Below are 288,358 nucleotides of genomic sequence, written 5' to 3' on the forward strand. Positions count from 1 at the left end.
CCAACAGTGTGGAACTACAGACAAAGTCATTTGGATGACCCAAAAGGGGAGATATTGAAAGACCAGGGCATCTTCATTTAGAGTAGGGCTGTTAGTTCTGGTGTTCTGGCTAAAATGATGTCTGGTGTGCTAAGGTCTCTTGAGGTTTAAAACACATTATCAGTGTCTGGCATCTCATCTTCTTTTTCTCCCCTATCTAGGTCAAACAGTTCTTGTTATAAGCTGTTTGTGGTAGGTGTATCTCACGCTGCTTAAACCAGAAATTCTTAGTCATGAGAATGAATCTATTCAATTGACAATATTTATTCATAATACAGAGGCATACCTGTTTGCAGATTTAATTCCTCATTTTCTTCACACACAAATGAAGATCAAATCTTGGCCCTTCCTAGCAATACTGATAGGTACGAGATATATTAATTTTTTGAAATTTCAAATTATTATTTGTCATATTTTTCACTTCTGCTTGGCTCAGTATGAAAAACACCAGCCTTGAAATGAAATTATGTATTTATTATTTAGTAAAATTATTAATAATGACTGCTTGTGAACTCTTTCATTATACCTCTGTTTTTAAAGCTTTTTTTAAAAACTATGGTTATGTAAGATATTCATTGAAGCTTTCCCTGTAAGTTTAGCGTGACAAGCATAAAAATAATTTTCTGGCTTAATGTAGCATAAAAATTGTTAAGATGTTTCTGGCTCTTCTAATTTAAAACCTTTTCCTGCTACTCATCCCCCTGTAAATAGTTTCATTACCTTAATTTCTTTTGGAAATTGGAGACAACTTGTGACTAAGAGACTGCAAAGCTTGATTCAGTGCTTATTTGGAAACTAAATTATGAAGGTCTTTATAATCTTACAGAGCTCAGACACAGAAAGGACAGCTTGAACTCTTAAAATGAGTGTTCCATTAGGAATCATTCAAAAGGACTTATTTCCATTGAGCAACACTTTCTAAAAAGCAGGCTCAATTAATTTGTCTCAAACATGAGTTTCAAAATCCTTGGTTTAGAGAAATTTAAGATATGGCATTACCAATGGTTTACCCACTTTCTAGTCTGCTGTTCTAAATGGTAAATTGACCTTGTTTCTCAGTGCCCTGTTTTATCAATTAGTAACACTGCCACTAAAGCTTCTAGACAATTTTGGGAACACTCTCCCTGGGGTTTGAGTTTGGTATTGAGCATTCCAAATCTCAAATCATGACAGGATATAGTTTTGATGTATGCTATATTTTAAACTTCCATTCATCTGTTTGTCTGGTTTTCTGAAGGCCATAGAAGGATTTTACTGTGTACACAACTAAAAAGTTGCTGGTTTGTTTTCCTACATGGTCTTTATGAAACTCATGCTATGAAGCTCAGTAAAACAAACTGAGAGAAGAATTCTCAGTGTGTTTCTTTCCTGCAGTTTTTCCAACAAAATTCAGTGCTCATAAACATTTCGATAAAGCTTATTTCTTGCCACCTAAAGGAATGATCAGACCAGAAACTCACTTCTTTCAGCCCAAAGGAGGTGCCAATATCTTTCTGGGTAAGTGTAAAACCCAGCACATACATGGGAAAAAGTTTATTTCTCTACAGGCTGTTTTTACATTCAAGACTTTTCCTCCTTTCCTAAATTGCCAAAAATTCTGCAGGATCCTAAGCAATGATAACCAGCACAAGAAGAAAGTGTATATATTGCCTAATATTTTTGTTAGAGTGTCACTTAAGAGGAAACAAAGGAAGAGGAAGCAATCTTCGGTAATTTCTTTTTCAGACATTTATTTGCACCATGGAAGCCAACATTGCATTCCCTTAGATATAAAAAGTGCTGGAGCAAAGTCTGAGAGCTTCTCTCTCTAGCAGTCAAACACATCTGCATGAGCTGGAAAGGCATTGTGTGGGCTAGAAAATTAGATATACAAATAATCACACTTTACTTTCCAAAATTCTCTGTCCTCTGCATTAAAGAACAGCCCTTTCATCTCCTAGTGTTCATGGCTAAGGACATGCATGGCAATCTTCCCAGTACTGAGCAGTACCCCTAAAACCATATTATTCATATTGAAGCACTGGGGGCTGTAGAGCAGCTGCTCTGTAAATTCACCAGGGGAAGGTGATTAAGTCCTTGTATGGCCACTGTATGATATGCAGAGCTCTCGGTGCTCTCTTGCTGTGCCATTCTGAGTCTGAGGTGTCAGTGATTAAAAGTCAGTGTGAGGTGACTATTTGCAGCTCAGCACTGATGTGACACAGTAGTTAGTCCTACTGTCATCAAGAAGGTGCCAAAAGAACTGGGGGCTAGTCCTACTGCCATCAGAAAGGTGCCAAAAGATCAGGAGGCCCTTTGGCATGACATGAGCTCTTTAATCTGGTGTAAAATTGTGTTTGTTTTCTTGTGCCTATCTTTGCATCTTTCTGACTTCTCTTCGACTGTTTCTCTCCTTTTGTGGTTTTTCTGTCTCTTGATCCTCTTTCATTTCTTCAATCTTATGCTAGTGATCCTCCTTCTCTTTGTTTGAGCTGCCCACCCTCTTACACTGAGGGATGCCTTGGTTGCTATTGTTGTGAGATTAGTGATGCTCCCAAGACAGCGTGGAGCATGCCACACTCAGCTAACCCAGTCCTTTCCCTGCTCTCTGTAAATGACCTCAGAACAAGCAGAGCAGAGAGAGGCCCCAGTGAGGGCAGAGTAATGATCCACTTCCATAAGGGGCATAAAGTTCATTTTCTTTAAAGAGACCTATTATTTTCCCATTTCATTGTTTTCTGCCTTTCCCATCCTTCCCTGCCACAAGGCACACAGATGCAGATCTGCCCTGCTTTCTGGGAGAGGGCAAGTTTTTACAGCCTAGGTGGACTTTAAAATTACCCCCAAGTGCCATTCCATCACGCCTGTAACCCTGCATGGATGATATGTATGTTCAATACCCAGAGGTGGCAGAATTACTTTCATGGTGTGATTTCCTTGGTGTCCTGTAACAGCTGTGTCAGGCTGCAACTGTCTTTGCAAGGATGCCCTCAGAAATGAGATCTTTAGGTTTCTATTGTAAGCAAAATCCCTGGGGGAGAAATACAAGCAAACCAATCTGCTCATGAGCTTGGCCAAAGAAATGAAAGCTGAAAAGCTGAGTTGGCACAACTTTCTTAGTGAGATCAGGTTGAGCAGAACCTGCACTTTAGCCTAACAATGAAAAACTGTACATAGAAGGAAGTAGGGACACAGGGAAGCTGAAAGCAATGTAGTAACAGAACAGATTACCATTCTGGAAGAGAATAACAGCTTTTACTTTGTATCTGGCATGATCTCACTCCTGTCCAAGGAGCTCATTAAATCCTTTAGTAAGACTAATATGGTACATAGGGATGTACTGTTGAATCTCAGGTAAATTCATTGGCCTTTTTTCCTGGTCTGTGTTCCCTAAAATTATATTTTGCTTTGCAGCTCCTGTACAGCAGCCTAATTTTTAGATTTCCCTCAGAAGTAATTGCAAAAAAACTGGTTCTTTCACTTTCAGGCTTGAAGAAAGTACAAATTCCTAAAGGCAATATTGTTTTATTTGAATTGATGGAGAAAATTGATATAAATAAAGCTGAATATAGAGTCACAAGCTAAACTGACCAGTGTTGTATTTTACTATCAGTAACATTCTTGATATTGATACATAGACTCGAATAGAATTGTTTTGTATGAAACAATACAGTTTCCCAAATCACACTGAAACTATTTTAATGACAACACATCTACAGAAATCTCTTTGGCCTGCAAGAAGAAAAAAAGCACGTGAAAAACATGGAACTAAACACAGTCTGTGTTTCAATAACATCTATAACTTAGTAAGTGCCCCAGTTTCTGGGATCCAAATTGAGGCACTTCTAAAGAGAGCTTGGTGTATCTGAGAATGCAGAGAGCTCCCTCTGGAAAGCAATGGCTTAACTGGCATCAAGCTTCTTAGATGTGGGTTTTTGGGGGTGGTGGTATTGGTGTTGTTACTGATTGTAACATAAAACTGTATTGTTATCTCTAAAATACAGCAACTTGGCATATGCCTTAGCTGTGCCTGCATCACTCACTCTCTTGCCTTTTGAGATAAGCTTCATAAGTGTTTGCAATTGATGCTCCCATACAAAAGGTAAACTCTAGAAACATGCTTTTCCTTTATAATATTCCGTACAGGCTAAAGGTTCAATTTCCACAACAACCACAGACTGAACAGGGTTTCTTTTACCATCCTCAGTGCTGTTTTAGTTTCTTTAACAAATAAGCTTTGTGTAGGTCAAGCTTATCCAGTGATATTAGAATTCCAGGGGCCTCTGATTTCCCATCCTTTTTACAGAACCTTATAATTTCTACAGGTTTTCAGGCACTTCACTTTTGTATATTGTTTTTACAATAGATCACTTTATTTATTTCCCAGAAAACGTTTGTTTTTTTTTCTGTTATCCATTCATTAAAGGGAAAGTTTTCCTCCTTATCTCCTAAAGACCACAGAACCAATCACCTAGGAATTTTTATTCCACTGATCATGCCATCTATACATTGTGTTATAAGGTAATTTCTTGCTTCTGCACTAGAGAACTAAACAATGCAGACCAAGGACAAAGACATATCCTACATAAGCAGACAGATTCCTGCCAGCTTAATCTGTAAATGGGAATGTATCACTTGGCTTTTTGAAGCAAGTTCTGACCTGACAACAGTAATAAGCTTCTCAGAACTGGATCACAGAGACTGAAGGGTCAAAAAATTAATTAATTAATTTTCTGCTTAAACAACATAGTTTTGGGACTGTTGAACATGCAGTCATTCTTCCCTTCTCCTGCTCTAAAGAAATATACTCAGAAAGGTACAGGAAATGTGTCTTGAATAAAACATAAGAATATTTTAAAACTATATGAAATCAGTGCTGGTACTACTTTAAGTATTTTTAGCTCTTTTTCTTTTTCTTTTCTTTTTATCTTTTTCTTTTTCTTTTTTTTTTTTTTTCTTTATAATTTTCTTTTTCTTCTTCTTCTTATCAAGAGAGATAAAATAGGTATCCATTTCTCCATCTCTTGAAAATGATACATATGTCTAAAACATTAATGTTTTGGTTATAGATTTCCCAGCTGAGGTATTGCTACTAATCATTAAATGTCTCCATGACTAAATAAAATCTGTTGCATGATGTGCTTCTAAGTCTGTGTGGAATGATTTCACAGGGATCTGTGAAGTGTAAGGACAGAAGGCTCACCCAAATACAGCTACAGGAGTGAGCCCAGTTACCTCTTCCCTCTTCCTCCTCCCCCCTGCCATCACCTAGAGCAGCTGTAAATGGCATCCTTTTGATTTGGTTTTATCCCTCTGCCTTGTACTCTCAGTCTGCTTACTGTCAAGCTTGCAAGTGTGAAGGAACTTGTATTGCCCCTTGTCTGGATGACTGGTGTCCCTTAGGATGAGAAAAGCCATTGGAGAGGCTGTTCTGGGGCTGGAAGTGTGATAGCAGCAGCATATTTAAACACAGCTCTCCAGCAGGATGAATCACTTTATCAGCCTGTTTAGACATGAGTCATAGAGGTTCATGAAAGGGTTCCAATGGCTTGTTGTTGCTTTAATAAATTGTCTGTTGTAAATTAATTTATGTTCCTGGTTTGTACCTTTTCTTCTCAGGAGAAATCTTATCTAGGAAATACCCTGCACCTATAGAAGACTGCAAAGTATCTCTCAGACTCTTTGCTCCAGGGTCTTTGGTGAAGGTTGATTTACAGTAGAAGAAGTAAATCTGGGGGACTGCATCAACCTTATAAGAAATTCAAGTTTCTTTTTTTGCTGTGGATTGGTCCATGAAACGTTAAGTGGTCCACAACAGAATGGATAAAGAGCAATGTTGATGGGACTGAGAGAAAACAAGGAAAAAGTTTCGGGGTGCAGATGGTGATTTCTTGGAGCAAGTGTACCATGCTGCCTCTGGACAATGAACAGTGGAGAAAACTGAGCAGAAATATCCCTTCCTTCTTCGATTTGGCCCTTGGGAATTTCTCGGGGCAGGGCTCTGTGTGTGGCCCACAGCTGCACCTCCATGGGCCCAGGGCTGGGCTGGAGCTGGGGGGCAGGGGCAGCTCCAGGACCAGCCTTTCCGCAGGTCTGCTGGCAGGGAGAGCTTGGCAATGGCAGCCACTGCCACCCCAAAGGCCACAGGGAGCTTGGCTGATGTCCTGCAGTGCCTCCTCTCCCATGGATCTTGCTGTTGGGATGCACTCACTCGAGAGCAAGGGGCAGGGTTTTATGCATTTGTTGACTTTGTGCTGCCTGTGTGAGCACAAGCCAGCCCAGGGCACACTGTGACTAATGCCCAGGGTATGTGGTGCCCATGACCAGGTGTTTGCACTGCCCTTGGAGTGGCAGCTGGCAGCTCTGCTGCCTGGCAGAGTGCACAGAAAGGAGCCCCTTGTCTGGGGCTGCCTCCCCAGAGCAGGGTGATGGTTTGTGATGATGAACCCAGCAAGTGCCAAACGCTGCAGGTGTTTATAAACACCTTGTGTTTGTGCATAAACATGGGCTCACTGGAGCTCTGGGGTGCTTTCAGCCCGTTTGGCCAGCTGCTGTGGGAAACACTCTGTGAACACCTGTAGGAGCTGAAAGGTCTCACATGGGCTGCTGGCTGATAGACATCCTCCAGTGCTCAGCAGAGGAAAGAGTTCTTCCTGTGAATCTTGCAGTTTTAGCTGGGATGCTCTAATACAGCTTGTCAACTCTTTAATCAGATAGTTTAAACCAAAGAAATACTTGAAGCTCAAAAAAGAGTTTAGCTTATATGATTTTAATTATTTGTTGGCAAACACTTTTATTTCCAGGGCCCTTAATTAATGAACTGAATGTTAATCAATACATTGAACTGCTGCTTCCCCCTTGTTATTTTAGGAAATACTCTTAAATATGCTATCCATTTGTAGTATGCCATAAATATTTTCTTTAAAAGCTTGAACCCAAGAAGTATGTTCTTTAGATTTCCTTTCCAAACTGAAGCAAATGCTTTAAAGGTTCTTGCATTCTCACTTGCCATCATAATAGTTGCCCTCTATCAACTACATAAAGATATAAAGATGCTGTTTCAGCACACTTACTGCAGCTTGGGGGCTGAAACATTCTGTCAAATTCTGGAGCTTTGTTTTTTTTTTTTTGGTTTTTTTTTTTTGGCTCTACTGGGTTCAGAGTTAAAGTGCTAGAGTCATCTGTAACTCTGGCAATAGCTGTGTTTCCCTTCTGGCTAGGTCAAAGTCTGGCTCCATTCAAGTCATAAGCTCCACATTTTGTGGTCTGCTACCAAAACTTGACTAAACCACCTTTTTACCCCTCCCACCATGTAAGGTGATAAGAGACTACCAGCTTAATATCTAGAGGAGAGGGATTTATTTTGTGCATAGGTCAGGTAAGACAGTATTTGCTTAGATGACAGCTACCCCAAGTAGACATATTGCAGTTGGCTGTGCTTTGCCTGGAATAAAACCAGTTGGATCCATAGCTGTGACAGTAAATGAGGATTAAAATGATATCCTGTGGTTTCAGCATCTGTGCTCTGAAAACAGATACAAGAGTATATATTCTAAATGTATAATCAAGGAATGGGAAAGATTAACAAGCAATATCTGGCCTCTGTAATCAGCTTTGAAAACAGCAGCAACAATTTTCACTTGCTTGATTATTTGATGGGGTCTAGTAAATATTTGAACCAAATAGTAATATGCATCTATAAACAACTGAAAATGCTTGACCTCAGATAGTCTTAACCTCAAGAAGGAGGGGTGACTAAACACTTCCTCTTGTGTCTCCTCATCTTTGATTCACCCACTCTCCATCTGTGTATCACCTTTCTGCTGTCTGTGTCCTGGCATAAATAATATCTTGCTGATGAGGCAAAATTAGGGTCTTGTGCAGCTTTGTCTGGCTGACCTGAGTGGGGCTATGCTGGCATTATCAGCTTTGTCAGATGGCAGGCCACTTAGCACTGTAGCCCTGGTCCAGACACCTGTCTCCTGAGCACTGGTTCTTCCTTAAAAATCCAAATATACTGGGTAAACAAATTCTCATCTTATTTACTGTCTCCATCACCATTACCAAGTATTTGAACCTCAGAGCTCTGATACTGCAATTGCCACTTGGTTGTGTTTGCAGAAAGAGGCAAAGTCTCTGTGCTCACTTAGCAAGAGGACCACTTTCAATATTCAGGATGTTACCTAGGCAAATACAATTACCTCAAAATTATATGTTAGTTCATCAAAGATGAGTCTGCAAGAAAAAAAACTACTTTCTCTTGATGTACTGGCCTCCTCCATTCTTTTTGTAGTGACTTTCAGCAGTTTTCCAATAGTCCTTAAAATCCCATTCAAAGAACAGTTAAGAACAACATTTAGTTTGTTTCTTGCAACAGCACAGAATTGCATACATTGGGACAATTTAATATATATTTTGACTTTTGTAATCTAAATAACTGCTTCATTCTTGTGTTTTTGTAGATGAAAATGCTAGCAAAATAAAGAATTTACACTCTTTACTGTTTTAAAGAATATCAATGACCAAAAATAGAGAGTGATTTGCATATACAAATTTGTACTTTCATGTTCTTTGGGTTAGCTCACTGTCCATGCTCCAGAAGTGACACAAAAATGCAGGATTATTGTGGGAATTGGAACAGCATTTCCACCAGACCAAAATGGTTGGGAAAAAAGATTACTGTGACAAACATGATATTTAATGGCTGTCACCTGGATTCCAAAATCACTTTCTATCTGTCATTCATCAGCAATAGGAAGCAAGGAAAATTGGTATTCAGCAAGAAGCAGTATGCTGGTCTTTAACACTCTGTACTTGGAGACTGACCCTTGGCCAATTTTTGGAGTCTTGGTCTCATAATTTTTCAAAATCACTAGATTTTGCATAAACTGTAAAACCATAGTTTTCCCAACATTTAGTTATGCAATGGCTGACAAGAAACACAGCCAAAATCCAGTGTGGAATCTTTAAAAGAAACATATAGACCTTACAGCATGCCCAATCCAAGAAATTATTATAGAAGAAAAATGGTTTTGGTTTTGGTTTTTTTATGAAACCCTTTGAACTGTCTGGGTAATTTTTGTCCATGTTGAATAATTTCAGGGCTAGTTTCTTCCTGAAGACAGTAATTTTTCTTACTGTGTTAAAGCACTGACACAGTAACATATGTATTTAAAGCATGTTCCATTATTAGTACACAAACTAAAACCAAAGTCCTTTACTAAGAACACAACTAAGTATTTGACATTAAACATTTGAATCTCCCTTCTGTTGTGTATTGCCATTGACATAAAACACAACAAACGTGCTGGACACAGATGACAGAAGTTGAAATGACTTCCCTCTGAAACAGTATTTATGATCTGGCCATAGTATATCAGGTTTCTGTGCCACTGTACATATTTTGAAGAAGCTCAATATAAAAATCTTTATTTAAACAGGAACTTATATTCAACTGATCCAAAACCAAAAAATAAATCTGATGCCTTCACAAATATGTTTAATTAGATAAATGTGTATACTTCACAAAAAAAAAACCAAACTGCAAAGCAACCTCCAAATTATTGCTAAAAAATAGCTAACAAATTCCCTTTGTTTTGTAACTTGATTTTGAAATAATTTACAAAGCCATGGTTAAAGTCCTACTAGACAAGCTGTAGAGCTCTGCACTATTAAATACACTTATTATAAACTGGGTTAGTCTGTCCTTCAGGGCAATGCCACAATAGTTAAGGCAGTGCCAAAAAATCACATGCTTGCAGAATATTTACTTGGAAATAAGGAGTGTATTGAAAGCCAATGTCAGTGGCTTCAAGATCCTGTCTCACCAACCCAGGGATTCCAGGTAGTGGGATGCACACCTGGACAAGTTTCCAGAGGAACAATGTGAGCTGCATTATGCAGGGGGTGGGAAAGGCTTAAACTCATATTGCTGCATGGTTCAAAAGGTGTTTAATATTTGCTTATTTGCTCTTTCTTTCTTTCTTTCTTTCTTTCTTTCTTTCTTTCTTTCTTTCTTTCTTTTCTTTTCTTTTCTTTTCTTTTTTTTTTTTTTTTTTTTTTTTAATTTTTTTTTTTTTTTATTTTTTAAGGAGTTTAACTTTGTTGTGTGATCAGGCAATCAGATGCATTACAGGAACAGCTCATTTCCTTTGAATGGAATGACATGGCACAGCAGTTCCCAAGCTGGAATATGTTGATTAGGGTTGTGTGTAAACTGCAATCAGGTGATAGCTGAACTGGTTTGAAAGTATAAAATCAGAGGAGGAATACATTTAAAATGCATGATTAGGAAAGCTGGTATAACCAGGTGTCTAAGCCCCAAGTGCAGTGTGCACTTGGAATGATCCAAGAGCTACTGATAAATGTCAGAGCAGAGAAAAGGAGCAGAGTTGGTGCTTCTCTCCTTGGCTGTACAGTGCTGAGCACTGCACATTATAAATAATAGATCTTTCTACAGGGAGTTAACTTATTCCTTAATCACCATGAGGGCTGTGGTTGATGTGTTTGAATCCCAGTTCAAGCATTTGCAGCTGCTCTGACATGTATTCCTTTATGCCCTTGGAAGCCAGCCACCCCTTCCCAAAGAGCAGTCCTTATTTTTTTCTTTCCATGCTTTCTCTGTGCTTGGCCCCTGAGGGGAAAATTTCAGTGTAGTTTAAGAAAAATCATTACATTTGTCTTGAAATATTCCTTCTGTCTTAGAAAACTGTCTTTGTAACAACAACATTTGAGCACTTAGAAAATCTGCCAGTATTAAGGAAGTTTACCTCTGCTTGTGAGGGCAGATATGTGTGCATGAATTATGTCAAGATAGCAAACTGTGACCCAGAAAAACAAAGGGTCACTTGAAGCTTGCCTTCATGTTAGCAGCAGTTGTTTTGTTTTGTTTTAAATGGATCAATACAAAACTCTTAAGAACACAAACACTCAAAAGCAAACATTACTCTACATCAGCCTTTCTTCTGTAAAAAACTGTTACCACCTTCTCCATGAGACATGTCTGTGCTTGTGTGCAGCTGGCTGACATTTCTGCTTATCTATGCTGTTGTCATCTTTGATTGTTGGATTAAACTTTGGAAAAGGCAGGAAAGAATATATTTGTATGCCATTTATATGGGTCAGAAATTACTTTATGTACTCGACCTTAGAGAGAGAAAACAATATAAAAATAATTTTGGCAAATACTGTATGAATATCTAAATAATCACTCTGTAACTTAAAGGTCACACAAAATAATAGCATAGCATGAAAGTAGTCACATGCTTTATTTCTGAATTAAGTTCCACCAGGGATACAGCTTTTACTTTGGTACTGCTTAACGTCAGGTGAAAGAGAATTAAAAACAAAGTCATGTAAATAGAGATAGAACTTGTTCTGTTCTTTCCTTTTGGGCATGGGCATGGGCATGTTGGTGTCTGCAAATGCACCAGTGATCTGGGCATATATGTGTGGCATGCAGTATCACTGACTCACCCCAAGTCACACTGTGAGACACCTCCACAAAGCTCAGACAGGAAATAAGCAACTCAAACAAATTTCCAAAGAAATGCTCTGACATTCATGAAATAAGAGCAGGTATTGTTTTCCACGTGAGTGTGTGCGTACACGTTTTATCTCAGTCCATCAAGCCAGAGCTCTGACAACACTGAGAGTAAGAGGAAAGTACAGATGTATTGCTATGGAGAATGCAGCTGAGGAAAGACAGATTAAAGCTGGTTTGGCTGGGAGAATACCTAAAGACACACTTCTGAAGATCTCATTGACATGACCCAGTTGAGTTGCAGTGTATGTAAGGAGTTTGACATTTAGATGTGCAGGCCAGCATGTACAACCTTACTATGATACCAAACTGGCAGTTCAATCCACAGTGGTGAGGCTTGCTAACACCTCCAACTTCCTTTAGGCCATTGATAGCAACTGTCTGTTGTAAGCAGAGTAAAAATAATATCTTCCTAAAGCTTCAGTGAAAACAGCATTGCTGTCTGCTTCCTACTATGAGCAACTGCATAATGTGAATGAGGTATAAATTCTTAATTTACTTTGTGCAGTGTATGCAGTTATACAGGTTTTCCTGTGTTTCATCACAGAGTTGGTTTCTCTATATCCTACCTGGAACAGAAGTTGTTACTTGTTACCCCAATAAGGTGCTTTCAGCTTGTTTGGAAGCAGGAATAAGCAGTAATTTTGCTGGAATAAGAAGTAATTTTATTCATGATGTGTCCTCTCAGCAGAACTATATGGCAATTATTCAAATTTGCAAATAGCAGTTTTTTACTTGGATCAGTCAGCACTCATGTAATTTCTGGACATCAGTTTCTGAATAAATAACATTCTCCTGTTACAAGAATGGACTTGTACACCTATAGTCAGGGACTTAATAATGCTGATCTGTTCCTATCAGTGGGACAAGTGGCTGTCTCTGATGGTCCAAAATCTGTCTTGGGCTGGAAGTACAGAAGGAATGAATGTCTGGCTGATTTGCTCTGGAGATCTGGTCATTCATGTTAGCTACATATGCAGCAGTTTTCAAATGTCCTTTCTCTGTGCATTACACAAGATCAGTTTTTACATTCTTTCTGGAGCTTCTTCCCAAGATGATGTGCTCTCTCTCTTGACCTGAATGGGTGGAAAGGATGAGTCCTCCAGCAGAACTGTGTCCATATGATCCTATGGTGTAGGTGCTGCAGAGCACAGGGCACCCAGGTTTTACATGAGATGATGAACTCAGTTCCCTTAGGACATACACGGTGTAAACACTACTGTCTGAGTTTCAACACTTTCTCAGTATTTCCTCACTTCCAGAAACTCCACCTAGAACTGCAGTCAGAATCACATGGTAGGATGAAGTCATGTGTGGTACTGTAGATGAAAATGCATCTGGGGAGGAAAGGAAACCCTTCTACATCCCCCCTCTCACATTTCCATAGTGTGCCCCTTCCCTTGCAGCCTGTGCTCAGCACCAGGCTGAGCAGCACTGGCAACCAAATAAGACTTGAAGATTTGGGGGCTCTGCTCTGCCCAGCAAACATCAGATCCTTGGCTTGCCTAAGAAGCCAGGAAGGCAACAGGCTAGTAAGCAACTCCTCCATCTATCTCCAGCTCTTCTCTCCCTGTTCAGATACCCCCCATGGCTCAAAAACAATAACTGGTTCAACAATAAACTTTCACTCTTTGTTATGCAAATGGTTTCAAAGGTTACTTCGTTGCCATAAAACAATTTGAACAAGCTTTTGGGGCATTCAGGGCATTCTTAGCCTCCTAGCAGAGCTCAGCTCTGTTTTCTCAGTTGCCTTGTCCTGTGCCATTAACGAGGGGCAGGGGTCAGGCAGGGCTGTAGGGGGTAGCTGCTGCCTGGTTTAAAAGCGTGTCTTCTCTGCTCCTACAGCAACGGAACAGCAATGACAGCGACAGAGGGGACACAGGTACTTAGAGCAAGCTCGGGCTGGATTTTCATTGTTTAGAGAAGTGCTGTACTGGCTTACTTCGGAGATGAGTGAATGTTTTAAGGCTTAGCCAAAAGGCACTGCCTGATCTTTACTTTTCCTAGACTCTGAGTAAGTGATTTTCTTACTGTCCTTCTGATTTTTAGTGTGCAAACTCTACTCACAGTAACAATGAGAACAGCTGTTAAAGAAAGGGTCTCAAATTTGGCACCCAGACACACCAGCCCTTTCTGAAAATTGTCACCAGAAGTCCATAATATTTTTTCTGCAAAGAGGGAAAACAACTCAGAATGTTCTACATTTGATGATTACCTATCAAACATAATTTAAACACTGATGATGAAAGCATTAAACAATAGCACATTAGGTTTTCTCTCCCCTTTTGTTCAACTAAGTACAGTTAATAATAAAACTAAGGTGCTGTTAAGGACTAGATATGAAACAATTCAATATTAAAAATATTTCTAATAACAGATTACTCTTATGTATTCCTGCAAATCAAAATCATTTACATGTGATTCCCAACTTCCACCAACATATATTAAACCTAAATATAGTTTAGAAAGAGCTTTCTTAGGCTTTTTAAGTCCTGTCAGTTGACATCTTGAGCTTTTTTGTGTTCCTAAAGAAAGAGACCATGTAAAATTAGTAAGCAAAAAAGGATAAAAAATTTATGACCTTTGCTTCCAAGCAAGGAAATGTATGTATATATGTAAAATACAGAAGAGATGATCTCATGGAAAGAATTCCTATTTCTGTTAGCACCTTGTCATAGCTTTTTATTTTGTTTGCTGAATCTGGCCAGTTCTATTGTTACCCCTAAAAATAACAGAAACCAGAATGCACAGTGATTGAATTGTGTGTTGCTCCATGCATTACCACATAACATGATCTGCTTCTGAGCTCTGCAACATCTGCTCTTTGAGCTGGATCCCAAATTTGTTGGGGGGTTTAAATACCTGTTACAAGCTGTAGGCACCTTCTCTTTTGTATACAAAGGGCTCACCATGTGGAAAATGGTTGATTTTTTTTGTTTTGTTTTGTTTCTTTGATTGAACTAGTGTGTTGAATTTCTGTGCTGGAGTACCCATGCCCTTTTACTGGACTTCCCACAAACACAGTCAATAGCTCACTGTTTCATGCCATATGTTTTCCTCACTTGCCCATAGACAGGGAAACCCTACAGTGGTCAATGCACCACAAATGCCTAAATAAATTAGGCAAATATAAAATAGAACATACATTAAAGAAGCCTCAGGCAGCACTACAATATGTTAATGGAATAACTGCACAGTACAGTGACCATGAAAAACAACATTAATGAGGTCAGCCAGCATAGACATACTAAGGAAGAGCAGTAAAATCCAAGGGCCAGCTTTTTCATGATAAGTGAATTGCTTCTTATACAAAGCTCCTGCAGAAGGAACTGCTATGAGCTATAGGACCCTCACTGCTGTCCTAAGAAGGAGGTTGGACATTTGGATAAGGAGAAGGTTCCTCCCACTTCATACTTTGAAATAGTCTGTGACTCAAGTGTTCCTGGGAGAAGATGATGAGCAAACCAGCTTGCCAATGCATCATTGCTTTCAAATCCATTCAAAGTTCTTCCCTGGGAATGTTCTGATCCGTTTGATCCTAAACAGTGTTGCAGAGTGAAAAGTGAGAGAAGATAAAGATAATCCCTGTTGTGAGAGAGGATCTCTGTGTAGATACATGAGTGATAGCTGCTACCTGACTTCCCCTGATAGGAGGTGAGAATTTGATGCATTTATTAGTCCAATCATCCAAAATGTGTACAGCCAATATTGTCAATGTTTTCTCTTTTTTGATCATTATTTAATTAAACAAAATACCTAAGAAAAATAGAAGTCTTTAAATACACCATGTCAATTATTTCAATATCTTTCTTGATCATGAAGTCTACTTCATATATTTTCAGCAGATTTAGCTATTTTCATGGGTTTCAGGAGATAAGATTTGTTAGACATTTTTCTGAGTATTTTTTCATGTTATGTGATTTTTTTCCTCCTCTGGGTCAGAACAGGTTTTGCAGAGTTCTTTATTTGCTACTACATGAATGTGTGTCAGTATAAAAGTAATATGCACGTGTTTCATTTATCAATAAAATATTGTTCTAGTTTCCTATTGTCTATTTTTTATTTACTCCTTAAGTCTTGGGATCAGAATGATGATCCTTCCTTTTGAATACACTAATGATTTTAAGCCTAAATTCCATTTTCTCTGAAGTCCCAAATTTGGCAGCCAATACTTTGATCATACAAGAAACCCTTCATATCACTGGAACTTTACATGACCTCTGACACATCCTCCAAATATGTCTCAAATCCTCAGACTATAATACCAAATTCCATCTAAATCAATCCATTATTTGTGCTTTTGTTTTCCCCCTAGGCTCCAAATGCAGACAATGCAAGTAAAATGTATGCCATTGATCTCTTCAGACTACAAAAGGCAATGGCACCTCAAGTGCCTAAATCCAGTGGCCTATTTTAAACTAAGGATTGAAGAAACTCAGTCAGAAATTCCTCAATAATTTTGTCATCTCCTAGACAAACTAACCTGCTTCAGAAGGGGCACGTCATAACCAAAAGGCTACTTGAATTGTTTATATGCCATTAATTTTACGGCAGTTACATTATCAGTAGCAACAGTATCTGACTCTTGCTAGCTCTTTGCTTTAGCTTAGGGCCTTAATTGAATTAAAGGGCATGAACACTGAAGAAGTTTCAAGGCTCCCCTGTGTGTAACTTCATGATAAAATAGTGAACAACTAAAGGAATAAGGTCTTTTTTTTTTTTTCTTGTTTCCCAATTCACAGTTGCATTTATTTGGAAAAGATAAGGCAACTTTGTTATCCTCTGGATGAAGAAATTGCAGTTGATTTTGACATACTAGCAAAGCAGGTCATTGCCTAGGGAAAAATGCATGAAGAATTGAATCTTCCATAATTATATTGGGGATTTCTGAGGGAGAGCAAAGGGACTCCTGTTTATCAAGGCAGCAATGCCTTAAATTCAGCTCTGGACAGACAAGCAATCAAAATGGCTTGTTCAGGATCACAGGATCAATTTCTGTCCCCTGAAATGTATAAGACAGATAAAAGAGAGTGCTGTATAAGAGGAGGTGGGATTATCAAAAGAGGGTATCTTATGCATCATTACTGCAGTGGTGATAAAATGAAATGCTTGAATGTGAGCTTTGCATAAAGCTTTTGATGATACTTTATACAAAAATGTAGGGGAGTTTTGTTGGGGGTTTTTGTGAGTTTTCCGTTAAAAATACAAGGTGGCACATTTAGAGGCATCTGAAACATTAAAGAGATGACCTCCTAATCATGTTGCCTGCTCCACCCCAATTCAATTTACAGAATTAAAGGAAGCCATCCTTGGAGAAGGGATTACATTTGCTGCCATCCACTCTTACAGACAGTGACCCAGTATATTTAAAGCATGCTCTAAAAAACAGTGCAAAAAAACAGGTCATAAAGTTCATGTTTGTGCTGTCATCAGGCCAACTGTTGTGCCTCAGCTGGGAGATACAGAGCTGTGACTTTAATCTGTGCAGGGTAGCCCTAATCATGGATATATTTAGACAGCCACATTATCAGCTGCAAGGGGGAGCTGATTGCTGCTGAGAGCCCAGATCCTCTGTTGCACCACTGCCCTGGCAGGTGTAGCTGCCACAGGCAGGCAGCAAAAACATCCTGAGGTGGCCCACTTCCCTGTGTCCCACACTTGTGCCTCCCTGGAGCACTGCAGGACACCTCTGTCTGTGTCACACCTGCCAGCAGCCCCGTGCCCCCTGTCCAGTGAAACACCACGCACACTGTGCTCCATCCACTGCTGCACCAGCAGCCCAAGGGTCCCTGCAGAGGGGCTCCAGAAACTGTGTGCTCTGGGGTTTGGGGCCTCAGCAACAGAAACTCTGCTCTGCAGGCTCTATTCTCTTGGGTCTCAGCAGGCAGGCACAGTAACCCTGTGACAGAGCCATGGGCTGTAACGCAGGGTGAGGAGATGCACAACAGGCTAAAGGAGTGTTAGTTACCCAGGGGTTAAACAGGCATTGTACAGGAACAAAAACACTCTCCTGGCCTGGCTTTTCCTCTGTACACATCTGTGGATGATGTTTGCATTATCTAAACCCTCTGCAGCTCTCCCAGGGAGGGTCAGGCTCCTTGGTTATCAGCCCAGTCTCTGGAGGGGAGGCAGAACTGGGACCAAGCAGAAAGTGCAAGGGGGAGCATGCATGAATCTGACACTAGGCTGACTTTTCTTTTTTTTTTTTTTTTTTTTAAAAAGCCTTTACTTTGTGGACATGAAAACAATTGCCCATCTTTTATGAGGTCTGGGATGTACAAATGACATACCTAAATAAATGTGAAATGCTTCATTATCTGCAGTTATACATTGTCCTTACTTTTTGTCCTGGCAGGTTAATAATTTTTTCTTATCATACTCACATACTCAATTCTCTTGAAAGTAGTACCTGTGTGTATGAAATGAAAAGTAGGAATATACTTAGTCTTCTTAAGGAGTGGCACTATTTGTGTTAATAGAATCATCACAATTTAACAGAAAAACTTCAAATTCTGATAACTGAAAGCATTTTCAAATTTCTTTAGCATTTAATACTCTGTTTGCATCTAAATTGCAAACGAACTGCTGAAGAAAGTGTTTGCTGAAGTGTGTTTTATGAGTGCTGTAATCCATATGGTAATTGCAGGTCTTTAAAAATTAAAATTTCTTGGATTTTGTAACAAAATATATAATTAAAAACTTTAACTATTCTGGGACCAATTTTTAAAAATGGATCTTAGTTCTTTTTGTATTAGTAGAGGGGTTCAAATAATTCCAATCAGCATAGAAATTACATTAATTGCTGTTTGTGTTGCTTGATTTCCAAGGTAAAAACAGGTCATTCAGTCATCCTAGAAATAAAAATAAGTGCTTTTTCAATAATGTATGTGTCTTAAGTACTGTTGAAGTGACCCTTCAGTGTTCCAATAAATCTGATAGCCTTTAAACCCATTTGTCACATGCAAAGGGTAACAAATGTTCTCAATTCACAGGCCTTTAGAGCTACTTGTTAAAGGATCACTGAGAAGTTACAGTTCTGAACAAGATCCTCTGGACTCTGCATCTCCACAACTCCTGATCTCATACTCTGCTATTGGCAAGAAGGAACTCATCTATTTCCCAAAATCTGAATGTTTTGTCAGTTAAAACTGAGTAAAAAAAACAACCAACAAAACAAAAACAAGCATGAAGGTCAACAGGTTAAAAGCCAGCAAGAGAAAGAAAACAGCTTGGTAAATTTTAAAGGCAACTTTCCTAATTCATTCAAAACAGTGAAAAATCTTTCCACAGAATTTCATGGCAAAACTCCTGTGACACCAGAAGAAAGCATGTTGGATTTGGGATGTGTATGCACCAGTGAACAGCTGATATTTGTGCACACCAATATGAGGACATTATGCTTCTAGGAGAGGAAGGTATGGATAAATAAACTTCTTTTCAAGGAATTAGTGTGACTGATACATAATCTATGTAGAATTTAGTTATGATAACTATAAAAATACTTGGAGAGATCTCATGGCAGTTATAAAATAAAAATATGCCACTGCTTCTGTTTCATTTACTTCAAATGAGTGCACATAAAATTCTCTTCCACCCTCCATTAAACAACTGTTTGGTCTCCAATCTTTGGAGTTAATGAGCAACATGACTGAATTTTTATGTGATCATCCATAACTTTATTTAGTACAGGTAATCTTGTATTTGTCTTCACAAAGAAGGGTGTTAACCTTCATCAGGAGTGGTAAAACTGCTGTTGCCTTTGTTCTAAAACTTCCACTGATGAAATTGGCATTTCTGTGGTCATTGTAACTGCTTTATGGCTGGAGTGGGGAATCTAAAGCCAGTTTCTGGTATTTGCAAACACAGGGTCAAAAATGATTTGAGATTAGATCAATAAGGAAATGAGATCCACAGTTATCAAATGCAGTCCAACTTGGCAAAAGGTGACATTTACACCTGCACCCAAAGAAAGTGGGATTCTTCATATCATCAAAACCTCTTGACATATTGAACCTTCATCAGTGTTGTGTTAGGCTGAGGGTTGTAACTACTGTTCTCTTCAGATCTTGAACAACTGAAATTTATCCTTGTTGTACTTTTGCCCACTGGGTGAAATGTTGAGTTTAAACCAACCAAGCAGTGAAGTATGGCTCAGTTCATCCTTCTAAGGCGGTTTCATGTTTAAATCACTGCATTAGTCTAGCAACTTGAAACATGTACATGAAAAATTCAGGTTTCAATCACTATTTCTTACTGTACATTCTACTGCTTCAAGAACAAAAAATATGCCCAGCCTTCAGGAAATGTCAGCTATTACTAAGCCTTCTTTATAGGAACTGTTGAATGTACTTTTGATGCTAAGTAGGAAACTGCATAACTGATGGACAGATAACTTTTTTTCTTGGACTGTAGCAACTGAAGGAGATTTCTTATGATCACTCCAGGACATCCCTAACAATTATCTCTATACCATGATACCAATATAGAAAATCCAGGGGTATGCACCCACATTTGGAGGTAGCTTTGAACAGATCTAAAAATTTTAGCACAAATGGGACAATGGGGAAATTTTGTTGCTTTGTTTGGGTTTGGTTCTTTGAATCTTACGTGAAACAGAAGGGTTTGGGTGGTGGCACCACCTGCTCTGGCACAGCTCTACTGAAACCACTGTCTGGTAGATGAGACTGAAGCTCTGAGTTGTGGGGCACGAAAACCCAAAGGGAGGAAAATGAAGCTGCAAAGACATTTTATGAATTTCCTCAAGAGATGCATTATGCAACTGCTATGTCTCTTACGTAATTTTTTATGAGCAGGCTTTCATAAAACAGCAAATTTTTAAAAAATCATGATTCAAGAAAACCCCCAGAGAGTCCTCTTAAATAATTTAAAAGTGAATTGAGATGTGAAAAAGAAAAGAAAAAGTTCTGAAACAGTAGGTTCATCCTTTGCAAGCTTGGGATCACGTATTAATGCACTGCATAGTTGTGAAGAAAATGGCTTTCTATCTTTGCCTGTATGTTAGATCCTGCTGGAACACTCTGTTCCCTGTTCCCAGGAACACTTAATGCTGCTCGAAGCATGTGTACCCAGCTCTACACGGAAGAATTGAGCAGCTCCTCCCACACAGCCAGGCACATCTTGCTATTGTAAGAGGGGTATCAAGCAGCTTTTGTTCCTCTGCCTCTGAAAATGCATCAAACATGGGGGGAAAATGGTCACTGGGGGTGCTGTTGGAAGCAGAAAATGAAAAGATATAGATCAAAAGGCTGGGGGTTTTTTGATTCACAGATGCTATGCATCTTTATTTTTTCATTAAAAAAAAAAAAAAAAAATCTGTGATTTTCTTGTTTGTCACTACATGCCTGTTTAAGACATCTGGTTAATCTAAGTCAGAGCTGATGGTCTAATTTTATAGAGGTGTGTATTTCTGCTGTCAAGATTTTTGTTTTTATTCTAGTTAGTTTTTTTCTGATTTCCTTTAAAAAATGGAGGAAAAAAAAACCTTTCTTTTTTTGTGCAATAACTGTAGATTACTGCTTCTGCTTGTATTCAGGCCCCTGTCCCTGCTTTCCTAGTGTTATCAAGCATGCTCATAAAAGATCCTTATATAAGTGATCAGATAGCACTTGTTTCCTATAAAATAGTACCATTAAAAAAAAACAAACATTTTTTTCCTTTTATTTCTTTTGTTTGGTTGTTTTTGGTTGATTGGGGTTTGGGCTGGGGAGAGTTCTGTTTGGTTTTGAGTTTTTTTTTTTTTGTTTTGTTTTTTTTTTTTTTTTTTTTGTTTTGTTTTTTTTTTTTTTTTGTTAGGAATAGGCAATTTATAAGCAGTATAGGACCAAGCAAGTTCCTCAATTTATGACACATGTCAAAGAAAGAAGCAAAACCAGTGGGAGCACTGATATCCAAAGTCTTGGGCTATGGCTCCTAAAATCACAACCCTGTACATTTGCAATTATAAAGATAATTTCATCATTGTCAGGATCATTACTCACATGACTGAATTCAAGAAAGTAAGTTATTGAGTGCTCAGGTTTCTCCATCACATCTGGGGAAAGAATTCTAGTCGCACGGGGAGCAGCAGAACAGTTTAATTTTGGGCATGTGACATGCACCACAATCCTGTTAAAGGGATGAGTGACTACACTCTCACACGAGCATGATTGAAGTGTTCACACATAAATGCAGTTGAACAGCACTATATATAAAGCTACACAACCAAGTAAGAACTGTGTAGCTGTGATTTTAATTTTTTTTCCCACCTGATAATATCCAGAAAATCTCTCAGTACTGAAAGGAAGGTAAGCACAGACTCTCCCTGTGATGTTCCTTCACCCTGCCAAACCTGTCCTAGAGAATTAATTATATTAATTTTTTTGTCCTGAGAATTCTGTCTGAGATTGATTAAAATGCCTGAGTTAATACCATTGCAAGGAGAAAAAAAGCTGTAACAGGAGCAGTGCCATGAGTACAAATGACAGTTGTAAAGAGAATAAATTGTGGCAAGTGTTGGCTACAAAAAAAAAATGAGGGGAAAAAGATAAATATCTGTTCTTGCAGCAAAGTATTCATTGCATTGATATGCAGGATTTAGATAGACAGACCACAATAAAAGGACAAAAAAACCCAGCTAAAATGAAATAATTTGATGTCCAGGGCCAGACCCTGCACAAAAAGAAGCACATGCAGAGACACCTGATTTACAAGCCAAAAAACACACATGTCCAGCTTTTGTGGAGAGATGTTGGGAATGTAGTGAGGCAGGTGCTTATGTCTAGCTAATTATTGCAATCACTGTTTTACTGGGGGCTTTTTTTCTGTTTTGGTAAGTGCATAGTAGGTAACATCCTTTGTAGTCTGTGCAGACCTGCCCTAAAATCTCCAGTGTTACCATTATGTCTCCATGTTTTGCTATTTTGATGCATTTTTGAGACAGGCAGATTTGGTGAAGGTTTGGTTGATATTACTTAATAACTGCTCTAAAGGAGCCATCTGTTTAAAAGCATGTTTGATTTCCAAATCACAAGTCTTAATAGAACTGCTTAAGAAATTTTTATTACATCATTGGAAAATAAATGAAAGGGTTTTTTTTTTCAGATGTTTATTAAAATATGTCTAGAGCTTTAACTACATCATAAATCAAAGCACATAAGGTGCAAATACTAAGGGGAAAAAATATTGCAGGACCAACATATTAGTTTGTTAAAATCTTTAAGTATTTTAATGGAATTTGCACTTAAAATCTGCAGACAGTCACAGTTTTAATTCTAAAAGTCAGGAAATACTGTTATAAAAGTATCATAAAAAATTCCTGGTTTTTCCTTTGCCTGACCATAGTGTGACTGTGAGCCCTGTGGTGACCAACACAGGCTGCTCTGGCAGTCACCAGGCAGTGCAAGAGCCCACAATGCAGCCACTACAGAAAAGGGTGCTTGAAATTATTTCAGGCTTTCCTAAAATTATACACAGGCCAGAAAAAAAGCCCTGAGAAGCAGAGATATAAACTTCTCTAAACTATCAACTTCTTTATGATCCCTCCCATCCCAGCTTTACTATGAAAAACTACAGGAAAGGTAAAAATTTGGAGTTGAGATGACATCATCTGATTGCAGAGCACAACAAATGGTTGAATCATTCTTTTCACTTACAAGCCACTTTCACTTTAATATTATTGTTAACAACTTCCATTCAGGACTGTAATGAATGACTGTTTATCTCATCTACATTATTCTATTCTGTTTAATTCCTAAATTCATATAAATGAAAACAATTCATAAAAATGAAAACCTGAATGTGTAATAACGGTTATGTATGGCTATGTTGTGAAGAGTTCTCTCTATTGACAAGCTGTCAAATGATCTGTTTCTATTGTCTTTTTAAATTTTTGTTTTTACTGGATACAAACTATGATTGTTTTATTAAAAAAAAAGCATTGCACGTACTGCCACACTGCTACTATCCCATTTAGGGAAAAAAAATCATCTTTATAAGCAAAAGAGAATGCTATGTTCTGAATTTGCTTTTTATCTGCTGCATGTGCACGTTGTCACATGTTTGCTGAAGTGAAAGCAATAACATAGGAAAAGCCTTTTGAATCTGTCTTGGCCAGATGCTGGTTTCTGTCCTGGCCAGACCAGAGGCCCATGCCATGAGGAACATCTTCTCAGTGAGTGGCCCCTTTGAAATTAAACTTATCCCCCATAAAGCAAACTTTTTTCTGTGTGGAGTAGGGGCAGCAAAGTTTGGTCATTTTAGGATGTCATGTGGATTTCCTGAAATGAGCATGCCATCGTTATGAGCAATGCTGACAGCCTGCCTCTGCCCCTCTGAGTCTTTCCATCCCCTCTTGAGCTTCCTGCAATGTTTGTTAAACAACTGCCGGACTGCAGAATGGGATTCTGACTTACAGGACTAGTCCCACTTCTTAAGCAGGACTCTTCTCCTGTGAGAAGTGGTTGGAGGATTCGTTGTCTGGTAGACCGATTTAGAAAGGCAGACTGCAAGCACGTGGGTTTGTGCGTAGCCATGAGCGTGTTGAAGAGAGGGAAGTTCCCAGTGTGGTCACAAATCAGACTTTTGCCCTTTCTCTGACTCCTACCTGTCTATCTGATCCTTTCAGATGCGAGACTTCTCCATTTTGGAAGAATATGTGACCGACTTCTTCACCCCCACACTTTCAGGATGAAACTCTCACTGCTCCGACACCGCTGCAGTTATGTGCAATGCTGGGCTGAGAGACAGGCTTACATTGAGAGCTGAAAAGCCCTTACTCCCTCCTCACTGCAGAGCGCTGCTTTGCCAGTGGGCTGGATGCATACAACATTTCTGAGACCAGGTCCGAGCCTGAGCTCAAGTCCAAACATTTCTAGTGCCAACACAATAGGAATGACAGCCTGCTCTCAAGGCTTCAGGGGAAAAAAGCCTTAGGGCCAACATTCCCCTTTGCAAGGCAGGTAGGGGCACTCACCTGTGGGGAGAGGGGATGGCTGCTGCTCTCTCTGTTTACAAGCAAGCCATGGAGCCAAAGGTTTTCCAGGGAGGACTCCCATATCACCACTGTAGCTCGAGGAGTGTCTGCTTTTCAAATACCTGGTAAATGTGGCATTTTAATAACATCAACCTACATTAAAACTAAACTCTACATAGAATTGATTGCTATTGTATTTTATGTATTGCAACCAGTACTCTTCAGCTTACAGGTGAGAGAAAGCTTATGCCAATCTAAGGCATATATACTGCTTTTTGGAAACAAATACCAATTATTTCTTTATTAGGTCAATGCCAAACAATGCAAAAAATTATCTAGAATTGACAGTGAAACAGGAAGAGGAGACCTAACACTTTTCTACACTGAAAGGCTTTAATAAGATACCATATAAAAAGCCTGTAATGCTTTCACACTTTCTTGTATTTCCTTATTCTGTCAGAAATAAGTTCTCAAACAGGAAAAAAATATCCATGCTGAATATGTAGTGTATTTATTTTCATATGCAAATATATACTAACTCAGACCCTAAGACTATAGCAAATTTTTTAAAAATCAAGTAACTCTAATTCTCCATTGAACTCTTGAATCTTTCCACTTACCATAGAGAACACTCAGCAACTTCCTTCAGAAAAAGCTGTGAAAAGAACATGTTGCAATAGTTGCAGGGTGTGTATGTGTGTGTGTGTGGCACAGATAAAAGTGTATTTCTATTGCTTACTTCCATTATGACAGAACACACAAAGTGCTAGGCTCTCTCCAAACCGATGTCAAAAAAACAGATCATGCCAAAACAACATGTAAGAAGTGTTGTAAAGGTTACATTGTATTCCTTAAAAGTTAGGAAATATCAAAAGCTGGGATGCCAGTATAACCTTAATTCAACCCTTCTCTGCATATCCATTATGATCCAGTCTTTAATTACATGATCACATACCCTTTTTCTTTCCTTTTTTCTCCCCAGGGCCTCTGCTTCATTTAAAGTATCAGATGGACTAAATAAGGCAGTTCTTCAGCACCCTGCCATTAATGTATCAGTGAGCATCTTGCACTATTAATCAGGCAAACTGCCTTCTCTGGAAGGCAGAGCTGCAGAAACAGGAGCAGACAGCTGGGAACTGGCCAGAGGAAAAAAGAACCACTTCACGTATCCCAAAACGTGGAAGTGCTGAAGAAGTTCAGAGGGGCGTGGTAGATCAGTGAAACATGCAAGTGGCAAGAAGCTAAGCCACAAACCAACAACAGGCTACAGTGTGCTAGTTTGTTTGATGCTCTCCATTCCAGTCCAATCAAGAAAAGTTGACTCTGGTTGGTGCTGTGAGCTGCATGCCAAAATCTTCCTCATCAATTAAGAGCCTGCAGACTTCAAAGATGAGGATCCTTGGGAGAATTTCACAGGCTGGAAATGGCAGCAGGTCCTTTGCTGACTGAGATGGAAATGGACTTGCCTGAACTGGGAAAACAGCATCAGCAGCTCCAGTTACCTCATTGACACCCATGGATAGGGATGAGATCCTCCTGGCAGGCATCTCAAGCCTTGGCCTGGAAGTCACACTTGGATAGGCTTGGTGGCTGCAAGCAGTGAACACCAAGGTAGTTCATTTCTCACCAGTGGACTGGATCTGTATGCACAGCATTTTTCCCTTTCCACAGAGAAGACTGTTTTATACATGCCGTTACTATTTGCAATCAATAGGAACTATGAAAACTTGATTGCTAAGGAGTCCTGAATTTATTGACTTGCAAGAGATTTTTGAGAGGAACTTGAAACCCTTGATGTCCAGAAAGCTTTTTTTTTTTTTTTTTTTTTTTTTTTTTCCCTAAGAAAAAAAAAGTAAAGGATCTTTTAAATTTCTCCCCCTCTCTCTAAGTGTGACATGAAGTACATGCTGTCACATTATGTTCTTAAAAGCACAACTCCAGGGGGATGATTGAAACCTCAACAGCCTTGCTGTCCATGGCAGTTATGGCTGGGGAGACAGATTTCAAACCTCATGTTTTGGGGTGCTACTATATGAGACCATTTACCTGCTTGAGGGTTCCTAAAACTTCTTCAGAGCATTTGATTCTGGATGGAATTATGTAGAAGAGATAAGAAAGTGGCCCAGATAAAAAAAGCCCAGGTCCAGGCAAAGGTGGCAAATATCATATTATATTTTTTTTTGTTTCTTGAAGTATTTCCAGTAATTAATTTGATGTAATTGTGACACTCAAGCATCAATTTTGCACAAGGTAAGTGACAATTTCCAGTAGGATGGTGGACCTTGCTGAAGCACCTGCTGCTTCGAGGTTTGAAAGAGCACAGCACTTTCCAACCTATGAAGAGAGCAGAAATGGGAGCTCTGGCTATACCTCACATATGGCACAGAAGCACTGAGAAGAAAGGAAGGCTGGCACCTGAGGAACAGCAAGAGCACAGGCCAGGTTTGGCAGCTCGTCCCTTCTCACAGAACAGAGGGTCAGCTCATGATGTTATTGCAGTGCTCAGAAGTTAGTAGGGGGAAAAGGGATGAGACTGTTCTCTAAAACCCACACCAATATTTTTAGTATGCAGCAAAGCTGTGAGTGTGAGCTCTCGGGATTATTTTTTTAAGGTTTTGCAGATTTCCCTTGTATATAGTCAGAGTCCCCTGAGGCTGGCAGCCTAAGATAGAACAGATCCCATGTGCAGAGAAAAGACCAAAAGTTACATTTCTCACACCAGATAAGCAAAAAACCCAAAAAAACCCAACCAAACAAAAAACAAGCAAAAAAAACCCCCCAAAACAAAACAAACAAACAAACAAACAAAAAAAACCAAACAAACAAACAAACAACAAAAACACCAAAAAACCCGAAACAACAACCTACCATTTACTTTCATCTTTTATTCAAATTATTTCCCACACACATTTTTATATACTTTATTAGTGAATTATTTTTACTGAAAAAAATCGCGTGTGCCTTCACTGGGCTGATTTCTGATCGTTAACTGTAAGAACTTTACATATAAGTATCAGACATCAGCCTGTACTTCACTTGAAGCTTTGCAAGGGGGCAGGGCACAAACCCTTGGAAAACAATAAGGTTTCTATCAAAGAAGCTACACTTTCTTCTTTAACAAAACCGAAACAAAGTAACCAAACCGAAATCTTCCGCCGTTTCTTTCCTCCCCGCTTTTGTTTAGCTAAAGCGGGGACAGAGCGGTGGAAGCCTGACACCGAGACACATCCTGGGCAGTCACTAGCGGGTACAGCCCTCCCGCAGGGGCTTCGTGAGGGGCAGCAGCACAGGGGATGGGGAGGGCGCAGGCCAGCGCTGTGTTCGGCGATGTCGCCGAGGCCTGGCGAAGGCTTCGCGGTGCTTGGCCCCGCGCAGGGCTCCCCCGCTGCGGACGCGGCCTGAAGGCCACGGGGCACAATCGTGAGGGAGCCCCGCGCTCGGGCTGTCGGACCGCCGGGCACTGCGGGGCACCCCTGCGCTCCGAGGGACGGCGAGCGGGCACAGACAGACACATCACCTCCGCCGCCCGCGGGCAGCAGCAATCAGCGCTCCGGGAGCGCCCCCGCTGCCGTCCTCGCGTGGGGCAGCACCGCGGCCGGGGCCGGGCCGAGCGCCAGCGCGCGCCGCCGCCCCCGCCGCTGACGTGGCTCCGCGCTCCCCGGAGACAGCGCGCGGCCGCGGCCCCGCCCGCGCGGCCCCACCCCGCCCCCGCGGGTGCGCGCGGGATCGCCCCGCACCGGCGCGAGCACCGCGCCCCGCGCGCACAGCTCCCCGCAGCGCGGGCGCGCGCCCCGGCACGCGCAGCCCCTCGCGCCGACCCCCCCGCGCGCGCCCCCGGCTCTATTTGTTTACAGCCGATTACGTCACCCAGCCCGGCCGGCCCCGCCCCGCCGCCGCCGTCACGATGGTGCGATCGTCGGATTGGCGGCGGCGCGCCCCCGGCGCCGTGACGCCGCTTCCGGTCGGCGGTGCCTATAAGAGACGGCGGAGGGCGGGCAGCTCCCTTCGTCCCTCGCCGCAGGAAATGCGGGGAGCGCTGCCGCGGCCGCCGCTGCTGCCGCCGCCCCCCTGCCGTAGGAAGAGGAGGCGGAGGCTGCCGCCCCCGGGATGTGATCTGGGCTCCGCCGCCTGCTCCGCGCCCAGTTAGAGCTGCGCCGCCCCCGTCCCGTCCCGCGCCCCGTCCCGACCCGTCCCGCCCAGCGCCGGCCGCCCCGGAGAGCTGGCTGCCGCCCGCCGCCGCCTCCATGCATCCCGCCCTGTACACCCGGGCCAGCATGATACGTGAGATCGCCGCGGCCGTGGGCTTCATCTCCAAGTTCCTGCGGACCAAGGGGCTGATGAACGAGCGGCAGCTGCAGACCTTCAGCCAGTGCCTGCAGGAGCTGCTGGCAGGTGAGGGCGGCGTGGGCGCGGCGGGAGCCGCTCCCTCCCTGCGCCCCGGGCCGCCGGCCGTGCGGGCGGCACCGCGCTCCGCGGGGAAGGGGGAGATCGGCCCCTCCGAGGGACCGAGCCCCTCCGCGGGGGGACACCGGGGCTCCGTGCTCGCCCCTTGCGGGGCCCTCCGTGCCGAGCCGGCCCCGCTGTGTGGGAGGCAGGAGCGGGCTGTAAACAAAGGGGCTCGGGCGTCGCGCAGGCGGCTCGCCCCCCCAGCCCTTGCCTCCGTAGACAAAGCGTTCGAGCAGCCCGGGCTTGAGCTCCGCGCCAGGGGCTCGAACCGCCCGCTTTCCACAAGGAAAAATGCTCCCAAGTTGGGTTTGTTTCGTCAAGTAAAATTCATCGGTGGACGATGAGTCTCGCTTCCCCTTTCTTCTGGAAGCGTCTCTTAGCCGCCCCACAGCCGCGTTTAGGAACAAATACCGAGGGTTCTTTCGCTGCCCCGTGGGTTTTGTAATCCCGAGCCTTCGTCCCAGTGGGCTCGACAGTGGCTACAAGTACCCTCAGATCGATAGGGTTTCGGGTGGGATGAAACTCCTGAGGTAAGTCCTTGGTTTCTCGCCATGGAAAACAGGCTGGGAATTCAAGTGGTGAAATACAGCCTGAGTCAGTCGGTAAACGCTGCCCAGCTTCCTCCCTAGTTATTTTTGGGTGTTCTTCGAATGTGAGAAGCTAAGCATGGGTGTGATCTCAAAAGGATGCTGGAAAGGGTCTTTTTTTCCTATCTGGTTTACGATGTTTTGAAGTTCTTGAATTTTTTCTGTTCTGTGTGTTGTTTTGGTGTTTTTATATTTGTTTTTCTGAACGCCAGGAAGTTGCTTTTCGGTCCTTTCTGGCGGTGGATGTTCTTCTCCATACGTAGCACGAAACTTTGTGCGAGTGCTTCCCAAGGGACATTGCACTTACGTAAATCATCGGCAGAAATAAAGCCTCTAATGATTTTGAAGTCATTTGATGCTCAAATAATAAGCTTTTTCAGATCTTGAGGTGCGAAATTTGCAAGAGACCGATAATCACTGAATGTATCTTTCAACATGGAATTAAGGAGGATAATGTTTTGTTGTTTTTTTATTTTATAGAGCATTATAAACACCACTGGTTCCCAGAAAAGCCGTGCAAGGGATCAGGTTACCGATGTATCCGGATCAACCATAAAATGGATCCTCTCATTGGACAGGCAGCACAGCGGATTGGATTGAGCAGTCAGGAACTGTTTCAGCTTCTTCCGAGCGAACTCACTCTCTGGGTTGACCCGTACGAAGTGTCCTATCGCATTGGAGAGGATGGCTCCATCTGTGTGCTGTATGAAGCTGCACCAGCAGGAGGTAGCCAAAGTAACACCAACATGCAAATGGTAGACAGCAGAATAAGCTGTAAGGAGGAACTTCTCTTGGGCAGAACTAGCCCTTCCAAAAGCTACAATATGATGACTGTATCAGGTTAAGATATAGTCTGTGGATGGATCACCTTAAAATGGATGGATAAATTTGGTTTTTACTTTGGGTGGGCACCTCTGGGGATGGATTACGGAATTTAAACCATGTCACAGCTGTGAAGATCTGGCACACGTTAGAGTGGTATACTTTAAAGTGACAGTGCCATAGTTTGGACAGTACCTTTCAGTGATTTAATAGCCTGTGAGTCAAAATGATTGCAGCTTGCTAGGGAGTAAGAAGATCTAAGAAGTGTCAGTTTCTCCAAGACACCTGACTTAATTTCTACACCAATTTTCAACCCCGATCTGTATTTATAAAGTGATTCTCTGCAGTAGGTCTTGCAGAGTAAATTTGCACTATTACATTTATTAATTGTCAGCATTTTTGGCAGCTCAGTAACAAGACTTATGAACACCATAGTACTGGAAATTTTAATTTTCAGACTTTTACCTAGCACTTACAAATATGTATAAATGTACATAAGATAAAATAGTAAGAATGACCTGGGGAAATGGTCAGATCTTTACATTGGCCTCAAAAGTAGCAAGTGATCAGAATCTGCCATGGCAACAGGCTTTAAAAAGACCATATAAAGACACTGTCTGAACTGTGGTGTTAGCACCAGCCAGCTATCTGTACATTTGCTAGCTTGTAGTTTTCTAAGACTGAGTAAACTTCTTATTTTTAGAAAGTGGAGGTCTGGTTTGTAATTTCCTTGTTCTTAATTGGGTAAAAGTCTTTTCCACAAACCACCATCTATTTTGTGAACTTTGTTAGTCATCTTTTATTTGGTAAATTATGAACTGGTGTAAATTTGTACAGTTCATGTATATTGATTGTGGCAAAGTTGTACAGATTTCTATATTTTGGATGAGAAATTTTTCTTCTCTCTATAATAAATTGTTTCCTATCTTGGCATTTTAATTAATCTCTTGTCGTGATTACATAGGATCAGTTAAATTATTTTTGTCTCACAGTAGAAATAAAATAGGTACTATCAAGGCTTAAGAACATCAGTGGCACCCTGATGCTAGGGAACACTTGGTACAGACCTGGATTAATGAAGACTTCACATATAAATGCTTGGGAAGTTTAGGGGAACACGATGTACATGTCACTCTAAACCTTGTAAAATGTGGACATAACTCCAGGGCCAGTAATTCCAGGATATGAGGAAAAGGTACAGAAATAACATCCACCAAAGATGACTTGAATAAATCCAGAGGATTAAAGTTTACTTGGCTTCCTGATGAAGGATATAGCAAACCTAAATGTCCATTTTGGCCTACTTGCTCACGAGTTCACAGTTCTTACCTGATGGATTCCCTGCACAGTAAGAGCTGGGACAAGTGTCCCTTAGCCTTAAGAGCAGCTTGCTGCCTTTTGCTTTCTTCAGATGCAAGACTTTCACTTTAGAAATCATTAAGATTGGATTCAACAAAAGGTATGTTGATCTTTTTTCCCAAACTTAAAAGGTGGCTGAGGCGGAGTGAGAAGCCCATACTTATATGTGTATTCATAGTTAATGAATGATGTAGAGGTGTGATTCACTTAAGCACCACACTAATGTCATTTGGATACAGCACAGCAGATACACTTGAGAGAAATTCCTTACCACTCTATTTACACTTGCTAAGTGCTGGAGTAAAACTCAAGACGCTTCTGTTCCTTATCTCCTGTGTTCTTTGTTCTGCGAGTGTTTAATAAAAGGCCTGCCCACGGTGGTCACTTCAGTCACAAGAACTGCTGTCGATGCTCTGAGTGAAAAGAAGGCCATCGTTACTTGCCAGCCAAGCTCGAAAGCTATGGGAGAACTGAGCATCAGACTTGCCAGGAGTTGTTGCAGCTCCTGCCCAGCTATGAATGAGCCTTTGCCATTAGACAGTAGTAACGTGTTGTATCTCCAGTTCATGTCTGTAATATAGCTGGTTATATATAAGCAAAACATAAGACTGACCTGTCTAGTTTTTTTTTTTTTGTTTGTTTTTTTTTTTTGTTTTTTTTTAACCAATTTCTTTCCCTCTGTTTTTTGAAAGTTCAGCTTTACAAATAAGATTTTTACCACGGTCTACATATGTATGGCAATGTTCAGCACTTCAAAGTATTGCTAGGGCTTCTCTGTCACGATGGCTTTCTGGCATAAACTGGTGGAAGCATAAGTGCACCCAAAGCAGTGGACTTTAAAGACCTTGCAGTGTAGGCATCTGACAAAAGATGTATTATCAAAACTTTAGAGTGAGCCTGTGTTATAGTAAAGTACAGGTGTAATTCATAGAGTAAAAGTTTAGGCTCACATTTTGATACCTTAAAAATTCTCTTACTTTTAAGATGACACTTTAAATTTTTAAATCTACAAGAAATTTATTCTAGTGGTAGGAGTACTCAAAGGCGTTTCTGTTGTGTTATATGTCTGCAGACAGCAGAAGTGTATCTGAGTAGAAAGAAAACATTGAGCTTGGCTTTAAAGCTATATTAAACTTTCATGAAGCTCACTGCTGACTGAACTATGCTTGGTATATTGTGGTGCTGCCTGCAGTCTTTTCTGCTGCACAGCAAGAACAGCATCAGAAGGGGTAGCTGTATAGTTGGTCTTTGACGTGAGCTGTGCACATTATGAAAGCATCAGCTGTCAGTACTTTCTTTTTGGTAAATTAAGCATAGCTTTGTGAGGCAGCAAGTGTTCCATCTGTGAGACTGGCATGTGACACTGAACTGAGAGTGAGCCTGCTCCTTTAGATGGTTAACATTTTAGTCCTTCTACGGTAAGGTGCTTTCATTCACAGCATAATTTTTAACTGCAGCTGTGGCAAGTAATTGGTACAACCCATGTCCTCAGAGTTGCTGGGATTTATTCCAGCTGGAATTTAAATATACCCCAATGTGCACACAATGTGCCCTTGTCTGATTTTGAAAGTACTTAGCATACTGTGGCAGCAGGGCATAAGGACTCCTGAGAGAAGTGGAGTATGTCTGTGAGAGTAGGCTGTTGCCAATCCTGTATTTTGCTGCAGGTAGAACAAACAGCACACTAAGCTAAATGCTTGTCACTTTTGAATTTCATTTAAGGTGCCATTATGAAACCGGCAAGGCTGTTATTTTAATGCAAATGTTAGAGATGAGAACACATTCAAGACCTGCTTGCTCAGTGCAGTTAGTTAAATTAGTTGACTTTCCTTGAGTGGCCCTGAATAGTCCTGTAGTCCTTCCAAGGGCAGTCTCAGCTGTGCATGGCTGTGATGTTACAGCTCTTCTCAGAGTGATGGACCAGTCTGCTCAGACTTGCTGACCGTTCAGTGAATGTCTTTAGAAAGTGTACAGTTGCTTTCTAGTTTATGCCAGGTGAGCAAATGTTTGGGTTTTTGTTTTTTTTTTTTTTTCTGACAGCATGTTCCCCTACTGTGCTACTGTGTGGTATCAGATCCTACCACTCAGTACTATTTTGTATTTTATGTAATGATGCTCCTCCTAAAGAAAAGGTGTATTAGATGTATCCTGTAAGAAGCTATGTTGTTCTGTTCTCTTTGCAGTTGTGTTTTTCTCCTGCTTGTTCTGGAGATGTGCATCTGGATTAAGCAGCCATTTGGACCAATTTTTTTTTTTACTCCTGTAGATCTTGGAGTCATTCTTAGGTTTGAATAGAGATGTGAGGATTCTCATTCGATTGCTGGTGATGCTGACTTTAGTTTTCCACTTTTCTGCTGACTCCGCAAAGATTTTCGAGTAGGTCTGTATATTACAGGCCTCTATGCCACAGGATTTTCATACGATTGGTTTGTTCTATCAATCTACACGATAATTTGAATATAACATGGGGCAGTTTTCTGATGTGAAAATACCATCACTGGCTTATAGTTTCATTGTATCTCATATTGGATCAGTTTATGGGAAAAGAAGGGCTTCCATATTCATCACAAAATAAGTCTTCTTGGATCATACCAAGTTGTATGTCTCATGCCATAACTTAGAGATGGCAATTTTGAAGGCTAAATATTGTTATGCCTGTATGTTTTTGATTTTCTTCAATTTGAATGGGTAAAGGAAAAGCTCGAGAGATGATTTAGGAGCAGGGGGAACTGTACTGCAGCAGTAGAACCTTACAAAACAGTTTGCTGATGTGCACACCATAAAGAATCCAGTTAGTGCTCCTGGAGTGGTTGGTTTGTGCTGATGCTTGTAAACATTTCTGTCACCAAATTAAGCAGATGTCACGGAACATGAACACTCAATACGCATAAGGTGTCCTTCTAATTAACCTTGTTTGTTTATGCTGGGAGAATATGATCTCTTGTTATTGTGCAGGCTAGCAATGAATACAGCAAAGAACATTGCTGCTTTTCTTTCTTGTGTGTCTGTGTAAAGCTTATTTCTGAATTTCTGTAAATCAACTAGTACTCTACATTTTACAAAGTTTCCTCTACTTAATGCCATAATTTTAAGAGAAAATAGTTTATATTGGCAAAAGCTGCCACTTGACTGAAGAACATTAAAGTTGTTTTTAGTTTAAAGAGTGAAACATGTATAGACTGGAGATAAATAGTTCTCCCAAAAAAGGAATGTGTATTTACACATTCTTGGTGTAATAGCAGAGGTTATTTTTACACGTTTCAGATTTACATTCCAATGTGAACACTGAGAAGCAGGATGTTAATTCAGTGGCTTTCAGGGGTTGGTAGAGCAAGCTGGGCTTAGACAATAAATGCTGTATTAATAGTTAGCAGTGACAATTTCATCAACATAGGAATTGTGGGGTATAATTAACATCAGTTGCTTTGACACTATGCTCTTAATGTATGGTTTCAACCTTTCTTTCAGTAGCAGTTGGAGAATGCACTGTGACAAATTATTGCTGATACAAAGTAGGTCAACAGTAAAATGGCTGACTTACCATAAATGAACAGATCTAAATTATTCTTAACTTCATGTCTAGTGGAATTTTCTTAGTGGCCAAGGCTGTGCTCTTGTGTTTCTCAAGCATGAACCTTGTATACAGCTTTTCCTAACTCCTTATTTCCTAACCATTTGATATTTTTGTCTAAACAAGAAGGAGCATTTCCTCCCAGCTGCTGGGAAGAAATCCACACAAGCAGTAGTGCTGCATGCCTGACAGCAGATGTTTGCCCTTGCTGTATTGCAATTCTGTGACTGCAAAGCTGGCAAGAATTGACTTGCAACTAAGGAAAACAAGTAGAATGCTGCATCTTCAAGTTTCCAGGTTTTCTTTACTGAAAACAACCGGTGACAACATATGGGGAAGGGAAATAGGATGATACTGGATGAGAAAAATCCCAGGCTGAGGGAATGTCGATTATGTTTTTGCAGAGCGAAGTGATTCCTGTGATCAGCTGCTCAGTGTCTCATCATGGCTTGCAACAGTCTTGGAATGTTTTCTTGAGAGGTGTAGTTTTTACCTTTTACATATCAGGAAACCTAGCTTTTAGATTCTCTGGGGCACTGTAAAATCCAGTGTGATTGTTTTATGTGCTGATTACATAACTGAATCAAATGATAAACATGAACCTGTAGCACGGTAAGGATGCAAGGGAGGAGAACTTCAGTCTCCTTGGAGCAGCCTTGAATCTATGCAAAGAGCAGCAGTGTCTGGAGTGCCCAACGACAGTGTCAGGGCTGGGGATGCTGCCCAGCATTCACAGATGGGTTCCAGGCAGCAGCACTTACCTAAGGAGCTCTGACATGGAGCTAAGGCTTGGCTACATCTTTTAACTCACAGACCAGCTTAAAGACAGATTTCTAGTACCAGTGATATCATCTGATGACATTGGCTGTAATTAAGAGTTTCCAACAGTGTGCCATTGCTTTTCTATGTTCTATAAAGTTCAATTATTGCTTTTTGTAATGTAAGAACATGTAATAATTGGTGGTTTTTGCTAGGTACAAGTTAATGAATTCTTGTATATTAAAAAGAATATCAGAAGACAATATTTCTTCTCTGCACTGAAGTTTAAACAAAGCTTTATTTGTATGTATATGGGGTATATATTTATAAATTTCTTGTATAAATGTATATATACACACACATTTAAATATTAGACTGTTTTTCAGTAGGCCATCCTGAAGTCCCTGCTGACTGTGATTTAATTTAAGTCACTGCAGGTGTTCTGAGGATTGTAATTTTGCATAGGTGGGGAGCAATTATCTTCCTTATTCTCTTTTTATGCCTTAAGACAATGATATTAACAGGTACATGTATTCTTATTTTTTTCTTTAATTTTTTATTGTGGGAATTTGCAGTTTGAGTACCAGTTGAGTAGATCTTCAGGATTTTTGGTGTTCCAAAGCAAATTGTAGTTGTCTGAAGGAATGTTTGCAACATTTTAATCTGTGTGATACCGGGCTAACATGAAATAAAGCAAAGATACTTTTTTTTTACTCTGTATCTTCATGCCAATCGTTTGTAACATAGGAGAGAGAGAGTTCTCTGGTTTCTGGTAAGCAGGTGGCTGAACAATCGACCAAAAATCCATTTTGCTTTAGCCTGGCATGCTTCCCTAGATGGGTGCAACAGAAGAGTTGCTTCTGTATGGTAACATTTGCATTCTATAGTGTGTGTTGGGTATTTGTTTACAGGTGTGGAAAACTCTATATCCTCACTACAAAATAAAATCAAAGTTCTCATGTGGTACATCTAATGCTATGAAGTTGTACTAGTGATATTTACCAGCTTTGCAGTTCCACCTCTAGATGTAGCCTTTGTTGTAATAATTTCGTTTTTAACTCCTCTCTTCCCGTTTCCTTTGTCATTGCAGCCTATTGTCTAACTCCCTCGCTTGCAGGCAGCATGAGGTCATTCTGTTTGTGGATCAGCAGGGAAAAAAGGAGGCAGTGGAAATGGCAGCATCAGCCTGAATCATGATGACATTAAAGAAAATGATAAATTTAGTTCTGTGTTTGTAAAGGACTTGTGTCTGTGTGATGAAGGTACCAGACTGAATTTTGATGATATTTATCATACTTTCTTTGTTGTCTGGATACGTTTAACGTAGGTGAGGCTTTTGTAATATAACTGAGGAAAAGCATGTTGCAGGTATGTAAGTACTTTTTAGAAGGGACAGCTGAACAAATATATCTGCTTGGTTGTTTATCCAAATGTTCCTGTGACTATCTTCAAAGCTTGTTGCTTGCAGAATTGACAAGCCCTGCATCGTGAGCAGCAGAACCCTGGCTCTGAATACTGAAAGCAATAGTTTCTGCAATTATTCAGTAGAAAAATACGTGTATGTCATTCAAATTTGAAATCACTATTCATAGAGTTTACTGAAGTTGAAGTTAATTCCAAGCCAACCTGATATGTGTACAAAATGTCTCCTGAATTATTAAACTGACATAACCCCATGACTAATTCTGCAGTACAGATATTAAATTTCTTTTTCTTGCCCCTTTTGTTACACCCCTCTCTCTACAGGAACATCCCTTTGCAAGTGGTTTGCAAACAATAAAACGAAGATTGGCGTTCCAATGTTTTAAAATATAAGACCTCAGCCTTTGCACATTCCTGATTTTACTGGTATGAGTACCATGAAGTACCATTTGGCTTATTCATGTGAATACGTCATATGCCCTTCAGTACTTTATGAGATCAAGTATGTGTCCAAAGCATTCTTAGTGAAGCAGAAATGTACTTTTTATTATTTCCATGGGCCCTGGAAGGCACATTAAGATCTTTATTATTGACTGAAAAGAAACTTTCTTCTTTATTGCTGTAGAATAGAGATAGTGAATAGGCTGAAAAGAGAATGCTGCACACCTACTGCATCATGATCTCATTCTCAACATGATTGCCTCGCTGCTTGCCAGTTCCAACGTTCATGAGTCACACTCCAGTGTGTGATTTGCTTAAAAGCAATAAATGTCAGCACTTTTATTTACGATCTGCCTTTGAAGATTTGGAAGTCATAACTTCAACACATTTTTTTTTTTCTACAACTGTGAAGGCTAGGAACTGGCTTTACCTTTCTCTTTTAAATGAAAGATGAAAGCTTTGATGTATTGCTCAGTCTGACCTAGCTGCAGTGGGTTAAGGTGTGCGACTATCCAAACCCACTTCTTCCTCCACTTTGTGAGAAATTACCATTCTGGTAGGTGGAGTGGCAGAAATGACTTTTCTGACTCTTGGTCAAAATTAGCTGAAGTTGTTAGTGTTGCTAGGCTTGTGTCACGTCAGGCTGAAATGCCCAAGCCACAGTGGGAGCCCAGTGCTGGGAGCTGACAGCCCCAGCAGACAGCTGGGGGTGTTGGAAGCAGGGTGAGCTCAGCACCTGTATGAGAGAGCTGCTCTTGTCACCTGCCTGGAGAGCTGGCATGTGCTGAGCAAACACTCCTGTGCTGGAATTTCAGGAAAGGGTCATGTGTGATCTGTGGGGGATGGAGAGAAGTGGGGAAGGTGAAAGACCAGACAAGTGATCCATATGGTGAGTCAGTGGGAAAGAACTGAATGCAATTCCAGCCTAATAATGATTCATAGCTACACTAATATAGTTCTTGGGAGACTGTCTGATCACATGGGCTGCAATGGACACATTTGTATGCTGTCCTTGAGGACAAACAAGGGAATTTAGAGGGGAAAAAATCCAACAATCTTTCCATTTTAGCTTACCTCTTTCTTATGTGCATTTGAAAGTTTCCATTTATTCTACCTCTCATTGCCCCAGGCTCCTTAGCTAATGAGCTTGGCAAATTTTGCTTGTGAACTAATACGTGTGCTTGCTAAGAACATAACCAGCACTGTAGAGCAGTTTTTAAGACACCTGTGGGAACGTGGGGTGCTGCTCCACAGTGTTCATGGTACCTGCTCATTGGTAGCACAGCAGCCCTGCTCTGGGGAGCTGACTTTGCACCTCCTCTACTAAATAGATAAACCTATCCTTCATCCTCATGGTCCTTGAGTTTGGTATGTGTTTGACTGCCTCCACTGCTACTACAGTCTAAGATAAGTGGCAGAACTGATTTGCTCAAGCCCAAGATAAATGGCAGTGCTGATTTGCTGGAATTAGGTTCTCAGGTGGTTGTTTTGTCTGCAGGCTGCTTTCTGGACATAGCTGTGGGCAGTGTGGATCCTGCCCATGTTGCAGATACATGCAGTCAGCAGCCAGGGCAGCTGCAGTGGTGTAGAAGGCAGTTATTCTGTTGGTAGTGGTCGTGGGGTATAATATAAACTACAAAAATATCTTCTTGGCTAATGATTCCTAGAGAAAGAACCCTTTAAAGTAGAAGTTATTCAGAGGGAGGTAATTGTGGTTGAGTGGCTGTTCCTGTGGTGGGTCTTTACACCACCTTCCGTTTTCAAGAATGTCACATTACTTAAAATATTTAACAGTCAGTCACTTACAAGCTGCATGTATGTAGAGGTGCACCTATGCAAGTATACAAGAATCTAAATTACTGCTATGAAGGAAGATACTGGGATGGCATAAAACATGTGAGAAGTTTCTGCAAATACTGTGATATGGTTAAACAATTATTGTTGCAAAATATTTATGAAAAAAAGTGGTGGGCACAACCAAGGGCAAGAAAGCCGCCTGTGTCTTTCTCCCTGGAAATGTGGTGAGAATTCTTATACATAGGTTTTTTTATCTGCTCTTCTTCCTTTTGGAGAAATGGCAGTGAGAGGAGGGAACAGGAGAAACTGGAGAGTGGAAAGGCAAATGAAAGTCTAAAGTTAGGTTATGTTGAATGTCATTGCAAAATGCTTGAGCCATGAGCCAATGCCCCTTTATGAGCTATCTGTGACATAGGTGTTGTTTGAATTGACATAATCTGGTTGGTTTTTATCAGGAGCTGGAGAGAGTGATCCACAGGGGAAGAAAATAATTTCAGTGAGGCTTTTCACCTCTCTTATTAGTGCTCAGCATCCAGCTGAGAATGCCTCTCCCTGGCCTGCTGTCTCCTCTCTCACAATATTAATCCCTCTGGTAATTTCTGTGCCTGAGTCTGAGACCTGTTCCCCAGAATCTCCTGATGGTCCATGAGGAGAAGAAACAGACGCTTCATAGGAAAATCCTCAGATGGATTTGTGTCCCAGGCTGGAAGGGATGCACTCTAGAGTGAGCACTGGGTTCTCTTTGTATGAAGTGAGTGAGAGCTTGCTCAGATGTCACTGGCTGTATCTCATTAGATAAGTCTCACCCTCTCCCTCTGAATGGTCCCACTGTAAAGTACCTTAACTTGCAATATATTGATTAAGATACCTGTACCTATTCTATTAACTCCTAGTGCCCCAGGTGAAGAATAGCTAACTCTGCTCACATGTTCATTTTGAAATGCACTGGAACTGCAGTGCCTTAGAGGAAATAATTAGCAGTGTGTTTCCTGAATTTCGGGAACACGTTCCCGAGGTGTTGGAACAGTGGAAATTTATTTCTGAGAAGTTGCAGGGTTTGGCTCACCCCATGGCATCTTCCTGTGCTCTGTGACTGTGGGCATGCACACCAGGGAATAGTGTACTATGCTCTAACATGTATGTATGTTTTATTTTCTTGATGTAAGGAAGAAATAAATATTTATTTTAGTCCTCGTCTCATGTTTCTTTTGGTTTTAAAAAGTCAGTTACCAAACACAAGAGGCCAAATTCTGCTCTTCTGTTTCAAAGTAAACTGGAAATTATTGGATTCACTTTGAATTAATGTTAAAGTTAATTGCTAATCAAGTTAAGCTTTCTGGACATTTTATCTACAGCTTCCTTGAGAAAAGAGTACTCTAATATTCTTTAACACACTCCTGATTGGTTTGTTGGGGTTTTTTTTTACATAAGCTATACTGACCTTACATGTAAAATAAACAGGGTAGGACAAGGGTCTTTACTTTTATCAGGTGGCATTGCAAGCCCAGAGGAATAGAAGAGCATTGTGTGACAGCGGCTGCCAATGTGCATGGGATGCATGCCCACTGCATCCTGGAAAGTGCCTGGTGAAGGGACTCTCTTGAATGTTTAACATGATTGTTTTGCTGAGTCAAACCCCACTGGATGATGGATGCTGCCTGTAGTACTCTGCAGTCTTGCAAAAATTGTGTCTGCAATTCCCAGCCCCACTGCTGGTTTCTTGGGGAATCTTAGGGGACTTAAATGGTACTGCTTTTGTGTGACAGCTAGAGATCACATTTTTGTTCACCTATTTTTTTCTAACCTACTGATGGAGGTACAGCAGTTAACCACAGAGAGTTAGAATAAGATTAAAACTGTTTTTTCTTACACAGGTCTGGATTATTGCTATCTTTGTCTTCTCACACGTCCATTTTTGCACAAGAGGGATGTGCTGCTGCAAAGCTTTGGGGCTCTAAAGTCCAAAAAAATGGCTGGGGAGCCAGGGCAACTCTAACATCATCATTATGAAATATGATATAAATTTTGGTAACAACAGTGGCTGCCCTCTTCTCTTATTTTTGGAGACTGCTAGCACACTCCAAAGTGTTTGTTTTCTCTGCTCCATGAAGCTAGGGTGAGGTTCATGTTGAATTGACATGTGAAATAGGGCTTTATCATGGCTTGGAGGATGCTTGGACATCACAGGGAAGAGTAGCCAAGGTCACTAGAGGAGCAGAGACAGTAGATAGCCTCTTAGACATTCCTGTTTTAGGTGGTCCCCTGAGCTCCACCTTGTCTTTCACTGAGTGTGCTGTAAATAAAGCTGCCTGCTGCTCCTGTTTGCCTGTTCAGCTAAAGCTTCCAAGCTGTGTGATGGTGAGAAGGGCCAGGAAATGGGCTCTTCTTCACAGGAACACATCAGTCTTTTGCCTTTCATTGTTTCCCACTAGATTTTCACTTGTGTTTCCTTTAAAAGGTAGGAGGGAGTCCCCTTGTTTTTATCTTGTGCTGTGTGTTTTATTGCACAATGATATTTAAATATCCCCTGCCAGCTGAATATCACAGGTTTTGCATGATGATGTGTTGATATGGTCATGGAATGAATTTATCACACCTGTAAAGTAATAGGCTTAGAAATAAATAATTGCAGCTCACTTTCTTTTGCTTAGCTTGATTTTTCGAAGTAAGTTGCTATTCAGTCTTGGTTTTTTTCTCTATACCTGTGAATGCTAACAGTTGTTTTAGTTAAATGCACTAGAAACTTCCTCAGCTGACTAACATTATTCATATTATGTAGATTTTTGTTCAGATTTGGTAGATTCTAATATTCTGATATATATTTATATATTTGATAAATATTCAGATTGCAAATATTTTACATAGATTACATAGATTATTGTTACCTTGGATTAGAGGGAAAGATGTTGATTGCTGCAAATCAATTTCCTCTGTGAATGTGGCAATATAGGAGTGTGTTGTGGTTTAATATTTTTAGATTGTGTCTGCTCTTTCAACAAAAAGCATTCTCAGGCTCTACTTGATTTCAGAGAGAAGAGGATTTGTCCCTTGGTGCTCTAACATACAGAGTTTTCATTTGTTCAGATATTTTTCCAGTCTTAATAGCTTTGTTAAGAACTGTGTAATGTATCATAGGACACAATAAATGGAGCAGAACTGCCTGTTCTCAGAAAGGCTGTCAATGGAGACTCATCACTGAATGGAAATGTTTCCAGTCAGGTTCTATGGGGACCAGCACTGTAAAAGTGCTGTTAAGGATTTTCAATAGTGTTTTGAAAGTTCATATAAGATCTCTCCTCTTAAAATGCCTGTGTGCCACCATTTGGGGTAACACAAACAAGAGCAATGGAGTGCTGATACTGAGTGATCTACACAGTCTGTTTATGTTATATTTGACCTCATTAAAACTTACTCAAAGTCTCTTAGGAGTAAGAAATCCAGGTCCTCTGTCTATGCAATGGGAAGCTGTGCAGTGGCTGGGATGAATTTGCATCTTGGCAAATGAGCAAGAGTAGCAGCTAACAGCACAATGTTAGGGCAGAAAGTGAGAGACCCTTGGTGTATAACAATTGGGCAAAGGAATGGTGTGGTTTTACTTTGAAATGTGACATGACAGATGCCGGGAAACTGCTTCTCATGTTGGTGTCAATATTTCTGTAGGGACTTCAGAAACTGGGGAGGGGGCTGAGCAGTGCCACCAGAGTGACATCAGGGTTGAAAAACCTTTCTTGTCCTGGTCAGCACATCAAAGGGACAGGTCTGAGAAGCCACTTATCAACCTGCAAGAACCTTCCCACATCAATTACTGGGTGACCAAGAATCCTACAGCCTTATGGAAAGGAGGTAATGAAGTCTGGGAAATGCCTGAATAGAGGCATTTTTGGGAAGTAGAAGAGACATTTTTCACAATGAGTTTAATCCTTTGAGCAGCTCACTGAAGGAATCAAGACCCCATTTCCTCATGGCTGTATAGCAAGGCCATGTGATTTTCTGGGAAATATATTAAAGTTAAACACAAGTTTGTTTTAAAAATGTGTTAAATGTGGTGACCTGGATATCCTGAGAGGTTAAAACAATAGAAAAATTAATAACAGATTAATTTTTTTAAATTTTTTTTTTAATTTTATTTTTTATCCTTAGACTGAGTTTACAAATATCTAAGTTCACATATTTTGGCCATTTTCTCATTTTCCCTGCATTCCTTGAATGGTAACATGGCCACACCATGCTGTGTAGTTAGTAATTCTTTCCATTTGGATATAAGGTTCATTAAAGGTATGTAGGTTTTTTGTACTTTCTTTCCAAGCTCTGCCTGACACAGCTGTCCTGACAACAAAAAAGAAAAACCCCTCATAAATATTTCATATGAGTATTTAGGGATCAGCTTTTTCTTAAAGAGGAAGGACCCTCCTTCCAATAGTATCAATTATACATACACTTTTAGAGACACTTCTTTGTTTTCAAGGCTCACCAAATTGGTTTAAGCTCTGATTCTTTAAAAGAGTTGCATGATTAAACAATTTGTATGTACCAATAAACAATGCCTTTTCAAATACTTGGTCATACTCCACTTTTCTGAGTGTACTGAACTCTTCTGTCACTATGAAGGTGAAGAAATAGAAGAAAATTTCTTCTCTGAGAGACATAAAGGAGTATTCACAAGCACTGAGAGTGAAGCCTTGTGTGTTCACCTGAACAGGTATACAAAGCCTGGAGGAAGGGGAGAGGTTCTCAAAGAATCTTGAAAGGCAAAGGTGTTTTTACTGCTCTTTTTATACTGGTAACCTTTCAAAAGTAATATTTTAATGGCTTTAATGCCTTTTTTTTGCTTAGGGTATGTTATCATTTTGAGCTCACAGTTTAGTGGGTAGAGGATAAGGGAAATAGAAAGGGAAACAAAAGCATAGCCAGGGTTTTTACCAGAAAAGTAACTGAATGACTAAAAGAAACAGATGTTTCAATGCATGTTTAAACATGTATTGGAGTCCCAAATGCATCTCAGAAGTGCAGAGCATCAGTTGCCATTTCATAGTGGCAAATTACAGATTCCCCATGGCTTTGGGCCATCTCTATGAGAGGTACAGCATTTCAGGACTGGCCACAGTATTGGAAGACAGAAGTTTAATTGATCTTGTCTTTTATTTTCATAAGTACACTAGTGACTAGAAATTAAAACATAGATTGGATTCTAGGAGAGAGTCCCCCAAGTAGGGAATGTAAAGCTCAATAAATGTGATTGAAAGGCAGTGGCATTCTGCACATGTTGACCAGAATATGATAGAATGATGTGCTGTAGGGGACAAGAGAACACAGGTTATCCAGCTGTCTGACTGTGGGGTGTGTTTCTTACTTAGACAGCCACAGAACTCATCTTTAATTTCTTTTTGCTTAAACACAAGTTCAGACAAGAAGCCTAAATGAACAAGGAACTTTTGTCTTTTGCCATATACTCCATCAATCATTATTAAATAAACCTAATTTCTTGTAACCTCTGCATTTTTATAGGTCAGTCAGATCCATGGAAGTGATCCCTGTGGTCAGACATGCAGGTAGTGCATTAATAAACATAGGATGGTTTTCCCTGCATTTTATTGTTATGATTGGAAGCAGTTAATTTTGGAAGCTTACCAACTGCATTTTGGCTTAACATTGACATAATGTTTAAGCCTTTAGGTGGCTCAGAATTACCTTATTTTTCTTGGCCAGGAATATTGCTTTTTATTATTTTTTCTCAAATAAAAGACCCATAGAGATTTCCATCAATTTTTGTGAAAGAAGTTATATGAAGCAGTTCCTGGAGGACTGTGAAGGAAAAGAGGCTGAAGCTAAAGGTCCTGGACATCCTGTCCTGCTCCCTGATACAAAATATCTTTGCCTTTGTCCTGCTGCTGTAATGCTGAAAGTAGCCATTTGCAAATAAAAATTGCATTATAACTGTAATACTGAAAGGGTTTAATGAGCTTGACTAAAGGGACTTTAGGGACCTGAGACCTTGTGCACTGTCATGCTGGTGGAGAAAGAAGCAGCAGCTTTGTCCTTTGAGAAGCCATGATTCTGTGCCTTTTTCTGGCTCTTTCCAATTTTCAGAAATTTGCCTTGGGAGCAGCCCTGGGGAGCAAGAGCACAAGTGTTGCAGCAGGTTTGCATCACCAGAGAGCCCAGGCTCATTGGAATGGTCCTTCTGTGCTGGGCTTTAGGGTTTTGCACAGCTTTTGGGTAGTGAGGAACCTCTGGAAGGGCTGTGAATGCCAGAGAGAGGAGCTGGCTTGAACATTCTGCTCCTGCATTAGGCTCACAGTAAAGATGGAATTGCTGGCTACTCAAGGTTACATACATGTTGTGTCATAACAAATAATCTAAAGAGCCAAACTTATGGAAATTGCATATTTAGGGATCAAACCACACAATGGAAGAAAATTGTTCAAATTGCTCAAAAGCAAAATCCATTAAAATTCTTGCTGCTTGTACAAAGTTTAGAAGCATTTTGAATGAAAACATCCTACAATCAGAAACCTACATGGTTTGACTAGCAAACATAGAAAACAAAGTTTCCAATGTTTCTGATTTCCCCCTCATTTCCACCTGTTAAATTAATTCACTCAATGTAATCTAAATTTGCAAAAATTTTTTTTATCCCTGGAAGATGTTTCTAAGTGGTTTATATTTTCTTTTGCAAGCAAAATGGGGAAAACAAATCTCAACAACAAAACCTCAGTTGTATTTTACCTGTGTTCTCATTTTTTTTCTGAATTCCTTTAAGAAAATAAAAAGTTGCTTCTAGTTCTTCATAGTTCTTAAAACCTCAATATCAGCCTTGTAAAGCTTATCATAGTTTCTTTGTTGGCCTTAAGAAACCCTATTTTCACTCAGTAGAGCTTAATGTTAAAAACTAATGGAAAATTTTATTTATTCAAAAGTGATTTTTTTTAGTCAGTACTAAAAAAGCAAACAATGTTAATATACCTGCACAGCTTGCATGGTGGCAAATAAAGAAGCTGCCTGCTGTATCTGCATATGTTGTCACAAATCTTAAGCCAAGGTCAAAACCTTAATTTTGAGACACACTTCCATTTGCCTTGCTCAAACTCTATATATAGGCTTATATCCTGCAAATGGTGGTGTGAGGTTCATCCAAGGACCACTGCTGATGAGTGAGTTAGGATTCAGGTCTATGCATGGTATAACCCTTGCTCAAACTGACACTGGACAAAAGAGCAGAAATCTGGAATTCTGTCAAAGTTTCCTTCCTTTGCTTCATATCTACTTCTGATGCCTGGCCAGACCATCACTGTTAAACTGTTCCAAATTAAAAATTAAAAAAAAAAAAAAATTATGGGCTTGACAGGCACTGGAGAGTGCCAGGTTTTCTTTGTGGCTCTGGTGTGAGCTCAAACCTGTCTCAGCCCACCCACACTGCCTGAGCTGTGACCCAGTGCAGGCTCTTGGGAGAGTCTTGCAGGCAATACTGGCAAGGTGGCTCTCAGGATGGGAGCAGTAATTATTTGAAATCACAGACAAATATTGCTCAATCTTTTCTAATGTTTTAAATTCCTGAGGGTATGGTTAGTCTGTAGGTACTGCCATTTCACCTGTGTTTTTTCTCTAATTTTAGAAATGTTAATGTACACAATCTGAAAAAATATGTGACAATATAGCATGTTGGTATATATGTAGTGGTAAATGGAAATAATCTCTTAACAAGGCTCAGGTTTTGTAGCCATATGTACAAGATATGAGAAGCAAAATATGTACTGTATAGGAGCAGCTGTGGGTGTATCAGAGTGTGCAGCAGCCAGATAACTATCCTGCAAAACACTGCAAAGGGCAGTGCCTGTATCTAACTGCACATCAGCAGATCTGCTTCCTCCCAGGGTGATCCTCCTGCAGTCTACCCAGCAAGGCCTTAGGGCTTTTTTCTGTGCTTTGCTGCTTGTTTGACTTCTTTTTGGAGAAAGGATTTTATTCTGGACCTAAGCAACCATTTTTTCCTCATTATTTTAATAAAAGTAAAACTATTCTCACCAAAGTTTCCATTACTATAAATTAACATTTTTTTTCCCATTGTGGAATGAACTCCCATTTCACACTTATTTATAGGATTGTGCAACTCTTAACCATAGTGAGGTCTTTGTCAGCTGGTGCCTCAGTATGGTATTAAGGAAGACAGCACGTTCTTGTAGATTTGACACATGGACTCAGAAATTTTTGGTCTAGAAAGCATTTGGTTCATTTTCAGGTGACTTTTCCTTATATCCTGATTACTATTTGAAAGTGGGAATATTGGTACTGATCTCATTCATAACATACTTCAGAATGTACAGATGGAAATTCTACAGTGTATTCTATTTGTATGAAATGCATATTACATGGCAAGACTGCCTATTAAAGAGATTCAAAGATTGAGCCTTTCTAAATATATCATTTTATTGACATTCTTAAATAATTGAACCATGTAGAAGAGATACATTTAGGTGTCTTGCTGGAAACAAGACCTTGATCCATAGGACCGCACCCCTTACAGATCCTTTGGTTTTTGCTTGGAAAATAGCATCATTTATCTTGATTGCTTATCATAATCCTGTGTTACAGAGTAAGAATCTGATTTGAGACAACTCTGCTGCCTGACCAGGTTCATAGAGGAATTGTATGTCTGTCTGTCTGTGTGGTCTGTGATCAGTGTGCTCTGATTTCACTCACGTTTTTGTAGCTGTATTTGTTTGCTCCTGTGCAGTGCAGCTTTGGCTGCTGTGAAGGTGAGGGGTTTTGCCCAGCAGTTTCCCTCTCCCTGCCCTTGTCTCTTGGGGTGACACCCTATGGGTGGTGACTGCAGAGCAGCAGCCCCACGCTGATATGCAGGGCTCTGTGCAGGCACTGGGCATTGACCTGGGCTGCCACTGAACACTCTCAATAGATAAAGAGTTTGTACCTATTTATGTCTCATCCTGCATTTGTGAGCATGTCTATCTAGCTAATAAAACCCCCAAAGAATGGCTCTTTTATATCCTGACAAAAAAGCTTTTTGATTGATCTATATTAAGTAATACAGTTTAGTTTGTTGTAAACATGTACACATGTAAAAGCCATGGGTTTGGTTTATTGTTGATTTTTTGGGGTTTTGTTTCTTTTTTTTTTTTCCTTTGGTTTTTTTTTTTTTTTGTTCATCTAAACATCTAAATTTCTCATTATCATTTTTGACTTTGTGTTCATTCTTTCCAGACACAGGTATACTGTAGTTACAGACATTGATCTATCTTTCTTTATCTCTGATAAAAAATCATATTAATATGACATCCTACAAATCTCTGATGTTTACATGGTATCAGCACAGGGAAATATTACTTTCAGTTTGATACATAAAGCCCTCCTTGTCTCTTGTGTCTTTTGTCTAGGGGCTATTATGCATGTGACTAAAGCCATGCATGACTTGAGCAAATGTTTGAATAAGGTTCTTGTGTAGTAGGACTGTATAAGCCATTAGGCATACTCTCTTTAACCTGGTGATGAAAACATTATGGTACATTTGGTCACACAAAGTAGAGTAAAATTGCTTTTGTGGCAGCAGAATAAACAGCATTCTAATCTGTGGGGTTTTTTTATTGTGCACGCGTGTGTGCGCTGCATACCTGTGGCAAAATTATCAAGCAGGATTGAACATGAAAAGTGTTAAAGTTATTTGAGTTGTGGAGTGAAAGCTGGGCTGAAGAGAGAAAAAATGTATTTTTTTTTTTCATTCTGATATTGGAAATCAACATTATTCTGTCATATTTGTGATCTGAGCTTGAAATCTGTTAATTGACATGTGAGGCAGTTGCTAACCATCTTTGTCATTTATAAAGCCTTTTGTAAGGGCATTGTTTTTCCTTCTTCTCTGTATGTGGTGAATACTGGAGTAGGGCCTTGAATTTTTGCTGTGGGAATGTGAAAAACACGGGAAGCTGCTCTCTGCCAAGTTATTTCCCCCAGGATCTGCTTTACATACTGACAATCAATGACCTGTCAGGTGTAGTTATGCACCATAGCAATGATATGAGGTCAATTAGATGAAACCAAGGTAGGTATTCCCAGCAGATCCCAGCTATCTATTTAACACTGTCAAACTGAGTTTGCTTTGCTAAAGAGCATCCTCTTTCTGTTTCGTTTCTTTTCAGATTTTATTAACTCTGGATTTTCATCTAACCTGTGAAATTCTAACAACAGAAAAATATTCATTTATTTTGCTTTGCCTTGAAAAATACTATACTACATGTTTTGCTGTTTTGTCTTTTAACATAATCCCATGCTTGTGCATGGTGTATATATATATATATACTGTGCAACTCTTCCTTATATAAAGAGTATGCATTTGATACAAAAAAATAAACAAATGTGTTCTTTGCTGTAAGGGTCAGGAGATATTTAAGTAATCTTTATGGTAACATAAATTTAGAGTCTCCTAAATGCATAAATATTTCCTTAGAAAAAGCCACCTTACAGATAGAACACATTTATTTTGCTTAGCAATTTCATATCTGTGAAGGAAAAGATGCTTAAATTTGATCTGTAAATCAGTATTTTTATATGAAATCACTTCTCATTTTTTAATGAGAAGTGATTCCATATAAGAATACTGATTTACAGATTCCAACCTCTTGGTACCAGAGGAGAAAATACTTTCTTAAAATGGATACAAGATTTGCCATATTTCTCACTTTAAAAACCCCCAAAACCCGAACAAAACAACCAAAAAAAAAAAAAAAAAAAAAAAAAGAAAAAAAGAAAAAAAGAAAAAAAAGAGCTCTGTTTTGTTATCTCATGACTGAGAACTGCTAAGGATTAAGAATAAACATGCACTTGGTACACTGTGTACTGCATACAGTGTAACAGTACAACAGCATTTTTAGCTACTGTGTGTATCATATTGAAAGCATAAGACAACAATGATAACACAGAAACTAAACAACTGGACTAAAATGTATTTATTAAGTTACAAAAAAAAAGGTAGAAAAAAGAAGTGTTGCTTTTGGGGGGAAATGAGACAATGAAGTAACAAGAAACTAAACCCAGAGCTTTTAAAAATATATGTTAAAAATATCTAATTCAGAAATGCAGATTAATCCTGTCTGAAAGCTGCTGCAAGATTTTGTATGAAAAATCTGTTTTGTTTTCATGATGTTGTAATCCATCCTTTATTTGTTGTCTTGCTAAATATAGTTCAAGCACATTTGAGCATAAATTCGTGTACGTCTGCATTGCGATCCTTCTTTGTTTTTTCAGATATTTTAAAGTCATCTGTTGATTTTCTGTGCTGAAAGACCAACATGAATCATGTCAGCAGCTATAAAATGTTTCAAAAACATATAAAAACATTACAGCTCTTCAAACAGAAGCAGCAGAGATCTGGATCCAGAGGGAGTGCTGGAAAAAGAACACAAAGGTGGGATGTAAGATGATACCCTCATCCTTTAGTGGGGGATAATTTGTAGCTAACTTATGAAGTTGGTACACAATTTGAGGAAATGAGCATCCCACCCATTTTTTCTTTGTGTGCTCTGTAGAATTCATATCCTTCCATTTTTGTTTTTTGTTTCCTTGAATTGTGCCTCATAATTTTTTGTCATTGCTCATTAGCTGTTGGTTTGTTGGGAGGGATGTCCAGACAGTGACCCTGCATGGTAACAGCTGAGTGGTTCAGAAGAGAGTCATTATTCACAGTGACCTTTAATAAAATAGAAATCTGAAGAAAGCTGCTTTTACTTTACCATATCTGAAACAAAGTAAGAATTATTATTATCTTTAGTCTTTGCTCTCATGATATTTAAAGATACTCTGAAGCAGGGGAAATACATTTTCTCATAGGACCCTACTATTAGCATTGTTTTGGCAAGTGGGATACATCATTTAGACTCCTATTTTCCTCTGACAATCAGATTTAGGACCTGATTGACCAGTTCTCAGCGAGGGCTGCTGCTTGCTTTGACAGGGAATCCTGAGAGCTGCAGCATGTTTGCACATTCCCCCTTCTCCTGGAAGGGAAGGTCTATAGGTAACCTGTGAATGCAGTGCCATTTGCATTTTCTTTTTCTAATTTTTCCTGTTTTCCCAATAGCAGCAAGGAAGCACCAGATCCAGCTACCTTTCTCTTCCTGCCCCTCCAGAGCCTTGCTGCAGTAGCAGTTTGGGTTGCTCCAAACGAGCTGGCAAAGAAAAGCATCCGTTTGACAGCTGGGCAGAATGGCAAAGGGGAGATGGAGGCTGGAGACGAGCACACTCTCCAGGGAAGCTGTTTTTGGGCAAGCTGCAGTCTGCTCTCAGAGTGCACCTGCCTGCAGGGAGGGTCTGAGGGATTCCCTGCCAGGGCACACCCTGCAGGAGGGCAGAGAGCCCTGGGGACACATCCTCAGCTGCTGCTCTGCTCCACTGGGGCAGTGAAACATGGTCCTGCTTTCACCAGGTGAGGAACTGAGCCTGAAGGCTAATTAAGGGAGTTTTTCCCTAATCCAGTTTATCAGAGGGTGAAATTAGCCTCTCGCCCCAGATGACCATAATGCCAAGAACAACTACGCACCCCTCCAGAGATGAAGCCCCTCCTGGAGCCTTTCCCTCCACTCCCTGGGCTGCTCAGTGCCCTGTAACTTCATGCTCTCCACAGTTTCCCTCCCCCAAACCCCAGCAGAGTGGGGTTGTGCTGCCTGCCCATCTCTCTGCAGAAGACACTGCAGTTCTTGTCCAGGTGCCATACCCAACGACAGCTTGTGGGGCCACTGGGGTAAAATGCTGCCCATCCAGCCTATCATCCAGCCTGTTTGACCCATTTGGTCCTGAATGGGGAATAAATGTTCATTGAAATGACAAAAGAGGTGCCATCTTATTGCCTGAAACAGATGGGAAACCTACATGCATTGGCCATATTGCTTTTGAGCAGTTCCTAGTTCATCCGCATGAAAATGTCTGTCCCGTGAGCTTAGAGCTCCTGCTCATTTGGGGTACTACACAAATCTGTCTGGCTTGATCATATTTCTATAACTGAGCAAAGGATTTATCTATTTGTGAGTGTTCTCTCCATTTGTGTGGTGCAGGGTTGGTTACCCAAGAAGGCACGCTGGCCACGCTCTAAAATGGGGATGACTATCTGTGTGCAGCTTGAAAATAAAGCTGTGTGGCAGCACCTGTTCAATCCCATTACAACAAAAGCCATTACAACAAAAAGCCAAGAGTAGAGCTGGAGCAGAGTATATGAGAAGCAGTTTTATTTTAAGTGAAATTAAAAACGTACCACTAGGAATAAACTCTTTCTTTATAAAGCGAAGGGAGAATGTTTTCCAAGCAAATTGCAAAAGTTCAGGAAATTCTTGGCTCAGTATTTCTTCTAAGTAATATAAAGGAGAAGGAAGAGACTCTATCCAGCACAAATCATATTTTTAAGAATTTCCCAATATTGCTTCCTGCCTTTGTGCTTGTGAAGCAGATTTAGTTTATCTTTTCAGAAGAAAGTGTCTGCTATATAATTTGCTGGCTCTCGTTCGTTCATTCATTGAAAAACAGCAGGAAAAGGGCTTTTGTGTTAAGAACAGTCAAGGTCAGGGATTTTTGTTTTTGATGTTGGCTGCCAGTATCTTGCTTTCTCTGACTACTGTTTCCAAGTCAGTTTGGATAGCAATCTAGTTGCTAGCTTACAGGGAGAGATTTCACAGCTACAGGTCATCTGCAGTGAGGGCAAACTAGAAAGAGATTTGAGGACCAAATTAAAAGTCTTGTCCAAGTTCTTATTCATGCCAATATCAAATTAAGTTAATCAAGCCTACTGAAGGACACACAAATCTGTGACCCTGATGCTGCAAACTCTATGCACACTCACCTTTAGAAACTGTGTGAGGAAAAGCATTACCTGCATGACTTGGTTTCAGAGCCTTTCACACAAGAATTCACTATAGTAAATACTTATTTTCATGGCAAGCAAACAACTTTTATTTTTTTAAAATTTTATATATTATATATATATATATATAATTTTATAAAAAATAGAACTAATGATCTGCAAGTCCATTTTTTTTAAGCCATAGTACCTTGACATTGCACTGTCAATTGCCCTTACTCATTCACAGTCAAACTACTGTATTTTTAAAGTCTCGAGTTAATGGTTAAAGCAAAGTAAAAGAAATCATTAGACAAAATATATATGTCATGAAATATCAGTATGAAAGTTTGAGCATTTCTTGTAGAGCTTATTTTTCTGGCAGCAGGACATTTGGGTGACAGACAAGCATAAAGTAGAAATCTGCTATAGTTTATTCTGTGGTCTGTAAAACCAAGTCACTATGTAAGAGTGCAACTTAATCACACATACACTGACTACTCGTGTTTAAGACTCACCAGCAGTCTGGGACACAGAGAGAGATTTCACTTTTTCTTACCTTTTAATGTAATTCTAAAGATTTTATGAATATATCAATTAGAGGTTTTCAGTAATGGAAAGCAGCTTTCAAATGCTGGAGAAGTACAATAAATCACCAGCCATATGGGCTTTTGTCCTTAAAAGAAAGCCATAATACCACAAAAGCTGAAGTTAAAACAGCTGAACAATGATTTTAGGCAATCTTATGCAAAACTCACTACCTTAGTTTATTCACAGGAAACTTCTTTAGAAGACTGAAAGAAAATCTTTTTCAACTCTTTATTTCTTGGCTACATCAGAAAGAAAGCAAAGTAAAAGCCATCTCAGTGACGCTTTTCATGCTCTGCTTGCTTTGTTTTCACATGAGATCCTGTCTGCTACCTTTGTTTTTCTCCCCCCTGCTTTTTAGGGGGCTCCTTGTGCAAAACAATGAAGAGCCCTGATAACAACAGGCAGTTGCTCCAAGGCCTAGTTGTTCAGCAGGATTCACTCCAAGAAATTGAGAGGGGTGTGCTGGGTCTTTTTTCCATCAGCAGCCTTTACAGTTAGCGGGCCAGATGGCATGAGACGGGCGCGGAACACAGCGACAATAAATAACACTGCGACTTACAACGTGCACCAAGCTCAGTTACTTCCACTTCATCTCACTGTTTGGAAGTGCCTTTGATGTATAAAGGCACCCCCTAAGATAATGAAATGCGGTGGCAGCTGGCTAATGGCTGGGAAAGTGCAAACCCTGCATTGAACTCTCCCCAGCAGGCTATTCAGCGCCCAGGCAGTGTCAGTCTCAAGGAGACGAGGAGACGGGAAGGAACAGAGGCTTGTTGCTGTGCAGGCTGCTGGGCAGGCTGCTCTAGGTGGGGTGTTGTTTGCCTTGCTGAATAGAAGTGATGTGCCCAAGGCAAAGGGAAAGTTTTTACTGTCTTAACACATTAACCTTGCAGACTCTGTCCTAGAAATGTTAAATGAAGCCGCAGGGTCACGCTGCTTGAAGGGACACTGCTCTTGGGCAAACTTTAAAATGGACTTTGTTTTGCACTACAATCCCATCAGTCATGCAATCAGGGTTGGTTTCCTTTCAGGCAGGACTATCTCGTGGCTCGGTTCCATGGGCAATAAAAAAATAAACACATCCAGACTTTTCTCTCAGCTGCTCCAGGCCTAAATGTGGGCCAGGGTAAATGACAAAGATCCAAAATAGACAGCAGACATGGACAAATATGAAAACCCTATTTGTTCAGGAGCTTTAAAACAGTAGGGGATTTATTCCTCTGACACAAAGAAAAGTTTCTGGTCTCTCTGTTAAATGATCCTGTGTTAATAATATTATAATGGGGTCTGACCCTGCAAATCCTTGATTAGATGTGCACTCATCTTCATGCATGTCATTAGTTCTGCTAACCTCAGTGCCAAGGTTTGTCACCAGAAAGTTCAGAATGCACACAAACTTTTCAAGTTTGGGGCTTGCCCCTGCCAAATGGGGCAGCAGCCTGTCTCAGCAGGGGGAGTGCAACAGGAGATTTGCATCAGGGTCTCATTATAAAAATAGTCAGTGGTGAAAGTCAAATTTACCAGAATAAATATTTAGGCAAAAAAAGAGATCAGTTGGTTTTATTTTTATTATTTTTTTTTTTTAATTTGGCAGAAAATTGTTATTTTTTTATAGTTAAATTTTGGAACATTCATGCACAATTATAAAATTCAGCTTGCCAGCAGTCTAGATTCAAGGGCTGGAAATATTCTGAAATATTACTATTGTGGGTGTTATGATCTTGCTGGCAAAGGTCTTTTGTGATGAGATGATCACATTGTGACACTTTAATCCTCAATATATAGGTCCACAGTTGCCTGAGAGCTGTACTAGCTTCCAAATCTCGTTTGTTTAGGAGGATGTAAAAGATGAAAAAGGGGACATTTTATACACTTTGTCTCAGATTAGTACCCAGGTCCACAGTCAGGGCAAGGCTGCTGAATCTCAGTGTGTATTTTGATTGACTGTATGCCAAAGGTGTATTAATGATTGGCACTTGGGCTAATGTATACTGTATCCTGCAGCTCCAATATATTTCCTAAGGGTAAGTCAATGTCACCAAAATTTTTCACTGCCAAGAGGGAATAGCTCTGTTTAATGCTAAGATTATGGCAGCAAACTTTTGATCCCTTCCTTATGATCCCTTATCCTCACAAAGTGTGCTTGCTTTTTAGGAAAACTCTTTTTGTTTCACTGGGTTGGCACTCACCAAGAAATCCCAGCCAGGGTGGAAATATTGGCTCCATCAGTCAGCCTTCCACTTGGGCTCTGAATCTGGTTTTGAGAGCTGCTTGCCTGACAGACTGCTTTGCAGACTTATGATTGTTTGTTTCTGGCTCATTTTGATTGCTCTGCTAATCTCTAGACTTTGGCCTTGAGGCTATTATTTATTTTGTACTTTTATTGGTGTTTGTTATTTGAAACTTTGTTTTCAGTAGATTTGCCGCCCCTTTCTGAACCACTTTTCTGATTAAATTTTGTTGAAGAAGTTGGTGGATTACTTGACCTGTTTTCCCCTCTCATTTTTCCTCCTCCTAATCGTTCAGTTGAGAACTCACCTGCCTTTTGTTTGTGCCTGCCTCTGTGATTTATTTTCAGATTAGAAGGAGCAGCTGCACAGCTTTTACTTTTATTAGTCCTTCTCAGTGAGTCAGGCAAAATATTAACCACTCGTGAACTGCTCTTCCAACACCTCAGGGGAATTACAATAGAACTTTTGCCTCCACAGTTCAGAAAAAAATATTTTTATTCTTTGACTGTCACCTTACACAGGCCTTTTGTGTTTGTATGTGTAGATATATCTGCTTATAAGGATAAAAAAAGTTAAAGTATCAGAACATATGAAACTAGCTTGACCTTTCTGACAATTTGTCTAACATAATTTTGCAAGAGTTAGAGCATGAAATTCAAGTTCATATTTGGGCCTTACCCCTGCAATGCCAGGAGTCCAGTGGCATGAATATGTGCATCCAGTGTTTCCTGGACATTCTGCTTTCCAAGGCATTGTGGTTCTTAGCTCTCTGATTCGTTACATTCTATTTACCACAAAATGTAGTTTGGTTCTTTTCATATCTGTTAATAAAGTGGTTTTGTCTTGATTTGAGTGATTTACAAAGTTTTACTATTTCTCTGCTTGTTTACATTTATTTGCTTTGTCAATGCCTTAACCTTAATGGGGAGTTAGGTTTCCTACAACTTACATATAATAATCTCTGATGTGGGACTTTCTTCCTATTAATACATTTTAAATATGTGTTTTGTTTCTTTTTAGGCCTCAGAGGTCAGTGGGAAGGAGGGAAAAGGGGTGGAATATGCCACAGATTAAGCTAAATTCCCCAAAGACCAATTATTAATAGCAAATTTCAGTTTATTTACAAAGTTTAGGTTACTGCATTTAAATTTCTCATATTTAAGGCTTCAAGACCTTGGCCACACAAGAAGCTGTATGACCACAGAGACAACTAAAGCCAATGGTCTCTGCAAGCATTTTAATATTTTGGGAATAGGACAGGATGTTCAAAACAGAAACTTCAGTGGGGAAAGGTTTAAGTGCAGAACACTGCTGACATAAAAGCTTAAGTGCCTAAATTATGGGATCCCAAATTAACTGATACATAGTTAGTGGGTTATTTTTAAAATGTATTTCTTGGCAAAGAATGATAGCATTATAATATGCTAGCCAATACTGAATTTGCCCAAGTCTGTGTCTGCATGATGTGTGCTGGGGCTGATAAAGAAGACAAATAAACTGGTTTTCTTGTTAACTATTGCCCTTCTTTGTATGCTGTTTTGAACTGTTAAGTACCCCCTGGTGAGACTCTAGCTATTAAATTTTGCTTTTCTAATTATGACGTTTCATAACAGACAGTATATGTGTGTGGTGATTGTGTTCATCCCCTTAGTGTTCCCTGATAAACTAATCCAGGTTACAATTTCTCTTGCTTCTTCACTTTTCACCTACCAGCAGTTGATTAACTTTGCTCCTTTTTTTCCTTGCAGCGAGAGCTTAAGTTGCTCCCTCAGTTCTACATGGGCTCTTTTAGCTTAATTTCTGTTCAGTTATGTATAAAAGTGTTTGTCTCATGGTTTTTGATGGTATGTCAGCATTCATAATTCTCCTGAGTCATGCTGTCTAACCTTCTGACTGAATGGCTTCCTGGATTCATTTCCATTGTTCAAATTTTGTGAATTTTGGCCATTTTCATTTGCACTTTTATTAGCCCTCTCAACCATCTTTACCTTTTGTTATGTTTTAAGTGATTCTTTTGACATTTGGCATTGCTGAAGTGATGCACAGGGTGGGTCCAACTCTTTTCAGGGTGATGTAGTGATGGTCTCTTGTGGTCTGAACCTTTTGTGTTTTGTCTCCCAGCCTGATTCAGTCAGAGGTGCATGGCATTTGATATGCATTTTCTTTCTCTCAGGAGTGAGACTCAACATCCACTGTAGGACTCACTTCAAAGTGCAGCCTCTATGGAAATTTAGCCTACTTACACCAGGAGATCTATGAGTCATATATTACAGTATCTTATCTGCTGGAGTCCACAAAGCCATTCATAGTCTTCCTCACAAACAACACATTTAGGTGGTTGATTTCCAAAGGAGAAAAATCTGAAAAGCATAACTTCTAGTGTCCAGTAAAATAATCCAAACCACTCCAACAATTTTTAATTTTTTTTTTTTTTTTTTTTTTTTACTTTTTAAACTATCCTGAATTCCTTTTCACACCAGTGTGGTAGTGTACCTTTGTACCATCAAGTCAGAGCTTCTTCTGGAAAATGTGGTAGTTGCCTTTGAGCTATAAGTGCTCCAGAGTAGACCTGCCCTCTCCAAAAGAAGACTTCAAGGGTATTTCTGTTATTATAACCCACTCAAAGTGAGTTGCTTAAAATCTGTGGACCCTGACAGATGAAATGGGATTGATTGGAAGACACACTGTTCTGCAAGGAGCTCCAAGCACAGTTCTTTGAAAGGAGTTATTGCCAGTAAAATGTAGGCACTCTCAAAGCAAGAATGAAGTAAAACTACCAGCTGTCAGCTAGAATGAATAACTGAGGAAAGGAATGAAAAACTTAGTGTGTAGATGATAATTAATCTGTAAGGTGCTGCAGACTCCACTTAGCTTTCAAAGCATCTAGAGAGAAGAAGATGTAATCCACCATCACTTATATTCCTCTGTTTTTCTATCAAAAGGTTGTTAGGCTTCGCCTCTTCAAAGATTTGTGCACACATTTAGTCTTCTGAGGTTACAAATGGTAAAATAAAGCATGTAGGTCAATCTCTGCTTGAAAAAGGTGTGTATTTTTTTTCCACATCAGCCAAAGTAAACTGCAGGAGGAGTCAGGGAAGATTTCCAAACCATTGTTTAGACTTGCTTAGAGGGGTTCCTGAAGTTCATCTTCCTCAGATTTCTCTGTTACTCCTGAGTATCAGGATTGTGATGGATATGCATGATTTTATTTGAGTTATCCAAAGTGCTTTACAGTGAATTTTTCTTTTCCAATAACTGAATTTTCAAGAGGAAAAAGAAGTTCTCACTTGTGAAAAAAACACAGAAAATATACTCATTTTGGAGCAAAAATGAATAATCTGCTTTTGGTTAAAAAACCAAAGCATTCTATTACTCAGATATTAATTTTCTACAGGTATGGTTCCTGCTGAGGGAGGCTCTGCAGTACACCTTACCCTTTCAACCCTTGTTGTTTGGTGTATTCATTTCATTTAACAAGGAACTGAAACATTACAATGTGGAGTGAGGAAAGACAGCCTTTTAATACCATTTGGTTGTTTGCCAAACATTTTGCAAACGTTCCTGTTAGGACGTGAGCATGTATACTACATTATATAAATATACAGCATATTTACATTCTTACAACATGTTTAAACTTCTCAGTTATAAATTTCTTGTAGGCCTGGGAAAGCAAACCTGCCCAACCTGCCCTTGTCCTTCTCCCTTGGCAAGGTTGGTGTAGCTTTTGTCATGTTGGGGGATCTTGAAGACAAGGTCAGCACTCCACAGCAGATGGGTGTGTTTCAAGGGGAATGGGAGAAAATCAGAGAGGAAAGCTGAATGGCTTATGTGTGGTGAAAAGGGAGAAAAGTGATAGTTGGAGATCAAAGTATGTTGATTCAGTTGTATAATTTGGCCTCACTATCAAACAGTTCACCAGGGGAAATTTTTCTCTTTGCCCATTCTCTCCCCAGACAAAGAGGAGGGAAGAGGAATGGAAAAGGGAAGCAATTCTCAGATCTAACCAATTGTTTTAATTTAACCAAGCCACAGCAGAACTCAGGTTGGGAGTATTTGGAGTATTGCTGAATGACATGCTCCCTGCCTGTTTTTGTTTTGTTTTGCCTTGTTTTGTGAGGGGATTTGTTTAGATTTGGTTTAGTTTTGGTTTAGTTTTTAGTTTGGTTTGGTTTTTTAATTTATTTATTTTTTTGTTTCTTTTTTTAGTTTTTTTTTTTTTTTTTTCTTTTCCTTTGGAAAGAGTTGTAGTAAACTCTATTATATATGAATGTTTATCACACAATGAATTTTGGATTTGTTTCATCATACATGAGGCAAGTTCTTCAAGATGCTTTTCTTGCTAAGAAATGACAGAGTGCCACTGGGAGTACTTATATGATCCTTTATGTTTTCCTGCTTGAAGCATGTGAACAGTGAAATTGCAGCTGAGAAATGCTGCAATATTCCAGTAGGAATGCACTTTATTTCTTCTTCCTCAGCAAGTTCCTACATGCACCTGTTACTACAGAATGGATATTTCCTTCTCATGTCCTTGCCCAAAACTTAAAAAAAATAAAAAAGACTGAAAAAAAGCAAGCAAAAGAACTTCCCACATTAAGTTCAAGACAAAAGCAGGTAAATTCTCTGTAGGGAGACTGGTGCATACTCTCTTAAAATCCTGTTCCTGAGTCTGTAGTCTCTCTGAACTTTTTGATGCTGTAAAGCATAGACAAATTTTCTTCACTGATGATGGAAACTTGGCCTTCCATTTCTTTGGCAAGTCAGTTTTATTCTTTGCTTTATCTCATTAAGGGGCTTCTAGAACAGCCCTGTTCTGCAATATTACCCAACATTTTCTTATGATGTGCACCCATGGGCCCTGCTGGTATTTTCAGCAGCTGCAAATGGCTAAGGGGCATTGCCCTAAGGGAGAGAAGGTGTGCTAGAGGCATTGACCCTGCATGGAGTGTTTCCAACAAGCACAAGGCAGCAGGGAATTCAGCAGTGTTGTTCTCATTAGCAGAGTGCTCCTTTGCCAAGATATTGCCTGTCCTCTTGCAGCACCACCACATTGCAGACTCACCCTGTGTCATTGCTCAAGCAGCATGCCTGAACAACAGATAATTGTGTTCATTAGCCCAAATCTGAAAAGCCAGAGGGGAGGTGAGAAGTGAATCCAGCAGAAGCAAAGGTACTCAAATTTTAAGCTAAATTCAAAGCCTAAGAGTTAAATTTGTGGGATAGTCAACATTTTTCCTTGTCAGCTGGATTCTTTTAAAGCATAAAAATGTTATTTTGAAAGGAACAGCAAAAATTTCATTCAGGAAAATATTGAAATAAATACCTTATCCAAACAAGCCTTTCAAGTTTAAGAATATCATAATAGTAATGTCAATAGTCACTATTTAAATATTTTCCTGTTAATTTTTGATCCCTTCCCCTGTCAGATTGATGAAATAATAATTTCTCTCCTTGTCTTAAATTGCCTGGGAGTTGTGGGGAGACAGAATCTTTTTAAAAAGCTCTGTTTGCAAAAGATGGGCCAAATAATATATTTTTATGTCTATTAATTTGCATCCTTCCTGGGTAAGCTCTAAAAATATCTGCTTTTTTTCCCCACAGAAATTCCTATTCTGTAAGATGTACTCCAATCTCCTTTATCCAAAATGCTATTACTAATACCTTTATCTAAAAATGCTAATTTAATTTCTGTGAATCTTTCTTCCTGCTATAATGGAAAGCCCCTCAAGTATATTACCATGCCTGCTACTGTTTGCTGTATCAGTTCCACATGCTAATGTGATTTCCTGTAAGGGGAGATGAATATATTTGTTCTGCAGTGAAATCAGGGAAAAAGAAAAAAAAAAAAAGAGAGAGAAAAGCCTGACCAGTGCTTTAAAGAGAGTAATCTCAATAGAAAATATCAAATTGGTTCTGTAGTATGAATGTTAGATGTAAAATCTTCCTCTAGCACAGACTCCAGACTTTCTCTGCTTTTCTGGCCAGTGACGGATGTTGATTCTGCCACCTGTTTGGAGACAATTGTGCAACTGGGACTGTGGAATGACGTCCAGTTGCCTTTTTTAGAATATGAATAGGACTTTTGAAATTGGCTGTGCTGAGCAGTTTGGGGCTGAATCACTCTGTAGACTTGCCAGAGAAAGCGTTTAGTTGATGGACACAAGCCAAAGCCCACTGAATCTCACAGCAAGGCTGTTTTTGGCCTCAGTAGGCTGTGGCTTAAGCTCTGTATGAATGACAGCTTCTTTTCTGGAATTATCAAAAAAACTTATGATTTTTAGTTTCTGACTTCATTTTGCCAAAGTGTTTTTTCAGTTTGAACCACCACTGCCTGGTTCTGCCGTTCCCTCCTCTGAAAGGGGTGTTAAGTTTGATGGTAACGTGGATGCTTCATCATTAAAAGTCAGCAATCTCAGGAGTTCAGGAGCAATCTCAGGGTTCAGCTGGCTGGGCTGCTCAGTACCCACTGTCCACTTTTACTCACTTTTCATTTCTGAGTGTGTGCTATTTTGAAATGCCTCAAGTACTCCCAGACTCTGAGCTATTTTGGATGTGAACATGTCACTTCCCTTCCTTCTGCTGCAATCACAATTGGATCCTGCTGGCACTTCCCATAACAGGCCTCAGTTATCAACAGCAGGACTTTCTGTCTATTTCCCTTTGCAAAAACTTTTGTTGCCAGATGGGAGTTGTTGTTTATATCAGGCTGTGAGTAATGCCCTTTCGCTAGAATTGTACACAATGTTTTTGGGTTTTTTGACATTTATATCTCCTGTTGTTAGACAATGTTAGCTTTGCAAGTTGCAAAGAGCAATCTTTTCCCCTCAGGTGTGAATTTTTCTGCTTCTTTTTTTTTTTTTTTTGAGATTCTTTTTCACTTTTAAAGGTAAAAAGAATAGACAAAAATAGAAAAAATTAACAAGCTTAGAGGCCTTTCCCAGTCTGCTACTCACTGCTGCGAATAGATGTTAAACATAGATTTGTGTGTCCACTTTCAGGCTTCTCAGATGCCATTTCTTTTGAGTCTCCTTTAGAACTGTTACAGGATATTTCTTTCATGCTATTCTCCTTGGTTTTGTGGGATGCAAGCTAAATTGTACTAGCCCCAGCATTTGTTAAATGGTAGGATGAAGCCTTCCTCTGCAGACTTCACTCCATCATAATTCATTGTGGGCCATTGAGCAAGTCCTATGAGAAGAACACATAAACCATGCTTATTTTGAATATTGACTTTCAGTATTTGATCTATCACTCTGGAGTCATGGCTTGAAATGAAAACTGTCCATGATGACTTCAGCATCTCTTTCATTCTTTTTCATTTCACAGAATGATGAAATTTTTTATCCTTCCATCTGCTTGCTTCCCAAATTTTTCTGTGTTTTTAATCCAACAAAGTTGGCTTTAGCATGGCTGTATAGACTGTAAAGCACTATACATTGCTGTAATGGTCAGAGCCAAATTGTTATACTTGTGCTGCCTTTCTACATAGAAGATGGACAGCCCATGCCAACCAGACCATTTCCTTGTGTTGCTTCTTTTACAGAGACACATAAAAATTGGATCCCATAGCCCCTGTGAAGAAATGTCCTGATTTCACATGATCCCTGTGGATCAAGCTCCCTGTAGACATGTAAGAAGATGGGTGTTTTTGATCTTCCACACTGGCCAACACAAAACTGTCTATTTTGTAAATTTATGGTCCTGTACACCTTTCCCACCAGAGCTACATGCCCCATTGCAGTGAATTAGAACCTCCATGGAATGCTCTTTCTTACTTCAGTTTTCACAAACCTCTTTAAAATAATGCTTAACCCTAAATATATAGGTAACATCTGCACTGTGCATTCTACAGTGACAGTTATTTTAGGTGAAACTTGTCAAAACTTCTGATCAAATTCTAATTGTATGGTTGTTCTTTTGTCTTTAGCCACTTTTTTGAAGTTTCCCCCCTCTTAGGACTGTGGAAGGGTTTGTGAGAGCTTCCAAAGAAACAGATTACTGTTGTTAAGACTCTGCCTTCTCTGTAAAACTAATTCAGCCATGGAGAAAAAGAAAGGGAAAATATGCCTTCAGGCATGCTTTCCCTTATGCATGTACTCATGTCCCATGAAAATATTTATCTCTAAATTAACAGCTTGGTTTAGTCTTGTCTCTCAAGGTTATCTGGTTGCAGGCTATAGCATGCACTCCATAATAAGTGAAAAACAACTTTAATCACTGGAATTCTGTTATTTTCCGCTGCAATAAGATAAAAGATCAAGGTAACAAATTTTTTTGCCAGCTGGAGCTGCAGGGTAACAGGCTGCTGCTGGCTCTCCCTGTAGACAACAGCAAAGAACACATTTTGTGTCAGAGTAATTGCACGAGCAGGTGCCGTTGAGCAACTGTGTTTTGGTTGCGACACTATTGCGGCTCATTGCTTTCTGCAAATGTTTGTGCGCAAAAAATTCACTTCTGCTTTTGGATTCCTATCCAACTGACAAGGAAGGATAGGGCAGACAGTGTGAAGCAATAACTGCAGGTTAAAAGGGAGCAAGTCTCCTTCCCGTTCCTGGCGGGTGGACGCCGCTGCTCTCTCACAGGTCCTTCCTCAGGTGTTTTCTCAGCAGCCGTAAACCAGCGTTCAGTGCTGGCAGCACTAAGAGCTGTGAGAACCAGAGGAGATGGCTGCAATGGGACAATGCTGGTGTGGTTATGCACACCACACTGCCCTGGCTGAGGGCTCCATGTGCAGCAGACTCTTTTCTTTCCTGCCTTCCTCACGTGCTCCACCACAGGGCTGGGCACACAGCACCTGGGAGCCCGTAGCGTGTAGGGTGCACAGAAACAGTGATAAGCGTGGTCTAGGTTCCTCCTAGCCTTGTGAATTCTCCAAGTTTACTTGCTGAAACTATCACCTGCTTGTGCCAGGCCCAAGACAATGTTTAATTTGAGCTTCTCAAGGCTGTGGACAGCTGTGGAGAAGGGAACTTCAGAGAAATGCATGAGCTGAAATCCCCCATGTCTGAGCTAAAAGCTGGTGTGGGATGTCCCAAGGGTGGGTTAACAGGTTGCAGGTATGTACACTGATGTAATAGGACGTATAAGATACAAGATCTCCTAAAGATGGATTAGTCAAATTGAAATTTAACAATCTAAAAATGGGTCTGGTGGCTTTAGCACTCTCCTTAGTGTCCCCCTAAAACAAATACACACCTCATACTGTCTAACCTAGATGTCTATATCAAAATTAGTGTGGATCTCTTTTTGGAAGCCAAACATTTATGCTTGCATCCCACCAAATGCATGTGGTATAAAGGCATCAGCTCCTCACAACACACTGAGAATGGTCTGGGGGCAGAGCAGAAATCCAAGTGTTGTGCTTTTTTTGTCCAGCAACTCCACCTCTCTCCAGCCCCCCCTCTACCGAAGGGCTGTGAAGTATCTCCATGTCCTTGGCTGTCCCATTCCCAACCCCTTTGTTTTCATGCTTTTGAGAGTGAAAAATACTGTCATGGTATGGGATGATATTGCCCGTGGTTTGGGTGACATTTGTAATTTGTTTTTCCAAGGAAACATCCCTGTACTTTTGCCAACAGCTCTTTATGTGCATGTCTGTGGAGGAGTTCCCTTGTTCTTGCCTGCTTGGCATCTTTGCTGCCCTTAGAGCACTCTAGTTTGATGTGATTGCCATTGCTTGGTACTCTTCAGAGCACAGTGTTTTATTTTTACATCAAATTGTTTTCTTACACAATGTCCATGATGCAGGTATCAATAGCATTTGTATTTTCATTTCTTTTTCTTCCTTTTTCCCCCCTCCCTTTGAACAGCTGAATGAAACTGCCAAAGCTGTCATGTGCTTTCAACTGAATAGCCACAATATTGTGCAATACTTTCTCTTTCCTTTCTCCCTACCTTAGATGTCATACTCCCTTATACTGGCACCCCTAGAATGTGGTTGGAGCCTTCTGGCATAGACTGACATTGGTCAGAAGCACTTTCCAACAGGACAAAACTGCTGTGTCCAAAGGGACACCAAGGGCATTACTTATCTGCTCATGCCAGTGTTTCTGACAAAAGACATGGCTATAAACTTTAGTGCTTTTGAAAGAGATTTCCTCTTTTGGACTCTCTGAATGATTTGGAGGCAACATCAGGCTAAGAAAACCTCTGACATAATTCTACTTGGTCATGTTTTGGGCACTTGATTGGTCTTAAGATATTCATTTTCGTATATAATAAGACTAAAGTGAAAAAAAAACATGGTACCAGTTCCTTTTCTGGTTCTTATGACTGCTCTTACTTTCAGTTTTGCAGAGGAAATCTAATGCTTCAGACTGGGCTATTCTATTGAGATAAAAATTGCCTTCTCCCACCATCAACAAGCATGAGCTTGGTACCTGTCCTTAGGTGCCATTCTCAGAGCTGCAGATTTGCCCTGGCCACAGCAGTGAGGAAATCTCAGCTTGCAGCATGTGCATCTCCCCTCATCAAACTGAAAACCAGGCCAGTTCACTAGACATAAAAAAAATATCCAGATTTTCTAAAATCTTGAAAGACATTTTGATAAAACAAGAGGCATGGAGTGACTAATAAAACTGGATGAAAAGAAAGTGTATACATTTTATCATCTAACAGCAAATTGCATGAAAAGGATCTGAGGGATTATCTGGATGCGAAGCTGAAGTTTAAACTTGTGGATTGTGAGACTACAAAATTAAAACAAAACCAACTAAACACACACACAGAAAAAGTGGGATCATACACTTGGGGTGGAATAAGCAGTTTCAGTCCCCTGTGGCATTCCCCATACTAAGAGGGTTTGTTCTCTGCAGCAGTGGGGCAGCAGCTGCCATCCCACTGCAGAGCACAACAGATGGTGAAGAGGAAAACTCTGCTCTGCTCTTGGTGAGTTTCTGGGCTTTCTTCTCTCTGCTATTTGCATGGCATGGGAGATAAAACAGCCCAATGAAAGGGCAGCATTTCTATCTAACATTTTGTTAAGCAAAATACCCACAAGATTATAACTCATCTGTTTTGTTGAAAATGCAGGTGAAGGACAAGAGGTGGTTTATTTTGGTGAAGTCAAAGGGGAACTGTAACTTCCTGCAGCAGGAAACCACCATCTGCAGAAAGATGGTTGCAGGGTAACATCTAAACTGGAGCTGGGAGTATGGAAGCTCAGAAACAGCAGCAGGTTGAGGAGGGAGGGAGCAAGGCTGATCTAAGATTTCCCTGTTCTCATTCCTTTCCCCTTTAATGCCTTCTCTCTGTGACCAGTAATTTTCACTTCTTTTGGATTGGTGTAATAGCCACACTGCTATGCAGGTAATTATTTTAGCTCCATTTTAGAGATGGAACAGAATTAATCCATGATTTCAGATTGCTTAGGGAAAGAGGTATCTCCACTGTGTGTGACTGGGCTGTGCCACCCCTGGGGCACCCAGGGGATGGTGCCTGCTGAATGAGTGCTGTTTATCTCCCCATCTGCAGGGCTGGGCAGTGTCTCTGGGAGAGTGCTCTGGCTCCCCTTGGCAACAGCTGTGCTTGCTGAGGGGCTGCTGCTGCTCTCAAATCCTCATCAGGCAGGTGCTGGTGGCAGAAGAGAGGAGGTGGGGGGGAGGGATGGTTTGCCCAAAAGAAGATGGTTAATGTTTAACAGCACAAAGTCATCTGCTGCACACCTTCATGTAAGAAGTCCACAGATTTCCTGAAAATGCTGTTGCTGAGAAGGGGAGAGGCTGCTTAGTGCCTGTTTTTATTTTTGGCTGCAGAATGAACATTCACTCTTCCCTCTTGGAAGTACTCCTTAGCTGACCCTGAGGAGAAATATTTATTTCTCTTTGCCCTAGACCAGCACATGTGGCAATTACGTTTGCAGCCCCTTCCTAAATTTTCTTGGATGAAGCAGACCCTTACTCAGGAGTGGGTCAGCACTTTTTAGACCTGCTTTTTGACTCGAAGACTTTTTCCTATCAGAAGATATTTTCTGGCCAACATTTCTACTTGCAAACTGGAATAATAATAATAATAAATGAATAGCTCCTTTGCTTGTGTCTCCCCACACCCATAAGATTTTTAAAAATCAGCTTCCAGCCATGAACTATTGAGATACTTGATGTTTAAACAGCTGTTTTCCTAACAGTGCCCTTCCCAGTGGTTTATTCCCACAAACTGTCTGCTTTCATTGTTGTACAGGGTAGAAACACAAGCTGACAGTCAGCAGTCTGACAGTGAAACATCAACTGGAGCAGTAACAACCAGGTAACCTGGCAGGATGCAATCCATAGCAGAGAGTGGAATAGCAGATGGACCTCCATGATATTTAAAATACATATGACAATTAAGATTTTAACTGTTTTCTTAAACTGGTCTGGTATTATGTTTTCTAAATTTTAAGTTCAGAACAAAGACATCCCTGAGCTCAGAAGAGACAAGTAACTTTCCCATCATAGTCTAGGAGAGGTACATATTTCAGGGTTTTTTTTTGGTACAGTGTGCTCAGCCCTCCCCCTTCCTCCCCTCCTGCCAAGTGTGCAGCTGCAGAGAGAGATGCCAGGCTGATATGGTAGGTCTGTGCTCATGGGCAGTGACAGTGTGTTAGAAGGGATGCTGTGGGGGTCTGAGAGTCTGAACTGCTCTGGAAATTAAAAACTGCTGGGCTATGACTGTAACTAGATTATGGTTCTTCCTGGGAACTGAGAAAATGGAGACCAATGAATACAGATGCTGATTTCCTGGGAAAGAGGGAGGAGTTTTGCATTTCTATACACATAGATGTGAGGAACAAAGCTCATTTCAAGTATGTGAATATCCAGCAAAATATTTTTCCCTTCACTCATGCAAGTTCTCCTTCAACTGGGGCAACTATTTGTCCCAGGTTCTGAGTGGGAAGAAAGTGCCCAAAGTGTTGTTTCAGGACGTTTGTGCTCAGAGTTGCTCCTGGCAGAATCCATGGGGTTGATGTTGTTATGAAAGCAGCAGTGAGGCTGTATGCTTCTCATCAGGTGATGATACAGAAATCAGGAAGAAATCACATTTTTTCTTCTTGCACAAGAGAGAATGGCAATTACACTTTGTTCTTTGCCTTTCTTTTAGCACAGCTTTTCTTTAACTCTTCAACTTTACTCAGCTCTTTGACAGCTAGTTAATTTTCAATAAATAAAACATTATTTTTATCTTGATCAAGTCAAATTTCTGTACTGATTGCTGGATTTAAAATGTTACAGGTCCCAGCATGAATCACGAAGAGACAAAAGACATCTCAGATTTCATGGCTGTTTACAGGAGGGCTAATATCAAATCCTTTATCCAGCAAGACACATTAGCTCAAAACTCAGAGGACTAGAAAAAATTACTTTGCTTGATTGGCTTTAAGCTGACATGTCTGAAAACACCAAACAAGAATCAGTCTGCTTTTGAAACTTGTTTCCAGTTATAGAACATGACCTTCTGGATTCCCAGCAGCATCACATCCTAACTTAAAAGAGCTGTGCATTCACCACAAAGGTGCCCCCACAGACTGCTGGGTTGGATAAAACCATTGGATACCCCTGCTGAAATCCTCCATCCGTGTTAAGAGGGGAAGGGAATCAGAATGATCTGGTGAAGATGTAGAGCACAAATCCTGTGAGGAGTGGGAGAGGGAGCAGGGGTGTTTATCCTGAGAAGGGAGGATCAGGAGAGACCTTATCACTGTCTGAAAGGGGGCTGTAGCCAGGTGGGTGTCAGTCCCTTCTTACAATGAACAAGCAACAGAACAAGAGGAAACAGCCTCACAGAGGAGGTTTAGATTGGAGATTAGGACAAATCTCTTCAGCAAAAGGGTTGTCAAGCACTGGAACAGGCTGCCCAGGGAGGTGGTTGAGTCACCATCTCTAGAGACTTAGAAGACGAGGTAAATGTGGTGCTTAGGGACATGGTTTATTGGTGCACCTGGCAGTGTGGGTTTAACAGTTGTCCTTGATGGTTTTAAGGTATTTTCCAACATAAGCAATTCTATGATTTTCTGATTTTGTAATTCTGTCTCCTTGTCACCCTCACATCCAACACTTTCAGCAGCAGACTCACCCAACAGAGACATTTATAAAACTTTGTACTTGAGGTGAAGGCATGATCTTGGCAATGGAATTGTCTGCATTGTTCCCAAAAATGGGATTTTTCAAATGGATTTTCAGGATATTCTGACAGAGTTTCTCTTTATTTTTCCACAACACAAGCCAAAACTTGTAATGTTTAAACAGTGGACAGGTAATGAGTGGCCTTGTCTGAGCCACAAGAAGGGGAAAAGCACAGACCTGCTGGCAAACTTATAAACCAAACTGGGAGACACCATCTCCTTATGGCTTTTTTTTTCTCACTGCTGTCTTCATGTGAAAAGACACAGTCCCCTATCATGAGAGCTGTGTGCAAGAGTTCTCTGCCACACATAGATCATTGAGTATTGAAACAATAAAGGTCCAAGGTCCCAGCACAGAAGAAGGAAAAAAAAATTCCCTGTAAGATTTCATTTACAAATCTTGGGCTTGCTCAGGGTTTCAGTAGGGAAGGTAGCAGGCAAGCTGTTATGTGAGAAGGAGGTAGGAAAGGAAATAACAAACATAAAATGATTAGGTGTTTCTTTTTGGGGCTATGAAACAGAATTGTGCTGATTTAAAGTGGGTAATCTTCTCTCCAGCCTGTGTAGCACCTTCAAACAGGTGACTTTAGCTCATACAAGTTTTAGCAGACTGAAGTCATATAAAGAGGCAAGGACCAAGAATATTCCAGCAGTTTACATACTGCAGAACAAGCATCCAGTGTTTTAGGTGGGTTTTTTTGTTTTGTTTTTTCAGTGAGTATTCCCTGTGTTTATTTTCATTCCCTTTAGCAAAAGTATCAATGAACAGAATTTTAGAACCAGGCATGAATGCATTTCTCTCAGACCCTTACAAGTGATATACTGGTATTTACCCAGTCAGGATAACCAGGTCAATTGTTTTTGGCACAAATCCATAAGCATCAGTTCCTCTGTCTGGCAAATGCTGTTTTTGTAGCAATGGTTGGGACTGCTGTCTAGTCCACTTCCAAAACATCCTGACAGAAAACAAGGAACAGATTTAGCAAAACAGTTAAGGCCATGTAGAGCAAAAGCAGTCATCTGGGGCAGGTGATTTCCATATGCATATGAAGTAGTCCAGGGAACTGCTAAAAATATCTGCAAAACAAATATATAACTCCAGTTCACAAAATAGTTGGAATTTTCCCCAATACCAGAGTTTAAAAGTGGGACCTATTTTACATTGACAACCATCTTCAACACATAAGGAAATTTCATCCTATGACCTGCTTTGGTTTTGCCCTTATCCTTTAAAACTCTCTGCCAAATCTAGCTATAACATCCTATACTTGGATGGAATATATTTGGAAGAATTTATATTGTATACAACTTATTTATATATTGTGTGGGGTGACATCTCATGAGTTACAAGAAGTGCAATGCCTAATGCAATCAATTCTTGACAAATAAATAAGTTTAATTTTATAATCAATTTATAATCTTTATGCAAATAGACATAAAAACATATGACTAAGAGTTCATCAAGATTAGAAGGATGTCTCCTCTAAATTTTAATCTTGAGAAGTGAGCAGACCTTTTTTAAAGTAACATCCTGTGCTTCAGACAACTAAGAATATGCTACAAAATCAAATTTTCTAAGGCACTTTGTGAACCTTTTCCCCTGAAAACCGTTACTGGATTTTAGTCTGTAAAAGTTGTCAAGGAATAAAATAAATCCATATTCCAAGGGCTGGCAAAAGGGCTGGTTTGCATTTTAATTTTAGGCAAAATATCAAAATATGCTTGGGTGTATTTGCACTAGTAATTTAATAATCTAAACCGTCCTTACCTGATGCTGACCTAGAAAATGGTCATTATAACTCAGAAAAAAAGATCTTGGAGTTACTGCTGCCAAAATCAACTCAGTGTACAGCATGGACAAATAAGCTCAAAACATCTTGGACATCATCAGAAAGGATGTTGAGAACAGGAGGTGCTTTATTTTCTGCTTTTTGAAATCTCATGTGTCTTCATCTTGAGTATCATCTGAAGTCCTGGTTTCTCAGCTTAAGGAGGGTTTGGTGAAGGTGACAAAGGGCAAGCTACAATGTTCAAGAGGTTAGAGCAGCTGCCTTAAGAGAAGAGATTAAATATCTGCGATTGTTAATTTGGAAAACAGAAGGTTTTGTGATAAAATGAAGATAGTGGATAAATTGAGTGAGGAACTGTGGGCCTATGCTACTTGATCAAATAAGTAGAAGGTCGACTTAAAGTTTGTAAAAGGAAAGATTTCTTACATCTTTGGGCATCAGACTTCTGGAACTTGCTGCAGATGTTGCCAGCAGATCAGAAATGGGTAAGACACGTGTGAATTCTAGAGGCAATGGGCAAGGAGGTGCCCTTTAGCACTCCCAGCATGGGCAAAGGAGTGAAGAACGTGTCCTCACTCACATGCACTTCCCAAATCACATCTGTTTCCTCCTTGTTGAAAAAGAATACCATGCAGCACTGGCCAGTGTCTGACTCAGTAGGCACTAGTTGCAGTTTTATGCTGTACAGCTGCTCCCTGTGCTGGAGAGGATTTTAGATCTTGTTGTACAATGCTTTTCTGAAAACGAGAGCAAACAAGCTGACAGTGTGACAGGATGGGTTACTGAAATAGTAACTGCAACTTTTCCCTCCAGGAAAGGCAAACATTCCTGGAAACACTTAGAAATTTTTACTAGCAACGTGTTTTCCCCCATTTTCTCACCATTGTTTTGAAACAATAAGGAGTGATATACAAACATAAGGAGTGATACTTCCAAAGGCAGGGAAAGAAGTATCACAATATCATGTGTGCCCATAAAATGCAGATAAAAGTGTAACCTATATGAGAAGACAAGTCCTTGTGTTTTGGTTTTTTTTTTCCTTCCTGTTCTCTTTTAACATTTCATATATCTGTCCCAGTTTTCGTAGGTTCACAGTGCTCTATAAGTCCTTAGTTTCCTTTTGCCATCTTTTGCAAAAGCCATCCAGTCTGACCTCCCTGAGTCTAAAGCAGTTTGCTGGAAGGTTGCTGCCTACCCTTGGTATGAGATGAAGAGAGGAGCTTGAAGAGTGAAGAAGCCCAGCACACAAGCACCTGTTAAAATCTCCATTACTCAAATATGCCTCCTGATAGCATTTCCAGACCTTTATCCTTGAATTTCACATTGTCAGAATTGAAGAGGCAATAACTCTTTCTTTCTGGACAAAGAAACTGTCACTGTTGTGTCCTGTTGTGGGAGTCCTGGGCAGCATGAGAGTTTCTAGAGTGTGAATTGTTTGCTCACAGGCTCTCTTTGGTGCAGGAGGTGCACAAAGTCATTTCCATTTTTTCCCCTCATGCACACTGTATCACTTATTAAATGGAGGATGATCACTGTAGAACTTTCTCTGTTCTGCCCCATAAATAATATATAACAAACAAAGATGTGTGAAGCTAGGCATGAAGGATATTGGTGGTTTGCCATTTATCTTTCAAGCAGCAGCCAGATATCTGCTGCCAGTGGCTGTGCATTTTGCCAGGTAAATTTTATGGTTGTCTGGTTGGTTACTCTGTGTTTGTTCACATATATGTGGGGAACACTAAGCTCATTTCAGATGAGATGCTGGGTTTGCTGACAGAAATCAGCTGAAGGCAAGACAGTGAGCTACAATTGCAGGTGACCTGGATTCTTAACATTTGCTATGTTTTTCCAGACTTTTTCCAAAGACCCTTGATTTTGCAACTTTCTATTTCCAACCTGGTGACAACTACTGTTCAATCTTTTCTCTTGCAGTAGAAACTCAGAGGTGTGAATCTGCATGCTCTTACTCCTAGTTGCAAATATCCTTACATAGTTTATGGTTCACTGATGCAGAAGCTGTAGTCTATGGTCTGCGTCTATGGGGTAAAGAAATATTTGAGAAATTAAGTTCAAAAGAAAATGTTTCACACTTCTGACCCAAAGTTGTCTCAAAAATAAAAATTGTACTCATAAAGGCTTAATTTATAAAATTTCTCAAAGTATTCACTCTAGTGGAAGACAGCAGGTGACCTACAAATTAAAATTAAGGGGAATACAAACCACTAGAGTGTTCTTTCTGTTTGGCTGATTTTTTGGTTTGGTTTGGTTTTTTTCCATTGTTTTAGCTGCTGCTAAATAAGCCATTAAAACATTTGGGTTTTTTGTAATACATTAAATGTTGATAGATCAATAGACATAGTTACTGTGTCAGTGGTCTGGGGAAGTAGAGCCCTTCTGGAGTCTGTCAGCAGAACTCATGCCCACCAATATTACTGAAACTGTTCTTCAGGCTTCCCTGCTGCTGCTGAAAAGGAGAAGGGTGACAGGACTCTAAGGTATGTCCATGCAGAGCAGCTGCCAAAGGGTCATACTGTGTTTTGCATATTTACTAGGCAGGTCTGCCAAGAGCTGGCACACTGAGGGGATAAATCTGTGATTCTTGGAGCAATGCAAGACAGCAGCCTCAGAGGAAGGATCTCTGGGATGAAGTGGTGCATCTGCTGCAGCCCTTTGCTCTCCAGGCACAGAGTGCTTTTCATGTCACACAGACAGAGCTGAGAATGTGATACAGTCTCTGCTTGTGCATGAGCTTGTTTTCTGTTTGGACAACACCTGCCTTGAGACATATCTCTGGACATGCTCTCTTAAACTGCAGCATTTCCAATGAATGCAGAAACTGGCCATCTGGATGCTTCAGGTGAGATTTATCCCTGAGCCAAAGCTAACAGAAATCTCAGAATTATGCCTTTCCTTGGAATTTCACCGGGGCTTTGCAGAGCCAGCTTAAGGCTTCTTGGCAGTGATGCCCAAAATATAATAACAATAATAAAAAAAAAAAAAATTGCTTCCTGACAGAAAGTAAAATTAGAGGCAGAATGGACATGGAATGGAGACAGGTGGGGAATGCTGTGGAGAGTCAGCTTGCTACTCTCACTGCTTCCAGGACAGGGGCTATACCTGCTTCTAGACATGCATCCTCCCAGTCTTCCTCCCTTGATTTGCAAGGGGAGGAGGCACAGCTGTCTCTGGCCCAGCTGAAGCTGCCAAGGATGTTTTGTTGCTGCCCACAGTGTTGTGAGGTTTTGGTCATAGCCAGAATTCACTGGACTTCTCTGGTTTAGAGACAAAAATTCTTTTTAGGGTCTGTTTAATCCTGGCTGTGTACAGGTGCTCATTCCACATCATCCATGGAAGGTTTTTATGGCACTGAGTTTTTTGTATTTTTTTTGAGCTTGGTTTTCATTGTTTCTCAGAAGAGTTCTTTCTTCTTTAAGTTTGTCATTTGGCAAAATGATTCATGACCACTGTCTGTGTGCGTACAAGGACTGGACCACAATTTGCAACTTCTGAGCTCATTTCCCAGATGAAGCAACAGATTTTATGCATGAGTTTAGGAAGTTACTTCAGCTCATCCAGGCATCACTTCCCCACTTACATGTAGCTTTCCACTTCAGTGGAAATTGCAACAGCATCTCAACTTAGATGTGAATACGTAAAAGCAGAAATCATGACCCTCTGGTTATTCAAATTACTATTTGAAAAATGATGTTCTTGGTAGAGCCTGTGTAAAATTTCAAGCAGCTGAACAGCAAAGGTCAGAGTGCAGCTTTAGGTGCAGGCTTTGTGCAAGCACTAATTGCATCACTGGAAACTGATCCAGCTCCAGTGTGTTTGTCCCTCAGCCTCTTTCCCCGTTACACCCTAGAAGTCTGAGCCAGTCACTGCAATGCAAGCTGCTGACAGAGTAGCAATAATGTGTCTGTCCCTCCTTGCCAAGACCAATTAGATTCAAATGTCTCAAACATTTCCAAGAGAATTAACATGTTGGCACTAATCAGGAGTTCACAAGAATTGCACAGATGCAGCTGGGGCTTTGTAAAGTGCCGTGGCAATGCAGGCATGTGGCATGTGCTAGGAGAAGGCAGGAATTCTGGCCATATGATACTGGGAGCCACTGGGAGAAATGTCTGTGGCAATGTGCCAAAGTGGTGGTGTTGAACCTGTTGGAAAAGATGTTTGCAGTTTGCCAAGGTGCCCTGTTTCCTTCTCACTCTGTTTGTTTACTTTTCCTCCCTGCTGGATGGACCTGCCTCTCCCTGTCTCTTCCCTTCCCCAGCAGTGAAGTCCATACTTTTGGCACATGCTGCCCACAAGTCAGGGATGGTTTGTCCCTCTGCAGCTGGTGGCTGGACATTTTTGGCTCTCAGCAATGCCATCCAAAGTGCATCATCCTTTTAGCATCTGCAGTAAAGTGCATGCTGCATGTGTGGAGCAATCCAGTGTGCATGGCCAGGCAAGGGGCTTCAGGTGGAAATCACTGTCCTGGCTCAAAAACCCCTCTTATTAACCACACCTCTGGTGCTGTTTGGGTGGCTGCAGTGCAAAATCCTGCTTATGAATGCAGGGCCCATCTCACTCAAGCCTTTGTGTCTACACTGGAACTTAAATTTTTTTGGTGATTTTTTTTCTGACCCTCAGAAGGCTGATCTGGGGGAAAATACACAGTCTTCAAGATATAAAGCAACATATTGGTTTGAAAACTTTTGGTGGAAGGAAGGAGTGAAGACTCATAGCTAACAAAATATTTCTAACATCTCAATTTTGAGGGACATTTTCCTTTAATGGATCCCAAATCACTCCACAAATGAATTTGTGAAAATTTACATGTAGGAATATCTCTATGAACAAGGACAGAGAAGACCAGAGTTCTTTTGAAACTTACTGCATGTGGCACCACTGATCCATTGGTGAGAAAAAAAGTCACTTTTTAAGCAAGTGGCTTTGAAAAACCTCCCTAGAAAGATTAAAAATTTTGCTAATATTTTCAGAAATGCCTATATGTTTGGGATTTCACAGTTCTGTCTAAATCTAATGTCTAGTGTGAGCAATGCCTTAAGAGTCCTGATTTTCCAAAAGTCCTTGTATTGAGTCGTGTTGTCAGATGTACAGAAGTGTGGGAAACAGTCCTTTTTGACAAATGCTTTGAAAGTGCCCTCAGACTGGACAAGGCATTGCTGATAAAGTGTGACCTGTAAAGCAGCAAGAGCAAATCAAGATAACATTCTACATCACTTTTTAGGAGAGGTATGATGAGTAGCTAGAAGCAAAATAAACCACAGAATTATGTCTCAACAGCATGAGAAGTGTTGTCCCAAGGAGATTAAAAGCTGCACACAATTCCAGGTCTTAATCCCCACCTTAGACTGAAAAGACCCTGGAGTTTCCCTTTGGCAGAGCTTCAGTTTCTAGAGGAGCTTTTTTCTGTGCACAGTGGTGCCTTGGTGGGCACATATGGATCTGTGCCCTGCCTGTACCTGCTCAGCAGGAATGTAAACAAGACAGAAATTCTGCTCTTTTCAGCAGCTTGATCTCTTGAAAATCACCCAAGGAGAAACCATAAGAGTGTTTTAAGAGTTTTAAACTTTTAAGAGTGTCTCTATGCCCTGTGTGCATGTTTTCTGGCAGAGAAAGGAAATTGTGCTCTTTGCCAGTGAGCCCAAGAACAGAGAATAAACTCCTTGTGACTCAGAAATGAGAAGTAACATAAAGCCAAGGTTAAATCTGCAAAAGTGTCATTCATTTACTATACAGCAAATGAGGCTGGAGCAATCCCTGAGCAAAAACATCCAAGACAGATGACGTGACTGCAATCATGTATGTTGGCGTTTATCTTGCCTGGTTAAAGCTCTCATGCTATCCACATTGCACAAGAATTGATATGGAAAGGTCAGACACATTGCAGGGTTGAGAAGAGAGCAACTCTGGGGTGTTTCAGCACATTGCAGATGCTTACCAGACCAAAAACTGCACAGGATTCCTGGGAGCCCAACTCATCAAACCCATTTATTGCTTACTTGATGCTGACGCTCTTCCTGCTTTTTGCTGTTTAAACTGTGTCCTAATGTCCTAAGGAAGGCTGTGAGAGAGGAAATCTGTAACCCATTTCTGGCTTTGATTGCTGTCTCATTTTGAAAGACCTCTGATTTTTTTGTTTCTGACCCTCAGTTTCTCAATTAAAGAGATGTCACTGTATATGTGTGTGTGTCATCACTCTTTGCAAAGAAATTTTATATTTCTTCCTTTCTCTGAAAGAGCTCAAAAACTATCAAGTGGTAGACCTCTTTGACAGCAGGAATGGTGCAGCTGCAGCTGCTGCTTCACAGCCACCATGCCAGAGCTATGGTAATAATTACAGTGACAGATATAGAGCATCCATGTTTGCTTTTCAAGTCTAGCATTGAGTAAACTCAGTACTGACCATTTGATAAGTGCATGAACTCTGCTGACCCTTGCCTGCACCACTTGTGAATGCAATGTGCTTAATTATTATTTGGAACAGAGGGTTTGATCAAAGCATGGTTAGTGAGAAAAGTCATGTGTACATCTGTTGGCCTAAAACCCTATTCCTATTCCTTCAAAAGCACAAGAGCATGTTTTCCTCATGGTGGGAATCTGACATTTTTAGAATTACAGGCAGGGTTAAACCCTGCATTAGGTCAAACTCTGAAATTCAATAGTAGAATTCACTACACATTTAAGCATTTTCAGATGTGGGGTCTAAGTTCTCTGTGCACTAGTGAAACACCCTGTTTTTGAGAGGGCTGGGGAGGAGGAGAAAGCACGTGTGGCTTTGTTTCTTCTGTGCTGCCACATGACAAGAAGTGGCTGAGTTTATCCTGTCAGGTGGAGAGCAGGTGGTGTAAGTTACAGAGCAGAACAGCTGATTCCGTGAAATGCATCTCAAAATGAGTTTAACAGCCCAAGACAAGCACAGCCTGTGGTTTAATGACAGCTGACTGGAGGTTTGCTCTGTACTGATAACATCCTGTATCTCTGTGCTGGTGTGGCACATGCACACGTACTCCTTTGCAGCCAGTAGCTTCTCAACAGATTTTCACACTGGCTGATTTGGCTGTTATTTAACAAGTTTATTTAACAAGTTTATTTTCCTCTTCCTGCCATGGCTTTTTTTTATTTTTCTTTTTTTTTCTGTTGCTGTTGCAATAGTGAAATTGTCCCTGATATTCTCAGAAATTCTTCACAGCACTGTTAATGTTTTGATTGATGTTTTGCTGGAATTGGTTTTGCTGCCATTTTTTTAAAATGTCACATCTGTTCTCAAAGTGCAGTTACTTAATTGGTGTACATTGCTGGGTTGGATTCAGTGCCTACACATCTATTAGCAAGGTACAAAGCTGCACAGGTTGTCAGGACACACTTGAAAAAGAAATGGGAGCTCAGCAGAAAGGTGACAAGCTCTGCTGATGTGGGAGGGAGCAGAGCAGGGCAATACCCAGGCAAACCAAACACACAGGCCCTGCTGAGGGCTGCAAAACATGGGCAGAAGCCAGGGAAGCTTTCTTTGCACTGGAAAGAGTCCTGCTTTTGGAGACCATTCAATCTGAATAAGAACAAAATCAATAATATTGACATCTCCTATAACTTGTCTGGTATCTTCCCATGCCTATCCAATTTCTTCTGCATGGCAAAACACTTAAATATAAAATATATAACTTATATATATACAAAATACATAAATATATACATATTATATATGTTATATATAAAATACATATTTTATATATGACATACAAATAGTATAACCCAGTTTTTCCACAATGCCTTTGTAATAGATAATAATTTACTTCACCAGTGAGATCTTACATAATTCCCATTTCATGGCCTGGGGAATGGAGAAGCAGAAATAAAATAGCTTGACATAGAGACCAGAGGTTCAGAGGCAAAAATCAGCATAGAATTAAGTTTCATTTTCTGTAGTTCAGTAGTCTGCATGCTAGGAATTGCTGCCTCCATATTTTGCAGTGTGAAAATGTAAAAATACATTGCAATAGTATTAAAATACCAGAAATAACTCAAAGAAAAATAACAAAAAAAAAAAAAAAAATTTCTAAGTAGACACACAAATTGTTACTGTCACTTTTCATTTACTTGTTTTTCCTAAAAGAATATCTGATCTACATTCTTGTGGGTACTTCTAGCGTTGACAGACTCCTTTTTTTTCAATTTAAAAAAAAAAACAACAAAAAAAAACTTGAACCCTTGAAAATTTTACTAGCTTCACTTGCTCTAGGAGAGTGAAAGGAAAACATGAAAATATGGCAGGACTCCTGAAAGGTCAGTTGTTTTGGGGGGTTTTATTTTCTTTTTTTGTTGTTGTTGTCTTCCTTTCACTTAGTGCACTTTAAAAAAGTGCTGTAGGCTCAATTCACAGTAAGAACACATCCTCTCTGACAAATAGTAACTGATTTAATGTGATTTAAAAGTCTCCCCATTATGCAGAAATTAAAACCTTCTCTCCAGGGACATTCCTCAAAGAATAAAGCAGAGCCTTTCTCCACATTTAAAGCATTTTGTTGTGTGAGAAATGACAATGAGCCATAAAATCTGGAGGGAAAAGATTGCTGGGCACTGACATGTGCCCCAAACACATGGAGGCTGTCAGCTGCACTTCAGGCCAGGGAGATGAGGGGCTTGATCTTGTCCAGGTAGAGGCAATTTGAAGGGATGTTGCTAGCACAGTACTCAGGCCCTGAAAGCTTGCTTTCAAAATAGCAGCAGCTGCAGATGCAGCAGCCAACAGTGTGAAGGTGCCAGCTTGTTTTGTTTGCAAATGCATGTCTTACATGTCTTACTGTCCCTTACTGCCCTGCATGCTCTTTTCTTAAGAGGGATGAGAATAATTTTCTCCACCATTATTACTATTATGTGTAAAAATGGCATAAAAAGAAGATAAAGGTTGCCTACTCAGGCACTCAGAAGTTAAAAAAAAGAATGGGATTACTGTTGCCTTGACAACATTTCTCTCTCTTTTCCCTGCCCCCAGTTTCCTTCTTGGAAATGGCTAAACCACTTTGCTGAAACTCTATCAAATAATTAAATAAAAGATTCAGCAGTGGGGAGACAAATAACATCAGAAACTTCCTCTTGCCTTTTCCAGAACCTGATAGATTTCTAACCAGCTGGAAAAAAAAGGGATTTATAATGAGAAGGATCAGGTATTTCCACACACCTCGATGGCACCTGTAGTCCCCCTGCATTGTCTCCTTTAGTTCAATGAACTTGGCACAGATCCCTGAATACCACATTTGATGGATGTTGTGAGATGTATGACCATACAGCACAGGGACCTCAGTTCCTTTCATCCAACCAAGGAGGGTGGGCTTCCCACCCCAGTAAAGTGGAGACTTGGTGGGATGAAGCTGAGCTCTGAATCAGCCCCTGTGGGCAGGTGACAGTGACATCAGGCTCCTCTCTAGCTGAGCTCTGAATGAGGCCAGGCAGGAGACTGACAAATGGCCTTGCCTTGTCAGCACTGCTGTCATTGGTGCTGTTATCACCCAGTAAATGGGAGCATGGAGGAATGTGCATTCTTGCCCTCTCCAAAGAGCAAGTGGCAACAGGAGCTGTGGAGGTATCTGTGTTTGCTCATACCACTTACACACTCCTGCAAAAATCAGTGTTTGGTTTGTAACCAAAGGGTCTTTGTAGATGATTGTAAAATATTATGCCATGGTTCATTTTTCATGCTAATTTAAATTTATGATGAGGTTTCTTTCAAAGAAGGTACAGAACATTTTGGCACACACTGGCATGGCTGAAACATCAACAAACCACTGACCTGGTGCAAAGCCAGGAAATTCTGTTATGCTCCTTTCTTGATGTCTGATCTAACAGGGCATCCAAAAAAGTGAGGTAAAGTAGAATGCATAGGGGCTGGAAGTGGACCAGGTGACCAGCACAGTCTGTGACAAATGATCCAACAGTACTGTGATGGGGGGAGGACTTTGGTTTATTTAAAAACTGATTTCTCTGGGGGGGAAAAAAGGCATAACTAAATTTGCATTTAATGACACGTATTTTTAAACCAAAACAATTACAGCTGCATTAATTTTCCTTCCTCTTCTTTTGCTTGGAGCATAGTCAGCCCTTGCTGGTTTTCTTAGGGTTCCTGCTGAGTGCCTCTCTGGCTCAAATCAGAGCCCTCTGGCAGGCAGCTCCTCCATTGCCTCTGTGCACAACCAGCATCATTTGTGGTGTTTCATCTGCACCAGGGCTGGTCCATCAGGCTTATCAAGCCCTGCTCAGCTAAGGGGTACCAGTGATTAGCCCCAGGTCCTAACTGTGTGTTTGTGAAAATTTGATCTAAAGTCACCAGCAGAGTCATCCAGGACTGACTCATGTCAGGTGTCTGTGTAGCTCATCCCTGCACTGGGAGTGCTGAGTGATAGAGCTGTCCTCAGACAGAGGACTAAGGAGTTCTGGTTCAAAGGCATCTTCTTCTAGTAGATATTTTGTTAATTTGCCAATCTCGGTATCCCATAATAGGTGTTTTCTTTCAAGGGAGGACACCTAAAGGAATTTGATATATTTTGTTTCTGCAGCTCTGAATCAATCCCTTTTTGTCAGGGAGCTTTTGTCAGTGCTAAGTAGTGCTTAACTACACTACACTAGCACTACAGTGCTGGGTTCAAAAATCTAAAATCCTTGGCTCAGTTATGCACAGATGCAAGAGAATCAAATGTTGTATTTCCCACTGGTGACTATCTGTCCTCAATCCCTTCCCCTCTCATGCACTCATGTAAAAAAAGGACAGTGTTCTTCTTTCTAAGCAAAGCATTAAAGAGTGCTCTTCTCTGTTCCTTATTTATAAGCATGGAGGCATTAGGAAATCATCAGTATATTAAGGTTGGGTTGCAACTTGTGTAATACATGGGAGCAACCTCAAAAGAGCAGTTCACACATAAGCCAGCTAAAGATCTGGCCTATAAATTGATGGTTAATAAATGTGGAATAACAGGTCTAAGAACACCAGACCACCAACAGCTATGAAGTGGAACTGGTTGTTCAAAATCCTCCAAATACATTAATGTGCTGCTTTGCATTTTATTGCAGAGATGGATGATTGGTCCTACTGGCCAAAACCCAATTCTTCCCACAAGGGAGAGTGATCTGCAGCTGAATTACCTCTGATATTGGTATTCAATATTCCTTTCAACACAGTGACCATTTTGAAAGCATAATGCAGTTTGGTCATGCATGACAACAATTTTTGCAGCAGAGTAACATGTGAAAAATCTAAATCATGCTGGAAATTTGAAAGGAAAATCCATTTGATTAGGATGTATGGCATGGAAAATGTTCTCTCTGTTATATTTCACATCAATAAAAGCTTCTCTTGATTTCATTTTATTTGATTTGTGTGTAGCGAAGCTTCACTGGAGAGATTACTGGAAGTCTTGCTGCAGAATTGAAGCTGAGACATAGGTAGTAGATGTATAAGGGTAGATAAGCATTTTCAACCAAAATATTATTGAAATAAACTATTATTTAGTTGGTTTTGCTAAAATTATTTTCCTCAACCATGACTTCTATCAGGGAGAACAACAGTGTAGCATTTAAGGACACAGCAGCACTGAATGCCACCACAAAGCAAAACATTCTGTACACTGAAGAGGAAAAAATAAATGACCTGATTAAAATTTGGGCAGAAAAACAGGTGTTACATCCTGCTCAGCTGAAGTGAACAGGAGAAGAGCTTTGATGCATATACAGTAGAGAAGGCTTTGGCTTTTTGTCTCACCCAGGCACCAACACTTCATACAGTCAGTCATCCATCCTGGTCCAGCACAGCCCTTTCTTCAGCCCTGGCTCAGGGGCAGGATGTGATGCTCAGAGTCACCCTGCTCCTTCCTGCAGCACTCCTGTGGGGAATGGGCTGGCAGCAGTGAGATGTCCATCCTCTGACAATCACCAGTATTTCTTCTCCTGGGCAATTTTCTACATACCACTTGTCTTCTCTTTTTCTTTTCTTTTTCTTTTTTGTTTTTTCCCTCTTTAAGGTTTTGTAATCCCTTTTGCATGGCTAGCCCACTGTCTCATTTTTTCTCATATTTCTCCAGTTAGGGTTCATTATTCATGTAGGCAAAAGACCTGCTGAGGAGAATGAGCACCAGACAGATGCTGCTGCTACTCTGTAGGACCTTTGCTCAGGGTGGGTCCCTGTTTTGCTGCTCTTCTCTCTGAATCCATACCTGAGGCTCCCTGCCTGGAAGAGCCCAGGTCTGTTTTCTTAACATGGGGCTGAAATCATTGGTTTGCACTTTTCAATATTGAAGGGATTTGGGAGCAATTGCCCATCTGTTGTTAGGTCTGATGGCAATGCTTTTTCACAGTCTGTTATCATTTGTACCCTGGTTATTATCATAACTGTAGAGGTGACTCTGGCTGGTCTTTGAACTCACAGCTGTTTGTTGCCATCTCCCAGCTAAGAGGCAGTGCCTGCCATATAATCACTCCTGGTGTGTCTGAGTAAAGTCACACAAACTTAAATGGCTGCTGAAGGTTTGCTTTTTTTATTTTGTCCTCACAGGGGCAAGGAGTGTTTGTACAGTCAGTCATGCCTGTCAGCTGGGAGGAAGTGAACACCCTCTGGGAAACAGCTGGGAGCAGATTTTAAGCCTCTTTGCCACTGGCATGGCTGTGTGACTGCTCCATATTCCCATCGTTGGGAGGTCAGAGAGGCTGGATCAGACAAGCACTGTCTGCTGTGCTTTCCAGAGTGTGGGAAGTGCTGCAGGCACCATTGCCCACAGCAGGGAGATGCTCTGGGAGGCTGCTCCTTCCTGCACCCATGACTTTGGTCACGGCCACCCTGGGGAGCTGCCAGCACCATTTGGGCTGTGGGAGGCTGGAGCTCCAGCTGGCCCAGGAGTCCTGCCTGTGTGCAGCTCAGGGGTATGGGCAGCCCCATGAACTCCTTGGGAAGACAGGGAGGAGTGGAGCGAGGCTGTGTGGAGGCAGCAGACCCAAGGCTGGCACAGGGTTCCTCTTGCAGTGTGACCCTGAGCAGCAGTGTAGAGATGTTTCATGGCTCAGACTGGCAGTTCCCTTCTTTCCAGATTCTGCAACCAAAGCTCCAAGCTGAGAAATGACATGTCCTGATGGTGGCTGGCAGCCAGAGATACACAACCCTTGGAAAGGCATCAGGATCAGCAGGTAGGACCAGCCAACAAGTGTGGCAACACACAGAAAAATGTAACTCCAAATATGAAAAGCAAATGTTCCTTTAACATAGTTATCTAGGGTCCCAAGGAACCTGGAATAGTGTGAGCCATTAATTTAGCTGTGAGGCTTTAGGTTCTTGAAAGTTATTTTAAGGATTTCTTCTTGAACAGGTACAATAAAAGCTTTTAATATACCCAGCCTGGTTTTGCTGCAGTGTGCAGTGTGTCTTGCTTCCATTTGGCTTTTACTGTCAGCAGTCATCAAGCACTTAGTTCTACTCTGACATCTGATTTCTTTAATAAAAATATACAACTATGCATCTCATCCACATCTGAGGATCAAACCTTCCTCAGCTGTCAACAAAGAAATTATGATAAACTAAAGAAAGTACAGATTACATCATTTGCTTTACTGAAATTCATGTGCAATCTGAAATTCTCAGGTCAGTTCAAGCAAATTCTTACTTTTGTCACAGGAACCAAATGTTTGAAGTGCATCAAGGCAAATTTTGTGGTTGTCTTCAGAACACTTTGAATTGATGCTGCAAATAGCACCATTAGCCCAAGTGGCCAAGCATATCTTCTGTCTGCATGCCTTCAGCACCCACCTACATTCTTCTGAAGATGCAAGTTTAGCTTTGCTTTCATTTGCTTCTGGATGAAGGTGAGATCACAAGGTATTATTTTTTGGATGTGATATAGCTACATTAATACAAAATGTGCCCTTCATTTCACCCAAATGTTCCGAAAAGGAAGTGGAGTACTCTGCCAAACACACTTAAGTTTCTTGCTGTTTAACGGCAGTCTGAGAGAAGAAACTATTAAGTTTATTTTTTATTTAATTTTTATCTGATTAGCTCTCATCTGTGATTGCTAATTACTACAAAAGAATCCTACTTCCAGGTCACAAAATTTATGAATAAAAGATGTTCATGTGTACTGTCAGTTGTCACAACTCAGTGCAGATATCCAGACAATACTTCTGATTTTAATTACTGCATGAATGGATATGCTGATTATGCAAAAAATCAATAAAACCCCAACCAGACAATGCACAAAGTAGGTGGCCAAAATATCAATGAGGCATATGTCTGTACAATACAAACATCCCTCTGCAAACAGGTGGGGCATGCTCATGTTATCACTGGACATTCTGTGTCACTGAAACAGCCAAAGTCACCAAAGTGTCACGATGCAAAGCTGTTTAATTTTTAAGCTAGAGTAGGTATATTTTCTTTTTAACCCCCTAGTGGCTGAATGGTACTACTTCCTTCCTGGAAACACACTTTCCAGGCAGGTCAATGGAGTTTCTTTCTGCCTGAGGTGACAGATCGAAGTCACCGAGAGCAAAGTACCACATGGTGCACACCAAACCAAACCAAACCAAACCAAACCAAACCAAACCAAACCAAACCAAACCAAACCAAACCAGAATTTATGCTTCTTCTCACTGCATTATAGTGTATAATACTGGACTCACACTTTTTTTTTTTTTTTTTTCCTGTGTTTGTTTCTCTTTGGGAGTATCAGAAATACCAAGAGTGCATGCTCTTGTACTGTCTCCCAGACTATCTGTGCATGATTGTTGTTTAACTGCTTCCAAAATCCATCTGTGGTTACAGAAACAAATATTAAAGCTGTGCTTGACTTAGCCAAACAAAATAAGCAGTTTCTTACTTCACAAGCAGATATAGAGCAAGCAGTGACCTCTTAGTTACACTGCCATTTGGGAGACTGACAAGCTAAACTTATTCATCAGTGACAAGCCAAACATATCCATCAGCATCCTGCACTCCAGGACTGGGCTCTGCTCAGAAGTCAGGCTTCTCAGAACAAGGAGGACCTTTTGGTGCCCTCTTGGCACCCTGGGTACAGACTGTCATGCAAGCTGGGTTACTGGCCTGGAAATGTTTCCCTGGCAGTATTTTGAGCTTCAGGCCCTTTCCTGTGCTGTGTTTTGCAGAGGAGTGGGGTCTAGAGTGAGACAGGCTTTGTTATTGTCATGTGAGCCCAGCCTTCCTCCCATTTCCCTTCTTAGATCCCTTTGCAGGATATGTTTTTATTGCACCATGGCTCACTCTGGTTCAAGCAGAGTTATTCATTTCCTGACTGTGTGTGACCATATGCGTGGCTGTTGTCAGTGATGTAAATCCTCAGCCTTCAGCTGAACCAAAGATCAGCTGGTGATGTTTGATGTGCTGTGTTAATGGGACACGGCTGTTTGGAGATTTCTGGCTTTCCCAGAGCCAAACATTTAATCTGTGCCTTTAGGAAATAACAACAACTCATTAAGGCCACGCTCCAGTGTCTCTAAATACAGATGTTATTAAATGTGGAGCTCTTGACTGCTTCTGAAAATACATTTTCTGTGCAAAACTGAATAATGTATCTCCCTGAGTCTCCTTTTACTCGAGCAGCAAAGGTTGCTCTGGTGTCAGCTGCACGGGTGAGATGTAATGTGGAGAGCTGTGAAATCCCCTTTGACAGCAACAGTCAAAGTGAAAATATCCTTCCAATCCAGAAGAGTCTTTCCTCACATATAGGCTTCTACTGTTTTGTAATTGTAACTGCTAAATCTGAGTATTTCGAACAAATACTCGAGAGAGACACAAATTCTTCCTTGGAATATTTTAAAATTCAGAATATAAAAGATATATCCCTGAGAGAATGCAGCCAAGAGAGACAATAGAACAGAGGTGCCCTACCAAAGGCTAGTGAAATCCAAAATAAGACAGGCTGTGGAGTCTGTAAGGGCTCCTTTTTTCCACTAGTGCCTGGGAGAACTGTAGGGTGTATTTGTGAGGAAGGGGAGTGGATGCAGGAACAATACCATTCTCTGAGGAGCTCCCTGGGGGAATTTGGCAGGCATTGTGTTCCCATTAGTCTTTGTCCCTGTGATATATGTCAGGAGAGGATACAGAAAGAAAAAGGGAATGTGCAGATAATAAGGGAGTTTTCAAAAAATGTTCAGAAGATTTACTGTGACTATTTTGTGACATCAAATCTTGTTCTCTTTGAGGCTGGTGACAGAGGGCAATTGAGTTTAAGATCCAAAGTCAGCAGCTACTTATGCAGTGGTGATCCCAGAAACTGAACCCTGGCTGCCTGAGTGACAACCCCACCAGCTGGGGAACAGCTGGATCTGGGAGGTCTCTCCGTGCCTTACAAGGACCTAGAACCAAAACTCCCTTTGAATTAGTCAGAAAATATAGTGAAACCAAGAGACTGGTGATCCTACCAAGCTTTGTCTTAAAGTACTGGGATACCTTGGTTCTTAACTGCATCTATTTAGCACAAAGCTTTAGGTGTTTTCATCCTGCTTGAGCAATTCCTAAAAATTAGCTTTTCTGGAATGTGAAATCCTGCTGAACTGTGTCAACAAACCACCTTCAGCTGAATGCAAAGCCCAGCTACAGTTTCAATTTCTGTAAATTATGCAAGGATATAAATGAAGAGTACATCAGTAAGCAAGAGCAGAGGTTGATTCATTCATCTATTGATTCAAGCATGGTTTATTTTCATGCCTTCCAGAAACAAAAAAGCTAAAATGGTTGCACTAAGCTATAGAACTTGAAAGTGGTGGTTGAGGGGGGAAAATGTCTGGTGGAAGTGTGGCAGATGAAGCTGTCGTTTGTGTAATAACCCTTTTTAATAATTTGCATCACTTTAAATGCTTCTTAGCTGTGTGTGACCAAAGTAGGAAAAAAAAAAAAAAAAGCTTAAAATATAGAGGGAATTCACTTGGTATTTTTTATTTTAATGCTATGTGCTTGTTCAATGCCTTTCTTCCTCACTGCCTCAAAAAACAAAACCAGAAAAAGATGCTTAAGTTTAAAAAAATATCTGGGTAACAGAAATATTACAAAAAAAATAATTCCCACTGTCTGGGAGTGTTTCCAGGCACCTTTGGTAAAATCTCATTAGAAGTTTTGGATGGACAAGTGGGAAAACCAAAAAAAAGAGGGTGTTCAATTTTCCTAAAAACAAGCAACAAAAAAAACAGGAGAAAGAAAATATATCTATGCCTTGTAATATTCAGCCAATCAGGGTGCAGGATTGACATGCAATTTTCTTCAGTGTGTGGGTGAGTAAACCATAATTCTTCACTCCCATTGTCTTTGATGATAAAATGTAACTATAGGAAGGGCTTTTCCTTTTTTTCTGCTTGTTTTGTTTTTGTTTTTGTTTTTTTTTTTTACTCATGAGAAGCTTTCAAGAAGCAAAACATCACATGCACAGACAACATACAGGCATTTCTTGTATCATGAACTGTTTATCTGTAAGCTTGAACAACAAATAAATCCAACTTACATAAAAGCAAGCCATGTAATGCTTCTGCTGCTGGTTCTGTCAGCTTTTGTTTTAATTAGTTGATGCAGACACTGAGCACATGGTATGCTGCTTGTTGTTAAGGATGCTTTAGTCATCTGCCATTTTTGCACTTTTTTGATTGGCTACTCCTAAGGGCAAGGAAAGCTCTGTAGTGGTTGTACATAAGAAAAATAACTTGAATATTATGCTGTGAAAAGGTATTTTATCTAGCTTCATCTTTGCCACCCCCGTGTCATTAAGTTCTTTACCATGGCTGAAAGTTTTAAGTGCATCATTAGTAATATCTACTTTCATGTACACAGTTTTCACTTCATAGCTGACTCAGTGTAACTTTGTTTATTCCAGGAATAATCTGGGGTTATTTTAGCCCAGCATGGCAAGGTGTAACATTAAACAGCTGCTCAAATCATAACCAATTTGTGGAGTTTTTTTTTGCCAAAAATTGAATAATGGATTAAATTTAAATTTGTTTCCAAAGGAAGAAAATTAGTAAAACCATGATTAAAATAGGAAAATATATATCTCAGCTTCCTCTCCCCTATTTTTTTTTTTTATTAATCTTATAAAGGATGGGAGAATAGGGCTGAACTTTGTTGGGAAGTGCACATGGACCTCCCACTCCTTGCTGCCCTGAGGAACAAAGCATTCTCACAAGCATCACAAGCATTGTCTTTGTCAATGTTTGAAATGGAGATCTCTCCTGCCAGTTAAGTATAATTTTTTTTTTCTTAAAAGCCCAGAACTGCTTTTCAAAATGCCAGCTGTCCACTCTGAATGCATGTACAGATTTTTGATAGACAAGGAACACAACATGTCTTTTCATTTAACCTAGCAAATGTGTGCAAACAGACTATGTGCCTAGAGTGGTTCAGTTTTATCAATCTCATGAATGGCAGAAGTGACACCATGGCAGCCTTTCCTTTCTCAGCAGTGTGGCTTCCACACTTAGGTCTCTGTAAACACTCCTCAAAACCATCACTGTATTTTTAATGATACAATGAAATATATCAACCTCCCAAAACATGAGATAAAGTCAATTAAGAATATCCCCAATTAGCCTATTCCTCTCAACTTACAGAAGAAAAAAAAAATCAATTCAATCCGGTAGTTAGTGGTTTTGCAAATTTATCATAATTAGAAAAAGAAAAGAAGATGCCTGAAGAGCAAAAAATCTGAACACCAAACCTTTGATCCTGGGTTTGAACAAACCATGCAATTAACAGTGGTTTTGTCACAGAAGGAAGAGTCACAGGAAGAAAGGATGGAGCACTGCACAAAGAAGTGATAGGATAAGACTGAGGAAATGATGCTTCTGTCTTTTACAGAGTCACACAAGAGTTCCTCAACAGTAAACTAAATACATGAAAAAAAAAGAGAAATAAAGGAGAACAGCATCAAACAAACACAGGAACACTTCTAAACAATTCCCTCCAGGTTATCTCACCAGAGGCAAAATTTGAAGCCATCACATCTGGGAGGCTGTGTCCAAACAAGGAGCTTCCCAGTGTTAGGAGCCATTGTAGGGATGCCAATATGGCTTCAAACTGCTTTTTGGCTTCATATGAGAGGTTAGTTACAGCCCAAGAGAGTATTTGATGGCCATTTGATAATGCACATTGCCACAGCCAGTGTTTTTGAAGGTTTTTGGTCTGGCAGACCCAATGCAGCCCTGGATGCTGCCAGAGGAGGCAGTTTAATGTGTGAACACCCATGTGAAGAGAAACCCATGAGTAATGGCCCATAGGAACCAATAACCTTCTCTTATGCTGACAGAGGGCTTACAGAAACAAAATCTGAGTCTTGCAAGGATCATAAAAACAAAACCAAAAGAGATATTTGACTAGTAAATGTCCTTGGGCAAGTTACAGCCCTCTGACACCTTGAACCAATCAACACTGCTTAGATAATTACTCATCTTAAACTCACTGGCAGTTTCTTTACAGAAGATGCAGTAAATTCTTTGACTGTGGATCATCAGTTGAGGATTACCTACCTGGAGAACTCCACCACAACCAAAGCTCCACATTACTAGACATTATCAGCTGGCAGGGAATGGCATGAAATATATCCACAAATGTTCATGTGGGGATACCTCTGGCAAAATTATATTGTTCAGAGCACTCCCTGTGAAAAAAGATGTGTCTGAGGTGGCACAGAGCAGGAGGAGGATACCAGCTTTTCATGACTCATGCTGGGTAATGGGTAGACAGATCTCTGTGCTGAGGCTGCTTCTTGGCTGGCAGAGCTCCTTTCCTGAGCTGACAGCATAGCTCAGTCCATCACATTTGTGATGCCAGCATCTTCCTTCCAATGCTCCACAGCTCCCAACAAAGGCTTTGGGATCCCCTCTGCACCTTTAAACCAATGAATGCTGCAGTTTAAGACTTTCTGGCAGTTCTCTGCTTCTACTGAGATGAGGACTGGCTTTTCTGGCAGGGGTTATGGGATGAATGGGTTGGGAGGGAATAGATTCCAGGTTGCCTGAGGCAAGTTAGGGTGCCCAGAGATGAGAATCTGCAGATGAATCCAAACTGTTCAAAGCACATTTAGGCATCTATGTACAGTTCAGATAAAGGATTGCAGTGTGCCTCCTGTGGCACTGTGCTGGTGAAACCATAGTGGTTTGAGATTACCAGAGCTTTTTATGCATTCTGCACGTTTAAAAACGGATGAAGCAGATGACATTTGAAATTTGTCCTATATTTAATCACAGCTCTGATCTTCCTGGCTTTAAAAACTACTTTTGAATAACTGTACCAATTTGAACTAAGCTTTTTGCCACCGTGTTACTTCTTTGTGCTGTCTAGTGCATTACAGTTCAATGAAATTTGTTATCTACAATATTAATCATTGTAGAAAATCTAAGATAACATTTGAGTGTCTTTACTTGTTTTGTTTTTAAATTGGTTTAGTCAGTGCATTTTTTGTTTTCTCCCACAATTTTAAATTAAAATTTCAGTTTTAGCTCTACAGAAAATTAAAAGTACATTTTCCAATTGCAAAGAGATTCAATGACCTTTTCTTGACTTTCCCATCAGGCCCACTGTATTGGTTCTTATATGAGACAATATAGAAGCTAGATAAAGCTTTTGAGGACGGCTTCAACAAACCATGAAATGGGTCTCAGCTTTCTGAAAAGTAAACAGTGTGAGCTGAGGAACTGACTGAATCAGATTTAGCAGAGGCATGGGCATATCGTGGCTACAGCTGGAGAGGTTATGCATAATAAAGTGTTCAAAAAACGTGTGGATGTGGCATTCAGAGACAAGGTTTAGTGATAACATAATGTTGATGGGCAAACATTTGGCCTTAATGACCTTAGAGGTCTCTTCCAACCTTAACAATCCCATTCTTCTATGATTCTATGTAGTAGCTCTTTCCTGCACCAACACTTTCCTTGCTGTGGCACTCAGGAGTGGCAGCAGAGACTCTGGTGCTCTGAATCTTACCATAATCTCAGTTATCACCTCTGTTCCTTTGTCACCTCCCAGGAAGCAAAAGGAGCACGGACTGCACTGGCTGCTGCTGCGCTCTTGGCTATTGACCAAATCTGCAGGGTGCAGTTTGAACAGCTTTGCCTTTCTGTAGTTGGGTCAGACTAGCAGCATTGTCTGAAATGAAAAGGAAAAACATGTTTTAATTGCACACTGTGGTCGTAGCCAGCAGGATCCTCTGCATTGTTCTGAGGCAAGTGATGCAGCCTGGGAATAACATATGCTCTTTTCTGCTCATCACCTGCAGAGATTATTTTCTTCATTAGGCCTGAAGTTTCGTAGCATGGAAATCAAGGACAACAAAAACAAGGGTTAAGAACTGTTTGATTTTACCTTTTCCCTCTGCTTGTGTTTATTTAGCTAATATACAATGAATAGCATAGAGCAACAGAACAGAGATGGAGCAGGAAAAATTAAAAGCCTGTTGTCTACTTCCCCTGCATTCAGCACCAAACCCAGTGAGTGCAGGGTCTAGTTGGGTGTAAACTGAGATGCTAGATGCTATGTCATAGCAGAAGGATATATTTTATATATTGTTAATGTATATGGACAAGAAGGTGCAAAGAAAGTCTCTTCATCTTTGGAGAAAAAAAAAATCACATAAAAATGGGAAGTCAATGAAGAAGGTAGGGTGTGATCCCATTTCACATGTGAATACTTGGCATGCTTTGGAGGAGAAATCTACAGAATTGAACTTTATTTGTGGGCTAATCTCCAGTGGCAAAAAAAAAACCCCCAAAAAAAATAACCTTATCTAGATCCAGTCTGAAGAAGCTCTTAATCTGGATGCTCTGAATCTTGCCTGGGGGAAGTCAGTTTCTCCTCTGGCAAAGGAGAAAGCCCAGCAGCACCAGTGCCCTGTGCCTAAAGCCAAGCTTTGGGAAGACTTAGCCTGTATTTCTGGGCATAGCACAGCCAACAGTAGCTGATTCCTATGTCAAACTGTACAGTTGGCTGTGCATTTCAGCAGCATTTGCATTTAAGGTATGTAAATAATGTTGTCAGAACAATGAACCAATAACACTTCCTAGAAATACAGTGGAGAACACGATTCTGGCATAGCCCTTTATTTTTAAGTTTGGGGAGTGAGATTTTTTTTTTTCCTTTTCTATTTTAAACCAGCTTCCAAACAGTAACTCATGCCAGGAAAAACAGAGCCATTCCCTCAATGACAACAATGCTCATTGTGTTTCTGCAACAGATGCCAGGTTTTTATCACCAGGCCAGACATTAACCCCCTTGATATCATTCTGAAAGGAAGTATCTGTGCACCCCACTGACTTCCATTCCCTGTGGGGCTCCACTGTGCCTCCCTCCTCTAAAGCTTCATGCGTATTTCCTTGCCCAATATATCAAGAGGATCTGCAGAGCTGACCTTATTTTTTTCCTCCTTTTGAAAGGTAGAACTGGTTCTTTCTGGTTTCCCATCGAACCTGTGTAATAAAAAGAACCAAAACTATATCTTGGGAAATTTTTTTCCTTTTTTTTTTTTTTTTTTTCTTTTCCCTTCTAAGCAAAAGGAATTAATTTGAATAAACAAGCTTTAAAAAGCTTCCTTTTTACTTGAAAAATATCCCCAGACCTTGTCCACAAAGCACACATTTTTTTTCCACAGAAGTATCTATTCAACTGATATCTCTTCCAGTTAATGGATTTCAACCTGTGGAAATCTGAGACCAACAATTATATATTTATAGTGTGGAAAGACTCACTGGAAGTGCTTCTGACATCCCTTCAGTGTTTAGGATACTGCAGTCACACAGTCTCACAGAGATGTGCAAGGAAAGTCTCTGCTGATAATTCCCTGAGCACCATGGTGAAGGAGAGAAGTTGATCCTCCAGCTGCCAGTGGTTTCCAAGGGACATGGATTTCCTCCACTGACTGCATATTTCCCTGGGTACTTTGAAGTGCTTGTACCTGTACTGCCAATTCTGAAAATATTGCAACGACCAGCTCATGCAGCTACTTCTGCTGCTCTGAATGGGATTGTGTTGTGGTCTTAAGCCCAGCTGGAAATGAAACACCATGCAGCCTTCTGACATGCAAAACTGCCCCTCAATATTGCTAATTCAAGAGAGACTTGTGAAAGACTATGGTCAGGTGTAGTTACAAAGAGTAAACTATTGTTGTTAGTCACTGCTGTGTCCTCATTTACTGCTTTCATTTCAGCTGCAAAAAGATAGATCAGACCTATCTGGGTTATTGGTGGTTCTGAAAGGAAATATCTAAGAGTGTGATTTCTGAATAGAATTATTTCATTACACAACCTTTTTATTTTGAGGAGTAAAGAGGTAAAACTGGATGCCATGGAGGCATATTAAATTATTTATATTATGGAGACAGTAAAGGACTGCTAGAATCTTCATCTTGCAGAAATACATGGAAGAGAGAAATGGATGAAATTGAAACATGCTCATTTAGATCCACAGGAACAAAACCAAATTCAACATGTTAGCCCTGGGAACTAACAATCACAGGGTATTACTGGAAAGAACTAATCAGTAGGATTCAGAAAAGAAGGCTAAGGAATTAAAATATCATTTGCAGTCGCACTGGGTAGGATAACAATTTTCTGTCCTCATACTTAATATATGTGAGCTGATTATCAACTGGAAAAATTTTAAATTTTCCCTTAAGCAGTAATATTACACAAGTGTCAAGTACACTACAGGGAATTTAATGTTTTCCGCTGGAACATCTGCCATAGAGCACTGCCTGAGAAAGGATATGGAACTAGCAGATCACCAGACTATTACAATGGTAAGAAGTCCCAAAATAATTCCAGCATGATTATGCATACTACTGCTTTGCAAACACTTGGAATGAGGGGAGCCAGATATGGATGTGAATGTGCACTGTGGTGTGAATGTTTAAAAGGGCTCAAGAGGTTACTTTGGAAGACTATATTTAATTTCATTTTTATTTTCCTCTTTTTTGAAATTAATTAGAAGCTTTTTTTCAGGCATACAAAAGGACATTATATGCCAGGTTAATACAAAAACTCAGATATGCTATCTTAGCTGTCCTTATCTTAAGGAGAATAAGGAAAGATTTTAGAAATGAATAATTAAATGAACATTAAAATAATATAGCTGCTGATTTTCCATAATTCTATTGATATTGTTACTATTGCTCATAACAGTTCTACTTAGACAGATTGATAGTAGCTTTTATCATCCTTCTAAGTGTCCTATCAAATTCCGGTGTGTGCAGCAGAGCTGATAAGAGATGAAAAATGCCACCCCTGGGATCTCCATATATTATATTTATGCATGGCTGTTCACTGACAGCCAGTCACAGAGAGCTGGAAAGTAGTTTCATTGTTCTGGTGGGGCAGCTGCTATCCTTCTTCCACCAGCAGAATAGGAAAGGATGCACCTGCCATTGTGTGAGAAATCAAAATTTAATTTCTTGCAATTTTAAAGCTGCACTGGTGTGCACAGAGGCCATCATCAGGGGATCCAGAGGCCAATGAAAGGAAAAAAAGGAGGGAGGAGATGAACTCCAGCCTGGGAAGCTGATGCTGAAATAAGAAGTAGAAGGACATGAGAGCATGCAGTGACTTAGGGGATAAGCAGTTCTCTGCCTGTGACTGGTGGGAAAGCACAGAGCAGTTCACTAATTTTGTCTTGTCTCAAGGACCTTTCATGGACCCTCATCCTGGCAGGTGGGAGCTCCCTGCCTTCTGGTGAGAGAGGAGTATGTCAAGTGCTAAGCAAGAAAGGTCTGCCACACCTTTGCTTCTCACCCTAAATCTCTTCTGATACCCAGCCTTGTTTACTGTCACTGCTCTACTTAATGAAAACAATCATGATTTTTACACTTTCTTCTCCTGTCTGTACTATAGTCCCCATTTGCCTTCTGTTACCAGGATAATTTGTTTGAATGGGACTTTGAGAACAGCTGGGACCACTGACCATTTGGCAACATCTATCATTATCTGTCTTTTCACTACTCCATTTTTCCAATAGCACTTTCCATTTTTTCTTCTTGCCTTTCTCTTTTAGAGTACTATTTTTACTCAGAAGCAATAAAGAAATCATCAAAATATGACTCACATATCCTCACTCAAGGCTCAGCAGCCATGAGACAAACAAAAAGAATGTGAAGCCTGTTTGTTATAAAACAAAACAAAAAAACCCAAATCAAACCCAAATTCATATACTGGTCAATTAATGGTCAAAGAGTGTCAATTCCTGCAGTGACAACTTTGGTTCCACTTTCCTGCCATGCTTGTGCTGACTTTAAGGATAGTCATATATTTAAGCAGACTCATGAATAAACTGCAAAGACATTTCAGGAAAATGAATAAACAACAATTAAAAACCAAGTTTGTAATGGGTGTAAGACATTTAGCAGAGAGGTAGAATGTGCACTGCATTGGAGAACTTTTTGCACCTAATTGGTTAAAAAAAAAGAAGCTGGACTCTTTATCTGTCTTTATATTTAAAATTAAGAAATGGTCACGTAAGATAGTGTGGTTGGCTTCTTGTGAATATTATGAGCTAGAATTATATTGCACACTTGTTAGTTTGAGTGCTTGCTTGATTATCTGTAAGCAAGGCTGATTTCCATTTTTCTTTTTTTCTTTTTACTTTATTACAAAGTAGGTGATTACCTCTATCTGTAATCTGGACTGTGATTATTTGTCAGTAACATTTTGAAGCCATCAACAGCTGTACATAATTGGGGTGGGTATGCCAGGCAAACTACACTACCTGGTAACTGTTTTTATGTACAGTCTGGTCGTTTTTGCTTAACCCCAACTGGAAGCCTCTCACTCTTCTCTCAGTGGGATGGGGTAGAAAATCAGAAAGATAAGTGAGAAAACTCATGAGTTGAGATCAAGACAGTTTAATAGGTAAAGAAAAATCCACACATGCAAACCAAATAAAATCAGAAATTCATTCACCACCTCCCAGAGGCAGGCAGGAAGGCAGGGCTGCATCACACGTTCTGAACAGTGACATGTCACCCAGATACATCCATGGAGAGGGGGAGGACTGACACCACATCTTAAGCACTGAATATGTTTCAGAGAGGGGCTGAAGAGTAGCATTTGAAGGTGAATATTTTCCCTCCAAGGAGAACTTCCTAACTGTTGGGATAGAGAGGCTCAAGGGACCGAGTAATTCTAAAAATATAAAATGTGTAAACTTATGGGAAGGCACTGGGATGTCTCTCTTCCCAGAAAACTGGGCAACTCATTAAGTGACATGTTATTAAGAGTATGTGAATACTGAGTTGTTGCTCAACAGGTTTTAGGCCAGATTTTCCTTTGCTACTTTAGCTGTCTCATTTCATTACTGTGATGCTTGAGATAGAGGTGCCTGGTCCCACCAAGTTGATTGTGGCAGCCAAAATTAGACATCTGGCTATCTTATATTGATATCAGAGATCTGTGCAGGGGGACTAGGGCAGATTCAGTGTCTTGAGGTGAGAACTCTTTACCTGCTGTGCTGGGAAACTTCCTCTTGGTGCCCATGCAAACCAAGCTACCTACCAGCCCATTGGAGACTGGGCAATGGGTGGGTGACCAACAAGCCCACAACTTTTGCATCAGTTTATTCAAGAAAAGAGCATTGTAAAGGACAGGTCCCCAAGCACCTTCTTTAAAGAAAAGGTATAGTGGCATGTGTGAGGAGTGGAGGCCTTGCAGGCTGGTCTTTATGACAAGACTGCCCTGCCAGATTCTGGAGTTGGTTTTCTTCTAATAGAGCCCACTTATTCATATATCTTACACATATTTTATCTCCCTCACCATCCCTTGAACAGAGCATCCCCACAGGACTTGTGCTGCTGGCATGTGCAAATCAGATTCCCCCACTACTCAGAAGTGTCATCTTTGTTCACACCTCCACCCCTTGGATAATGCTCCAGATGAACAGATAAAGGCATTCAGAATATGAATGATAAATTATGCTGGAATCCAGCAAGGTTCCTAATATTCTACTTGTTGTGGAGTTGTGGAACTGTGGCTTAGCAACAGGTGACCAGTGATGAAAAACAGGTCAACTCTTTTGAGTTATCTTTTTGGTTATCTTGTCAGGTAAGATGAAGAATTAAAACCACTCTATTTCCCCCCTTCTCTTTCAGTATTATGAACAGCCTCAGGCTTTTCTTTCTGCCTAAAGCCACCCCATGGTGCAACACCCTGGGATGTCACAAATACCTGCATCTCTTGAAAATCCTTGTAATTTCAGAGTCTTCTGGGGTAATGTCATTGTGAATAGATGATCTCATTCTGACAAAAGGCCATCAGAGATTTTCCTAGAACATGGAATTTACACTTTTTTTTAAAGGTGAATGAAAATTACCCATGTTTGGGGAAAGGATGATCAGCTGATCTTCTGGTTACAAATTTGATTTTCATTTGTGTTTTGAAATTCTGTGCTTTTTTTTTTTTTACTTATTTCCTATGAATATGGAGCAGTACCTTGAACTTAAATAAGATATTTCTGATGTCTCCAAGATCAGCATGTATGCATTTAAGCTTCTTGTCATGAATCAAAGTAAGCTGCTGGGAGGACTCTGCTATCTCTTTCTACAGTTGTTGGTTTTCTCTCATAATAGAGTTGTCCCCTTTGGCTTACATTAAACAAAGCCATACAAACATCAGTCAAAGAAAGTTCATACAAGAAATATAAGATATGCAAACATGTAGATTTTTGCATTTTCCTTTATCAGACAAGAAGGTTTTAATACTAAAGAAAAAAACCCTTTGGAAAGCTACCTAAGCCAGATAAAATATTTTATCTGAACTCTGCTATGGAGAAACAAAAGGTAGCAGCTGAAAGATAAAATACAAAGTAATGAGTTTGTTGGATTTGGATGACATATTTAAACCATGCCTTGACTACAAACAGCATCCTGGTTTGGGGGAAGATATGATTGGGAAAGTTTGTTTGGAAAAGAATAAAATCCACCACTTTCTGAAAACAAAGAACCTTTCCATTTTTCATAGGACTGTCTCCAGCCCCAAGTGCTGAGCAGCCAAGAGCTGTCAGAGGGCACCCTGGATTGCTCATTGAATAGAATTTGTCTTTATTTGAAGAAAATGTTTTTCTGACAAAATAAACATGTTGGACAAAATGGGCAAAAGTACCAGGAAAATGGACTCCTTAAAATCAATATTATTTTACTATGAATATTCAAAATTTGAAATCAAAACCCTGCTCCTGTTAAAATCCAGCTACTTTCTGAAGACACCTTCAGAATTTCTTGACAACATGCAGTATCCCTAAAATGATATTAAAAAAAAAAAAAAAAAAAAGGCGATTTGAGTTGAGTAGAAATGTCTGTAAAGTGAAAACATGTTCTGCTGATCAACTGTAGCTGCCATAAAGCTCCTCTCATTTCTATGACCCCTCTGCATTGATGTAGCTTTTTTGGAAATCCTGAGGAGGAATATGTGTTCCTTCAGAGAAACACTAATTTTTTCAAAGTCTCATTCTTAGAAGAGAGGAACTTGAGTGTTTAGACTTTTAACCAGTCCTTAAAAGCTCAAATACATTTCACTAACTAGCAAACAAGATATATTTCTGCAGCTTAAGCTTCATTTTTGTTACATCTGAAACCCCAGATCACTACCACTTTTTTGTGTGGTATAGAAGTAATTTCACAGGATACCTATGTTTTAATTTTCTGTTGGCTACAAGTAAATAACCAGCTAATTCTGAAAAGACAGGACTTCAAAACATGTATTTAAAGTAGGAAATCTTATAGTAACTCAATTTTTAAATACAATTAATTTAGGAAATTTTTTTAAAAAGGATTTTTAAAGGAAACTGGAATAGAGATTATGCTAAGGACTTTTTTTTTTTATTTTTAATTTTTATCATGGAATTTCAGACATACAAAAGACTTGAAGAAGCTTTGATCTTCAAAAATCTAATAATTATTTATCATTTATCTACCATCTTCTTCAGGTCTGCTGAAGACCTGAAGACAATGCTACTGTGTTTTGTCTGGAGAAGAGGGGAGCCACTAACTGTAGGATCAAGAGGGACTGTAAAAGGATGAGGTAATGCTAGGTATTATTTTTGAGCCCACATACTCTAATCACTCCACTGCCATCTCTGATGAATCACCCTTCACTACCTTTTTCTTTGCATTAAACAATAATAAATATCTTTAAATGTACCTTGTACTTCACAAGTAGTGCTTCAACACTGCTGTTTCTATGGAGACAGGATGATTAGCTCACTGCCCTGATTTTGTTTTCTCCACTTTTGCCACACCCCAATATTTGATAGTTTCCCAGATAAAGAATTCTCCATTCTACATACTTGATTTCACAGATTTCTCTGTAATTTCTGTTTGAGTTAAAGCAGCAGTTGTGAAAAAAGCATCCAAGTTAAATTAGAATGTCAGTGATAGCAAATGTGCCAAAATATTAGGGAAACAGTTGCAATGTTTGATTTTGGTCACTAGCATCATATTGACTTTCATTTTCCAGCTAAAACTGGTTCAAAGTTTGCCTTTTACAGTCTTCTAGACCCACATCTGCTCTCCTCATATTGCATAAGATAGCAAATAATGTCCCTGGGGACAGTTTCAGCCAGTTGTCAAGCCCCTAGGGCAAATTTCATCCGAGTTTGTTGATCTAAAGCAATTCAACTTGTGTAAATACTCTTCCCTACTCTTCTTTCCCTGTTCCCTGACATCTCATTTCTGTGTTACTGAGGTTGAAGATGATGTCTGCATGATTGTCATTGACCTTATTGATGAAGGGATTAAACATTTCAGTTTTCCTAATTCATCTGTCACCTTTTCATCTTCTTACTCCTGATGTTACTGAATGACAATGACTTGCATCTCCCTGTTCATCCTTTACAGCCCTTTCTTCCCTTGTCCCCACATGTCTGAGCTCTTATTTCATACTCTTGTTGCTCTGGTTAGTTTCCACTTTCCTTTTGTGACACTCATAGGTTTGAGGTTATTGAAAAAACTGATTTTAAACCAGCATGTCTCCATCTAGACTTGTCATTCTCAATGCTGCCCAAGTCCTTCCTGTTCAGGAAAGTGCTGTTTCTCTTATGTATTGTTGCAGTTGTTTGGTTGTGGTTGGGTGTGTTTTTGTTTTTTGTTTCTTGTCTCTTCTGTGGTTTTATCTTCCAGTCTCTGAATACATGAAGTCTGCATCTTGAATTTCATTGGTGTTTTTGCTCCTCCTTTCCCTTATTTTCTGCAGATCATGAATTAACAATTTCACAGTGATCTTCACCTAATTTGCCTACAACACTTTATTCTTATATATTCCATTCTTCCCTTCCTTGAAGTCTTCCTTCTCTATGTTTCCAGCACATCCAGAATTACCACCTTTCCATATCATATTGGTTTATTTTCCTGATGACAAAGTGGGTGACTAAAATTCCCCAAGCAGGGTCTGTATTTTTGATGGGCTGCTTACATAAAGTTTCATCCTCTTGATAGGTATTCATGGTGATCTGCCTCCTCCTTCATTGTAGTCCCCACATTTGTTCCCCTTTCCATTGCTAACCTTTATTCATCAGGTCAATTTAGTGATTTTAAATCACCCTTCCTCATTTCCCCCACTTGTCTTTAATGAACAATCAATATTCCTTCTAGTAATTTTTTAGCATATTATTATACCCCAGTAAGTCTTTATTACACCAGGAAAAAATTGCTTTTTTATCAAGTTGTCAGAGTATAATTCTTTCTCTTTTTTCTTGCGGTGTCTATGCACATACAAAGTTTTCAGCTAATTGAAGCACCACACTTCCTTTGTTCTTCTTCTGATCCTGTTATCAAAAATGACCAGTGGGTTCTTAGAAGTCTTATTCAGTTTATCCTGGAGCAATCCCAGTAATGCTAGCAAACCCTATGTACAATTCCATGCTTTTCCAAGCTGGGCTGCATTGTTACCTCTATGAGGTAGAATATCATATTGAGGAAGTCAAGGTCTTTGTTGAGGTACCAATCTTTCACCATACACTAAATTTTGGAGCACATTTTTATTTTTCTGATCCCTTATCCATGACTGAAAGGATTATGAGGGTAGATCATAAAGGTAAATTCTCTAATAGGATCTCTTTTGGCTCCTTTCATTATCTCCATGTAGACAAACTGCATGGGATAGTTATACATGAGATCACTTTGACAGGCCAAAAAATATGTTTTCCTCAAATGTTTTCCTTTCAATTGTAAAAGAGTAAGAAGAATAACATGATGGGCAGCACTGTTAGGTGAAGCATGGTTCTCAATTCTGTTTACAGTTCATGCTATCACACATCAAATCATTCTAGCATTATTGTTGGTATCAGTTCATAGGAAATAGTGGTTTAGCATGCTAAAAATTAAGAAATGTGTTTAAAAAACTATGAGGATCAGGTGTGAAATCAAAGCCAAACTTGTACTTTGTCACTTGCTCTCAAATTTTTATCTTCCCTATCTTTTCACAGGATCTTTTTGTCATAGCCACTCTCATAGCTCTTTAGACTGAAAACTTGTCATTCTTATTTGCTCAATGTTTAAGGAAAAAACAAACAAAAAGAAAAGAAACAAGCCCTGGTCTCAACTGGAGCCATTTGCAAGTACTGTAATGTAAATAATATGTAGCCCAGACATACAATGAGCTGAGGGACTGCCAGTACTTTCTGGGCCCACACACTTGGAAGGGGGTGGAGGGAGCAGGAAATGATTAGCAGAGGGGAAAGGCAGAGCTCCACCAGGCAAAACCAAGGAGCTCTGCAGTTTCAGGAGCTGCCAGCCCTGCTCAGGGCTGTCTTTGTGCTCATGTTGAGATGTGGAAGCTGCTTGAGGGCAGCCAACAGGGCTGTTTCCACACTCACTAGGATTCTGTCTCATTGGATTGAAAGCACTCACAGGTTAACAATAATAACAAGGATGTGGTGATGAAAGCGAGTATAAAGCTTGTTTGGAATTCAGAGGTTGCCAATAGCACTAGCTGTGTTAGTACCAGAAAAAAAAAAAGAAATCAGAGACACTCAAAGAATGGAAAAAATTATTTGGGCTCTCTGCTTATTTTCATTCACATCAGTGAGCTTGCACACAGACACTAAACTCAGCTGTGTTCTTTGTAAATTTAAAGCAAAAATCATTTTATTGAGTCATCAGCTGGAAGAGGTATGAACTCCTTCAGTCAGTAAGAACACAACAGATTTTCCACAGGATTTTTTGAAAGTCTCCTTCGTCTGGGCTGAACCATCACATCTGGCATAAAGTCACTTCTGCTGAGTCCAAGACCCACATCCAGGACATGAATATTCATCATGTTACTCATGCTGCGTTCCTTTCCCTCTGATGTGTTTAACTCCCAGCACCAGGGAGACACTCAGGAACAGCTGTGGAGACTTTGCCAGGTTTTACCATTCAGGGTAAGCAGGAAATAATTTTCACACCCCATGAAACTTTCCAGTACAAGGGGGTTCTTTACTTTTTTTTTTTTTTTTTTTTTTTTTTCTGTTTTGTTTTTTTCTGCTCTAGTAAAAAATGCAGGTTTTCAGTGAAGAAAATGAAAAATTCCCCTTACCCACCTTAAACTAAATCAAACCAAGAAAATAATCCCCAAATCAAGAAGCAAGGCAGACTTTCCATGATTCAAGCCCCAGATGTAAACTGGGATGCCCTGACACCAAGTTGTCTTTTCTTTCAGTAAACATTATTTCAGTCTGTCTCCTCCCTTCATTCACTTGAAATTTCAGCTTGATTCTAAGAGTTTGTTTTCCCAATAAAGCTTCACTGAATTGACTGCTGAATTTTCAGATTCTAAAAAGTATAAAATTTTAATATTTTTTACATAAAGAAACTAATTCCTACCTAATTTTACTTATAGCATTATTTGAGATCCTTTAAGAACATGTAAGAAAATTTGTGAAAGAGCTGCTCAACTTGAAATACAGAATCATAGAATGATAGAATCACAGGATGACAGAATGGCTTGGGTTGGAAAAATCCTTAAAGATCCATCACCCCTGCTATGGGCAGCAGCACCTTCTATTAGACATTGCTCAAAATCCCATCCAGCCTGATCTCACTCAGTCCCAGGATATCCAGGAATGGGATATCCACAGCTTCTCTGGCCAGCCTGTTCCAGTGCCTTACCCCTGTCACAGCAGAGAATTTCTTCCTAATATTGAACCTGTTCCCTTTCAGTTTGAAGCCATTCCCCCTGTCACTGCATGCTCTTCAGTAAAAAGTCCCTCTCCATCTTTCTTGTAGGTTCCCTTCAGGTACTGGAAGGCTGCAGTTAGGTCACCCTAAGCCATCTCTTCTCCAGGCTGATCAATCCCAATTCTCTCAGCCTTTCCTCACAGGAGAGGTGCTCCATCCCTCTGATCATCTTGGTGGCCTCCTCTGGACTCTCTCCAGCAGGTCCCTGTCCTTCCTGTGCTGGGACCCCAGAGCTGGTGCAGCACTGCAGGTGGGGTCTGACAGGAGCAGAGCAGAGGGGCAGAATCCCCTCCCTCCCCTGCTGCCCACACTGCTCTGGATGCAGCCCAGGACACGTTTGGTTTCTGGGCTGTGAGTGCTCATGGCTGGCTCATGTCCAGCCTCTCACCCACCTGCACCCCAAGTGCTCAGCAGGGCTGTTCTCCATCTGTTCATTCCTCAGCCTGGATTGATAGCAGGAGTTACCCAGGTGCAGCACCTTGCACTCAGTCTTATTAAACCTCATGAGATTCCCATGGACCCACTCCTTGAGCATGCCCAGGTCCCTCTGGATGGCATCCCATCCTTCAGGTGTGTCACTGCACCTCTCAGCTTGCTGTCATCAGCAAATCTGCTGAGATAAGTCGTAGTATGGAAAAGGATTGTTGGAACTTTCAAGTGGGAGAAAGGTGACAACAGTTGCCTCCTTCTGGGTAATTGAAGAAACTGTGGGATCCTCATTAGACACCACCCTTAGTGGCTGGAAGCAGGACACAGAGTGCTGTGCAAGCTCTTCTTGCTGCATGGCCACCACCTGGCAGCTCCAACATAACCAGCAGACGTGGACATCAGCCTTAACAGAGACAGGAAAGGGAGGCCTGCGAGATGATGGCAGCTCAATGTTTTATAGATTTAGAATTCTCCAAATGAATAAATAACCCCAGCTTTGAAATAGGCAAGGAATAGCTAGTATTATGGCTAGTCACAAAGACAAGAAGAAAATGAAGATGTTTCTATAAGATTAAAGTCCAATTTTAAAAAACACAGAAAAATCACCTCTAAATCTTGCTGCCTAAAGTAGAAGCTATCAATACTGGATAAGGCAAAAATTATAGGTTGATGAACCTATAAAATACAACATAATGCATGTAACTCTTCACAAAGAAAGTGGGAATCTGCACTAGCTTAGTCATTGCCAGGTTAATGTTTACCATTAAAAGAGGCAGGTTTAGTGTTAGAAGAGTTGGCTTCTACAAAACAATAAGCTTATTCAGGGGAATAGGTCTATTCAGCCTTAAAAGACATTTCCCATTAATGCAACCCTTAAACTCTCATGTAGATGTTTGACTTAGTCAAATATTTTGTATGACACTGACATATTTAACATTAAGATATTTGTGTATAACCTGAGCTTTAAAGCACATTTTAATATCTCATTAAAATTCCACTTGGAGAACATATGGCATATAAAAATTCATTTGTTATCTTGATTGATGGCATTTCAGTGAGCACTGTTTGAGTAGAGAATCAAAATATAATCTTAGACCTAATGAAGCAGACTGTGCAGGCTGAACTTTTTGCAGCTTCCCACAAACTCCCTCAGTATTTTTTTGGCAGAGATTTTGTGAAACACATCACAAGGGACAGATCAAACATACTTTTAAAATATGTAGTCTGGTAATAATTGTGATTATATGCGTGAGAGATAAAACAGATATTCAGTGATTGATAACATTAAATAATGGAATTATTAATAAATGGAATCAACTGGAAGAAATGGAAATGTGCTGTACAGGGAGAATTGTTTCCCTTCTGTCTGGGACTGAGGGAAGGTGAACCCAATCTTAACAAGAGATGCAGTTTGAAAAACAAGTTATGCTCACAGTGTGTGAAGCATGAATGTCAGCAATGTACCATTAGGTGGTGGCTGAAGGAAAACAAAGAGGCTTTAAATCTGTTGGCTTATATACACTTGAAAAAAGCAAAAGAAATCTTATAATCAACAACAGCTGAACTTCCTGAACCCTTTTTTGAGCCCTGCATCCTGTGTGTATCTTTGTGACAGAAGCCTCCTGAGCATTTCAACAACTCAGCTTGCTGGTTGCCAAGATTTCCACGATGGATGGTGTCCAGACAGCAACAGACCCTGTCTTGTTCAGACACCTGTCTCAGAACCCCCCTACAGAGGTGCCTTCTTTGCTCTTGGTTACAAGGAGAAAACTAAACGTTCAGTGCAAACCAAACACTTGGATTTTAAATGGCTGCAACTAGCAGAAAAAACTGCTGTGACTTTCTCACAGACACACAGAGCAGGAGTAGGAATGAGTGTAGGAGAGTTCAGCCTGCCACATTTAGCTCTTCTGCACTCCTGCTTTGGGAGCTTCTCCTCAGGACTGTTCAAATTTGTACAGCATACATGTAGCTTAGAAATTTTTACCCCACCTCTGAAATACTTCATTTTGAACTGCATTTTTTATCTTTCTTTTTCCTTTTTCATATTCTCATTATCTCAATAGACCTGAAATAGCTCAAGAGAGAATGGAAATGTGTCAAACCATCCCTTCCCCCTCCCACTAGCAAGCAGTGCTTTATTTTAGAGGTAAGTTTGGGTGCAAATGCCCAGGACAGACTTAGCTGTACATCAGTCTTTTATACTGAACCTGGACCTCCTGCTTCTGCCTTCCAGTATAACTTGGTCCCTCACTTCACAGAATATGGGATAACCTTGTGGTTTGCTTTTAGACTCAGTTAAGGGTTATGGAATTTTGCCCTGTCCCCAAAGGTACTCTTTTGTATTGGCAGATAAACAAGGTCTCTTTTTCCCTAGAAAATTAGCAAATGCAGGGGCTGGCTCAGTGAAGCCACTGTGGGACTGGGCTCCTTGTACCTCAAAGCCTGCCATGCTGGGGATGAAGGGACACAACATGGCCATGATTCACTTCTTACCCACTTCAGCCTTGCCATGCTCCTAGAAGAGACATCACCTTCCACATAAGCCACCATCCACCCTAAAACCAGGTATATGCATATAATAATTCAGGTGCAAAAATATCTCCTATCTATATTATATCCACAATATTCCCACAGAGACCAGGTGTTCTGTCTGAATGATGATGATTATGATGATGGTGTTGATGATTGCATAGGCAGCAGTTGCTGGGAGAGTTGTTATTGCAAAGCAGGGAAGTTCACAATAACAAACCCCACCCTCTCTGCCAGCACAAATTGAGTACACAGTACACCACAGGCTAAATTTATGCTTTCCTAAAGTTCCTTTTTAGCTGCTTTTTTTTCTTTGTTTTCCATCTTCCCCCAGCTTAAAGCTGTTATGTGCCTTATTTAAGATTTTGATCAGTTCTCACCAGAACTGCTACAGGGTCATGTCAGTAAGACTGGCCACATGAACTTCAGGGCAGAACATTAATGGCTGAGAGTGGGTCATTCAAAACTCTCAGGCTCTCCAACATGCCATGCACCACCCTCCTCCCCTTCCCCCACAAGATCAGGCTTAGCTCACATTTGTTTTTAGAAAGCAGAACTTGAAGCCAGGTATTTTGCCACAAACATTTTCAGGCTTACAATCCAAGCAGTTGTAACTGAATGCTGTCTCTCACATGGAAAAAAATTCTGTACATGCTGTACATTCTTCATTGCAAAATAAAATCCAGATGGCCTTTATTTTACAAAAAGAGTGGGACCAGCAGATGAAGAGACAGAAGTCCTTTCTTACTCACATCCATTTCCAAACCTTGCTGAAAAAACAACCAGCTGAAAGCTCTTGTGACTGGCCAAAGGCAGGCAGTTACTGAATTATGAGATATCAACATGAGCAGAAACACATTCTTTCTAAAAATAAGAGGATATTATGAGATGTAAATTGAATTAATATAGGTGTTTAGCATCTTGCACTCCAACAAGTCAGTTTTTAAAAGAGTGCTGGGTAGCTAGGCATGTGGATAACTAGGGTCTGATGAAAAATATAGGTTGCTGTCAGAGAACACTGGGAAAAAATTGGAACAAGGTAATTTTGAGTGGAAAATGCAGGTGTTCACTTATTGATAAAGGCTGGATGGAATGCTCCAGGGTTATCAAGATACTTTCTCGATTTTTTTTCAAAAGAAACTTTAAACAAATTTCCTGTCATTTTTGAAGAGTGTGTACTTCAGCTAAAATAATTTTTTTGTTTTTTAAGTTCATTAAAAATATTAGAAAAAAGATTGAGACTTTTTGGTTTTAAAAGTTCATATTTAAACCATAGCCTCATTATGGTGGGAAGATCTAGATCTAGATCTAGATCTATTACAGCTTTGAAGATAAGCCAAGCACTCAATCCTCAGAAATTAATTAAGTAAAAGTACTAAAAAATTTAATTCTTTTGGATGGGAAGAGAAAGGGAGGGATCCATATGTCCCAGAGTGGCAGGAGAATGAAAAAATTAGGAAACTGCCAAAGATGCTGAGGAGTTTTCTTTAGGCTTTTAGTTTTCTTTAGATTCAAAACAACAAAGCAATAATAATAATGATAATAATAATGTTAATAATAATAATGATAATAATAATAAAGTAGTAGTGGAGAGAGAGTGGTTTTCTTTCTATATTTTCCTCTGAGTTCACAAACTGTATCACAGTGTTCTAGATGCTGTAATAAGGGGGAGCAGCCCTGCCTTTTTTGGATGAAATTTTGTTCCATCTAAAGCACTGGAGCTTTATCCAGTTTCATTTTATTTTTAAAATAAAATAGAAGGTTTTATTTCACTCCAAAAATTCCTAAGTGAAATACTGAATCTCCACCCCTTAAAGCAAACCTCGACTAAACCCTGTGTGTTGCTGTGATTTCTGAGTTCTGCTAACCCAGTTTTCTGTGATTTGTGGGAGGAGGTTGGAAACAGAGCTGTCCTGCCCAAACCCCATTTTTGATGGTGTGCACATATGCACAGCTCTGTGTACACAACCCAGACACACGCAGGTCTGTGGGTACGTGGGGATGGGAAACTCCTGGGCCAGCTGTGGCCAGCTGTGGCCAGCCCTGCTGCCAGGCTGTGTCCCAGCATGGGGAGGCACTGGCAGAGGTGTCCAGCAGCAGCCTCAGGCAGTCTGGGGGTGCCTCTGGGCTGTCCCAGCAGCTGCTGTGCCTTGTGCCCCAGGCTGGCTCTGTCCCCATGCTGAGTCTCCATCAGCTGCTGGAGCCAGCCTGGGATCCCCCTGGTGCTCAAGGGCAGGTGCACAAAGGACAAGGAGCTCAGAGGAGAAGCACCAGAGCTGAGAGACTTCTTGCCCCAGGGAAACAGCCTAAGACTGTAGCTAAATGCCATCAGCAGCCAGAAATAGCTGCTCTCATTTGGATCAGAGGTCGCCTATCTCTAAATTGGCTGCTGTGAAGGAGAAAATAAAAACAAGAGCTGTGAGTCACAGGTTCTGAGGGAAGGGATGTGTAAGACTGTAATGGATTCCTCCCTGTTGCTGACATCCTCCAAACTACCCCTGGGCTCCAGTTTGATGAAGGCAATGAAAGCTGATATTTCCATACCCAAACACTTAGCCAATATTAGCAAACCAGCATAAGCTCAAACACATTGCACTGTTTTGTATACTCAAATCTGAGACTCCATGAGAACAGCACTGAAATGATCTGATTTCATACTCCTTAATGAGTTTTCCTGATACCAGAGACCTCTCACATGCACTCAGCTTTGGTGCAGAAATGCCTCAATAAGCTTTCACTCAGGGCCAGAACTCTAAACCAAAAAGAGCTGGACAACACTTCCTGTAAACTATGAACTGTGCAGTTCTTAAACATCTTGTTGAAGCCATGTTGCTGCTAAAAACTGATCACCTTATTGTTCAATCACATTTACTTGACTTTTTTGTTGTTTACATATTTTATTTACATTCCTTTCCTTACAAGAAGTCTTGAATTACATGAATTACATGACTAAACAATTTAGAGAAAGCAAATGCTACAACAATATAAGTACAGCTGGAGGAAATTCCTGTTTTATGTAAGCCAGAAAGTGATTTGTATTTTCAGTAAGAAGCTGTATTTTCGTGGGTTTGTTTGTGTGTCTTTATATTACACACTCTCTTCTCTTGTACCAAAAATCTATGTTTTCATTATCATTCGTATTTCACACAAGTCCATCTATTTCTGCTACAGCTTCTTTTGTTGAACATGATATTCCAGACAAGGACACACAATTGCTTTATACAATAATATAATTAATTTGATAACATTTCTGTACCTTTATTTACAAGTTGTTTGTTTTTATAAATGAAGTTATGTCTTCAGCATACATATTTTCTTGAGCACTCATTCTGACTGATATCTTCATAGGTGAATAAAACTATTTTGGATTTTTTCATGTTTCTATGAATACTTCTCAGGGTTTCCTTTTTCAATATTCTGTTTATCAATCCTGAAAAAGTAGTTTGATGACACATTCAGCAACAGTATTAGATTTCCCTAGCATTCTACAAAGAAATTTGTGTTGTCTGGGAAAGGTATTATCCAATGTCAGGGGGAGAAGCAGTTCCATTAATAGTTTATTGTTTATTAGGTTTTATTTCAATGTCAAATTGTGCCTTACAGAGCCAGGCAACAGTTTAGGAAATTTTTCCCCTCTAAGTTGTGTGATTGCTCATTTAAAAAAAAACAAAATGAATTTTTGAAAACATGGAGTCTCTTTTAGGAGTCAGTGAAATAAATTTGAGTCTTTTTAATTAATTTTTTAACATTTTACTTCAGTAAGCTCCAGTGAAGCCCTGAGACTGAAATTGTCCCACACAGTGGAAAAATGTATTTTAAAAATTTAAATATTCTGTGAGAAAGCAGAGAGCCAAGAGGATTAATTCCTTTTCCATCATTACCAGTGTAACTGGAACTGCCTTTTGGAAATAATTTTGGAGACTACTTAGAAAAATCCTACATAGTAACAGTAAAGGTTAAACAACAATTCAGTAAACTTACCAAGTTACTATGGTTCATTCTGTTCCACCTATTTTACCTGGAAAGGAACATGTTATATTTGAAAACTGTGTAGAAAGATTTGTGAAAACTGACTCTTCATCTTACTACCTAGCTGTGCAGGTGACAAATGGAAGGACTGTGTTTGTTAGACATTAGTGCATGGCATCACCTGAAAAAAACTGATGAAGGGGCCAAAGGGTCCTGGGAAGACTCACCTGGCAACACAATTGACTTATTCTAGGAAAATCAGCTCTTTGTATAATTGCTGTCCTGTGGTCTACTCCATTTAGATTGTAAGATTTTACAGGCAATAAGATGAGACTCATTTCATCATATGGTAGCCTTAGAAAAAGTCTCATTTCAGTTAATTTTCCAGTCTCTCTGTACATTTAATAAAGAGAGAGAGAGAGACACTTCAGGGGATGAATCATCTTCCTTGTCTAAGGCTGGCATAACATTAATTGCTCTCTGAACATTATTCTCACTACCTCTTCCTGATGACAGCACTTTAAACCAGATGTTAAGCAATGGATAGATAAAGCTAGGTGAGATGACTCAAGCCCTTTTGTGCATTGCCTGACACCTTATCTCAGCTGCAATTTCCAGACATGACTTAAGTAGAAGTAAATAACAGTGTATTGGGCCAAATGGAGGCCTGACATAGTTTTACAGCTTTTTTGGTGAAAGTCTCATAGACACATTAAATTTTCAGGGGAGTTTTCAGCCTGCATTAAGCAGAAGACCAAGCCCTATGTCTGCCATGGTTGTTACTTCCCTTATTTTTATGTTATATGGAGTGGGGCAATACTGATTAGCTCACTGCTTTGTGATTCAGTTCCTCAAGGACCCCAGAATGAGATCTGGTGAACTTGTGGGGTTCATAACCAACCTGCCTTTTCAGGAGCAGCAGAGGATCTCTGCTGACCTGCCTCCTCTGCAGCTGTGAGCCCACCTTGGTGATCAGGCCAGCTCTGTGTTGGCCTGAACACCCCTGGTCCCTTCTTATGCCACAAGGATTCAGAAAGAAAGAACTGAGAGATGGGTTCATTTCTACTCATGCTAACCAAACACTGAGTTTCTTACAGAAGGGTTTCATCTAAATCAGCTTTAATATAGTATTATAGCCCTCTAGTGCCAATCTTAAGCTACAGAAAACCTAAGTTACACAAACCTAGCCTGTATTTCAAGATATATTTTATAAAACTGCATCAAAATGGAGCCCATTTTTTCAACTCCCATGTTCTTTAACTTCTCTTAATATCTCACCCAAAAGGATGGGTTTTCAGTTCACATTTGCTACACATTCCTAGCAGTTGACACAGAACTTTGTCTTTAATAAAATTATGACTAGAAATATATTTTAGAGAATGGGTGAATTGCCAAAGTGAGGTTCTGGGTGGCTAAATGCTGTTCAGTTCAAAGCAGAAGGTTCTGCTGCAGGGCTTTCTCTATGGCAGCATCTTCTCTGTCAAGGTGTTTTGCCTACATGTGATTTTGGGTTAAATCAGTTGTGCTGGACCCTGTGGAGCAGTGAGGCAGTGAGTGATGTCAAGGAGCTGCAGGTTTTTCACCCATCCTTAACCAATCCATGTCTGGGCCCATCTTCCACATCTCAGTGCACAAAAAATATACCTGGTAGGAGTTGTACATGAACAGAAGCTTTGGGTTATGTCTTACTCAGCTTTGGCACCTGCACACATGGGTGAATTATGTGACTCTATAGGTCTTGGTCCTTATATGTTGCAAATTTCCTTTTTAGTGAATCCAGAATCACAACTGAAAAATGGTACATCCAAGGTTTCTGCAGAATCCCCAAATGTTTCTGCCAGCAGTTGTCTCATCAGAGATCCAAGTTCAGCTGTAGCAGGCTTTTGCTTTCACTTAGGGAAAAATCCATCTTGTGAAATAATTGTCAAGAGGTCTTGAAAAAAACATGAAAAATGAGAATTAAATATTCATGATTCATATGCTAAAATTCACATTTTTCTATGTTTTTTTGCATGTTGATTTCTGAAATGCATATGACAGCAAACAGAAGGAGAAGCTCAGCTTCAGAGGGGATGTTATAAAAATAAAGAACCTGATTTAGCAGTTGTACCTTTGTTCCTCCTTATATCAATCTGCTAGGTGGGTTACTTTCTTTTCTCCTTCCTGCCCCATTGTGTTTAACTTCATTTTAAAGAGCAGCTGTATTTCATCCCTCATTGCATGCTATGAAAGCACATTAGGTGAGAGGTCTTCCTTTTCAAAATGTTTTAAATGTATTAATTATTTTATAAAGTGTCTTGAGCACATCTAATTAAAAGTCAAATAATTTCAAATAAATGCATTATGATATATTCTTTCACTTGCCAGCATCCAAATAAGAAATAAAATATCTCATTTAAATTCAATGGCTTTTGAGTCCTAGAGAAACAGAGTTTGGAAGACAACAGCAACAGTTGAAAATGAGGATATTTTCCCAACATATTATCCTTCAGAAGAGGTAACTAATACATCCTAAAATATATGTGTTCCATTTGGCAATATTCAAAACTTTTCATTTCCAGCTTCACTGCCTTACAGCAAATGATGATTTGTCTATATCACAAAAACTCCAAATGAAGGAAACTCCACAACAAGTGTATCTCTCAGGCAGGCCAGAAGAAACAAGATTCTATTTACAAAAGTTCTATTTGTGTACTTCTCTTTCTGAGACTGTACTGGCTGTCAAAGCTGGTCTCTAGGCACTGTGACCTATCTGCCTATACCTCACCATGTTTTTGTAAACTGACAAAGAAACTCCACAAGGTGTGAAAGCTATGAACTTCAAATATATTCTGTGAATTCACATATAGAGACTTCTGCTTTCTCATTAATTGTCTCTGTCTTCTGCTAAACGTTGAAATTCATATTTGTGTACATTGCTTTAATAAGTTAAGTATATTTTTTACTTAATAATAGAGTCATATTTTAATGTAAAATTTTTCATGTACTTTTTAAATTCTAGTGTGAAGAGTGTAAAACAATACACAACTAATTTCAGGTAAACTGAATCAACCAAAATTGTGCATATATAAGTATTATTGGGAGATATCTGTTTCTAAACTAAAAGAAAAAAAATCCATTTTGATTAAATGAATAAATCTCCAGTAAGTCAGTAAATAATGCTAAAAAATGCCAACACGATCTAGCTGAAAGCATAAAGATTGTTTCCAATGTCAAAAAAGCTCATTATTGTTTGGTAGCTAAATTTTTATGAAAATAAAATTTACCAAGAACAGCATGGATCTTCATGATCTTCAGAAGTGGTGCTAGGACACAGTAGTTTTGGAGAGTTGAACCAAAGACATATTGTAATTCCATGGAGCAAGGCTCTCTCAGCCATTTGTTTCATGAAGTAATCCATTTCCTCAGTGAAATGTTTTGTTTTAATACTGGCCATGAAGTGATAAACCTGCTCTACCTGAATGAGACCTGGACCCCAAAGCCCTCTGGATTCTTACCTGAATCTCTATTCTTTCATTTCTTCCCTTGGCACAAGCTCTGCTGTATTTATGTCAAGTCCTGTTTCTGTTGGGCATTAGGCATTTATTCTGCCCTGCTGTTCTCTAAAATTGCCCTTGACACCCCAAGCCACTCAGCTCCTCAGCAGAATCCACTTTGCCATTGAAATCCAAAATGTCTCAGAGAGGAATCCCTAATACCCACAAGACAGACTGTGAGCAAAATATTCTGAGGACAGGAACAATTCTTAGATTTATTTTGCATTTTTTGAAAGATGCCTACATCCTCTCAGGATTCTGATTTAGGGATGTGAATAGGCTGAGTCATTATCTGAGGATTAAGAAGAAAAAAGAAGTGATGGAATCTGTCTACCAATTCCAGTGATTAAACATCTGAGCCTTGTCAGGACTTGCATGAATGTGAACAGAACCCTTAGTAATAGAAGTATAGATACTCTCAAAGTGCATTAGTGGCACAGATACAGGTATTTAAATGTTGTGGCAAAAACGTAATGGAGGCTTTGAGAACTTTGATTTTGATGTTAGACTTAGTTCTTAGGTCCTTTGTGGAACTTAACATGGTCAGTCATGAGAATTTTTTTCATTTTTTTGGAAGGTGTTTAAGGAGTTGTGTTGCCCCTTTCTGTACAACTGTGAGTGTGAATGTGGAGTTGCTGATGGCCACGCTACACAGCCAAGAGGACTCTCAGACAATTTACTGTAATGAAAACCAAACCAATACCTGCTTGTTCCATACAGTAATGTATGGATTGCCTGGACTTGTGCATATTTGAGCATTTTATCCACTGCAGTCCTTTAATTTCTGCTTTTTGAGTTTTGGCTTAGTTTTGTTTGGGGTTTATTTGGATGGATTTCCCACCCCCCATTCCTGCTCAGCATCTGATCTTTTAACTTTTGGCCATTTCTTTCAGTAATTTTATTTCATAGAACTTGATAGAAAAGAACAAAAAATTAGTCTTCCTGAAGACCGGAGTAACAGATCTTCTAGTTCTGTGATTAAAAGAATAATGATTTGTTTTGTTGCTGTCAGTCTAGAAAAAGAACTCAGTTCACCAAAAGTACTCATCTGCAAATCCAGTGTGCTTATCTGTCTGTACAGACAGATGGGCACCTCTGGCATATATTGGGTGGAACACACTGCCCAGGAACAGATTGTTGCTTGCTTGGATTGTTTTTGCAGAGTAGCAATAATTGAGAAGGACCTAGCAGAGGATTTTACTTTTTTCACTCAACAAAAAGACTGCAAGGTTTCTGCATGTTTTTATGGAAGACAAAAAAAATGCTAATCTTCCTGTCATTCAAACCTCTTGATGCAGCTATAAAATGATCACTACCCAATTTGTTGTTTATAAGGCTTTCTGGTTGTTTTGATAAATGATAACGATTAAGACTAAGACATGAAAAGGCATTTCAGTTTTGCTATTTCATCTGTCAAACTCCAATTGATCAATAACATTATATTTTAAAACACCTATCTGATACATTTTTATACCTTTTTCTATAGTTATCTTGCTATTAACTTACTTGTTTTAAAAGATAACAATTTTAGGTATGGAACATCATCTCATGTTTTATGAAGTATGACAAATGAAAACCTCTCTATACATCTTTAAAGTATGATATAATGACTCAACATGAAACAAAACACTTGCCCAGAAGCCTGTTCACAGGTAGGGTGGGAAATGGGAAACCTAATGGAAAAGACAGGAAAAGTCAGAGTATCACTGCCAGAGCCAGATTTAGAATGGCAGATCAGCACACTCTGCTCACAAGGGAACAAATCACATGTGCAAAGGAACCCAACACCCCCCAAAAGGAATTATCCATGCCACTGTAACTATATATTCATTCTTTCTTCATATTCAGATAGCTAGAAAGAGAATTCTGTGGTGTCATGTTATCCATTAAAGCTGCACATTCTTATCACAGAATTTCAGGGATTTCACCATAACTCTCCCAGTCAGCGAAACATTAGACTTCCTCCTGCAGATTACTGATTGCAGACTCTTAGTGCATGACCAGATTAGTCCCATGATGGGGGCTGTGTGCTCAGACCTGCACAGGGCCCCATCTAGAAGCTGTTAAAAATAAGCAACTTTTACCTGCATTCTGCCATTGACACAACCACAAGAGCAAGAAGCTCCAGACTTAGCTCTACATGCACATCAGGCACTGGAAAATCCATTCTGCACTGTGGGTCAGGAGAGCACAGCTAACTGAGAGAGTGCCTGACAACAGTGAAAACCAATCCTGCACATCACACAGCCTCTCCTTTCTACACACACTGAGCAATCATTTGTTATGCTGCCACGGGGAGTGCTTGCTATTAGTGGAAACTGCTTCCCCTCTACAGCTTTCAGTTTTGCAAAAGGCTAGGGGACAGAGATGGGCACTTCCCTTCCACACCAACTGCAGGCTCAAGATGAACCCAGATAGGTAATGAGATTAATAATTAAAAGCTATGTTAGCAAGTGACACAGTATCTGCCTCTACATGCCCAATTCTGCCCCAGGGCTCAGTGGAAGATCTTCACTCTTTAGCTTGCTCAACTCTCATATTAACATTTTTCATTTCTCTGTTTTGAACTATTTGCCAGCAAGATTTGGGTGAGCTCTTATTCATTTTCATATTGAATTTTGGCTGTGTATTTTTGTTGTTTATTTGTTTTGCTGTCTTTTACAATTTTGTTTTAAGAAACTGAGACAGCAGATCTTTTTCTTCAAAGCCATTTCAATTAACAAGGCTGCATTCAAACTTTAGAACAAGTCAACACATATTAACCATCAGATGGTAGGCAAACAGAAAGTCTCACTGCCAGAGGATAGCAGCTGAAACAGTTACAGGGAAGGAGAACATGGACAAAATGGGACATAATGGCCATTCTCAGCAGTGTCAGGTGCTGTTTTGCCACTGAGCATGGACTGGGAAAAAAAAAAAGTCTTAAGGTTGGAAAAGCTCTCTGACCAATGCATTTAAGCATCCTTCAGGACAATCAGAAGCTTTGAAAAGAGGGTTTATGGATGTGTATTAGAAATATGACTGTGTATCACTGAAATGTATAAAAGGTAGGTGAAAAATATGGACTCTTTTGATTCTTGACTATTTTTCACAATCTAGGCTTCTTCAAAGAAGAAAATACCCCATTGTTTATGCTTATGTTAAACATCTTTATGTTTAAATGACTGGAGGAGTGTCAGGAACACTTTTTTTTTTGAAGATGCACGTGCCTACGATTTTTTTTGCGGTGACAGTTTTAGGTTTTAACCAACTTGTAAACTGGGTACAAAAATTGGCAGAAAGCTTTTAGGTTTATTGAATGAACCTTCCCACACTAGGTACTCAGCCTCTTATAGTCAGGTTTTTGCTGTGCATATTCAGGCTCTGTTAAGTTTAATTTTCAGGTGGGAAGTTTGTCTGACATTTTTATTTGCTTTAGAACATTGTTTTCTCAATAAACATAGAAGTTGTAAGGGCATATTGAGTCTGAAATACTTAGGTTGCCAATTTTAATTTTCATAATGTTTCAACTATCAAACAAACCTTAAAATTACTTTTTATACAGATGTCAAATTATATGACAAATGCTCCTTGCTATATGCATCACTATAAGTTTGCATGCATACTAGAAATTATGTTTTAACTTTTAATGTTACAAGTTTTTTGGAATGTGCTTAAAAGACTACATATTTTTTTTGTGCCTTTTTTCAAGTGCCTGAAAAAACACAGCTTGGAAATGGAAGTTGCACATTCCTCTGATTTTTTATTTAAATATTCTGAAGGGAAACATTCCAAAGGGAAACATTCCAGTCCTAGGATCATGTTCATGAGTTTCTTCATGAAGTGTTTTTGTTTAGACCTAAATATTGCTATAATTCTATTACTGTATGCAGATGCCATTTCACTGTTTCATCTCTGTCACAGGTACCTCCCCCTTCTGCCAGCATTGCTCTGTTTAACTATTTCAGGAAAACATCTCATCTTAATGAGCTGATTCAGCACTTTCTATGGAATATCTCCTTGGCTTCTCCTATGTAATTTGATTTTTGTACCTCTCAGACTGTAGCAACTTTATCTGCTGACTGAATACCTGCTTCAGGTATGATTAAAAAGGCCAGCCTGTCATAGAGTTTCCTCTCGCCCTAATCTCTGCACAGTTCAGTGATAAATTTCAGATTATGCCAAATCTTTACCTGCCTTGCCCAGCCTCAAGGGCTCTTGGCAAAAGGCATCATTTGAAATACATTCCTATCCCAGGGAAGCTAGTCATCTTCTGAGAGATGATGAACAGAGAATTGCTTTGTCAGATTTAAAATAGCAAATCTCACTTACAGGAACTGTAGAAAGGAATCTTCATCACCCTCAGTCATCTTAATGTGTACTATGATCAAATTCCAAGACTTTTCACTTGTGTGTATAAAAAAAAATTCTGAAATTCAATTCTAAGAAAGTTTATAGGGGCTAGATTTCAAAAGGACATCAGCATTGTTGAAAACAGGCACAGATACAGTAACTGAAGTAGGGGGCTACAGTCAGCTGGTAACCTTCAAAATTTGAGCCTAGAAAACTAAATCCCTATTTGCCCTACAGGGACTGTACTTTGTGAGATCACCTGTTATATGGTGAATATGTAAATAATTGTTTTCATTTCCATTTTCTTCTGCCAGTGCGGAATCAAAAAATGAAGCTTTAAAATTCTTCAGATTTTTTTCAGGCATTCATGAGTGACCATCTCCAGACTAGAAGTCAAATTTAAGGCATCAGAAGAAAGCAGAGATGGACATTATGGGAATGACAGGATATATGTGGACTCCTGGAAAAAAAATAAATTTCTCTTTTTAGGAAAAACACAGGATAATATAAGAACAGTTTTCTTATGTCATAGCAGTTTGGAGTTGGCTTTTTGCCTCCTCTGCTGTCAAAAGCATACATACCTAGTGTATACTGTATGCTTTTAAAGCCCAGTAACCAAAGAAATGGTGATCCTAGTAAGGATGGATAATTTACTTGCTCTCTGCTTTCTTTAAGAAAAAAGAAAACAACAACTTTCCACGTGCTGGAAGTATGTTGGCTTATTGCTGGATTGTGCTTCTGCTTTGAGAACAAATTACACATTAGTGGTAAATGTGAATGACATCACTAAACCAGAAAAATACCTTACTCTGTTCATCAAAGTTAATCAATAAAAAGGCTTCTTTCTAATATTTTTTTATTTCTGCAGTGGGATGTCTGGTTTTCTACAGTAACCATGAGGACTTCAGAGTATATACAAGACAAAGTTTATGAGCACAAGTAATGTTAGATCAACTGATACAGTTTTAAAGAAATAGAAACAGACAAGCCAAATCTTGAAACATGTATTTTTCCAACAATATTAGCTGACCTACTAGAAGATATTACTTGCAAATATGGCATAAAAAAAATATTTTATCTGTGACCATGGTAGTCACAGGCTTCCTATCTTGTACTTTGGAAGAGAATTTTATTAGAAAAAGAGAGGGAACATATACTGAAGGGAAGATAATGCATCATATAATAGACAATGTTAAGCTAAACTTTGAAGTGAATTTCAGTTCCCAGCTCTATATCAGCCTTTCAGATCAGTAACCAGAAAATCCTGAGGTTTTCCTCCTCCTATGTTATCATGCAGACCAATGATCTATTATTGGAATCTATTTTATTAGTAGCACAAACAAATTCAACTCTTGCTTGAAGAACAAGTGCAACCTGTACTTGCCTTAAGGAATAAACAGTGAAACCCTTATGAAACGTGTAAATTATCCTTAAATGACAGCAAAACTGTAGAACAGTTTTATATAGCATGTCTTATTCAAATTCTGCTAAGTGAGTACAAAGTTGGTTGCCTTAAGTGCATTTATATATTTTCAAGAAAGATACATATTGCATGAGCCAAGGAACTCTGGGAATTTTTTTATTTTTTTTTAATAGATATATCTACACCCATCTTTGTCATAGCCCAGGTCTAAGTAATTTATATTATTATTCTCTGTGGGTTGACTAGCTTCTGCCACAGTCTGGTCTTTCACCAAGCCAAGAGAAGGGGGACCTTGCAGGGAATTTAAACCTAAACCAGAAGGAGCTTTTGGCTTCAGTGCCATTCATCCTCTAGGTCTGGAACTGCATTAGAAGGATGGTTGGAGATTTTTTAGGACAGAGGTAGATGGAAAGGCAAAAAGAATGACTATGGAAGGGAGAGAAAAGCATAATTCATGAGAAAAAAAGAGCTTCATGCTGAGCCTTGATGCTGTGAACTCTCATGTCTGAAAAAAGATGATCCTATCAAAATGAATGTTAAATTAGGAAATTTGGCTTTTGAGCAAATAACATAGTTTTCAAGTCCTCTGAGTGATACATAACCATGCCACAGCTTTGAAACTAGCCAGGAAATAAACCAGCCAAGTTATTTAAACTTTCTCCTCTTCAGAGTTATGTTTGGAAGGGAGCTATGTGTCCTCTCTTCCACCTATGAGGTGACCCAGCTTCCTTCCCCAAAATGGCCCTGGCTTTCCCAGCTGGGTTCAACAGAGCTAAGATGTGAAAGAAGCAGAGACATGTCCAGGCTCCCCATGGCCTAGTGGGATCAGGGCTTCAAGGAAACAAAAGGTGCTGTTTTGTGTTTGTGTGCCCAGAGGGACAGTGCTCACTCCAGCTCAGAGGGTTGCTGCAGCACTCACCTCAGCCAAACTGGGCTGCCAAGGGACAGCATGCTTGTGTTCATCCTTTCATTGGTTATTTCCCGTTCTTCTACACTGTCCCTCTCTTCTTTTCTTCCACCAAGAGTCTGGGCATTGTCTGCCCACTTCTTATAGCACGTTCTTTGTTCTGTGTTCCTGCACAGCTGCACCTGTGGAACAGCCACCTGCTCTGTTAGTTGTATCAGAACAACTGGAAACACAGGCAAGAGAGAATTTCTAGCATCAACATCTAGCTGGGGGAGTGTAACAGCAAAATCAAGGGTGCAAGTCTGGGGAAAGGAAGACATACAGTGGAAAGCTGTGTATCTCATTAAAAATTGACACTATGCTACCTGGAGAAAAATGCATAACTTTGTGCTTCACCTTACATTATTTGGCCACTTAGGGGATTTCACAGCCTGAAATTGAACTTATTTCCATGTTCTATTTAGGCAAAGGGTTTCCCTCCTCTTTCTCAGGCATCCCAGAATGACTTAGCACTACAGCATTATCTTTGTTTTGCCTTTCTGTGAGAACTTGTGCATCCATGAGATTTCTCAGTGATGCTCCAACAGCATGCTGACTAGAACACAAAGTCTGTTTTTTGCCTTGAAGGCAAACATGCACTTCTCTTTGGAGAATCTCCTTGCTGGAATTTGTCTGCCACTGAGACATTAGCTGTAGAAGATTTAAAACTATCCCATCAGCTATTTGATGTGCATATATGAATCACAATAAAAGGGCATCTTGCTTATACATGGGGGCACACAGTAATCAACTTTATGAGAAATAGCTATTCTACTTAGGAACATCATGTCAATTTAATTTGTTGGTGGGAAAATATGCACACAATAAATAAGGAAGGGAATTAAAACTGAGGCCAAACTCAGAGTTTTGTGATGTTCTTTTGTAAAGCTGCTTCTCTTAGACAGCAACAACCAACAGAGCTTCACCAGTGTTACTGAAGTTTCTCTGTCTTACTGCAGCTAAGGATTTGATCCTGTTGTTTGCACAATTGTACAAGAGTGCCTGATGTTTAGGAATTAGGAGAAGCTAGACAGCCATGTGGTGTCACATAAGCCAATGATGTGGCCTTAATTTTGTCTGACTAAAGCATGTAAAGCAGTGGTCATGAAAACAGAAAGTAAAGACAAAGCAGTATTGTCCTAAAATTGCTTAACGAAGGCAGCACTGGCTGAACAGTAGCACTGGTTTTTACTGACCTTTCATAAAGAAAAGGCAGTCTGTCTGTCATTATGCAAATTCAAGAACATCTGTTCCATGAAACCCTGTAATAATGCCTGAGGTTTGCACGGTATGAGAATAAAAACTGTTTTGACAAAGGCTACAGAGTCTGCTTGTATTAGCCAGACAGCCCTCTTTTCTAGTCCAAGTCTACCTCAAGCACAGGGGGGCCAGACCTTCAGCTGGATTCATTGTTGTGGCTCAGTGGAACTGGTTTCTCAGAGCACTGTTTTATTTTGTGAATAATGAAACCTAAGAGGTGACCCCTTTATCAGAGCCCTGCTATTTCATTAGTAACAATGGCAGCAACGGATGGGTGACACAATGTGAAGTGTTTGTTGCAGCCTTCCTATGCAAGCCACAAAAGAGGAGCCCAGCCCCGTTTTGAGAAGTCTGCCAACGACTAACTCACATCTGCTTTGGTTTAATGAAAAAAAAAATAAAAAAAAAATAAAAGAGAGCAATATTGACAGCAGATATAAACAATAAGCCAATGTCTCAGTCCTTTTTCATACTTAATAAACCCCAGGAAATACCTATTAAAATCTATTGATTTTTCCCAAGACTGTTGCCACCTCTAAATTTAAATGATGGAGGGCTGAGGGTGGTGGGTGCTGAGGACTTCTGCACTCCAGTGGTGACTGACAGAAATGTTATGAAGATGGGGTTCAGACAGGAGCACAATGTTCAGCTGCTCACATAATCTTTTTAGGAAGAGCAACCACAGGCTGCTTTCCTAGGCCTGACTGGAGCATGGGGGAATTAGAGCAGAATTTCATCTTGCCAGCAGACGTCACAGCTCCTCCTCAGCATCAGAAGCAGGAGCCTCCTCTGTGTATGGAGCCAAAAGGCAGCTCTATCCTTGGCTGCAGGGGGAAAGAGGGGATTGTTTGACTTCTCTGCACAGCAGTAGTCATGGGCTAATAATGCCAGTCCTTGCTAGAGGACCTGCTGTAGAGCAACCATCACCCTTTCAGAGCCTAGCTGAGAAACATGGGACTCAAAAATATTTCTGTCATGCCTATTTATAAAAGTGCTTATTAACTTTCACATCACAGATATATACACAAATATTTGCAAGGGCTCACAATCAGCTGGGAAGTTTTCCTCTAGTACTGGGTTTTGTTTGATTGTTCGTTTTCAAAATCCAGCCTGGTTCTTAAGGGTGGGAATTTAGCAGGCTTATCTATAGGAATGCAAACATCAGACACTAGGTCTGAGTTGAGAAGGTGCCTCTGGCTGACCACAGATGTTTAATACATGTGGGAGGGCTCAGAGTCTGCCTCTGCCCATGTCTGTTCACTGAGCCCTGGGGGGAAGCCAGGGCTTAGCTCCCACCTCCTGATGGCCTCCACACAGCTAAACAGGGCTGAAACCAACCCTGCCCCAGAGCCTGCAACCAGAAAAGGCTGTCATAAGTGATTGGACTTAATGTGCCTCAAACAACTAGAACCAGGCAGCAGCCTGGCACTTGTTAAAGAATTTGGCAGTTATTTTGGGGGTGATGGTGAAAATAGTGCAATCTGCACTATCTCTGCTCTCCTTTCAGGAAGTCACCACCACAGCCAGCAAGCCCTGATGTGGATGTTTGCAAGAGATGGGCTCTGTGCCCCCTTTCCTCACTGCAATGCCTTTCCTGCTGTTGCAAGTGACACCAGTGTGGGACCATCTGCCTTTCCACCACAGTGCTGAAATGTTTTCTTGGTCTGGAGTGACTTTCTTGGGCAGTGATTCCTGCAGCCAGTGGCCTTAGCAGAGCTCTTGGGAAGTGGCTGTGCTTCAAGCACAGGGTTACATTTGCTCCTGAGGGCAGCACATGAGCAGTGGGCTATTTCTGGCAGTTCTCATCATGGACTGGTACACACCCCATGGATATTTTTTCCTGCACCTTGCAGGTTTGGGGGTGGCATCCTGGGGAGTGCTGCTGGTTTCTGTTCATGTTTTTTTCTGATACATCTCATGTATTCCTTCACAAATTAAATTTACCTTTGGCAGTGATCCCAGCACCATATCAATTTTGAGTCTGTGGTTTTTTCCCAGTAAATATCTGGGACTAAAATTTTGGGAGTAAACTACACAGCAGATGAAAGAAATAGATACAAATATTTTTTTTTTTCCAATAAAGAATAGATCACTTGCTTTTAAAGATAATAGGTAAATGAAAATAGCAGATGAATGGTGAAAGCCTCAACTTGTTTACTGCTAAAATTAAAATGTTTTTCACTCCTTAAAAATTCATGCAGATGTTTGCTCTCAAAATTGGCATTACTAATTCTTAGACTGAGTGAGCTGAAATGAGACAAGGAAAACAAGCAGAATTTTTTCTTACAAGATATAACCAAAAGGTCAGAATTATTTAAAGTATGCTGAGGCTTTTGTGAAAAATGATTTTCTTTAATCTGAAATGACCTTCTTGCATTTCTAAATGCAGTTATCGATCAAATATATAAAAATCTATAGTGCTTTCCTTCTCTGTGGGAATCACCTTGCTTTTGAAGGTGGAATTAAGAAAAGGAAAAATGCAACACAAAGCAACAAAAGCCAAAAGTCTCCTAAATCAAGTAACACCTTCATATAGCTTTAAAATTCTAGAAGGGAAACATTTCCTAAATAATTATTTAAATAAAAATATTAGTGAATTTCCAAGATATTTTATATGAGTTTATTATACCAGCTCTACAATTGCAATGGTCAAGCTAACTGGTTAAAAATAGTCCATTAATTCTACATTTCCTGTATTTTTTATTGCTTTCATTACTAGTGTTTGTGAAATGTTAATAGACAGTCACATCAACCAATATATGCCTGCAGCTTCAGCTTAATCTCAACCTGCTATTATTATTGTGATTACTATATAATGCATCAGAAATTACTTCTGATTATTGTTTTTAATCATGATGATTAACTTGGATGCCTTCTTCAAAAGATGCAATTCTGGATCTTTATTTGGAATCACAAGAGACCTTCCTTCGGACCTGAGACATGCCAGAACCAAGCAGACAAATTTTGTCACCACCCCTGACTTTATTACTGGCTACATGATAAGTTTGTACTCTTTGGTGGATGTGAAGTAAAGAACCTTGTTTGGCCACGTTGTGATGGGTAGTGAATAACACATTCAGTTAACCAGCTTTCCAGAGAGGCAGAATGTGAGGAAGCAGAGATCATTTATTTATGGCGTGATTCATATTTTAAAGCCATCATTTATTTATAGTGTTGATGCAGTTTTCTTACTACCATCATATCACAGTTGCCTATGCTTTCAAATAACACAAGACCCCATCTATTGCACAAACCAACACCCAGTCACCACGGGCAGGGAGTGCAGCTTTCTAGTGTACACTGCACAGAGGAACATCAGAGCAAAATAATCCTTCATGCATAATTCACAAATCCAGTCTCTGCACGCTTTATGCACTGATGAATTACTTGGTTGTGCTGAGGTAATTCACAATGAGCTAAAAAGCAAATTATGGCAGGCATGTACTGTAACATTATTATTCTGCAGGCCTGGATTTTGAAATTGCTGCTTTTGAGACCTGATTCTAAAATATAATGTATTCAACCTCCATTGTATTTCAGCCCAGTGTCTTATGTCTGAGGACTTGTTTCAAAAGATTACACTGTCCAGAAACTCTATTTGATTTCTTTCTTTTTTGTCTGAAACGGGCCTTGACATTTTAAAATCATTAAATGCAATCTATTTCAAATGCTCACAAAAGGTCACAAAGACTATGGGACTGCCCCTGCCAGGCTGCACCACCACAGCTCTGATCCACTTTAGCAGGGGGACTAAGTGCTCAAGGCATTCAAAATCGAGCTCCTAATGTATTAAGTGCATTAGTAATAGTCACAGCTCTGCTAGAATTTCCATTTCAAGGTCTAGATTACCAAGAAGAACAGGCTGTTTGGGATGCAGTTGACTTTAAAAGGGTTTTAGTATTGTGTTGGATCCGATCCTGAGCACACACTTGATCTTTTCAGGATTTATTTTTTCTTTTCCTGCAAAGCATGGTTTGCATTGTTTGTTTTGGGTTTTTGTTGGCAGGGAGGAGAAAGGGGGGAGGTAAAAATGTATAGTTGGGGCACAGTCTGAAATAAATCCAACAGCATATTGCATGTATCAGCAGCTGTTTACAAGTCTCTCTTTAATTTCACACCAAAAGTATCTGATGACAACCTAAGAGAAAAAGGAATAACTATAGAAAAGAGGACAGCTGTGACATTAATACCTTTCTTTCACACACTGCATTGTTGTCTGTTTGACATCAGAAAGATGAAATCTCAAGTTACTGAAAAGAAAAAGGTTCACCCATTTGGAGAATAAGATCCAAAATACACTAAGTTTGCTAAATTTAATCAGGTTTATGTAGCACTGGACCAAGTTTTGAGGCTGCCTTTTCCATTGATTGAAAGCAGTGGTAAGCCCTAAATCTCTTCTGTCGGGTCAGACTGTGGCCAGACATGGCTTCTTAAGAAATCCTCACTCTCCAGTTTCCAGCTGTTCCTCCTCCCTCTGCATGGCCTCTTATCTCCATTGTGCCAGGGCAGTGTTGGTCTGGCCACTGCTGAAGCCTGTTTCTCACCCTGACCCCAAGTTCACAGCACATCTGTGTGGGCAGCTGTGCCCACAGAGCAGAACAGAATTGGCTGTAGAGGCTCATGGGTGGCCTGGATGCTCCCCACAGCATTCCCATCAAGAAACACACCCAGGGCTACAGCCTGACTTTCAGCTGGCTACTCCTGTGCCCCAGCAATATCACAGTCCTCAATCCCAAACCCAGAGCCACGCAGCACTGTTGTAGGAGAGAAGAAATGTTGTCATGCAGATTATCCAGAGTAATGCTGCCAGTCTGGCTGTTTCTCACAGCTCTCCTTAGCTGGAGAGATAAGGCAGGCACCAGGTCTGTCCATGCTTACAGACCCACACACATCTGTGTATTTATCTGTGCATTTCAGGCACAGCAAGAGACTCAAAAGCAGTGCATGGGCATGCTGAAAGGTCACATGCAAAAACATCCTGAAAAACTCAAATGTGATCTGCACTGAAGGTGATACAAACTCCCCCAATATTTGCATTGAATTTTTTTATCCATGTATAAAGTTAGTCTTGCAGGACAACTCTTTCTAGCAACTGTTTTGAACAAAGCCATAATAAAGTGCTACCACACAGCTCAGAGAAGCCCATCCATATTAGTGACATTTTTTGCCACATTTGGTTCCAGAGGGATGTAGTTTACTGTATGGACATCTTAGTGAGATAAAGGCCATGGTACATCAGGGTAGACCTGTCTTATTTGTAAGGTGGTGTGGCAGTTTGCAGAGACTGCAAGGGACATATTCAGAAAAGGCTACATGTGACTAAAGTGAAAATTCAGAAGAATTTAAGGTTATGGAATCATAAGTGAGATATTGGAATTTCACTTAAACCTTTTTTTATAATCCAGTACAGTCACTCCTGAATTTGAGAGAAAAAGGTGATAGAAGGGAAGGTCTGTCCAGTGTGGCAACTGTCCTATTAATACAAGGATGAGATTACTTCCTCCTCATTTAGAAGTTTACAGCGGAGACTTCTGTCTCTGAGCTAATTGTCTAGACTCCTCTTACAGTCATTGGAATCAGGCACTTCCAAAAGGCAATTTATCTGACCAGTTTTAAATGAGTCTGTGAGGAGAAAATTCACTATACTTTGGAGATGCATGCTCCTTGCCAGAGAGCAAAAAGGGTGTGTGGATGGTGACAAAGACACTGCAAGTTAGGCAAGAAGGATCTCACTTGGAATAAAGGATTCCCAGAAAAAATTTATTCTGTCATTTCCCAGGGTTGGGCTGTAACCAATCCCCATTTATCTTCAGCTATGTATGGGCAGGAACAGGTGAGGTGTTATGGATGTGTTTCTTTGACCCCTGGGAAGCACTGAGCTTCTTGGAGCCCCCCTGCCCCTGACATCTGAGAAGGGAAGCAGTGCAAAACACACAGTCACTCCTAAATGGAAACTGTTGATGTGTGAAACGTGCATGCCCTAACATCTCATCAGCCTTACAGTTGGTGCTATTTTGGGTTTGACAAATGATTTGGTAGCAAAGGTCTGGCAGGGCCAGCAGTAACTGCAGAGAAAGTATCACTTATAAGCTAATTTTGCACTCAAGAAAGTTGCACAGGGTTCTTGTAGACAAGTGGAGCTCCTTCTGTCCCATGCTCACCACCTGTGACAGCTCAGGTTTTCTCTTCTGAAACCTGGCACCAGTGACTCTCACACTTCTGCACCACTATGGGCAGTGCTCATGGATCACCCTGGGCACAGCATCCTGCCTGAGGGCTGTGCTCCCAGCCCCAGGGACAGCCCTTCCAGCAGGTGAACATGCAACAAAGCCACAAATGAAGAGAATTCCCTCCAGCTTTCACCCCCTCCTCTGCCCCTGAGCTTACCTGCACAGAACACATACCCTTACCCAGATTTTCTCCTTGTTTAACTTACTCTTTCATAGGTGTTGTCATGAATTGGAAACCTGATGCTGAAGATGAATGTGTCTGTGGTCTCAGATGGATAAATTCTCCATCCTAATAAATGTACAGGAACTGGTTCAGAGAAGAGAAAAGAGTGACATTATCGTATTTAGGTTATGTTTTGGTGTCTGCACAATTAATTCAGAAAGTTATCTACAGCAAGATAACAAGATATTTTTAGCATAAGATGGTTCAATTCTGCTAAGCTTCTGTAATCCTTCAGTAGTTCTTTTACAGTGTACTTTAAAATTATATTTTACACGTATGCATGGCAGTTTGTAGTCTACTTAAAATAAATATTTCCCATATATCCATATGCATGATCCACACTTATTTTGTAGTACAAGATGTGCTGACAGAGATTAAAAGATTGCAACACAGCAGAAGGCGTTGTGCTATCTTGCAAGTGTGAAGTAGGTACCTTTATCTGACTCAGTTTTTAGCATCTGTCTTCCAATTCATAACAGCTCCTGTTCCACATAAAACTATAATCACCTCTCAAGCCTGATTTCTTCAGTCATGACATTGTAGGCTCTTCAGGGTTGTAGAAAATAAAAACCTAAAAGGAAGTTTAAGTCCCAAGTGTGAAAATGCTTAAACTGCAAAGTTTTCTTATTGCAGTCTTCAGTACAGCCTTTATACTGGGGCAAATCACCAGAGCCTTTCAAGAGGGTTGGACACCAGCTGATAATACCTGGTTTTGTTAAAAGGATGTTACCTTGCCTTTTAGGGTGGGGTTAGGCAAAAACCCTTCTTCCTTTAAACCCCATATTTCCTTCCAAAACTAAATTTCCTTGCAAATTTCCTTGCAAAACCCTTGCTTGCTTGTGCCTTGCTATGAAGTTGATCTGCAGCCTGAGGTTGTGCCCAGGCTCAGTCAGGAGTGAGGCACGCTGAGTGCTGCAGTGAGCAAGGAGCTGACATGAGGAGCTGGCTGTGTTTTTGCCCATTTGGGGTGTCAGCACCCACTCTAGCTGGGGAGGCTGAGCAGTCAGGGCACAGGGATGCTGCTTGGACTGTGCTGCAGCCCAGCATGCCCTTGGCAGCACAGCTGCTCATCACCTCCCATCCCACTGCTGGGGCACTGCTGCCAGCCCTCTGCCCTTGATTCACCCCCCAGCACCATGATGGGGCACAGTGCTGTGGATCCCACCTCCACAAGGCATAGGATGTGCTTTACTCTGCTTTGTTGGCTTCAAAATGTTTTTTCCTGGTGGACCTGAGGGCCAGTAAAGTCCAGGCTGGCTCCATGGGAAGGGGAATGGTGTTGCCCCACTGCCAATAAAGTGATGGCAGTGGAATTATAAATTACACTAACAAGTCTTAATCCTCTATTTTGTCTGTCTCCACCTTTGCTTTTCCCACTATTTCTAGCACATCCTTTTTGCCCACTTGGATTTTCTCATGTTTTTACTGGCTATGGATTCTGTATAACAGGCTTTCTTGTGAGGAGAGTAAGATCAAACAAAGAAAAGTAGCATCATAACTTGCAAGTAAATGAGTGAGACACTGAACTGTGGTATTTCCATTGTCCTTCCTACACAGGCTAAGTATCTCCCTCACCTCTCAGCTCATCACCTCGTGTTTGACAAGGGGAAACCCCTGGAACCTTGCCTCTGTTTTATGTGCTGAGAAAGGAATTTGGCATGTAGGAGTGGACAGGACCTTTAGGTGTCTGACCTTGCCCCAGGACTGTTGGGACTAGCCACACTTCCATGGATTGCCTGAGCTGAGCACACCAAGGAGAGGCTGCAAAATCTTCCTTGCTTACTCCACACTAACTCTCAAGCAGTAAGTGAAAAGTAGGTTTCATGAAATAGCACTACCAAAATATGAACTACATGAGCCAAAGGCATATCAACTGTGAAAAGGACTGCTTAGGAACATTAAAATATTTTAATTAAAATAATGAATGATATAAATAATAAAAATTAACAATATAATTGTAAAGAAACTTTTTAGGCTACAAACTTGCTAAAATAATTTGTTAGAGAAGGAGAAAAAACAATCCTAAATTCTCTCCTAAAGCAAACAAAATCTCTCAAATCATTGCCCATGACATTTTTATTTGCTAAATGCATTGCCAGCAATGGAATGAAAAGAACCTCAGGTATTGAAACCTCTTGCTTTTCATAATTTTCCCAGATTTTTTTATCAACTCACACTATCTATGAAGGTATTTCACAAGACAGTATATGATTGGCTGTTTACTCTGTGGTTCAGCCAATATTTTGAAAGACTAATACTGAAGGAGAAAATTGAGTTTGCAGTAGTAACCCTGTAAAGAGAATAAAATCCACCCAAGAGAAAAAAATAATCTATGACAGGACACTTATCCAGGAGGAAGACACAATCTATTTTCTGACATTTTTTATATTTTAAACAGCAGTGTGAGAAGATCAGTGAAAATCAATTTGCATTTGATTCAAGTGCCACAGTATGAAAAATATTCTTCTGAAAAAGAACTTGACAATTTCTAATGCTTTGAAGATTCCATTTTGGAGAACAAATGGCCTTTCCAGATGAGTAGTGGACAAAGAAATTCTGAAAAACTAAAGGTTACAAAGTCATCACTGTTAGGTGAGAAAGTGACAGCTAGGGTTTCTGGTAATTTAATGTTTAATGTATTACTAAATATTGCCTATGGCAATCATTGCTGCACATCAATTTTTCAAAAAATTCCCACCCTAGAGAAGAGAAATATATGATACTCCTATCAGCAGGTATTTTTCAGTCTGCTTTTGTGATTATTTGTATCTAGACCTCATCCTCTATACTATTTAAATGATACTTTAAATGCAGGGTCATTAGAGTCCTCTCAGTGTTTTCTCATTACAACCCGGAGATGCCAAAAGCAATTTTTATAGTTTCTACATAAAAACATAAAAGAACAGTTGTTGGTTCTCTCCTCTGATAAATTCATGTTGTTTACTGCACTAATTCTGCAGGAACTAAATGGCAAATGCTGCACAGTTGTGTTAATCCCCTTTCTTGGATGAATGTGGGACAAGCCAGGGACAGAATGAGCCAAGGTCACAGTTGTACAAAACTCTTGAACCCATAAAGGGAACACCAGAAGCATAACATCCATATGCTTCAAATAAAGGTACAGTAATAAACCTTACTCTATACCTTGCTTGTTTGAGGAAATGATACTTTATTCACAAAAGCAGCTCTTATGAAAGGAGTTTATAATTGCTACTGTTTTCAGACAATGAGGGAAAATATTTTGAGCCTAAAGCAACTGGGCAGAAGGGTGTCATGGTTAAACACTAGGAAAGTTTCTCAGTCCTCCATTCAGTCTTCCCAGCAATCCTCCTTTGAAGGAGCAAATCCTTTGGTTTTCATCCCCTTCTGATCCTTTTACTTAAGAAGCTGTGATGAGACATGCCTATAGTGATAGCTGAGCTATTTGTGTTAGATCAGCTACATGTTTATGTTACCAGCAGAGCAAACCAAGAAAAAAATTATGGCAACAGAGTTAAAAATATTTGCATGTAAGATAATAACATCAGAAACACAGCATCGTTTCTAAGCCACAAGCTGCTTACAGGGGTTGGTTTGTTGTTGTTATTGCTTTTTTGAAAGAGAGATATTAAGTTCTGAGTCTTACCCATGCAATATTTGCAAGCTCTCACAGGCAGAGGTGGTAATTATAAGGTTTCATTCATTGGGAAGAGTGCTGAGAGCCTGAGGGGCATGCTTTCTTTGTATGGTGTAATTGTACTTCCTTCTCATAAAAGGATGGTGATAATTCTCAAAACAGCCAGGTAAGCATAAATACTTACCTTGAGCAGACCCAAACCACTGTCCCTTCACAACAGGGGAAAGACTTTCATGGTCCTCACCAAGTGCTGCTGAACTGGGCTCACAAACCCTGTTAAATAAAGCAAATAGATTTATTGCTCTGAATGGGAATATTCATGTGCTTTGCTAAGCTAACTGAGGAGATCAAGCAGAATCTGTATATCTACATCAACAGTAAGTCAGGCACAAGAACAGAATAACAAATATTTCATCTGGAACCAAAAGATAGAAATCTCCATCTGGAAAATACTGAGTTGAGGTTCCCACCACATGGGACCTAGCCCCCCTCAAACCATTATCCAACTTGAGTAGGCTCCTGCTCTCTCCATTTCTCTGCCTTTTCTTTTGTTTTGAGCTTCCTTAGTTGCTTTTGTTTGTTTCCTGCGTTCTTTTAGGCGTCTTAATAAACTTCTTGTGGCTTTCAGAAACTGATCTAACTCTTCACAAAATTCTCAGTTTCAGAGCACTTTTTCCCAAAGCTCTTTTATGATTTCCAGTTCCAGGGTTACAACTTTACAGCAGGAGCAGACTGTAGACTTTACCAAGAATTCTGTACATAACTTTGAAGAAAAGTGCTAAAACCCTAGTCTTTTTTCTTCCTCTAGTTTTCCAACAGTCTTTTATTCCTTGTGATTAATTCTGCAAGGAATAAACTAGCACAAATGTTATTTTCTGGAAGTCTGGGGATTTTTTCATTTCTTGGTCCAATCTGGTAATTTTTTTTTCCATTTCTTCCCACCTGCCCTGTAAAAAGAGCAGTCTGACAACTTCTCTCTCCTTTTAGAAGTTTTCTAATTAGTCTAATTAAAAGAGGATAGTCAGTCCTCAAATTGCCCATCTCCCCTGCTGCTCTCTCTCCAAGGCTCAGTCATTTGCAGGTACAGTCTTCAGGAATGGCTTGTGTGACTGGACAATCATCAGATTTAATAACTATCATCATTCTCCTAATGACAGCTTTAAAGATTTCTCCTGTCAGCTCCTGTGGTTTCAGCTCAAGACAAAGGAAGCAGATAGTGGCAAACCCTTTCCTCCTGCTTACTGTGCCATTTAACACAGCAGTAGAAGCATCACAACACACACCTGGGGAAAGACCTCTGTGATCAACAACATTCTTATTTTTATATCAGTAACATTCGTATATTTGCTATTTTATCACATCCTTGCTTTAGGTGTTAATGACCAAAAGAATCCAAGAAAAAGCAAAAAAATGCATTTAATTCTGCTTTATTTGGAATTCTGGATAGGAAAAAGGAAAGCCAGATGGCAGGAAGTTACCAGTTCATCAACACTACAGGGTTTGAAGTTGTGGGGAAGGGACTTTGCCACCTCAGGCATGGTCTGTCTGGAGCAGTTCAAAGACCACAGTCACAATTTTAAGCCTGAAGCTAAATGTCACCATCTGACTCTTAATCGGATTCTTGCAGTAGAAACCTTTTTCCATGGGACTGTATATTTAATAACAACTGAGGGTGGTGTCTCCAGAAAGGCAGGGTGGGAGCAGAACCTAAGGGCTCTTGCCTGGGCTGACACATCTGGAAGCAAACCCTGCTCTGGAAATATGGATTTCATCACCTCCTCATTTATTCATTCATGTACCAGTGGCCTGTGCCCCATCACTCAGAGCCTATTGAACCCCACAATACTTGTTCTCATGAACCATCATGGGTATTTTATTTAGCCTCCCCCAAAGCAATTTGTTTTGGAGAATTTTCCTTTCTAAACATTCCTCCTTTGCAGACATTTGAATAGAAGTTTTCAAAACTCACAATGTGTCTTGAAGCATATTTGGGGAGGGGTAGTTGCAGTACACAATTATGAAAGTCAACAATTCTTTTTTAAATCTGGAGAAGGAGATTATTGTTCTGGCTACAGCTGTGAAGGTGGAGATGCAAAATCTGAAAGGGAATCTGGCTTTGAAAGGGTCATGGGCAGAAGACAGGATGTTGATGATCTTCAGTCCTTGAGGATATGTTCATGTGTGTGTGAGAGACTAAGAACAGGCAAACCTTTCCCATCAAGAAAGCAAAGAGAAAAACACAAAACTCCTGGGAAAAATGTCAGAAGCAATGTGTAAAATGTAAAGTATTTTTACAGACTATAGTTCAACTGTTTTAGACTACAGTTTGACTGTTTTCTGAGTGCCAGGAATTTTATGAATGAACTCTTTATGGTGTTCAACCAATGAACCTCCAGCGTTTAGAGGCTTTATTTATGTGGGCTTTCCCCCCCCTTTTTTTTTTTTTTTTTTTTTTTTTGTTTCATTTCAAACACCTCCAGCACAACAGTGTAAACTAGAGAGCTCAGATGTTTGTAAAAATTATTACTCTTACATGTATCTCATCTCTGTTACCCAACCATAAAATTCACTGTAAATATTTCTGAGACAATTAGCTTCTTTTTTTTTTTTTTTTTTTTTTGATAATCTATTATTCCTCTGCACCAGAACCTATCTGTAGTAGATGCATAATAGGACTATTTTAGACCACCAGCAGGAGGAAGTGCAGATATAAATAATTCTCCCCACCACCACAGTCTTTTGGGAAGAACAAAGAGCATACTTTAATAGTGATTGTAGAGAATACTAGAACTTTGTTGAAGGTAAGGTGAAGAAGAAACATAGTTTATTCTCAGGAACATAGAATACTTCAAATAGACTGCTAAATGGTATTTCTTCTGGTTAGCTAACAAGTCTGGTTTCCAGGAATAATGCAAGTGCCTTTCATTCTTGGGCCACTCCTAGGGCAGTGGTTATTGCAGCTGGATAGGTTTGTTTCTAGGGCCCATCTCTCTTTTCATTCACTCATACAGTAACTAATCTTCAGTAATGTGGTAAGATCTCCCACCAAGGCACCAAAACTTTGTCCAAGGGACATGAGAAAGTATTTTCTAGTTGGAAAAGCCAGGAGGAACAGGACTTGTCCAAACCACCCACAGCAATGACTGTGATGTGAAGTTTCCTGTCAGAGCTCATTCTCAGAGCTCACCTGCAGCACCTGCCTGGAGAGAAGTGAACCAAGGTGATTGCTTCCAGCAATTAGTTCTTTAGGGATCTCTCACCCTGGGGGCTGCATCCAGACTTCCCTGTTCCTTTGTCCTCTGTGGGTTTGTGTGCAGAGCACCCTTACCTCCTCCTACATTTCTACAGCCAGCTCTCATTTCTCCTAAATGGTAGCTGCTCCATAGACCTCATCATGCTGGACAGCCTTCCATGCACTTAAACAGTGCCATCACAGCTGACATAAGCAGAATTGTGGGTAGTTTTCAAGCTGTGGGAAGCTCAGCTATTTATACAGTGGCTTGACAATGCTTTCTGTCCTGTCCTTTGCTCCTTTCTCAATAGTTCATGTTTTATTTGCCTTTCTGACTGCTGCTGTGCACTGAACTGGCACTTTCAGAAAACTATTCCCAATGTCACTTCCACTAACGTAATAAAATAAAATTTAGAGCTGTCATAACCTTCTCCTGGACTATTTTGGTTTGATTATATTTCCCACTATTATCACTGGAAGCTTGAGAGCATTTTTGACACAGAGTAGACTTTCTTCATATATACTTCCTTTATTACCAGCCCTTCAAGTGGCTTGTGCAGATGGCATGGACTGTGTATTCTTATTCTTGGGACATTCTGAAACAATATATTTTGAGTTTGTGTCCTGTGGAAGCTCCCACTAGCTGTGGTTAATTCAAGAGAGAGTTTGTTCTGTCCTCTGTTGCACTATTAACCTGCCCTGCCTCTCCAGAATATCTCCTCCTCTCAGCAGAGCACCTACATTCTTAACTGATGGAGAGGAAAATATTCTTTTCAGCTGGGAACCCACTTCATGAATCTGTGTGTGAATATTTCCAGTACATCAGACCTGATGTTTTACAAAATATGCATATTCACAGCCATATTTCATATAAACATGTGCATACCATTAATACATGAATTTCATTAGTGTCTCTTGATTGGGTCTAGACAAAACAAGGATGTCTTCAAGGGATACAATGAGAAGAATTCATTATGCATATGCAGTTAAGTGGGATGAGATCTGTAAGCAGAACTAATATCTTTCATTAGACAACTGGTGTAGTTTGAAAAAATCCCCAAGCTCTTGGGCTCCTTGGATATTTAGATCTGAAAGAAAAACCTCAGCTTTAAAAGCTAAAGACAAGCACAGACCAATTGCTCAGAATTTAGTTAAATATGTATCAATTAGATAATCATCTGAAAAATGACAGCTGGTATCAGTGGAGGTAGAGTACCACTAGAAAATGTAGAGTTAGGGTTATTTTTTCCTCAGCACTTGTCTTTTATCAACATTGAATTTAATTTGCAATTTTATCACCCTGTCTCTCCAGTAATGTGAAAGCTTTCTGCAGCTCTTCACAGCTCGCTGTAGATCTGATTATTCTGAATAACTTTGCCATCAGCAACCTTTATCACCTCACTATTCCTTGCATTCACAAGATGATTTACTTTAAGTATCCATACACCCTTTTTTATTAAACAATAACTCCATACTGGCACTCTGTGGCACTACAGCCATAGTCTGTGCCATGCTCATCATCAAGTTTTTCTAAATTATGAAGTAAAAGCAATTTTCATGAAGATGGCTATCACTAAATCAGACAGTTTTTTGAGTACTTGAGAATGTTTGAGGAAGAATTCGCTTGACAGCTCTACTTAAAAATAAAATGAAATCCAGAAACCTTGGGAATGCAGTGCAGCTCCTCTGGAAAATGCTTGTTTATGTCTGATGAAGATCTATCCATGTGTATTTTCTGCTTTTAATTAGGAATCACATTCTGTAATTTTTCAAAGACTATTACAAAATACTTTCTATTTCACCCTGAGCTGTAAATTCATTGACCTGTACCTCCCTAACTTGTGAGCCAGCCAATATACCTGCTGATTTAGAGCCTTGTAACAGAGTGAGCTTTAGTGGGATTGCATCTGCTGTGCTTTCAGATCTAACTTTGGTTTGAACACTGGCCAAACAGAGGGATGGAGGTTTTGTTTACAGTAATTTCCTATACCTCAGGATGGAACAACAACAACACAACAAATCTATTCACCAGTAAATAAATGACTTGCAGCATGGATTGACTTTTCTGGCAGCAAATGCAATTTCATGATTGGTCATGGTATATCCACATGAGATTTGTCTGGATTTCTGCCATATATTTAATGTAGTCTACATGTTTCTTTGGAATTGGAAAAGCTATTATTTAAATGCTGTAATCTGCACTTCAGATAGAATAATGTGCCTGACAATGCACAGTAGATAGTTGGAAAATACTAATTATCATTCTTTTCAGGTTCTTTAAGATTCAATAGTATTTTTTCTGGAATTTCTTTGCCTTTCAAATTTTTTATTAAGAGTTTAGGAAATACGAGAACAATTATTTTTCACTCTTGTCATGGAAATATGAGTTCTTACAGACATAATAAATAAGACATCAGTGACAGTACACTGCAGACCCTGAATCTCTCTGTCCCTGGGCCCTACACTTTCCATGCTTGTCTCCTGTGAGGGGAACAATAGATGGGCACCTTTCCAAAACATTCCCTACTTGGCAGCAAAATAAGACTTCACCCACTGTGCAGATCAATGCCATGCCCTCGGGGTTACAACAGCTGGAAATGTTAATCCTTGATTATTATCAGTGGGTAGCTGAATTAAGACCTCACTGAAATAAGTGAGGAAACTGATGCTGCTCAGTACCATAGTACCTCAGTTCCTCTGTTAGTCTGTGTCAGTCTAAAGCAGACAAGTGCAGAGATCCTGAATATTTTCCCATGGTCATTCCTACACTGAGAGCCAACACATGAGCTCAGTAAAATGTTCACTCAAAGCTCATGTAATTTAATGTGAGATTGAATTCTGATGCAGCATGTTATTTGCCCCTAAGCACTTCTGCATATAGATTTGCCCTTTACCCTTAAGCACTTCCACACTGGTTACTCCCTCTTCAGCTCCTACAGGTTTTTCTAGAACCATATCACATAGGAAATTATTTCATAATAAAAACAGAGTGGGCAGCAGCTTGAGGGAGGTGATTCTGCCTCTCTGCTCTGCTGCCAGCCCCACCTGGAGTGCTGCATCAAGCCCTGGGGTCCTGAGTGCTAGCAAGACCTATTGGTGCATGTCCAGAGAAGGGGCACAAAGGTGATCAGAGGATGGAACAAATCTTTTACAAAGACAGACTGAGAGTTGGGGCTGTTCAGCCTGGGAAACAGGAGAGTGTCTAGCACTTTCCAGAATATGCCAGGGACACATAAGAGAGCTGGAGAGGGGCTTTTTACAGGGACATGTAGTGATAAGACAAGGCAGCATGGCTTTAAATTGAAAGTGGGTAAATTCAGAGTAGATAAAAGGAATACATATTTTTAGCATGAAGGATGTGAGACACTGGAAATGGTGGTGGTAGATGCCCCATCCCTGAAAATATTCACTATCATGAATATTATGGGACTCTGAGCAGCCTGACCTGGTTGAAGATGTCTCTGCTTATTGCAGGAGGAGGTGGGACTACATGACCTCTAAAGGTCCTTTTCAACCCACAATCTTTATGGGATTTTGTGGTTCTGTGATTTTAATTTCATTTTAAAACATTAAATGGAAAATGCTGAAGAACAAGTGTATCTTTTGAGGTATTTTTCATGGAAGGTGGAAGGCAATATTATCTCCTGTCACTGGAAGACCTAAATCTCATTGCTTCAACTTACATAAATAAATAAGTAGCCTGTCAGAATTTTATCACTTTGTAAGGGGAGTTTAGAAGTCATGAAAGAAAATAAGTAGTTTGGTGTTCATAGTGTAAAAAAAATTATTAGCTTCCAGATTTCTGTTTTTCCTACAAGTTAAACCTATTTTTCAGAAATATATTTCCAAAATGCAAGATAAAAACATGCTTGGTAATAGCTAAGAAAAATGTTGTCAGATTATACTGACCATATTTAGACAGTGTTTCATTTTTGATTCAGTTCCAGTCCAAAAAAAAAGGGGCAATGTGTCTAAATCTAGGAGTGTGAGAAAAGACCTTGTTCATCTTTTGTGAAAATGGTAGTCTCATAAATATCACAAATTCCTTGCCTTTTTATTTGTCAGAAATGGAAGAAATTTTATAAAGTGGAGTTGTATCTTATTTTATTTAATTATCAAGGAAATAGACTGTATTTTGTTATGTCTCTTTCCCAAGATAAGATGATGGAAACTTTAAAGAACAGATGGAAATTTGTTTTGAAAGGATATAATTAAGGATCGAGAAAAAACTAATCTGGATTTAAATAGCTTAAAGATGTTGTTGAATGTATTAATACAAGACAACATTAAACTGCAATGCAAGTCAGAGGGATTTTGAGAGAAGCCCAAGAACTCCAATCTGTGAGCAGTCATAGTGAAATTTGGTGCATTAGGGGATAATCCATATAAATTGGTGCCAAAATTATTTTAACAATTTTGGTTGTAAGATTTGACCCTGGGAAATTCAGCATTCAAGTCCTTTTGGTTCAGCTTCATCTCTCAGGTCTTGATTCAGTGGAACTAGAATAGAAAACCCCATGACCTGAAAAGTCAAAAATCCTTTTATATTTATATATCTATGTATCTACATATCTGTATATCTGTCTGTATGTGTTATGTAGGTTTATAATATATATGCATATGTTAAATATGTATATTTTATGTATATATATTCAATATGTATAAGGTAAGTATGTGTTTAAGTGGTTTGCTGAGCAGAACTGGCTTGTTGGGCATAAAGATCACCTTGTTTCACAGCTTCCCAAGATCATTAGCATATTCTGAAAATTAGTACAAAGCTGCTATTTCCAGCTGCCTGTGAGTTCTGTTGTGTGAGACATATCCTGAAGAAGTGGTCAGTGTGCACTGCTCATCCTATAGGTAAGAATATGAAAGTTTTCAGTAAAACTGTAGTGAATATGACATTGAATTTCTGGTAGATCTGTTTTCTTCTAAGGGGTGTGGATAGATGAGAGCAAAGAGCTTAATTCCTTTTACTTTTGCCATGGTGAGGTGTTTGAGGAATAAAGATGCAAAATTTAAGTGTAGTTTGTAATAGATGTTTCTAGGGTTGCTTGAGGGTGTTTGTGTTTGCTTTTTTTATTTTTAAATGACAAATAAATAAGAAAAAACCCCTCTCACACCTTATCCCCTGCTTTAATGAAATGTTAATTTAATAATTCTAAGCATATGGCAGTTTTAAATTATGGATCTGATATAATAGTTCCAAGTGCAATAAACTGTCATGTAAACTGTGATTAAGCACCATAAGAGCAAGAACACCCACCTATTGTGTTAGAAAACCACTTTTCCAGCTTGTGTCAGAGAGGCAATCTCTCAGAAGATAGGGACCAGCCAGAGCCAGCCCTCTCCCCCACACTAAAGCATGGCACAGGCAGGGTTGGATGGGAGAGGGCAGGGGACAGCCCAGCACACCACTGCCCTTGGTGACTCACAGAGGGCTGAAGATCCTGGTGAGGATCAGCCCTGTGTCCTGGAGCTGGGCTTTGGAGTGGTGCTGCTGCTCCTGCTGGTGTGCCCCTGGCAATCAGCCCCACCATCTCTTCCCTGTGGGCTGCACATCCCAAAGAATCAGCTGTGCTAGCTGCTTATGGGACTCCTCCCTGCACATCAAGGGGCACTGTTTGCTCACCCAAGCCATTACCACCCTTGCCTGGCTGAGAATCACATCAGGGAAGTGAATTCTCCAAAATAAGGCGCTGATAGAAAATAAAATAAAATTTTGCATTCCTTACCCCAAAATCATGCATTAACTTCCTCCCCCTCACCCTATCAACATGTGATTCTCACTTGCCCTCTATCCCTTGCCACTGTCACTAGAGTCAGTGCTGGTTACAGAAGGTCCCACATTCTAAGACACTTTCTCTTAATCCCTTACCTTCCCTAACTCACTCATCCCTTCAGCTGGGCATGCACAGGTCTCTGCAGGGCTGTGCAGCTGCTTGATCCCTCCCTGTTTTGTGACATGGCTTCACAAAGAACTTAATCAACAAGACTGAGAGGGAGGAAGACTCAGGAGGGTGGTGGTGGGAACCTAACCCTCAGGATGGGAACCTCTCAAACCAGCTTTGCCAGCAGAGATATTGCAGTATGGGACTACACCCCTAGGATCTACATGCAGTATGCCAAATTTCAATCTAAAGCCAGAACCACAATTTTTGAGCTCTGTAGAACAGAGTATAATAACCACAAAAAAACCCTTTTCTTTCTTTCTTCCTTTTTTTTTTTTTTTTTTTTTTTTATTTTTTTTTTTTTAAGACTACTTAAATGGTTTGTGCTAACGAATCTACTGTATCTTAGACTATATCTTAAAATGGTACAAAAACATCAGTCATGAGCTTGTTGAAACTCTTTAATGGAATTATGGCATAGCATCTTAGTTCTTTCTTTAAGGGTCATTTGGTATTGGTTTGTTAACTATAGACAGCTGTTGAGCCTGCTAGTCAGAAATAAAGAAGCAACCTCTGCCCAGAGGTACATTCTCAATTAATAGAAATGGGACTTCAGGGAAGTCTGCACTAGCATATTTTGAACATGTATGGCAATATCTTAACCATTAGATCATTCTAGATATTCCCTCATTCTAAACAAGTATTCCATTATAGTTTAATTCAGATGTACTGTAGAAAAGTTCACTGATCTTTTTTTTTTTTATGACTGATAGCAGGCAAAACTGGAAGGCCTGTGATGATTTAACAACAATGCTCAATAATTTTTTTTCAATTTTATTTTAGGTTAAATGAAAAACCAAAATAGTTTTTTAATTCAAACATTAAAGTCTGGTCTATCTTACCAGACTTCTTTTGAATATGCCAGTGGTTGCTTAATGAAGCATGAATTACTGATTGTGAAACACTGAGAGATAAAATAAAATCTAAAATGAATAGAACACACCCTCTTACAGTCAAGCAGGAGCTCAAGTCTGATTGTATTAATAAATGACAAGATCCTTCTATGAATGAGAGGAATAATTACTTGAAATTAACTTAATTTTTTAGTATATTTCTAATTAAGTATATGACTTGCCATTTCATTAAATAAGTGAAGATATTGTCACAGCCTGTACCTTGTGTTTGCATACATATGCACAGATTCAGATAGGTGGTGCAAATGCAAACCTCCTTTCCAGAAATCAGCTGTTCCCAGGGTGGAGAACATAATCATCTGTGCTTGAATGGTCAGTTTGTCACTGCTGGAGAGGATGCCACCAACCCTCCTCTTGTAAAGAACCACTTTGTCATTTGGAGGAGGAAGGACTATCCTTTTTGGGATGGGTTCTTGTTAAAGGGAAGCAAAGTCTCCTCTGTGTAGTTTGTAAAAAAATTTAATAAACTTTGAAAAGAATTTGCCACTCTTATAAAAGTCAGATCCATCTCTGTAGTCCAGGAGTCCAGTCTGGGCTCTCCATCAGCTCTGTCATGCTTGTTCAGGAGGTTCAACTTGGAGTCTTTTGTTTTGCTGCTTCCTGACCTGCTAGTTTTGACCCAATTGCATTTTACAAATCCCAGACCAAGCTCCCACACCAAGCCAGCTTTTAGGGTTGCTTCTATCTTGAATATGACCCATTGTGCTTTTAACAGTAGCTACTACAGAGAGATTTTAATCTTAACTTGAGCTTATTTTTTATTACTGTTTTTATTATACTTACATGGAAATATCAGCATATTTTAATTAATTATTAAAACACTTATCAGCAGTAAAAATACTGAATGCATTCAATCTGCAGAGTTGCCATAATTTTTCCCTTTAGCTTAATCTAGGCAGATTCTGAAATTGCTACAATTTCTAAAAAGGAGATGCCTATGTGTAAATCACTGGTAAAATTTTCAATTTCTTCTTTTTTCATTGTTTTAAATGAAATTTGTCTGTCTGAAGAAAGCCAGGATAAAGATTAAATCTGCTTAAATCTTGCCTCAACTTGAGTCCAGGCATGTAGAATCCAAGTAATCCTCAGCCTGTGAACCACATGTGCCTCTTTACCAGGACTGCCTATCCCTGGAGCTCTTTATATTCACCAGACCACTCCTGGCTGGTTTAGGAACTCTCCTGGCATGTATCCTGGTTTGTACAGGATCTAGAAAGAAGGAACAGACTTTTGTACAGTATTGTCTAAAGTTTCCTTGCAAAAATGATGCCTAAAGTAGACAGATCCAGGAAAAAGAAGAATAAGGTAAATGAAGAATGAATCCACTTCTAATTTAGGAGTTTTCAAATTAGTTGGACCAGATCAATTTTGTATATAGGGTATTTGAAGCACTCATTGTCTGAAGAAACCACAATGCTACTGTCTTTGAAAAATGTTGGTGAATGATGATGAGTTGAAAAATTAGTAAGCACAAATAGACCATACAACTTTTAAAAGGAGTAAAAAAAAGAAAGACTAATCAGCTTGATTTCATTTCCCAAGCAAGATCCTGGAACAATCAGTCAAATATTTAAAGTCAGTTGTTTTAAATACATGTTCCACAGCAAGCCAGGAACTCAGTCTTGAAGAAACTAATGTAAGGAAGGTGCAAACTTATCTCCCTATGCATATCTGGGGATCAGTTATGTGTGGAAATATTCAAATGCATAAGAGGAAATGAGTATTCTATAGAAAACCTTAGAAATCAGGTTTTATTACTTCTCAAATAATAATTGCTTCTTTGCAGCTTAGAGGAGAGAAGTGTGAAGCAAGCCAGGGAATAGGGGGAAAGCCCAGACTAAGCATGTGAATATTTTTACCAAGAAGACAAGAATAATAATTTATCTGTGTACAGGATCGGTAAAAAATAGGGAAGGATGGGTTCAAATTGCAAAAAGAAATATTATATGTTAGAAAACTTATATGGAATGTTTATGAAATAATAGAAGTGATAACCAAGGAGGCCATGGATATGGTAGCAGTAGAAATTTTTAACTTGTTAGATCACTGTATGTCTAGCTGATTCTGTCTTCCCCTCCTGGGAACCTACTATCTTGTGATTCCATTATTGTATGAAAATGGCAGAAATATATGGGTTCACACAGAAAAGAAAGCTATTTACAAGTAGTTTTTGAAACAACACAACAGTCTTTATCACAAAAGCTGAACCCACTGGCCTCCCTCTGACATCATTTATCTGTTGGTCTAAAATACACTGATGGTAACAAAAAGCCCCCCTTTGTCCCAAGCTGGAGAAGTTTTCTGTAGCATGCTCCAAGAGAGCAGAAATAGCAGAAAAGCCAAGACCACTCATGTCACAGTAGGTTCTCAACAGAGTGGACTGCTTGCTACAGTACATAGAGTCTTAGATTACAGCTAAACTAGTGGTGAATGATTTGGGGAAATTGTATGTGATATATGCAGAGCACACCTTGCCAAGGTGGTGTCCATGAGAATGGGCTCTGTAAGCTGAGATGGGTGATCTGAACTCCTGAGGAAGCTCTCTAGAATCTAGCTGGCTGCACCACAGAGTCCAAAATAAAGAAAGGGGGAAAATGTCAAGCACAGGAATTGAAAGAATCTTCTTTAAGTGAAATACATCTGCTTTTTCATCACAGCTGGCTTCTGGAAATCCATCATGGAGAATATCTGAAAATAAATTCTTCAGGGAAGAAAAACTTTTTATTTAGTCAAAAGAAAATATGGACATTTCTTTCTTTTCTTTTTTCCCTGAAAGACTTAGAGGGAGCTCTTCTGTTGTTTTATATATACTGTGGTTGTTTTATATTTACTGTGGTAAATGCAGGACAGCAGTTGTTCAGCACTACTGCACATTTGTTTGCATTAATCTCATGATAAGCAGAAAGAATGGATTTACTTATTGTCTTTTGCTCAAAGTATGCCATGTGAGTATTATTGTTGCCAGTGGAAACACTAGTCAGGTGCATAAACATGCAATAACATCCCTGTGCTATCTTTAGCACAGACAAATAATTCTGGTCACTATGGTTTGCTCGACAGTTGCTGAATTTCTGCTGATGTGTTTGGCATTTGGCTGTAATTACCTATTCATCTGAATTAAAAGATTGATCACTGCAGTCAATGACTGATACAAAACAACATGAAAGGGATACATTAATACTGAAATTTTATGTAAGCGTTGTTCCAGAGGGAAAAGAACATATGCAACAGGAAAATTGAGAAGACATCTGTCACAGTAGTCAAGCCTCTATCAAGCTTGATAATGATTATGAATCCATTACCATTGATATATTGCATAAAGCTGTGGGAATGGGAAGCTTTTCACATGACAGGGAGAGTAATCAACATCCAACAGCAGTAGTCCCATCACACACACACCTGCTGTGTGCCTCACATCAGAATATGTCATTTGGAAATCTAAATGTTATTGGCATGGCAGAAGGAGACAGACATACAATGAGGTTTGCTTGGGAGCTGTTTTATTCCTCTGCTAATGAGGTTTTCTAGTAGCTGAACAAGCATTTGGTAACTTTCATATATTCCTCAGAATGTGTTGACAGTACATAATTTAATCAATACATTTCAAATGCAGCTGAGTAATATTTCCAAACAATTCCTTATGTGGAAAGTTCTGCTTCTTGTAATGGAGAAACATATTTTCTTCCTATATGTTTATGGTTATATATGTTTTCCTTGGCTCTTATACTACTATTAAAAGAAAAACCACACCCCCTTGCATTAAATGGGCATGAGTGTGTACCCTAAAATGGCTGCAAAAATCTTATTTTAAATTAAGCAGAAAATACTTTTATTTCTATCTTTATTTTCCCAGAGTTTGGCTGAATTCAAGTGTGTGTAACAAAAATAGGAGCCTGGGTTTTGAAGACAAGAAAATACTAGAAAAATCCATTTAACAAAGAAACCATGCAGCTCAGAATCAGATAAAACATGAATCTTGTGTGGTGGGTTTATGTACATGAACTGCAGTTCATGTTTCTCAAGCAATTTCAAAATTCCCCAAAATATGCTTATCCAGTATGAGAGTTTATATACACACATTTACATATGCACATACATAGGATGTTTCAGCATGTCCATATCCATATCCATATCCATATCCATATCCATATCCATATCATGCACACATGAATATATTATATAGTATATATTAAATGCTTCAGCAAGTATTTAAAATTTTTTTTCCTACTAGGTGTTTTGAATTGTTGTGAAAGTCACAAAATTATGTCATGTTTTAACCATTTGGTTACAGGCATTTTTGACATTTGAATAAGAAAATTGCCACTATTTCCATTTGGCTTATTTACATCAATAAAAAGAAAAAGGAGGCATGTCTATATAACCTAAAATCAAAACAAAACTTCTAGATTTTTAAATTATGAAAGATGCATTAAGATGACAACATAAAATATGCCTTTTTATGCATGTATCTTTTATGCAGAAACATTCTGGTTAAACAGGCCATCAGAGATTAAATCCTATGTTGTTGTGGGAACAAAAGTCTTAAGAATAATAAACCACTGAAGTAGTGATATGATGAGATGGACAAACAGCAAACCAAAAGTAGTTTAAACTTTTCTCTCAGTCATAGCATCAACCTAGTCTCTGAGTGAAAAAAATACATAAACTTCACTTTTGTTTCAAATCACCATAGTCTTCCCAGGATGAAACAAAGGAAAATTCATATAATTGTCACAGTTCTACAAAAAGAGGCAGATGCTATGTGACACAGAAAAGGAATCCTAATTCAGTAGATACAAGTAAAGTTAGGATATCTTTTCTTTTATTATAATTTTTCTGCTCAATTACTTTTTGATACAGTAGAGTCGAGTGTTGGTTCTAGCTTAAATATCTCCGAAATCCTGCCTGAGAGGAAGGCACACACATGGTGTTTTGCATAGTATCAGCTGTGTGTGAAAAAAAAACAAAAAAAAGCATTTCTGAAACATCTGTAATCTGTTATAGAAATCTGTAATTTCAGATCTTGCTTTGCAACTTGAGATCTAAATCTTGGAAAAAAAGATTTTTTAGAGAATCATTTTAACTTAGAAGAAACAACAGTATTTAGGAGGCTACACCACAGAAAGAGAGAAGAATGAAAGTTCTGGAGATAAGACAATTCTGTGATGGTCTTTATTGCCTAAACCACAAACTTACAGAAACAAGCAGTAGCAAAATGTGCTGAAGATATGAAGAGAAAACCTGAGAAGCACAATGAGACTGAGGTAGCAAGAAGCAGAATGCACTTGGGGTGGAAGATATCCCAGCATATTCTCCGTGCACAGAGCTGCTGCATCTACAAGGAGCCAGTGCAAAAGGCCACAGGCAAGGCTGATTACCCCTTAAAGGAACAGAGTAAGCACAAATGCCATTTTTCACTCTGATGCAGGTTTCTGCAGTGCTCCCTGCAGCAATACCTAACTCCATTTAAGAGATGTTAGGCTTTTCCTCAGCAGTCACTGGCACTCATTTGTGGGAACTACTGGCTGGAATAAGAATGGAAAACTTCCAATATACAGAAAATATAGGTCCTTAGGAAAGGGTAGATCTATAGGTAGATTTGCTGGTAATAGGCTGGGGCATCATGCTTCAAATCAGCTTTTGGTTATGAAATCCATTATCACTAATGTGGGATACAGAGAGCTCTTTTGCTATGCCTTGCTCACATACAGATTAATTTTTCTCTGGTGTCCCAAGGAAGACTCTCTGTATGTTCTGGTACAGACCCTTAATGAGGATCCACCCCAGAAGTGTCATTATCCCACCCTACCCCACTGAGAGTGCTGTCTCCAGGCTGGCACATGGCAGGAGCAGCAGGGTGCTCCTGTGCCTGTGCTTCCCAACCCTGCTGAGGGCAGGGCTGTGCCTTGGCAGTGCTCCCAGTCCTGGGGTGCCTCTCTCAGCACAGCACTGGCCTGAGCCGACGGACAAGCTGTGACAGAGCCAGCTCACGGCTCCCCAAAACCCCCCCAGACTCTGCACACATCCTCACAGAAGCGCACTTTTGTAACAAGCCTCAGTGCAGCCAAATTTTGAAAGCAGCACTAAGTCTCTTAAATCCTATCCAGTCCTTGGGGGTTCTAGCAAAAAGTGCTTTCCAGCCACTTGTGAAAAATAAGCAGCAGTAAAAATCCTTGGCTGCATTTTTCTTTTTGTTGTTGGTTTAGTGAGATTGAGGTGGATTGGGTTCTACATCTTGCTTCAGCAAGAAAACACCTCCTTAGTTTTTGGAATTTTTTATTAGTCAATATGCTTAGATGAAATAGAAATAAAATGTTAAGTTTAGAATTAAAAAAATCCTTAGTTCTCTAAAAATGTATATCCCTAAAGGACAGCATTTGCCTCACTAACAAATATGTATTTTAATTTTTGTGTTGAATGAAATTTGGTGAAATTTCTTTCTAGTAAATGAGCTTTGAATGCATTCTTCCATGCTTGAAAGAACTATTAAATAAAAATGGATGTTTTTATGTTTACACATTCATTTAGTAGTGTAAAATTTGCCTATGTAATATTGTCACAGGGCAGTCCATCTAAAACATTATTCCTCCCATTCTGTTTTTCTGCCAGCATCCCTGAAAACAATATACTGTTCATATCAATGCTTATGGAAACCTAATTTGATAAAAGTAAAAATGCAGGTTCTTTTCTCTGGGCTAATTTTATTTGGAGATTTTGCTGCCTTTGTTGCTGTGGAGTACTGTAAACAGTTTGAATAGCCTTGAAGAAATGAATGTGTCTATGCAACAATAAGGTTCTAATTACGCTGAGTAACTGGGAGAGTATCTGGACCTTACAAATTTGTCTTTTCAATCTACATCCATTTTGTTTCATCATTTTATTAATGGGCAAAAGTTTTTTTGACATTTACATTGATGATGTCAAATCACAAACTTAGTCCAAATTCTTTGAAGTTAGTGAAATCTCTTTCATTTATTTCTATGGGATTTCATTTCATCCTAGTGAGATATATGAATGCATATCAAAAACTAAATGTGCTTTTTCTTTGAAATGGATGGAAAATATGGCCTCTTTTCTTTTGTGAATTCACTGCACTTTATAAAAAAGTTAAGCCAAATCAGTAAAACTTTGACCATTTCCAACTGAATCTTGCATTTGCTGGCACACAATTTTGGCAGGAACATAACTGAATTTATAGTGAATTTTAACAGTGCTTCCAAGAAGGCTGGGAGTGTAAAGACTACAGAGGAGCTTTAGGTCATGGTGTTTATAGGGATATCCTTTCATCTGATTAAAGTACTATAAAACAGATTTAGAACTTTGTTTCTTTGTCTTCTCTTCAGCTCAGGTGTCCAGTGATTATGAAGTATTTTCCTTGAGAGGTTCAGTTATTGACATGTATTATTTGCAGTAATTGCTCTTTTTACTTACAATAATATTGACTAAAAACGAAAAAAGAGAAAAGAGCCCTATAGATGATGTTATGAAGCATAGCCAAACACTGATGTTTGTCTTCTCATAAAGGGGAGTGTACATGCATGCATTCACTGAGTTTGATAATTATACTCATGACATTATTACCAACATAACATGCTGCACCTCATTGCTGAATTCTTCTGTAACTTTTTATGATGACTCACTTACTAAAGAAGCAAGCTCTTAGAAGTACATAAATATCAGATACAACTTGTCCACTGAATACTTGAAATGATTGAACAGGTCAATTGTTTATGCAGGCTGTTTTCTTACAAAACAGTTAAGTGACATATACAAGCAGCAGATACTCATTTTCAGTGCTTTTTTCATTGGGCCATGCAATGTGAGATGGGGTTTTTTTGAGAAAGAAAATTAGTGTGTGGTCTGCTATTTGAAAACTGTAAAATAATCCATTTCAGAAAAGCACAACAGTTTTCAATTTAAAAGAAGAAAGGGCTTTCCTATGTATTTTTGACCTCCCTCATTAAGCTTACAAGAAAATTAAAACTTCTTTAGAATTCTACAGATGAATAAAAAACAGTTCAGGATGGACACTAATGACCTCAGCCTCTTGCCAAAAAAGTAATTTCTACAGACTATTGTTGATTCCATCCTTTTAAAAAACATTCAAAGATTCTTAGGTTGCATGTAAATTAATGCTGACTGCATTTATATGGTTAGTTAACAATCATACAAGGTAAAAGAAAGACTGTGATTATTAACATTATCAAGTTCTCTACTATGCAAAGGCAGAAATGTATCTTAGATAACATATTCTTTGCTGGTTTGAGGCAATGTAGACCTTGTGAACTCTTCATCAGGCTCACTATTCTATCTCTGATAACAATCATCCCTGATGAAATAGAACAGGATAAGCTCTCCCTGCAACCTGATGGCTCTTCCTTGAGCCTTCCTGAACTCTTATGTTTCACTTGGCACCATAACAGTACTTTGGGGGAATAAAACAGTAACCCTGAGCAGATAGTCTTCTAGAGAAGACTAAGAACAGAGCAAACTTATATGACATTTCTCCTTAACAGTTTTCCCACCTCCAGAAACTTTCAGCTAAGGTTTCCTGGGCCTACTATGATTTATATGCTTGGTAACCCCCAAAAATCTCTCTCTTCCAAGACTTGTCTCCCATTGAACTGTGTTGAAATTTTTGCACCCACAAAACCCTTTGGTGGGGAAGTTGACTGAATGGCTCTCTGTTGCCTAAAGAACCACACCAATTTATTTTCTTTAAACCTGGCTTATTTCATATCCATTTGACCATCAGTTTTTCTTGATTGGGGGTGATCATGAGGTCAACCTGCCTCCATCCTCTCAGTGCCACACGTGCTTTGGTTGACTCTACCACTTCTAAGCCAGCTGTGAAAGGTCCTTAGCTGTTCCCTCTGTGGAAGCAGCCCTAGATCTCCCTTTCAAGTAGTTCTCTGCTTCTCCCTTGAGCAGGGTCATGTCCTTCCAGTGCTGCCCAGTAAGATATACTGATGTTTCAGCTGTTCCTTTTTCTTTTAAACAAACTCTCTCTTCCTGACATGGTTGTCTTTGCAGCTAAGCTGGGCTGTGAGGAATGTGCAGATCACTGGAAGAGTGACCTGTGAACCTCATGCCCATGGTTACAGAGCAGCACTTTTAAAAGCAGAGTTTTGAACATGAGCCTTGGCATAGTTAGGCATCAAGCTAAGGATACTACTTTCTCTCAAGCACTCAATCAGCAACCACAGAGAGAACCTGAACATTTCGACTCTGCTGCATCTCTCCTGTGAGATTTGCCCAGTTAGGATGGGGAAGTAATCCAATAAAGTTGTTTTTTCTGCCCTTGCTTCCTCCTTGACCTGATGTGTCTCTGCACATTGCAGGCAGTGCTGCTGTCCTGACTGGGCTGTCAATGGTATATACCCAGCCCTGCTCTCCCTGCTGAGGCCCTGGATTTCGATCCCCACAGATTTCGTGTTCCACACAGATGAGCCCGTACAGACTCCATCAGAGCAGCCTGGCCAGTAATTTGATTTGACTCTAAGCTCGCCTTAGCATATAGTTTTAAGCTGCCCCTGGCACAGTTCTCATTTTTATAACATATTGTCCTGTTGTTGGTTGCACCCCTTTCCCAAGGTTTCTCCAAGCAGTGCTTTCACTGAAGCCAGATGCCTTCTTTCCTGGATTTCTTCTACCATTTGTAGAATGCCATACTGCTGCTTTTGGTTTTTTCTTGGCATTGTATTAAAATAACAATCTGTTTGTTTTCCATTTCTCATTTCATGAGTTTCTGAATTGCCAAAGTCCTGAGTGGCTAAAAGCCAATGAATTTTGGTAATCAGTGAATTCTGGTGTGAAAATGTACCCTGCCAAGACCTGAACCTAATAAATACACAACTGTACAGATAGCTGATCCAGGCTTCCTGCCACAAATCTCAGGGTTTGTGAAGCCTGGTAAACCAGGAAGCAAGCAAGTTACCCAATTCAATTTAAAATGGCTGGCTGCACAATCACAATTAAGATATGCAATTTAGCATAAAATAAGGTAAACTAGCATAAAAAAATTCATTTGAATTTGTAGTGGGATCATAGGAACTAATTCCCCCCAAGTAAAAAAATTATGCTTGAAGAATAGTTAAGCAGGAAAAAAAAAAAAAAAAAAAAAAAAAAAAAAAATTAAGAGAAAGAAGTGAAAAGCCTACCAGGGAAACCTGGGGTGCCAGAAAAACTTCAGTGGAAGTTAAAAAAAAGTATTAATAGCTCCATCCATAGGATTTACTAGTGACCTTTATTAAAGGACATCTTCACTTTCTGCCATAAATTCTATGTATGGGGAACATATTATTCAAACAAAAGGACAGGGAAAGAAGTGTGTCTTTTTCTTTCTTTTGCCATAAACACAAGTAGATTATTTTTTTTGTTGGAGGTATCAGACCAGAAGCAAAAGATACTGGCAGGCAAATAGGCCAAGTGATGCTCTAACAAGCTTCAGCAGAAAACAGAGAAATTGAAAACACTTTGGCAAGGGAACCAAGTTAGAGTGACTTGAATGTAAGGAAGTGCCAAGGTATCAGGTGCAACAGACTTCCTACAAAATATTAGCTCTTCTGGAGAATATTGTTTTGTTCAGGATTTAAAGTAAAATCACCCATACCCATGGAAACATGCACATGATTGACTGCATGAGAGAGAAGAATATTTGCCTTTCTGCTTGGCAATCAAACTTCCCAGCAGAGCAGCTCTGTGTGTTACCTAAACGGGCTAATCAGGATCAACAGGTAAAAATCCTGAAGCCCATAATCAGTTTGTAATGAATCAGATCTCTGCTGAACTCAGAGAGCCTTCTGATGGAATATGCATTTGGGCATTTTCCTGACAGGGAAGATTTTACTGCTACAGATGCAACGATTTTTTTTCTCTCTTTTTTTTTTTTTTTTTTTTTTTTTTTCTTCCCCTCTTTTTTTTTTTTTTTTCTTCCTTTTTTTTTTTTTTCTTTTCTTTGTTTTTTTCCTGTGGTGGAAAGGGAAGCCTCAGTTGTGGCTTCCAGTCCTCAAAGTGTCCTCCTTTCCAATGCACTATTCTATGATTGGTTTCTATCCAATATTGTTCCAGGTTGCTCAGGGTTGCAAGAGACATTTCTAGGAATGGTAGGGGTTTGCTCAGCTCTTTCTCACTGTGGTTAATAAGTCCTTTAGTGCAGATTTCAGCACAACAAAATTAAGACAAGGAAAATTTCTTGAAAAGTTAAGATTTTTGAAAATCCAAATAGGAAATAAATCTGCTAGGCTTCCTAGTACTGTGCATCAGTCTTTGGGAGTAAAATAATCAAATATTTTTTCATATACACCTTAGATATAGAAGATCTTGCCACAGTTCAGGTACATGAAATAGAGAACTTCAATGTCTTTTGATTTTATGCTATTTGATTTTTTCTTTGTTGAAGATTTCTGCTTTATGACCCTTTGTGTCTCCAGATTTGCCTTTTGGCAGGACAGCAGACACGTGTCACATTTCTCAGTGTTATATTAAGGAAAAAAAAGGGATAACTCCATGGGGTGATGGTGGATGATTGCAGGGTTTCCTTTTCTAGATTTAAAGAGATTATGTTCCTACAGGCTAGGTAACCGAAACAGAAAGACAAAATAAAATAAGGCAGAAGATGATATGATACAGGAGTGAAGCAGTTGCCATCTGTTGATTTTAAACTCCCTCTGGCTGCTGTTCAGCTGACTGGATAGAAAATATCACATTTTGCCCTCATTCTGATGAATTTTTAGGGCTTTGTACACTAGTCCTTCATCTGTCTGAGATTAAAGCAATATATTCAATTCTCTTGTTTTCACAGGAAAAAGCTACTGTTCCACAAAGTAGGCTGCCTCATCTGAAAAGGCCTGAATTTTGAGCTTTTCCTAATCCTCAGCATATCAGATAGTGATGGGCCATGAGTGGCCTAACATTATTCTGTGATCCTCCCTGGGAATGGAAAACTTTAATTCTTTACTCATGTTTTGACTGGTATAAGAATCATAGCCTAATTTCTGCTAAGATATATGTGTTAGGCTTTAGATGTTTAGGTGAGGACCAGCATATGCATAATGAACCACTAGAATGGACAAGAACTTTAATCTGAACAATGCTGCTGTGTCTAAAGTGAAATATAATCATGAAAAAAACCAAAAAAACAAAAAAACCAACCAAGCAACCAAAAAAAAATCCCCAAAAAACAAAAAACTCCCAACCAAGAAAACAAACTAAAAATAAAAAGCCAGCCAAAACCATGAAATTATCATCATCAAAACCATGAAATTATCATCATCTCCTGATGATGGAGACAGGTCAGGTGCTTTACAGATTTGCTGCTTTTAACCTCAGCCTCTAACCAGTACTATTTAATTCAGTGCAAAAGGCTTTTTGGCTTGAGCAGGCTCCACTTATAAGTGTGGCAGCTGCAGAAAGTGGGTTTCTCTGCCTGAGAAACAGGACTTTTAGATATAGTGTCTATTTAAACAAACAGCTTCTATTCCCAATCCCAACAGAATGTGGGATTTAGGGAAATGTGGTATCTCACAGCTCCAATAGCCCAGTATGCCTTCCAACCATGATTAGCATGTCCTCTTCCCCTTTTAGACCAGTCATACATGGAGACCTCAGCCCTCAGGTCATTTCTGATCCAGATCCTTCACAAATTTTGTGCAAATTTGACCACAGTAGCTCAATAGGCTAGATGGATCACCATTAAAGGTCTTTTCCTGTCATTCAAATAAAGTAAAAGTATATTTTCACATCTCCTGATAGATACTTTTGAGACCTTGGTCTCAGAAACTGTGTTACATTTTGTTATAGAATGGTTTTGTGCAAACACTGTTATACAACTTCTACCAGGAAGTTACAGTCATTAAAGAGAAGAAAATATTTACATTTTGATAGTGCAGAAGATAAAGGGAGGAAAGCAACAGGGAGGGCGTGCTGCACATCCAGTGTCACAGTGTTCCATGCAGCTGCCAGGAAGAATTTCACTGACTTCACTCAGGCCAGGATTTCATCTCAAGTTCATCTGTGACCAGAAGAGGAGCATAACTAAATAAATGTGAAACGCTGGGGCTGTGTTTCTGTACAAGCCTCCCAAGAGTGGAGGAGGATTCCAAACAGATCTGAGAGTTTTGCAAACCCTCACCTCTGGAACTGCATTGCCTAAGAGAGTATGAATTCTTAACTTTCTTCATCTCTCTGAGAACAGACAGAGTCTGTGCTGCTTCTTTTCTTCTTTACAGTTATTGTTTCTGAGCTCTGGCTTCCCACCCTCCTATCTGCCACAATCTCTGTACAAATATAGAACTGGGGAAATGAGAGAGCAATAGTTATTATATTTTTCTATACTGCACTTACTGTATTTAACTGACTTTACAAATGCTAGGTATCTTATTTCACTGGCTTCAATTTGTGTGGAAGATGAAATGTGCCCAGTCACTGACTCTGAAGTAGTGTTTAAAACCAAGACTACTCACAGAGGTTGAAATTAAACTAACAGTCTCCTTTTTTAGATTTAGCAGCATTGAAACATTAATATTCCTTGTAAAAAGGGTTTGAATAATAAAATGAAATGAATAGGATATGAAATGTGGCCCTGAAATGTGAATTAATTCACGATATGCATCATCAGGTTGCTCTGGAAATGGTGATGTGAATTAGATGAAGGAGTCACTAGCAATATGACATGCAATTTAAATTAACGACCTTCAAAAAGCTGAAATTAATTTAAGGAAAACAGACCCACAGAGCATCAGTGATTTGGAAGGCAGTTTTAGTCACTGTTGACACTGAACAACATCAGTCATACTGATTCCAATCTATGCTCACTATTGTTTCATTTCTCACCAAAATTCAAGATCTATTATCCTGGCATCCCAGAACCTGGAAGCTGTTAATGAAATTGGAAGAGGAAAAATAAACAGAAAGGAATAAAAAAACCCCCTCAACCCTCTAAATATCTGGTTTATTCACTTTAATGACAAAATTACAAGTGTCTAAAAATTTAAGCATTTTGTGAGAGAATATATCACCAACTATTGTGAACCATTTTTCATAAAAGGTAACAGCTGCAGGATTATTTTTCAGCATGCTTCTATAATAATAACTTTTTAAAAATGAAACCAGTGTTTACTCAATATGTACATATCTGAAGAAAAAGAAACTTGGAAAGGTTTTTGTAAATGTTCATCATACATAATGTGAAATATTAAGGATCATTTAATGAAACTGTTTCACAAATCTATAAGACAATTTTAAGAAATAGTCTTTCATTCTTCTTTCTACATTTATCTTACTGTTGACACAGGCAGACTGATTCTTTACCAGCAGATGAAGGACTGTGGGGTTTTTTTTAGTAAGTGCACTGAAGATGTTTGTGTGTTTGGGGGATAGAAGAAGGTGATGAAGCTTCTAAATCTTCCTTCACACTCCAGCTTTAACTGGAGATTAGACAGCAGCAGAAGCAGACAAACCTTGAGTAACTGGGGCTGCAAGGCTCAGCACCAAGACAAAACATCCTGTCCCCAGTTATCTCCATATAAAAGACAAAATATAAATAGGGGAATATGTAGAATATATTTAGAATATATAACACCAGTTGGGTGCTCAGGGTGGAGGGGAAGATATATATAGTTACTAAGAACAGTTTAAATTAAAAATCACAGCATCTGCAGATTACATGCAATTAGCAAAGAAAAGGTAACATAGACACTGGCTAAAGAACACACTTGTGAAATCTTTTTTCTCCACAAATTATATCATCCTTAAACAGAATAAGCCAAGAGTATTTTAAACCATACAAGGAAAAGTAAGCTGAGATTTCATAAGACCCTAGATTTCATGGTGTTGGTAAATCACATGAATGTATTTCCCAGAATGATGTATTTATAGCAGTAGATGAAAACTACAATAATACTGGTTATTTTAAAGTTATTTTAGGAGCCAACACAGTTTACAGCAGTGGAGGGAACAGGGAGACACTTTCACAGAGGAAAGAAAATGTCTGAGAACACAAACTATAAATTCAGATGCCAGCACTTGTCCCATTCATTATGTTCTTTTTACTGATGCACAAAAACATGTGCCAATTGCCTAAGACCATGAGTACAGCAACTTGAAAGATAAATCAGCTCTCAAGAAAAATAGCTGGGGAAGGATTCCCTTCTTACCAACTCTTTTGCTGCAAATTCAAAACATTGAGGCAAAGTATCTACTCTCAGATGTACAGTCAATTTCATTGTAGAGCTACCTGAAGTAATTAATCATGGAAGAGAGCAATCAATCAATCAATCAATCAATCAGAGAATGGTTTGGTTAGAAGGATCCTGAGAGCTCATCTTGTTCCAAGCCCTCTGCCATGGGCAGGGCACCTCAAAACCCCATCCAACCTGGCCTTGAGCACTTTCAAGGGTGAGCCATCCACAGCTTCAAGGTTACTGAGCAGCTGCTTTTTTCTAGTGTGTGTAGAAAGACAGAGGTCTCCTTGTTATACACCTGTCTAAAAGAGATTACAGACTTTCTACAAGAAGACATAATACATGTCATCACCTAACCTGTTAAATAAAAGAGTTGGCCTATTATACATAGAGTTAAACACAGCAATAGTAATAGTCTCTTCTCACAACACCAACTTTTAACTGAATGCTCTTCTGATATTTAATAGTTTATAATTATAATTCTATAACTGCAAAGTAAATGGATCAGTTCTTCAAGAGGACTTGTTCTTTTTTTTTGCTGACACTAATACATCAGATCCTGATGAGCCAATTTGAGCCAATAAATGTTTGGCTAATTATTTCAACAAAGCCAGACATAAAGACATCTCTTACCTCCTTTAATCAAAGGGATGTGATCTTCTGGAAGAGATCAAAGTCCATATGAGCAGCATTTACTGATGGAAAGTATTCTGATTGTTGTCACAATTGAAACTCATTAAAATGCAAAGATTTTAAAATTAATTTCACTGACAATTGCTTTACTTCTCCATGTAGTAGAGTTTTTCCCTCTATGTGCATATAGATTTATAATGAATATCAATCTAAATAAGACACATGCAGCTATACAAGACAATTCAATGATGAATAGTACTTAAAGCCACATGGTATGACCAGTTGAACACAGACTTGATGAAAAACTTGAGCTGATTTTTTTTTTTATTTTTGTGGTGTGTATTGGTCTCTAACCAGCTTACTGGGATGAAAAAGAAATAAAGAATAGAGTCTATTCTAATTACTCTAATTTCATTCTGATCACATAAAATGTATAAATTATCCCACTGATGATACTCAGGAAAAATTCCCTCTGTTGTTTTGACTCTAGAAAGCTGAATTCCACTGATGTCAACTGAAGGTAAATAAGGAATTCAGTAGTGCTGCCTGCTACAGCTGTGGTTTTGATCCAACAAGTTCTTGGACCTAGATCTGCAATCTACTTTTGTTATTGATCTGCTGTGTTGCTTTAGCATTTACCTTCTCAGAGGTTCACAGAAACACAGCACAGAGTAATTTGACCTTAGAAAATAAATTACCAAGGTTTTAAGAAGTGAACCCTTTGGATGATTTGAATATGATTCTCCCTGATGTCTACTGACTCAACTTTATCATTGACTCATTCAGTAAAATACCAGAAATGTTTGCATGGAAAAAAGGTATATTGTAAAGAAAAACATAGCAAGTAACCAGCATAATCATGCAACATTTCTTTGGATGTTAAATAAAGCTTAGAAGTACAGATGTCTGTCTTTGAGCACTAACTATAACCTACCAAGGCATAAACAACAGTAAATAATATGGCTACCATAGCAAGATGCTTTGCAGTACAAAATCAAGGAATTTTAAATTCTTTGGAATAGTAACAGGGACTTTCTTTTTGGTTTCCTAGGAAACAAAGTGACCTGGACTCCCCCTGTGCCAAGAAACAACTGGGACATCAGGTCAAAGGCTTAATTAAATTTTGTGTGAATTACTCAGCAGTAAAACCCAGTTTGCCTGCTCAGGAAAGATGATGCTTCTGGTGTCAATCAAAAAAGCACTTGAGAGAAAAGAACTCCCACAATTAAAAGGCAAACACAAAAATAATAATCACAATAAAAAAGCACTGAGATATAAGTGTGCCTGCCTTATAATTTAAGGAGATAAGCATCATCAATATTTCAAACTCTTAACTCTTTCTTGCAACTGATATTTGCTGCTGTTTCCTACCATTAGCAGGAATGACTTGTGAGCAAGAAGAGGAGGCAGCTCCACACATTCATCTGATGTATGCCATGGTCATGAAGTTCAACAAAACAAGTCTTAGATGCATCATTAAAATTCATTTTCGTGCTGTCAGATGAAACAGTGTGTAACAGACTTCACAGCAAACTCTCTAAAATAAACAATACTGTCTTGACATGTCTCAGGGGACCTAATTTTTGCAAAGGATATAGAGAGAAGCAAAGATAGCTGCTCAATAGACATCTCATGGTTTGCACGCTGGCTTCTGGGTGCTCCTCTTCACCAAAAATATTTTGATTACTAAAAGCTTCCTTTGAATGGCAGCTCCTCCATGCAAGTTGTTTTGCCTGGACTTCCAAAGCAACAGCTTTATCTTTTTTTTAAAAATTTTATGCCATGGGTTGTACAGGCAGCAGAGCAGACCCCAAACCTGTTACTGTTTCACTGCTGAAATGGGGTCAAAGCCAATGGTTCTACCCCAAATTTTGACACATAAATCAGATAAGTTTTTGACATCACCTCCTAATTTTCTTGTTTATAAAGTATCCCTGTGACAGTAAAGCTTAACAGTTTGCATGAATAGCACATCAGGTTAATAAACAGGGTAAAACCCTTGTACCCACACATGAATGCAATGCAGACACACCAATTCTTTGCAGACTCCTTTCCTTTCAAAGTTTCATTTAAGTGGTCACAATTTTAGGGGGACTTCTATGTACATAAAATGCAAAACATTTGTTTATATACATATATGGAAAAAAAATACTCTGTTTGCTTTTAAAGAAGTAAGTAGAAAAATGTGGGGAAAACACCCCAAGTATTGGCATAAATCTTTTTCTTACTGACTGAACTTCTCAGTGAAGCCATAATATCTAATTTTGAGGGTATCATCTGTTGGCAAAGAAATAACTGTCATATCACCATTTCTGTAGCATGACTTCATTGGCAGACTGGAAAAGAACAGCCAGATGGTTTACAGAAAAAATGCCTTCTTTAATTAACGAATATTTTTAACAACTAACACCCCCAAAAAACACAAATAACATTTCTGATAAATAAATGTGCTGAAATATTACTAGTTCTATCTTTAAAGGCCTTCTCCCACATATACATCCTTCTATTTTAAGCAAAATATATTTATTTTGTAAAAATAATTTAGATGAATTTCACATCTGAGAAGGAGTTATTAGAACAGACCAAATGCAATATAAAATCTCTGCATTTCCAGTTCCTGACCTACGTATGGCTATTATGTCAGTTGTTACTGGATTTATTTTTTCCAGATTTCTCTTCTGTTTGCAGTATAATAAATATTATTTATAGGGATAAATATTTTACTAGGAAATTCATTTGTACTTGATACTGAATATCAAATTTAATTCCAATATGTGAATTTTAGACTTGGCAATATCATGTAACAAGAAGACTCTCTGACTGAACAGTCATTCTTTTATGATTAGCTTTTCTAACATTTTCACTGCTAAGTGAATCTGACTTACACTTCTGTCTTTCAAACTCTAAGCCCAAGATTTTCAGGAAACATTTGAAAATACTGAGGTGAATATTGTATGTGTATGCACTTTTAAATATATGTGCAAAATGTGTTCATTTCAATTCCATTCATTCTTCTTAATTGCAGACTTTAAGAAATGATAACAGAAAATGTAGGCTCACCACTGGAAGAGGAAAGAGTACAAACAATTTATGATCCAGGGAAGGGTGAGGTATTTAATGTCACTCTTTTCAGTCTTAATAATGAAGCATTTCTGTAAACCACTGTAATAAGGCTCACCTATGACCAGCAATGTAAGCAATATAATAAGAAAAATAGAAGGTTTGGTAATTAAATCAGAATCCCATGTCAAAGCATATGATCAACAGTGATAACTCTATTATAAACAAGAAAACTAATATCCATTGGGGAATTTTTAGAACAGAAATCTGTGGTTGGCCTTGAGTCAAACTGAGAACCATATGCAGGTTTAAATACAAATATTTTATGGAATGTTCCATTTAATTGCTAATCTCAAAAAGAACCCTCATATAGGCCAAAATTATGAGAGAAATAATTCTTAGGACATTTAGATTTTTCAGACTAAACATCCTGATGAAATAGACTTCAGAAAATTATCAAAACAGCATTTCAACAGCCAGGCATTATTTTTAAGAGTCCATATAGATGAAATTGAAAGGCAATGGAGAAAAAAAAGGAAATTCAATGAATATAAATATCTTATAAGACACAAGGTTGGCAGAAAATAAATTATTTTAAATATAATCTCCAGGAAAAAAATATACGTAAAGTTATTTTTTTTTATAAGATTGCAGACACGGCTATTTAAAGAAACTAGTATTCCTTTTTTTTGGAGGGGAGGGGAAGCAGACACACAGGATATTTGCTGTTTCTGCTCTTGCAGGTGATTATAACTTCTAATATGATCAGAATGCTTTTCTTCTTTCCATTCATTTGCCAAAAAGATGAAGTTCATATTGTCTGCCTTTTTATGGAGCTATTGGTAACAATCTTATTTTACTGCCTTACACTGGTCCGTGGTTCTGCTAAAGAAATGCTTTGAAGTACCAATATCATGATATTCCAACTGTTCCAATTTTGTTTACTCTGTTTATTCAGCTTACATTAATGAGATGAAGACATTTGCTTTTTTATTATATTTTTATGCAATATATTTTTTTCCTTTCATATGGCTTAAAGTGGATAATATTTACAGAATATCTGCAGGAGTTAGAGCAAAATTGTTTATGTTTGTGGTCACTGATAAGTTTGCTACAAAAAATTGTGCCAATTTTTTTTTACAGGTTACATCATCACTGCAAGAGCAGAGCTCTGACTGTTTGTGCACTTATGTTTTTAAAGGTCTGAGAATTGAATCCTGACTCTATGCTTCCATTAGTTAAATGGATTCCTTTCCAGAACAATATTGCATTACTACTTGGGACAATATTAAAATAGTCCTGGAAATAGACACCATGATTTGCACCCAGTAAGGAGGGGCACAATGCAGCAATTGATTGAATTCAGAGGTTTCATCATAAAAGGAAATTAATACAAAAGTATCTCTCAGTTTCAAACCCCAGTGGTATTATCTCTATAATAAATTTTCATACCCTTTAGCCTCTCACTTGTGTTCTGCTAATCTCTTTCTGGAGCAAATGCATTTAAAAGTCTGAAGCAGTTTCAAATGGAAATTATTGTAATATTTTCTATGATCCTAGTCAAGAAATAGCTCTGATGCAAGAGGAAATCTAGACATCAGTTGGTAAGGTTTTTTGGTTTTTCCTTCTGGGATTTTTTTATGATTCAATACCTCATTCAGCAGTGTATTATACATTATACATTATATATGTATTATATTATACAGTGTATTTAATTGGGATTTCTGCAATAATCCTGCTTTTCACAGTGCAGAAAAATCAAAATATTATCTAGAAAGAAGTTATTTAGAAACACTTTTCTATATGTATGCCATCAATAATGGTTACACTCCAGGAAAACTTAATACATGATTCATTTCAAGGAGTTTACCTGTACATAGTTTATATTTTCCTCCCTAAATGAAAGCAGTTCTGAGTAACACAGGAAAAAATAGACTGATTTTTCCTTTGAACCTCAGGTTTCTTGAAGAATTTTCATCTTCTTCTGGGTATTCTGAGTTGCTAGCATGTTCAAGTTACTAATACTTTTTTTTTTTCTAACCTCACCCACCGAGTAAATTGCTTTACCAAAAATTATCCTACAAAAAATGTATTTCTGCCTTGGAACTCTCCTGTCTTAATCCCTGGTGCTATCTTGGGAAATACCTGCAAATGTGAGCAAATGATAGTTCTAGAAGAAGCCATGGACCAATCTATATCCTTCAGTGTGGTTTTTATGCCATTTGTATCTTTTTGTGGTATACACCTGTCACATGCTCATGCTTGAGAATACCAAAGTAAAGAGTCCCATGGGTTTTATGTAATTATGTTTCCATAATTACAGACTTGCAATATGTTTTCTAGAGGTTACATTTCTGTGAACTGCAAAATCACTCTAAAAGGTACATGTTCTTAAAACTGGATTTTGAGAATTCTTTAACCTCTAGTTCACCCAAAGAGCTCACAGAGAACAGCATTTCTGGAACCCCAATTCAGAATTTCAACTCAGCAAAAAGACAAGCCCTTGGTATATCTGTTTAGTTACCAGTAAAATCACTTTAGAACAATAGAAGTATCTATAAAATAGCCATAATAAAGTAACTTGCAAGAATATCTTTGCCTGAGATATACCCCTGCCTTTGAACAGTTCCAATGGAGCTCCTGCTGATTGTAATGGAATGACTTGCATGGGCCTGAAAACTGTTACAACTCTGAGGTTGTTTTATTTGATATTCTTAAAGGAAGCTGATAAGTCTACGGCTGTGACTGCATGTATAGATGGAAAGTTGAAGTAATCAAAGGCTAAAGACAAATGTCCTCACATATATGAGGAAGAGATTCCTCATATATGAGTTATTCAACTATTTGGATCACAGTCTAACTAGAGATTCATGTCTAAAAGCATCCAGCATATCACAATTAGTGCCACTTACAAAAATGAAAACACATAGTTTTGATCAAGAAAATGTGTATGCTGATAGCTAAAAATTTAACATGCAGATAATTCAATTGGCTTCAATGGGTTGCTATAAATGATGCTCATTGCTAAGGCTTTTGTTTGCTTGTTTCAGAAGAACTGGGACATGAATATGAAATCATCCTTTGGGTTGCTCTCAGTCGTACAATGACTCACCTGCAGGGCTGATAACAGAACTGTCTCTGCTGGATCTCTATTGCTGTCCCTATGTTTCTGGCACCAGGCTTCTGCTAGCTCAGTATGAACTGCAAACTTAACATCACCATCTGCTACCACTCAAGTGGTACAACTCTTTCCCAGCATTCCTGATGTTTGATGTGCCAAAAGCAGAAATCTTAGAATTTGTCAGTGCTTTGAAATTGGAAAGTGCTAAGATAGATCAGTTTTGTGTCCATTCTGTTCTTAACACTTGCATAACCTGATCTGGATTTTGGAGATCTCTACTAAATCCAGCATAGCAAAAAGATAAAAAAGAAAAAGATGTCTTAAATCATAAGAAACAGTGAACCAGATCCTTGCCAATCTTGAATAAGAGCAGCTGATGTAAACATAGAGGACTTCGGCAGGAAAATTAACATTGGAAAAAAACCTTAAATTCCATCCACAGAAAAATGGAATAAATTGTCTGAAAGAAAATTTACAGTAACTGTGTTTCCACTTAAACCTGCCCATATGAGAAATCTGAAAGACTGCAACAACAGAAGAGGATTTTGAAGACAAAACTTTAATAATCATAAGCTGATTTTCCTTGTTCCTTGTCTTTACTTCTCTTGTCCCACATGTTGATGACAGTGAAGGGGATAGAGAGTGAAGGCTTCTGACCAAACTGTGTGAGGAAGGGAATATGGAAACACATTTATGTCCTGTAATAAGTGCAAGACCGTCCCATTCATGCTCTTAATGCATCTCTAAGTTTCCAGAGAATTTTTCTATGATCTCTTCAATCTGATGGGGAAAGTAAGCAATATGGAAAATCTTATGATGATCCAATAGCTGTAAGTTAAAGGACTGAGAAATGTAGTCTAATGGCAAGACCCTTCTCCAGGTGAGGGACTGGACCAGATGACCTCCAGTAGTCCTTCTTATGACAATCAGCAAATACTGTGTTGCTTTAGTACAAAAGAAATATGCACTGGGAAGGGACACTTGCTGCTTGAATGTTCATATGTTGACAAGAAGAGTGGGGAGTTACTATCCTGGCCATGGATATGGGTGTCCATAGCCAGTGAGACAAAATGACTGCCTAAACCAGTATTGTACACTTCCAGCACATGATAGAGAATAATAATGGATCAAGTGGTCAGGATACTTCCTATTCCTGGTATTCAAGTATCATAATATAAATGATAAAGAAAAATAGTAGAAATAATAAATAAAACATTGTCCTCTTCATTTTTGGACACCTCATTGTTTCACACTCACGAATTAAAGAAGTAAAAAGCATTTCAATAAATTTATCTTGATGGTTTCCCTCAGGTTTGTTCAGTATGTGCTGCAGTAGACAGTGTACAGTGGCAAGAGATGATCTCCAATTTACTTTGTCCTGTGTCCCAGTTCACAAATAGCTGCCAAAAAGCAGGACAACCTGCACCTGAGCGTTCCAAGGTTGGAAGAATTGTTTGTAGTACAGTGCAAGACAGACAAAAGAAGACACGCCTTGCCAAGACTCACAGAAAAGTAAAAATAAGATTTCTTTTGGAATTTGAATGAAAAAAGTAGTGGCTATTGCAGAGCAGGAAGCTACTGAAAAATTGTTGAACAACTTTGACAATTTGTTGAACAAGCTTGACAGAAAGCTGATACTGGGTAGAGACACAATTGACTGTCATTCTTTTTTTTTTTCCCCATATCATTCCTGCCTAGTACATTTGTGTTTTCTGTTTAAGAACAGTTAATCCTTCCTAGCATGTTAAAAATACGTTTGGTGCTCTTGACAGACTCATTTTAATCAAACCATACAGAAAATCCACCTCCTGATCTGAGGTGTCATATTCCCTTACAAAACTATTGCTACCTGAGAAGAACACACATGATTTAGACACAAAGAAATGAACATCTGGACCTAGAAATAAAATCCTGCCCCTATGCTTGGATCTAGATATCTATTGAAGTGGATATAAGGCTTACATTACAATTATCCCTTCAGATCTGGAAAGCACCTGTAAGGCTTTGGACAAGTTCTAAAATTAAAACAATTACCCCATCGTCAAATATTTCTCCAAATTGGAAGTATGTTGGCTGACATATGCTAGGGGCTGAGGAGAATGAGCCATCCAGCCTGAAATATATCTGTTTTGCTTGCTTTGTTATGTCACCTCCCTAATGGAACAGATCCTCTCTGCAGGTACTTCTGGCTTCCTCCAGATGCTACAGAAATCCCAGAAATAGTGGATTTCTTCCCACAGCTTGCTCAATGTCAAACCTTTCTTCTGAGAAATAACTTCACGTGAAAAGTTTCAGAAAAAGAATTTGTAGGTAAAATTTTTCTCTTTCCCAACTAAGCTTCCTGGACCAGATTGTTTTGTCTTTTTTTCTGCAGGATCTAACAAAATACATAAGAATTGGCAAAAGACATTTGGGCAAACATTAAGGACCTCTGCAGGTCTGTTAATATCCATAATTCAACATTTCTGGCTATCTTGGGTCTGGGAAACCCTATCACAGCCATTTCAATTCCCTTGCAGAGAGCCAAGGAGACAGTCCCATGCCATTACCCATTGCTCAATGTAGTGTGGAGCTGGAGCTGGAGCTGAGGTCCCTTTCTGGAGGTTCAGAGTGTGACACAATTGCTGCTAAACAGCACATATTCAGCAGGGCCTCCTGAGGCAAGTGCTGATCTCTGTGGATTTGCTTTGTTGGAAGGAAACATGCATATGCACATACAGAAGTGAAAGCCACAGCCTTCTGAAATCAGTGGGACTGTTCCCATGAAGTTTTAGAGCTGTTCCAATAGCTTGTTAACTTGTTTTGAGATATCATCCATGCAAACATCATAATTTCTGCCCTGTGCTTTGCAGATGCATTCTTCTGCTCAATGTTGCATTTCTTGCATACAGAACAAATTCCTCAGGTTCCTACCCATATATTTTTTTCTTGTATTCATCCCAGAAAGACCTAAAATGAGATAATGATTTTTTGCTACTTCTTTTATGCAAAAGATTAAAATAATCATAAAATCAGTTTGAGCTCCAGAAAATCTGAGGCTGGTTTTGTCTCCTGACCATCAAAAACTCATTTTGAAGTCAGCCTATGTTCTCTTCAAGGATCTTTGGAGGATGGACAGGTATCATATTTTGATATAATAAATTGAGCTTTCTAATATATACAGCTGAAAAGACTGCTTGATAATTTTGTAAGATGGGCAATTATATCCCCACAGCCATGCTGTGAGAGGCAGATGAATTAATAAAGACATGTTCAATAATTGCCCTGACTTTTGATATAAAGATCAAGAAGGAGAAAATTGCCAAATAGATCTCTTACTGAATCTTCTGGGTGTGAAAATTTAACTCATTGTGGTTGATATCTCTGGTTATTTTCAATCACAACTATTTTCTTCAATATTATATTTGCACAGAACTACACAACTCAACGATTTGCAGAAAGGGAGAATGGACAGAAAGCTGATGTTCAGTTCTGTGCCTTTAAGGCTTCAACTGATCACAGATGGAGCAGATAACACAGAGTTTACCTGTGTGAACCTTGTCAGCCCTGTGAAGCTTATAATTATTCAAATTAGAAAAGTTTATGGAGTTCACAGAAAGAAAAAATTACATGAGAGCCTTGAGTGTTTGTTTTCCTCACATTTACTGATAACCCAAATTTTGCCATGTCTAGATTCTTCAACATTGAAATTAAGTGGAAAATATAGTTTGGCAGCTAACTAATGGTTTTGCCATTTGCAAGAAAAGTGGCTCTAGGTAGGAAAACAAATGGTGCTAATAGTTAATGTTCAGCATGCTCAGCAAACCAATTTGGCTTCCAAGTCTGGCATGGCTGGTTTTATATTATACTGATGGATTTTTGCAGCTAGAACTAGTGCTATTGAGCATTTCCCTTTCCTGTGTTTCATAAATGTATTATGCTTTCCCATTTTCTATAGTGATAAAGAATAATATGATTATTTTCAGTATTTTGAAAGTTTACATCTATTTCTTATTCAATTACCAGAGGATAGTTCATGTTTTGTTTTAACGTAAAATCCTTGGAGAACATGCACATTGGAGTGGTCATTTGCATATGTGCATTATAATTTCAATGCCTTGGATCTCAAAACAGCAAAATTGTATGAAACATTTCTGTGTTTCTATTGCAATGGAAAAGCTGCAAGGATTGGAGCTCTGGAACTATTGTTTGTGCACCAGAGTTTAATTAGCAGTAGCTCAGAAATAAAGGGCAAAGTGATCCATATGGAGAGACCAGTAGATCTCTTTTGCAGCACCCAGAATAACTCAGCTGGCTTTATTCAGAAAGACAGGAGCTATTTCTGCAGATGAGTGCTGTGAAACTTTTCCTGCAGCAAGAGACCCTGGGGTGGAATATCTGGGGGGGACAGGGATGGGAAAGGCTGCTGTTCCTGCAGAAAATCCATGCAGCTCTGCTTTAAATGCTGCTCCAGCTTGGGAAATGCACTCCCATTTTGCTGATGATAGGTGTTTCTTTGGTGACAAAGGTGAGTCCTGAGCTATGAAGTTGCCCCCAAGCACGTGAAACCAACACACTGGGGCAATCACAGAGAAAAAGGAGTGCTGATAAACAGTGAAACCTGTTGAACCAGTGCCCCAGGGAAAGGAAGAGATGCTATCATCAATGATTCCCCAGAAAAAAGAAAAAAAAATCTGAAACACAGGTTTTGGCAAATAAATATAGACACAAATACTCTTAAAAGAGGCAAGTCTGTTCTTAGACATCTTGAATTAAAAAATTCCTTCTGTGTAGGGCTTTGAGGACATTACAGGTGGGGTTTTTTTTCAGGATCTTGGAAAAGGGGTTTTGGCAAGATCTGACAAGCTGTCTGCAAAGCCAAACACTGAAAACTGAACTTTCAAAGGGAAACATTTCAATGAAAGACATGCAAGTTTTGACACTCAGTCAAAAATGTGGAGAGTAGCCAGCATTTTATACCCTACCTAAGTCAAAGTCCAAAGACGAAATCCTGTTCAGGAATCTGACTGAGATTGCTCTGAGACCTCTTTCTAAGGCCATCAGACCCCATTTAAGAAGTACTTGTCATTTGACTGATAGTACTGGAGTAGACTGATCCTTGTAATGACTCAAAAACATTTACCATGGCAGATGAAAATCTGAGTTTGGTTCTCTAAAAATTTCTCCTAAAAATTTCTCCTGCTTAGAGCACCAGGATATGGGGAAGAGAGATCATATCTACTGAAACTATGAGTGTGACAGAGAGCACAGCTCTGCAAGCTTTGTGTGTAAGGGCAAAGAGTGGGCAAAAGAGGCCTTGGCTTCCTGCTCCAGCTGCATGAATTTAATCTGCAAGAATTGACCCGAGAAAGCATCATGTCTATTTAATTTTTTAAACATCCAATCATTCACTGATTTCTTCAGACGAAGAAATCAAATAATATTAAAAGCTGTGCATTTTAAATAATGACTCAAGCATGGCAGTCTTAATTTCTGTGAGGGCCAGGGAGATTATTCAATGCATTTAAGGTAAAAAAAAAGTCATTTCACAACTGATCTGAAAATCCAAGTAAGTCAAGTGAAAGAAAATTTTAAAAAATCAAAAATAGCAGCATTTCTTTTTTTTTGCCTCAGGTTACTTGATAATAACATCCTGTGAGGGACACATAATGATTTCCCATAATGATCCAGGGTCTCTTTTATGCTTGTCCCACACATGAGAAGGACCATGGAAATGAATGGATCTAACCAACAGAAGTACAGGCCCACAGGATCAGGCATCTGATCAGCAGTATTTACTTCTCTTCTTTTTGGAGTGTGCAAGATTTTGTAGGGGGTGATGAGGTAGAGAGGAGGTAAATACTGGAGGAGAAAATACCACAGGACTGGGAAGGTCATCTAAATAAATCATAACTAATGAGGCATCTGCTATTAAAAATAAATCATCATCACTTTGTCACTATCCAATTTCCCATTAAATTAGTTTCTAGAAACGACATCAGGTCCAATCTTTTCCTATAAGCACTGATGCTTCATTATTGTAATATGTGAGCACTGGAAGAATGAGAATGGCTGATGTGTATTAGTAATCAGACTCAGTAACAAGAGTGCTTGAAAAAGTGTTCCTCTTGGTGTGCTGCCATTCCTGCTGGCGTTTATGATACACAAAATATAAACCAAAGAGTTAACTCCTACCTCTGCACTTTTGACAAGGCAGTGGATTCTTCACCAAGATAAGTAAATGCTGGTTGACTTTTTTAAACTTGTATACACTGTTAGTAGAAAAACAGTACTATAGCAGAGACTGTCAATCCAAGAATTCCATTGCAATCTAACAGTTCTATCTTAATTAAAATGTCTCCTTGGAGAGAGTAATTTTCCCTCAAAACACTGCTCATATGTGCTGGATGGCATTATCTTCCTAGTAATAATTTAAGAAAATGCTGTCAATATCATTGTCTTACCAGTTAATCTACTTTGTTTGTTCCCTTGTGTCCTTATTTCAGGCTTCTTATTTCATTTGGAGTTACATTTCACTGAACTATAAAAAACAGTTATATAAAAGGTAGTAATTCAGTTTTATCAGGTCCTGGTCAACACATTAGTGGCACCCTTTCTCAGTGGCATGGTAGGCTCACTGACAACAAGGGTCCCTCCAGATTTAAACCAGGACAGGATTTGGCCCAGTTGGGTTGCACCTTTATAGTTAAGAGTGTAATTGTTGGCATGTGACAGTTGCAGCAGCACTGGGGAAAGGGCAGTGCTTGATTAACTGTCCCAGGACTGTCATGTTAGATGGATGGTTGGGGGAGTGCCTCTGTCAGGTCTCCCTGGCACTCCCTCTCTGAAATTACTGGTTTCAAAGCCAGCCTTGGACAGCATGCAGCTGTGTGCACAATAGATCATCCAGGTGTAAGGAGGCTCAGTGGGGCTGGTACAGCCAGGAGTTGTGTTACAAGCTAGTTGAGACTGGTTTCCATTGCCTCACAAGCCTGCAGCTTCAGCAGTGTGCAAATTTTCCATCTCAGGGGAAATGAATTTGCATTGTACCTTGCCCACAAAGGGTGATAACCCTACTGAGCAAACAGCTTTTGCCACTTCACTGTAGCTGCTCACAAATGGGACTGCCTAAACTTGCTACACCCCTGTGGTCTGATTCACAGTTGATTGTGACCTTTCAGACCTTTTTTAATGGTCTGCAAGCCCATAGTCATCTGTACTTTAATCCCCAGGCACAGTTCAGCCCAGTGAAGTTCCAGGGATGAAGCTGACTGCTTAATTCCTTCTCTTCTTGTCTTACATCTTGTTCAGCATCTAAAAACACATCGCAGCTTTAGGCTCATGAAAGCACAAGAAATTTGCCAGCTGCAGTCCCACACTTCATTTTCCCTGCATTCTCATTTTCTGCATTTTCTCCACAGCATACAAGACACAAGCAGCACACCCACCATTTTCCAGAATACATTGCTTGACACAGCATGGGGAAATCTTGAGTATACTTTGGTGCTGCACTTTCAAAACACAGGAGGCAATGTTGGAAACTTTGGTGTGGGCTCAATTCATGCTACGTTGACTGGTGAGAAATGACCTCTTTGTTGGGGCTAAACATCAGTGAAGACTAAAATTTACAGATAATTTCTGTGATCCTGTTCTTCTAGTATGGCTGGGGCTTCCCCTTTGACATTCCTGGTTCACATTTGCCCAGGTTCAAAGATGAAATCTACATTAGTGAGAAAGTTGATGCTGTGGTTTGCACGAAGCATGTACTTCATTGCATTGATAAGACAACATGAAACTATTGTATGCAGTGTGCAGCAAATTTCCTGGGAGAAGGATAGGCTATTCTACATGAAAAGCAATTGTTATTCTGCAGCTTTAAGAGCCTTAAAACATGAGCATTGTTTAGTTCTTTAAATAAGTTTTTGAAAATCTTATGAAAAGCATGATTTACCAGAAAGAATTAAAAATTTAAATTAAATAAAAGGAATGAAATTCATTTTTAACAGGCAGAGAATAACTAGAAGCTGCTCATGCTCCAGAGCATCAGAAGACCAAGAAGGACATTTCAGAAGAGAAGCAAAGTCCTCTTTCTTATAAAGTTGACTTCTGCTCCCTCTCAGTGACAGATTTGGACAAGGCTGCCTTAAGGTAGGTAATCCCAATGCTGTGTTTTCAAAGGTGTCTTCCACACATAAATGTTTATATTGAGAGGAACCCAGCAACTCAAAGTGAGAAGCTCTGCTTTTCTTGGCTCAGGACACACTGAATGGTTTCTTGCCTGTATTGTAAAAAATTCCTTCCTGAAACAGGCTGTTCCTTGGAACTAGTGACATGGAGTTCATCAGGAGATGGAAGTCAGGACCTTTGCCAATTTCCTTATTTGAACAATTGCTTTCACCATAAATGAAGACCAGAGTGAGTATAATATGATTTTTTATTAAAAATTTCTAAAGTTTATATTCAGGAAAGTCAACATATTTCACTTTGAGTCGAGTCAGCGTTAATATGAATTTATCTGAACTACTCATGTGTCTTTAGGAAGCTTTGCTTCAAGTGCTGAATAGCTCTGTTCACTCAGGCTTCCTGGTTGGACAATGTTTTATATATTCTAGGTTGGGCCATGGTTTTAGGAGAGACCATGTGCTTCCATGGGCCAGGTAGTGCCAGCCTAGTCCCTATGAAGCATCCTTGGTGTAAGAGTCTTGGATTAACCAGAGAAAAGCAAATGTGTGGATTAGGATTTCAGGGAAGGTAGAACAAATCTTTTCAGAGCATATTACAAGTATGGGAAAAATACAGTGTAGAGAGGTAAAAAGAGATTTGAGTGATCTGTTACTGAAGCACAAATGCAAAGCAGCAACTGAAGTTGCTGGAGAAAAATTCTACATAGTCAGGAGACACCTAACATACCTCTGCAATACTGCATCCATGTTTCACATGGACTGGGCCCCCAGGATGAGGATTTACCCTCCAGTCCACACCTCTTTTAGCTGCTGATTTGGACTGTATGAAGGGAAATTTAGTCTTATGTAAAGCAGCACTAGTGGTGCTCCAAGGCTGCAGGTTATTCAGTGAGCCTCATATGTCAGTGGGAAAATGAATCAGTTTCTGTAAACCAGGAAAAATAAAGCACTTAGAAAACCTTTCTGTGAAATTTGGAAAATTACCCACTACGTTTGATTTGCTTGTTTTGTGGGGCTCCCAGGGGCTTTATTTTGTTTAGAGTTTGGTATTAAGTACTCTAATTGTGACAGTAGATGGGGTCCTTTTCAATTTGCATAATCTTCTCATGGGACTTCAGCTGCTAATTTGGTGATTAATTATCCATATTACACACTGTTTATTTGACCATGCCTAGTTTAATTTCTCTTTCCAAGCAAATCACATTCAGATATGAATTTGCATATCTTGATTACATTTTAATGCCTTGGCTATCATTGTTTCTTCCCTGGGTACCTCATGAGATTAGAGCAGAGTGCTCAAGCAGGGAATGATGGAATGCCTTAAATGACACTGCATATCACTGGACAGACCATGCACATAACTCCATGTTAATGGAAGAATTGTTGCTTTTACTATCAGGGAGGTTATGACACCCAGACTGCAGAACCTTTGCTAGTTTTGTGGCATTATTACTTAAGGTGATATGAAGAAAATAGCTCATTTATGTAAAAAAAAAATTAAAATATATTGATTTTCATAGATTTTCATCTACATTTGAGCTTTTCCAAAATGTTTCCACCTTTACAGGAAGAATAAACATATGTAAAGCTTTTCCCTAATTTAACAGTAGAAGTCACTGGTATAACATATGTATTTTGAGAGCAAGGTTCAGCATGCAACATGGAAAACTGTTTAATATATTCCAATAAAAAACAGAAAACATATTTGTTCCTGACAGGACTTTCTGAGACACATATTTGCAGGAATTGCATTCTAACACAGTTGGAATCTGTGCAAACAACCAGAAAAACTATTTGTTTATACATAAAAAGCTTTCCAATGATCTCTCTAGTACCCCAACAGACAACTAGGAAATTCTCTTTATAAGGCAAGCTGCTTATCCTGAATAAATACAAGTTATATTTGGAATTTTGTGTGTCTCTTTTATTCACTTTTACAGCACATGCACTACAGAGGCACTACAGCTAGGTATAGTCTTAAAAATAGAAAAAATATTTATTGTATAAAGTATGAATTTTTCTAGTTCTTATGATTAAATAGAATGTTCTCCTGTGCATGTTTGTCTATTTCATCACAGCAATGATCTGTACACAATATAAATTAATAAATGCAGTACATCACTGCTGTAATGGTAACTAGTTCCATCATCCTTTACAAGAAAATTAAGGCAAAAAAAATACAGAGATCTCCAAACTTGTGGTTACACACAGGCTCACTTGGGAAGGGAGAGGAATGTTAAATACATTAACTTAGAGAAATCATTAACACTAATTCTTTTTTATCTCCTTTAAGCTCTCCTCTAACACTACTTGCATTCAGGAAAAGAAAGCTGGTGAGCAAAACTGTAACAGTTAAAACTTGATAAACCAAACATATTCCTATATTTGGAGAGGAATTATTTGTGTGTTTAGAGAATTTTATCACCGCATGAAAGTCAATGACTCCTATCCACAGAACATATTAAGAAGTATGTCAAAATATTGGGAGCCTGACCCTAAAAACATGTCCTTGTTGAAATCCATTTGATTATTCATACTAGTGAAGTTTTTCACATGTGTTAGTATTTGCTGTAGCAGACCCTTGACCTTTGGCTTTACAGGAAGACAACACAGTTGTCATGATTTCACAATATAAATAGACACTATTAAAAAACCCAAAGTAACAACATAGGCTTACTGAGATTAAAAACAAAGCATCATAAATGTTTATGGGTATCACAAATAAAGGGCAAACTCAAGTTCATGTGAGCTCTGCACATTTTTTGTTTGAAGTCCAAGTTCATGGGCTGCAGCTTTCCTCATGAAATGCCTGCCAACACTTGTGTGCATATTCCCATATCAGTTTGATCCTCCTTTTGAAAACAAAACTCTGTGTTGTTGCACAATGAAGATGAAAAACAAATTAAACCAGAATTAATACTCCCTAGGGAATGAAAATCAGCTTTGGATATTGCATACAAACTTTTAATCATTATATTTTAGGTTACAAGACTTTCAAAAGCCAAAGTAACATTTAAAAAAGAAGTGGGTGGAAGACTACATCATGAAGCCTCCAAACACAATAAACAAAGTTGCTGGCAAACTTGATGCCTTTCTCTTTCCAAAACAGCGTTCTTTGTGTTATTGTCCTTAGTGAGGCATGAAGGGTTTGGATTAAATTCTTGCCACATTGAAAACAAAGTTTAAAAACTATCAATTTTCAGCCAAAATGTCATCCTCATCATTGAATTAACAGAAGGAAGGGGGAAGAAAAGGATGACCAAACATAGCACAGAAGGCAGAGCCTGCTGAGGGCTGCAGCCCCCAGCTGGGGATGCTCTGCTGGCCCCCAGGACTGGCCCTGCTGGGCAGTGGGTCCCCCTGGTCCCTGCTGCTGGCATGGCCCAGAGCCCTGCCCAGCCGTGGCAGCTGCTCCAGCCCTTCCTGGTGACTGCTCTCCCACCAGCAGCTTGTCCTGCCAAGTGTGCTTTGCCAGCTTAGGGGGAGCAAACACAGAGGAGGAAACTAATAAAGAGCTCTACTGAACTTGGAAGTGCTTGGGAAATTGTGGTAGAGGAAGCTCTGAATCTTTTCTGACATTCTCCCTCAGGCCCCCACATGTACTTGGACAGGTCCTGGCCATGGGATGCACAATGTGAGTGATGCACAATATTCTATCAAATCTATTCCCCCGGCTGAGAAGAAGCTTCCCAGAAGAATCTTGTTCACATTCTTTCCCTACCTGTAAAACACTGAGAGAGAATTGCAATGGTAGAATTCACTATGAAGTCACACTGGTTTAAAACTAAACAGGTCTTAAAAACACTTAGATAGTGTTTTTCTGTCTGACTTCAAGACAAGAGATGGGTTTTACTCTCCTTCCATTAGTAGCTTTCCAGATGACCTGGCATCTTGAATTGCACCAAGCTATTCTTATGTGACAAAGCTAGGAGGGTGTTCAGTCAGAAGGCAATGAAGAAAAAGGTCCATTGTTAAGGGCAAAAGTTGAAGAGGAAAAAAAAATTCCCAACAAAAACAAACCACTCTACCAAACAATTTAAATGTTTGTTTGAGTGAGATATCCTGCATGGAGCCAGTGCATATTGCTCTTTCTGGTGTTATATTTATTACTTGGGTGTGTATTTATTACTTGGATGTCTTCCTTAGCACTATGTTTCTTCTGATAACAAACAAGGAAAATTATAGAAATTACTGTACGTGGAAGAAATTAGGAATGATTTTCCAAATGCCCTGGAACTTTTCATTACCTTTCATGGATTAGGTTGGAAGTACTCCTACTGTATTTTTAAGACATGCAGTAAGTGTATCTTCCTCTAGAACAGGTACAAGAGTGCTAACTTTGAGTCTAACTACTGCTATTTATGAATCAGCATGATGATAAGCATTAAAAGTCAAAGGCACTTCAGTGAAATTCCATCAAAATTTAATATGCAGTCTTGGGGTGTTTTTTCTCTTTATATTTTGTATATTTTACTTAGAAAAAAAATTCTTCATACTGCTGTTCTGATGATACTCAAATACAACATGTGAAATCTGGTATTTACCTCAGCCCACTTTGAAAAAACTATGATAAACATCTTCAAACTCTCCAGATTTATGTACATGTTAATGTTTCCATATGAGAAGGACTACTTTTGGGTGTTAGCTTTTATCAATTGCATCTCTCCACAACTTTCCTGTATGTTGTGGCTTCTTTCACTTTTTAAAGTAATAGCTCTATGTCTAGTAAAGTGTTCCTTTGAGCTAGCACATAACCCTTACAACCCCTGGGAGCATCTGTCTCTTGGGTATTAGCTCAGATGCATTTCAGCAATTTTGTCATGGCAAGTGGCTCTACTAAGGAAAAGGATATGTATAAAAACACCTGAATGCCATCCTGTGTTAAAGTGCAACTTGTTGGAATCAACCAACATTTGATATGAATTAATCTTTTGACAGTTATTCTCAAATGGCAAATCACAGAATCCCAAAAGGGTAAGGTTGGAAGGGACCACAGGGGATCATCTGGTCCAACCTCCCTCAAGCAGGGTCATCCTACTGCACATGGCACAAGATTGTGTTCAGACAGCTCTTAAATATCCCCAGTGAGGGAGACTCCACTGCCTCTCTGGGTGATCTGTTCCAGTGTTCCTCACCTGCATGGTACAGAAGGAACTTGCTGTGCATCAGTTTGTGCCCATTGCCTCCTGTCCTATTGCTTGGCACCACTGAGCAGAGCCTGGAAACCTCCTGAGGGCACCTCCCTTCAGACACACAGACAGGGATGAGGTCCCCTCTCAGACATCTCTTCTCAAGGCTGGACAGACCAAACTCTCCCAGTCTCTCCTCAGAAGAGAGAAGCTCAGTCCCTTTGTCCTCTCTGCTGGACCCACTCCATGTCTCTCTTATCCTGAGGAGCCCAGAACCAGACCCAGCACTCCAGATGTGCCTCACCAGGGCTGAGCAGAGGGGCAGGATCATCCTTCTGACCTGCTGGAATGCTCTCCTGGATACCATTGGCTTTCTTGCCCCTGAGGACACTGGCCCACAGGCAGCTTGTTGTCCACCAGGACCCCCAGGTCCTTTAATTTCTGAGTCATATCCCCAGCAAGAGGAAGATACTACATATTTTAATTACATTTGCATATTATACATTTGATTTATACATGCAGAGTTATTTTATGCAAGCAAAACTGTTTGTTTGTTTGTTTGTTTTTTTTTAACTTTTATTACTTGCATTCCTAAAAATCCAGTTAGTCATTACTAAGAATGTGTTTATAGGGTATTTTTATAGAAAAATTATGAAAGAAAACAAGGCTGGTTGGATGGTAAAAGTAAATAAATATAGATTCTAATGAATAACAGCAGCAAGATTGTTTTGTGTCTGAACTTGGGGCAATGCTGCTATTAAAAACAAGAGTCTGGGAGATTTATGGAGAGCAGCCCTTCAGAAAAAAATGTCAAGGAAGCCAAAACTGAGTGCACGGGTTGCTCACCACAGTAGATTAAAAGGAATGTCTGCCTAAGGGTTGATAAGTGCCTGTGGGATTATTCAGCATCCCTCTTCATCTGTCTCCTAATCAGGGTGAAACTAAATCTTCTGCTAATCAATATAAGACCCACTGGATCCCGAGCTGTCAGCTGAGCAGTGGAGATGACCTGACCAGCCTTCCTGGGGAAGAAATTGTCCTTGGACTCTGCTAGCAAACTCCTATTGACCAAACCAGGGTCAGAGTTACACATGATGCAGTCTCCTCTACCTTCCTTTGTTCCTGTTTCTGATTGGGGTGATGCTGAGCAGCACTGTGACCTCATCACTGATGATGGGAGCTATGAGATGTGTGTGAAACAAGCCTTTCTCTTGATATCTTCCTGGCTCTTTATTCTGATTTACTAATCACTTACCTGCAGAGAAGTGCTGTACACTGGGATATAAAACTCACGTCAACACATTAACATGTTAATTTAGAAACTTGCCTTTAAATTTACCTTTCCTTCAAAGCCAGCTCTTGGGTAGCCTGCCATGGTCCATCAGCCCCATGGGCTTCCCCATGCAGGAAGGAAGGTCTTGGTCAGATGGGAAAGCCCAGGCTGCATGGGGTGAGAGCCTTTTTTCCTTTCCCTGCTCTTGCTGCTGGCTCCTGGAGAGCTCCCACAGGGAGCAAAACCCATCAAAGGCAAAGCACTGCCTGTCACTCAGGAGACTCAGACTGCCCAGGACAGCCCTGACAGAATAGGTTTTGGGATTCTACTGCAATGAAGATCAGGAGGCTTTTTAATCCCCTAGCTCCCCCTTCCACCAAATCTGATAGTCTGGAGACAGTTTGAGAGCTGTAGCAAGTGGGAGATGAACTGCTGCTAATTGCTCTACACCTTTCAAATCCACACTTGCTTGCCCCCAGGTAAACTCCCTGTGTTATCCTTCCACAAACAGTCCTGCTTGGGAAATACTGGAGGTGGAGGAGCAGTTGTGAATGTTTTTAAAAGCCTGCTGATAACCTGTGGGTCACAACCATGAAAACACGGTGCCTCCCACTGTTACAGGAATTCCCCTATTAATTTTGTCAAAAGTTTCATATATCTGTCAAAGCTAGTGACATATTTCCCCTGAACTGTTGCTCCACCAAATTTGTAAACATTTCTGCATTAGCATTCTGATGCTGACTCAGCCAGTAATTAACCAGCTGCCTCAAGGTCTTCTAAATCAAGAACTTTGCCATGATGGAAGAGCATTGCAAGTGCCTGAGTTAATTTTAACCTAGTGTACACATCTGCATTTCTTTCTTACTTTCTCAAGCTTAAAAGACATTAGTTTTTATATTCTTGAGGCAGGGAAAAAAGTGCTCATATGTAGTGATGGTCCACCCTGACACAGCCTGAATGACCTCCATGTTTGGTAAATTACATGTAATTAGTCAAACTGGCTCTGATCTAAGAGACCCCTTGTTGAAAGGTGCCAAATGTTGACCTTGGGCATACACAGTAGCAACACAAGGAAAATGGAATACTAGAATTTGGGAATAAATAAACAAGTTACACCACAACAGAAGTTAGCAAGAGACAGGAAATTATTTTGATTTAAATATGGAAATCGAATTATGAACCATGCTAGAAGAGAAACTTGTTTTAGATAAGTAAATAACCATTCTATCACATTTCCTGAAGAGTAAAAATGCTGAATAATGTAGCTGGTGTGTTATTCCTATATAAATTTCTCTAGAACAGTGCTGTACTTCCAGCCTGACCTCTTTAAAGGAAGAGATCTCTGTATTAGCACAGAGAGATGACTTACTTGGCAAGCCAGGCATGGCTTTCATTAAACCTTCCTCATAACCCAAATTCTCCAAAGTGACATGGGTTTTAATGCTGAGTGAAATAGAATCATGTTTTTTCAGAGGATTCAGAGCTGCATTTGGTGCTTCCTTAAGCTGCCTCAGCAGTGTGTGCCAGGCATTAGAGAGGGGGTTATGTCGTTCACTATGTTCTGTTTAATGCAGTGAATGCCAGAAGTTGGGCTGGTCAAAACCAGAACTGGTTCTTTTTGTGTGTTTATGTTTATTTATTTATTTTTTTAATATAATTTGGAATTATTCTCTAGCTTTCACATTTTATTTTTTTACCCTTTTCATTCCCTATTTGACATTTCGAAATTTTAATTTAATTGGAATATAAAACAATATGAAGAAAATTCTCTTCAAAATGGTTTTGAAAACATTTTTTTCCACGGAACAGTAAATAGGAAACAACTTTCTACATTTCTAATAATTAACATTCCTTGATGTGAGTAAAATACTTCTGTTGGTGTGAAGGCAGCCCCCTCCAAACCCATAAGCAATGTTCCCTGGGAAATTTACCTGTCTGTCCTCAAATAATAGTCTGTCATGTTAGCTGACAGACTCAGGTGTCAAAAATCTGGATTGTTTAGATAATATTAAATCAAACAACTTGGGGACAAATCCAAAATACACTTATTAACAAAATAACACATTTAAATAAAAAATTGATTTATAACAGTCACAGATGAAGTCTGATGATAGAAGGGATGATGCTATTTCCCTGCAAATCACCTGGAGCCTAATCTTATTTTAAACTACAGATATGTCTCATAGTATCCTGCTATGTCATATAAATTGGATTTCTGATCCTTTTTGCACATGATCATGGAAAGTGTGTAGGGAGGAGAATAACAGGTGGAAGGGCACTGTTGTGAGACAATCTTCTTCAGAAAACATTAATATTCACTTTAGAAGCTCCCAGAACAAAAAGGGTGGAGCCAGTATTTAGTTATTGTGACTAAAATTTTGTATTAATAAGCTGTAAACCAAATTAATCACATTTCTTATGATGAAGTACAGTGCAAATGCCTATATTTTGATTTTGAGAATGCCAGAAAATTAGAGTTCTGCTACATTATGATTAAGTGATTCAGAGTGGCTCTTGTTGAGTAATTTTATGCTTAATTAGAGTCCATTCATTCAATTTGTTATCCATTCTCTTTTCAAAGAAACCATACTGGTATCAGGTGAAAATTTAAACTGTGTTTCATAAAATATAAATCTTTGAAAAAATAAGTTCTATTTCTAAGATTTATGAACGCCCTTTAAAACAATGCCATTTCAAAGAATTGAGATTGATTTATGTGTTTCAAAAAGAAAAAGCTGCTCCAGTGAATTTGTATTTCTGCCAACCTGCAAGAATCAGAAAAGTAATCAGAATAGTGTAATAAGAACTGGTATAAGACATGATGTACAGGCAATATCTCTATAAGTCTGTATGTCAGCCTGAAATATGTCACACAGTACCCATCCTGAGCCTGCTTCTGGCAGCTAGCAGGAAGCTATAATTAGCTGGTCATTAATTATGGGAGGTGCACCTGAAGTTGTTAGCACCTGTGGGCATTGGCAGGAATTGTGTTTACTCTTTTGCATATTTCATCTTGTCAAACTGCATTAGGACATAAGTTGTCAGAGCAGCTTGTCCTTCATGAAAGTTGACAGGACCACAGTGTGACAGAATGCACATGGACCAGTGACACACAGAATACCAGACACAACAGCAAAGATGGACTTTGGGAAAATTAAAGAAAACATGTTTCTTGGAAAATGTACATGGGAACACACTGATCAGTAATTTGCTTTAAGCAAAAAAAAAAAGAAACATGTCATTTTCCTCAATAGCTGCAAGGCTACCCAAAGGGATACTGTAATTGCAAACTCACAACTGTGTCTGTCTCTCATGACTGGACATGGAGGAGATGCAATTCTCACAAATTTTGGCAAGGGTTGCAAATACTCCTAACCTTTAGCTGCTCAGTTATCATGCAGTTCCCTTTGCCTTGTACAATTTGATCTTGCTAGTATATGGAAACTGATGTGCTATGCAAGATCTACTCTACCTTGTTACCAAGGGGTGCAGTGATCTAACTGGTGTTAAATCTGTGTGTCTGTTCCTGGCCCACCCCAGGTGCCCTGCAGAGTGCTCAGACATCCATCTGCACTCCCTCTTGCCAAATTCCATCCCACACAAGGAGAACTGCTTGATATGCATAATTTTTCATTTTGATGCATGTGATTATTGTTGTTTACAACTGATGAAATGGATAGTTTTATTCACAGTAATTAAATATGAGCTCAATCCTTCTCTGGGACCCATTAAGCTGTTTAAAAGAGGTCATCTCACAGCAGAGATTGCTTCAGCATCTAAGAGAACTTGCCACACTTGAGGCTGAACTTTTCAGAAGTGGATTAACTTTGTGCTTGCACTGTACCATCCCTACATGTCTTACTCCACTCAGATCTGCTGAGCTGCAACCTCTTGCTGCAAGAAGAAAGGACTTGTTTACCCTGTGCTTGCTCCTTTCTCCAGCCTCAGTGTGAAGAGATGCAAGCCCATACTCCAAGCTTTGACTTTCTGGGGACAGCAGAAGCAACATGATCCCCTTTTGCTCTCCTGTCAGACAACACACTCTGCTACACAATGTGCCTACAATGTCCTACCCTAGCTGAGAAACGCCCCCCCGCGAGATCAATTTTTGCAAATGGAACCATCCTGTGGCAGATGGAAATGCTATGTTCAAAACAGCACCCCACACCCATTGGTGATGATCCCCTTACATGTGTGAATTCTTTATCTCCATAGGGGCAATACAGGACTGAGTCATGAATAGTCCAAGGTTATCTTTCAGGATGAGATGGAGCTGCCAGGCATAATGCATTGACTGATGAGGATAGAGTGTCGACAAATGAATATATGATCCACTCAAATTAAAAGAAAATTCAATTCACAGGCTGAAACAGCATTTAGATAGCATTAAGCATGAGACAGATACCAAGAAGTCTAAATTCAGCAGTGAGAAATGTGTCCTGTCTGTGGCTTTTCTGGCTTTTGTAAGTTTATTCTACAGATGTAATTACTCACCTGCAGTTCTCATGTATGTTCTCATTTTTTCACTTGTGATACAGTGTTTTAAAAAACATCTTTTTTAACATACACTTTACAAAAACATTCCTTCTCATAAATATAACACATTGCATGTAATATACTCCTGAATCATACAACATGTACCCGTGGATGTTTTTTCTATGTATTGTTTATATTTTGGCATTAACTCATTACACAAAACAAGAAAAGAAAAGGAAAACCTTTTGCAGAAGATAATATTTTGGCAACCAAGCATGGTTACTTTGTGAGTCCCTTTGTACATACATAGATCAAACAATCACCCTACCAGTCTACTCACAGAAACAGTGTTCTGCTTTTTTCATATAATCATAGAATCATAGAATCATAAAATGGCCTGTTCAGAAGGGAGCCTAAAAATCAAGTATTTTCAACCCTCCTGCTGTGAGCAGGGACAATTTTCCCCAGACCAGATTGCTCAGAGCCTCATTCAACCTGGCCTTGAACACTTCCAGAGATGTGGCATCCCTAATTTCTCCAGGCAATCTGTTGCAATGCCTCACTTGACCTTTGTTGCCCATGGATGCTGTTTTGGTGTATTGACTTGGCCCCTTTCTCTGTTTTTTAAAAAGACTTGTCATGCAATATTACTGGATCCAGGGCAAAGACAAGACTCTGAGCTTGTCTTTGCACCCAATTCTGAGACTACTGTTGAACAGAAGGATAGAATTCCCAGCAATATATAGACATTTCACACCAGGATTTCAGCAACTGAACTTTCAGAATGTACTGGGCTGTGATTTTATGTTAGTTATCGAATTTTTACTGTGAAAAATTGCATCTCATTTTACCAATTTTTATTCCTTGGACTTCTGCTGAGTGTAAACTGCATTAGGTACACATTAGATTACCTTTAAATCCTAGGCCTTGGAAGTCTTCACAGGTCAAGGAAGAAGGTCCTCACCCAAGTCTGTTATTCCTGGGCATGTTAAATATAGCATGGTCATTGAGTGAAAGCAGTGCTGGAAGAAATATCTGACACCTTTGAATATATATTTGCCAGTGATCAAGAAGCTGAAGTAGAAGGTTTGGGGGTTTTTTTTGTATTCATCTAGACATTTGTTTCCCTATCTGTTTCAATTCAAAGTTTCCTAGCTCTCAAAGAAACAAGTCCTTGCATATATATAATTCCTCAAAATTGTTCTATGTTGATTAAATGGATTTTATGATTGAAAAATGTGGCTTTTGTATAATTATTATTTTTAATACTCATGTTATTACTACTTTTTTGTGTATCCTTATGAAAGTGTCTAGGGATTTAATTTGGCAGAGAAGTAGGTGCCTCTGAGTGTGTATGTATGCTACACTAACAACCTTTCTGTCTGTTCTTACCCAGTTTAGCAGCATTTTTAGTTTGAAGGGCAACTCTAACACTGTCATCAAAAATAATAGTGGTAATAATAAAATATTCTTGTTAACACCACTGCATAAGTCAGCACACTCAAATTACAACTGGAGCACAAGATATTTGAGGCTAACCTTATTCTTGTTGATAGAGTTAGGGCCTTCTTAGAGTTAAAGAACATTCAAATTCATTCCCTTAAGGATTTAGACACACCCTTGAAAAAGATTTCAAAACAATATTGACCTATAGGGTACTTTATTTTAATGTATTTATTCTGAATCTGCTTTTTGTGTTGCTTCATCTGAAAAATGTGTTAATGAACTGAAATTGCTGCAGAGCTGCAGGAAAAATGCACATTGAGAAGCAAAAAAAAAAAGAAAAAAGGATTTGAAGTGGCAGGCAAAGCTAGAATAGAAAATGTCTTGTTCAGAACCTGGTATTTTATGTATAGCCATTAGTTTCACAAGTGATGATTCAGTGGGAGGACTTTAATCAAGACTGGAACCCCAGTACACAAAGTGCCACAAAGGATGGACATGAAACCCAGCTCCCACCTTAAACAGCATGCATCCAGCTAACAAGTAAAACAGAGTGGAAGGAAGAAAGGAAGAAAAACAAGGCAGGACTAGTATATGCCATGCTAATTCCATCTCTTTTGGCTGCTCTCTTAGGATTTGACAAATCCATGTATGCCAGTTATCTCTTTGATTTTCTTTGGTTCTGCCTTCAAAGCCAAAATTGGCAAATTTCAAGACACCTAGCTTACATCTGAACATTCAGCTGTATATTTTTAAAATATTCTAATTTTTTTGAGAAGTGAAGCACCCAGCTCCCAACATTTCTAAGCCAGGTAGCATTCACAGACCTTTCAGAAGGATGATCACCTTGCTGTTTGTAGCAATTAGCTGATTTTACAGAAGGCAGAAAATATCATATGCTGAAATGATCACTGGAACATGCCCTGGCACAAGTAACTACTGCCAGCTTCATCAAACTGGAGCCACAATGCTGCAACACTACCACAAAACTTATTGATAATCCTCCAGGGTTATATTTGGACCCTATGGTGGGGTTTACATAAAATAACTGCAGATATTGAAAACCTACAGTGCCCAGTAAGCCAGCATGAAAAATGAATTGTGGAAAAGGGGCACTTGAAGTTATACTTTATCTCATCCAATTGTAGAAGTCCAAAATTGGTGATATTAATTTACATTTTACAGCAAACTCTACGTGCACCTCAAAATCAGTTACTTCTTTCTGCAAACTAGTCCAGACTACCACTCCTGTGAACATTAACCCAAGCTTGCTGCCCACTGGGTGACAAGAGTGCCTGAGGTTCCCTTGTGAATGCACTGGAAGGGGATTTAAATCATGCAAGTGCTAATTTAATAATGATCCTATAAATAGATTGTGCATTACTCACTTGAAGCAATTCAGTACAGTACAAATCTAGGTCAGAAGTATCTTAAATGAACTGTACCATTCTTGAAACAGAAACCTTCATTTTCCAGCTAATGAACAATAGGTTGTATGCCAGAGGTTTTTTTTAATAATTGGCAAAATAATCACAATTGTCCCCTTTTTAGATATATACCATGCACCTGGTGATTGCTGTGAACTAAAGGACCCCTTTTAAGGAGTAAGGGGAAAAATCAGCAGCACATTTGTCCCAAACTTGCATGCTAATTATGTATGTGTCACTGCCTTCACATACTCACCTCAGAGAATAAAGGCAATTAAAAGCTTCTTATGCCAGAGATACTTGTAGCTATAAAGAGGATATTGTGACCAAGATGTGGTAATGAGACATGTGCTACTAATGTGGAGGATCTTAACAAAGCAAAAGGATTAAAAAAATCCATGTGTGTTTTGGGTGAGAGGACAGAGAGCCAGAATGACTCAGGGTGGTTTGGCTTTTAGGATTTTTCAGGACAGGATGGGAGTGCTGCCATGGTTGGGGGCTCTGCAGCTGCATGTGAGTAGATGGCTCTGGTGGGTGAGGGAGCTACAGGCATCCTTGTGCCCTGCTATCACATCTTTGGTCACTGTGACACATGCTTTTTACTGTTCTGGCACCTGTGGAGAACAGAGAGTCACACCAAGGCTCCCAGTGTGCTCATTGACCCTGTGGAAGTGGGATCCAGAGGATACACCAGAGTTTCAGAGCAGGAGAATGCCTTGAGCCACTCCACAGGAGCCACTGCTGAGGCTTGTACCCTGTGTCAGTCACCAGGACATTGTCAAACCTGCCCCCACCACGGGGCAAGGATGGGGACCCAGCCTGGAGGGATCCCAAAGAACAGATACCTCCCAACTCCTTCTGGTTAGCCTAGCCAGGTTCACTCATCCTCTTGGACTGTTGTACTGTTCAACCATGCTATTAATGTCACAGTCCTGGGAGAAGATATCACAGGCAGGTGCTCCCCTTTCAACTCTTTAATGGTTTACCAGATCACTGACTGGGGCACTCACATCAAATATTTGGAGAAGGAGCTTAAATCTCCTGGGCAGACAAGAGTATAGACCTTAGGACATCCATTTTTAACAATATGCCTACTAGACAGAGAGAGATTATCACCACACTCTTGAAGGCAAGGGGGAGTCACAGCTTCATTTATGGCATGGAATCCCAGCCCACAAATCTTCAGTTCACCCCAGTATCACCTGCAGGGTGGAGGAGTTGGACATGGACCTGCCAGGTCCCACCCACTGCATTGATTAGACCCATCTAGCCACATTATGGTTGCTTATGGTTGCACCTGATCCAGCTGCATCCACCTGGGAAAAAAAAAATAAAAATAAAAAAAAATCCCAGCACTTCAGGCTAACACAAAAGGAAATCCTTTCCAGGACTGCAGTTCACATTGTAGACTTGGCCCAAAGTCAACAAGTAACATGTCAACTCCTGATTGTATCCCATTATGGCCAGCCCCCAGCAACCAAATTCTCACCAGCTTTAGCTAGAAAAGGTTGCAGCTCTCGGTATTGTTGCTTATTTCAGAGCTGCAATGCCATGGATGACCTTGCCTTGTCATCTCATACGGGGGAAAACACATTTATGCTGAGGCACCAATAGAAAAAGTGCCTGCTGGACAGGCCAATATTTTCCAAAACATGCTTGCTTAAAGCATAAGTAAATGACAAATAAAATCAACGGATCCCTTTGTTGTGTAAAACTGGAATGGAAAAGAAAGCTGCCCAATTGATCACTGTTCTGTTTGGTCTCTCTGGAGCCATTATGCCTGAGGAAAAAAAGAAAAACCCTATCAAAGCCAGAGTTGCATAATGCCCTTCGGGTGATGTTGCTTACAAAGAAAGACATGAATCACTGATGTTTTCCTACCTGTGAGTTGGACCATTAGCTTTAAAACCTCCTAGAACAAATAAATGCCACTTTTGTTTCTGTAAACAGCCTAATCTAACACAGAGCTAACATTTGTTTTATTGCATGATAAAAGAAACTAAGAAGGATGAATAAAAAGGAAAGAGAGAAAATGTGAATTGGAAGAAACAGGTAGGAAGAAATAGTTTATATTCCTGAAAGAGTGCTCTGGCTCATAAAGAATAAAGGTGGGAATGAGTATTTTTCTTTTGTTTATTGGCATAATCCCATGAAAAAGCAAATACTCAAAATAGTACTGTCCTATCTTTAGAGATGTATTTCATTTTGCCTTCTATGGAAAAGCTGAACAGAAGGGGAGGATCCTGGCTGCTGTCATTGAAGCTGTTTCAGTCAGAGTGAATAAAAAGCACAGCTGCCAGAAAAGATACAAAGTGTAAGGTCCAAATATTCATTTTCTCATTAAAATGGGGCTTTATTGCTTGTGGATGCAAATAGGCTGGGAGATTAATTTCTCCCTGCATTGAGAAACTGACAATGGAAAACATCATTCTGGTATCATTCCATATAAATAAAGCAAAGATTCAATCTCACCACCATAGAGACTGCAATGGTTCTGGTTCAAAGTTCACTGGGGCCTATTTTGAAAAATCCTGGTAGAATCCCTAGGAGAAATGCCATAATTGCAGAGAATTCCTCAGAAAAATAGACTAGTCACAATATTTTTAATATCTTTATCCTTCAGGGTTGCAGAATTGAAAGTAAAAATACAGATCATAGTCAAGATAGAAAAGCCTTTGTAACCATAGAAATATGTGATTCATGCAAAACACAAAACCAACAAAAACCCTATTGCTGTTTAAATGGTCAAATTTGGCCAAGCTAGTTTAAGGTTAATATCTGATTTTAGTCTACAATAAGCCCAGCAGGGGTGAGCTTTACATGGCTGTGGAATGAATTGCATGGCTGAACAATTGGCCCTCCCCACAGGGACCAGAAGGCAGGGACTGCTCTTTTCATTGCCCACATGCAGCATGGGACAGAGGTGCCTCTGAGTTATCTCACATTTAACAACCAGCTGCTCGCTGAGAATACAGAATTAGATGCCTGCAATCATTAGAAAAGGAGAATTAGGTGACTCAGACAGCAATCTAATCAAACCCACATACTGTGCTGCCTTGGGCTAGGAGGTAAGAATAACTTCAGGCACACACCTGGGATGTGGGTCTGAAACTGCTCCTTTTCCTCAGTCTGTTCAGCCCTCCTGAACAGCCCTGCCCAGGGACTGCAGCACACCTTCCCCAGGTGGACCAGAGTCGTCCTGCAGCACCTGAGTGCTTTCTTTCCCTGAGATGTCCCCTGGCAGCAGCTCTCTTCAGCACCTGAGTGCTTTCTTTCCCTGAGATGTCCCCTGGCAGCAGCTCTCTTCAGCACCTGAGTGCTTTCTTCCCCTGAGATTTCCCCTGGCAGCAGCTCTCTTCCCCTCCCAGCAAATCCCTGTGATGGCACCACAGCCACAGCACGTGCACCCCACACAAACACTGGAGAGCTGCAGTGCAGGAGCCAAACCCCTTCCTTCCAGTCAAAACTCATTCTTCTTTTTCCTCAATAAAGCAAAGATAATAACAATACTGCCTGGTCAGCCTGAGGTAAGTTAATAGAGTATTACAGTCCTTCATCAGCTCCCTCACCTCCACCCACAGGCTAGATTGTATTTCCTCCTGCCAAAGTCACCTGGCCATTGCCTTCAGCTTTTTTCTTGCCCTGTATTTTTATCCTTTCCTGCCTAATATTGAACCACAGGGCCTGTTACAGTCTCTGTCTTCTCTGAGAGATTTAGTTTTGTCCCAGCACCACAGCACAGCCAAAACTTGGTCCTGGAGGACGTCACCTGGGGCCAGAAATGCCCTGCTGGACCTACCCTGTGTATAAAACCAGTGAGGTGACCCAAGCACCACAGGATTTTAGTTTAGCTATATATTGGAACATGTCTGAAAGATAAAAATGGAGAAAGCCTTGTCATTGCAATCAACTTGCCTGACTTTTGTAGATTAAATATCTGTATGGGATCTACTTCAAGAGCCCCCCAACAGCTCCTATTTGAGGTTTTGTATAATTAGGGTAAAGTTTAAGCCACCCCACAGCATTCTCAGGGTGTGTTGAGTACCACAGATGACCCCACTGAGGTTGGTTGCCTTGGTTGAAAGAGAAGCTGCTGCTCTCCTCCCACAGCCCAGCTCCCAAGTGATGGCAGCAGCTGGGCTTTGTTAAACAGTTACCAAGCAAAATCATCTTCTGGCTCTGCTGTGCAAAAGTTTTTTCCAAATATTATTTCCACTACTTATTTAATTCTACAGAAAGGGCAAAACATTCTCTTGAGAATACTGCTTTGGCTCAGTCAGTCAGTAAGTAAAGTTTTTTGAGTATTGCTGGTCTATTTTAAGTGAGATTTATCATCTAGATCTTCATTTATTAAATCTGTAGGTTTTGTTTTATGTGTTTATATTTATTTTTGGTGCAAAGGGAATAAATGCTCCTATAATTCACAGACTTAAAAATAATTTATGTAACACTATTACTCATTTTGAAGCCTACTTCATGGTATATAAAAAGGCCTCTTCATGCTTTTGGAAAGTTGCAATAAGAAAATTAAAGTCTCATAGGAAGATCCATCTGCACTAAGATGAATTTAAAAGCTCTGTGTTGTAAAGACAGGTTTCTACTTCCTTCAGTTTGATTTAAAGTCTTATACAGTCTGTTCCCTACATCTTGTATTTGTCCTAAGATGTGGGTTTCATTTAATGACAATATCCCAGCATGTACTATCACAAATTAGGATCAGCTTTCTTCAAGTTCAGATGGAGTAGAGTTATGGCTAATGAGCTATATGTTCCTCACCTGGGATAATTTTTCAGCAGTCCACAGGCATGAAACAAACTGTGGGTGGAAGACACTTATATGTGTTTTCACTGATGACACATTTAAGCAAAATAAAGTATGAAAATGTTTATAGCCTACAAAAGACCTTGAATCCAGCTTTTCCCCTGGATAACATTCCTAGTCTTAATGTAGGAAAAACCCCACCACCCTGAACTTCAGAAAAGATGGATGTTCAAATTAGCCATTTCATGTGTTGCAGAATTTTATTTTAGGTTTCCCAGGTCCTGTTTAGGTTTGGTTAAACTTAGACATATACTGAGAACAGGGGACACAACTCAAATATTTCAAATATTTGGAGGATGAGATATTCATTATGTCTTGGTGGACCAGATTGGAAAACTCAAAGAAAACATTTTACAGGTTTGAGTGAAAGCTGAGGAAATTATCTGTATGTGGATAGTCTACCTCCTTGTCCCTTCAGGGAAGGAAAGAAGGCATTATGTGAAAGGAGGACACCTCTAGAAGAAGGAAAAAGGGCCCAGAAAAGGGTAAATAATTTGTTTCATATGTAATCTGTGTCCATGACCTTTTCCATTTCTTCATGCTTGCTTTATCTTTTGACCATCAAAGAGTATCTGGCAATGGTAGTAGGTTATTATAATTGTTTAAAAGCAGTAATAAGTTCAGATATTGTACTTTCTATTGACATTTAGCCAGGAAATAGCAGAGTGGAGAATGACATAGTCCAAAAGCACTAACACATGGTATTGATAAAAGCACTGGAACACATACTGAAAAATCAATCTATTGCTTTAGTGACTGATGTCTTCTTTTTTTACAGTTTTCACTCTCCTCAAATGTGCTAATTACATCAGTTATTGCTTGCTGTGCTGAATGATTTTGTGGCTTCATAAATCGTCATCAAACATTCAAAAAGCCTCACCCCTATGAAGAAAAAGCAATAAAATGCTGTAAGTTCAAACAGGAAACTTTAAAGAGTGAGAATTTGTCTTGATTTTCCCCACAGTTCCTGCAGCAGATTCTCATCCTAATGAGGAGTTGAAGAACTGGAAAAACCATTGGCTCCAGACACTGAAGGTCTCAACAGCAGAAGAAACTGAAATCACACACCTGGTGTCAGAGTGCTGTATGTCAGGCCCCCCAAAATAATTAACTTGATTTCAAACAGCACTGATAAATGCAATCAGAAGTACCTTTGGGCATCTGGCCCTCTCACTTGTGTTTCCCTAGGTGGGCTCACTCTCATTGATCTGTGCTGTCACACATTCACAAGACTTGAAGTAAAGAAGCTTTTAAAGAGCTACTGGTCATCACAAGAGTCACAACACAGTTATGAGAATTAACAGTATCCTCATGTTTCCCTCACAGCTGAATAATTATTTTGTTCTGAATAAGTAATTTTCTGTCCAGCAAAGAATGGATGAATTAATTTTAAATGTGGAATACCCAGGAGTGGTGGTAAATTCATAGTGACTTTGAAAAGTCATAACAAGCAAATCCAAGAAAAAAAAAATGAGTGAATGAGTCAGAAATCTTAACATCAGAGAAAATAACTCATTCAGATTCAGCCTGAAAAACAGAAAATAATTTCTGCTAGTTGGATTTTTCTAATTTACAGGTAAATATGTGCCATTTAATTTCCAGAATCCTGGACTAAGGATATTAAAGCTGGAACAAAGTCCCAGTAAATACAACAAGAGGGAAAAAGGAACAGTACCCAACTAATTAGGAAAGGAAGAGCAAAATATGTACTATAATTAAACTGTCAAGACAGATACTTGATATTAAATGCAAATGATTTCTCTGTATTTATCAGGTTTTCTAGGACTGAAGCAAATATTTATGTCCTCCAGATTAAGAATATTTTTACCATCTAAGACAGAAATTTCTGTCAAGTATCTAGGATTCTGCAATCAAACCCTTTTAAAACTAAAGCAGCAGATGTGCTCCAGCAGTCAAGCTTCTTACAAACTGCAATACCCTTTCTAGAATAAAGCTGAATAAAGATTTAACAGCTGAAAAGTACCATTTTACTTGAATGTAGGTCAAGAATACATAAAGTTTTTTTTTCTTTCTTTGAGCATGTTAGCTACTCATAGTGGTCTATCCTTTTGTTTCTGAAAATCTAGAGTTTTGACCTGGTTTCTTAGGGCCTGACTTATTTCTACTGTATATCATTTATGTAGCAATTCCCCAACACTGCTTTTAGCAGCAAGAAGATTTTTGAAGGAGCTGTTTAGTAATGAACTACAAAACCTTCAATACCCAGTTTATTTCATTGCTCCTTCAGACTGTTCTGCAGTATTCTGAGCCTGAATGTAACAGCACAGGAAAAAAAAAATACAAAACTCCTACTGCAGTCTGTGAGTCACTCATGCTATTTTGTCACAGTTTTATTCTCCACTATTACCTTATGGCATTTTTCAGAATTTTTCTTCATTAGGCTATTCAAAAACCAAATGGGAAGGTCATGATGAGCCTGCTTCTGACAAAAGGCTCCTCTAAACTTCATTTTTCATACTTGACAGGGAATGTAGGCTGCAGAACACAGAGTCACCAGTTTCACTGCTTTGAAGGAATTGGAACAATATCTGGAGTCAGGTTCAGTGTTTCACCTCCTAAGGGAGGGGGAGAGGATAAACTCAAAGGTTTTACAGTGCACTCTGCATCTGTCTAGGGACTGTCCCATGCTCTGTGCTTGAGAGATTCCAGCATGTTGCTGCTCTCCTTTTCTGTCCTTTGGCTGGTTCCCCAGAAAATCCTTGTTCTGGGAATTGCAAGAGAAGGTAATTATATTTTACTTAATGAGTGATTTCTCTATTTCTCCATAGGAGAGATACTTGGGGCTCAGATGTTTAAGACTTTTGTAAATATTTGTAGGAAGCAAACTTAAACTCAGAATTATGCTGACAACAGTGTGTGTTTATGGCTGGGGGAATGGTCAGAGCCAGGTTCAGGCACAGAGGAGAAGAGGGAGACTTGAAAAGTCTCAGGTAGCTCAATCTGCATATCTGACCCCCAGCTGACTGATGGGGCACTGTGTGAAAATGCTTCCACTGCACAGAACCCGAGCTAGGGCTGGGAAACCACCACTGGGTGTGTGTCTCTGCTAGGTGGTGAATGCCTTGCACACAAATGGCCACAAGGATGCTGCCTGAGTGTGGGAGGGAGGGTGCTCGGGGTCCTTCAGGGAGATTTCTCTCAGTGCAGACTCTGGGGTCACCAGGTTCAGCTCTCCACTGCTCTGATGGGCTGTGCCCTTCTCAGGCAGCTGGGAGGACAGGTGAGTACAGTGGCTCTGTGCCTGTAAGGCCATGCCCACGAGAAGTTGGCATGTGTCACCAGTGGGAGAAGAGGGTGGTGGAATGGCTGCTCCACTTTTCACTGTAGAACTGTAGATCCCCGTGGGTTGTGTATAATGCAATATTCACTGAGGCTGAGACTCATGTGCCTGAGGGGGAACAGCACCTTTACAGCTGCAATAATCACAGGAACTGTGCAAAACTCCATTGATAATCTCAGTACAGCTGGGCACTCACTCTCCAAGAACCCGGTGATGGTGACTGGAATGCCATGGGCAGTGATGAGCTGGGGAGTGTTTTCAGGATTTCAGTGACAGAAGGTGCTTTACTTGAGTACTGAACTGCTCATCTGTGTGATTCTGATTTCTGACACAGACTGAGCCTAGAAAAAGAGGAGCTACTACTCTGTACCTCATACCAACCCCTGAGGAAAAGCTGAAAGAACAGACTCGTGAACCTTGTACCTGGAAAATAAGAGCCCAGTGTTGACATGGAGGGCAACAGGCAAACCTAGGCTACCAGCTTGACACAACAAGGCTGATATGAGCATGAGGAGCTTCAGTCTTCTTATCAGGGCTCTGAGAACTGACAGGGATGTGATTGGAGCTGGTACCCAGGTGAGATTGCAGCCCTGAGAGATGGCAGTGGGCTTGCACCATGGAGAGCATCCATGTGGTCCTCCCTCCCCTGTGGCTGCAGTGCTAATGAATGGGGTTACTCTCTCTGAAAAACATAATTAGGACAGCTTTAGAAGTCATTCAGGCATAGTGGAGTAACTTTACTCTACTTAGAAGTAAATCCATGTATGTCTAAAATGTTTGGTAACTCCAAAACAGATGTGTGTTATCTTTATATGGTTCATGGTCAGTATGCAGGTAAGCATGTTTAACATATTAAAGCACTGGAAAAACACATATGATTGAAGACTTGGTGTGATTTTTGCCTGCAAATATGATTTCCCATTCGAAACTTAATTAAAAGCAGGCTTGATATAATCATCATTATGGACTAAAAATAACTAACCTCTAGGTTTAGAAAACAAATAGGTTTCATTTCAAAAAATAATGCTCTTACAGCACTTTAAAAGGTAGGTGGTTAAACATTCACAATTTTTAAAAAAATTACACATTAAATATCTTCCAAAGCATTCCAAATCCTGTGTTTCTTTGCATTAGTTATTGCTACAACTAATGAAGCTCCAAAGAGCTTAATTGAGAATGTCTGCTGGGTGAGATAGACAAGTGTACTAAGTCCATTGCAATGTTTCTGTAATACTAATTTATCTACTGTAGATTTAGTAATTAATTTTGAAATAATGTTGAATGTTTTCAGATCTTGCTGCTAATTGATTTAAAATAAAGCTTCTTGTTTTGATTTTCTTCTACCAACTATTGTGCTGAGGTGATGTCCAAAAGGATTGTATTTTAAAAGCCTGGAAATTTTTCACATTTACAGGTTTGAAATTACAGTGTTATAAATGAATTGGGAAATAAATTCCTCACTTTCCAGTTTCTCCTACTTTTTTAGGAAATGTATTTGTGTGGTAGCAAGATATAGGAAATAAAATATTTTCTATTTTTGAAATATTTTAATGTATTTCATGCATTCAACTAGTGTAATAGTTGAACCATCTGATTATCTCTTCTGGGCTTGGAAGCCACTCAGGTGGTTTTGTGTACTGACCTATCCTACATACAGCACCAACCACTTCTTCATTTTGGGCCAGTGCCATAAACTGGGGGCTGATAACTGCTGACCCAACCACAGTTCACATGAAGGCAGCTGTGACCAGTGCCCAGCTTTGCACCATCTTGCATGACTATCAGTGTGTTGGTTCATTAATCCAGCAATTCATGAATTGTTATGTTCCTTTTCTCTGTGACTGAAGGGTCCAGCATTGTTGTGATACACTTTCTGTTTCTAGTACACAGGCTTTTGGTCCAATTTATTTCCAATGATTGGAAATGTTTGTCAAAATAGTGTTCACTAGGGAATAAAGTTTAATGTAATATCACTACAGTGCACATAGATTCAGTAAAAGACAGAAATGAATTAATAAATAAAAGCTCCCAGCTCCATGCAAAAGAGTTGTCTGTTTTACTGTACAGTGTCACATCAGTGTAGAAAATCCTTTTTCCTGTCACAATATTTATCATTATACCACCCAGGGTTCATAAAGCACCATTTAGAGATAATGGAAACAATACAGGACACAACATGTTTCTGGCTGATAATATTGATTCCAGGTGTTCTGAGGGAAAATTAATTAAGTCGTGTTCCAGCTAAAACACTGCTTATCCCTTGTATGGATTCCTCTAGAAACACTTCCTAATATTCTAATATGGCCCCAGACCCCACATCAAAACTAATTACAAAAATTAAGCTAATTGTCTAAGAGCTTGCAGCAGAGTGGAGACACCATCAGCACAATGTTACCTGGATCTTTTCTTGTCCACGTGAAGTTTATGACAGGAATGATACTCAGATGAGAATTAATAAATTCAACAGATACTGTCTTAAACTTTTTACAGGATGTGGTAATTATACTCTTGGAGCCTAGTTAAGTCACAACCATGATATCCCCTCAGTTTCTTAAAGTTGCACATAACACCTGCCAACAGATGTAAAAAATTTCCATTTATTTCAAGCGGTGCATTAGCCAGAGAACTGGTTATAGGACAGCTGAAATATTCATCACAAGTGCTGCCTTGTTAGTCTGCAGAGCTTCAGCAGCTCAGTTCACATCTGTGTGAGTGAAACAAAAAAACAAACAAGTATTTTGCAAGCAGTTCACCTGTGGCCAAATCTGAGCTGGTGACACTCCTGTGAACCACAATTTTGGGGTAAATTACTGTTCCTTTGCCATGGTTATTCATCATGTACAATGTGTCATCTCCTGTTATGTGATGTTCTCTTTGTCTCATGACAAAGTGATATTGCCAAGTGTGAGAGTATCCACACAGGTGTTGAACAATGAATATTGCCCATAGGAGATAAGCCCTTGGATGAAACTGCATATCTGTTGAGTAAAATAACATTTCAAGGCTACCACATACACTGTTAAAAAAAAAAAATATCCATATTATTTTCTAGTGTTCCAGAAAATTAACTAATCATTTGCAGAAGAACAGAGGTTTAATCATCTCCTATTATGAAAACAATGCAATGCAAGTGACATCTCCACTTGTTGAGCCAGGAGCATCACTATCAACTTCCTTGAGCCAAACACAGAATATGTGCTGGGCAGGAAAAACTGAGGATCCCACTGTGTGCTACCCACAGTGATGATATGGCAGAGCACTCTTCCTTCAAATCTCACTTAAAATTACAGTCATAGGAGGAAAGAGGAATGTGCTAACCATAAACCTCGCTTGGGTTTTCCAAAATTAATCTGCTTTGGTGTATAAAGAAGAATTGCTGTTTTGGTATTCATATTTACTGACCCTGGTCTTAAAAAGAATAGTTGACCATGACATACTGTGTGGTGAATCTGAATTTCCATGGTCTTGTGCATGGGATGAAAGTGTGTAAGTTTATTTTCCCATACTACTAAAAGGTACTGAAAAGCAGTCTGACAGCAGAGCCTTTTAGATGTACTTCATGTTTATTTTATTTCCAAGTATTCAACTACAGATTCCATTGTGAGACCTAGTTCTAATTTAACTTCTTTTAATTTTGCTGTGAGGCTATTTTGAAGCTCCTTCAGAGCTGATTAAGTTGCTCTCTGAAGATAGCAAAGAAATTCCATTGCAGGGGGGAAAAAGTGAATTTTAATCTATGAAACTCTGTAGTGCTGCTGCCCTATATATTTTTTCAGATAATATTATAGAATTCATCTGATGAGACATTTCTATGTGTTTGTCCCATGTAGCTGGGCAGTATCATTGTGCAGTATGCATTCCAGTGTCATGGGAGCAGAGCTGTGCACATCTCAGGAGAGTTTCCTCTCCTTGTATCAGACTCATACCTACTTATATAAACTTACCTTAAATTGACTGTAGTCCCAAAATTACATAGAATTTATCTTTCACCCTTGAGGTTTTATTTTCGGGGTTCCTTTGTTGGTTTATTAGAGGCAGGTTGTGTTTCATAGTTTTTTGGGGTTTTTTGTAGGTTTGTTTATTTTCTTTAGCATTACACTGTAACTTTAAAGGAAGTGTGTGAGTACTTCTAAGGCCTGTGAATGAAAATGTATGCAAATGGACAATCTGGTGTTCCTTTGTAGAGGACATTGCAAGGCACAATAACTTGAAATTCACATTCCTGTTTGCATTTGCCCTCCAATTCACTGAAGGTACCCAGATGGAATTTGCTGAATTGTGCATTTATCAATTCTAAAAGGCTGCACTCAGAACCATTAACAGCTGGGAGAATGGTTTTAATGGCTATACTGTGTAATAGTTTTTACACCTGATCTAGAATAAATAGTCTGATCCTTAGGTATGGAAATTCTAGCTTTGTCAATATTCCTGGTCCACTGGGTTTATTTGTATTAGGTTTAAAAATTCACAAGGTGTGTCACTTACAGTATATTCACATATCTTGTTAAAAGTAAAGAGCTTCAAATCCCATTTTTTAAAAGCTAAAGATATTTAAGTGTTTAAAAAATATTTATTAATCTAATTTCCTGTGAACCTTGTAAATATTTTCCTTCTTATTTGGAATGGACAAGCCAGAAACCACTTCCTGGATAAGTTTCTTCAGATACCTGCTTCAAAGTTTTACAAAGTTTCTCCTAAATAGCATATATTCAAAGTGAAAACAGGTGAATCCTAAACTCTGCATTCACTGTTAGGGAACTACTGAGAAAACTTCACCACTGGCAGAAGGAGCTCACACTGATCCTGAAGGAAACTTTTATTGAGGAATGGAATATAGAAGACTCGATCCATGATCCATATTAGATTTTGCAACAGGAAAATAAATAGTCCTACACCAAGAGCACTCTTTTCCCCTGCTTGATAAATTGCACACTGTTCCAAACCTGCTGGATTAGGACATCAGATCAGATGGGGCAGCAGGAACACAGCCATGCCTAATAACAAACACAACATGAAAACAAGTCAGTCCTCAGGTTCTCCACTGATTAAACTATGGAAATGTGGACTAATCAGGGGTGCCAGGAGACAAAGGAAGGAGCACTGCAGCCACACACATCTCAGCCAGGAGAGCCTAAGCTTATGGGGTTGACCACAACAGTGTCTTGACTTCTTGCAGAGTTTCTGAAGGCAGCTACAATTCCCAGCAAGGAAAGCCTGGCAAGTGCAGTATCCATAAGATATGTGGTCCAGTTTGGACCTAACAAGAACCTTATCAGCCAAGCTCCACAATTTATCAGCTAAATAAATGCAATAATAAGGGCTGAGTGCAAGGCATGGACCAGCCAACATCCTCCACAGCTTTATCTATTTAAAAGCTACTCCTGGACTTTAAAACAACTGCTGTATCTTTCTACAGCTGGTGGGAAAATGCCACCTCAAAAGGAGATTTAATTCTGCTTACTTCAGTCATACTTTAGCAAGCTGGATTGTCCTCCAGAGGTTAGTCTCCCTCCATTGACCACAGAAAGAGCTTCAGTAACCACTTTACACAGGATGTCTAACTTTTAAATTGCTGAGGTTAGTGAGCTGAGTCCCATTTCAATTCTGCAACTTTGGAAAGGTGGGGAGCTGGCTTGAAGGATCGTTTGTTCATTATTTTGCCAGTGCTGTGCTGAGCAGATGTTTCTATTGAGCTGCCCACAATGACTCCAGAACTTCTCCCAAGTGCTTGCCATTAATTTAAAAGTCAGTCATGTGTGAGTAGTTTAGATTGTTCCTCCCAGAAGCCCATTGCATTTATACTGAATTTTATCTAACTAAACTAATACACATATGCCTTGCTTTCTTCAAATGGCTGTGGAAATGGTATAATGTAATAATCTGAGTCTAACCAGGATGCTTTTCAGCAACATGTGTGCTAGAATATATGGGAAAGCTTCTTGACTCAGATTTTCAATGTATATGCAAAGACTAGCAGAAATACAGATTCAGACAAGGAAATTAATAGATTCACAATTAAATATCTAGCAGTCTGCCTCAGGAATTCTGAAGAATGACATTTCCCTTCATCAGTCCAAAGCATATAAACACACCTGGTGTTCATCATCAGATCACAAATAAATATTATTAAGACACATGAAACTGGGCCATATGGAGCATAAGCCCAATAGGCAGTTATCAAATAAATTAATTAACATTCAAATTAAAATAATTACAATTCTCATCATGTACAAATATTGAGTTGTCAGATCTAAGCTTTGCTTGGAAATACAGCATTTGCCCATATTGATGGATGGAAGAATCAGAATAACTATTGACTTGAAATCTCAAGGTCTGTTTAACACATCATTCTGGATTCCACCCTGTATTAACTGACAGATCTGAGTGACATTTGGTTAGTGGTTTGGTCTTGATAATATATTTAGTGTAATCTCTTTTACAATGTGATTAACTGTACTGGAAATGCAGATGAAAATGTGTATTCAGTGTTTTGCAGAGTCACAGATGGGGAACATTGCCTTCAACCTTTGTTATCCAGGCACAGAAGGAGATAATCCATACTCAGTGGCAGACTACCAGCTCTTCTCAAACCACATGCAATGACCACATGTAACAGATTTCAGAATAAAAAGTAATTGTCTCATCATGCAACCCAGAGACAAAAATCCCTAATAACTAAGGAAGGGGAGCACCGACTCATTATACAATGCTTACTATGAAGAATTAGAAGATATAATTGCTAAAAGTTCCCACTTAGGTTCAGCCAATAATAGAGGTCAGACATGTAAGAGTAACCTGATTCTGTAGAGAGATGCATCTGGATAAATACATGCACACATGATTGAAATCAATTGGCCTTCTCACAGAGCCCATCATTTATTTACTCTATGGTTTCTCTAAAACTGACTTGTAACAAGACTGGTTGGAAAGCAATGCACTTATAGAGGACCCAGTTTATCTAGGAAAGGCCCAGGATGCATTAAGCTAAATACACACATAAATCTTTGCACAATCAGAGCTTAAGGGCTTTATGCACAAGGTAGTGCTTTCAGATGAAGTCACTTGATATGAGCAGTTAGCATAATTCATGTTGCTAAACAAATATGAATATGGTGAGAAATGTGTATTTAAGAGAAATTACTCTGAAAAGCCTCATTACTTTCCAGCTATATTTCTCCTGTGCCCATACCTACTTCACTCTTTGGTAAGTACACGTTGACACCTCCTACACCAAGGAAAATGAAAGCATGTTATTCTTGTTGCTTTAGATTACAAATCCCTAATTTAATAGACCAGGAAAGCTTTCTCTTCCCTCTTTTTCTGTTCAACAGGATACATCTTCTGAGCAGTAAAATGGAAGACAAATTTAGTGGTGAATTTGTTATGGACTTCCTATGCACTTTCTCTGGAAGGAGAATAAACTACAGAGTGGGTATATTTATGTGGCCATGCTAGTCAGGCTATATCAATAAAAATACCAGTATGTGAACATTCAGGGAAATAAAACTGACTTAATCCATTCATTATCATGAGCAATATGTCTGTTTAATTAAGTTCCCAAGCAAATTAAAATCTCAGTTGCCTGAGTTCTCCTTCTGCCATCTCATCCCCCATCCACTCTCATTTATGAGCGATGGAAACCCCTAAATGTGGCTAGGCATCTTCTTCAAAAAGTCATTTACTACAAAATTCAGCAGGCTTTGTCCTGGACAGCATGTCATTCAGTACTGGGGAAAGACTGAGTGTGGAATCAAAGATGATGGGAGTAATGAAATAAATTTCACTGGGAAACTTTAATGTTTTAGTATATGCCTTACTCCTCTTTAGAAACTCCCAGAAGAACATGAATTTAAAATAAATACAGGCAAAATATTACAGAAGGATTAATTTTCCAGGATAAAGCAGTCTTCCTAATTTATATAGTACATGACTTATTGTAGCATAATAAATACTGGCTGATTTATTAAAATGACTGAAAAGTCTAAACAAAGGAATCAGAATTTAAAAATAAAGTCCTTTTTTTTTCTTATCAGAGCATCTCCTTGCAAAAATTTACCCCAGAAGATTTCATTAGAGCTGATTTATTCATTCAAAATGTTTCAATTTCAATGAAATTGTGTTTTCCAAAAGAAACATTTTCCCTTATGTTTTAATCACCTCTCTTCAGTATTTTTTTAAACCTGAAAGCATAATTCTCCATCCTTTCTTCCTGGAGGGAAATTCTCAAGTCCCAGACACATTTCATTTGGTTAACTTAGAGATACTTATAATATGCCTTAGTACATTGTGTACATTCCTTGTCAGGAATCCATTTAAATGATTTTCTTTTTTTTTTAAAGCCATTACTGAAAAATTCTTACTTAATAAAATTTCACTTAGGAATTTAAAGCACTACTTTTCCCAACTCAATTTTATGCAAGTTTTGCACAGGTAATTTCTGAATTCCTTGAAAAGCTCCCCAGATTCAGCATCCAAGCCACTATTTCTTCTGCCTTCCACAGATATGGAAATATCAAGATGGAAATTTAATGCTGCATTTCTAAATGTTTCCTTTCCTCTCATGAAATATTGATAGTATGCCCTGAAGAAGTCAGACCTTGTTCCTATGCAATATTTTCTTCTATGAAACTGTGCTAAAATTCTTTTTTCATATTTTAATATCTCATTGGTAATCTCCACACTGGCTATTCACGTTTTTCTGCACCAATACTATTTTTGTTCAGCAGGCACAGTGCAAGGGCCAGTCTAGGCACACAGATGGGGAGGAGAAGCCTTTTGAAGAAGTTGCTGGCTGCTTTGCCTCCCTCAGCTGCTCGTTGCCATAACCACCACTACTTGGTTTGTTTTTCCACCAGCTCAGCAGCACCTGTGCACTGAAATAAAGGGTTATTTTGGAGAGGGATTTTCTGTTAACTATTCCTGTGGCATGCAGTATGGACCCATAAACTACTCCTTCCATAGCACTGGGGAGGTGAGGGAGAGTAATGGAGCTTCATACACCAGCTTTGCTGCTGGAGCCTGTCTACCCCTGAAAAATGGTTTCAGGCAGCTTTGCTGATGCCACAGTAACTGATGGTTTGGAAGAATAAGGGCTATATGTCAGTTATTTCATTTCAATTTTTGTGCTTGACCAGTGTTGAGTAAAATGATGAAGGGTAAAGAAATCAACCAACCCTGAATCCTTTGCCCAGACCTGATTAAAATCAAATTTGTTGGTACAAATTAAGGGGATCCCATGAATTTTGGATGAAGTAATGGTCAGTGAATGGGAGGAATGCAATGGAAAGAGAAATGGGTGACCAAGGGAGACATCAGAGCCCTCTTGAAGCCAACAGGAGATTCCCTGCTATCTGCAAGAGGATAGAGACATTACACTGGGTTCTGCTCCTTGCTCTGAAACCAAACTTTGTGTCTCTATTTACAACTTTTCAAAAAATAATGTGGCTACAACTCCTCAGTGATCCCAGTCAGGTTCATAAAATAGACAAGGTGACTGGATTTTTTGCTGCTTTTTGTGATTATTCAGGCTCAGGCTAATGTATCTGTGAAGTGTCTGTCTGTCTTTTATCAGACAAAAAGTATTTTACCTGATTTACATTGTGATTCTGGGCGAGACTTTTCAATAGACAAAAAGCTGATAACTGAATGAAAACTTCATAGTTGCCAAAGGCTAGTCATCATGTACTGTGTAGGAAGAAGGTAATGAAACTTTGCAAAGAGAAAGGAGAAAAAAATGTGTCTGGAGACTGAAGCCAGGCACAATCAAAGCAGAAATAAGGGACAAGTAATTAGCAAACAAATGCATCAAATATCTTGTACTGTGAATTTGATCTTGGCCTCCCAAGTTCTTCACTTAGGAAACATTTGTAAATAGAAAAGTAGGAAAAAATAATCTGGATTCATAGGAACTTGAAACTTTAACATAATTAATTGCAATTTGGAAGACTTTAGAAAAATAAAAATACGAAAGCCAAAACAAAAAAATCTCAAGTGCTAAAAAGCACTTTCACAAAGCTAATTTTGTGACAAAATAGTCTGAAATGACATGCCAGAATCTGTTTGCCTGTCAGCTCTGCTGCTATGAAACTCACAAATATGCTATTAGCATTCTAGCACCTCATCCTAGCACTTATTTCATAAAAAATCAGCCCTGCATACAAGATGTACACACATGTCTTTTTGTGACACAGAAATGCTGATTTAAGAACTGGAATTCACAGCAACCCAATAAAAATGATGGCTGTAAATTAACTCAGCATAATGTAGTCTTTACAGCTCTCCTGAGGACTTGGATAAATACAAAAATAAACGAGGGAGAAATGGAAGTGAAAAGAAACAGCCTTTTCTTCAGATGGTCTACATTTCTAATTGAAAATTTTGGCTAGCATTAGTTGGCAGGAGCATGGAATACACAGCATGAAAGGTCAATAAATTAGTCTAATGCATGGAAAAAATGCCTTACTGGAAAATTTGATGGACACCATCAGTTTTAGAGTCACATATTCTGCTTGTTTACCCATTTCAAAGCCCTTTCTAACACTTCAGTTATACAAGTCCATCACACTGATTGACAAGGACCTAATCAGTTCAGGTTCCAAATTAGGAGGTAGAGGGGAAAATTTGTTAGCATGTATATCCAGTTTATATAGCTGGTAAAAAACCCATTTTTGTAAAAGAATAATGCTGAAGAGAGAATGCACATTTTATTTTGCAAGGCTAATAGGCTTTACCAGGGGTATTTTAATGGCTTGGAAAATGTCAGTGGTGTACAAGAACAGACAAATTAAAAAGAAGCCCTACAGAACCTACCTGAAACATGTTGACATTTCACATTCATCCAGTGCTGGTTTAGGTAACAATTCACAACAGTTGTATTTTAGAATATTTTGTAGTTAGCCTGAGTGGAATTCTCTGCTGATTTCTGCAGCATAAAATGATTGTATTTATTTGGAGGCTGAATTTTTCAGGGGCAAAGACTGTCTCTGCTCATGTCTTTTACTGGGCCTGGCACAGTGGATTCTGTCCTGATGGTGTTGTAATACAAACAAGTAACATATTTTAAAGCCAGAAGGTGCACTGTAATCATCCACTTTGATCTGCAAAACAAAATGTCTGGGGTTCAGGAGGATCCAAATCCTGCTTGCTTGGAAAGCAAATGTGAAACACTGTAAGGACTCTAAAAGCTTCCTACATAACAGTTATTTATCCCTATTGAGCAGAATATGAATGTTTTTGCACTCAATCTATGATGTCAAGCCTCTTGCTAATAATTACAATAATGAATAATAGCAAAAGCAAGTGAAATATATTTGATTTTCTTTAATTTCATTCTCCTCAGAAACTCAGCAGGGGTGGATGCAATTTGCTGGCTACATTAAACTACCTTTTCAACAGGGTTTAAATTAAAACTATGCACCCAGATGTCAGCTGAGATTCTGTATTTGATGGGTTTGATGATAAAATGAAAGCAAGCTTAATTTAGGCATTTAGGAATCCAAGGTCTTTTGGTATGGCCAAGGCCTTGCTCTGTTGATATTGCAAAATACCTATTGATATTGATAAAGCAAATATTTTAGACACCTTTTTTAAAATTATCTCTACATGGCTTTGATCTGTTTGATTTTATTACCTGCATCATTTAAATTCTTAAGGACCACAGCTTTAGATTAGCAAGTAGCCCTGCAATTACTGAAGTGCAGTGAAGGGTTTTGAGCAGAGCAGCACATGCTGTTGTGGTTTTCACTGGAATTATGTTTTAGCCATCTGAAGAGTAAGAAATGTCTCTCAAAAAAAAAAATCCTTCAAAAGATCGTTTTGGCCTAGAGCCATAAAAATGAAATCTGCTTTCTTTTTTTTATTGATTAATTTTTAACATTTGCTCGTTCATGAAACTCTAATTTTTGTAATAGGGTGTGAAACATGAAACACAGTGGTGATGTGCTGCCTCACTAGTGGTACAGGGATGAGTGTCAGGTTCAGACTTGGGGTACCTGCTTAGCATCAGGTTGTGAGAATACCACCAATAATCTAAACAACAATAAAGAGACCTCCTAGTAAATAAGTTTCACTGTGCTGAAGTCCTGTTGTAAGCAGAATGGATGTCTTCAAGCTATTGTTAATTCATCAAGCATAGTTTAAGGCCCCTTAAGCTTGAAGTTTACTATATAACAAAGGCAGACTGCCTTGCCAGAACTAGACTTCCAAGATGTGTGGATTTAGTGCCAACCAACAATTTCATTGAGGCATTACATTTTCATTACTAGCCTTGAAAAGTCAGAAAAGAAAAGGCCAAACAGGAACATAATAAGCCAAGGGATAAACTAAAGATATTTCAAGGAAGCAGATGTTTATGTATTCATAAAATATTCTGTCAAATGAAAAAAAAGTCCCTTCTAAGACTAAGTCTAAGCTTGGCAGTAGAATGACTACTGGTTTTATTTCTATTGCTACAGCATCTGAGTGGTGTCACTGTTGTGTTAAAAAGAACAAAACTCTAAAATAATTTTTCTTTGGCTAAACATATTTTATCCAGAAGGTTAGAGAAATCTACTCCTAAGCATCAAATGCAGATCTAAATCTTTCAGCTGTCCTAATAAAGCTTAGCTTTATGGTTCAGAATGCAAAATACAAGGCTGAGAAAATATATCACATACAAAGAACAGAAATCCAAACCAGCATCTTGAAAACAAGAAAATAATTTTGTGAGAATAGTGGGGTTGGGCTTTATTGTATATATTTTGCAGAATAATCTTCATCTAAGGAATGTGCCTAAATGTCTCAGAAGTTGAAAATACCAATGCTTCTGAAAAACACTTAGATAAGACTCAGAATGATATGGATTATTGCCTACTATTTCGTCTGAAAGTTCATTGAGGCAGAACAGGAAGACCTATAAAGACTTCATATAAAATATTAATTAAATAAAAAAGCAGACAAAGCTTGTAGCAGCCAGGTATACAGGATGATTAGGAGAAAGTACAGTCACCCCCTCTTTTTGGGTGAAGAATAGGAAAAAAGGACACTATTCTTATAGGTACACAGATGTCTGTTTGAATTATTTTATTTTAGTTGTGTACCTGAGAAGGAAATCTACTGATGATATGTAATTTTTAACTACAAGCAGCTTCCAGTTTTGATTCTGTCTTAACAAACAGGTCAGAGCCAGTCTGATGCTTCCCTTTCAGCAGGTAAAAAAGGGCAAACAGGAGTAGGTCAATATCCACCCTGTGAAGGTGCTGGTGGGAAGGGATCTCAGTACTTAGAGCAGAGGTAAAACTCGGGATTTTGATGTGTTTTAAAGTTCCTGCCATTGCACAGTGGGAAAGGTAAGCACCTGTGAGGAGGAGCTGCCCCAGGATAGCACGCTGAGGAGGGGGCTGCCTCTGGAGCCAGCTGCACAGCAGACAGCTTCACAGACCCCCAGGGCAGCAAATTCCTGTGCAGGGGTGAGTGTCACCCTCATTCTCAAGCACAGCATCGCCTCTCCTGCCCCCATCCGTGTAGGTTCCAGGTATGGGCACTTCTCTGCACGTGGGGACCTTCACAATGCAGAAAGAGCAAGTCTTGCCAGGCTCAGCCACATCCAGGCTTAGGCAGAAGTGGTGAGGTTTATTTTGAAGGATACAATTTTGAGTTTTAACCCTTTTGTTTTAGGCACTAAAGTTCTTTAGTGCAGAAAGGTTGTACAAAAGCCAGATCTTCTCAGTACCACTTATAATACAGGATGTGACCATGGGTATGCAGGGAACAGTCCATAAAACTCCAGGGATCAGTGATGAATTGTCTCTCTCACTCTCCAGATCCCACCATGCTGACTTCTGTTTGCATGGGAATGGAAAAGATTTGTGCCCAAACCAGTGCATATATTATAAATACAGTGTTTATTTTGTACATGGAAATTGTATTTGCACAAGCCAGGAATCATCTGTGTCCAGCCTGCATACATTTACATTATGCAATTAGGACAATTTGCTAGATTTCTGTGAGATAGGACACTAGTAACTTTACTTAGAAAGAATTTTGCCTTACAGATTAATGCAAGTGGCCATGCAGTTTGAAACACCAGAGGATGATTGTGGGAATGAATATTTATGTGCAGCTTGTTCAGGCATGTGCTGGTATTTGGTGCTGAATAGAGCTTTTAGTGATGACTGCAGGAAACTTCAAATAATAGCTTTAAGAATTTGCCTGACAATGAGCCTGGAGAAAATATCCTGGTATTACAAGATATTTTCCTTTCAAAATAATCACACATTAATCATATATGTTATAATGAGTAGTATCACTTCTTCAGTCAAGAAAATTCAATTTCAATATATTTCCAGCAGTTGAATCTGGGCTCAAATCACAGCAGGTAAATACTATTTGCAGTTATTTTGATTTCTTTTCAGTTAGAAGTCTTTTACTTCAATTTTTTTGGAATGAATAAGCCAAAAATATATGGGTGCTCAGGATATGTATCTGATTTGGCTGTCATTCAGAGGGGAAGGAAAAAAGGAAGCAATTTTTTTTGGAAGAAAAAAAGGCAGCAATTCCATTACAAATCAATACAATATTTCTTACTTTTCAGGCATGGTATTCAATCTAATTCAATAATTGTTTGCAGTGTGAACACCTACCTTGGAGCAAATTGTCTTAGACCTAGGCATAAAAAGGAAGAAAAACCATGAATAAGGGATAGAGAACAAATCAGAATGTTGCTCAAAATGATATTGAAGATTTATTGTCAGAGCCTCATGTTAGTCCATCCTTTTGACACCATGTAAAAGAGCTGAGGCAGAAGAAGGTGTTATGTAGGAATTGCTAAAAATCTGCCTTCATGGGGCAGAATTATGCTTTAATTCCTCTGGCTTAAGTGCCACAGGAAGCAGGCAAGTTTTCAGTCTGGAGCAGTCCTTTTAGGCCCTGGAAATGGCAGGTGTGTGTACAGCAAAGGATGCAATTCCCATGCAGAACTGAGTGAAATTTTGTTCCACTGAGCAGCATGAGGTAAAGAAGGATATCTTTTAGGTCTGGAAAACCTTCTAAATTATGTCTGGGGACTCTTATTGTTTATTTATTGCTCAAAGCCATTGAGTGTGACAGTCTGCACATTTCAGTGACAGATCTAACTGAAATCCTCATGTAACACCAGAGTTTATGTAACTTAGCAGTAGCTAAGTAATAGCTAATCTGGGAGCATCTTAAATTATGATACTCTACAAGCAGATGTTTTTGTGTTTTCCCATCATGATTATATATTCCAAATCTGTATTCTGTCACAGGAAAGTGAGTGCTGTTAAAATTTGAGATCTGACACTATCCCCCATCCTCTCAGTGTATTTCTTCTCTTTAGAACAGTAGTTGCAGAAGTGGGAGGTGCTGCATTAAATCTTGTTAATACTTTTGGTTGGTCTATCTTTTGTTTCAACACTGGGACTTGCATCCATCAATCTCATAGATGTACACAAAATTGGCTTAAGGAACATATTCAATTGGCATCCAATTTTTAACCAGTGCTGCCCATAAATGATACACAGAATGTATCAGTTCTAAGTGGAAAAGGCATGGATGTCCACAACTTATGATTTGCATGAATCTCATAACTTCTTCTGGAAACCTGGCTTGAAATAATGTGGGTGTACAGTTTCCACTCATTTTTTGCTGTTACTTTTACTAAGCTCAAACCAAGCTTTAGAACCTGCTTGGCCATGGAGAAATCACAACTTGCATCTGTTTGTTCATTTTGTTAGAAACTCAGCATTACTAAGCCTGACAGATTTTTTTTTTATCATTGATTATACTGATAAAAATCACAAAATTAATGTAAATAGACAAGATGAAAGGGAAGGTTTACTCTACTAAATTATCTATGGAACTTTGAATTGGTACACCACTGATTTCTGTGAAGTTGTGGTATCTAAAATAATTTTTGTGCACCAAGACTCCATTTTTGTGCTTTTGCTTTTTTTTTTTTTTTTTTTTTTTTAACATGAGTTCTCTGATGTGTTAGGTCAGTGGCTGAGAATTATAAAGCCCTCCACACGAGAGCCAAACCAGTACAGATGTCTCAATAGGAGTATTGAAAAAGAACCTCTTATCTCTGGAAAATATCTTGGACATGATAACTCTATCATCTCAAGAAGGTTTTGTTTGCCTTTCCAATTGTCTTGCTTCACCTCAAAAAACTGGGAGGCTATTTAGAACATGAGCAAGGATTCCCTTTGCAGGATTGCTCCTAATGCTCCCATGTTTGAATGTACTTCATGGTGAAAATGAAGTTTTGTCTCAGAAAGAACATAGCAAGGACTCTAAATTAAATTGTTTTGCTCCTGAGGCAGGGAAAAATAGTTTAAAATTATTCTTAAAATCCCATCTTTAAAGAGACTGTAGAGTTGAAGATATGCTATTTTTAGACAAAAAGTAAATATTTAAAAGGTCTGTTAAACACAACAACATGTCCTGCTGATAGAGGTATTGACTCCAGTAAAGCCTGGGAAAACCTGTCTGGGGTGCATTGGTTACATGTCTGTTAGTGCAGTAGATTGGCCAGAGGAGGAAGTTTGCCTGCATTTATTGTGTCATTTGTCCCTGGAAGCAGAGTCTTCCTGAACTGATGGAGGTGAGCCTTTATCTGATTCAGGCCTGTAGTAACACAGACCATTCTCTCAGCACAGGAGTGTTCAGGCAAATTAAAGGACACAGGCTTAGGTAGTACTTAATTATTAAAAATGAAAAGCTGCTTCATGTCCACTGTGACATATCAAATATTTATTTTCCAATATAGAGGATTTAACACTACTGATTTGGTAATTGCAAGCCTGATCATTTAAGATTCTATTTACCTCATCATATATCAAAATAATATGTTCTAATTATTATTTTTAAACTGTTCACTGATTTTGAAAGTAGAGGTTGATGGTACCTCCCGTGAAAAAAACTTTGAGAGCTTTGCAAAATTTTGTCTGTAAACTTTCCTTAGTTGAAAACCTGTATGTGCAACTTGGTTAATGACAATCTATGGTACATATTCTGTCACATTTGTTTTCTTGTATGTATTTCTGTATTTACTTTGAATAAAAATATTTCTGCACAAGTATCTCATCCTTTATTCCTTAGGAAGATTTCCTGTCTAGTCTGAGTCTGCATACATACCTGCTACACATTCAGCCAAAAAAAAAAAAAAAAAAAAAAAAAAAAAGGAAAAGAAAGAGTTAAGCTTCTGCTGTGCAATACTGTTCATTCTTCTCTTGCTATTAACATAACAGCAAAAATTATTAGGTCAGCGTATTTTTCATATCTGTGAGGTAATCTGCATCTGATCTTTGCTCTTTCCTGAGAGGGTTTGGTTTAAATAACCCCATAGTACAAAGTCTCACATCCAGAGCCTTCTATTTTAGTTCTCCATTCAAGGGAATTACTGCAGTTTTAACCTGCCTCTTGCTCTCTTTCCTAGTGTAAAGCTGTGTGATTACAGAGGAAGGGTGATGAAACACATCAGCTCTGTCTCTTAATCTTCTTATAAACCCTACCAGATTTCGAAGATGAAATTTGGCAAATGTTAATTGTACGTACAGAATTCATGCTGGGAAAATCTCCTTCAGGAAAAAAAAAAATAGAGAAGGGAAAAGAGCTGAGTGCACAGCAGGCCTGTTATGTAAGATGTTTATTTCCATCAAGTCTAGCCCAGTGAAGGCTGTGCAAAAAATAGGCCAAAGCTGCAGAGCTGTGACATCATAACATCCCCAGAAAGGTCAAAGAAATCACTGGCACACTGAGAAATACTACTTATAGTAATGGCAGTTTTATTCTATACTTGTTTTTTTCCCCCTACATATTGGAATAGAACCTGATAGTGGTAAGGAAGACTGATCTTTTTTAAAACTTCCAAAGAAACATTTTTGGGTGAGCACACAGCAGCATAGGAACAAGGCTATGAAAATTACTCATTGTTTTGATGACAAAATTAAAGCCAAGAAAAATAAAAAAAAAATAATTTGGTAGAGGGTGGAAAGTTGCATTTGGCTAAAATCTGATTTTGGAATTTTGTCTTAAAAAATGTGAACACCTTCCACACAGCTGATCTGAATGAATCTACTGATTCCTTGTAAGGGTTAATCTAAGACCAAACTAATAAACTAATTTAAATGTCCTGAAACTCTTTTTTTTTTTTTTTTCTGTTGTACAACCTCATGGAAACTCTCCCTGTGTAGGTTGTCAGTTCAGAATTGCAGTGATGCACAGTATTGCACAGCTTCACTCTTTCTTTTCCTTTTTCTTATATATTTTTGGCTGAATATGTAGCAGGTATGTATACAGACTCAGACTGGACAGGAAATCTTCCTAAAGAATAAAGGATGAAATATGTGTGCAGAAATATTTTTACCCAAATTCATATGGTGTAGCATTTACCTACCAGGGATCCTGGGAAAATACCTTACCTCAGGATACTTTTCACTTGCAGAACTATCCAGCCCTAATGCTCAGTGATATTTTGACATATTAACATTAACCTGTGTGACTAGCACACATTTCTGAGTTAAAAAAAAAAAAAAAAAAAAAAAAAAAAAGAAAAACCATAAAGATCTTATTAACCTGAAGTTAAATTTGTTATGGTAAATTTATTATGGTAAATTTTTATCTGAGTACTTTGAGTCTTTTGGGGAATGCAACCCACTCTTGCTTGCTTACTGACTGATGGACACTAATCCACATGAGATGATCCCACAGGCAACTTCCAGGTCATGGCTAGAGGACCAGTCTGTGCTCTTGTGAGAACCTCAAGGCACTTATTTGTGTTTGTAATTTTATACCTCCAGCAGCACAGTCATTGTGACTGATGAATAGAACTCGTAGGTAGCACTACAAAAATATTTATTTTATTCCTATGAAACTACCTGGCCCTGTAAGCCCTAATGAACCAACCATTCCCTTTCTTATTTGCAATGTGTAAACCAACATACTGGGCTGATGATGGACTCTGAAGGCAACAGAAGAAGAACTTTCAGCCCCAAAGTGATTCAGACAGCTCAACCTTTTGCACTTCTTCATTACAAACTAAATATATGTCCTTTAACAAAGCTTAAAACTTTGTATGTCAGGACAATAAGTTCTTGATTCGCTGTCATTTCCTTTAGCTCTGTCCCTTGGCTGACTTTCTGTGGGATTTATTTGATTAGGGTATAAATGAGACAAAATGGAATTATAATGAGCATTTAAACACAACCAACTTTGGCACAATTATTCTGTGATTTATAGCTGATATGCAGAGGACAGAGGAATACAATAAAAAGATGAAAATTTTGTACATTACACCCAAACTACCCTGATGCAATCAAAATTGAACTGTTGTGTGCATTTTCTTGATGAGGATGGACTTTTTAATATTGGACTTCAATATTGACTTTTCATGAAGACCCTCTGATAACTGCTGTATCTTTCAGGTTTCCTTGACCAATATTTTGCTGATGGAGTGAAATAAATTACCAGAGCACTCTGAGCATACCTCAAATGCCTTATGTATTGAAAGGCTGCAGATCCCTATGCTTGCTCTTTCAATTCTTATGTGTTTGACAGTGAAAACTGGGCCTGATAAAAGTGTTAAGAGGTTCCTTTCTGTTATCTGGTGCTCCCTTTTCATCTTGTCAACCTCTGCAGATCATCCAGATTAATATCTCAGGTTACAGAGTGCTCAGTCTCTGGAGGTTTCAGATGGAAGCTATAGATGAGCTTTCCCAATATTGATTCCCTCTCGCCTTATTTATTTTTTCTTTTCTTTTCTGAATAATATATTTCTAAATTATGAGCCAGCACAGTTTTCTTGATCTTCCAGATTGCATTAGAGTCATATAGCACTGGACTTCAGGTTATCAATTAGAGCAGACTTACTCCACTGCTAACCAGACATTTCTTCTTCTGCCAGAGACATCTTTATTCACAAATACCCAGTGGAGACACAAAACCTGCTGCACCATGGGGAATGCTGTGCTCCTATTGTTTGAATGGATGTTAGTAAAAGCAAAAAAACCTGTCTCCTTCAGAACTGACACAGACATTGTTGAGTCACTTTTGACAGAGGATTTTCGGAAAGACAAAAATGACCCTGTGGTCTGTTTCAGCTCAGTCTAGGGGCCAGACTGGTGAATCCAACTAAAACCCAACCTCAATCTTTCTATGGTTCAGTGTACTCTTAGCTTAGTACCCCACCTCCACTCCTCATCCCAAATCTTCCTCTTTTTACAGCAGAACTGAACCCAGAGATATTTGCAGGTATTCTTGGTCACTCATCTTGCTATCAGTATTTGAATGGATATAACTAAGCATATTCATGGAACAGTGCTCTATAAATATATGGATACCAGTACAGTCTTTTCCCTTTCCTACCTTTCCCAACTATGCAAAAGTTTCAAGAATTTTAAAATTTGGTTTTGTCAATTTCCATTTCAATTGCTGCATTTGCATACTACTACCTCCCTTATTTTTCTGATTTCTGTTTTGCAGTGGCCACTGTTACATAAATAAAATTATTTGTCATGTTTTCTATGTTCATCAAGAAACCACTTTGAAAATTACTGAAAAAATACATTCTTTTTGGTGCCTCAGCAGTGGTTTGCAATTTGTGCAAAGGAAAGGTAACTGAGCAATATCTGTCAATGTGCAGAGACTGCCTCAAGGATGAGTCACTAGGGCTGGAAAAAGCCACCTTGAAAATGCCACAAGGCTGTTGTTCTCCTTTCTCTTTGTCATTTTAGAGAATGAAATATTACCTTGATATAATTTTCATATACTAGCATTGTGCTCTCCTACACTTCACACAAATTATATTTACTACTCTTATTCAAATGATCAAAGGTGTATTGTTGATGCTAAATGTTATGGAAAATTTTTATCAGAGGTGATAAAAACCTGCCCAGCCTCTGACAAAATCCGCAGAGCCTTGCAGGACCAAGTTAAATATACTTAGCTCCATAAATTCAGTACAAAGGATATTTTCAGCTGTATGAAGGCCAACACATGCAGTTTTGTGAATGCTAACCATAAAGAGACTCTACATGCTCTTCTCATAAAAACATATCTATATATGTGTGCCTAATTTTACCCTTGGTGCATACTCATCTTTTATTCAAAAGAATGGGAAGGCAGAGAAGTTGGAGCTGCTTATGAGCTTTAGCAGAGGCCAGATCAGAGGACAGTGACTGGGTGAGCTGCCAAGTGTAACAGGTTAAGGCCAGCTGGAAGCCAGTCAGCAGGGATGCCCTTGGGGGCTGGTACTGGGGCAGCTCCTCACTGGTGATCTGGATGGATCAGCAGCACCAGCAGGGTGTGGATGGCACAAAACTGGGAGGAGCAGCTGATACACCAAATGGGCCTGTTACCATCCACAAAGACCTCAACAGGTACAAGAAATGGTCTGACAAGGACATTATGAATTTCAGCAAAGGCAAACACCTCAGCACCCCATGGGGATAATCCCATGCACCAGTACAGGCTGGACACAACCTGGCTGGAAAACAGCTCTTCAGACAAGGATCCTGGGGTCCATTTTTACTGTGTGGGCAATCAAACACTGGACCAGGCTGCCCAGAGAGGCTGTGTGCCCATCTTGGAGATACTCAAAACCCAACTGGGCACAGCTGAGTTACCTGCTGAAGCTGATCCCTGCTTTGAACAGAGACTTTGCAGTAGATTATCTCCAACCTTTACCATTCTCTCTTTCTCTGTTACAAGGAATATTGGTTGGCATTGCCACAAACTCAGCCAAACCCATCCTGGGCTGCACCCAAACCAGTGTGGCAAGGTGGGGGAGGGCATTCTGCCCCTCTCCTCAGCTCTCATGAGATCCCACCTGGACTGCTGCCCATAGGGACATTTTAGAAGGATAAGAGGGTATGGTTTTCAACTGAAAGGAGCTAGGGCTAGATTTAACATTAGGTGTAAATTCTTTATTGGGAGAGTGGTGAGGCACCAGAACTGGTTGCCCAGAGAATCTGTGGCTTCCTATTCCTGGAAATGTTCAAGTCCAGTTTGAATGGAACTTTTAGCCACTCATCTGGTGGAAGGTGTCCCCTGTCCTTGCAGGGGTGTTGGACTAGATGATCTTTAAAGGTCCCTTTGAACTGGAACCTTTCTATGATTTTATGATTCTATTATTATTTTGAAATACTATAAGGGCTAAAAAGACAAAGTAATAGTGGGATTTAGGAGCTTAAGTAATTGTCCTTTAGACAAAACTCCTGGGAATTGCACTAATGTGATTGAATATGCTAAGCTTCTGAAAGTTTTTACACCAGGCCATGCAGCATAATGGAAAACTCCATCACTTCCACAGGTATGAGAATGAGATTATTTGGAAAATCTAGGCAAAGATTTTAATGTTCTATTAAAAGTGAAAGATTTCTAATATAATTCTTGTAAAGCTGTACTCCTCAATAGTAGATGCTTGGCTTCCTCACACCATTCAGATCCTCACCAATAGTATTGATATTAATTTCTTTTTTATTTTTGCTACTTTTGGCTTCTTTCTACTTTCACTGGTGGTATAAAAACATGAAACTCATAATAATAATAAACTTGATTCAGAGTTGTTGTATCTAGTTACTAGAGCATGCATTGTATCTGTCACGGTCCTTTAGGCTTCAGAGAAGGAGCAAATGCTTTTAGTCTTTGTGACTCCTTCTGCAGAGTGCATACATTACTGTCTGGTTTTATACACACTGCATGGGAGAGAGGTTCTTTTTTTACTCTCTGCTATTCTCTCTGAGGCATAACTGCTAAAAACACTATTAAACTTCAAATCAAGTGCAGGATGGCTATGAAAGATCGGAGATAAAAGAGCTAGGGTTTTTAAAAATATGATTGGTATAAGAACATTCTTTTAAAAATAAAGTAAAATAAAATAGAGTAAAATAAAATAAAATAAAATGAAATAAAATAAAATCCACTCATCTTGTTCTACAAGATCACCTGAAAGTGTGCTTAGTTTGTCTGACAGATATTTGACAATCAGGTAGATATATGATAATCTCATTGGTGGAATTACACAGGAAGTGCATCATGCTGTTGTGTAAAAACTTTTCTAACATGCTTCTTCAGACACAAAGCACAGAACCTATTTACCAGCCAAGCAATTGATTTAAGTGAACTTCAGACTTCAATGTGCTTGGTATTGGAGAGCATTTGAGTATTGCACATGCTGTGGTTCAGCCAGTCTGTGCCTTCCCTTTTTGTGAAATTCTGACATTAATGGTGTCTTTCATTAAATATAAACCACTTCTTACTCTCTGCAAGAGCAATATGTAAAAATGCTACTATGTATGTTTCCATGGTTGATAATTTTCTTCTTCTCCATTTCAAAACTCACATTAATCCAGTGATTTTCTCCATTATTTATTTTACAGTAAACCAGGTATGTCAGTGATTGTAGAGTGTACAGCAACTGGAGAAAAAAGATCCAGAGTATGTAATGGCTTCTCATTCTTCATTTTGATGTTTCTCCAACAACTGTCAGGTAATTATAAGAATTTGGTATCTGCCTCTTTCTTCCTTTGTTTTATGCAAAGCTCTAAAAATTTAAGAGCTATGGTTAAACAGAGAGGCTCCATGAAGCTTTAGCAGGTGCTGTGGCATTTCCTGCTGTAAAACTGCACTTGTTCAGGAGGGCTTCTGCTTCATTATTACTATAATGGTGCTATTTATGTACATTTATTCCTCCTCTAAAAGTTTGCAAAGGGCAAACTAGGTAATGTGATTAAGTGGCTGAACACAGTAAAGGTTTCAAAAACTAGGTCATTATTGAGATTAACGACTGGATTAAAAGGATTTAGGAGAGTGGTAGGATTTTGATTTGCATATTACTCCAAAGACCTTTGACTTATGTAAAGCCTCCTCCTAAAGACTATCAAGCCAAAGTATTACATCAAGCAATTTAGTTGTTGCAAATTACTCTTGCCTGTTTTTTGACCTTGCATGTTATTACCCATATTTCTACACTGGAATTGTTTTTCATAATTCAGCACTTGTATTGCTTCTTTGGATGTGGCAGATTCAGGGGGAGCACTAATGTGAAAGAGATAAGTTGTAAAATAATTAAATCTTATTAAGTATTAGCTGTGGGATTCTTGAAGGATTTTACCTGAGAGCATTTTAGCCAGCTGCTAAAAAAGGAGACCTTGTTTAACAGCAGAAACCAGCAATTAAATAAAAATCAAGTCTTCCTCAAAAGCCCAACAAATTTATTTATGTTAATCTTTGTCACTCTACAAGAGTGTACACAGATCTTTTGGTGTATGAGAAATGTAAGAAAAGATCTCAAGCCTGTAACTGCTTTGAGCAATTGAGCTTGAGGGTCTGCATGGCTGAAGCCACTTATTGAGCATCAGCTGAAGGAAAAAATTAGTTTTAGGGGTTACTTGGTATAAAAGTCCCTGCATTGTCAGCATGCATTTGTGCTGTACCCTATGTGAAAATGCTGTTTATGGCACTTGTATAAAAGAAGTAGGGTGGAGAGATCTGTGGGCAACCTAGCACAGACAAATGTGATTGTGGGAAAGAGGACTGATGGCATTCTGAGGGTGAATGATTCTGTAAGACACAACTTTTGTGACAGTAAGCAAAACAGAGAAAAGCCCCAGATACACCACAGGGTTATAAAAAGTAAATAATCTTTGGATTTTCTACAGAAGTTCAGTTCATGACAGATAATACTTGCAGATCATATTTTCAAAAATCAGCCTATATTTCCATATTATCCAGTCATTCATGACTGAAGAGCACTATATATATTTTTATGAACTTCTAACCTGACAAATGTTCTTATTATTTCACTGCTCTGCTTTTGAACAGTATTGCTCTAAAATGTCTGTCTCCACTAGTCCATCCATGGCTGGGATGATGTAATTTCAGAAATTGCTTCCATCACCCTCAACCTCAAAAGTACAAATCCTACTCAAAAGTGCTAGTAACACTGATGTGTCTGAAAAACAGATGAATATGTGGTAGTTGGTCACTAGCTGATCTGAGGGATTCATGTAAATGTGTTACTCATAATGTCTAAGATTTTTCTTGGTAAGTCAACCTTAACTATGCAGTGAATGAATCAATACAGAATTAAGGCCAAGGAATGGTCCAAGATTTTGAGTTCAGAATTATTGTTCAGGAGTTTTAGTGTCAAGATATCACTTGTACAATATTGTATGAGTCTATCATAAACTTTTATATTTTAAAAATCCCAAACTAAAACATCCAGTTCTTACATTTAGAGAATACCAGAGCTGCTCTCAGAAGCCAGCTTCAGCTCTAAAATACTGTAGCTTTAATGTTTTGGTTTTTTTTTCTGTCAGGATTTTGAGTAAGTTGTGATGAGGAGCAGAGTTTTTCCACCTCCTGGCTTCATCCACTTAATTTTGTTTGCAGTCAAGCTGGGTTTCTATTTCTACAGCATTCAAATTTCATCAGATGTTTTCTTCTCTCTAAAAATATTACTATTTTTCCTTCCCTTAAGCACGTTCCCACTGTAATTACAGCAAACAACATTGTAAACATGCATTGGGAAAAGGTGTTACCACATTTTTAAATGTGAAGTCCCAAGGCTGGAAGAAGATAGAGGAATAAAAAGAGATAGAACAAAAGCTGATAAGGCAAATTGACCTGCTAATGCCTGTGGCTCTGACCAGATGTTAGATTTTGATCCTAGAATTTATTTTCTTTTCCTCTGTTCTGTTTAATTAATGACCTTTGACTTTAAAACATGAGGATCACAGACTGCCTCAGTTAAAGATGAGATATCCAAGTGCAAATCTAGCTTTTCTGTGTTGTTTCCTTATCCTCTTCTGGAGTCTTGGGTGGAATGTCCTCAGAAGGACATTCTTACATTCAACTTACAAGTGGTCTGACCATATTATATTTTGAATATGCCCACAAACATGCATATTTCTCTAAACTCCAGGTGCAGAATGGAGTGGCTTCCAAAAACAACTGCATCATTTTAAATTTCTCTTCTTATTACTGAGTGTAGACATGTGATATATAAATTGTACCTAAAATGTTGGAAGAAGGAGCAAAAGAATAATGAAAATCATTTCACATGATGCAGTAGCTGGGCTTATTCCGTGGGGCAATGTGTGGATCTCTGTGATGGAATTCTCTGTGGATCCCACCTGTAGTATATCCCCATGTATCCCAGTCTTCTCTAGTGGGAAATTTGGATGCCCATGGGGCTTTGATATACTCCAAGAGATTTCAGTAAGCAAACAGGACTGCATGGCACAGAAACCACCAGAGTCAGCTAATGAAGTATGTTGTAATAAAACAGGGTGAATTCACTAGTGATGATTGCCTAAAACCAGAACACTTGTGGCTTTAGGTTGGGACTGCCCTTTCACACATTCAGCACTTGTTATCTAATTCTTAAACTGCCTATACTTTAATTAGGTCATAAGGATCTTGTTCCTTGCTGCTGCCCTTGTGAGGTGCCCCCACTTGGAGTCTGCAAAAATCCTCTCCCTCTCTCTCTCTCTCTCTTTCTCTGTCTCTCTCTCCTGTCCTCCCTTCTTTCCTTCCCTTCTGTAGTCATTATGTTCAAAGAGGAAAATATCAATAAGGGTCACACAGATTTCTTTTATTTATTAACTAATTCAATTACCTCAGATGAAATACTGATGTTTCCAGCTATATGTTTTAACACTTCCCATGAGTGATTTATATTGTGGGATTTACAGGGCACTTATTTCACTCACCAGTGTGTGGTAGATATAAAAAAAAAATGTCTGAGAGATTAATTGTAGCCTGCTGTCTTTTCACACTGTACAGCTGAATTAAAGCCTTGGGTAACCACCCCCTCACAAAAAAGAAGAGCATCTTCTGTGGCTCTCTATCTCCTATGCAGAGATCTGCAGTGTGATCCAAAACATCACCTACACCCATAAAAAGATCCCACAGGATCAGGCAAAATCTAGACTGTGGGTAAGATGTGCCTGACACCCCAGCCCTGTTCTCATGGTCCCCAGCCCTGTCCAAGCTGCCCTTTTAGGGGTGAGCAGGGCTGTGCAGGCTCTCCCTGGGCTGGAAGCCCCAGTGAGATCTTGAGCACTCAAACCAAAAAATAAACTATTTATTCTCTGTTACTAATGGAGTTACTGGACATGTGCTGTGGAACGAAAAATCCAACATTTTTTCAAGCAGAAAGATCAAGAACAAACAAAATTGTCAGTGGTTCAGGCCAAAAAAAAAGCTGTGGACAAGGCATCCCTTGAGTATCTGTTTATGCAATTTATTGAACAAATCTTACATTGCTGAATCCAGAAAAGAATTTACGTGGAACCAGTTTAAAACAGCTTTGAAGTTCTTCCTAATTATTCTGTTCTAGAAGAGCACATTGCACTGATATTTGCACACTGGAATTTCTATTTGAAACATCATTATTATCTTTGGGACTGTAAATAATTGTACATTTTTGACCCTCTTGGAGTTTCTAGGGTATTGTTACAGATTTTTTGGGTGGGAGACCTTGATGTATTCCAGCAATAAATTTACCTTGGAATTTATAAACTTATGCATATCATTGGGTTGGCTCTGTACACATACATATCAACAACAAAGGCACATTGTCAAAAGAAACCTTCTTCATTTTAAAGTCAGAAATTTCAGAAAGTAGTTTACTGCATGTGAAGTAATCTTGTAATCTTAGATCATATGATAAAGAATTTAAATATCTATGTGCACCTCTACTGCAAGCAAATGTGTATATAAATGTGTACCTGCATGAAAAAGGCTGGGTACCAAGTAAAGAAGGAGAGCTTGAGTACTACACAAATACCAAAAAACAAAAGAAGCCTGAGAATCTGTCCATTCACCAAAATGATGAAAAAATATAAACAGGTAGCCAGTGTTGCCCAGGAAATTACAGTTTATGTAAAATAAAACATCTGATGCTTCAAAACAGATATGGACTGCTCAAAAAAAATATTTTCTGCGTGTGGTCCTGCTTCCACAACTCCATATACTCGAAACCCCCACCAGTTATTAGCAGTTCCTCATTAGTATGCACCTGACAGTATCCCAGGAGAATGCAGGGCTATATATGCAAAGCTCTAAAGAGGATATCAATTATTTGCTTTGATCATTGTCATCCATAGCATCTAAACAATACTCTGTCTAATGCTGAGAACCCATTCCTGAACTCAAACTGCATAATTATCTACACTATTGCTATTTTAAATTATTTTCCTTTTCAAATCATCAAGTCAAGCAGTAAAAATAAGTTTTTTCACTAGGAAATGAGCAAACCTCTTATCTGCCCTTCAGTAAGAAAGCTGGCACAGATTTTAGTTCTAAATTATTTTAAAGAAACACTGTGCTTTAAAATTGGTTCTATCCAAGGGGTAGTAAGAACTCTGCAAAAGCCCAAGGCCGTCAACATGGTACATTAACTGTGTTTTTGGGTGGATTCTGACTCTTATTCAGATACAGGAAGTAGCCTCTCAAGTCCAAGACTAACTGCATGGAAGGCAGAAGACAGGTAATGTAATAATTATAGGTGAAAGAAAAAGGGAAGGTAAACATACAAATTAGAAACATCGAGCTGGCAGAGGATGGTGATGCCATCTTTTCCATTGAATATTGTGATGTCTGTCAGTAGTGGACTGAGGTGCTCCTGAGCTCTCTGCCTTTGACAAACACCCCATCACTGTTCCTCATACTCTTCAGATTGGGTGACACCAAAGCAAGGCATAAATCTTGTCTCTACTCCTCTCTGACAAACCATGCAAAGGCTCTGCCAGCTGCAGTCTCAGCCACTCTTTCCTTCTGTCTATGCAAGTACTATTTTAAAGCCATTCTTGCTAAAGTTAGGGTAAGACAAACAATTAATGGGCTGGTAGACTGAAAAGTGATAGACACTTTCACCTTAGATGCTTCAAATTTCCATATTTAGGAAAAGAAGCTGCACTAACATGCAGACATGTTCGTCCTTGAAATCAAAATAACACAACTCACATGAAAGTGCAAAACCTTTTAAAAATACAGCACCATTGTCAAAGGTATTATGAAAAAACTGAGTGATTTTGTAGGATCTTCTCTTTTTTAACTTATCCTGGCTGAACATTCTTCATCTGATTTCTAACAGTTAACACTAAAGTGCTGTTAATTCATACACACACACACACACGATTCATCCATCTAAAATGAACTCTCAAGTCACAGCCAGCAAGGGGACTGAATAAGTTTGTATTAATATTTGAATGAAATTTCTTCCCCTCTAATTGTCAGGATTAGAACTCCAGAATAATTTCAAATCTTTAGAAACAAACAGATCATGAGATCTAGAGAGCAAGGAAGAAACTAAGCTGAGTAAAAGTCACAGAGAATTACAAAATGCAGTAAACTAAGAAAAAATAGATGAAATAACAGGAGTTCAGACAGATTTTCACACTCAGAGGAGCTGATGGAAAGTCTTCCACTATGCAGAGGCACAACATGGGATTTAGTGCTGTTTCAATAGGACGATATAAGGCCACTGAACCACAGTTTTTAAAGTAGGGAGAGTCTTCAACTATCCTTAGCAAGTATTTATGTTCCCATATCAGAGAATAACGAGCTAAGATGGAACTTTTATTTTTATCTTCAAATCCTTTCATTATTGAACTCTTCACATTAAATAACTTTCCACTTGGCAGTTCAAGTAGTGTAATTTGCAAAATATAGCTTACTCTGAAGATTGCTAGTATATGTTTCAGGCTGATAAATATTACTTCCCAGCTGCTTCCCATTCACAGACAGTATGTGTGGCCTTCCCTAGAGAGGATGGAAAATGTGATCCTATATCCCACTACCACATGCCTTATGCCCACTTTATGTGTTTATGTTGGGTTTTTGCTTCTGGTTGCTAAAAAGCATGGGGTTTTTTGAGACACTGCTTCTTGTGTATACCTATTGGTTTTGTTACTCTTATTGTTGCTATCTTTAATCTGGCTATTTAGGAGAGCATTCCTGAGGCTTCATGTGGCAGATAAAACTGGGAAGCTTCTTTGCAAGTTTATGTTGAAAGTTCTTTAATATTATCATTACTCTAAAGGAAACTGTGCCCCAGTAAGGTAGGCTAGTGTGTGAAATCTAGTGTTATCTACAAATTGGTCATCTCATGCTGCTCTTTACCTGATGGCTCCACTGTCAGCAGCAATAAAAGTAGGTGACAGTCCTTGGGAGGTAAGCCAGCCATTGATTCTCTTCAGACACCTGGCTGCGTTGGCTGATGTGTGATCTCTTGGTGCCACAGAAATAAAGTGAAAATTGTTTTTTAAAAGCGACTGCCAGGACTGGAGCAGATCCTTTTTTTCAGAATGTCACAGCCAGTGAGCTGTGACACGCAGTCAAGCTTTGGTCCCCCAACAGAAAGAGAATTAGGTTTATGTTGTACAGGAAGATTCAATATCAGCCCAGAATCATGTTGATTTAATTTTATTTTTAAATAAATAGCTATTCTTAAATAACTCAAACTTTTAAATCCTCAGTACTCTTCCAGAAAGACAAATTAACATTTTACTTCCCAGCAACTCAGCTGTCAAATAAATAATTTTTCAAAAGATGATGAACTATAGCATGCATTAAGCTCATGCTCTCCCAATTAGTGTATATTTTCACACTCTGATGTATAGGGCACTGCATCAGTGCTCTGCTATGCTCATTAAACATTTAGCTCAAGAAGAGACACCAAGGTCACCTGCAATCCCCAAACAGAGCACATTCATCTCTTGCTGATAGCAAAGGAATGAGGTGCACTGTCCCTCAGCATTCCCCACTCACTGGGCTGCTCTGGATCTAAATCCAGCCAGGAATGTCTGCTCATTTAGCTGGCAAGTCATGGGAATACAGAGACAGAGAAAGCTCTTGGGCCACAACGCACTGGGGGTTGGCAGGGCACTCCACAGCAGAAAGTGAATCTTCTCTTGGCTAGTTCTGCAGGCAGCTGCTCTGGGCTCCATCACTGTCAGCACACTGTATTGCCTTGGCTTTTGGTTTTATTGGGTAAGACACACCCATTTATAAAGAGAGACAGCTCCTCCAGTAGCTTGGAAATATGGTATTTTTGATTGCCCAGCCTGGAAAAGCTTTTTATTTTTATAACAGCATCTTGCTGGACTACTTTGCTATTTAAAATGTCTTGATGGCAACAGAAGACCATTTCTCAGCTGTATACACACTTCTCAGCTGTATGGCATAAATTCAAATAATCTTTACATTCCAAGTGTTTTCTATCCTACAATTCAGATTCCCTGATGCAGACTCCAAATTTTTTAAGACAGTCAAAGAAGGAATTAAATGGAAATATCTCACAATGGAAAAATACAGGAATAAATAAGACTATTTTTGCAATAGAGCGAGTTACTTCCTTTGCTTATCTACTTCTGAGTTTTGTCTGCTCTATACATCTGCTTGTACCCTTCTTGGGCAGGCCATGTCTCTTGCTATGTTCTATGTGCACAAAGCCATACTCAAGAGCATTAAAAAATGAGCATTAAGTTCTAAGTTCAGTGTGGAAGGGTCCCATTCAAACTGGGTAATTAAAGACCCACATAACTACACAGAAACCCCAGCATTATCTGGAATTTCTAGCAATAACACAAGTGAAGAAAACAAAATGTTGGAAAAAAGAAGACAGAAATGGCAATGACACTGAGTACCAAGACCATGACCCCTAATGAAAAAAGTGTATAGGTGAAATATTGCATCACTAAATGCAGCTCAGCTTCAATCATGGCCCAGAAAAAAAAGGTCAGGAGCAGGGCAGGAATAAAAGAGGCAAATAACTGTCTTTCAGAGAAAATAAGAGGGAACATGATGAAAGATGCAGACTATGCAACAGGAGCAATTACAGCATGCCCAGTGGGTTAGGAGGAAAGCTGGTCACAGTGCCACTCACTACTGCCCAGGGAAATTGTTTTGGCATAGGGTTACCCAGTACCTGCTTAATTTTGTTTTGCTTGAAAATGGCAAAATCTTTACAAGATTCTCTGGTACACTCAACACTGAAAAGAAGCTACTAAGAGAGAAAACTTGTATTAGAGATACAAAAGAGAAACAAGAAACTGAGAAGCTTCCCAAAACAGACAAGATGTGAAAAAACAACTGCAGGCAGAAATGCTCCTGAAACAGAATTGTGAGCACTCCCATGAAGGAGGGGAGTGTTTAAATCCATGATTTAAATGACCAGCTGCCATGTCCCCAAGGAACACCACAGGCAGTCCCATAACTGCTTCTCTCATAATAGAATCCAGCTGAGTATGAGAAAAGGGTTTTTTCCCTGCTTTTCCAATTTTCTTAGAGGGAAGCAGATTAATTCATTTGGCAGCTTAAAAAAATTAAAGAAAAAACCCAAACCCCAAACCTTACACAGCTAAGAATTTCCTCTAGTAGTTAACAGAATTAAAACTTAATTATGAAAATGAAGAAACTACAAATTACCTTCAAGCATAAGACAAGATCAAGGTTACAAAAATTCATAGCCTGAATTATATTAATTTAACATCTAGCATATTGCTAATGAAAAACAGCTCCAGCCAAATGTCCAAATTAAAGGGAGAATAAAACATGCTCTTATTAAATAAGAATAGTACCTTTGCCTGAAACTTGGTCTGAACCCACACTAAACATCATCTGAGGTTGAGATAATTCTGCTAATGTTTTAATTGCCACATGCCTCTTTACAGTTCCTGGAATTAGAGGTTGGAGTGCCAAAAATGTCCTGAAACCGATATCAGTGCAGTTATGAGAATGTTTTCAACCAAAACTTTTGAAACTGCAGCTGACTTCTGACTCAACTGAAAAAATTACTAGCACAAGCAGGGGAAAGGCAGTTCCATATGTGGACTGGAATTCAGAGAATAAAGCAGCACAAAAGTGCACTTTTTCTCACCTGTCTTTTTTACTACTGGCTGTATTTTATGCTGAAAATAGGAAGGGTGGAGAAACAAAGGAGCTTGATTGCTTGATTTCTGTTTTTCCTTCCCCTCCCTTCCATATGTGAGAATACATTGCAAAAGTCCTTTACCAAAATCATTCCACACAATGCTCTCTTCCCACAACCTTTTCTGAGGTTCTCCTGTCTTTCAGTCTCTGCAGTTCTGGGACTGTGGCTGCTGCAGAGTCTCACAGTTCTTTCTGCAAGGCAGGGCACTGCACCTACTGCATTCAGAGATCCAGAGCAATAGAAACACGGTTCTTCAAGGGTGCTTAACCCAAGAACAAAGAAATGAAGTCATTGTGCCCTTGAGTCACAAAATGGCTCTGATTTTGGGCTGGTAATTTTATATTATGAAAAATATGTGCAGAAATAAGGCCAGTGAGGTAAATGGCATCTGGGGTGTGAGATGGGGCACTGTGCATTTCAGCAGAGAAGTGTTTGGCTGGGAGCTGAAACCAGGGCTTATTGTGTGCCCCTGAGTAAACAAAGCTATAATGGGTTATTGAGACTGCTGATTTCAAACAAACAATGCTCTCTGTGTAAGCATGACATTTTACAGCCATGAAGCCTGAGGCATGTATGCTTATTATCATATGTCTTTCTATCTGCTCATTTTATGTAATGCCCTTGAAAGAACACCACAGAAAAATGTGGTATGTGAAGGCAACAGAGCTGAGCTATGTGGACTGGACTGTCACCAAATATTGGTATATGCCATGATGATGGCCAAGGAACAAGAAATCTAGGAAAACACTTCTGAAGTGGCAGCAGCTACAAATTAGGAATACAATTTTTTCCTCTCAGGGAAATTTTCAAACTGGGATGTAATGTTCTGGAGATGGTGCAGAGATACAAAAATCCTTACAATTATGCTCCCATTGACAATTCTTACCACAGACAACATTAACACACTTCTCTGCCAACATTATACTGGAGAAGGTAAAGCTTTATGGATTGTATGTGAGTGACTCCCATGTGCTGGGTGTCTTTTCTGTATGTTTTCACAAGCAGTTTACTGGTTTCTTGTAGGATCAAGATGCAGTGAAAAGTATATTTAGTTTTTCCCTTAATATTTAATTAAGGTTAATATTTAGGTTTAAAAGATGGTCAGTTAGAAAAATTTTCATAAATTTTAATCTAAAATCCAAAAATATAAATTGGTCTAACTGTTAAATGTGACTTTAGACATTTCATAGCAAATCCCTAGAAGGCAACTGAGCCTCTTTGTCCCATTTCTCATCCCTGTCAAAGCCTGAACAAGCAAACATGGTGCTGTCTTCCATTCCTGTAAAGTTAAAGATGCTGGAATGGGAATGGACTAATCTTGTGCCACAGTCAGTTCTCATTTCTGTCTATGGATAATGAGTTATAGCAACAGCACAACAGAAGTGACTCTCATCATAGACTCATTCTGGGGACAGGAGTAATGACAACAGAAAAGCACATTAAAAAATAGAATCCATTTAATGAAATTCTTGAAGGTGTGAGGAAAACAGAGATAAAATTAATCCTTTTAGGGGTCAAAATTTTGCTGAAAATTAGGAGAAACCTCTTGCCAATCAATATTATATCACTGACAGCAGTGTCATGAGAAATGCATGTGTGACACAGTTTCTGCAAACAAACAAGTTCATGAAGAATCTTTCCAGAAATCAGTGCAAAACATCTTCCTTGATCCCAGTGTGCACAGTAACCCCCTGACTCACAAAATCAAATGTTGAAGCAGCAGAGTTAAAAGCAAAGCTTTGACTTGGAAATGTGAAATTTGTCCTAAGCAAAATATTGCATCTTGTTTTTCCAAACAGGATGTAAAAGTGGTACAAGAGAAATCCTTACAACCAAGGGACAAAAGTCTTAAATGATGACATCTCCTTTCCTGGCCACATCTCAGCTGAGACACCCAGCTGGAATAAGTGACTACAGATAGGACTTAATGCTGGTCCAATCAGTGACTGAGCAATAGCATACCAAAAAGAGCAGCTATACACAATAGTACCTTATATTAAGATGCATCCCACCATTGAATATATTTCACATAAGAAAGAAAATATATTTTTCATATTTTAGTAATTAAAAAAGGAAGCGAATGCTACATTAGAATGTCCCAATTCAATTGGATCTGTTGTTGTAGAAGCTCAGAAAAGGTTTGGAATGTATTTACTTCTTTAGTTTTTGCTGTCTTCCATATAATTTTCACCCATAATAGCAGCAGTCTTAAAAGAAATAATATAATTCTCATCAATGTTTTATTTTTATTTATGGCACCATGAGTTAGAGGATGCATTTGATATGACAGCTGTTACCAAGTATTTACTTGCCATTTCTTTTTGGTTGTTTTTCAATATTGTACACAGAGCTCTCCTGTGGGGAAGAGATTAAATTATCTGGTGACAGTGTTAATATACTGGAACAACTATGGGAAGTCAGATAATGTGGAAATACAATTAATGCCCCCAAATATGTAAAATGAAGGGAGGTAGGAGTGGACTTCATTCAGCTAATTTATGACAATTATGTATAATAAGTTAACCTCAGGATAAGGAAATAACTAGTTTCCCAGGTAACCTGGGTCTATTCCTGGCTCTGCCACTGATCAGAATTCTGACAGAGGGTGAACCATTTCACATATAAATAGATATTTAAAATATATTGCTTCTGGCCAGCAGTCAGACCACAATCTAAATCAGATCAGTACCACAGTCAAAACCAGAATTCTCAGTGTGTTAGACACCTGCTTTTCTTCCAAACCCTGTCTCAATGCTCAGAATATTTTAGATACAAATTCTCATTTCTATGTGCTTTAAAAAAAGGCAACACAGCATGATCTCAGTATGATGCAAACATTCACAATACTGTACCACTGACATATGGACAGTACAAACTTTTGGACAAATATATCTGGTACTTTTTCAACCATTATCTTTTTTTGTCCTTTTTCTTCTGTTTCCTTTCTTGGCTTGGTGCAGCTTCATTTACCACTCTGTGTCCAAAGAATACTGCACTCTTGCTTTTGGTTACTTCAGGAGAAATATGGAGGAAGGAAAAGATCTTCCAAATTACTGATATGGATTCTTCTTTATCATCTCACATTCTGCCCTGCTCACAACTTGGCCTTAGCTATACCATTTACACAGCAATTTCACATTGCACTAAAAATATTGTATTGAAAAGGAGTGTGCTACAGGTACTTAAAAATATTCTACAGATTACTATTCCTATAAACATTCTTTTTAGTATAAAAATATGCTCAATGTTTTTTTCCCCAAACTTAATATATTTTGTTTTGTTTCTGTATTACCATGAAGCTTCTAATAAGCTTTTATTTCAATTTGCCACTAACTTTGACTGTATTCATTCTGCATTAAATGTTGCTTGCCTTATCTTATGGTAAGATTAAGAGAAGAAACATGGACAAAAAAATCAGTTCATAATTATTAAGACTGATTGAGCCAGCTTTGATGCTTATGCATTCCATCTAGCAATGAAAGAAGAGTTACTGTGATTTACCTTTCTATCTCTAATAAGTTGGTTACAGTAGTTCTACCACCTCTGTCATCAATACCACTGAATATCTGAAATGCAAAAAGTTCACACGACATTTTTACAATATAGTTGGACATGATTCTTATAATAGTTTCTATTAGGATATCACATTTATTATTTCCAAATAAATTAATTTTCAACAAAGTCTTTAATATTTGATGTGCTCTTTGGCACATCTGCCAGAGACTGGACCTTTGCAAAGGGATAAGTGAGAAGGAAAACAAACAGGAGGAAAAAAATCTCTTTAGAGATTTAAACCAGTATTAGATGTGTTTGGTATACATATGCTTACTTTGATACTAACTAACTAAAGGAATCAAGATTGATTTTAATCCGATTCCTGACATGGCTCTGTTGGAAAAGAGCTACTGCATGGCCAGACATGCTATAATTTGCATTGAGTCAGGATGCAGAGTGATGCAGGAGCAGATGTCTTTTCATCAGCACGCCAGCTGAAGACCACATCCTAATCTCAGCCATGTGCACTCTGCACAACACATACATGTGCACCCAGTCTGAGAGAGCTGTCCCAAGGTGTGGCATGGAAAAGGAGATGTTCATCTTGGTGTGCCCCACGAAGCACCTTGGGAAATAAAAATCAAACCAAACCAAAACAAAAAACCCAACAAAAAATAATTAGGTGAAAAGTCAGCATAGTGCAGAGATGTGTTTGACTCTCGGGCCGCTTTAGAATTATCCATTTAGAGCAGTTAATTTGCCAGTGGGGATTTTTTGAAGTGAAAGGACAACACAGTCTGAACACAGCAAGAGTATTTTTATCACTGCAGCTCTTGTCACCACCCTTGCATAAAGCATTACGTAAACATTTGATTTGCACCAGCGTACAGCTCTCATTGCTGAGAAAGCAGTTTGCAGTTTAACAAGATTAATGCACAACACTGCTTTTCTCTTATTTTCTTGTGTTAGTGCTGGTAGCTGGAATTTGTATACAGATTTTCTTCTCACACTAACAAACACCAAGGCTGCTGTGAATGATAAGATTTTTGCCTCTGGATGTATTCTCAAGACTAAATATGAAAAAAAAAACAAAAAAATGTCACTGGGTCAAGGAAGTACAGACATACTGATTTCTTCAAAGACAAGGATGGGATGTGCTGTACAATACCTCACAGTAGTTTTACCTCACAGTGACTGAACCATTGGACATCTGGAAGTATTTTCTTACTAATAATGAAAGTATTTTCTTAATAATAATGATATCTAGTGCTTCTGAGCTCAGCACATTATGTTTTTATACAAAAAAAGGTAAAGATGACATTTCTATCCCTAAATAGCTACAGCCACCAGAGAGACCAGGGATAAAATTTGTGAGATTTACAAGAGGTGATCTCAGACCTCTTTTACAAGTGATCCCTTCTACAAAGAGCCCTCAGTATAAGACACAAGGGGAAGGATAAGTTACCCTTTCCATTGTCCACATAAAAATGTGAGCATTAAACAATGTAAAGGTCTCAACTGAGGCATCAGAAATCCCAGAGCAGGGCTGGAAGTGTGGCCTGCAGCTGCTGCCTGCCTGACACTACCACCAGACAGCTACAGGAGACTTAAATGGAGAATGTGGAGTGGTTTACAAAAGGGTTCTTGTACCTGGTTTAAAATAAGTGGAAATTCTTTATTAGTGATGTGCCCAGGAAAATTAAACACTACTAATGCAGTTGCCATAGACCAGGTAGAGTTTGCTAGCCCTGTGTTTGCTCACCACTTGGTCACCAGTGGTTTTGTAAGAAGCTGCTCAAGGTTTGGGCTAGAAAAGGCCCAAAGTTCAACTGAAGAACATTGGAAGTTCAGTGGATGAAATTCAATAATGGGTCCATCTGGAGACCACAGAGGATATTCAGTGCTGTGAGTATTCCAGCACAGGAAAATGTGCTTCTTCAGAGAAAGGTTTTATTGGTGAATTCTGTAGCCTGCAGCAATATCTGAATTAAACTTGGAAATAAATACAAGGAAACAGTGGAAAAAGATAAAAGTGATTGAGCATTGTAGGGAAAGTTATGGGGACATCAAGGTTTTTTGCACAGAAATGGATTACTTATTCTTCAGCTCTTTATTTCAAGGATAATGCACTACAAAAAAGGATTAAAGCTATTTTTCAGAAGCTACTATCTGAAAGTGCACCAATTAGCCAGTTTCTAAAAGTGACACTTCTTTGATTTGGTGAATTCAGGAGTCCCTTCTCAGATATGACGAGATGACTGAACTTGGGTGAAAGAAGCATAGTGAGGTCTTGGGTTTTCAACTTTCCTGTCCCGTTCTACCCACATTTTTCAAATACTGCCATTGAAAGAACTGAGAAGTTATTTCTAAAGACTTTTTCTCCTGCCTGAAAGAATGGAACTTTGAGACACCCTTTGGCAGTTAAGGATGTTAAACAAAGTCAAAACAAATGGCATATTTGAGCCAATTAAAAAATTCTTAATAGTGAAACAAATGAGGTCTTTATTAAGATGAATGAACTAGACAAATTACATCAACCATTTCTATGATTCTTATGGATGTCTGTAGCCAGAAAAGTTCATGAATTTTTATGTGTTAGTCACTGTATTTTATTTGAGATTATTAAGAGTTTGCTATGACATTTATTCCCCCCTTCTTTTTATATCATTTAGATGTCTTTTCCAAATGTACTGCTAATGATCTAATGATTTTATAGTGATTTTATTATATTAAAACATTTTCTACAGAAATGGCTGTGTTAAAGAATTTTTCTGCAGCACTCTTATCACTGTCAACACTTAGGAATATTTTCTTTACTCTCAGGTGTGTAATATGGTAGAGAATATCACTCCAGGTATTACAACTCAGATGATGGAAATGGACAGACAGGACATGGTTCACATACATAAGGGTAAAACTCCACAAAAAGGAGTCTGTTAAAGTACCATGTGTGGAGAGGCTACTATTACTTAACTGGTTTTAAAAGACAATTAACTGTACAATTTTCAATCACACAGGTTAAGGAAATATAATGAGACACCATAATTCCACGGGATTAAATATTACTTCACCAATTTTAAGCATATGTTTGTTTTCCACCAAGTGCTGATCTTTATGGTATCTCTCCTCATCACCAATTCCCAGTATCACTTGGCTTTCCTTCCCAATTACTTGTCTCTCTTCCCAGCAAAAGCCAGCATTCAAAAGTAGCCTTTTTTTTTTTTTTTTTTTTTTTTTTCTGCAGCAACAATGTCTAGTCTTAATTTTTCTATCTCATCTTCTTTTCCCCACTTATTTAGATCACATCTCTATGCCATTGGCATCCAACTGGAATGGATTTCTTCCCATAAGAGAGGACAAGAAAAATGTTTGGAGAGACACTCATTTCACCCTCTCCTTCCCTCCCATGCTCTCCCTCCTTGCCCTGGTGCCTTAATGTCTGTCAGGGCTCAAGTAAACAACTTTACCTGGTTTATAGCACGTTCAAACATGGATGGACTTTTAAACAGCAGGCAAAGAGAGCAACTTTTACAAAACCAGCTAAATCATAAGAAGGCAAAGAAAATCCCCAGATTGTGGCAGACACTTAGCACAAGAACACTCAGTTTGCGTGGCAAATCCCAAATGCTGAATAGTGCATTTTGTAAAGTCAAGCACTTGGCTGTCAAAAAAATAAGTGTTGGTTATGCTAGGAAAACCTTCCATATGTAACAAACATGGACATCATACACAATATCATTCCTTTTTCATTCTCTGTGATCCCTCTTGCCTCAGGCTTCCTGATTGAATTGTGCACTCATGTTGCCCCATATTGTAATTCTGCACCTCATTTAAATTAAAGCTGGTGGGTTTTTTCCTTGTCTCCCTATTTGTTTCTCTCTTTTTTTTCCAAAAACCCTATAGACATTAAATTGGACTTTGGAACAGGTCATTTTAACAGATTTAAGGAACAAGACAGATGTAAAGGCAATAACATGCCCTCAATTCATCATTACAGAAAGGTAACTGAAGAGGTTTTAGGAATACAATATAAACTCATAGGTGGCACATGGACACCAGAGGAGAGTCTAATCAAAAAGAAATTTTATGTCATCTGATTCAAATGACTTTCAATTTCTTGGCAACAGGTTGTATTTAGAAATGTGTATTGAAAATGACAATTATTCCTGTCAACCTGCTTTTTAAAAACTTCCATTTTCTCTTGCAATTCTTCCTCCAAACCCTAACCTCTAATGCCCAGTGCTACCAAACATAATATTCTCTTTCAGTAAAATAGAAAGCATTAAAAATCCCTTTATTTTATTTTAAGTCTTTAAATCTGAGCTTGTTTTAGCTTAGAGCTATAATTTATAATTCTAAGCCTATCTCTCAGTCTTCTGTATCACTCTTTCTCACCATGTACATCAGTACATTCAAGAGGATCCCTCAATCCTCTGAAAATCAGGATTCATAATCATGGGCTCTGGAAAAGAGTAACACAGATGTGAGAGAAATGCAGTCGATTATCTCAGCTCAAAGTAGGTTTTGTTCCCTTAATTTATTTTTTTTTTTTTTTTTTTTTGTGAGACAGAATTTTTTTTCTGCCAGAAGTGAGGGCTTACACCCTCTCAGCTGTGCACCAATTTTCATAGCAAGCCCCAGCATCAATTACTTCTGACATCCATTTCCCATCCCTCTGCCCACTGACAGCCCCACAGAGCTTCAGAGCTGCCAGCTGCCCTGTACATCACCTCAAAGGACAGCTCTGGGACTGCAGCCAGAGTGTCTGACAGGGCACATCCAGCCTTGCTGCCTTCAGACAGATCTTTGGAGGATAGCAGAGACCTGCAGACATCCAAAACTCCCTCTGCTAACTTTGCATGGCTGGTGCTCTGTGGAAAAGCCTCTATTGCATCACAGAGAAGAGGTGTAGCAGAGATAAATTCCTGACTTCACCACATGTTAAGGAACATGTGATACAAAGAATCTCTTCAGATTATAATTCCTCAAATGAGAAAAAAAAACCCCATCAGATGTTGAGCCTAAAGGTAGTGACAGCATCAATAGTATGCCCTCCAAAATATTAGTGCAGGAGCAAGCACTCCACCAGACATATTCCTTCAGGCTTAAGGTCACCTTCCATTGGTTGAGTTTTTGAAGGAGTTTTTCCTGAAACTGCAGTTGCACCCTGGTGCTGTGGTAAGCCCCAAATAACTCCCAGTAAGAGCAGTAATGAGAAATAAACAAATGAAATTGGTCACAGAAAACAGGTAGTATTGGGACAAACACAGAGGATATCAAAATAAGGAAAAGCATGGTTTGAGTCTGTATTTGCTTTCAGTATTGCATATGGACTCAGTAATCTCCACCTTCTACTCCAAATGCCTTTTTCTGTGCCTTCCTCACTTAGCAAAAAAAATTCCCTGCAGATTTAACATAAGCAGCTTTCCAAAGAGCTTGTTCCATGTAAAGCATGCAAATGGTGCTGTGAACACAACAGCTCCCAGGGAGAGACTGAAAGGAGAGCTGACTATGCATGCTTCTGAGCCATTATGCAAAAAATGTTTTAAATATTTTGGAGTATTTCTTCATAATGTTTTGCTTCTATGTAGTGTGAAATTAGCACAGATCATTTATGACAGGACCATGTTTGCATTGATTAGAAATCTAGACAATCTAGACAATCAAATCAAGAACTGGTACTGGTGAAATCCAACAAGCCATGGAGAATTCAGGTTGTCCTTCTGACTTAAGCTTTTTGAAATAGCCAGAATATAAATTTGTAACATAGTAGAGAACCTTTGAGGGTCTCAACAAACTCATCACCAGACTCCACCTCTTTCCTGAATGTATGCCTATAAAAGTAGACAAGCAAACTATAAGAGTGGCTACAGAAAATCAGCAAAGTAAAAATTCCAATTGCCCTGTGTAATACACAGGACTCAGCCACACCTCCCCAGGTGTTCCATCATCTACTATGTTGTACTAGAACAGGCAACACAGGTCTTTGAAAAAATAATGCAAGAAGTTAATGCTTCTGTGTCCCCTGCCACCACACCCCCCATGAAGCAAGACTTGAACTGCATTTTGTCTGAAAGCAAAGGTGGAATTAAACCTTTGGATTTTTTTTTCTCTTTTTTTCCTGGGTTGTGTCAGCCATAAAGCTGTCAGAAAGTATGTGAACTTGATCCTGTTGGAGTGCACTGTACCTCTTCTCAGAGTCTTATCTTTCCAGAAGTGGGAATGTACTACTCACGGCTAAGCTGTCACTTTGATTTTTCATCTTGAGAGGGAATTTTCTGTTCCTTCTTTTGGAGTCAGAGATTTGTAATTTCTGGTTTTAGTATCTTTGTATGCTAAACTGCACATAGTGTTTTCTCACATGGAAACTCAGGGGAAAATATAAAAATTAGATGGCATATTTAACCAGCTGGAAAAATCAAGAGGTTTAGGTCTCTGGATACACTTCTAATCTATTTACTTAATTTTTTTTTTTTTTTTTTTTTTTTAGCAATGATGCTTTAAATTCTGTATAGTGAGGAACAGAGAATTCTGGCATAGAATTTTTTTTAAGGGGGATATGATTCATAGAGGCCACAAGAGCTTTGCTTTATCTGTGAGCTGTTTCAGGGTTGGTGCTAAATTCATTATCTTAGCAATACTGAACAGAGATTAATAGGGGAACTCTGTAAAACAGAACAAGACATGTCAAGATATCTGTATTCGAACAGCTGTGTCAGTTGGCCTGAGTGAGAAAATAATGGTACTACAGGTGTAAAAAGTGATCAGGCTCAGCATTTTTATTAGAAAGTTCATAGAAGTTGCAATGAAATCTGGTGAATATTGTTCAAATGTCACACCAACTATAGAAAAAGACAATGGAATGTTGTAATGCCACACTTCTGTAATTATGTGAAATGAATTTACAACAAACAGCTCTCAACCAGATAGATTGCTATAGAATATCTTCCATGAGTGAACTTTGTGAATGATTTTTACAGCAGCATTGTGACTTTCTTTTCTAAAATTTTAGTTTCATAAGCTAGAAGACAGCAGTGGAGATCCAACAATGCACCCAACAGTACATTTGGCCTGGAAAGTTACACATTTCAATAAAACAGGATCACAATTCAGACTGAAAGGGACTGCTTGACTGTGAAAAGTTTCCCCCTATATTCCATCTCCGTTGCTCTTATTTCAACCTGTGGATGTGACATGATTGTGAAGAGTCTGATTCCATCTTCCCAAGGCTGCCCCACAGGCCAAAGACACTCCTGCTCCCAGCTGAGTCAGCTCCAGCTCCTCAGCCTTTTCCCACACTGCTCCCACTGCAGCAGTGGGTCTGTACTCAACCCGTGACAGTTTCCCAATCCCTTTTGGCATTGGCACCATCTCATATCCATATTAAGGATCTACATCTAAGTCAGCTCATCTTGCATCTCTAGTTTGCAGAAACAAACTCGTAGCCTCAAAGGACTTATCACATGGAACTATTATTGCACTGGCTGAACTCATTTCTGACTGGGCTTGTTTTCTTTCCTTAACTGAGGAGGAAACTCATTCCAAACAGCCACATTTCCTCAGCCAAGTTAAAAGATTACTGAAAGTTGAACCAGTGTCACCCTTTTTATTCCTTTTGAACTAATTTTTCAAAAGATGTGTTAAAAAAAAAAAAAAAAAAAGGGAAAATCAGTTCTAGGAAGTGGGTCACTATGCGATGTCTGTGAGTAGATATTTGCTGAGATGGACAAAAAACGACAGCAGTCAGCAAGTTTTTTGTTTACAGCTATTTTCACTCTGTAATCTTGCTATCTGCAGTGGTTTGACTTTCACAGAGCTGAGGAAGTTTCCTCTAATATCACAAAAATATCTGTTTTTACTAGATTTATATTTTTTCTCATTTTTGTCTTGACAAAGATGTGAGAGTGCCAGTGCAGTTTGATTTGCCAAAACACCTCAGGATACCAGTTAGAGAAGCAAAAGGGTTCCTCTCATTTACTCTGGTAGGCATTGCACATATTGGAATTTACACTGATTAATTAGATTCAACAGACTGAACCAAGAGAACAGGGAGAACAGTCAAAGCAAACAATTTGTAAATAACCCACTGGCTGAAAATTCAAAAATTTCAATCCATCCAAGTAACTTCAGCAAACACGAATCACTAACATACTGTCCAAAAACCAGGAATAACTTCCAGTGAAAAAAGTGCTAAATTGGCATGAATATAATTTGCTCAGCCTTAAAATTAAAATTAAGATCTATAAGGCAAAACTGTTATACTTTGTTCATCTTGAGGATTGCATAAAAATTATTTACAAAAGTGTATTTCCAATCCTGAAAATCTTTCTTATTTCAGACTCTCCACCTAGTGGGAGTATCATATTCTGTCAAACTTTTTAAATCAATGGCAACTATTATTCAAAGATTCCATACCAGCGTTCTTCCTGTACAACATTTTTGCATATTGCAATTTTTATAGATTTTGCTCATAACATCATAGGTCAAACTCGCAAAAATGCACTTATGAATTATAAATAGGAGTCACCTTCTTTGAAGAAGTTGTCTAAATCAATTGTTTGCTTACCTCCAAAGCCAAAATTACAGTGCTGCATGAAAATGTTTTAATTTTGAGGTCTACTCTTGCCTGATACACTTGCTTGGTAAGGAATAAGACCTCGGCAGAAATCAGCCCTTGATCACTGCATATTGTATCTTATCTTTGCTGAGAGCTGTCTTTGAACTCATGTACTCATACACAGTAAGATTTAATGATACACAGCACTTGCATGAGACTTAATTACGTTGGAACCGAGAAGAGTTTTTTGTGGTTCAGTGATAAAACTATAAATTAACTCTTTGAACAAAAATCCCCAAGTGGTTAAACCACATTATAAAGCAGAGACATTTGGCTAAAGAATCAAACCCATACAAATAAATAATTATATATGTATGTTTGAGCAGGCTGTGCCTGTGAAGGAAGATGAGTCACTTCATTTTTTTATGCTGCCCTTGTGACAGCTGAGCAATGTAATTATCTTCCTTTGCATTGTGCTGGTTTTATCTCATTGGTATTCAATTTTTTATTTTTCCATATTCTAATTTCTGTGGTGGGTGAAGTGTAAGACTAGGAAGGCAAGACACTGCTATGATTTGGTTTTTTTGAGGTTTCAACTAAATAATATTTCAATACTTTTAAATAAAAATAAAGCCAAAATGGGGGTATTCTTGTTATTATGCACCCAAGTAATGATTAATAAATATTTTTAGTGGAAAGCTTTAAGTTGTATTAATTTACCTTATTTAAAATAATGAAAGAAAAATAATCAAGAAAATCCTTTCAACCAGGCCAAAGGATTTACTAAATCCATACTATGCATAAAATGTATTTAGGAAAGTATATAAAGCTAGAGTTATGTATAGGGCTTCTGTTGCTCACACCAAATAAAATAACAAAGAAAAAAAGGACTATATTTGCAGCAACGACTCTGCTAGTTGATTTATGAAAAATGCATGAACACAGGGCAAATGGCAAAAGACAAGAGAGTGAAAACATATAAAAATGAAAAATACACAAAAATCTCGAGGTATATACATAGTAGAAAGCCTGGATATAACCTTTGATAATTAAATACTAACAAATGTCTGTTTCTTATTATCACATACATCCCAAAGGGAACTAATATGGCATCAAAAAGATTTCTTCCAAAATCAGGCTTTGAGAACATCCTTGAAAGTGAGTTAAGCTGGACAAGTGTTAAGACAGTTTCAGAATCCCATGTACTTCTCTTGTTACTAATGAGCTTGAAGACCAAGCTCTTGAACAGGCTTGGTCACCACAAATAGATTGATGGGAATTAAAAAAAAAAGTACTCATGGTAAAGTAACCTACAAAGTAGAACACAGTCTTATTTTGCATTAATTTTAAATATGGTATTCAAACTATCAATATGAGTATCTACAAACATTACATCTACAGTGGTACACTTGCATAATCTAGCATACAATAGTATGCTACACACAGACACATGCAGTAAAATGAGCTGGCTGTGACCTAGAATAGACATCCGTAAAGCCAGAATCTGAATTTAGTGAGAAACATTCACTTGAAGGGACAAACACACATAGCCCAGTCATCAAGCTTGTACTCAAAATATTGCTCAGCCCTGCAAAAGAAGTATCACCTGGCCTCTGATTATGTGGGTTGGCTAAGCAGCCAGACAAGCACTGAACTGATGGTAGTGCCAGTGCATAAAAAAGGGAACCCTGACTTTCGGACCATCTCTGTTCTCCCAGCAACATCACTTTGGCCTTGCTTGGGTTGCATTTCAGCATCACAGTGTGGGAGGTGTGGGTGGATTAGCAGTGGCTGCTCTGCCAGAGCTCTGCAGGAACACAGGTATTGCTGCAGTGGTTCAGGTGTTGTCACACACTGTGAACTGAAGGAGGTAAACTCCAAAACACGCGAGACAAAAACACCAGACCTAATCCAGGTTTCATTACTAATTTTGTACCTCACTGACATTTCCATCAACTCATACAAGCTCTAACAAAGAAAAGAGCAACTCTGGACCATTGACTTTGGAATCCTCTGTAGTGCAGTAAAAATTTTTATTAATCCATCAGGCTACTGAGTATTACAGAGACAGTTATGAATATGAAAAATTACAATTTTTAAAGACAATGACATTTCATTTTGAACTTAATATTAAAATTAAAACTTTTGTGGTGAAAGCCAGTGTAGGTTACCTGCTTATATAAAAATATTCTGGCACTGCAAAGTTCTCCCAAGCAGCACATTTTGCACATTCAGCAACTTTTTTGCATGATTGTCAGTAGTAAGCAATCCAGTGAAAACACTATACAAGAGGATTGCCTTACACACAGAACCTATTAGAACAAAAACCACCAGGCTCTGTGTACAAGGCATTCAAAAGCAGAAGTCAGAAGCATTACTAATGACAGGCACATGTAATAAGATCTGTGTGGTGAGGCAATGCATCATTGAGGCCAGATTTAGAGCCAGATCATCACTTTAGAAATATCAATAGCTGGATAAGGTCCAAGTTACTTCTTTATCAAAGCAGTATGACTCCTGACTCCAGTGAAAATAATAACCTGAATTTGTGGAGACAAAGTTCTGGTCAATAATGAATCTTAACATGCCCATGCGATCTTCTGTCTTCTCAAATGTGAATTTGTACTGACACCTTATTGGCACTCTGCCAGCAGCGGCTGCTCGCTGAAAGCTGAGTGGCAAATGTGGGCTTGTGAATGCTGAATAAAAATCTGATATCTGAAGTGTGTTTTACCAGAAAAACCATGATACAACTATAAACTCTAGCTATGGGAGAACTAGAGAAACATTTGATCATGGTTATTAAATTCCTGATGTGAAATGCAACCTGAAACATGCATGTTTAGGCCCCAAAAAAATCACACTTAGTCCTTCAAAGCAACTTCCCAGGTTCTGAAGCCACATATCCATAAATGTTTTCAAGTTTCTTGTGGATTGCTCCCCTGCCTTGAAACTGAAAACAGTACCACTTTTGTTGTTTAACAGAACACCACAGGCTAGCTAATGGGCCATATATCACAGCCATGTGACAGCCATGGAGTTAGAGACGCACAGCTCCGAACTGTGCACATTTCACTAAGCCAGCTCAAATTTCTGTTGCTTTGTGTCTCAAAATAATCCAGTATGCACCAAGAAGGTCCCTGGAAACATCTTGGAAAAAAGGATTTGTTTTCCTGATTGAGACCCCTGACCCATTTAATCCTTCCCCTGGTCACATGAAGAAGTTAGACGCTCACGACTACCAGGATAGGTTTCACTCTGAGTTTCACTGTAACTCAGAGATTGACTTAAATGCTAAATTGCAGGCACATAATTTATTTTTTTTTACCATAAATCTGGAAATGAATTATAGCTTTAGAATCACAGCATTCTTAAAATATATTTCAAAACATGTCCCAGATGTCTCAATTTTACGACTGATGTTTACATGAGGAAAGAGGATAATTTTAAATGATTGCCTGACCAGGTTTCCTCTGTCATCAAGTTCTATGTTATTTGCACAAGCATGCTGGCACAAATAGAGAATTCCCCATTCTCTGGGAAATCTGTTTTACCAGCAGTCAGTGAGGACTGAGCCCCCAAATAAATGTCTTGTACATTTTATGCAACTCTTGTATTAATTTAGTTAGTGTTCACGTAGATGTTAAAATTAAAAATCCTCATAGCCATTACTCTCATAGAAACATCCCAGGCATGCATTTGAACAGACATTTCTGTAGGATCCAATGGAAATTCATCAAACAGCACAAATACTTGCCTGAACACCCACTGATGTTGGCAGCACAGCCATGTGTGAAACTTCTGACTGAATCAGAACTCTTAACTGCTTTAAGCCATTCTTTCACCCGGACTTCCAGACATGCCACTACTGTTCCACTCACAAGCCCTGCACTGCATGGTCGCTGGGTAATGTTTCATACATACATGAATTATAAATAAGAATCCAGAGGCCAAATCTTCCCCAGAGCGTATGTGCATATATTAAATTCTAGAAACCCTGACTTTGTAGTATTTCTGTACAAATTCAGCTTGTCCAACATCTTCACAGTGAAAAAGCTGAAAATCAGGCTTCTGGACTCATGTTTATATGCTTTAAGAGATGACCTGATTCTCAAAAGCACTGAGCCTTGGGTGACTTTGGTGGATTTAGGGGAGAGGTTTTCTAATAGAGCTGGAAAAAATGCCTAATCTGCTCCCTTTGTGGCTGGTAGGAGTATTACTGTTGAGCTCTGTCAAGCTCAGCTGATAACTTTTAGATTTCTGTTTTTGAAAAACAGGTAGTCATAGGAACTGAATACTGAAGAACCAGGCAGGGTTCTCAGAACACCACAACCAAAACACACTCCCTGTTTCTGAGTGTTTACTGCCACTGCTTGCTGGAAAGACTAACAGGTGTGTGAGAAATAGGATATGAGAAAGATGTCTTCTTGTTTCAAAATAATTTAATCCTACCCTATTTCCTATGCCCCCCCTTGCCTGAGCCTTGAAAGAGGAGATATGCCATCTGTTTCAACAAAACATGAAAAGTACACACACGTGACTGAGGCAGTGCTAGAAGTAGGAAGAAAAAAAGAATCTATCTTTAAAATATTAAATATGGGAAATTATGAAATGATAAACACCTCTTCTTTCAGCACTATATTCTACCATACTTGGGGAAATGTTTAATTGCTGCAATTATAAATTTTCATTGCAGCATCACTTTTGCAACATTTTTGCAATCATTAAAAGTACAAAAAAATTATAATTTAAAGTAACAGTCTTAAAGAGTCCAGAAAGGTCAATTCATTCTATTTATTTTTAATTTTAATTTCATTTATTGGTTTTTAGTAGAATCTTATCAACCATGTTTCTCTTCTAGGTACATTGTCTTTTATTGATTGAGTTTCTTCCTATTGCAGCTGATGCACTTTTCAGTGTTTTTGTTATAATTACCAAACTCAGAATGAAAATGAAAACCACTTAATTATGTAATTGTCTTAGAGACAGCATGAAAATTACAGCTCTCAGAAAAGCAGCCCAGAGGGATTCACTGTACAGAAAGGTAAAGAAAATATAATACAGTAATTTCAGAAAAGGCCTAAGTAAAACATTGTAGGAAAAGAAATTATACATGCAAACCTGAACAGATGCCCTCAAGAACTTTATACCTTAATCAACACAAAATATCACATTTACATTAACAGCGCATATGCAGCAAGTCATGTCACCATAAAATAACTATGCAAAAGTTATAAAAGGTAAAAGACTGAAGCCATGCAAGAAATTAGAAGAAATAGTACTGAAAATAAAATATATGAAAAAGATTAAGAGGAAAATTAAAAATATGGGTGAGACAAATCTGAAAACAAAAAGTTAAAAGTACTAAGCTAATGGATATGAAACAACAAAAGCTGAAAATGTTGTCATTGAAGGACTAATATAAAAAGTTATTTCTAATGCTTTGATAGATCTTCAAGCTGTGGTACAAAAAGTGTGCAAATGTTATGTTAGATGTCCATATAAACTTTTTTAGGCATATATCTCCAAGTTATTATGCTTTTCTAAACTTTAGAAGTATCTGCAGCTGCACACAGCAAAACCAAAACCAGCTGGACTCTCTTATCCAGCAAAAGGGAAAATTTAAAGAAGTTTCACATTTATGACTTTCATGAGAAATCCTCCAGTGAAATCCAAGAGAAACATGGACATTTACCCTGCTAAAAAGGCTTAACCCTTTCATCCTGGCTCTGTGAGGTGATTGCACAGGAGGGCTATCACCAGGCGGTGGGACTAGTTAAAACCCACCAGATTTCTGCTGCTGCCCATAAACACGAAGGGTGAGTGCATGCACAAAGGGAAAGTCCCACAGGCTGCAGCAAGCTGTGACACAAGCCCTCAGAAGTGCTCAGAACCCATGTGGACAACAGTCCCTCTGTGCATAACCTAGCACATCTCTGAATTCTCAGCACCAGAGATCTTACAATATTCCTCCTGAGTGCCATCACCACACAGAAAACTCTGTTACATTTGAAACTAACAGAATATGTGAACCCTTATTTTCTTTTTCATGCCAGAAGCCTCAAACTGCCACAGAAGACATCAACTTCCTTCTGCTCCCAGCAGTTAACGTTCATTTTACACGTTTTGACACTTGCAGTAGCTAATTACTGGCCACACTCTTTGGCATGAAGTACTTTACTTTCACAATTAAGAAATACTTTGAATTGTGGACAGTTAATTTTTCTACTGTTAAAGATGAGAGAAATTAGTATGTAAATTACAAGATGACACCAACAGCTCATGTGGACAAGATAATCCTCATGTAGTGAAGGCCACCTATGCAAAATGTAAAAGTAACAGAAAATAATGATTTTTAGATGTTTCAAATAATTTAACTTAAAATAGACCAGAACAGAGAAATGCTTGTTTCCTTGAATCAGTGAGAGCCAAGGCACAAGCTCAGTGAAAATCAGAAGATAGGAATTTCTTGAGAAGAAAGTCTTCTTTCACTTTCCTTTTTCACAGTTTTTACCTTTGCCCCACTTGGACTCACACCTCTGTGATGCTCAGAATGTGTGGCGCCCGTGAGAAAAGAAGTTCTGCAGAAACAGATATGAAAGAGTGAAACCACTTCTCAAGACTGTGAGATATTTTAACAGCTCCAGAGGTGTCATCCAGTGCTTGAATAAGTTACCAGGTATCACTCTGATAATCACCTCCTGTTTCTAAGCGCACCCAGCACACTTTATGGACTATAAGGCACTTACAATTTTATTTATTAGCAAATTTTGTTTTTACTATGTTTATGTACAACGCTGATACCTCTCCCCAGTGAAATTACCGATTTCATCCGTTTATTGCACAGATTTTATGCGTTCATTACACAGATTTCAGGACATTCTCCTAACTCTACACTGCGATTGTTTTAACACTGTTCTTTGGTAACTCCACGAGAAAAAAAAAAAAATTAAAATTACATTTTATTTAATTTATGTTGTTGTTTCCCTGATTTATTACTCTGTCACTGCAGATACTACTTTATACAAGAAAGTGCACGAAATGTCTCTAGAATGCATGAAAATATATGTAAACAGACTGGTAACACACTCCCGTACAGGAGTTAACTCTTCGGAGCGCTGCCTTTGTTAAGAAGCGAGGACGGGAGCGCTCCCTGCCGGCGCGGGCGGGCCGCAGGGCCCGGGACGGAGGGACTGAGGCTGGAGGGCACGGGAGAAAGGGAGCTCTGCTCGTGGCCGGGGACAGGCGGCAATGGCCGGCTCCTGCTGGGTGTCCCTCAGCCCTGCCCTCATCTCCCGCCGGGTGTCCCTCAGCCCTGCCCTCATCTCCCGCCGGGTGTCCCTCAGCCCCTGCCCTCATCTCCCGCCGGGTGTCCCTCAGCCTTGCCCTCATCTCCCGCCGGGTGCCCCTCAGCCCTGCCCGCACCTCAGCCCTGCCCTCATCTCCCGCCGGGTGCCCCCTCAGCCCCTGCCCGCATCTCCCGCCGGGTGTCCCTCAGCCCTGCCCTCATCTCCCGCCGGGTGTCCCTCAGCCGTGCCCCTCAGCCCTGCCCGCATCCCGCCGCCAGTCCCGCGCCCCCGGCCCCGCGCGCCCATAGGCTGCCGGCCCCTCAGCGGCAGCCAATCAGGAGGCAGTTGTCAGGCGCTCCCGTCTATTTTTAGCACGCACAAACAGACGCGCTCGGGGACGCGCGCTGTGTGTGTGTTTGTGTGTGTGTGTATGTATGTGTGTGTGCGTGCGTGTGTGTGTGTATGTATGTGTGTGTATGTATGTGTGTGTATGTGTATGTGTGTGTGTGTGTGTCGGGGACGCGCGCTCTGTGTATGTGTGTGTGTGTGTGTGTGTTTGTGTGTGTGTGTGTCGGGGACGCGCGCTGTGTGTGTGTGTGTGTATGTGTGTGTGCGTGCGTATGTGTGTGTATGTATGTGTGTGTGTGTGTGTGTGTGTGCGCGCGTCTGCGTGTGTGTGTGTCGGGGACGCGCGCTCTGTGTGTGTGTGTGTGTGTGTGTGTGTGTGTGTGTGTGTATGTCGGGGACGCGCACTCTGTGTGTGTGTGTGTGTGTGTGTGTGTGTGTGTGTGTGTGTGTGTATGTCGGGGACGCACACTCTGTGTGTGTGTGTGTGTGTGTGTGTATGTCGGGGACGTGCACTCTGTGTGTGTGTGTGTGTGTGTGTGTGTCGGGGACGCGCACTCTGTGTGTGTGTGTGTGTGTGTGTGTATGTCGGGGACGCGCACTCTGTGTGTGTGTGTGTGTGTGTGTGTGTGTGTGTGTGTATGTCGGGGACGCGCACTCTGTGTGTGTGTGTGTGTGTGTGTCTGTGTGTCTGTGTGTGTGTGTGTGTCTGTGTGTGCACTCTGTGTCTCTCGGGAGCGCGGCCGCAGCTGAGGGGTGAACCAGGCCCGCAGCCCCACCGCCCCGGGGAGTTCTGAGGGAAACCGGACGATGAAAAGTATTGTGTAAAATAAATAAATAACTAAATAAATAAATAGAATAAAATGTATGTATGGCCCTCGTGCAAAGCGGATGGTGTGCCCGCTCAGGACCACCGACTCTGAGCCAGGCATGACTGGGTCTCTCTAGTGAATTTAGCAGCATTTAGGGATTTAGAATTTAGGGATTACTGGTATGGGCTAAACTCTGCATCGTTTATTTTGTATATTCTCATTTAATTGAATTCAAACATAAGGTAGCCAGCTCTCTCTGATGTGCTTCTGATATGTTTGGATAATGATAGATGTGTAAGTTGAGGAGGAAAAAAGATCAGACATAAACACTTAGATAATATATACAGCGGGTATTTTGGAAAGTTCAGATATTTCAGATAGCTGGAACTGCATTCTTTCCCAGTTTCTCACAGAGCTCTGGATTCAATAGAACTTTTTAATATATCCTTGAATTCAGAAGGATTAGACATGCTGAAGCATTCAGTACAGGGATGAAGCAGAGCCTCTAGTTCAGGAAAGGAAATACTAAAGGACAATAAGGAAAATTGTTTTTCTAATACTTTAAATTAAGACTTAATCCAGCAACAATGTCAGCATAATGTAGAAATATCAAGGAAAAAACTGGTCTTGCTAAGCAAGTTTTTAATGACCCTTGTATAAACACAAAAGGTTTATCTATCTGCCTAAATATATGAGTACTTAGCCCCAGGTGATCAGCTGTTTTGGGATTCGTGCATAGTGATGGGTCATAAGAGCTTCTTGGGCTTTGTTGTGACCTGCTCACAAAAATACAGAATGTATGAAATGCAAACCTAATCTGTGCACTAAATCTGCAGCCCCCTAAAGGAGTAAACTGATCTGTGGCTCTTGTGCTGACCCTACAGCACAGGGTGGATTTCACTGCCCGTGTACACTGAGTTTTGGACACCTCGGGAACAAAATCTTGCAAAAGAAGATGGATTCTTCAAAGTCAGCCAGCTGCCATTTGTTTTTGCAACAAAAAGAATTCCCTGAGAAATCTTGCAATATCAGAGCGGAACATTGGCCGGCTGCTCCCCATGATCATCAGCCTTTAAAGAGATGGTCAGTGCCAGGCTGCTCTGAAATCCTTGTCCTCATTACTCAATCCCCATGGATGCTTTTCATTTGCCAGTAGGACATACCGAATCAGCAATGAAACAAAAGAACAAAGTCTGCTGTGACAATGTTTGAATGCCATTTCAAAAAAGTGGCCTGTGGATTTAAAATCTGCCTGAAAAAAAAAAAAAGTTGTTTATTCTGTCGTTGGCAGAACATTGATATAGTCAGAAACATTATTTCAATGAAGTTTTTACATGCCATTGAGCGTTTTCTCTGTGTTCACGGGTTGTCAGTCTTATGTGCAGATTAAACTTAAGTTCTCACAGAGGAAGTTCACGCAGCGTGAATTCCGTTAGCTTTGCTGATCCCATTATGTGCCATAATTCGAGAGTGAAGATTGCTCTGCATAAATATTCATCTAGCATCTTTCAAGTTTTCACTTTTCATTCTGCTGCTGCCTGACCCTGTCTGCCACTTTTCTCTGAATAATCATTACTGCTGAGCAACCCATTTGGAGAAAAAAGGCATTTGCAAGACTAAAATACTCAGAGAGCACTGGATGCGTGGATTGTCACTAGGACGAGTTGCAGCCCATTGCAATTTATAACTGTGGACATAAAAATCATCTAATTTGGAGTTGATGTGCATTTCTCTCTTCAAATGTCATGGCCTCTGGCTCACACAGAGGCCGTACTGAACACATGGGCAGCAGCACCCCAATTCTCAGTCTGAGCACTCCAAACTCAAATTATAAATTTTTCCTATTTTAAGTCCAGCAGGTTTTTAAATTGTAATAATTATTTTTTAATTTTTATTTATTTTTTTGTGCAGCTTCTATCAAGCTGCTACCGAAAGGTTCTGCTTGTGCATTGAGATGAACTGAAATTGATGAAAAGAAACAAATGTGTTTTTGTGGAAGCAAAGAGTCAAGGGTTCTTCCCATGTGCAGTGAATTTAAAAGACTACACATTAGAGAATTCAAGCCCAAATATGACAAAATTGTATCCTATTGTATTCTCTTGTATCCTCAACAGATCTTGGGACATGAATGTCTCTTCTCCACGATTGTTAATCTAGCCAGTAAGGGAAGTGACTATTCTGATCTGTTCCCAGATGTACTGTCATGTGTTTCAGGTCGTGTGTTTCCAGCACGTGGGAACACGCACAGATTTTCTAGGTGAGCTGAGGTTGTGGGAACCCATCCCCCTGCATGGATGCATTTAACTGAGCGTGTGATGCCTGTGCACATTAGCTGCTTCTTTTCAAGGAAGATCCTGCCTGAGTTCCCCACCCTCCCCCTACAATTCAGGCCAAGCTGAGTTACCTGCCTTTGGGAAAATCAGAGTCAGCACCCCTGAAAGGCAAGGAAAGACAGTCCCTGGGAAAATCATTCTCCAGATCATGAGGTCTCACATCCGTGTTTCCATACTGTGGCTTCAGGGAGATGTGCAAGACAAGTTTTTCAGCAGCTCAGACCTGCAGTTTCTGCTCCCTAATGCGGAGCTCCTACACAAGACAGCCCTTCCCTCCCCTCCCCAATGACAACAGCTGCCTGAGAAAAGCAAGAGGCACCGCAGGGATGCATCCCCGCGGCAGGAATGTGGCAAGCCACTTCACAGCCTGAGCTGCAGACCTTTCTGAAACTTTCCTTGGGTGAAGCGCTGGAGAGCACAGGATGTTCTGCCATGCAGTGCTCTGAGACAAGCTGGCAAAGAGAAACATGCTTTTCTACTTATAAGGAGCGTACTTTTGCCAGGTACTATCTTTACACCTTTTTTTCTTTCCCTTTATTTTCATCCAGTCAGAATTCCCATAGACACCACTTACATAATTTCCCTGCTTATCAGTTTGACATCTTAATTGCAGAAACTGCACCAACAGGGAAAAGCTGCTAGATAGCAGGCGCCAATGCCACATCAGGTGAAAACAAGTAATCACATTATTCAGGAAGACCAAAGTGGTGAAAATATGCCCTCCTTGAAATTCAAGTTTAAACGAGACATACTTCCAGGCTGACTGAAATGACTGAACTCTCTTGCCAGTTAGACAGCTTTGATCCAGTCTTCCAGTAAAAAAAAAAAACCCAAGAAACAGTGCAGGGTAGAAACATCAATGTGATGAGGGCTGTATGATTCAGAAAGGTGTGTTAAAGCCTGATTTCAGGGCAGCTGCTTGGCACTGGTCCTGCACCAATGTACTTGCCTGTGCAATCACAGAGAGTCTAACAGAAGCCTGGACATCAAAGAAGTGGACCAGACATGTTCCAACAGAAGACTGGGCTGTTATTCTCCCTGTAAAGGACTGCTGTGTTCATCAGGGTGCTCCAGTCTGGTTTAGCAGACAATTAGAATGACAATCATTTTCCCATTCAAAGTAGAGTAATCCCATTTTTAATGTGCACTTCAAATCTGCCAGGCTTAAGATAGATATTGTATCATTTTATGGGAACATTAATGCTGACATTAATATCTCTCAGTGCCCTATGCCTTTTTCTAAAAGAAAATTTCTGTGTAAAAGACCCTTGTTCTAATTAAGATCAAATAATTTGTAAAGTACATTATATCTCAGACCTGTCACATCAGAGCATCACATTGACTTATGTGTGGTGCAGTCAGTCAGCCATGTGAACGAAGGATTATGCACAGACTTTCTGGATGCTTTGGGGTTTGAACCCTGCAAGCAGCAGATCACAGATGCTTTCTGTCATGTATTAATAGCTGTCTCAGCATGAGAACTGGAAGCCCAGAGCTCTCATAAATGCTAAAAACATTTCACCTCCAGGACTTAGAATGCGTAACTTAATGTGCCAGTGAAACTCTGGAAGCTGCTTTTATTTTTTCTCCAAGCCACTTTTAAAAGGATTTCAAGTTTGGAGACATTACTGCATCATAAAATTTTTAACTAATGTAACATTCTGTGATTGTTTTATTTTTGCCATGGAGGCATAGCAAACTATATTTACGGGTAAAAATGCCTTGTTTCAGTCATCTGAGGGCAAATTCACTTATTTGGTGTACCTGGTTGAGCAGTAAGGGATGAGTAAACCTGACCTACCCTTAATTACATCATTTGTTGTACAAACATACTGTAATGGAACCCCTGGTGACCTGACAAGGCAGTGCCTCCCAGTTGTTCCTAGTCCTGAGCCACTGCAGCTCACCATGAGACCTTATTAATTGCTGTATCCTAGGCACTGGAAGAAGAGAGGGAATATGATGTGGGGTTTTTTTGAAGTGGTAAGTGCAGGCTTAGGAGGAGGTTGGTATTTGAATTTGCTGCTGACCACACTCAACTAAGTTTCAGGATTTTTTTCTGCGTGTCCTACCTCTGTGCAGCCTCAAATGATGGAAGCATTACTGGTAAACGTTTATTAAAAGAAGAAGTTGATCTTTTGGAAACATTCATTTTGGTACTAGAAATAGAAGCTAATTTCCTCTGTTCTGTGCTGCATCTGAGCTGCTGCTGGGAAGCAGTTCTTTGAAGGAAATCCAGACATCCACATTCAGACCCCATCTCTGACACAGAGCCAACAGGTCTGGCTACATCGGCTTCTTATTCTCCAAGTTTGTGAGAGTGTGACAACGTGTGCTGCCTTCAGGACTGGCAATGAGTTCAGCAGCATTTACAGTACAGTCATGGTAGTGACATGATGTAAAGATGAGGGCTAATCTCATCCATTTCCAACCACTGCTCGTGTCCAGGTGCTGACTAACTTACCTTAGTGTCAGTTCTCACCCAAGGCTAAGTTGCTGGCCATACACAGCCATAGACTTGAGGTCACATTTCAGGCCCATTTTCCCATCCAGTGGTGTCTGGAGTCCCTCACTTCTTTGCTGCTGCATGCCAATTCCATAGAACCATCTGTAATGGTCCTTTAGCTATGACAAATAATATTTGGACCTGTTCCTGTTTTGAGTGGAGAATTTTTTTCTGCTACCCAAGATACCTACAGATGTAGTGTCTGTGGTGTACCCACTCTATTCTTCACTGGTGGATGCAGAAGCAGATTCTGCCTTTGGGCCTGATTTGCCTCTGCCCTTTCTTTTTCCTTGCCAATGATTCTTTTAACCAGAGCATAGTTAACCTGCTTGCTCATCTCCTGTTCTTTATTGCTTTGATGCAGCCTTTTATGAGCTAAGAACGAGGTAATCTTATCTCTGGGCAAATGCTTCCACTGTCTGCAGACGACCCTAGGCAGAAGCAGGGCACACAATTCAGTGCAGGTTAGAGAAACCATGCTGTACTGTATGGCAGAAGCAGCTGTAAAGCAAGGCACCATCTGAGATGAAACCCAAACGTGTGCCCATCTCTATTCTCTGCTGTGGCTCTGGCAAGCTTACTTGTGTGTGCTGACTCCTGGTCTCCCCCTTCCCTGAAACATCAGCTTTTATCTGCTGCCAGAGGCACTGTCATTGGCCTTGTTGTTTTGTTCTTGCTGCTGTTCCAGGTCAACAGATCCCACGTTCTTCCAGCGCTCTGAAAAAATAAATGGTCTCTCAGAGCAGCATCATCTCCTTGTTTTTCCTTTAAGATAACCATCACCAAATGGACAAACATTGAAACAGTTCATATTGATAGAATTTCTTTGTGTAACTAACTACTTTTAAAGCTTTTTTGTTTCCATTTTCTTTGAGGATAGAAGTATACACTATGGCAACCAAATAGTTCAAACCCTGTCCTCTTTCTTTGTTGGTATTTAGCCTAGAATTGGAAAAATAATTATATAAATGTTTTGGGGTTTTATTTTGTTGTTGTTGTTTTTGTTGTTTTTTCTTCTTCTTTTCAGTGGCTGTTGATAGCATTTTTGCTGTGAAGTGACTTCTGAGAAGGAAGCAGACTATTTTAAGTATAATGATTATATATTTCTCTCACTAAAAGTGAGAGAAATGTAATTGCAAATAACGTTCAAGAAGTCAAATATATCCTGACCTTGCTTGGCTTGTTAAGCCATTTGCACAGCCCTAGTTAATGACTGGACAATTAATAACTGGATCAGTTGCTTCAAGAGCAGGCACAGTTAAATGCTCTCTGCACATCATTTACCTCTGAGTCCAGATGACCTATTATGATATTTTTGAAGAGATGACGACAGAGACGTCTTTTCATTCTCCCTCTAATTATAGCCACTTGTGTCTTTCCTTACGTTAGAATTTAGCCCCTGGAAAATTTGCGTTTTTGCCCTCTGGATTTTTAGCTAGATTTCCCTTCCTCCGAGTATGAGTTGCAGGAGACTTCATTTTTTCCCTAATTTATTGAATACATGATACATATCTGAGGGCAATACTAGAGCTCATAAATTCTGTATCATAGAGTGTGGGATGGAGAAGAATAGATATTTATGACAAAATTGTGAAGAAAAGCAGAAATCAGTTAAGTAAATGAACACTGCACCTCCCATCCTAGCAAACATGACTCAGACATAAAGAGGATTTAAAGTCCATTTGTTTGTAGAAGTGAATGCACTAACAAAAGAAAGCACTTGAGGATTTAATATCGCTTAATAACTCTATAATTTAAAAAATCCCCTATATTCTGAAGCGACAGGATCTCTCACATATGTCATGTTATGATTTTTATAAAGTCATCTTATTCACAGTTTTTTAAATTGTGTTAGGGAGAAAGAACTCGGTTTGTTGTTAAACAACAGTCTGAAATTCATGAAATGAAAGATCACCTTAAGCTGTTGCTTTGAAGTTTCACCAGAGTTTTCCAGCTCATTTCCTACTGATGGAAGACTTGCCAAAATTACTCCCAACAGAGATAAAAAATATTTGGCCTGCTGGAATCCACACTTGAAGATAATCAGCAGATCAAAGACACAAGAGTCAAGCTATATGCTACAGACAATTTACATAAAATTAATATATATATATATTTATCAGTGATTATTTATCTCTAGCTAATTAATGCACTCATTATTTATGCAGGTAGCTCTGAGCAGGATGTGTGAAATCTATAGCATGAAAAAACACACTTCAGTTGATTGCTTTAGATTTTAAATATTTCAGGCTGACCTATCAGATCGGTTTTCTTCCTTTGAAAAATTTTCAGTGATTCTTAAGTTCTTCTATCAACTTTTTTCTTTTGGTGTTATTGTTAGAGCATTTATCGATTCCAAAGTGTCTGTTCTATTTAGTTGTACAAGCATGGTTTATCTTTCATTAAATTATGGTTATTTGGAAGGTGTCCTTTGCATAGAAACAGAAACTAAAACTGAGATTCTTATTAACTCAAATATTTGAACTGATAATAGGCCCTGAAAGCTTTCTTTCTTTTAACTGCCTTCCGTGGAAAGAGTTTTTTTAGAGATGAGCCTTTCCGTGCAATGTGTTCATTTTTTGTGCAGTCCTCCCTTGCTGTGCCCAATGTCCTTGTCACCAGTGGGGCTCTGCAGGAGCCCAGAGATGGGGTGATGGGGACCAGGGAGGAGGTGGCACAGACTTGTCTCTGGTGCTTTGGTAGCTCTCTTTGCTTCAGCCCAGAGACCTGCCCCAAACATTGTACTTTAAATTATGTTGTGCAGTGAAACATCCAGCAACATCTACCAGGAAAAAGCTTGTGAAGCAGCACAGAGCAGAAAAAAGAACCTGGGGCTTCTCCTCCTTTGCACTGCAGCAAAGTGCTCGTCCTCTGCTGGTTGTGAAACTCCTCATCTCCTGCAGAAGTGGCATTTGCAGAAGTTCTCTTTGGTGGAGCCAAATATCCCACCCACGTATTTTATCTCTGGGAAGGGCTGTAGCAGAGGAATCCAGGTACACACAGAGGCAAGTGGGACACTTTAACACTACATTTTCATGTCATGGACTGAAATTTCAACAAATCGGTGGGAAAAATCAAACACTACATCTTTCTAAGTTGACCCAAAATACAATTGACCTCAGTCAGCCCAAGTGCAGAGCTTAGGATAGGTTTTGCAGTATCCCTCACCTTTATCCCTGCCTGGGTGTGAAAGCAAATGTGAGTCAGAAATAAAATGGTTTGGAGAAAAAACATAAAGAAATCCCACTTGACATCAAACTCTCAAGGTGGTATGGTGTGAATCACTCTAAGTGATTCTTTAATGGTCTGGAAAAATAGAAGTACAGCATGCTAAGCTCATTCTAATAAATTATTTTCTTTTTAACTCTTCCTTGCTTTGAATGCATCAAGGTTTCCTGCTCTGAGTAGTCCATCTTAAAATTTTTTCTCATTATTTACAATGTGTTTGTTTGGTTTTAGTTGCTGCATTTCTCTTTTCAGGGTAGTGCTGTATTATCATATTTCAGTCTCAGTTTCTAGAACTGTTTGCTACATGTGGTCAACTAAAAATAAACCACTTTATCCTTGGACATATTATATAAATTCAGTGGGTAGCAGTTATGCACTGCTTTCCAGATGATACTGGGTTGCATTCACTTACATCTTGTTTAGCTTCGGTGACACCAACAGAGACAGAATATGCTGACAGGTGTTTCCAGCAGGAATTTGTATCAAGCCCTTCTCTCTTGTCTTTCCCCAGATCACAGCCCAATTAAAATGTACTTCAAATGTATGATAGGCCCTTGATCTTTCTTGATATGGTTACTATAATTTCATTTAAGACAAATTTAGTTTCTTTCAGGCATCTGTGATAGATGTTTCTTTCGGATATCTTCCAGTCCTAAAATAAATGTTGCTCTTTGATCTGCCACACATTATCATTCTGGCAGCTTGGGCTGCCCTCCCACAGCTTTGTTTGTCCTGTCAGACCCTCCACCCTCCTGAGGTATTCTCATGCTGCTGCTGAAGATTGATCTGTGCTAATTGATATGCCCATCTCTGGCCCCTGCATTTCTTTGTGGAAAGGGCTGGCTGAGGTTCCTTGGCATGATTTATACAGCTGCTCCAAGCAGCTGATCATAATGGCCTCTCAGTTTAGAATCGATTAATTGGCATCTATTAATTGGCATTCTGCTTTGTTTAGATACTAATGTTTAAAAAAAAAGATAGGGAAAAAGGAAAAGGAAAAGAAAAAAAATGGCTCAGAGAACAGTATCATTCCCCAGTGCAGAATGTTGCTGTAAACCCAGGACTCAGAGATTGTGAGTGTCTAGGGGCAAAACTGTGGGGAAGGCTGGGGGAATGTCAAAAAATAATGATAGGATTAGATATGATGCAAGCTTTACAAATTTATTTGTAAAAAAAGAGTTACCCTAAATATTTCCAATTAGATTTAGGCTACAAATATGCCCACTCCTTAATGTTTCCAGTTATAAAGGTACCTCTGAACTGCCTCAGTCCTATGTTTCTAAAACTTACATCCTTAAAGTCTTTCTCTGCTGCCCATGTCCCTGTGTTCCTTTATCTAGGGTCTTGTTGGGCACTGGGAGAAAGCACACACAAAGTACATAATTCAGTAAAAGGTTCAGGGCTTACTGCCAGCTCCACAGGCTCAGCTGCTAGAGGGCTCACTGGAGTGTGGGGTCCAAATTTTGTTGAATCCTTGGCCTGCAGGAATAGAATTTTTTCAGCTCCAGACCATCTGTTGAAACTTTTTCATGCGGCAGTAATTAAGTAATTATTAGGGCAGAGAAAGCATGAGTCTATGGCCTGGGGACAAAGATGGGGATGGCCTGACTCCTGCACAAGGTCTACTGAACACTAAATGTGAAATACACTTGTGAGAGCAGAGGCAGCAGCCTTGCCTCTCTCTTGTAACTCAGAGTGTCATTTTTGCTGGAGTAGCCACTTGTGGCCTTTGAGAGGGACCTCCAGACACCAAAAAGGAGCATAGCCCAGGTGTCTGTCCCTCCTGCTGGACAGGAGCACTGACTGGAGAGCCACCCTGCAAAAGGAAGGGGCACACTCCTGCCTGCACCTCGGCTTTGCATGACATAGATCAAGGTCAGTGCCCAAACTCATCCTCTTGGGGCTGGCATGTCCTGTCAGCCCAAGGTAACACCTTCTCACAAAGAAAAACTCAAATAATACAACCTAACATGTCTAGTGCAGGCACATCCCTACTCAGCCCATGGCATTTTCTGGTACTGTTTATAGGGTGCCTCAATCTTTACTCTGAGTTTAATCTAAAGTCATGAGTTCGTGAGTTCATCTCTAACATCTCAACTTCTAACAGCATCAGCTGATTTAATAAAAATGTTACTTCATTTCCCTCCTCACTTTATTGCTATCCTACCTGCCCGAATCAGGGCTTTTTCTGGACACAGAAGTAGTTTTGTTGATCTGAATAATAAAACTTCTCTGTCATACAGAGATGGTACCTGAAGATGCATGATCACTTTTTAAATTAGAGGTTTGGTTTTACAGATGCTATTAAAATTTTATTTTGTTAACCCTGACATCAGAAGTTGTATCACTATGTCATATGACCAGAAAAGACATTTTGAAAAAAGGAATGCAGTCCAGATGATTAGTGAATGAATGTACCATCTGTCAAATCTTTATGAATTAATTAACCTCTAAGTACATTAAAGATAGATGGTGTCAGTCCACTTGTCGAAGAAATTCTCATCCTGACATAGCTGAACTAGGAGACAAACTGAAATGTTAGAATAGGCAGATATACTTCTGTCTTTTTTCTCCCTTTTTTTCTCCAGTAATTAATTTAATTGCAAAGTTATGCACTTTAAAAAAAAAAAACCTCTCTCTAATGTCACATCACTAAATTTTTCAAAGCCAGTTGATATTTAAAGCCACTCTTTCTTTTTTTTTTTTTAAATTTTTGTTTTAGCCTTAATAGGAGGGTAACAAGAACACATTAAGGAGTTGTAATGTGAACAGGACTATATATCCTAAAATTTTATGCCTGGGCCTCATTTTTGGGAGCAACTTAACCCTGAGGAACCTACTTCCCCTGTATGACATCCAGTCTGGTTTTTGTGGCTCATCAAGACCTTCAGTGAGCACATTCCCAAAGGCAGCCTGACATGCAGGCAGGAGATGCCCTGCAGAGGCACCACATGTGTGGCATTTGTCTGTGCTGTAATCTGTACCTGACAGCCTGGGGCATGCTGCAGGCTGTCCCTGAGACAGGCACAGTGCTCAGGAGAAGCATTGTGATTACTTACATTCCCAAAATTAAATCCTGAATGCGTGCTGCTGCATTTAAATGATTGAAGCTGAAATAACACTGCCTTCTTCATACTCTACATAATACCTGCCTTGATACTGATGTCCTTGAAATCAGCTGAAAAGTGAAGAAACCAAAGAAATAGTGAGCTGTTCTCACTGTTTCCCTGTTGTAAATCTGGGGAGGGGAAGCTGTGCAAATATTAATGGCACATCCAGAGATAAGATTGATTAGTGGCATTTTTGATCTGAAGCTGCTGAATTTGGAGAGGATTTTTTTATTATTATTTCATAATTTCATTTATTCTGAGCAAAAAAACAGTTTATAGAATATCCTTTGGTGTTCTATTGTTTACTAGTGCTCTTTTGCTTCCTAATTCCCAAATAAGATGTATGGAGAAATGGAAATGATTTATAAAAGAAGTAGTCTGGGATCCATGTGGGAAACCATGCAGTATCATGTTGATCCAAGTTTTGATAGGTAATATTTTTTATCTCTAAGGCCTCAAAGAGATCTCAGTTCACTGAAGGCTCAGTCCATCCGTACAGAATGCTGAATACACCACTGGATGTCACCCTTGCTCTCCCCAAAGCAAACAGAGCAATAAACCACGAAGAACCATGAAGTTTTAGAGTCCTGGATACACACTACAAGGTGGCAAATGGCAGGTTATGACCAGGATATGGATATTGTAGGATAATTTATAAATAACACGTGAAATGGTCTCTAAAGGATTGCATTACCTTTTAAAGGGAGAAATCTCTGAGGCTAAAACCGGTATTTAGTGATTTATTTCCAAAAGCATCAAGGTAAAGTTGAAACCTGCAGAACCTACTTTAACTCAAATTTTACCCTTCAACACAGGGAGTCACCACCTACTGCTTTTGTATTTTATTAAATTTCTGCAGAGTTTGGTAGTTAAAACTGAGTTTCAGCAAAAGGAAGTGAGTAGTTTGTAAGGTGCTTATAGGACAAACATTATCAGCCACTTTCTTGCCATATTCAAATCCATTCAGATTCAAATACTGTCTGATAACAGCTTTACAGATGTTCACAGTTGTTTCAGTAACATCTGCAGTAGCACCCTTCCAAATAGTTTTTACTCTTGTAATTTCTCTGTACTTCTGCTCGTAGCTGACTCCTGTTTCACAACTGTCATGAAAATTCCCCTAAATGCCAGGAATATGAGCTATGTGCTCATTAGTGATAACTCTGCAGCAGTTGTGTGGGGGAACAGAAAGGAGGATACATGGGCCTTGGAAATGGACCCAGCTCTGCCTGAGATGAGCAGATGACAATGAACATGAGCTAAGAATTTGCCCCAAGAAGTTTAGATAAACACGTTGAAACTTTGCCTGTCTTAGACATCCTCAGACAGTCCCAGCTGGTTGTAAATACCCAGGAACACCTAGTCCTCTCAGGTTCCTGGGGCTAACAGCAAACAGGGAAGGGCTCTCTGGGTGAGTTTTTCTCATACTCTTCAGTTCTAAATCATCCTTTGTAATAAGATAAGCTAGAAACCACTGCAATTTGGTGAGTCACCATCAGCAAGACAGAAATTAAAGATCAGAGAGGAATATTGGCTTCAGAAACAGAAACATCCATGTAATACTGCAATTATCCTTGCTTGTGAGACACAGTCCCAAGTGAAGAACCAGCTAGCAGTTACTAGCACCAGTTGTCAAAGAATGTTATTTTTATGTAGGGATTTCTATGTAAACATAAGTGGTTTTTTAGAAAGTGTGCTGTTTTTGGCTGGAGTAAAGTTAATTTTCTTCACGTTGGTTAGTATGAGGCTGTGTTTTGGATTGTGCTGAACACAGTGTTGAAAGGATAGAGAGGTTTTTGTTATTTCTGAGCAGTGCTTGCACAGAGCCAAGGCCTTTTCTGCTGTTCATACTGTCTTGCTGGCAAGGAATTGTGAGTGCCTGGGGAGCTGGGAGGAGACACAGCCAGCACAGGTGACCCCAGCTGACCAGAGGATATTCTATCCCACATGGCATCATGCTCAGGATATAAAGCTGGAAACAGGAAGGAGGAAGGGATGGGGGGACATTTGGAGTGATGGCCTTTGTCTTCCCAAGTCATCATTATGCTTGATGGATCACTGCTCTCCTGGAGATGGCTGAGCATCTGCCTGCCCATGGGGAGCAGTGAATTAATTCCTTGTTTTGAATTCCTTGGTTTGTGCATGGCTTTTGCTTTTCCCTTTTTAAACTGTCTTTATCTCAACTCATGAGTTTTCTAGCTCTTACCCTTCTAGTTGTCTTCCAAGTTCTGTTGGTGAGTGAGCGAGCGAGTGGCTGCTTGGGGCTTGGTTTTTGGCCAGGTTTGAAATGTGGCACAAGGGGAAAAAAACAGAAGTCACCAAAAAGGGACACTATCTTGTGAAGATTTTTTATAAAACTTAATTCTGGTGTCTCAGAAGAGACAAAAGTATTAATCACTTTTCAGGCAATAAAGGAATACTCCATAAATATTTTACTCAAAGTCATATAAAATAGAGATAAAGAATTTTAAGCAGCATTTTACCCTCTCACTTTAAAATAGCAAGTATACTGAGCAGTCCATACTGTAAGAATTCAATAGTTCTTAGGACTAATATATCATACATAACCTCAAAAGTGAGGCAATCTAAAGTAGCTAAACCAGGATATAATAAAAAAAAAAGAAAAAAATTGTCAGGTATAAATTTGGAAGGAAAACTGAAATCTGTTGTGCTTCTTCTTGAGCCACATTAAAATAACAATGAGTCAATAAGAACTATGACGCTTATTTTGGAAAAGAAGGAGAAGAAGGAGTTTAATCTAAAGTTAAATGAGTCTATACAGATTTATGGGAGAGCCCAAAACCAAAAGACTTAAAGGACTAGAACATAAGGCTTGCAATTATGAGAAAGAAGCTATACAGCAATCATCTTTTGCTGAAATATATCACTGGCAATGATAAAATTGTATCAAATTCTTTTAAGTTTTTCCTATATGCATGCCATTACATATGTATTTTCACAATAATGTGAAAAAATTATAGATCTTATAATCTTAAATGTGCTATCTACTGTCATTATGCTTCCTAAATCTCAACATAATACTTGGGTTCTCAAGATATTTGTATTTGTACTCTTCAATTCTGTCTCTGCCCACTAGATGGTACTGCCAGCTTTAATTACACCATCCAAGGCTGAAGCTACAGGGTGGGTTTGTTTCATCATTACATCCCAAATCACAGCATCAAGGACTATGTTGTATTTTTCAGCTGCTCCAGTGTAAATTTGCTTTAACTCCATTGGTTTTATACCCTTATCTGATGGAGTATCTATGGAGAGTCAAACAGATATTGGCGCCACACCTTAAAATAAAGCAGAAATATTTCAGCCAAGCATAAGTATTTGTAATCAGTTCCTATGGTTATTAACTTCATACAGTCACAATTAAAATATTTTCAACCTTTTTGGCTGGAAGCAACTTCTTCCTCAAAATTTTCTCTCACCTCTAAACCACAAAATGCACAGATATCTTAACTTTCTTACAGATGGAAAAACATTTTATTTGTAATTTGGGTTCATTAGACCTTTCAGCATAACTATGTTATTTTGTAGCCACAAATTTTGAGTTATCTTAATTTAATACAAACACAAACTCCAAAAATGTAAGGAAATAATTGATTTCTATATTAGTCTCAAATATGTTTTACTGGCCAATCCCATGCCCATGAACTATGTGTTTCTGCAAATATTCTTCACAAATTAGCAGAAAAGAACTCCAGATTTGCTCCCTGGAGGAAAAAGTCTAAGCAGTCACTACTTAATATTGCTCTCTGTCCTTGGCTGGAGAAAATCATTCATTGAAGGAATGAAAGCTGCTTCTATAAACCTTAATCACCATAGATGTAAATTAGTTTCAAGTTGCAGAACTGAGGGCTTTTAAACAGCAGTGATTTATGGGGGAAAGTAGGATTTGTGGGTCAACATGAACTATCCTGAACCATCACCACCTTGGGATAATGGGAGGGGGGGGCATCCACAACTGGAAGGACCATCCTCCCATGGGGCAAGAGCAGCCACATGGTCAGGTGCAATGATGCACTGGGAAATGTCATGGACCATGTGCTCTCTGAGCAGAGATTTGTTTATCTCCTCTAATCCTAAGGGTTCAAGGGGCTGTGGAAATGAGATTTTTTCCTCTGAATGGAAAAAATTACCGAGTTTGTTAAAGCAAAAACATTAAGAAAAGAAAGGAAAAGGCCAAAAATTAGCATTTCATTGGAATTAATGTCCTTTGGCTAAAAAGGGAGCAAGAGTGCCAGGAAGAAAAGTAACCAAGTGAGAGTCCTCCAAAATACCCATGCTTTAGTCTTTCCAATTCAGAGAGCTGATCTTTTTTATGTTCACAGTGAAATGAAGTATATCTGCTTTGGAGAAAGTTAAGTAATCGCTGCTTTATTTGAAACTCTCAAATGTTGATATTTTTTTATTGGTCTTCGATGTCCCTCTTTTTCCTGAAGTCAGATGCATGGCATAACCTTCTTTTAGATGATTCACTTCAGCAAACAACATTTACTTGAGGCCCTGTTTTCCTTTCCCCTGTTCTGGGCTCCCCACAGTGCAATCAATTTCTTGTGGTTTCTTTAATTTGTACAGTTTTGCCATGGAGCAGCTGCTGCATTTGGTCTGGAATGATGTGAAGGAGACTGTGCCTTGTGTACAGAAACTGAAGCAAATTTTGTGGCATAAGCAAAGGTTAATATTCTTTCAATCAGAGGAGAAAACATGATACTTCAGTTGAGAAGAAAATATAGAATGCTATTCTATGAAATATAAGAGCACTTAAATCCAGGCAATATAATTTAAAATTCCATTTCTGATTCTTAGAGTCTATTAAAGTTAAATCTCTCAGGTAAAGATGAGAATCGTCTTTTGAGATCTTGTAAGCATTATGTTTATGACAGCCAAAATAATTGCTTTTTAAAGTAACATTTTAAACTTACACATAGATCAAAATTTTCTGTGTCTAAATTATTATACAGAGTACTTGGTTTTTATGCTGACTGCATTTTACTTGTATTCTGTAAAGTGATTTATTACTAGAAAGCAGTAGGAGAAAAAAACAACAATCTATTAAAAACAAAATTTTCTACTGGATCAGTGATTCTGACTTTGATTTTCTTGCCTAAGGATTTCCCAGGCACTTGTTTCACACAGGAGACATGCATGTGCAGTGCAGCAGTTCTTTGAAGTCAGTCTGTACAACACAAGATAGGAATAAAGCCCAAATTCATAATCACTGAAATGTTGCCTGCAAATTTAGAAGAGAAATAAACCAAGTGAGCTGAAGTAAGAACTGTTTAAATTTGGTGGAAATTTGTACGTGATTCTACTGCCTGGATATGCTATCCACAAAGGAGAAAAGTAACAGTTCATTCCTGGGAAATTCCTTCTTACATTGGAGAGACTTCAAGACCACCCTAAAAATATGTACACGTTGTTCATTAATTTTCCATCTGCCTGTGCTGGGTATGTTCAGTTCATGATGTGCCATTGATATAAAGAGAATTTCAGTCTTTGTAAGAGCTGCATAGACATACATTGATGTGTTTTAATGACCTCTTCATATTTCCAAGGGTTTTGTGATTGATCTAGTAATGCCAAGTGCTGAAATGGCTCCAGACACTGGCTGTGGTTTTGTGCACCTGTGGTCTGGTGTAAGTGACAGGATCAAGACATTGGCAGGGAAAGCAGGGGGATCTCCATCCAAGGAGACACCAGCACCAGCTCCCTCCCTTTTCTTTACAACCTGCTACCTAAGCCAAGACACAGTGGAACTCATTGCTTGTTGATGACTTTACCTTAAAGCACATAGAACATTATGTGCTGCCCAAGGCACTTTTAACAGGCATTGTTAAAAGAGGACTGTACTTGCATTAATGTTTACACAGTAGTTATGCTGGGAGAGGTTGAAGCTGTTGTGGGCTGAGACAGTCTCATTGAATAAAAGCATATAGATGGAATAGAAGGAAAAAAAATCAGCATTATAATCATCATTTCATTTATTTGACTTATTTTCTGAAGTTTCTATCCTACAGGTTCAGGTTGTTGTTACTACAGCAGGAATGATCCAAGGTCATGACTTGACATTTGGCAAAGAGTAAACAATAGCAACAAAAAAGTAATTATTTGGTGGACTCCTCTAGGTGCCATTAGTACTGGTCAGTTGGTGGAAAAAAAGAGAAAGGGAAGATTGTTATGGTGGCTTCTCAGATCATTCATAATGATTCATACCTGAATTCAGTGCCTGAAAGGAAGCTTCAGGATGTCAGTACAAAGGTTATGCCAATAAAGTAAATATAGCTCTGTAAGACATCCCTAAATCCTCTCCTGTGGTAAAAAGAAGATGAAAATAAAATAAATGAAGAAAATATTCAATGAGAATCATTGTGATTGAGCAGAAGGCTGAAAGGGATGACAGAATGAACTAACTTTGTGGTCCTTCATCACTACTCAAGGACATGCTTAATAGACTTTGGTTGGGACTTGGGTGAAATCAGAACATCTTGGTTCAGTTAATAAAAACTAAAGCCAAAACCTGCAAACCAAATAATTAGAAATGGTGAAATTGCAGTCTTTATCTCAAACTAAATTTCTCTAAGTTTGGGCAAAATCTTGGACCATGTTTTTTTTTGTTCCATGTCTAATAAGTACAAGAGAGATGATTTAATGTGTCAGCAGCACTGAGGTTTGATAACAAAATAAGTCATATTATGGCCAACATAATTTTTTTTATCATAGATCAAAAACTTCTCTGCTTGAAGCACAAGTTTTTTTTTAATTTAAATAGCTTTGCTGGTGTGTGATCCTTCCTACATGTTTTCACATTCATTAAACTAGTTGATTTTGTAAACTGATATTATTAACAGATGAGTTTCTGTATTCATTAGTCATCCTGTATGTATTCATTAATCATCCTGTTGTGTTCATGATGTGATTTTGGGGATTTTTGAGGGATAATTGTTTGTTAGTTTGCCTGGTTGCTTTAGTTTATTTTTCTCTTCTTTCAACTTGATATATGGAAGTCCAATGTAAAAGTATTGCTTTCTAGGATCATCATAGCAGGTATATCTGGTAGTTTGCCTGATAAATAAAGAAGCTTCAAACATATTCTCAGTGGTGAAATGTACTGTTTTTACTGATGGCAAATTCTAGTAGATAGAACTGATTTACATTTTTAGCTCCAGATAACTAGTGTTTTTTCCTGTTAGGAAGCTTAAAGAGCTGCCTTCTTGGGAAGAAACTAAGTTAAATTTCTATGTTCTTATTGGAAAGCAAAATAGGAAAAAAAATAAACCTTTCATCTTCTATTCTGTTGTTGGCAAAACATTGATGGACACTGAGCAAATGGGACAAGTTTGAACTCCAGACAGATCCTTCATCTGACAGATAAAACCAAAACTAAACTGGATTTTAAGTACCATATTTTGCATTGTCTCTGCACTCAAGAAATGTGGGGGAATGTGCTCTGCCTCTATCACATATGCACACTCACCCATTTCTTTATAATTCTTTGTGTTTCTATGTTGTGTGAAAGACCAGGTGTCCACAACATTAGGCACAGCATGCACGAAAAAGGAAAAGGCATTTCTACAGATCTGTAGAAGAGAAATAGGAAGACCTTACCTGTTGATGTGATGTATAGTGGCCTCAGCACAGAGCAAGCCAAGAGAGGTAATAGGCTTTTAGGAGCAATGGAAAGGGAAATGATGTTCATTTATGTATGATTACTGGAAGCTTTTCCCAAGCATAAGGATCAGATCAGAGAAAACTGAAAGTGTTTGGTTGAAAATTTATGACTTACTGACAGCAGGAGGATATCACATCTGATGAGATGAATATGATGGATGGCATGGAGAGAAACTACTAAGACCTTCAAGAATGAAGAGGAGCCACTTGAATAATTTCAATGGAATGACAGTATGGACTTGTGTCAATCTCTCTGTCTCACATGGCACTCACTTTTGTCAGCTTAACAGAGCAATACCTTCAGGTGCAGAGTGGAGACTGGTGGTCTATGAGTCATCTGTCACAGTTCTGCAGGGGTCCTAGGGATAATCCTTTTCTCCATAAACATGTCAGAAATGTTCCTGGACCTCCAGAATACAGCTTTTTCTGTAAAAGAATGAAACAAGACTTCCAGTCCCCAGGAAACAGTGATCTTGAGACCACTCCACCCTCACAAATACCAGCACAGGGATCTTTAAGAATATACTTCTGCACAATTTATGCCATCAGTCACCTTCCCATGCTCTAATTTTCAAGGACTTCCCATATGGGAAAAATGCTGACTTTCCACAGGTACTTCCCAGGAGACTCATTCATGAATGTCGACATCCTTACCACTCCCCATCATACCCTGCTGCATGCACATGTATGGGTCCCAGAACAGATACAGATAAAACAATCTTGAGTTTTTAGATACATTTCTGTACTTTTTCATTATAGCATTGAGTCTGTTTTATTTTTCCTCCACCATGTCAGTGGCTTCTTCCCACTTGGGAAAAATTAGTTGTAGTCACTGATGTAAGCTCTAAAAATATTTTGGATTTGGAACTGAAAGCAAAATCAGTCCTGTGTCCAGCTGTCTGGTTCAAAGCCCATGGACAGCATACACTTTCCATGCAAGGTTGTCTGACATAGCTCTTCTATCCAAAGCTGACTGCCCATCATCAAACATCACTGCAACCAAAACCACAAAGAGGAGAGAGCAAGCTGACACTGACAACCAGGGGCTCTTTGCTTGCTGTATTTGCACAGATGTGCATGATTGCACAACCCTTTGGCTAACAGAAAGGGAGAGTGAGTAACAAAAAGTGGAATACAGGTGGTCTTCTGCTCCAACATTCCTATATAGTTGCACTGGAGTGTCTCTGTCTTTCTGTCAGCAGTACATTTCTCTTTAGCTGGCTCTTGAGGAGGGCTAAATCCAGAAATTTTTTTTATGAGATTTATTTAAATGCAAACTTTAGTTTTATGGGAGAGAATAGGTGCAGTGATAAAGCATTCTGAGCTGGAAAAAACCAGCTGAGGCAAGAAAGTCATTTGCAATGCAGAAAGCAGACACAGAATGATATAGGAGGGGTTGCCATGGACTATATTTATTTTCATTTTCCTGAGTGACCCACAAGGATGATGTAGTCAGTGCTGAGTGGAAAGAGAGCAAGCAGAGGCCAAGAATCTATTCTCTAAGGGCTGATCAGTGAGGGAGCTGGTCTGAGTGCTGATGACTTCAGCTAGAAAATCTCACTAAGGTTTTGGAGTCTCTAGGCTGGCAGACTTGGATTTATATCCCAGCATTGGTCTTAAATCTTTTCTCTGTAATCTGAGACTATTCATGATGTGCAAAAGCAGAAGGCTTGCATCTGTCAGAGATCCCTTCTGAGGGCCAGAAAGAAGTCTGTGTGTTGCAACTAAAGTGTAAGGCATGATTTTACTGTGAGCCTTAAGCACATCCTGAAAACAAGGTAAAAAAATATGGTAAGAAACAGATGTTTTGGAGGACTGAATGAATCAGTCAGGAACTCTGCAGCTGGACTCCACTCTGCTGACCTTCAAGTTTAAGAAATTTAAACTTATAGCATGGAGTATCATGAAGGACTGAATTGAGCACAAAGTCAGTGAGAAGGGTAACTTGCCCTGTTTGACAGTCTGAGATTGAATGCTTCAGCTCTTTGGAGGGCATTGGCATCAGTACAACAGGCTGGACAAATTTACTATATAGAAAGAGTTGTCTAAACATAAGCAATTTATTTTCCTAGGGTGTCAATGAAGAACACAACACAGCAAACTGAAACCTTAACAGTGTCTGAAGAATTTTTTTTCCCAGAACTTTCATGTAGCACAGAGACTGTGGGAGGCAAGATCAAAGATTACAGGAAATGTGAGAGTCTGAGAAGGAGGAAAGGGTGCAGTTGTCAACAGAAAAAAAAGAAAAATAAAAAGAGGGAGGCTTTGTAAGTGAAGGAGAGATTCAAATCAGATGAGCAGCAAAAACAGTCCAAAAACAGTGCATCTGGAAGACAGCATTAAAATTCAGAGATGTGGAAGAGGATGGATAACATGGGGGTTGTTAGCATTCCATCCCATGGGGAAATAGCCTGGAAGGATAAAAAAAAACATTGATGAAAATGGAACTTCTTACTGTGACTCTGTCAAAGTTCATAAAAAGAAATGTGGGAAGATCATTGCCCCTTAGCTCAGAGAAAAATATGCTTCTTCAAACTTTGGTGTAACCTAAAGAAGGTGTATAGCTGTGCTTGAGACTTCCCCCAAGTAATAGGAAAGGTATGTCCTTTTTGGAAACTGGGAATTTTTCACAACTCAGAAAACCCTGTAGCACTCTCCAGTTACAGTGCAGTACTATCTCACTGGCAGGCAAGGTGGAAACTCTGCAACAATTTTTGAACAGTAAGCTTTGCTTTTCACTGTGTCTCTATTGGCACTTGGATCAAGTCTGGGAACATGGACATAATTTCCCTAGCTGATAAATGGGCTGAAGAATTAGTTTTATTCAATACCCCAGTGTTTTGGAGTAGGACATTTTTTGGCTCCTGGATCCATCTTTGGCTTGCTTTCACTAGAGAAGCAGCATCACAAATGACAGTATCTCAACTCTTTCCAGATAGTAAGACAGCAGGAAGTTGTGGGATGGGAATTGGAAACACTATTAGCTTGGCAACTAAATAATGCTTTGAATATTTTGGTGGTCAGATGAGGCAGCATCATTTGTAACCATTCACAACTTCTCACACCTCTTCAGTGACCTGAAGTGGAGACTCAGGTACCAGCAGTGCTAACAGCTAAATGTGTGTTAGGTACCACAAGTGACTGCTCCCCTTCTGAGTCTGATCATGTGCTGTGCAGTAATATAGTTATATTTTAAATATTCAGGGGAAATTACTCAGATTTTACAGGCAACAGGTGCCTGACAGAAGGAATCAAGAAAGAAGTTTTAGCTCACACTATTTTTCCAATTTTTTTTGAACTAGCAAGACTTAGGTGTTTGACTTAAAATGTGAGGATATGATCTACCTTAGCATCTTATTCAAATAAACAAAATTCTGAAGGGCTTCTTTTAGAAGGAATGCTCTGGAAATTTCAACACCATACTACACATATTGACTAATCTCTGATTCATTCAACTGCATTTTGATCTGAGCCAAAAATTAAATTTCAAGGAAAATCAGCAGAAAACCCATGTCTAGCATCCCACTTTGTCTCCTTGGAAACACAATACTCCAGACAAAGGGAGTGCTGGGTCAGAAATAATTTTTCTGTGAGTTCCTTTCCATCAAAAGGAGCAGCAAAAGTAGTTCAATTCATGTAAATAGCACTGAAGTTGCTCATTTACTTTATGGGAGATATTCTGCTAAAAAATCCCCAACAGAACTTTTGTCAAGGTGAAGTTGTAGTGGTTGGTGGTTGTGAGCCCCTGCCCTCTTCTTTATCCCCCTTCCTCAATTTGTAGCCTGTAAAAGATCCCCTGCAAAGCTGAGCAAAAGCTCTCAAAGCACTAATTACCCCAACTTCCATACCTTTCCTAGGTGATTTTTTGTACCTTCAGCCTTCAGATCAAGACCTTCTGTGCAGCTCTGCCCCCACTTTAAATCAGCAGCTTTTTAGGTACCAGAAGAAAGTGATATTGTTTAATCTAGATGTGTGATCAACTGTAGTGAAGACACCAGAGAGTTAAAACTTCATCCTAGAGCCATCAACCACTTGTTTGATCTCTCTATTGATGTTTTCAGCCTGTGTCATTTTCACTTATCTTTTGTAAAATATGCATGGGGAAAGCTTGCAAAATAAAGTGGAGTATCACTTTCCTGGAAACAGACTTTAGGTTGGAGAGCTTAGGATAATTTAGGGAAGTTTAGGACAATTCCAGCTCACATTCAGCTGTTTACACATCCAGACTTTAATTTAAATATCTCTGTTTGAGGATGAATATCACCTTAAGTATGAGAAGCCTTTTATTCTTGATTACCAAATAAATTAGGAGTTAGTGAAAATGAGTTCCATCATTGATAAATATGGAGAAACATCACATACAATCTATTGAAAATGGACATGGTGATATTCCAGTGTCAGAGAAAGAGAGCAGATCAGATGTAGTTTATATAGAATGACTCTTATTGTTTACAAGGAACCTTGTGTTCCAGGATCATACAATCAAGTTTCTAAGGACAGGAGCATTATGAACATCTTCCCTGAATTGCTCTATTCCATGAGCAATGGGATGTCCATATTAAATCCTGTATGAAATCTATTATATCTTTTAGGAAAACATCCAAGCACAGTAAGACACTTACTGTAGAATGAGCTGCAACAGCTGATAAGGTTTTGTAATAATTAATTAACTTTTGACATCAGTGGGTACTGCATTTTTCCTCAAAGCTTCCTTGGTTGCAACTTTCAGCTACTTAGTCTTGGCTGAACTCTTTTCATAGATGGGGAAAATAAAATCATAGAATCAGAGTCATAGAACCATTAAGGCTGGAAAGAATATCCAAGATAATCGAGTCCAGCTTTGACCAAATCAACCAAGCCATAGCTCTAAGTGCCCTGCCATGTCATTTTGTGAACACTTCCAGAGATGGTGACTCCTTCTCCTCCCTGGACAGTCTGTTCCAATGCTTAACCAACATTTCTGTGAAGAAATTCTTCTTGATGTCTAAGCTGAACCTCCCAATGGCAGCTTGAGGCCATTTCCTCTTGTTCTGTTGCTGGTTGCCTTCCCCAGCTTTGTTTTCCTTCTCTGGATACACTCCAGCACCCAATGTCCCTCTTGTAATAAGGGGCTCAGAACTGGACACAGTATTCAAGGTACAGAAATAATGTTTGGTGGTTTTTAATCACCTTTTTTAACTCCATGTCTGTGTCTTGTGATTGTGTCAACTAAGTGTTTCTCACCACACTGATCCTATTGGGTCTGCTCCTAGAAATAAAGATGCTCAGTCTTTCTCATTGACCCCTATGGACATTTCTTGTCTTTCACAATTCCACCTTGATTTGTGAGAGCTGGACATAACATTTTTGTGGTAATGCACACAGCAGACCTAACATTGCCACCCAGTACCCCAACCCCAGCAATATTACCTCATTTTTAGCCCCTCCTTGAGGGGTCCCTGCCTTTCACAGAACCCTGTGGGAAAATGCCACCACACCATCACACAGTTGTATCCTGTTGTAGCCACAGGGGAATACTAAGTGGGATATTCTGTCTTCAATAGGCCAGCAGGGAACCATTCCACTTTCTTTTTCACATCTGGCACTTCAGTAAATTTAATGATATTCTGGTATGTGAGATAATAGAGAAGATTTACATGGGACTGAAGTCTGCTTATTTAATGATATTATTATAAAAACAGGTATTTATTTCCTCTAGGCTTTTTTTTATATTATGGTCTGTGTCATTCTAGGGACAGGTGACTTGTCAAAGGAGATAAAAGAATTATGCTGTCATATTAAACTATGTAACCTAGCTGAGAGGTGCTTCTGATCACTGACCATTATTAATTGACCCAGTTGTAATCCCAACAAAGCATATCATCAGGCCAGAATGTTTTCCATGTGGACAGTTCAGAGGGACACATTAGAAAAATAACACCAGTAATAACACAAGAATTTAGCCTACAGTGCAAAACACAGTCAGAGCTGGGAACATGCTGAAACCTATAACATAATATGTAAATGTCAGCACATATTTGGAGTGGAAATAATTATAAAAAAAAATCACAGTGGAATAATTGTAATGTTAAGCCTTGAAGCAATCCTTCCTATTTCAAGCATTCAGGAGGAAAATGATTGCTGGATTTTAATCTTACCTCTCTAAACTCCAAACTGTTAAGGCAGTCATGTAATTGCTTTCTAAATATTTCAGTCAATCAATAAAATGTTGGGGGGTGAATTTAGTGGAGATATGTGATGGATAAAGACTTTGTTCTTTATTTTTTTTGTTTGTTTAATTCAGTGATAATCTGTGCAGAGATGGTTCAGAAATCAAAGCACTAGTTCAGACCTTCAGGTCAGGGATCCCAGAAGAGTTTGCAACTAAAGAATTAAGTTGTAGGATTGGCATATCTCTGGTTTAGTGGTGAAGAAATCAGGTGCCTTTGATCCCTGGTTTGGTTTTGTCACCTTTGTACCCAAACCCACTGGTGCCTCTGGGTCTGAGGTGGTGCCCATATGTATTTATGGAATTATTGCTCCAGGAGTGAACATTCCAGTTGAACCAGGCAAAGTTTAGATTACATATTAAGAAAAAATTCTTCTCCCAAAGGGCTGTCAAGCACTGGAACAGGCTGCCTGGAGTGGTGGTTCAGGCACCATCCCTGGAGGTATTAGAAAAATCTTTGGATGTGGTGCTTAAGGACAAGGTTTAGCAGTTGGAATCTAAAAAATTCTTTCATTTTATAGTTTCACAGAGCACCCAGGAATGACTCCTCAGCCTCTGCTTCACTGCAAAACCATCCTCAATCTACACAAAAATGTAGTGTTAGGAAGTCTATTTCACATAATCATTCACACAATCACAGGCAGTTACTGTGCAGCCAGAAATATGTATCTTAAAAAATAATGAAAACTGTCAGTGAAAATCCATCTGATTTTCATACTTGTTAACAAAATAACCCTTTGTCTTATTTGTAAATTATAATATTAATTTTTACTAATGGAAAATTGGGGGAGGGGGAGTTCATATTCTGTTATTTTAATAGTATTTGTTTCCTTAGAAGCAATATAACTTCTAGTGTGAGAAAGCCTAACCATACCTTTGTTTCATTTAAGGGAGAGAGTTTGCAAAATAAAACTATTGTAGGGAAATTTGAAGTTTTGCAGTTAATTTTGCATTTGGTTGGAAATTCCATGTCTTGATCTATTTTTTTTAATGAGATAAATAATTTCATTAAAGGGATTTAATTTTCTCTTTTAATTATAGATTAAAATATGTGACTTTGTATAGCCATCCAAAGTTTTACTTTAATGCCATTTGTGAGGCCAGAAGGTTTTATGGCAAGTAATAAAGGGTCTTGTCTGGCTGTGTTGGACAGAACCTGGCAGGGGAAGATAAGATATTGTGCTAGATATTCATTCCTGTCAAATTCTCCTCAAGGCTGCAATAATGAAGTCATAATGAGCCTTGCAGGGAATCAAGTCACTGTCAAACACATCCCTTACAAAGGGGGTGGCATCATCAGCCTTGCCCCTTTATGAAGCCTCTAATCCTTCTTGAGCTCACTTTTAAATATCTTCCAAGTCAATGTTAAGATGAGACCTTTCCAGGCAAACTCTCCATTTGGGAAAGCTGGTGCAAGGCACTGGAGGCCACAGGATGCCCTTCACTGCTGCCTGTGGGGCAGGGGCTGTGCAAACAGAGACCTCTTGGGGTGCAGTCACCTCTGTGTCCAAATGGCAGGCTGTGGGAGGTTGTACTCACAGGATGTAAGCAAGAATATAATCAAAGGAATGCTGCAAGATTTGTTTGTTTATTTAATTGTTATCTATTTCAACCCTTCTCTCTTTTTTTAAATATCCATTTTTCCTTGAGTCAATGAGGACCATGATCATTATGGTTAAATCAGTTCTCAGCTGCACAAATGACTGGGAGTTTTAAGCAAGCTTAGATTTTCTTAATACCTGGGATGAGAATATTTTCAGAAATATCAGGAGATAAAACAGAATTAACTCTTGAGACAAGCTTGCTGGTTTATGTACTGTCTATTGGAAAATGGATGAATAGTTAGACAAAGAGATGGAAAGAATGAAGAATGCAGCAATTTCAGAAATTAATTAATTATAATTGTAGGGATGTAAATAACTAGCTGTCATTCCGTTCTTTCTACTTTTTTGGAGTAGACAGAAAATTAAAAAGCACATTTGCAACAGATATGTATTAAGTATTTTCATCTGACAAGGTTTTGATAATTCTAAACCTCTCCTAGCAATATGTATTTCCTGTATGACACAGGGAGTACACATGTGCCTTATACTTAAAGGTACTGAAATTACTTTATAGTATGCTAAAAGGCAAGTTAAATACAATATTTTAAAGACCAACGTTGTTCAGACCCAAATTGAAGTGCAACAAATATATTTTATAGCTTCAATATCCTTAAGCATTTATAATGGAAGAAGAAATTACATTCTCTTTCACAAGAAGGTCCAGGTCCCCAGGGTTGTTATAAATCAGAAAAGAAGCTAGAGTATCAATCAAAGTTTTCTGAATTTATGTAATTTAAAAATTTTATCAGCAGACTTTTATGCTAATAGACTGTGTAGTTTATGATTTTATGCGTGGATGTCTTTTTCTCCAGAAGTCTTTGTGCCTTTACCTTAACAGAAATTAATGCATGAGGAAGAAAGTGCAGTGAAAACATTCAAATCGGCCCATAAGTTCAAGAAGAAGTTTAAAAATGCAGCCTTGCCTTTGAAGCATGTTAACACTAACTGAGTCTGGAGGTTCACAGCAGAGCCAGCAGCTGTAACAGAGAAGAAGGGCAAAGCCTGTGTGCAGATGAGTGATCTTTTGTTTGCTGCTGCTCCTGCAGAGATCAAGGCCAGTCCTTTGGGTGGGAACATCACCACTGACATCCAGGGACAGCCCAGTAGCCCTGTCCCAGCATCTCCACGGGCAGCCAGAGGCACCTCCCAGCTGGCAGAAGTATCAGTCACAAATCTAACAAAGGAGTGTGTTCTCTCAGGCCAGAATGCTGCAGTGTTTACCCAGAAAGTGTTGGGAGAAGCATCACTAATATTCATTCTAGTAAACGGTAGAAAAAAGAAGAGTTAACAAAAAATTCAAAATAAAAGGATGTATGGTCCATTAAAACTCCCAAAACAGCTCAAAGTAAAAATAAGAAGCTGATAAACAAGCAGAAAGCAAGCAAAGTATGTGAAAGGCATATAATAAGGGAATAATATTTTTTAAAAAAGAAATAGCACTATAAGGATGTGGAAGATGAGATGAACAGATCAACAGCCTCTTTTGAGGATGACTTTTGCCCTCCAGTGTGTCTGCTCTGGCAGTTGAGCCCTCCAGCTGAAGTTGTTTAGTTACATTTGAAGAGTAAGCTGTTAAAAAATAATTATCATTAGATATACACCCATACATGATGATGTCTGCTGGAAAGCAGGCAAATAATGACTCAGTCATAGGATATAAATAATTAGAGGCACATTAATATAAAGTTCCTTTGTGGCTATTCATCACATACATGGGGTTACCAAATGAGCAAATTGTGCATCAGCATACATCAAAGCATGGGTTATTATTTTACCCTTTCTTGAAAAAAATTGGGAAAATGTGGAAAACAGATGCTCAAAAAGAGCATTAGAGAGGGATACTGGTGTCAGAGCACACACATCACAGACACTCAAACCAAAGAAGGAGCTCAAGATTAAAATAAATATTATCAACCTTAGAGAACAGTTTATAAAAGATATTGAGGACAGAGGACTAGTGCTCTAACTGTAAACACTAACAATTTTATATTCAAATACAGATACAGAGAAGTAAGTGACAATATATCTATTACAGCTGTTATTACATGAATAGAACTAATACAGGGTATTAGAAAGGAATTTATTCACAAAGTGCTTTTAAACTTGTCTTTGGCTGAAAGCAGTGGTAGTTTCACTGTTCTCATCTTATTTTCAGAGTGGTTTAGTTCTTAATAAAAAGGCTGTCAGGTGATGCTGAAGGAATTCCCTTTAGTGTTAGGTGTTTCTAACTTTTGAATAACGATAAATATGATACAGCTGGGTCTTCTGAAGGTATATTTGTAGATTATCTGTATAGATTCTCGATTCTGAAGAACAAACAACTAAGGAATGGAGCTATGGAACAAGGCTATGAAGCTTGAAAAGGTTTGTGCCTTCAGGAGGTTGGCAACAATCTTAGGAGTACCCAGCAGATGTGTCCAGGTGGAGCTGGGCTTTGACTCAGCCCAGGAGCCTGGCAGCACTGAGCCTCTCCAGCAGCTGGGTAACCCTTCCCCAGAGTGCAGTTTGACTCATGATGAACCTCAGTCATTCCCCTATTCATTCCCTCTATTCTCCCCCTTGCCCTTAAGGAATCATATTTAGCATCCAGTAAAATATTGGTAATTCCTACTGATGTCTTCAGTGAGCTGTCAGAGCTAGAAAAGCTTGATCTCAGTCACAATCAAATTACTGAGAAGGGCATTAAGAAAGCAGCTTTTGGTAACATGATCAAACTGGAATACTTGAATTTGGCAGAGTATTTGCTCACTGGAGTACCTCAGAATTTGCACTCATCTCTGAAAGAGCTCAGCCTTGAGAAAAGGAGAAGGATTTAATGAGGCAAGAGGCATTTCCAAAAGCAGAAAACATTACTTAGATTGATCTCTGAAATAAAAGTGTACTCTACATAGTATGGAAGATTTAAGGGCCTGTAAGGTCCATTTCCACTAGATTTAAGTCATAACAAGTCATTAGAAATTAATCACCAACTTCTGATCACATTATAATCTTTTTTCCTCTTAAATATTATTTTCACTCTAGGCCATCAGACTTTCTCTCTGGCAGTCATAATGTTGAGAGCATCTTCCTCTTGAATGATTAGTGAAAAACCAGATAAACCTGGATAGTGTTGGGGTATTTGCACTCAGATGCCTGCAAGGCTCTCAGGAAATTCTCTATTATTAAAAATATATTGAAAAGGGGATGGAAAGAACATAGAGACATCAGAGAGGAATTTGGTCTAGGTGGAAAGGATGTATAGGTCTTAGCTTATGACCTCTGCTGATTCAATAACAAAAAGTTTAAATAAATGTAGTTAATTGCAGGCAAAAAGGTAGGAGAACACCAGATTTATTTTAGAATATTTAAGAATAGTGTTTTAAAAAACTCTGCTGTGTTTGTGGCCCATGTTCTGCAATTGACAGTTTGCATATTTGAAGTTAAAAGATTACCTGTTTTTAAGGAAATATTAAATATGCCAAAAGGGGAATTCCCAGCATACCCAGATTAAAAATCACTGATAAGTTCAGGGCTGTATTATGTCATTTCAGAGGTCATCAAAGTTTTTTAGTGATCTATATTTTCTAAGTTAAATTGCAGCTTTTCCACTACAAAAATCCACCACTGGGAGAAGGATAATTCTAGGAAATATTTCAGATTTCTGCTGCATTCATTTAACTCTTACTAAAATTCAGATGTATTTTTAGGTATTTAGTACATATTCATTTTACACATGTGACAGTTTCAACATCAATGTGTTCTCTCTGATCCTGCAGTCATTTGAGATGCCAATAGTGATGTGGCCTCCAGCCCCAGAAGCACACACAGAGACATCTACATTTAAAAGCCATACCCTTCAGCTCTTTTTCAGACAAAATAAACAGGTTAGTACTTAAAAAGCTGATCACTTTCTACAAGTCCCTGGAGCTAGTGAAGGTGAACATTGGCTCAGGTGTTTGTGAATCAGTGTTTGAGGGAAACAGCCCTTTTTTGATCCATATCTCAGCTATCAGGTGGATATAAAGCCTTCCCCACCTGACTCCAGTGGCTGCTATGGCAGATTGCATTCAGAGTGCATCCCTGCTGCATAGACTGGCACAGAAAAAAGGCTGAAAATGGGGCTCCAACCCACATGTCTCATACTTGCTTCTCTGCCTTGTCTAGGTTTGTGGCCAAGCTCTGCAGTGGTGAGGCAGGCAGTGTCCTGTGTGCCTGCTCCCCTTGTCCTAGGACCAACCACTTGGTCCAGCTCCAAGTTCAAGCACCTTCAGCTCTGTTGATGCAGAAGATATATTTCTTCCATTTTGTATTTAAAAAAACCAACCCTGCTAAATCAATCAATAATTGATCAATCAAACAAGCAAAATAAAAACGCTAGTAACACAAAATCCCCTCTAGTTTTAAAATTACCAGGAGGTCTTTTAATGGTTCGAGTGAGCAGGGAAATAAGTGGTGTCAGAAATTGCTGAGTGAAACCTCCAAGGTCTGAATGTTTGGAGGCAATCAGGCTGCACTGTGCTTCATGCAACAGCTCAGGGATTCCAGACCAGGAGAGGGCAAAAATGTAATCTGCATTAACCAGATAATAAGCTTAGTTCTACAGCTCCCAGGTGTGCACTGGGCACCCAAATAAACTAAGACCTCATCACCTCATCTTAGGAGCTGAATGGAAACAGACAATGCAGAAAGAGGAGCCTTAAAGCATGAACAAATTCTCATTTAAGGATGAGGCAACAGCAACAAAAGCCCAACAAAAACCAGTACACACACCCCTCTCATCCACCTAAGCCCTTTCATCTTTGGGACAAATGAGGATTTTGGGCGCTACAGCCAGAGACTGGAGCTTCACAAGCTTTGTGCTGTAGAAATGCACATGCTTAACATCACAGATCATTGACAGTACTGATTAGCAGCTGGGGGATACTTCACTGTCTGTTAAGAATTGCACCATTTGCCATTAATCAGTGACATGCCCTTTAGAACACACCTTTGCTCATGTCTGCACAAGATACAGGAGAGAGTGCTGGTCCTGGGAAGAACTAGATATGCAGATAGACCAAGCTGGAGGTTTACCTGTCTAAAGTGAAAGCTGGTGGGAAAAAAAAAAAAAAAAAAAGAGAGAAAAAGAAAAAGCAACTTTTGGGCTGTGATTTAACAGTGAAAATGGAGCATGGCTCCCCCACAGCTGTCCCCATCAGCTGTAACTCATTCCTGCAGTGTGGAGCCTGGTGCAGCTGGCACAGCTTTCAGCTGCAGTTTTGGATACAGGCAGCAGATTGGTATTGAATATCTTCTTTTGGCTTTCTTATGGCATCCTTAGCTACATTTTTCTTTCTTTTTGGTTCATTACTAATTAAAAGGAAATTACATGGGCTCATTTTTCCATCACACCCATTGGAAGGAATGATGGACTTTCTCACTAGGTTTTTTGAAGGAAAAGCTTTGGACCTTTCTGTTTTCCCTATGTATAAACCTGGGAGGCCTGTACTCAGTTGAGTATTGACAAAAAAAGCACATGAAAGGAAATTTCAGCACCCCCATAGCCAGAAGAGCAAAATTGCAGCCAACAGAACCTCTTTTTCCAAAAAGCTTCAGGATCTGGGGGAAGACAGGCAGCACACTCGAGGCAAGTCATATGCAGTGCCAGACTCTATAGGGATTTTGTGGGCAGCCCTTGCCAAGAGAGCAGAAGAGCTGGATGTCACAGCTGTAGTGACCAGCTAAGGTCCCTCACCCCATTTTGAGGAAAGGTGCCCATGTGGTTTAAATGGGCAGAGCTGCCTCTCCCACACACTGCTGTGGGCAGTGGGAGTTTGCTTCCTTTTTTTCTTTGTCCTCCTTCTCATCTCTGAGTGTTGAGAGCAATGCTTTCCCTCTGGCTGCATGGTGCTGGAGATTTAATGTGTAAGGCAAGGGGAATGGAGTCTTCCTTCCCAAACAGCAGGTGGTGGTGCTGGGTTGCACAGAGAGCTCGAGAAACTGCTTACAGATGTCTTTTCATTGCTGAATAACAGGCAGAAAATGGATGCTAAACAAACTTCTCTCTGTTTTTTCTCTCCTTGTTGAGGGTCACAATGTTTACCTCTTTTCATCAGGTAGCTTAAGAAAATCTGTTAAGAAATAAACCCTTCTAAAATAAATACTTGTAAGGTTAGGATAAATATAGCTCACAGAATGTCATTGACACTCTAAAAGTTTTTCTGTGTGTCATGTTTTTCTGAAAACTGGTGAAGTGGTTTTGTGCTTCTTAACTTCTGGAGTAATTTGATTATATTTTGCATTAATTTTCCAGACTAGAGTGTGTATGTGTTGGTTTTTTCTTTATTTTTCTTCTCTTTTTTTTTGTTCTTTTCCTTTTTTTGGTCGTTGTTTAAATGTATAAATTCTAGTTTTCCCCTTGGTAATTACAAATGCTGTGCAGCATTGCTTATTCTTCAATGGCTGCTTCATGTCATTTTCAATACTGATCTCCTCAATATGAAACCTTTTACTAATTATTGTGGTAACAAATCAAGTTCTAAATTAGTTTTTGTTGTATTGTTCTGTTTCTTTCGACCAAGGGGTGCCATTACCTTTCTCACCAGTACCATTATCTGAAATTAGCACTGTAACATGAAGGTTGTGAATAGTTTATATTGTAGCATTCTGAAGCCAAGCCTGGAGTATCACATTAGCCCAAACATCAATCAGAGCCTGCAAGAGAACTGCTTCACATTTTTCCTCCCCAAACTGTGCAGGCTTTGGTCCAATTATTTTTAGTTTTTTATAACTTATTTAGATAAGATTTTAACTTCTTTCTTTTATTTATTTATTTTTTTTCTGTTCTGGAGCAGTAGTTAACCAAATATTACTGTGGCTAAAAGAACTCTCCCATGCTTTAATAGCCTGTTAAAGCATATATGTGACTTTATTTAGATCTTTTGTATTTCCAGAAATTCCCAATTGCCTGGGCAAAGGTGTTTGCTGTTACCCTGATATAAATGCCTTGATGGAAAAAAAATCACAGGCAGGGAAACATCTCTGCAGTGACGCATTAGTCCCCAGCTATTTGTATCCACTATGGCACAGGACTGAGGCAAAAAGGAAACCCAGATCCCATTTTGTGAGATTTTGACAGATTCTTCCCCCATGTTGAACTGCAAATTCCTTCTGCTGTGTCTCTGTTCAGAATATGACTGCAGGTACAATAATCCAATATTTTATATAGTTTTGGCTTACCAAATGCACAAAGTAATCAGAGAAAGTGGTTTTCTTAACAGAATAAGCTAACCCCAAATTTCCCTGAGCTCAGTCATTCAAACAATTTCATTACTGCTTTGCCAGGAGGTTAACAAAAAAGTTTGCAGAGACTCCTGCGTAGTGGAGGCATGTTTGCAATTGTTATGGGCAGGAAGGATGATCTTGTGACTCAGGCCCTGGAGTGTCCCAGGTGTGCCACAGATTTCTCACACAGACTACTTAATCTTCTGAGGCCATATGTTCAGCTGGTATAAATCAGCACAGCTCCAATAAAGTTAGCTTAGCTCTCCGGATTTCTGCAGCTGAGGATTGTGACCCCTTGCAGGTCAGTTGTCTGCAGAGCAGAGATATTAACACTTCCCTGCCTCCTGCACTGCAGAAGGATCAGCTCCTTAAAGTTCATGTGCATCACATGGAGCAGGGTTTGTGAAGCTGTAGAAATGCCCCGGCACACAAAGAAGCTTGGCATCCCAAGTAGGTCTTAAAAAGATTTGCTGCAGAAATAGAATTCTTTTCTAACAGAGGGTTGTTGAGTTGGACTTTGTGTATAAAGAAAGTTATTGCCAAACCTGAGCTTGTCAACTGCTCAGCATCCAAAGGTGGAAACAACTGCAGTGCTGCTGAGTGTGGACCACAGCAGGAGGAGCAACTCATCCTGAGCTGAAAGAGGAGAACTGTAGCAGAAAGCAGCCCTTTCTGCAAGGCTGCTTTGGCTCCTCACTTTATCCATTTGGTTTGGGTTGGGCTCCAGTGTTTTTTGTTGGCAAAGCTCCTTTTAATAATAAGTAAAACAAAGGAAACTTGACGTCTTTTTGCAGCAGTTACTGAGCAATTAAGGGCTCAATTCTTCAAAGGTTTGTAAACCTGTGGGTGGTCTCATTGATTTTGGAGCTACTTGTGTGTTTAAAACTGGGCATGCGCCCATGGATCCTGTGCAGCTGAGCCCTCCTAGAGCTGCTGCTGATTTTCCATTTTAGAGTCACTTTACAGTCTCTAAAATTATTACTGGAACTGCCTCCTCCTCTGGGCATTGCACACACTGGCAGCTTGCCTCTGTCTTCTGACTGATTTAATGGCACAACATAAGCGTGGAATTGTGGCAGTGTTTCCATTAAATCCACACTGTACTGCACATTTCTCGGTATTTAAATTCTGCATTTTTCTAAATTGTGAAAAGAGATATCGAGATAGACTTCCTTTAAAACATGCTTACTTCACATCAAGCAGGACAAAGGCATGAAAATACATGTGCATTAAGTAAAACAAATGATCTGACAAACCTTCCCTCAAAAATGTTAAATGCAGCTAAACAGAATTCCTATGCGGTAAGTGTGTTACAGGGCTTTAAATCAGAGCACATGGAGCAGGCTGAGCTGCAAGCAAAGAGAAAACTCTGCTTACAAATGTTCAGCTGGTAATGTGTACTTTTATGCTTTCCAGTGCCCTGCTGGGGTTCTAAGAAAATATTTACTAGATGCAAATAAAACGTAAACGGCATCATGTTTCCATGAAGAAAAATGAATGAACAGCATCCATGCAGCTCGTGCAGTTTTGCATATTGCACCAATGTTGCCTTATGATCCTCAAGGACCTTTCTTTGCACAGAAAGCCAATTACCAGAAATGTACCACTTCTTTCTTTTTTTTTTTTTTTTTTTTTTTTTTTTTTTTTTTTTTTTTTTTTTTCCAAAACAGGCATTTTGTTAAAGAATATTTTCTCTTGCACTGCATGCCTTCAGATTTTATCTCTTTATCATCTAAACAAGCCCTGGGTTCTGAGATGGCTTTGCATTTCCACAGGTGTTTCTTATCAGGTCCACACTTTCTTCTGACAACATGAAAAAAGTTCATATGTCCTTGCTGAGTAGCTGTTGCCTGACCCAAAGCTAAAGCTTTTCTGAATGCAGAAATGTGCTGCGTGGCTGCTGTAATATTTCTGTACCCTGAGGCTCTGCTGCTGCTTTCTTTTTGCAGCATTGAGGAGTCACATGTTTGGAAGTCAGCACAGAGGAAAATTCGATTCAGAGTCAAAGAGGAAAGAGGTGACCTATTTAGAACAGTGAAAAAAAATACAATTATTCATCATTGTACCTCATTATCTGGCCAGTCCAGTTATTTGTTTCCCTCGTGCTGGGGTGCAGAGTATCACTGCTCCTACTGCTGTTTCTCCTGTGTGGAAGCACACATTGCATGAAGGCAACAAATCAGGTCTCACAGCAGCCATGTTGGTGCTTTTCTTGATTTAAGCTAAGCTTGCTTTTCCTGCATCAATGCCTATCCTTCCCTTTGGCACCACAAATATGCTCCTTCCATCCCATCTCCACAACTGGAAAAGAAAAAGGTCAGTCCATGCTAGTGAATTAAAATATTCTGTGTTCTGAGAGAGCCTCTGCTACAAAGCACTCAAGAACCACCAGTGTGTGAATTTGATTAATATTTATCTTTTTAAATATAGAAATATAAAACTACACACAGGGAACATGCAGGTCTTCAAATTATGTATGTATAAAGTGCATTTGTATTTCTGTCTTACATGAGCTGTCATAAAGGCATGATTTTACAGAAAATAGGCATTTATAAAGCACCTGAAATTACTTTTGACATTTTATATCTCAGATATGTACTTGTTGAAGGGTCTTCTGGAGCAAACTACAGCCTTTTCAGAGGTATCAATCAACTCTGGAGGGTTTGGTGGGTTTTTTAATCAGAAAAAGAAAGGTCTTTTCTTGTGAATATTTTTGAAACAAAATTTCTTGTAGGGATAATGACAAGGGGAGCAATGGGGGAAGCAGCAGGTCAGTGCTCAGCTGAGTTGTGGGGATTGTCAGGCCTCAACACAACTAACAAGTTTTGTGAGCACAGCTGGTTTCTGCACCTCTGCACTGCCAGTCTTGCAAACAAGCCAGTGTAGCAGTCCAAAAGGATTGCTCACATGAGCAAGCCACAGCACTCAGAACACAGGAAGCACACTGTTTCTATCAGCTGTACTTTCTTTGTCCATTTATTAGTGCAATGGTCTCTTAATATGTTCTGAAAAAGAGAGAAAAACTTTCCCCCAGTCAAGGTGACTATTGAGAGAGCATGCTTGTCCTCAGTGGCTCTGTTCTGTTCTCCATTTCGTGCTGGTACTACTTCAAAGGTAGGTAAGAGAGGTGCATCACAGGACTACCTCCTGTTCTGATCCTGTTCTCAGCCTCCTGGGACCAGTGGATGAATAGTTTACAGACTTGGACCAAAAATTTTCACTCAGTGTGATGATTTCCCAAGCTCTAACTGCTCCAGCAAAGGGTGATGACATACAGTGCCACACCTCTGGATGCCTGGCAGCACCCTGGGATACTCAGCTGAAGGAAATCCAGCTCTACCACAGCTTTGCTTCTCCAGGGGGGTATGAAATACCCTGAGTACAGCCAGCCCTGCGGCCTCTTTCTTCTTTCCTAGCATTACCAGGTGTGAACAGGAAGCTTGGATAGAGTTTCTGGCCTAATCTTTGTACAAGTGTGTTATGCAGGACCTCCTGTGGGTGCTGTCAGTCAGGAAGCAGGGAGAAGTGAGATGTTATAATACCGCTGATGTGATCCTGCAGTTTTCACACCAGTGGGGATCCACAGAATGGGCTGCAGGTTTGCATGTGTGGAAGCTGAGCAGAGGCAGGTTCAGATTTAGGGAAGGCAGGGGAAGGAGGGCAGGGAAGAAGGGAAGAATTGAACCACCCTATTTTATGATGGCAGTTCAGCAGCTGGCAGCAACCTCTGTCCCGCTTGTGTGAAATACAGGAGGAAAACACATTTCATCTGTCCCTTAAACTGCAACTCTTCCTTCAAAAAACACACCAAAAAAAAAGTGTTTTGTTTGCTGGTTCCCTTTACAAAAAGCCTTATTTTCCAGAGCTTGTTTTCACATCTGTGGAAGCCAGGCACAGACACTCACTCACAGACTTTAGGAGCGGCTGCACTTAGAGCTCACAGCTCCGACCGCCCGGATAAATAAGGGGAAGGTTTTGCCGTGTGAAAGCCGCCAGCCCAGCCGTGTGCATGCCCTGACGGAGTGAGGAGGCGGCTGTACATCCCTGCTCCCCGCGGAGGAGCCGGGGGAGCCAGGCGGACCCAGCTGCGCTCCGGCCGGCCCCGCTGCGAGCGCAGCCCGCAGCCGCAGCCGCGCCCCGAGCGCCGACGTGGCTCTGCAAAACCCGCAGCCCTGCTCGCTGCTGCCTGCCGGGGAACCTCCGTGCTCCCACTGAGGAAAACTTCTGCCTCTGCCCTGCTTTAACTCGCTCGATAAGTCCGCACGGGCATGTTGTTCATCTTGAAAATAAACAATTAAAGAAAGCTAAACAAGCAGAAGGCAGAGAAAGAACTCCTTCCTGTTCTCACAGCTAATCTCTGCAAAATTTAAACATGCTTATCAGCCAGCTGTGCTCCATTATTATCTTTTGCTTCCATCTTTTGTGCCGGTCTGCAGCGGATGCTGGCCGTCTGGTTTGTGTCATCCAGCAGTTTGCACTGACTGGTTCCGATAAAGGAGCTGCTTGGGAGAGTGGGGGATGCGGGGGTGAGAGAGGGAGGGAGGGAGGAACAAAGTTTTCAATGGAGAAATGGAATCCTGAACCAGTCATTGAGTGCTCTGTGTTTGTACCTTCCTTGGCAATCGACACAGGGATAAAGGAAGGGAAAATGGATCCAGGCAGGGATCTGTGGGGAGGATGGCTCTTGAACACACCTCTAGAAGTCTTCAGGTGGGATTGGGTGACAGTCACACTGAGGCTGGAAGGTGGCTGTCTGCTGAATATTCTTGCCTGCTGCTAAAAGCAGAATAAAGCAGCTCTGTAAGTTGTCTAATGTACAGCATGGTCCTGTCAGGAATGAAAGGAGGTGTGAAGGTGCTGCAGGCACTTTTGCCCTGCTCTGTCACTGCTCTTGCTCCACACATAGGCACTGAGGCTGCTGTACCATGTTAGCTGCAAGAGAAAG

The 288,358-nt window shown here is 39.3% G+C and overlaps 1 protein-coding gene across 1 annotated transcript; it reads left to right on the plus strand.

Annotated features, from left to right (window-relative positions):
* The first annotated feature begins 28,490 nt into the window (after positions 1–28,490).
* Positions 28,491–31,324, plus strand: BTG1 (BTG anti-proliferation factor 1). The gene is made up of 2 exons (XM_056482545.1): positions 28,491–28,922; positions 30,044–31,324. The coding sequence occupies exons 1-2, from the start codon at positions 28,775–28,777 to the stop codon at positions 30,406–30,408; spliced, it is 513 nt and encodes a 170-aa protein (XP_056338520.1). The 5' UTR covers positions 28,491–28,774; the 3' UTR covers positions 30,409–31,324.
* The last annotated feature ends 257,034 nt before the right edge of the window (positions 31,325–288,358 follow it).

This window comes from Oenanthe melanoleuca, chromosome 1A (assembly GCF_029582105.1).
Source record: "Oenanthe melanoleuca isolate GR-GAL-2019-014 chromosome 1A, OMel1.0, whole genome shotgun sequence".
Taxonomy (NCBI): Eukaryota; Metazoa; Chordata; class Aves; order Passeriformes; family Muscicapidae; genus Oenanthe; species Oenanthe melanoleuca.

Bases quoted from the DNA above. Each gene is read 5' to 3' on its own strand.
- BTG1 (XM_056482545.1), top strand. From the start codon at position 28,775: ATGCATCCCGCCCTGTACACCCGGGCCAGCATGATACGTGAGATCGCC. The intron at 28,923-30,043 runs GTGAGGGCGGCG...TTTATTTTATAG, and splicing joins CCTGCAGGAGCTGCTGGCAG to AGCATTATAAACACCACTGG.